Consider the following 265,476-nt stretch of genomic DNA (forward strand, 5'->3'; position numbering starts at 1 on the left):
TTTCATGTTCTGCTCTTGTTTTCCTGGTGCAGACCATGCAAAGTCACCCTGCTTGACTCAAATGTAGTCTGGGCCAAAGCATCTATATTTCTTAAAGCTCCTGACATGTATTCTAATAGCAGACATGCTTGAGAATCCTTGTCCTAGGATCTTCTACAAATCCACCAATTCTGAACTGAAACGGATTATGCATACTTGTTGGGCTTCCCAGGTGGCACAGTGGTAAAGAATCTGCCTGTCAATGCAGGAAATGCAACAGATGCAGTTTGGATCCCTGGATCGGGAAGATTCCCTGGAGAAGGAAGTGGCAGTCCACTCGAGTATTCTTGCCAGGTAAAATTCCAGAAGGCTGGTGGGTTATAATCTATGGGGTCAGACATGACTGAGCACACACATACACTCTGCATGCTTATCAGCTTATCCTGGTATCTGGCTTTTACCTGCTTAGTTTCTCTCAACTGTAGCCTAGATTCCATTTCTTCCCACTCTGCATTTTGACTTCAAAAAGAATAGAGAAGCAGTGCTAAGACTGTTTTCTGATTAAGGGTTAACGATGTCATTTCAGAGATAGAACCAGAATTCAGTGAACTTACATCAAGTCTCACAAGGTGTGGAAAATCAAAAGCAGGACTTAGTGTTAGCCTCTGTCCATCCTAGACCCAGTAGAGAAGAAAAGGGAGAGGAGAAAGGAAAGAAGAAAAGATCACAGCTTTCCACCTCCCTGCTAGAGTAGCATACACAGAAATTAGAGAAAAGATTGGGGGTTGCCATGGTAGCCTGAAGCTCCCCTCAGAAACCAAGACCTTCCTTGTCTAGCCATGGGAGGAAGAACATCTTTCTCAGGAAGTCTAAGCAGAGGCTATGGCAGCGTCATGGACTAGAGGTGCACACCTGCTCTGGAGAAGCAGCCCTCTTTATTTATGCAGCAAGCGACATATTCCTAGTGTAACTAGGCATTTAGTGGCTAGGATGCCCAAACACAAGAAACCCACTAATTTCTTTAAAATATGTAATTATAAATCAATCATACTTTTACATTTCAAACATTTTACATGTAAAATCAAGCAACTGAATTATAATCATATTGCAGTAGTCAGATTTATATTTATGTCTTTTAGTCTTCCAACTAATTTAGGTAGGAGATAATCCAAAAACCAGAGAAAGTATCATTACACTATGGTATTTTGTGGGGATATCCAGCACCCTTAAAAACACTGGCTTAAAGATACCTGCCAATTTAAGTTGTGGAGTTTGAGTGGCCTGAATATGCCCAGGGATCCCTATCTTTACACCACTGTAATCTGATACCTAGGGGCTGCTATTTAATCTGTCAGTCAATTGACTATCTATTTGACCAACTAATTCATAAACCATTCGTGTCCTCAATACCTCAGTTGTGTCAGATTCTTTGCAATCCCCTGAACTGTAGCCCACTTGGCCTCTCTGTCCATGGAATTCTCCAGGCAAGAATACTGGAGTGAGTGGTCATTTCCTTCTCCAGTGGGTCTTCCTGACCCAGGGATCTAACCCATGTCTCCTGCATTGGCAGGCAGAATTTTTACCACAAAGCCACCAGGGAAGCCCCAGAGATATATATGATGTATGTAAGAGGATATATATAAAGAGGCACTCTTCTCTAGTGGGGCTAAAGTGACGTTAGAGTGAGGGGGAAAGGTAGGGTGTCAAGGATTTTGTAGGATTATCAGTTGCAAAATGTTGAAGAAGGCAGAAATTATACAGACTAAAGAAGGATGGAACTATGAGATACCAATAGTTCAGAATATTCGTGCAGGGAGGGAGCAACAAAAAGAGCCAGGGGTCAAATCAAGGGGGCCTTTGTATCATGCTAAAGAGTTGGGACAGTAGTAGATTTATGATAGGGAATATTTAAAACTAGAGACTGCCTTGATCAAGCTGTGTGTGTGTGTGTGTGTGTGTGTGTGTACAAGCCTGTGTGTTTGTATATCAGAAATTTCTCAAACACTGAAATGGCAGTAGTCGAGGGACTCTATCTAGTATGATCGCAGACAAGGAGATCAGTTAAGAAGTAACAGATGATATAATCATGACCTCTGTCAGTGGAAGGAGTTGGAGATGTGGGAAGATACTGAGAATTGGCATGGGAAAATGCCTGAGTGAAGGTGGGTGTGAGGAAAGGAAAAAGGTTTTATGACTTGGATGCTTGGGTGAAGAAATTATCATTCACCAAATCAGGGAGGTTGGAGGCGGGGGGAGGGGGAGGCGCAACATGGTTGGGGATGATCAGTTAGAGATGGGATGAGTTGGAAATATCTATAGAATGTGTATAGAAAGATGTCTGATAGATAGTTCTGTATACAAAGAGTGATATAGACTGAATATATAAATTTGGGGCTTCTGTCTAGAGATGGAGTAGTAGATAAACTCTTCTACGGAACATGTTACAAGATTGAAAACAAAATTCTAGAAGGTGTTTATAAAGCATTAGTGTGTATACAAGTCACCTGTAGATCTTGCTAAAACACAAAATTTGATTCAGGTCTTTGGAGTAGACCTGCTATCATTTCTAACTGGCTACTGTTGCTGCTAAGTCACTTCAGTCGTGTCCAACTCTGTGAGACCCCATAGACGGCAGCCTACCAGGCTCTGCCATCCCTGGGATTCTCCAGGCAAGAACACTGGAGTGGGCTGCCATTTCCTTCTCCAATGCATGAAAGTGAAAAGTGAAAGTGAAGTTGCTCAGTCATATCCGACCCTCAGGGACCCCATGGACTGCAATCTTCCAGGCTCCTCCGTCCATGGGATTTTCCAGGCAAGAGTAGTGGAGTGGGGTGCCATCGCCTTCTCCGAACTGGCTACTAGCTCATGCTGATTCTGCAAGGATTAGACCACATTTTGAGGAGCAAGGTTTTAGAAAAAACTAGTGTTTTAAAGACAGACCAATGATAAGAAGTCCACAAAAAAGACTGAGTAGAAGTCAAAGATGCAGGAAAAGAATGGAGGAAAAAGGAATTATCATCTTGGTATCCAGCAGAAGGCTGAGCATCATGAAAAAGAAAATACTCCACAAAGCCAAAGGCTGCTGTCAAGTACAGTTAGGAACAGACTGGTAAATGTCAACCAAAAAGGGAAGTTTGAAGGTATTTTTTTAATTAGGACAGAATAGTCTTTGTATCATGAAGAGACCAGAGGCCAGTAGGAACAGAACTATATGGATGGTGGGTGAGGAAAAAGAGACAGCAAGTATGAACTAGTTTCTGTAAAGAAAAACAAAACAAAAACTTGACTATTGTGGGAAAGAGATCAACTGGGTGATAAGTGTGGCAAAAGATTGAAAATAGATCATCATTTTTAAGCTAGAAAAGACATACAGTTATGGTAAACCAAATAATGCCCTCCCCCCCCACCAAGGGTACTTTTATCCTAATCCCTCAGACCTGTGAATATATTACCTTAGATGACAAAAGAAACTTTGCAGATTATAATTAAAGATCTTGAAATGAAGAGATTATCCAGGATCATTCAGGTGGCTCAAGGTAATCACAGGGGTTAAAAGAAGAAGGCAGTAGGGTCAGGGCCAGAGGAAGAATATGGCAATAGGGGTGGGAGGGCTGCTAATGCTGGCTTTGAAGAGGAAATAGTCAAGGAATGTGAGCAGCCTCTCAAAGCTGGAAAAGGAAAAGAATGGGTTCTTCCTTAGAGCCTCCGGACGGAACAGAACACAATCCATACCTTGGTTTTGTGCACTGAGACCTCTGAGGGCCAGAACTTTAAGATAATAAAGCTATGTTGTTTTAAATCAACAAACTTGTGGTAATTTGTTACCGCAGCACTAGGGGAAACTAATACAAGGATCCTTAATATACCAAGAAAAGAATCAAAGGAGAATTGGGAAGTTTTGATGCTGGGAGGGATTGGGGGCAGGAGGAGAAGGGGATGACCGAGGATGAGATGGCTGGGTGGCATCACTGACTCCATGGACGCGAGTCTGAGTGAACTCCAGGAGTTGGTGATGGACAGTGAGGCCCGGCATGTTGCGACTCATGGGGTCGCAAAGAGTCGGACACGACTGAGTGACTGAAATGAACTGAACTGAACTGAACTGAACTGATCTCAAACAAGAGAAGGGGAAGTAGAGATCCAACAGATATGGCTGTTACCTAACCTGGACTTGGTTCCACTCACCCAACACACGGCAAGGCTAATCTACTGACGCCAGCTGTGAAGGAAAGGATAGCCTTTATTATAGACTCTAAGGCAAGATGAATGAGCAGCTCATGCTCAAAAGATCCAAACTCCTCAGTTGCTCTCATGGAAGGGTATTATTTTGTTTTGTTTTGTTTTAAAGAAGACAACATTAGGAATGTGGGTTGCAGGGTGCCTGATCAGCTCGTGTTCTTCTAATTGGTTGGTGGTGAGGTAACAGGATGATGCTTCAGGAGTCAACATCATCATCCTTCTGGTCCAGTCAGTCTCAAGTCTGAATACTTGTGGGCAGCAGTTTCCATCTGGTGTGAGTCTGATTCCTATAAAAACAGCTATGAATGTGCATCAGATATTGTTATCTGTGTCCTTCAGCCATGCGAAAGTTGCTCAGTCATGTCCGACTCTTTGTGACCCCATGGACTGTAGTTCATGGAATTCTCCAGCCCAGAATACTGGAGTGGGTAGCCTTTCCCTTCTCCAGGAGATCCTCCTAACCCAGGGATCAAACCCAGGTATTCTCTTTGCAGGTGGATTCTTTACCAGCTAAGCCACAAGGGAAGCCCAAGAATACTGGAGTGGGTAGCCTATCCTTCTCCAAGGGATCTTCCCAAACCAGGAACTGAAGCAGAGTCTCCTACATTGCAGGCGGATTATTTATCTACTGAACTGCCAGTGAAGCACTTCAGGGAGGATCTAAATGTCCTGTACTGTTCTATGTGGCTGATTTCTTGTTTAAATGACTGCCAGATTCCTGGCAAAACAGCTAGTCTTTGTTACTACTTGTTCACATTTTCTTGATCATTAAGTCTTGAGCCAGCCTTTTGAGACTCAAGGAAGACCTGAAGGAAAATCTTTTACTTCAAGAGATGGAGGACATAGTGTGTGTGGAGGAAGCGGTGTCCCAGAGGGTTTCCCACTGGGTTTCATAGCCACTCTGGAGGTTTAGTTTCCTTCAAGGCTTTACATCAAGTTTGGAGTTATGGAACTATCCACCACTTTCTCATGTACATGATCCCAAGAGCTTCTCAGAAAGCCTGCATCTTCAGACCCTCTCTTGGCACTGTCATGAAAAGGTAAGACCATTGCAGCTCAGTCCCCAACTCAGTCACTTCTAGAGCTTCACGGACTCAACCCAGCATTGCTGAATGTCTATTCTAGTCTCTTTGTGAACAGTTGTCATGATCTTCTTTTCAGTGAAGACATGAGAGAGATTCACCTACAGTAAATTCCTTATGGAAAAAAATGAGCTAGGAAGCCTAGACTGTAATTGGAAAAAAATCTGGACTTTCATGATCATAAACTTGAGTTCAAATTTCTGTCCTTAGTAACTATCAACTTTGAAGAGTAACATCTGTGAGCCTGTTCCCCTGTCTATAAAATAGGGGTGATCATGCCACCTTCTGAGGACAAAATGAGTGAATATATGTAGACTACCCAGGCACACTGGAGGAGTGCAGTGGTCTTGGCTCCCTTCTATTTTGAATAGGGCGTGGCAGCTGCTTTATGGCAACTAAACACAGACTTACTCCCCTAAATAATCTCCACATCAGGCTGAGCTCTACTGGGTACAGAAGAAATTGACCAATGTGAGGACCCTGGGATTTCTCCAGTTGTTTTCTCCTTCGAAGGTTTCTAGGCTGAAACCAAAATTAAGAGAGAATCTCGGCTCTTCCTACCTCATTGTATACCTGCTTCCTGAATGCAATTTGTTCTTTACCAGGTTCACCTTAACATAGGGAGGGTCTCCTTGCATCTCCCCCAGACCCTGCCAAGCCTCTACCACATTCCTTACTGGGGCTGCAGTGTAAGCCTTCTGGTTTCCATGGAGACCCTACTTGAAGTCACTGGCAGCTAGCAGGAGGGAAACCTAGCGTTTGTATTTAAATGAGGCAAAACGGGGAAGAGGACGTAAAAGAAGGGAGGATGGTAGAAGCGAGCTTGTGAGTGTTCAAGGACTCAAATGGAAAAAAGAAAAATCCCATTACTGAGTCACCTCACACTCACAGAAGAACTCAAAGAGAGAGCACCAGGGGCAGAGGGGTGCTTATTTCACATGTGAGGAGTATCTTCTAAAGGCTCATGCTTGATTTCAGTTTGTAAGGGACAGAGTTCCCCAGGAAACTGGGAACCCCTGTCCTTGTCTGGGCTCCCAGCTGCTAGTCCCTTTCATTTCCTTGGAGGAATGGAGACTTTTTGCTCTGCCCAGAGACCTGAGTCTTAAAGGTTCACTGCAGCTGAAGGAGGAGCTGGAAGGTTATTTTCCCTCTCCACCCTCCCCCCTACAATGGCACTAAGTAAAAAGCTTTAGGCTCCAGATTACCTGCTATTTATTGGCTGAATCCCCAGTGAAAGGTTGGGGGAGGAGGAAGAGTTGGTGGTTGGGCAGAATATATGTGAAGATTGAATTGCACAAGGGCTCAGATGATGTCATCTTGAATAAAGGTCTGACCTACTGAATGTTAAATGTGGCTGAGTGATGAATCCTCAGAGGGGATCGATGACAGAAACCTCTATGAAACGACTGTGCGCTTCTTTAAAATATTAAGCAGGTGGCTCTGCTGATTTCTGGCTGAAATTCCCAGAGCGCTGGTGGAATCTCGGCTTTCTGCTATAATCACTTAAACATTACTTACTGCCCTAGATAACTGTGGGTCACGTGGAGTTTGCACAAAAAAAGGAAGTGTTTGAAAAAAGAAAAAGCCATTATAAGCCATCAGAGTGCCTGCCAGTCTTACACAGAGAAAGCAATTCAATTTAATATACACTTTCTGAGGTCTACTATGAGCCCAGTGGGTGCAAAGTGAGTGAAATGGTCTTTGCCTTCAAGGGGCATACACTCTGATTGGGGTGACAGATATGCTTACAAATGATCAATAGTGCCAGGCAGCAGGTAATCAGTACCATGGGAATTCTAGGGAAGGTAAAATTAATTATAATACAGGGGAAAAAAAGAGAACAGTTTATATTAAACGCCTCTGGAGTCTAGCCTTTCATAATTGACACAAAAGAGAGAAATACAGGGAAAAGCTCTGTAGGGATAGAATAGGAAAAGAAGTTTTACAAATTGCCTGCTATAAAGTGCCAAGTCTGCAAAATTGTCTGTCAAGTGACATAGTGGGCTAATTTTCCACACCTTTTTTCTCTCTGATAACTTATTATATCTATTGCCAGGATTTATAAGGGACTTTTGTTGGTCTTAGCTTAGCCTCTATTCCATTTTACCACTCACTAAGTCACAATATTTTGATATTAGAGGTTCAAATGCTCTACTGGTTTAATTTTAAAATAGACCCAGAGGCTAGAATTGTGAGAAAGAATGCTTTAGAATACATAAGGGTTCAGGCTAAGTAAGAACTGTATGAGTATGAAGGGAATTAAGAAACTTGCCCAGTTGAGATAGGACTGAAATAAAGCAGCATATGGGCCAGCTGGAGCTCCTTTTCAGAGTCGTGGTATGTAGGAATGAAGAGATAAGTCATAACATCACTGGAGAACATGTTGGAGAGATTTCTGAAATACCTATTACATATGATCTGAGTTTGGTGCATGGTGTTCAGTCATGAGCCTTCTAGTTTTCACTCGAAAATTAGGAAAAATTCAGAAATGCATTAAAGGACAAGGAAGCCAAAGGCTGTAATTTTTGGCTGTAAGCCTCCGGATAGAAGGTATCATGAGTTTATAGGATTAAAGGGGGGCAGTTATTCCTTAGAAAAGAGAGAAAAAAAGAAAGCCACACGTGACCAAATTACTCACCATTTCTGTGTCATTGAGATATCGATTACTAAGGGTTTGTTTTCTAGGTTCCTACTCTCAGTTGATTAAGGAATATATCTATAATAAAAACATCTCCCCAGAGTTTTGGCAGTGTAGCAGAATATTAGCAATTTTTAGATGGGGAAAAAAAAAACCACAAACAACAAAAGCACAGAATGCCAAGAGTCTACTTGCTTTCATTCTTTTCTTTTCTTTTCTTTTTTTTTTTTTTTCAGTCACACAGTTTACCGCAGAATCTTTGGACTCCTTCCTTACTTCCTTTAAGGCCACTCTGCCAAGCTTCTAGGTAATTGATAAAACCCTCTGCCTTCTTAACTTCAAATAAACACCCACAGACACATGGATACCTCATTCATCCAAAAAGTGAAACACAGTTAGTTATACAGGACTTTCTGCTGTGTGTGTGCCCAGTCTTGTCCAGCTCTTTGTGAGGCCAGGGACTGCAGGCTCCTCTGTCCATGGATTACCCAGGCAAGAACACTGGAGTAGGTGGCCATTTCCTTTCCCAGGGGATCTTCTCAGCCCTGGGATTAAACCTGTATCTTCTGCATCTCCTGCACTGGAAGGCAGATTCTTACCACTGAGCCACTTGGGAAACCCTACATTATGGTAGTGGTGGTCAGTGTGGCATGGTGTTGTGACTAGAAGAGTTTGGTAATTTAAGGAGTAGCTGCGTGACACAACCAAAAGCTCAAAGCAGAGATAGTAGAGACAAAACAAAAGTCATGAAAGGAAGAATTGGGTTGTAAATAATAAAAAGATGGAGAGGGTAAAAGTTAGAGAAAAAAGAGATGAAAAGAAAAAACTACATAGGATGGCTTGTCTTAAGCATTTAATAAATAAGTTAGGATATGAATAATGAGTGAGGGAATTTTCCAGTTTACTTGCATTTTGATTTAAAGTTGGAAATTTCAGAGCTAGAAAGGATCCGGGGATCATCCAACCTACTTTTACATTTCATAGATGAGGAAGTAGGAGTCAAGAGGAGATAAATGACTTAATATCAGAGTTGATTTCATGTGAAGCCGACATTAAAACCCAGGTTCCCTGACTCCAGTCCAGTGTTAGTTCTGCTAAATCATTTCCCATTCTTATACAGGCTAACTGAATCCAAAGTTCTTTTGAAATTTAAGTACTTTCCCATTTTTTCTTTAACTTCTAACAAAATGTTTACATTTATTATGTTATTTTATAGCTTACAAAGTGCTTGATCTTATTTAATTTTTATACCAATTCTGAGAAGAGTAAATATCAACAAAATTGACTCACATGGGACTTAGCTAATTTCCATTTGTGGTGTGTTTTCCCCCAAACAAATACCCTTATATTGAATGTAAATTGATGCAGCCACTACAGAAAGCAGTGCGACGGTTCCCTAAAAAACCAAAAATAGAGTTACAATATGATCTCACTGCTGGGCATATATCCAGAGAAAACTCTAATTCAAAAAGATGCTTGTACCTCCAATATTCATAGCAGCACAATTTACAGTAGTCAAGACACAGAGACAACCTAAATTTCCATGGACAGGTAAATGGATAAAGAAGATGAAATACGATGAAATAATACTTGGCCATAAAAAAAGGAATAAGATAATACCATTTGCGGCAACGTGAACGGACCTAAAGATTATCATATTAAGTGAAGTAAGCTAGAAAAAGAGAACTATCACATGATATCACTTATATGTGGAATCCAAAGGAAATTATACAAATGACCTTATCTACAAAACGGAAACAGACTCACAGACATAAAAAACAAATTTATGGTTACCAAAGGGGAAAACTGGGAGGGGTAAATTAGGAATTTGGGATTGACAGATGCATATTGTTGTTGTTCAGTTGACAAGTCATGTGTGACTCTTTTCTACCCCGTGGACTGCAGCACACCAGGCCTCCCTGTCCCTCACCATCTCCCAGAGTTTGTTTGCTCAAGTTCACATGCATTGAATGCCATGCAACCATCTCATCCTCTGTCGCCCTCTTCTCCTTTTGCCTTCAATCTTTCCCAGCATCAGGGTCTTTTCCAATGAGTCAGCTCTTTGTATCAGATGGCGTAAGTACTAGAGCTTCAACTTCAGCATCAGTCTTTTCAGTGAGTTTTCAGGGTTAATTTCCTTTAGGATTGACTGGTTTGATCTCCTGGATGTCCAAGGGACCCTCTAGAGTCTTCTCCTGCATCACAGTTCAAAAGGATCAATTCTTCCGCTCTTTGCCTTCTTTATGGTCTAATTCTCATGTCTATATATGATTACTGGAAAGACCATAGTCTTGACTGTACAGACCTTTGTCGGCACAATTCAGTCTTTGCTTTTTAATAACTGTCTAGTTTTATCACAGCTTTCCTGCCAAGAAGCAACCATCTTTTAATTTCATGGCTGTAGTTACCATCCGCAGTGATTTTAGAGTCCCCAAAGAGGAAATCTGTCACTGTTCTACATTTTCCTTTCTATTTGCCATGAAGTGATGGGACCGGATGCCATGATCTTAGTGTTTTTTTCTTTTTTCTTTTAATTGAGTTTTAAGCCATCTTTTACACTCTGCTCTTTCACTTTTATCAAGAGGCTCTTTAGTTCCTCTTCACTTGCTGCCATTAAAGTGGTATCATCTGCATATCTGAGGTTGTGGATATTCCTCCCGGCAATCTAGATTCCATCTTGTAACTCATCCAGTTCCGCATCTTGCATGATGGCCTCTGCATATCAGTTAAATAAACTGGATAACAATAAACAGTCTTGTGGTACTGAACCAGGAGAAGGCAATGGCACCCCACTCCAGTACTCTTGCAGGGAAAATCCCATGGACAGAGGAGCCTGGTGGGCTGCAGTCCATGGGTTCGCAAAGAGTAGGACATGACTGAGCGACTTAACTTTCACTTTTCACTTTCATGCATTGGAGAAGGAAATGGCAACTCACTCCAGTGTTCTTGCCTGGAGAATCCCAAGGACGGGGGAGCCTGATGGGCTGCCGTCTCTGGGGTCGCACAGACTCAGACACGACTGAAGCGACTTAGCAGCAGCAGCAGCAGCAGTACTGAACCAGTACAACATTTGGTTTTGAACCAGTAAGTTGTTCCATATAAGGTTCTAACTGTTCTTATCTGCATACAGGTTTCTCAGGAGACAGGTAAGATGGTCTGGTATTCCCATCTCTTTAAGAGTTTTCCACAGTTTGTTATGATCCACATAGCCAAAGACTACTGTAGTCAATGAAACAGAGTAGATGTTTTTCTGGAATTCCCTTGCTTTCTCTATGATCCAGCAGATGTTGGCAATTTGATCTCATAGCTTGTACTAAAGAAGAAGATAGAGATTCATTTAGCCACATCCAACTCTTTGTGGTCCCACAGACTATAGCCTGCCAGGCTCCTCTGTCCATGGAATTCTCCAGGCAAGAATACTGGAGTGTGTTGCCATTCCCTTCTCCAGGGGATCTTCTTGACTCAGGGACTGAACCTGGGTCTTCTGCATTGCAGGCAGTCTGAACCACCAGGGAAACCCATAGTTTATATTACTATGTATATGAATACATACATACATACATACATATATATATATATATATATATATACATATATATATATATATATGAATCACTTTGCCTTATCCCTGAAACTAGTACAACATTGTAAATCAACTATACTTCAATTTAGGAAAAGAAAAATAGCAAGTATTTACCCAACTCTTATGTATGGAGTACTTAGGTAAATTAAAAATAGACCGTATTGTTTCTACTCTTCCCCACCATATCACCAACTAAGAACTCACTGTGCTTTGAAAAGATGAAATATGTAAGTAGGAGGGCAACCTGACAATAAATAAAAGCAAGAAAGAAATAATGATGTGGATGGCAAAACAATACTTGCAAATTGGTGCTATGGGTTGTTTTTGTTCAGTCACTAAGTCAAATCTCACTCTTTGTGACCCCATGGATTGCGCATGCCAAGTTTCCTTGTCCTTTGGTATCTCTACTAGCTCAACTCTTGTCCATTGAGTTGGTGATGCCATACAACCATCTCATCCTCTGTCTCCCCCTTCTTCTGTCCTCAATTTTTCCCAGCATCAGGGTCTTTTCCAGTGAGTTGGCTCTTTGCATCAGGTGACCGAAGTTTTGGAGCAATGGGTCACAGTGGTTAAAGCTGCTGCTGATTCTAGATATTTATGATAAGGGAATCAGTACTTTAGTTGCTTCTGTAATGGTGAGCCTTGATATTTCAGGAAAGTTCTCTTTGAAGCTGATGAATTCAGTTCCCAGAAAAAGACATGGGACTGATGTTGGGGAAAAGGAGCACCTCCTCCCCACCAGGAGCTGCATTCTCCAAGGCCCAGCCATCCAAGGCAGGATGGTTTCAATCACTCCTGCCATCCAGTCACCGCTGACACTACTTGGCAGCCAGCCTGCCTCTAATGGAATGTGTCCTGCAGCTGGGAATTAGGTCATCAGTAATTCACTTAATAGCATTTTATGAGCTGGGCTCTGACACAAGAGAGTGATCTGGCCTTACCAGCAGGAGCTATCCTTGATGTGAGAGGAAGAAGATAGGAAAATATACCATCCTGAATAATCAAATGCTCCATGCATTTCCAGAAAGTAGGGGGTGAGGGTAAGAAAACTTGGTGTTTCTTCAGACTCCCTGCATGATCAGACCAGCTTTATGAAAATCTTGGGCAATTCAATTTTCATTTCTGGACCTTGAAGATCTCATCCAACTCTAATACTGTATACTTCTGACTCTGCGGTAGTTAGAAAATGTAGGATTTGTCCGATCACTCCTGTCCTTCCTTGATGGTGCTCTCTGGAAAGGAAGATGAATGATCCTATTCTTCAGTCTTTAGTGTGCTCAGAAGAGAAAAGCCCTGATTTGTAATTTGCTAATTTCCATGGTGTGTTTACAACATGGCTGATTCCCAGTCATCAGTGATTTAACAACTGGCAAGCAAAAGTTCTGAAAATTGAACAACTGACTCAAGCTGGTATGAGCTGCTCCATCAGACCTCTGGTTCTCGTAGCTAGAAAGAGCCGCCCCAATGAATAGACACTCATACATACACACCTAGCTGGATTGTCCACATACAAAATATGTAGCATATATATCCTTGTTTCAGTTTGGGATGAAAAATTATTTACAACTTTTTTAAAAATTCTACTCCAGCTATTACTGAGAATTTATTTGAAATCCTCTCAGAGCTATGTAGAGAGTTCTCAATAGCAAAATGTTCGTACTCAATCTGTACTCATACAGCTCTTCACATGAATTTTCACTTCTGCCACATATTCTGGGAGACATTTGACTTTTATTTCCTTCTGACATTTGAACCCCCACAGCCCTCTTGTTGAAAAACCAAATGTACCTCACTGTTTAGCAGGTTCACTGTTCTCTGGGGCTCATAAATTAGAAAAAAATCACTAGAGACATTTCTCCTTTTCGCTTGATACAGGAGAAACCCTTCTTATGGGTCATGGAAAATTTTCACACAGAATCTACCAGGTACCAGGAAGCCAGGATGGTTGAGGCTGAAATCAGCATCTGCAGTGGTGGTGGATAAAATTGTGAGTCAGTCCCCCTTTATCTCTTCAGCTGAATAGTGTGTATGAAAAATATTCCATTAGCAATTATCTACTGAGAATTTACTACATGTACTCATCAGTGCAAAGTATTATGAAATATAAGAGAAAGTATAAGCTATGAAACCAGCTTTCAAATTTATAATCTGGTGGAGGAGATAAGATTAACATGCACAAATTAATGAAAATCAATTAAAATCATTTTATAATCAAGTGTTCAATGATGTGGTGCAAATTTTAAATGTAGCAAGAGCATAGAGAAAAATAAAACTACTGAAAGCAAGCATTATCCAAGAAAACTTAATGACTAGCAACGGCACTTAAGCTGTGGACTTCCCTGGTGGCTCAGCAGTAAAGAATCTACCTGCCAATGAAGAAGACACGGGTTCAATCCCTGGGTTGAGAAGATCCCCTGGAGAAGGAAATGATAACCCACTCCAGTATTCTTGCCTGGAAAATCCCAAGGACAGAGGAGCCTGATGGGTTACAGTCCATGGGGTCACAAAAGAGTTGGTCACTCCTTAATGACAAAGAACAACAAGGTGTGGGACTAGCCAAGCTGGAGGAGTTGCACTTAAAAGGCTAGTGGTATAAGATGGGGAGTAGATAGAAATAGGAAGTGGAGGAAAGAGGAGAAAAATGTGAAATCCCTGGCTTAAAACTGGGTTCTAGTGTGGGTGTGTGTCAGGAAGAGCAGCAAGAGAAAATATACCAACGAAAAACGACAAGATCGCAGGTGATGTTACAGTTCTGATTTACACAGTCTGTAGAAACCAGTACAGGACACTAAACCACAGTCTTTGTAGCAACCAGTCCAGAAAGTTTAGGACTTTTCAATAACTGTCAACTGCCTAATCCCACCTCGCCCCCCGCCCCACCTCCTGCTTCCAGTTTAGGACCAATGAGAGAGAAAGTCAGATGCTCTCCAAACCAATCACATAGGATGCTCTACTTCTAGTTGGCCCACCTTTAGTTTCCCTGTGCCAACAGCCTTCAATCAGAGCATACTTCAAGTCTTCCTTTTTTTTTCCACTACAAAGCTTTCCCACTCCTCTGCCTGCCTCTGAGTCTCCACCAAACTTAAGTGATGGTGACTGAATCTCTTACATGGAGCACGCACTAAATAAAAGCCTGTTTGTTCTCATTCGGGCGGTCTTTGTTTCTGCAGTGGAAGAAGAGCACGCCTATCACGATTCTGTCTCTTACTGTTGCTTAAGTATACGCGTTCAGTTCAGTTCAGCTCAGTCGCTCAGTCATGTCCGACTCTTTGCCTGAGTTCCCCTTTTCGCTCTCTGTCGCCTTTCCTCTTTACCTCTTGATGTCTACACTGAAACAGGCTTCCTTACCAAAATCTTAGAATGCCTATAATAAGATAAAACAGATGTCAAGAGAGCTATTGCTTCCAATTCAGAGATGAATAAAATGAAGTGATCTGGGTAGCCTCTGCTGAGGACATTCATTTATTTCCTTTGGATCCAAAGGACAGGGTGAATGCCTCAACCATATCTTCTTGACTCTGGTTTACCTTTGTCCCAACAAAAGGTCCTTTTATGATTATTCTTTTATAACTCCATGTAAAAGATTTAGTCTAACAATAATGATTTTCCTAGTACATTTTAATGTAAAACATCTAAAATGTTTAATCTAGGGTTTCTGATCAACACGAGATAACAAGCATTGCTATTATGCTGGATGATACATTGCCCATCAAATCAACAAACAGAGAAGTGTTTAAAAAAGTCAGTGCAACATAGCCTTTGATAAATATATAGATTATATTATGGCTTTCTAAAACTCTGAAAATAGCTAATTATCCCCCATCTCTGTTCATGTTTTTGAGAAATTGTTGTCATTCTGGGAATCCCAAGTTGGGAATGGCCCCTTTGATGCAATAATAATTTTGTTATGTTAATTTTACTAATTCCTGGAAGCCCAGTCCTTTATACCACATTCCACAAATCTAAGGCAAATTACCTTCCAGGTTTTGCAGATAGAGTGTGATCCTTTTGGATATTTAAAGGAATTTGATATCCCTACCTAATATACATGGATTTGGAAGCTGACATGCAGCTAACAATGATTTTTCTGATATAATGTCCTCTTTCTCTCTACCATATAACCAAAGAGCTAGAAGCAGTGAGTGGGGCTAGAAGGTATAACTCGGCTATGCTAAAGCTCCCCATAATTTGCTATCCATTTAAACTCTTGGGCCTGAATCTTGGGTTTGTAGACTTAGACAGTTTTTCAGCTCTTTCTTGGGCAATTATGCTTTGGTGCATTTCTTTACACATCCTGTTACATGTTCTTATATTACCCTGAGTGTTCCCTTCTTTGCAGTTACTCCCAGCAACTAATGACACCAGCAAGGGGTCTTTATGCCACTCCTAGGAAGAGGGAGTTTACTTCAGATGATATCTCATGGTTTTTGTTTTTTCAACTTGGACACTTTTCCAGTATTTATTATGAATAAATTGGCCTCCTGGGATTTTTCTACAGAATCATGATTAAATAAGTAACCCAGATGCTGTCACCCTATCTTTGTGAGAAGCAATTTGATTTCAAATCAAAATCTGCTGTTAAAAGAGATTCCCCCTTATTCTATTTGTTTTTCCTTTCTTTCAACTTGAAGTATAGTTGATGTACAATATTACATTAGCTTCAGGTGTCCAACATAGTACTTTGACATTTATATATGGTATGAATTGATCACTATAAGACGACTAGTAACCATCTGTTTACCATGCAAAGTTATTACACCATTATTCCCTATGGTGTACATTACATCCCCATGACTTATTTATTTTACACCTGAAAGTTTGTACCTCTTGAGCCTTTCTCTATTTTGCCCGAAACCCCCTTTCAGGAGAGGGTTCCTCTGGCAACTAGCACTTTGTGTCTATGAGTCTGTTTCTGCTTTGTTTTGTTTTTAGATTCATACAGGTAAAACCATACAGCACTGTCTCTTACTGATGATGATTCCCTTCCATAGTATGTACAAACCTGTTAAATGCAATCATAGAGCCTGGGCCTTCCTCACCAAGGAATTTGTCTTCTTCCTTAACCTTGCTTATTCATCTCTTGTTATAAGTCTGGGAGATGTATTTTGAGGCATGTGTTAGTTGAGATGAATTAGGCTGTTGTAATGGGCTTCCCTGGTGGCTCAGACGATAAATAATCCCCCTGCAATGCAGGAGACCCAGGTTCAATCCCTGGGTCAGGAAGATCCCCTGGAGAAGGGGATGGCTACCTACTCCAGGATTCTTACCTAGAGAATTCCATGGACGAGGAGCCTGGCAGGCTACATACAGTTCATGGGGTCGCAAAGAGGCATACACAACTGAGTGACTAACACTTTCACTTTTTCAGGCTGCTGTAACAAACAGACCCAAAATGAATAATAGCTCCACACAACAAACATTTTATTTTTTGTTTGTTCAGCAGCCCAAGATGAGTATTCCTTGTTTGCGCCTGACTTTTTCTGTATAGTAATTTAGGAACTGAGGCTTCTTCCGTCATGGCTCTGCCCTCATCTAGGACTTTATAAGCTTCCATTGGTTGAATGCAGATGGGAGAGTAAGGAGAAGCACATCTGCTTCTTATACTGCTTGACCCTGAGCTGGCACGTATCCCTTCCATTCATATTCTACTTATAAGAACTACTGTAAGAGAGGCTAAGACACGCAGTCTACCTATGGGCCAAAGATGATAAAAACATGAAAATTTGGGGCACACTTAGCAATCTTTAACTTGGGTATTTGTAGCCTCTGCTTACATCTTGCCACCTACTGAAGATATTAGAAGATGAGTACAGTTTCTAATAAACCATTAAACAAATGATTTGCCTTTTTCTGGCCTCACTAACTGATTCAGCAGGTAATTGCCATTGTCTTTATTGAGGAGAATTGCAGTTGATCAACCATCATTAATTTTCTCTAGTTTGTGGTGAACTCCCAGTGGCTGCTTTTGGCTGAAGTTTATTTTAGCTTTGCTCCACTTTCCTTGAGGTCCTTCAGCAATGGAACAGAGTTATGCTTTCAGCTCCACCTCTTGAGGGCTGACTCATGGCCTCTAGGCCTTTAGACTCTCCCAAGAGCAGCCACAGTTTGGGGCTCTACTGTAGTTAATAACAAAAGAAAAGTATTGGCAGAGTATTTGTCTCCGATTCTTCTTAGAATCATAGAATCACAAGCCTATCTTCCCTCTTTCCTTTTCAGCTGTGACCACAGTCATGCCTCAGCTAATGGTCTGGGCAAAAAGGGATTTGATAACAAGATTCTCTCTAATGTCTGAATAATTGCCAACAGTCTAATATGCCTTTGCTAGTGGAGAGATATTTAGCATTTAGAAACAGACACTCTGTAGTGATAGGATATAGAAAATGTAAAAAATGGATAGAATGCCACTGGGGGAAAAACTCACTTTCCTTTATTATTTTCAGAATTGTAGCTTAGGATGTATGAATGCATGCTAAGTTACTTCAGTTGTGTCCACTCTTTGTGACCCTATGGACTGTAGCCTGGCAGGCTTCTCTGTCCATGGGATTCTCCAGGCAAGAATACTGGAATAGGTTGCCATGCCTTCCTCCAGGGGATCTTCCCAACCGAGGTATCAGCCCACATCTCTTATGAGTTCTTTACCACTGGCGCCACCTGGGAAGCCCAGCTTAGGATACCACTCACGTTTTCTGTGTATCAAATGATCTTATGTGCAATCTTTCATTCAATGATTCAATTATTTTTCCATTCAACATGCTTTTGAATACTACTATATTTCAGGCAGTAGGGATGTGATGGTAAACAAAGTAGATACAGTCCTAATTATTTTGCACAATGTCATTTAACACCGAGTGCTGGATCCCCATAAAATGAAACATTTCAGGGATGCGTGGATTATCCTGGTGCTTTTGAGCAGCTCCATCTCTGAGCTGGAGAGGTGACCTCTATTCTTTTTCCTTTACATCCCTCTGTGCTTCATTGCACAGACTTTACAGTAACCCAGAGAATCATTTTCCTGAGGAAACTGGCTTTGGTCTTAAATAAATCAATATTTTAAAGCACCTAGCAAGCTCCCAAAGTAGAAGATAAGACAACTAAATGGTAGCTATTGATAATGGTAGCATTATGCTCTTTAGGAAACCATGGGGGTGGGGAATTGATCCAGCTGATAATTTTAACTTGCTTTCATTCCTATAAAAACATGCTCAAGCCTCAATACCTCTCTTGTGTCTCAGATGATCACTGAAAATCACTTGTCCAATTCCTTACCTCAGGTAGTAGTTCATCAGTTGCTTCTGAACAGAAGCATGAAGTCAGCAGGCTTGAGCTGATGACTCAAATGTCACAGTGTAGCTCAGTCATGGCTGGAATATTTAATGAAGGCATTTTATAGAAAAGAATGGTAGAAACCTGGGGTGAGAATACTGACAACATAGCCTAAGAATGCTGCCAGCCTCCAGCAAGTGTGGCCACACACTGTCCCCAGCATTCAGATGATGCCTCTGTAGAGCATAGAAAAGGACAAGGGTCCAGAAGCTGAGAGCTGGCAAGGCTGGGGATCGAATCTGATGATTTCGCTACTGTTTCTACATGTTCCACTCCTTATTTATACTGGCCACTGTATCCAAGGAGAGGGAGGCTCCCAAATGAATGATTTATGAGGATTACAACCTCACCACGAGGATGCTATGCAATTATCACCAGGGATTAGAATCATGGATCAATCTAAGTACTTGGTGAGGTTTCTTCTATGTCGAGAACTGCCTGAGGTGTGGTGAAAGGAGGCAAGAGAAATTTATGATGCCGTCTCTACCCTTAAAGAATTTATGTGGAGACCAGACAAACACAAAACACATTTACAGAACAATTCAATTCTGAGCTGTTTGACACTGACTCAAATTGTAATTTTAAGCGTTAGCCTGGCTCTTCTAGCCACCTGCTGGGAGGCACAGCGGGGCAGTAGAGGAGGACCAGTTTCTAGTCCAGCTCACCGAGATGTAAAGTTGCCCTCTGCTATTAAATGACCTGCATCACCTTGAGCAGTTCCCATAGTCTCAAAGCTGCACATGCAAAATTAAGAAAATGCTTCATCCTAGAGTTTTAGTAATCAGGGAATTTAAAATGTCAACTAGTGGGAAAATAATAGATACTGGAAAAATATATAGGTGTCCACCCCATGTCTGCACAGTGGTCCCACAGGAATCTCAGAGACAAAATGTTTGAAAGCAGACACATCGTCGTCTCTGCATTTCCTCACATACTAAGACTTACTTATCTATTTGACTTCCAATTTTTTCCCCACTTCTGTTTATGGCAACAGACCTTTTCTAGTCATCAAGCCTTGAAAGTGTCACATCATTTTTGACTCAAATGCCCTCACCTCCACATCCAGTCTCTTTCAAAGTTCTAGCAAGGAGCTCCAACCCGTCCATCCTAAAGGAAATCAGTCTTGAATATTCATTGGAAGGAGTGATGCTGAAGCTGAAACTCCAATACTTTGGCCACCTGATGCGAAGAACTGACTCATTTGAAAAGACCCTGATGCTGGGAAAGATTAAAGGCGGGAGGAGAAGGGGACAATAGAGGTTGAGGTCGATGGATGGCATCACTGATTCAATGGACATGAGTTTGAGTAAAGTCCAGGAGTTGGCAATGGCTGGGGAGGCCTGGCATGTTGCAGTCCATGGGGTCTCAGAGAGTCAGACATGACTGAGTGACTGAACTGAACTGAAGCGAATATTAATTATATGGAGACAAGGTTATCATTTTAATAAATTCTTAAATGTATTAACTCAGATACTTTTATACCACAGTTTTCCCTTTACACTTCATTATTTTGCCACAATGTAGTTGCAGGTTGTTAACATTTCCATCCAAATACAACAACCTCCTAATTTATAATCTTCCAATTTGTGTCATTCTTTGTACCACTGTAATAGCTATCTTCCCAGGTGGCTCAGTGGAAAAGAATCAGCCTACAAAGCAGGAGACACAGGAGACGCGGATTTGATCCCTGGGTCAGGAAGATCCCCTGGAGGAGAAAATGGCAACACACTCCAGTATTCCTGCCTGGAAAATTCCATGGACAGAGGAGGAGCCTGGTGGGTTACAGTCCATAGGATCGCTAAGAGTCAGACAGGATTTAGTGACCAAGCATGCACACACAATAGCTATCTTAAAATATAGTTGTAATCATGCCATTTCTCCAATCAACAATTTTCAGCATGTCCAGATTTCTTTCTTATAAACCAAAGAATCTTAACTTAGCTCTTGAGACTAACTTTGGAACTTTTTTGATTCTCTCTCCACATACTCTATGCTCCAGTAAAACAAATTGCACTCTCTTTTTTGAATATACTATCCAAAAAATATTTGTTGGATTTTTTGTAATGGAAAATATTAAGGAAAATATTAGGGGAAAGTGCAATTGAGAGAAAATTCAGATTTTCAAGAGATTAATCACCAAGTTCCACCCCAGGATGCTCCTTGCACTTGCATGCACCATTGTGTTCTTTGCTTCTTCATGCATAATTCATAATGACCCGAGTCAGAGAGTGAGTGGATGCTTAGGACAGGCCTGCTCTATACCAACTTTGCTTTAAAAAAAAAAAAAGAGTCAGGTTTTGTTGCTATTTCAACCTAAAGCCATCAAAGAATCCCTTTTTCTAAAATCCAAGATTGCTAACCAAAAGCCCTCTACTTGCAGCAATCCACTGCCTTCTTTGGCAGATTTGATAGTCGATGGCCGACAGTGTTTGGGCGTCCACTCAGTTTTGGAGAACCATGTCCCCTTCTCTGGGAATGCCCTTACCTACCTCAAAACACAGGGTAAGCCCACCCATCAGCAGCCAGGTTTGTACCATGTTACCTCCTCCTTCTGATCTTGATTGATTGGACAATAAGTGTTGCCTGATGCAACCTGGGTCAATCACATTCCTCCACAGACATTTGGAATTGAAATAGAGTGACTGTGAGCTAGGCATGACATGCAGCTGGAGGTCTAAGCTGTAAATAGCAGGAGCTGTGAAAAGAATGCAAAAGCTATCCTGCAGCCAGAAAGAAGGAAAAAATCAAATGACTTGAAACAAGTAGACATAAAAGAGAGTGAAAGTGTTCTGTTGCCTTTCGATTGCTGGTGTCAAACCTTGCAGGGCTCTGACTCCCTCCCTTTCCTGGATTCACTGAGAGGCGTTCTGCTTCCTCCCCTTCTCATGTTCTTATAGTTGGACTAACTTGATATCTCATGTTGTTATATAGTCACTAAGTCATCTCTGACTCTTTGCAACCCCATGGACTGTAGCCCACCAGACTCCTCTGTCCCTAGGATTTCCCAGGCAAGAATACTGGAGTGGATTGCTATTTCCTTCTCCAGGGGATATTCCTGACCAAGGGATCAAACCCAAGTCTCCTGCTTTGGCAGGCAGGTTCTTTACCACTGAGCCACTAGGGAAGCACTCATTATCTCATACTGTCAAATAAGAGTCTTAACTAATACAATAATATCATTATTATTGAAAAATAATATTTTTCAATATTATTTGAAAAAATCTGTATTTGTATCTCATCCTTCATTCATTCAACATGCATTGATTGAGAATCTACCAGATGCCAGAGACTCTGTTAGCCTCCCTGCAGGGATGTATAAAGAGAGAGAAATAGATAATTATCATTGAATAAGAGAAATTGTCTGTCAGATCAATGTGCAGAATAGATAAATATGGCAAATAAATAGAGACTGAGTGGAAGGAATATAGATATTCTGAAAGCAAATGGTGCTCTTAAAAAAATTTAATTTATGTATCTGTTTCTGGGTGTGCTAGGTTTCTGGGTGTGCTAGGTCTTCATTGCTGTGTGGGTTTTTCTCTAGTTGCAGAGAGTGAGGGCTGCTCTCTAGCTGCTGTGCGGAGGCTTCTCATTGTAGTGGCTTCTCCTGTGGGGCACAGGCTTTAGGGCACATGGGCTTCAGTAGTCGCAGCACATGGGCTCAGCACTTGTGGCTCCCGGACTCTAGAGCACAAGCTCAGTAGTTGTGGTGCACAGGCTTAGTTGCTCCCCAGCATGAGGAATTCCCCCAGATCAGGAATCAAACCTGTATCTCCTGCATTGGCAGGCAGATTCTTTACCACTAGATCACTAGGGAAGCCCTTGAAAGTAAATGGTGTTGTAACTAAACCCTAAGCCAAGGCTTTATCAAGAAAGAAGGAAGGGTGTCCAGAGAGAGACAACAACACATGCAAAGGTGTGGAGACAGCAGAGCTTGATCTGTCCTGGGAGACACTTACATTTGGAATCTAGCGTAGGTACATTTGATTTCTCCATGCAGAAAAGGGTGGTAAAATGTTAAGATCTGGGCCAAATGTAGGGTTTGTTCTGTCATACCTTGGATTCTCTCTTTAGGTGATGGAGGGATATTGATAATTTTAGGTAGCAGATTTAATACCTAGAGGTTAAAGCATCTGCCGGCAATGCGGGAGACCCCGGTTCGATCCCTGGGTCGGAAAGATCCCCTGGAGAAGGAAATGGCAACCCACTCCAGTACTCTTGCCTGGAGAATCCCATGGAGGGAGGAGCCTGGTGGGCTACAGTCCATGGGGTCGCAAAGAGTCGGACACGAGTGAGCGACAAACTAACCAACTACTTACAATAGCTCAAGATCACCAACTTTGAAGGGCATGTTCCAGTATTTTAGCAGGTGGACTTATGTAAAATAGCTCTTGTTATTTAATATTAAGTGCTTGGAATTCAGGTAAAATTATGCTTGTCCCTCTATCTGGAGTAATTCCTTTTGATGTATGTGTATGCTCAGTCACTTCAGTTGTGTCTGACTCTCTGAGATTCCATGAATTTTAGCCCGCCAGGCTCCTCTGTCCATGGGATTTTCTTAGTCAAGAATACTGGAGTGGGTTGCCATGCCCTTCTCCAGGGGATCTTCCCAACTTAGGGACTGAACCTGCATGTCTTGACTCTCCTGCATTAGCAAACAAATTCTTTAGCACTGAGCCACCTGATATGTGGTAAAATTCCTCTTCTCCTTATGATTTTCTCTTCAACATGTTCTCTCTCTTTCTCTCTCTATACACACTCATATTTTTTCAGTCATTTTTAAAATTCTGCATGTTAATTTCTTTAATGATTTATCTTTTAACATGAATCATTTTCTAATTTTACTTTATACTAATTATAATTAAATTTTAATAATAGCCACATAGCAATTAATCTCATTACAATTAAAAATGACAGAAAGCTGGGAGGGATATAAAACATTTTGGATGTCAAGCCAAGACCCAAAGGGATCCCCACAAACTAGAGTGATTATTGGACTCTAAGAAAATCCACATAATACTAATAAAATCTAAGGATCGCACTTGGATCCTAAAAACCCAAGTACCTTACGATAATATGGGGAATAGTGCAAGTAGGAGAGCTTTTAGCTGCCCATTGACTCCATGTGAGTGTGCCACAGGGAGTGTGGCAGTGTGACATGACTTTTCTCAAAGCAACTATGTCTCATGATCCATTTGCAGACATATACTTCTCATAAAGCAGGAGCCTACGGTCCCACCATTCTCAATACTGGGTCTATGACATGAAGAATATTGGACTTATGAGGCTCGTCACACTTTAGGAAAGATATAGAAAGTTTCTTCATTTTTCTATAAAGGTTTACCTGTTCCAAGCGCTATGATATCATGAGAATTCAAAAAAGCGGGAATTTATGATATTCAGTTTGGTGAAAAGAGTAAATTGTTTTCAAATGTGCAGAGAATTGTCATGCAGATGAGGAAAGGACATTGGACTTGTTCTCTACAGCACCAAAGGGAAGAAATAGGACCAGTGGGGTTAGGATAGGAGATATACGTAGACAGACTTTGGTTTCGAATAAGAAAGAGTTTTCTATGGATTAAGTCTGTCTAATGATAAAATGAGCTGCCTCAGATAGAGTAATGATTTCTCTTTCCCTGAAAGTATTCAAACTCAGGATGCACAGCTACCTGTGAGGTACTTATAGAAGGGATTTGAACTTTACAGCTATTTTGGGGTGAGGTTTCTGAAGTTTCTTTAGGGACACTATTTTTACTGATAGGAATAACCTCTTATACCATCTTCACTTTCAAAAATCTTTCCTATCCTTTGAGACAAAGATAAAGGTCCTCCAAATAATATGTAATTTCTATGTAATATATAGAATTACCATTTAGACAATATAAATGCACTTTGTACTTATTGTACTTTTAATTTCTTTCACATTATTTCATGTAGTGGCTATGAATATGCCTTACTGCCTCTCATAGATTTTACATCTCTTGCCTGGAAAATCTCATGGACGGAGGAGCCTGGTAGGCTGCAGTCCATTGGGTCGCGAAGAGTCGGACACGACTGACTTCACTTTCACTTTTCACTTTCCTGCATTGGAGAAGGCAATGACAACCCACTCCAGTGTTCTTGCCTGGAGAATCCCAGGGATGGGGGAGCCTGGTGGGCTGCTATCTGTGGGGTCGCACAGAGTTGGACACGACTGAAGCGACTTAGCAGCAGCAGCAGCAGCAGCAGCAAGGAGAGAGAAAAAGCTTATTCACTTGGGTATCCCTTAAAGTGCTTTGTGCAAACCAGATACTTAATAAGTGTTTGCTGAATGAAGGAAGGAATAAATGGTTGAACAAATGAATGCTGTCTATTAATGATGCTCAAAGGAAAACATCCAAAAGATTTGTGTTAATTTTAATTCTCCTTTTAACTATTTTGTAATTATTTCATGTCTGAAGTACAATTCTAAGAGCACCATTTTCCACTTAAATTTCTCATTGTTAACATTTCATTGTATTTGTTCCATCTCTTTCTTTCAGGACCTCTCTCCCTCTCTCTGTACGTACATATACATTTATATCATCTACACATATATTGGCATATATAAGCATATATACATTATATTTATATTATCTATACATGTATATGGCTTCCCTGGTGGCTCAGATGGTAAAGAATCCACCTGCAATGCAAGAGACCTGGGTTTGATCCCTGGGTTGGGATGATCCCCTGGAGAAGGAAACAGCTACCCACGCCAGTATTCTGGTCTGGAGAATTCCATGAACAGAGGAGCCTGGCAGGCTACAGTCCGTTGGGTTGTAAAGAGTTGGACACAACTGAACAACGTTCACACATGTATATATATACTTTTATATAATCTACACGTATATTTGCATAGATATATACACATATATATTATATTTTAATTATCGTTAGTCTTTAACATTTTGAAGGCAAGCTGAAAACAGTATTCCTCATCACCCCTAAATATTCCAGCTTGTCAAAAACAGGGACACTCTCCTACAAAACCTTTGGACAGGCCTTTAAATCAGGAAATCAGTGACAATACCACACTCTGTCCAAAACAGATACCCTGTTTCATTTTGCAAACTGTACCGACAACGATCCTTTTATCCTTTGGTCCAGAATGGCATCCAGGAGCTCAGTGTATTCAGTTCTCACGTCTCTTCAGTCTCTTTCAAATCTGTGTATAGTTCTTCATTCTTTCTCTGTCTTTCACGTTCTTAATAGGAATGGTCAATACCAGTCAGTTTAACATAGTAGCCACTAGCCATGTATAGTTATTCAAACTAAAATTCATTAAAATTACATAAAATTAATAATTTCACTTCTCAGTCACAATAGCCACATTTCAAGTGTTCCATGGCCACATGTGGCTCATGATTACCCCGTTGACAACATAGCTCAACAAGATATTCTCATCACCATAGTAAGTTCTATTGGACACTGCTAGTCTTCAGAATGACCTCAGGTTGGCTGTTCCTAATGTTTCTTCATGACCAGTATCAGGTCATGCTTTTTTGCAATACCACAGAAATGATACCATACTCTTCTCAGTGCTTCACATAAGGGAATATTTTTCTTAATAACTGTTTAGTTTGACTCTGTATTCCGTACTACCATGAGCAACACTTACTATATGACTTTACAGCAAAGGACATAAACCAGTCTTTAATATCAGGAAACTTGTCAATCAGAAACTGGCTATGGTGTAGTTGCTTCAACCACACAGAGCTCTATATTGGAGCTCCAGCACTGCTGTTTTACAGAATAATCTACCTGTTCAACCAATGGATGTTTGTTGAGTTCATACTTGAATGCAAGCCATTGCAGGAAGTAAGTTTGTGGAAGACGGAGACAGAGACCTTCTTGGTATTATTACTGCATCTAAGTTAGGTAGGCTTCCCAACAGCAGTGGATTGATGGAACGGAACCATCAAAGACTACATAAAATTTAGTCATGGATAAAGTTTAGGAAAGCTGTGTTGTGTCAAACACTCTTGGTAATTTTAAAGGAAAGTTCTGTATTAATGGAAAGGGTTATACTTAACTCATCCATACTGGCTGCAGACTGACTTAGTGCTAACTAAGCCAACTCAGAGTCACCCATATCTCTGCATGCAGTAAGGCTGGTAAAAAAGAACAAGAAGATTAAATATTTATGGCCTTCCGAAGTCCAAGAAAAAGAGAAAGATATTATTTAGTCACACAAATTAGATTTTCTTATAAGGAATAAATCATATTGTTAATCTATCACAAGTACCTACAAGCTATGGGCTGAGGTCTCCATTTTCAGTTCACTGTTAAACACAGTCATCATTTTGGGCCTGTGATTACATACAATCCAATAAAAGATTCTTGCTCCTTGGATGAAAAGCTATGACAAACCTAGACAGCATATTAAAAAGCAGAGACATTATTTTGTCAACAAAGCCCTTACAGTCAAAGCCATGGTTTTTCCAGTAGTCATGTACAGATGTGAGAGTTGGACCATAAAGAAGGCTGAGTGCCAAAGAATTAGTGCTTTTGAACTGTGGTTCTGGAGAAAACTCTTGAAAGTCCCTTGGACTGCAAGGAGATCAAACTAGTCGATTCTAAAGGATATTAGTCCTGAATATTCACTGGAAGGACTAATGCTGAAGCTGAAGCTCCAGTACTTTGGAAACATAGTGTGAAGAGCTGACTCATTGGAAAAGATCCTGATGCTGGGAAAGATTGAAGGCAAGAGGAGAAGGGAGTTACAGAGGATGAGATGGTTGGATGGCATTACCGACTCAATGGCCATGAGTTTGAACAAACTCCAGGAGATAATGAAAGACAGGGAAGCCTGGTGCACTGCAGTCTATGGGGTTGCAAGCAGTCAGACATGACTGAGCAACTGAACCACAAAAAACCAGGCTTGTGACTAAAAAGCACAAACTCCATAGTCAGGTTAACTCTGTGAGCTTGTCCAGTTACTCACCTCTCTGCACTTCAGTTTCTCCATTTGTGAAATGTGGATAGAAGTGGATCACAGGATTCCTAGATCATAGGATTGTTTTGAGAATTAGAAGAGAAAATGAATGTAAAGACCTTTCTTAGCACAGATCCTGGTGCATGATAAGGGTTTAAAACATGCTTACTGCTGTATTTTATATTTTATTTCTTCTTTGTTTGTCATAACCCTACCAACTTCCTTTTGCTCCAATGTATAAAATCATACAGCTTTTAGAACTGAAAATGTTATTACAAGTCAGCTTGTGATCCATTTAATTTTTTTAGAAGAATCAACAGAAATTTGGTTTATTAGTATAGGTGTTGGTGGAATCTGTAACTGAAGGGCTTGAGACCACGATAGAACTGCTTTCTGCTACGTCAAACTGACTGTGAACCAGAACTGTTTTCTCTGGTCTGCATATTTATGAAGTACTGCTATCAGCCTAGCATTAGGCTAAGCCCTGGGGATTAAAAACAAAAAATGATGACATCATCCCTTGTTGGGAAGCACTCACAAGCGACAGGGGTGGGGGATGCAGGCAGGGAATGACGGCATAAATTCACTGAAATGCAGCAAGATACCATAGCTAAGGCAGGAGTGCAAAGAGAGCTGTGAGACAATTTGACTCCCTTAAGGAGTCTGGGCTTTGACAAATCTTTTTCATAGATCCCAGAAATTCATGAAAAACCAGCTGCAATCATCTTTTAAAGCAAAATACCACTGACATGCAGGTAGTCAGTTCCCAGCTAGGATTTGACTCATTTCTGCTAAGATCATATCCCCTCCTACCAGAGCTGTTGGATCAGTTTACCATTGTGTATCTATAACCTCGTCACCTTCAGCCTAAATATGGTTTTTAATTTGAAAGAAGAGATAGATGAAACAATGACCTAAGAGCATAGATTTGTTCGAGTGAAATCTAATTATGCTACTGACTTGTCGTATGACTTGTCGTACTGACTTGAAGAAATCATTTCTTCATGCTGCCTTTATCTACTTATCTCTAGCAAAATCTTCTACTCCCCAGGGCTATTGTGGGAAAATTTTTGCCCAAGTGATACATGATGCTTTGTAATTATCAAACATTTTGCACTAAAAATACTAAGTTCTTATATTTGTCTATTCTGTTTGATACAATTATGATATTTGCAAACATGCAAATATACAAGAAGGAAAGTAGTAAAATAGTATTTGAAGGACTATAGAATCTCATTTGTTCCTGAATGAATATGTTTAATCATTCTACAAATGGATTAAGAGCTTTCATATAAGATTTGGAACATATATGCAACATGATTGCAGTTTAACTTTTGAGGCAAGAAAAGATGAAGTCCTTAGAATAAAGGATGATAAAGAAGCTATCATCCTGAATCCTGTGAAGAATTGCTGAACTCACCTTATTCGTTTATTCATGCTTTCATTCAAAAGCAGTACACTGAATTCTTATATGTCAGTTGCCAGGCCAGGCATGAAAGATACAAGGTTGAATAAACACCTTTTCTAGTGGTTAGTTAATGAGTGAATGAATAAATGAATTTATAAATATCTATCTCTCTCTGCCCCGTAGAGGTCCTCATTTTCTAGTAGACAAGACAGAAATATACAAAGCTAAGTATAATGCAATGTGATAAATGCTATAACAGAATGATGTCCAAAGTGCCAGAGAAGGAGATACACTAGTTCTGCCTGACAGCTATGTCAGAGGATGCTTCGCACTGGCAATATTTCACGCAAATATTAAAGGATTAGCCAACTCGGACTGTCCCACAGCCTATTAGGGAAAGTTCAGCTTACACTGATTTATTTTAATCTTAAAAATCTTTAAATTTATTTATAGAATTATGGCTCCATGACTGAAAATTTGAAAGCCACAAGAAATGGGTTAAATACATATACATATGCATGTATGCACATACTGTGTACATATATACTGTATGTATGTTGGTGTATGCACATATTCAAGTATACGCACATGCACATAAATGCTCACAATTTCCCCATTTTTCTACAAGTGGAAGTATAGTATATATACTATTTTCTACCTCCTTTGTTGCACTTAAAGCTGTTTCTTGGAAATCATTTCCCATCATTTGTATATCACTTTCAATCTTTTGCTGTAATAAAAAAGAAAAAATCTTGCAACAAATATTTCTATAAAATATTATATTTAGCGGCAACAATATCAAAAAATAAGATTACAAAGTCAAGTTGCAGTTACATCAAATTTTTGTAGGTATTGCCAGGTTGCCTCACCATGTGCTCCAACCAGCATGTAAAACAATATCTGTTTCTCCACATTAGCATTAGCTATTTATTCATCATTAGCAGTTTGTTGCAAAAATTCTCTTGGTTTTTTCTAATTTATTACATCCCTACTGCTTTTAAACACCTAAATTATCAGACATTTAATTACTGTCTCTGACCCGTATCTGTTCTTGACTAACGCCAAAATCACTGAAATGTTATGATGAATTTCTGTATCTGGGGGAAAAAAGGACAGCCTAAGTGTATTTATAATTCTCACATATTTGCTTTTTGCAACTTTAGAACCATTTGACCAGGTTATATTTAAGATGTTGCCTCATATTTTGGTGTAAATTTGGGAAATTTACCATCTTTATAAAATTGAATATTTTTATCAAGCCTTCTTTCATTCTATCAATAAAGCTCTTCTGCTTTATTGTTCAGGCCTTGCACATTTCCCAATCTTATAATATTAAATCCACATGTAATGTTTTTATCATTATGACTACATGAATATGGTTCTTTGTCGAGGTAAATAATAACATCATCAAATTTTCATCCTGACATAACTCTTCCTATTTTTCTGGAGCTGTCAATTGCCTCATATTTTTTCTATATGCTAAAATATCCTCTAAGTCTTCCCACATTCTCCAATGGCTCTGTAAAACTTCTCTCAGTATTCCACATGTTCAAACCTGCCAGACATATAAGTTCCTCCCTCCCTTTTTTTTTTTTTTTTTTGTTTTTTTGTTTGGTGATCTGTCTCCCAGAGTCCTCTGTCCTCCTACTGCAGTGATCTTTGTTGCTCTGCTGCAGACCTACCTTCCTGCATCTCCCTTCCCCAGTTACCTGGAGATGGCCTTCGGTTCTGTATTTTATTGCAGCCCCTGTTTCCTGGGTTCCACATCTGGGTTTCTGATTCTTAGTGTTCTCTCTCACCTTGGTGGAGTACACCCTCAGTAGCTTCATGAAGAAAGTTTTGCCTTCCCTTCCCCTAGTCTGTCTGGCTAAAGAATTCCCGGACTAAACATGTTCACTCGCATTTGAAGTCCTTTAGAGATAGGTCACCATTGTCTTCCAGATCCTTGTGTGTGTGCTCAGAAGTCTAAAGCTATTCTTTCCTCTTTTACGCTCTGCAAGTTTTGAGGATCTTGTTTTTCCTCCTAATGTTTAGAATTACCATGCTAGGAGTATCTTTTTGTTTCAGTTACCCTGCTAGGGATTCAGTGGGCTTAAGATTCATGTCTTTTGGTTCTGGAAAATGTTCTTGCATTATTTCTTTGACAGATTGCTTCTCATCACCTCCTTTTCTTTTTCTGGGACTCCTACTAATTAGATTTTGGATCTCCTGGTGTGATAAAATGAATGTTGATTCATTCACCAAATGCTTACATAGATGAATTACATTATACATTATTAAATTTGAAAGTTCTTTTATGAGAGGCACACCAAAATGGAGTGTCTTATAATGATAACATGGAATTTGTTAATACCAATAAGTGGTTAAAACCGAAACTATTGATATGCATGTTTTAAGAGTTTTAAATGTATCCATGGCTTATGCATAGTCATTTAATGGGCAGGAGACCCCGGTTCAATTCTTGGGTTGGGAAGATCCCCTGGAGAAGGGATAGCCTACCCACTCCAGTATTCTTGGGCTTCTCTTGTGGCTTAGCTGGTAAAGAATCTGCCCGCAATACAGGAGACTTGGGTTTGATCCCTCAGGTGGGAAGATCCCTTGGAGAAGGGAAAGGCTACCCACTCCAGTATTCTGGCCTGGAGAATTCCATCAACTGTATAGTCCACGGGTTTATAGAGTGGGACACGACTGAGCGACTTTCACTTCACTTTCTAACTCTTACTACCTGCCTAAATACTCTGAATCTGTTTCCACTGTCTGCAAACTGGGGATAGTAATGATACTTGCAATGTATATAATTGTGCTATTTAAAAGAAAAAATGTACTTAAAGAGCCTTTCATAAAGCCTGACACATAGCAGATATTCAATAAATAGTATATGTTGTTTCTAACGGAATGGGTTAAGGGGAAGTTAATAATGTTTAGAATACATTACCCACTAGAATTTGATTTCATAGAGAACTGCCGTGTGGTTTTCTATAAACATCCTGATGTTACTTTGTAAGACATGAACGCTGGACAAATGAGCCATTCACCTGATTTTAGAATAGCATGTCTTCTACTCTTAGATCCTAGAAAAGCTCCTTCTGTTTCCATACCAATGAATAGCTCAAGAAGTTCTTTATCAAATAGTGTGATTTAGTCCACTAGTTAGATACTCATTAACCTATGAAGGAAGATAGGCAACCAGAGGAAAAGCAAGAAAGATGAATCCAAACAGAAAATGTTGGTACGATGAGAGTAGGAAAAACAGACAGAAGATCCAAGACCAAAGGCAGGTGATGAGGAGAGACCTAAAAAATATCATTGGGTTAGAATGGTGTTTTGGTAAAATGGTTCTGCCAGTGTAATAAGTGGCTTTCCCTGGAATACTCCCAGAAGCAGTCTGATGATTCAGTCTTATTAGAGATAAAAATAAGAAGATTGTTAGAGATGGAAGCACAAACCCATCATAAGAGTTTTGATTGCTAAGGCTATTTCATGTGCAGCTAAAACCAAGAGAGATATACATAAGTTACTGGTGGCTGCCACGTCCACAGTGTGTAGAACAATGGTTTTTTTTCCGGAAGCATCTCGTTGACAGAAACAAATGTTAGTTTTTGTATCTATAGTCCATCCACTGCCTTAATTCTATTGTCTGGTTATCTAGCTTCCCTAGTTTATCATGCTCTCTCAGAAACTAAGAGAATGGAGAAACACAAACCATGCAGTTACTCCTGGATTCTGATTTAAAGTGTTGTGATGTTGACATCAACTCACCTGATCATCTTGGAGCCCCTATTATGGATTGAATGTTTGTATTACCCCTAAAATCATATACTGAAATCCTAACACTATCTTAAAGTGATAGTATTAGGAGATGGCAACTTTGGGAGGTAATTAATTAGGTCACAAGGGTGAAGTGACCTCCTGAATGGGGTAAGTGCCTTCATCAGAAGAGGTATGAGAGACATCTTTCTCTCTGCCATCTGGGGACAGAAGGAGAATACAGCCATCTGTAAACTAGGGAGGGGACCCTCACCAAATGCCTATGCTGACACCCTGATTGCATAGTTTCAGCCTGCAGACTTGTGAGAAGTAAATGTTTGATTAAACCACCCAGCCTATGGGTGTTCTGTTAGTGTCTGAATTAACAGAGGAAACCCCTTAAGTATTTAGTCTCTACTAGGGTTCAGTGGCAAAAGCAGTGAACTTGGGATGACTAGAACTGTTTCACGTATGTGGTTCTGCCACTTGTCCTTGGGTAAATCTCCTAATTTCTTGAATGCTACACTTTCCTGTGGTGCATGTACGTGTGCTAAGTGACTTCAGTTGTGTAAGACTCTTTGTGACTCTGCAGGCCATAGCCTGCCAGGCTTCTCTGTCCTCGGGATTCTCAAGGCAACAATGCTGAAGTGGGTTGCCATGTTCTTTACCACTAGCGCCACCTGGGAAGCCCCACATTTTCCCATATGTATAAATTTATTTTATTTATTTAGCTGCTAGCTGGTTCTTAAGCCCTTTAGGTCAAGGACCCCTTGAGAATCTGATAAAGGCCACAGTTCATCTCCTCAGATCATCTGTTGTAGTATTAAAGATTAGCAAGGGGTAAAGCCACCCATGAAGATATCCTCTACAAATTACATTGCATTTCTAATTTATTTATCCAAAAATATAAAATATTTGGGAAATGAACTGCCACCAAGAACAGAAGCTGCTTCAGTTGATCCCGGTGTAGGTTCTCTTGGGCCTAGGTTCCTAGGCCCTAGTAGGGGGCTGTGTGAAGCTGTGTGAAGCTCACTCAGTCGTGTCCGACTCTTTGCGACACCATGGACTGTAGTCTACCATGCTCTTCCATCCGTGGGATTCTCCAGGCAAGAATACTGGAGTGGGTTGCCATTTCCTTCTCCAGAAGATCTTCCCAACCCAGGGATCGAACCCGGATCTCCCGCATTGTAGGCAGACGCTTTACCATCTGAGCTACCAGGGAGTGTAAAATAGGATCTTACCTGATCCAAGAAGGAGAATGCTTGCTGTGCCACTTCGCTTTTATGCTGAGGGCCTGCTTCACCATTGATGAACTTACACTAACAGCCTGTGAGCTTCTAGTCAGGGAAAATTTTACAAAGAGCTGGTCCTTAATTCTTGAATTACATGTCATCAGCTTGGCCACATCCTTACCTAAGGAGAAATCATAGTCAATGCCCTGATTTCCACCTCCAGCTTTCCCACATTTCAGAAAACACACATACACATACACAATTTGACACATAATTTCAGAGGGTTTTCAGATCCCCACCCTTGCACCCAATTAATCCCATGGACTCCAGGTTAAATCTCTGATCTGGATAATTGTTATGATGTGCCTGACCTCTAAAATGTTATTATTCTGAGCAAGACATTTTACTCATTACCAATATTCCTTCAGACTAAAGTGGGAGGATTTGGGGGTGGAATGAGCAACTTTCATCTTGTAGCTTTCAGACCAGCAATATAAGATTTTCTTTTTGATCTATTTCCTTTTCTATTTTGATGGTAAAATTGACAGAGTTTGGGGCTATCATGCAAAGTTCAGAACAACTTCGTCTCTCACTCCTGTTCACATTAGAGAAGATTATGTCCCAGAATAATATTTCTGAAATCCAAGGTGAAAGATTTGAGTCATTCTGTGCTGACTTCAGCTGAGAGTGGTATTAATGTCTTTACTGCAATCTATACCTCAACTTAACTGAACCTACTACTTTGTCTTGAGAGAGGCATGATATCCTCCCCTTCAATTTTCATCTGAAATTTCATCTTGGCAAACTTTTATTTATCCAGAAATGGTTTCATGTTCGTGGTCACCATCATTATCACTTCATTTAATACTATTCAACGAAACACCTAGTGGATCCCTTGCTGACCTGTTTAGTCATTCATTCCAAAAATAATTTATGGGAATGGGTAACATTTACTAAGCATGTACTGTGTGCTAGCCACTCTGCTAAGTCCTTTGCAAATTCCATTTCCTTTAATCCTGTTTTGATTTCACCTTTTCAGGGATCTGGAAGTCATCTTTCACTTTCTCATGGTTTTGGAGCAGTAGATCATAGCTGTTTAAGGAGGCAATGCTTTTCATTTCCCTAAAATCTTGATGTTACTCCTGCTGCTGCAGCTACTGCTGGGGTTAGTGAGAACCTGGAGCCAAGGATGAGGCCAGCAGCAGCTGGGAGGGAGGAGCACTGGGCTTCTGAATACTAGGGGAGGTAACCACTCTAACTACCAAGAAAGGATCCTGGAAACCCTTGGAAGTGGAGAAGGATCATGGAGCACCTCCTGAGTAGCATGTTTAGTAATGTCTGCTTTACTACATTTCAACTTCATTTAACTATGTGAGATGAGTGTCATTACCTCTCTCTGCAGAGGCCTGATGCTCAGACAGGGCCCCTGGCTGATGTATGTGGAGCTGGAATTCTAACCAAGCAGGTTAGCCTTTAAAGCTAAAATTGCCTCACAGTGAAGAAAAGGGAAGAGAAAGGTGTAGAGAGGAGGAAATCATGCTTTCACTAAAGCAACTTGGACCCCAGAAGTTGAGACTGATGGACAAAATCTGATCTGCTGCTCAGAATCACTCACTTAGATGCTTCTGGGTTCACAGAATGCTAGGTTTATTCCCTGAGAGGAAATGCTGGAAGACAAGTAGCAAACAGACAGATAAGCAAACAATATGCTTGCTCATTTGACCAGAATGCTCCTCTTTCAACTGTTTTAGATCATGAGCTGCACTCTCTCATCATATGTTCTATCAACCATTTTAAGCAGCTGATCATATTCATTTTTCAAAATGCATTTGAATCTTATTTTACTTACCTTAAGGGTTTAATCACATATATCCAAGGTATGAAAAAGCCTAACTAAGCTAGTTTCTGAAAATTCTGTTACTCTTCGCAAAGGAATCTCGCCAAGAGGGGAGACTCTTGCTATCGTAATTTAGCATCTTTAAATCAGAGCGAGGAGAAATCATTTTAATTAAGGAAAACCCCTATGTCTTCCCCAACAGCTGGTTTGCTTGCAAGTAAGAAAGCCTAAAAATGAATCAGAGAAAAAAGGGTTTGCACAATTTCTAAAATAACTTGATATATTTAGAAGTGTGACTCTGTGTGTGTGTTTTTGTGCAAATGTAGAAAACCAGAGAGCGTGTGTGAGAGTCTTAACCATGTTGTAATCTTCAGAATCTTCAAATATCACACGCAATACGTGGCACAGTTCTACTGTTCTCCATGTAATGCTCAATTATGCCTGTGTGGGAGATCCATATTGCCATTGCAGTGAATGAAACTATGGATTTAAAGTTTTAAATTCAGGACATAGAGCTGCTGCATGTGCCAAGACAGTAAAGAGGTTATCTTATGTATATGATAGTGTGAGACTAAATTTCAATGAGAAACAATACTTTAGAGAGGTGCTTTTTGTAGACAGATGTGTGCACCTTTTTTCCCTTCTCTAATCTGTGATGTTATTTGATGGTTTGGCCACAGAACAACAGGTGGTACCTAATGTTAAAAGCCGGAAAGCAGTTACTATGGAAACCAGATGCAAATTTAGATCTCTGCGTCCACTCTTTGCTGCATATAGAAAAAAAAATGTGTTATACCAGAATGAAAAAACTGAAATATGATTCACATCTATGTCTTCTGAGTTTTAAAATATCTTGCTAAATACTGTGAGATATTGAGTAAGTTAAAGCTTCTCAACCTCAGCTTCCTATAAAATCTTTAAGAATGGTGGAATCAGAGACCACTTCTAAGATCATTACATTTCTGCATTTCTTTCCAAATTCACTCTTCTAAGTATATTGTCTAAAATAAGAGCAAATCATTTTTTTAGAATACATAAAATTATACAAATGCATATATAATGAAAAATGGTATTTAATATACTACATGCTTCCTAAATAGAATTTACAAAACATAGAAAAATGAAATAAAAAAAGTTCAAGTCACTCACAGTACCAAGACTCAGAGAAAACAGGTGCAAATATCTTTATATCTTTCCTTTCAGTCTTTTGATATAATGACTATATGGGGTGATGCAGTGGTTAAGAATCCACCTACCAATGCAGGAGATGTAGAGATGCAGGTTCAATCCTTGGGTTGGGAAGATGCCCTGGAGGAGGGAAACGCACTCCACTATGCTTGCCTGGAAAATCCCATGGACAGAGGAGCCTGGCGGGCTATAGTTCATGCAATTGCAAAGAGTTGGACATGACTGAGCACACACACAATGACAAATTAATGCACTTTAGATCATTTTGTATGTACATATACTACAAATACTTTGTCTTTTTTTCTCATTTAACATAAACCAATACACTCCAAAACATTAAAAATGCTTCATAAGTATCATTTTAATGACCAGCATAATATATGGTTAGATGGACAGACCTTAAGGTATTCCCCTGGAGAAGGAAATGACAACCCACTCCAGTATTCTTGCCTAAAGAACTCCATGGACAAAGGAGCCTGGTGGGCTACAGTCCATGGGGTTGCAAAGAGTTGGACATGACTGAGCAACTAACCCACTAAGGTATTTAATCTTTTTTGGTTTTTGAACAGTTAAGATATTTGAAATTTTTTTTATTATAAATAGCACTACAATGATTGAATTTGTGCATAAACCATATCCACATTTCAGATATATGCCTATCAGTAAAGTAACTGGGTAAAGAGTATAATATCTAGATAAATATATATTATTTTTGAGATTTTATACGCATATATAGGCATCTATTTTCTGTATATATGTGTGTGTGTGTGTTAATCACTCAGTCGTATCTGACTCTTTGCGGCCCCATGGACTGTAGCCTGCCAGGCTCCTCTGCCCATGAATTCTCCAGGCAAGAATACTGGAGTGGGTTACCATTCCCTTCTCCAGGGGATCTTCCCTACCCAGGGATCAAGAACCTGGGTCTCCTGCATTGCAAGCAGATTCTTTACCATCTGAGCCACCTGGGAAGCCCTATATATTATTTATATTTATATGGGATCTCCATATATATACGGGAGAGAGAGAGAAAGACTTTTCCAAGTTACAGAAAATCAGTTAAAACTAACTTTAAAAGAGGATTTAAACAATGTTACTAATACTACTATCTAACATTTACTGAGCACATCCTATATATCAGGCACTGTGTAAGCACTTAATATTACTCATTCATTTACTTCTCAGAGCATTCAATAGGGAAGTACCATTATGGTTCCTGTTTCACTACTTTCCTGTCTCTTGCCTCTGCTCTCCTCTGTATGGCTGCACCTCCAGGCAGGTTCACTCTCTTTCTCTCTAACTGCTCCAGATAGATTCACACATCTTCTCAAACCCAAGTCATAGGATGAATCTTTCCTCTTTTCTAGTTGCTCAGACAAAAATTCCAGATTTGGCTCTGGATCTGAAGTCCTGGCTTGACCTTGGCCCCATCCTTATCCTTAACCCAGTCACTAGGGTACTGTGAGACCCTGATTAGCCAGACCAAGTCAGGGTGGAAATCACTTCTCTAGACAAACCAGGTACTGCTATCAAAAGCAGGGTGATGGAAAGCAGAGAGTTAATTCCAGTACAGCAGCCAATTCCACTACAATGAAGACTCAGAAATTTTGAGTGCATTCAGAAAAGGGAATAGTGGCAACAAACTTTCTGGAAGAAAAATATCTTTCTGTTTCCAGCTTCTAAGAAGTAGTGATTATTCTTTTTCACACTTACAGTACAGAGCACTGGTTCTAGCCTAAAAGCACTATTCAGATGCCAGACATACCTAAGATAAATGTATTCATTTACATTCAAAATTAAAATATATATGTAAAAAAGACATTTAACTAAACCCAAGTAGATTCACTTATTTTCCAACTTAAAGCACATGCCATTATTTTCCTCAACTTTTGTGGTATGTTCAAGAAATTATCTAGTTAAACAGCATTTTTCCCAACTATAAGACAAAAATATGAGGTTTCTTTGCTGATTTGCCAGTGTTTGAGGGTATAATATAGACTGTAGCTGTTCTACAATTAGAATAATCATCCACAACTTAATGACTGCAGTATCAATTGCATTTACCAAGTATGCCTGTTTACTTATCTTACTATTATTTTTTGCTATGTAATGGAGATAGTGTAGGATAGGAGAGAAAAGATGTCTGAACAGTACATGGATTGCCATGGAAACAGCAGCTAACCAATCAATGGAGAGCACTCAGAACATATGCCTTCTCTTTTCGACATTCTTGATAAATTGATGTTCTGATATTGAATCCTTTTGGCTCTTATACCAGTTGCAGTGAGAGGGTTTTTTGTTGTTGTTGTTGTTTTGTTTTTTGACATCTAAATATTTGACACACACCTGTTATAAAAAAATTCAGATGCATATGTTTTTAATCTTAAGATTTTTAATCTCTATGTACATACACCCACACAGGCAGTTTTTCCTTACTCCAAAACATTCCCCGAATTTCTCATATATTCTCCTTTCCCAATCATTTAACTCAACATTTCCTCATATCCACTTGTCTCCACCCGCCCAACCTTAACATCCTAAAACACCATAGTCTAGTTGGCATAGAGCAATTTTCACATTATCAAGAAATATCAATGTGTAAACATGAGACTGTTTGAAACTCTTTTCAATATTAGGTGTAATAAAAAGACCAAGTGAAAATATATTAAGAGGAAGAGCTACAAAAGGGTCACCCACCAGAAACATGAAAAGTCAATTTCATATTCCTATACTGAATTAAGAAAATAAAAAATTGATCTGCTTCTTAGGAAAGCTTGGGAAAAATGAATGAAGAAAAGTTAAGTCCTTGGGGGCATAGTCTATTTTATAAATATCAGTAAATTTTATTTTGCAATAATTTCCCAGTTCTGAGACTAGTTTCATTGATTAGAAAGTGTTTGTAAATTTCTCTTCAGTGGTGAATGCTTGATCTGCAGAAAAGTTCAGGTTTCTGGGTCTTAAATGAATCTCTTGTGGAGTGACATGTTCTCTACAACAGCTTCTGTGAGCTGGAAAGAGTGCGCGCCTTGATAATAAAGACAAAATCAGGCCCTCTGATCTTTGCTATTGTTGCTGCATAAAGATTTGAAGAGCTGACTTCCACTGAGTAGACTGAACTATAAACAATGGCTGCTGACATTTAAACCTGTCTCTAGATCACACAGTCAATCTGTGATGAGAACTGACCACAAGTCTTAGGACCCCTTACTGTCCAAGTCATTCACTGGGAGAACGATGGTTGATTTGCTAATATACCAATGCTCTTAATGTTTGGGCTCACTAAAGAATAAACATCATGAAAAACAATTTTTTTTGTATATAAACCAGGCTTTAAAAGTGTTCAATACTTACCTCCTTGACCATCTGCAGGAATTTTTCTAGGATCTTGGGATACATCAATGAATAAAGAAGGCTTTCCTGACCTCATGGGGCGTACATTCTAGCAGAGCAGGCAACCAAGAATGACATATTAAGCATATTGTAGATAATATGCTATAAAGTGAGTGTTTCTGTGAAGGTGATCAGTAGCCTCTTGATTACTAAAAACTTGTCTTTTTTTTTGTTCCCTCAAACATTATATTGTTGAACCTATTCTTCTCCATCTGTTTTTTGAATGCCTGGGCATTGTGGTGGGTGCTAGGGATCCGACAGAGCACATGGCACTTTTTACTTTTCCTTCCTCCTCTAGCCCTTCTCTCACTTTTTAAAGCCACTGATCACTTCCTCTACCTCTTCAGCAGGCCCTTTCTCTTCTGTGTGCTCTATAAAGACCAGAGGTCTACTTCTACAAGGTTTTATCCACTGTCCTCTCCTTCAGCTACACGTTTCTTTTTCTTTTTTTTTGGTAATCTCACTGTGTATCTTCAACTATACATGAATTGATCTACATCTTGCTCAGTAACTCATTCATTCATTTCTTCATTTGATAAATATCTATTGAGCATTTACTATTTTCCAACCAACCATTACACTAGGAGCTGAGAATTTAAGAATGGATAAGAAGCACCTGGTCTCTACCCTCATGGAGATTACAATCTGGTGGAGAAAGCAGACAAAAAGTAAGTAAAGAAGCAAATGAATAAAAACAACCATACACTTGTGACAGTTTCCATGAAAGAAACAAACAAGAAGAGAATAAGAATATAGGAAACCTACTATGAGATGGGATAGTCAGGGTGGACTCTGAGAAAGTGAAATTTGAGCAGAAACAGAATGATGATAAAGAAGAAGCTTTGTGAGAGTCTTCAGAGGAACACCATTCCAGGCAAAGGAATTAGCATGAGCTAGGTGGAGCTAGTGGTAAAGAACCTGCCTGCTAATGCAGAAGACCCCGGTTCGATCCCTGCGTCTGGAAGATCCTCTGGAGGAGGGCATGGCAACCCCCTCCAGTATTCTTGCCTGGAGAATCCGGGACTGTATCCAGAATCCAGTATCCTCCTCCAGAATCCAGAGGAGACTGGTAGGCCACAGTCCATAGGGTCACAAACTGTCAGTCACGACTGAAGCAACTTTCCACACATGCAGGGTGGGAGAACCTTGCTGGTCTCCCTGACTGGGTGAAAATGAACACTGGAGAGAGCAATGTGAATTGTTTGAAGAGAAACACAATAACTAGAATATGCAAGATCCTGAAGTGCTGAGAAAGAATTTGGATTTTATCCTTGGTAGAGCTGGAAGATATTGAATTATTTTAAGGAAAGGTTTAGTGTAATATGACTCTTTGTTTTTCCTTTGGCTACATGGTTTATTAATTCCCAACCAGGGATCCACCTGGGCCTCAGCAGTGAAAGTGCCAAGTCCTAACCACTGGACCAGGAAGATCCCAAATTTGACTCATTTTTTCACCATTGCTACAAAGAGGAAAGTGAAATTACAGGTGTGAAGACAAGAAGATGGCTCTCACCTGAAAAACCACAACCCAAAGTCTTTCCCACCTGGTAGTTTTTGCCTGAAGCTCCTTTAAAGGGAAACACAATTTTTAACCACAAATAGTATTAACATCATTGCAACAAATGGAAATACCCAAGAAAGGAGATGAAATAACCCATGAAATTCCTGGCAGCATGTTAGGTACACTCCTAAATTTTCTGCATATTATTTTTACATAAAATGCAATGTGAATACAGTTGGCCCTTGAACAGCCAGAGGTTAGGGGCACCAACCCTTTATGCAGTAAAAAATATAAATGTAATTTATAGTCAGCTCTTCATATCCACTTTCCTCTATATCCATGATTTCATGCCCCTGGATTCAAACAACCTTAGACTGTATAATACTATATTGTTTGTTATTGAAAAAAATCCACATGTACAAGGACTTATGTGTTTCAAACCCTTGTTGTTATAGAATCAACTGCATTTGATTCTAAAGTTTATGCAGAATAAAGTCAGATTCAGAAAGAAGTTGAACATACAGGTATTTCCTGTCCTGAAGGACTGAAAATATTTGTGTTTTTAATGACTGCTGTGTATATTGCCTGACATATAATTGGTTGATTACTGCTCCGTTGATGGAAAGTGAATTTTCTTATTGCATCCTGTTTCCATTTTTTTCTATTTTTAAATGAAAGATTTGTTCTAAAGTTTTATCAGCATTAAGTGAAATAATGACACAGACTTGATCATTTGGAATCCAACTATCCTAAAACCATTCTGGTTATTAAAAGAAGGTATTAGAAATTGTTGATTACTTGGACACATTTCAAGCAATGAAAACATCTGGATAACAATTGTTATTCCTCCATTTAATTAGGAGTTTTTAGTGTTGTGCTAGATTGATAATCTCAGAATTTTTTTGAAGAAAACATCTAGGTTGTGATTTTCCTTAACTGTATACTACTCACAAAGAGAAACACCAGAATTGTACTTCATTCATTCATCCATTCAGTTAGTCACTAATAAGAGACCTAGAAAGTTAGCTCTGGGCCATGAGATTTTGCAATAGTGAACAAGAAACCAAATGAAAGCTCTCATGGAACTTGGTTTCTAGTGGAGAAACAATAAAACAAATAATAAATAGCATGAGATAATGATAAGTACCAGGAGAAAATATGAAATAAAGCAGGAGAGGGAACTGGGGAAATCACAAGTTGCAGCCTGAGAGGGGTCAGGGAAGACCTAAGAAGGTGGCATGGAAGAAAAAGCAAAAGGAGGTAAGGAAGTAAACCCTGGTCATATCTAGTGGGAAGACTACTCCAGGCAAAGGAAACAACAGCGCAAAGGCCCTAGTGCGGAATGTGACTGGAATATTCAAGAATTAATCCTGTGAAACAATGAGAAGATAGTAAGAGGAACCAAAGGACTTTATAACCATTCTAAAGACTTTCTCTTTAAGAAGCAGTATAAGAAAAAAAAAAAAAAGAAGAAGCAGTATAAGAAGCAGGCTTTCCTGGTGGCTCAGACAGTAAAGAATCTGCCTGCAATATAACAGACCTGGGGTTCGATCCCTGGGTCAGAAAGATCTCTTGGAGAAGGGAATGTTTACCCACCCACTCCAGTATTCTTAACTAGAGAATTCCGATACAGAGGAACCTGGCAGGCTATAGTCCATGGAGTTACAGTCAGACATGACTGAGTGACTAACACTTTCACTTTCAAGAAGCACTTGGAAGATTCAGAGTAAAGTGACATGATCTGACTTCTGTTTTCGTAAGTGATTACTTGGTTGTCGTACTGAGAATAGACCATAGCTGATGAAGTGTTGAAGAGGGGAGGTCAGAGCTGAGAGACTATTGTAATAATTCAAATGAAATCTGTGGGGTGAAGACCAGAGTGGGAAGTGATGAGAAATGGTCAGATTCTGAAATACTTCAAAGTCAGAGCCAAGATTTACTGATGAATTTGTTGTGGTGTGAAAAGAAGTCATGATGACTCCAAGGGTTTGAGTCTGAGCAGGTAGAAGAATGGTGTTATTTATTCAGATGGAGAGTTCTATAGGCACTTAAGTGTGGGGGAAATAACTAGAATCTGAGTTTTGGAAATGATGATTTTGAAATGCCTAATAGACATCCACATGGAGAGGTTGAGTAAGCAAGTAGATATACAAGCTTGGCATTCTGAGGAAAGCTCCAAGCTAGAGACAGAACTTTAGAAATGATCAGTATATAAATGGCATTTTAAGCCAGCAGACTCAATGAAATTGCCAACAGAGAAGTGAGGATAGATGGAAAAGTGAAGAGGTCCAAGACCTGAACCTAGAGGCTCTCAAAATTTAACAGTTTGGTGATGTGAGATAAAACCAGCAAACGAGGAAGGGGATGTGTGACTGGCAAGACTGGAAGAAAACCAAGAAAATGTGGTGCTCTGAGAACCAAATTCATAAAAGTATTTCAAGGAGGTCAATAACGTGGAAGTCACTCACAACCTTGATAAAAGCAGCTTGTGTGCAAATGTGGAGAAAAACCTACCTAGGATGAATTTGAAGAGTAGATAGGCAGAGAGAGAAGTGAGGCCAAGGGACATATTTTGTTGCTGTTGTTGCAGTGGGAGAAATAGCATCATTTTTATAAGCTGCTAGGAGTAATCTAATAGCAAGGAGAAACTGTATCCTCCAGTAGAGAAGAAAAGAAAACAAAAGCACCATAGCTAATGTACCAAATGGAAGGTTAACCTTAGGAACATGGACCAGAGTAAGAAGAACAAAAACAAACAAAATGCAGAGCGCATGGGTTCAGGTTTTAGTAGCTGGTTCAACACGGTGGTAGAATCTTGTAGAAGTTCTGATTACTTCTGTTTTTTCAGTGACCTAGGAAGCAAGGTCATGAGATATGACCAAAGTTGGGGGAGAAGGTGGTAGAGATTTGGGGGGAAAGGTATGAAATAGCCATCTTGGAAAGTAAGATACTGTACAGAGCAGGGAAACGGGGGTAGTTTTACAAACTTGCTTGAGCACATGATCAAGCATTTTGTTTGTCTTTCTTTAGTCGCATTCAGCTGCAGGAGTGCAGATAAGGAGGCAATGGAGAATTAGAATAAACTGGCGATGCAGTTTTGTTAAGTTGCTATCATGACAAAGAAAGAGGGGCAAATGGGTTGAGAATACAAGCAAGTATATGCATTCTAATGATGAACTGTAGAATTTAATCTGTGTAAGGAGGGAAGTGTGGACCCCAGAGGGGTGAGACAGTAAAATGTGGCCTGATCTAGTGATGGCCAAGACTTGCTGTAGTCAGATTCCAGAGGCATTTGGAGCTCCAGTTAGCGCATGGTACTTATACAGGTTCTAGAGGCAATGAGCTGCAAGGATAAAAAGTTGTAGTGGCAAGGGTCTGAGAGTGAAATGAAAGGGAGGTCAATCAAGAAACCAAAATGAGGGAATTCGGATTGTCTAAGTGGATAATAAATTTATCAAGAATTATGACAGGAATAATGTGGAGGATGATGACAGCATTCCAAGAACTAAAAACCTCCAAAGAACTTCTTTAGAGGTTAAATGGGTAGAAGAGAATGAAAGCTGCCATCTAATTTGTATCATCTCCTAAAATGTATTCTACTCAACTATCCACTAAGCTCTTTCAGGCATGGTCATGGCGTATTTACATCTTGAACACAGTGTAAAGTTGCATGCATGAGGCTCAGTATCAGAATATAACTTGAGTAGATATAAAATGCTTTATGATGTGTGCAAATGGCAAGAGTAGATTTGATTATGCATTCTGAAAATGTACTCAGAGCTTCTAAAATGAGCATGTTTCTACCTCTACAGAACAGCAGCAATAACGATAATTAGTATGGCAACTATTGCCATAACAAATGAAAAATCAGTTCCTTTCATGACGGAACTGAGCCTTTAGACTTTTGCCTATGGCACAACACTGCTTATTAATCAGTTAAACCTATTATTATCTACCTTACCTATGGTTCACATAGCATGGAGCTTGCCAACTAGCATTTTAAAATACTTAAGGTATAGGTAGTGACCCTGACTGCCAAAGATTATTTTATAAGAAGATATAAGAGGTGGTCCAATGACAGTTTATAAATATACTTCTCTAAATGCTAGTTATGGTGGATTATAGAACCTTGCACATGAAATAAAATATGGAAAAATCAATATATATTTAAAAAATGCTATCTACCCTATAGCATAATTATGGCTGACTTTTACATTCAACTTCTTGATCCCAAGACTACTTCAATTCAGTTAATTTTACATTCTTTGCTATAATCATTAAGACAAACTTAACAGTTTTTGTTTTAAATGCTTTTCCAATAACAAGAAATCTTTATTCATTTCCATTGGAAATCTTCCTGAAAAATTCCTCCTGACATTAACATTATTGCTTCTTTGTCATACAAAAAACCTCTGTGGCAATATCATTAATCTTTAAATGGCAGAGCCTCTCAGATTGAATACTGAAGAAGAATTCGGTTTTAATCAATGCTTATTTAGTAAAACTGATGATCAGATTGGTGGTATTGTTTTAGCTGAGTATTCACGTTCAGTTCAGTTGAGTCACTCAGTCGTGTCTGACTCTTTGCGACCCCATTGACTGCAGCATTCCAGGCCTCCCTGTCCATCACCAACTCCTGGAGTTTACTTAAACTCACATCCCTTGAGTCAACGATGCCACCCAACCATCTCATCCTCTGTCGTCCCCTTCTCCTCCTACCTTCAATCTTTCCCAGCATCAGGGTCTTTTCAAATGAGTCAGTTCTTTGCATCAGGTGGCCAAAGTATTGGGAGTTTCAGCTTCAACATCAGTCCTTCCAGGGAATATTCAGGACTGATTTCCTTTAGGATGGACTGGTTTGATATCCTTGCAGTCAAAGGGACTCTCAAAAGTCTTCACCAACACCATAGTTCAAAAGCATCAAATTCTTCAGTGCTCAGTGTTCTTTATACTCCAAATCTCACATCCATACATGACTACTGGAAAAACCATAGCCTTGACTAGATGGACCTTTGTTGGCAAAGTAAGATCTCTGCTTTTTAATATGCTGTCTAGGTTGGTCATACCTTTCCTTCCAAGGAGTAAGTGTCTTTTAATTGCATGGCTGCAGTCACCATCTGCAGTGACTTTGGAGCCCCCAAAACTAAAGTCAGCCACTGTTTCCACTGTTTCCCAATTTATTTGCCATGAAGTGATAAGACCAGATGCCATGATCTTAGTTTCTGAATGTTGAGCTTTAAACCAACCTTTTCACTCTCCTCTTTCACTTTCACCAGGAGGTTCTTTAGTTCTTCAGCTTTTGCCACAAGGGTGGTGTCATCTGCATATCTGAGGTTATTGATATTTCTCCCAGCAATCTTGATTCCAGCTTGTGCTTCACCTAGCCCAGCGTTTCTCAGGATGTACTCTGCATAGAAGTTAAATAAGGAGGGTGACAATATTCAACCTTGAAGTACTCCTTTTCCTATTTGGAACCAGTCTGTTGTTCTATGTCCAGTTCTCACTGTTGCTTCCTCAGCTGCATACAGGTTTCTCAAGAGGCCGGTCAAGTGGTCTGGTATTCCCATCTCTTTCAGAATTTTCCTCAGTTTATTGTGATCCACACAGTCAAAGGTTTTGACATAGCCAATCAAGTAGAAATAGATGTTTTTCTGGAACTCTCTTGCTTTTCCTATGACCCAGCTGATGTTGGCAATTTGATCTCTGGTTCCTCTGACTTTTCTAAATCCAGCTTGAACATCAGGAAGTTCACAATTCATGTATTGCTGAAGCCTGGCTTGGAGAATTTTGAGCATTATTTTACTAGCATGTGAGTGCAATTGTGTGGTAGTTTGAGCATTCTTTGGCATTGCCTTTCTTAGGGATTGGAATGAAACTGACCTTTTCCAGTCCTGTGGCCACTGCTGAGTTTTCCAAATTTGTTGACATATTGACTGCAGCATTTTCACAGCATCCTCTTTTAGGATTGAAAATAGATCAGTTGGAATTCCATCATCTCTACTAGCTTTGTTTGTAGTGATGCTTCCTAAGGCCCGCTTGACTTCACATTCCAGGTTGTCTGGTTCTAGGTGAGTGATCACACCATCGTGATTATCTTGGTCTTAAAGATCTTTTTTGTACAGTTCTTCTGTGTATTCTTGCCACCTCTTCTTAATATCTTCTGACTCTGTTAGGTCCATACAATTCTGTCCTTTATTGAGTCCATCTTTGCATGAAATGTTCCCTTGGTATCTTTAATTTTCTTGAAGAGATCTCTAGTATTTCCCATTCTATTGTGTTCCTCTATTTCTTTGCACTGACAATTGAGTAAAGCTTTATCTCTCCTTGCTATTCTTTGGAACTCTGCATTGAAATGGGTATATCTTTCCTTTTCTCCTTTGCTTTTTGCTTCTCTTCTTTTCACAGCTATTTGTAAGGCCTCCTCAGACAGCCATTTTGCTTTTCTGCATTTATTTTTCTTGGGGATGGTCTTGATCCCTGTCACCTGTACAATGTCACGATCCTCTGTCCATAGTTCATCAGGCATTCTGTCCGTCAGATCTAATCCCTTAAATCTATTTCTCACTTCTACTGTATGATTGTTAGGGATTTGATTTAGGTCATACTTGAATGATCTAGTGGTTTTCCCTACTTTCTTCAATTTAAGCCTGAATTTGGCAGTAAGGCATTCATGATCTGAGCCACAATCAGCTCCCGGTCTTGCTTTTGCTGACTGTATAGAGCTTCTCCATCTTTGGCTGCAAAGAATATAATCAATTTGATTTCAGTATTGACATGGTGTTGTCCATGTGTAGAGTCTTCTCTTGTGTTGTTGGAAGAGGGTGTTTGCTATGACCAATGCATTCTCTCAGCAAAACTCTATCAGCCTTTGCCCTGCTTCATTCTATACTCCAAGGCAAAATTTGCCTGTTGCTCCAGTTGTTTCTTGATTTCCTACTTTTGCATTCCAGGCCCTGTGAGGAAAAGGACATCTTTTTTGGATGTTAATTATTGTAGGTCTTCATAGAACTTTTCAACTTCAGCTTCTTCAGTGTTACTGGTTGGGGCATAGACTTGGATTACTGTGATATCCAATAGTTTGTCTTGGAAAGGAACAGAGATCATTCTGTCATTTTTGAGACTGCATCCAAGTACTGCATTTCAGACTCTTGTTGACTATGATGGCTACTTCATTTCTTCTAAGGGATTCTTCCCCACAGTTGTACATATAATGGTCATCTGAGTTAATTTCACCCATTCCAGTCCATTTTAATTTGCTGATTCCTAAAATGTCAACATTCACTCTTGCCCTCTCCTATTTGACCACTTCCAATTTGCCTTGATTCATGGACTTAACATTCCAGGTTCCTATGCAATATTGCTCTTTACAGCATCGGACCTTGCTTCCATTGCCAGTCCCATCCACTGCTGGGTGTTGTTTTTGGTTTGGCTCCATCTCTTTATTCTTTCTGGAGTTATTTCTCCACTGATCTCCAGAACATACTGGGCACATACCCACCTGGGCAGTTCATCTCTCAGTGTCCTATCTTATTGCCTTTTCATAGTGTTCATGGGGTTCTCAAGGCAAGAATACTGAAGTGGTTTGCCATTCCCTTCTCCGGTGGATCACATTCTGTCAGACCTCTCCACCATGACCTGACCATCTTGGGTGGCCCTACACGGCATGGCTCATAGTTTCATTCACGTTGGTACATACACATTTAGTGCCCCAGGACTTCTCTCCTTTGTGAAAGACATGGTGATGTTCAGTGGTAAGTTTCAATTGAAATGTGGATGCCTTGGTTTTTTTTTACGAGCTTGTCTATATCCTTGCTACTGAAAATGTGATCTGTAGACTACCTGGGTATCATCTGGGATCCAGTTAGTGACACCCCACTGACACTTAATGAAACAGTCCCCACCCCAATCTACTGAAACAGAATCTGCATTTGAATAGGTTCTCCAGGCCATGAGGTCGCAAAGAATCCAACATGACTGAATGACTGGACAACAACAACCTGAGTACTTATATGAACATTAGAATTTGAGAAGCTTTGATCTTTGTGATTTCCTTAGTATATGTAGAATAATGGAAGAGCAATACAGGAAAACCATACAATAGACATTCATAACATTCTTATGTTTATTCAACATATAATATTTGAGTATGTTATATGCACCATTCCCTCGGCCAAGAGCTAAGGACACAGCTATGAATAAATCAGACTATACTGCTGTATGTATGGAAGTTTCTAGGTATGTAGATACTTTAGCTATGCGCCCTGCACTGTAACAGGTAACATAGGATTGCAAGAGAAGTGTAATTCATTTTGTCCAATACTTATAAACAATTAGTATATGTGTAAGCGCTGTAGGAGCTACATGGGTTTATAAAGGTGTAGGCACTACCCACAAGGAGTTTACATATAGCGGCAAGAAAGTTCCCAGCTCTTATAACCCATTTAAGTCAATAAGATGTACATACACAAAGTAGTTTGGGAATAATACAAATATAATAAATTATATTAAGTGAATTACAAATGGTATTGAAATTAAAAGAGGGAAAATGTGCTTCAAGTATCTGCTAGTTGAAAAGTTCATCTGGAGTTTTTCATAAGATGTTCCAGAAAACCCTGGACAAGCATTTTGGCCAACTCAATAATACTTAGATTAGGTTCCAGGATGAGACCTGAGATGGCTATTGAAAAGCAAATCATATTTATGGTAGTCTTGAAGAAGGAAGAATTTTCAAGTAGATAGTTTTTTTAAAAATTAAATAAATCTAGATTTGGAAATTTGGAAACCATTGAGTTTCTTTATAAGAACATATGCAGTTGAATACATTAGGAAACAAACTGGGAGAGAGGCCTGTATCTAGATTACAGAGTAAAGGATCAACCCAATGAAATGTGGGATATCAAACCAGTGGCATAAAGGAATAGCTCATTTCTCTACAGGGCATTTTTGCATGGACAGAGGAGACTGGTGGGCTGCAGTCCATGGGGTTGCAAAGAGTCAGGCACGACTGAACAACTACCACTTTACAGGGGCTTTGAAGATGTCTGACTCACATCTGCAGTTGTACTAAGGTCCAGTCTAATGGAAAGACAGAGGTTTAGAGGTCAGAAGACCTGAAATTTTGCTTTTCAAAATCTTGCCCAAGTGATACTGTAATAATGAACATCACAGTCCTCACTTCTTTTTCTGAAAAAAGAATGATTTCGTTTCTGCCACTGTCTCAGCAAACATATGACAACCCCCGGGCCATGTCCTTCACCCCTCCCCCCCAGAGAATTTCATACATTCAGCTTGACTGTCTCTCATGGAGCCTGAAAATTGAGATGATGTGTCTTTCTGACATGGTTGCTTACAAAGCCTCACAAAGTACCTACAACAACCTTGAGTCCTGAATCTTCCAGGATAACTCTGTTTTCAAATATTCTGTCTCAAAGCATCTCAAAGTACAGTTTTTGTTCAAAGTAATCAAGTGGGGAATAATGAGCTTTGAAACCAGATAGATTTGAACCAAATTTCAAATCATCAATTACCAATCTTCTCTGAGACTTAACTCCTATGTTAGTAAAAATAATATTTACTCTATAGAATTGTCATAAAGATTATAGATAATGTATGTAAGGCCTAGCACAGTACTACACAAGGAGTAAGCCCAAATAAAAGGTAGATTGTATACCTTTATATAGTTACATAAAATAGATGCTTCGTATATACGTGTACATGTGTATTTTTCCCTGTAACCACTTTATCTCTGCTATAATTTTCCATTCAGTTGTGTTCAGTGCTCATTCACTTTCAACGAGGGTTCTATTCACTTTTCAACATCCTTTTCTTTACTCCTTTTCACTCTGTACATCAGATCTGTCATGGAAAGGTCACATATGCCATGAATGAAGGTTAAGAAGCCTCTGTAGCAGTATCTCTCCTCCTTCCCCTACTCATGACCATCTGTGCCCCCAAGAAAGAAACTACAGTCTAAACACAGCTAAATTAGCCTGATGCTTTCTTTCTCTATTTCTCTTTTTTATGGGGCATGAGAATGAAATTTTATTTATGGTAAGTGCTCTATAAATTAAATAGGTGAATGACCATCTAGTAGCACCATTTTCATTTATTAATTCAGGGAGCAAAGTTGGCCTCCTGTTCTGTGTCAGTCACTGTAATACTCATGAGGTGCCAAAAACACAATTACACACCTTTGAAAGTTCACATTCCAGCGAGAGAGTCAGATAAATACAATACAATGTGAAAAGATTTATAATTTAGTTAATTCTAGCTGCTATAACCAAAAAAAAATGTACATAATGGTTCAAATATAAACATTTCTCATTCATATAAAGTCTGAACTGGGTGACTGATCAGAGGGCAAATTCTCCTTGAAGAGATAATTCAGGGGCCCTGGCTCATTCCTTCTCCTAAGCTATACCATCTCCTAAGTCTAGTGGTTACCAGCAGAAAGGAAATAGATAGCAGGAAGCGGTATGTGCAAGCCTTCTGCTCACATTCCATTGGCTGTAAGGCAGTCAAATAGCCATGCTTAACTGCAAGGGAAACTGAGAAATGTTGCCATGCTCTGTGCTCAAGAAGAAAAGGAATCAGAGGTGATGATCAGTTGGTCAGACTCGACCACCAGAGATAAGTCTAGAGTGCTGCTGGATGATGACTTTCTGAATTTGTGCAAGGTTTTTGAAGTCCTTGCCAGGAGTAAGGGTAGAGGTCCGGTGGGTGGGAAGTATCATAAGGTTACTTTCATTCAAAAAAGATATGTTAAATACTTAAATCCTGCCAGTCATTATATTATATATTAATCAGAATAATCAGTTGCTGCCTTCAGGGAATTTATAGACTAGAATCTTGAACCAGGAACCTCAGCATCACCAGAGAGGTTACAGGAGATTCACACCAAATGAATCAGAGGTGATTCATATGTATATGAAAAGCACTAGTCTGGGGCTTTTTATAGGTACCCCTCTCAGTTTTGAGTCCCATAGATTTGTAACAGCCCCAAATTTCACCAGGAGGAAAGCCTGCACAGGAGGTTGGTAGGCATGGGAAGGGCTGCTGAAGAGAAAGGAACTGATTGGAAGCCCAGGGTAGAACATTAAGGGTGGGTTAATCGGGCTTTCTGGACGGGACATCAATATCCACATACCAATTCATCAAGGTCCTCACAAAGATCTATGTTACACTCATCTATACTATTGCATGTGACTATTTATGTGTCCCCAGATGTAATATTGTAGCTTAATCTTCACACACTTGAAAATTATAAGCATTTATGAAACTGATGAATTATAAGGGTTTTCTCTACACTGGCAGAAGAAAACCCCTTTTATGCAAAGCAGTTACTCAGTAGTCCTACCCTGAATATTCTGTATCTGAATGTAAAATCGAAAACATAAATGCTGAATAAAACTATGCTCCAATAAAACGTTTTTAAGTTTTAAAAAATAAAATTTCATGTTTCCTAGTGCAGACACGTATATAGAATTTCTCAAACTGCTCTGACACAAATACACTTAAACTGTATTTAAAATCTGACAAATTTGGACTGAAATTTATGCCAGCTCTACCAGGTCAGGACTTATGACTTCATTTGCCTTAGAAGTCTGCTGTATGTTTAGCTACTTCACCATTACTCATTTTTCCTTCTAACTTCTCTCTCTTCTGCTCTCTTTTGCCCCCCTTGCCTCCTCTTCCTTGCAAGAAAGTACTCTTGCTATTCATATGCCTTGGTAAACAGAATGACTGAAAAACAGACCTAAGCAGACAGTATCACCTGGTGTAAGAGAAGATGGCTTGGAATTTATAATTAGAAGCCTATTTCAGCTTCCTTCACAGGACTGTTGAAATTATTTTCAGGGGTGTCTCGACTGCCTTGAAATTGAATGTCATTGAGGATTTTTTTTTTTTTTGCCCTCTCTTGTTTCCTTGGCAACAGGTTGGTGATGCAGCTGCTGAAATCCACTGTCTCCTTGGAGATACTGGTGTGGGCAGGTTGCAAACCATCGGTAATATCTGTGATGGATACTGAACCTGACCAAATCTTTTCATTCCAGTCAAGCTATATACACGTAAAGAAATTGACCTCATAGAAGAATGGTTTTACAGTATAATTTTTGGCATGACTTTCAGTGAAGAAAGTATTAATCCTTCTTTTAAAAATAGTTTACCATTGCATACAAAACTTAATACTGAGTTCTTGAAATGTAGACGTTTCAGGCCATTGTACATATCACTTTAGTGTCAGAGTAATTTATTACAAAATAATTATTCTGTGTTAATATAAAGTCTGAGAGAAGAAAGCAAGGAATCAGGAGACAGGACCCTCTCCTCTGGATTTTGTCAGGCATATGATCCTCCTTGGGCAGGTACATCCAACACTCACTTGCCATCATTTGAATTGTTGCTTAGTTGCTAAGCCATGTCCATCTCTGTAACCCTATGGAGTGTAGCCCATCAGACTCCCCTGCCCAAGGGATTTCCCAGGCAAGGATACTGGGGTGGGTTGCCATTTCCTTCTCCAGGGTGTCTTCCTAACCTAGGGATTGAACCCACATGTCCTGAATTAGCAGGTGGATTCTTTACTACTGAGCTATCAGGAAAGCCCCATCCCTTGAATGACCTGAAACAAATCATGCCTGTGATATGCAGAGAAAGTGTGATGAGATTGAAAGTGGACATCACCTGTCAGTGTTCCCCTTTAGAAGACAGGGAAAGGGAGTAAGTAGAGGACAAAGGTCAAATGGGATGGGAGCAACACTTAAGATGGCCAGAGAGACAGATAGACATGGCTATTGAAGTTGCAGATGGGTAAGGATGTAGGGATGCAGGTTGACTTACCACCAAAGATAGAATAGCCTAGATACTCAAGAAGAATGAACAAAGACTTGACATAAACATGATAAACAGAGGGGGACCCAGGTACTAATTTTTTAAAAAATGTAAGATTAGTGCAACAGGTCAGCAGAGAAGATGGAATTAGACAACAGAAAAATTGCAATTGAATTCAATTGAAGAGAAGAGTTTAGAATGAAATTGCCTTATTCTTTAAATAACTGAATTCAACCAACTGCTATATTTATGTTGGGAATAGATCCAGAGAAAAAGAAAACTGGATAGAGAATGTGTTTAACCTGAAGATTATGCAGAGGAAAAGAATGATAAGAAAATATAGTGAGTGTGGAGGCTCCTAAGATTATGTAAAGGAGAAATAGAAAAAGCAAACAATGAAGTCAGGTGGACAAGAACACTGGTCATAAAATATCAAAGGAAAGAAAATACCAACTATAGGCCACTCAACTGAAGAAAAATATACACTAAACATATTTAGTAAACACGTAAGCGAAACAGGTAGTAGTTACTATGATGCATACTAAGAAGCAATATAAAAATGATACATTTTTCACTGCCCCCATTATGGCTTATGAATATTCTAGGTGATGAGCTGCTCTGGAAGTCTAGAAAAATGTGCAGATAGTTTGCTTTTTGTCCTTCCAGTGCTAGTAGTCCATTCAGATAGCAAGGAATAAATATCTTGGGAAAAGACATTTTCGTACAGTAGGTTTTTCAAGAATGTATTCACTCATCTAACTTTTGCTCCCTCCATTGACATGAACAGCACAGCTGAATGAATCAACCCTGTAGTTTTCCTTCATATGAAGGAGAAAAAAACACACTGCAGGAATGAAATATAAAAAGAAAGAGTGAGCAGAGAATTCTCTTAACTGATGTGGTTAGTGGTTAATTGCATGGGTTTTGGAGTCAGGTAGCCTGTGCTATATTGGAATCACTAATCTAGATTTTAAGAGCTATATGATGTTGAGGGAAGTAATTAATTTATCCCAGCATCAGCATTTCTATCTCTAAAGTGGTGGTAATAAAAATAATACCTAACTAATAAGGCTACTTGGAATAAACCAGGAAATGCATGTAAAAGTTATCACACAGTTCTTGGCACGTAAAGAAACCTTAGCTATTATAGTTTATGATGGTCAACAGACTTAACTAATTAAACTAATTGTGAAACCATCCTTAAGTTTAACATCTGGATGGGACAACTATATTGAATAAAAGGAAGTAAATATCTCATTTCCAATTCTTATCTGATAATATCTCTGATTCTACCTTTATATGCACAGCGGGGCTTACTAAGTCCTTCAAAATCAGTCAATGTATTAATATTAAAATGTTAGATAATGATAGACAAATCATTCTTCTATTTTCCTTTGGATATTTCCCTTTTAAAAACAGTATTTGAATTTACTTAACTTCAGTAAATTTAAGTTATGCTGGATTTAGAGAAGCTCTATATTTTTAATCAAATGATGATTCACTATACAGATGCAGTGATAATTTTCAAATCTTCATTTTAAAACACTATCTTTGATAGTCTCTTTTTTCCCTCTCTCCCCCCTTCTCTCTCTTTCTTTCTCTGTAGCCTATACAGATATTTTTGAAATGAAAAAAGAATAGAATTAAATTCATCTTGGCCAAGTATCTTTTAATATAGAGCAGAGGTCAGTTACTTGATAAAATGGGGTAAAATGTTCTAGGTCATGCTGGCACCATCAGCACCAATAGAGCACGAAGATAAAGCAGGATATTTGAACCCGGAGAGCAGAGCAGAGTCCATGTGACATGAACAGACCACAAAAGCAGTGATGATTCTTCAAGAGGATAGAAATGAACACAACTAGTTGTTGGGTGGGGCTTCCCAGGTGGTGCTAGTGATAAAGAACCCGCCTGCCAATGCAGGAGACATAAGAGATATGGGTTCAAACCCTGGGTCAGGAAGATCCCCTGGAAGAAAGCATGACAATCCACTCCAATATTGTTCCCTGGACAGTTCCATGGACAGAAGAGCCTGGTGGGCTACAGTCCATACAAACAGTCAGACACGAGAAAAGCAACTTAACACACACACAGCGGTTGGGTGATGAGGGAGCCTGGCTGACTGGCCTGTCCTTAACAGAAGGGAGGGGCCGAGCATAGGGATAGTGTGTGCATTAAGTGGATTAAAACCAGAAATCCAAGCAGACTAGCACATGAGGAACCACGAGAGGTGCAAGCTCAGAAGTGGGTCAGGAAGCCTGGTAGGCAAGGAGCAACATCAAGAATAGGCTCAACAACCAGGGAACAATTTGTCTCTTGGTTCTGCCATGGGTTTCACTGTTCTGTCAACAGTTTGTTTCTTGGTTCTATGTAGTTTTCACCCACAAATTTCTTAAGGATTTTGTTTGGGGAAAGAACTCATCATGTGGACAGTTTAGAACTGGTAAATTCTAGGAGAGAGGTCCATCACCTGACTGGGAAGAAGGCAAGAAGATGTTACAGCTCAGGACACACCAACTCGAAACTTGTTTGATGAGTTAAATTCAGATAAATCACCAAAATCAGAAAGCATCCACTCAATAGCTTCTAAGAAATTTGAAGCTGCAGTTTTGGTATGCACGTCTAAATATGGATAGGTGGTCTTTAGCCATCATTGCTATGAAGAGAATTTTTGTTCTTTTTTCTCCAAGATTCTCTCTACCTCTGGGTGAAATACCTCATCGAAGGGCCACTATATTTTCAAACTTGTATTTTTCAATCCAAAGGGAAGTCTCTGAGAGGGAGAGATGCTTGATAACCAGAATTGCAGGGAACAAATATAGGCCATGTTCAAGTGGCTCTGAGCAGACCACCCTGATTTAAGCTCCAGGGAATCCCTGGGCCATAGCTACCAGAGTAAGGAGAAATCACAGGAGTGAATCAGGCACTTGGGTACATGTTATAAAGCCTGGGAAAGATATGACTACATAGTTAACCTTCCTTGGGGTTTGCTTATTAATACTTTGACTTTTTTCCTTCCGTTGATTTGCACCTTGAATAGCTGGGTGAGCATGTCCTCTGTAGAAGGGACTCCATGAAGGAAGTTGAAGGGAAGTAAAGGGTAGAACATGGTCCCAAAGGCAAATCCCTGAGCCCTCAGTTAATGGAAGATCATAGAGCAAAAAGGCTAGAATGTGTTGGGTTTGGGGTACCTGGAATAGTTTAATCACCTGTGACATTTGTTATATTTATATATATCAACTCTTTAATCCTTTTAGTGGAGTTGGGGTACTACATTTGACTTCAAATCTATTCAGCAAAATTTGTGTGTTTGGCATTTTTATATAATGTTCAAGTGAAATCAAGATATGGGTAGATAGGTAGATACTTTAATAGAAGTGAAAGAGGTGAAGGAGTTTTCTGTCCTTTAAGAGGGAAAGAATTGCTCCTTTGGGGCAAACTGGCTCCTTGTTCTATTGCAAAACCCACCTAAATAACTCTAGCTACAAAAGTACAAAGCAAGAGTCTACACATTATTCTTTAAAACAAAACTAAAATGGAAGATCATCTTCTCTGTGAGAAGCTAAAGGTTCAGTTTGGTGATATGAATTATGATGTAGGTCTGCCCAGAAAAAGATTGCTTCAAATGAGGTTTCTTTGGGGTCAGGCTGGGATGGGGTAAGGAGGATATTTATCTTCTCTATAAGGACTCTAACTACATCATGTTTATAAATTCTTGCTTATAGTTCTGGTGAATGTGTGTGTGTGTGTGTTTCTTGGACCCTTCAATCTGTGAGCTGAGCCCCAGAAACCTAAGAAGCACCACAGGTTGGATCTTCTCTTCCCACTGTAAAACCATTTCAGCAAGATAACTGATTATATCAAATCAGTGGAATTCTATCTCGATTTGTGCTCTTGCTCTATATTTTTAATAATTTAAACTGAAAAAGTTACCAGTAACTCTACTGCTAGATATATTGAAGAGAAATCAAAGCATATGGCCACATGGAATCTGGTACATGCAATTTCATAGTGCACTATGACTCATAGCTCCATCATAATAGTCCAAATGTCTATCAGCTGATGAATGAATAAACAAAATGCTGTATAGCCATCCAGTGGAATATAATTTGACACTAAGAAATAATTAATTTCTGGTACATGCTGCAACATGGACAAATCTTGAAAATATGCTAAGTGAAATAAGCCAGTCACATATGACCATATATTGTATGTTGGTTTATAATTCTGGTGAATGTATGTATATTTTTATATCTTTCAACTAAATATATTGTATGTTGTACCATATATTGTATGCTTTTGTTTATGTGAAATGTCCAAAATGAGCAAATCTCTAGAGACAGAGTAGAGAGTGGTTGCCAGGGAGTGCAGGGGGAGGGGAGCAGGAATGGGAAATGACTGAATATGAGATTTTTGAGGATGGCGTGATAAAACTGTTCTAGAACTAGATTGTATTGATGGTTGCACAACACAGAGAATATACTAAAACCACTGGACTGCAGAGTTCAAATAAGTGAATTATAGGACTGTGAATTAAAATCTCAATTTAAAAAATTCTGATTGATTCAGAGTTTGGGCAGTGCACTTCTCTTGGACATGAACCTGCATGATGTATTAGGTAGCGGCATGGACTCTGGAACCAGACTGCCTGGTTTCAAATATAGGCTGTACCGTTTAACAGCTATGTAATCTTGGGCAAATTACTTAACTACTTTGCGCTTCAATTTCCTTATCTATAAAATGGGGAAAATAATTGCATGTATTCATGAGATTATCTTAAACTTTAGATGAATTAATAATTTACTTAGAACTTAACACAATATAAATATTTGTTATTATTTTGACTGTCATCCTTACTGAAGTGTTGTCATATCAAGACCTGAGAATGGGGTTAGACCCTTGTTTGTAGGAAGTGGTATTACACTTATGTTTGTGTGTACGCTAAGTCACTTCAGTTGTGTCCACCTCTTTGCGACCCCATGGACTGTAGCCCACCAGGCTCCTCTGTCCATGGGCTTTTCCAGGCAAGAGTACTGGAGTTGGTTGCCATGCCCTCCTCCAGGGGATCTTGCCAATCCAGAGACAGAACCAGAGTCTTTTTTGTATCCCTCATTGGCAGGTTGATTCTTTACCACTAGCACCACCTGGAAAGCCCCATTTCATTTACAAGAAGTGGTTATACCCATTGGCAGTCATCCTGATAAGTCTCTGACCTTTGGATAGGTAATGAGGCTTGGGAAAGTAGGATTTAACATGTCACCAAGGTTCAGCTTCTTGTTCTTTCTGAGCCAATGACTGTTGCAAATTCTGAGAACTGTAGACTGGAGCAGACTCTCCGTGTTGGAGTTAAATCAGTCCTTGCCTCTGGAGAAAGGCTTGGAAGGATGCAGAAAGCCACAGAGAGTTGGTCAGGAAACCATGTAAGTAACATGTGAATGTGTACCTGGCCTTGAGCTCTGAGAGCAGCACTTCCAGAAGCAGTGGAAGGTAACTGTTGATTGTGATTCCCTCTGCCACCCAGGAATTTCAGTACAGGCCCCGAAAAGGCACAGCTGACTCAACTAGGCTCTGAGGGATGAAGAGAAGGATGTGCTCCATATTTCCAGGAGAGGAGGACAGCCTTGCTGGGTCCCACCCCAGGACTAGTGGAATGATTACAGAATTCACTGGGAAGGTCAGAAGTCCCAGACACATAGGAGGAGCTCAATAAAAGTGTAATCAGTTGTCATTAGATGGGGTAGAGCTTGGTCAAGAGCACACAGGATTGGAGGGAAAAGGAAAAGCTTGAACTGACAACGGAGCCCTGACATAGCCTGGAAATGGCTAGGTGAGTAGGTGAGGGACTGGTGTCCTACTACACAGGTGAAGCTTAGAGCAACTATAATTGGGGTTCTTGGGTTGCCATAATCTCACACATACTTGTAGGCTTAAGAAGCCCAATATTTATCACATGTGAGATGGTTCAACTTTCAAGACACGAGTTTAAAGCCAAGCTTTCCAAAAGAGCTCACCACCATTTTCCATAAGACAAAAACTTCTCGAATCTCTCATAATTGTATCTCCTGCCAACATTCTGTATGACTGTTTATTTGTCATTCTCAAACACAAGTTTATGAACTTCTTAAGAGAAAAAAAAGATGAGCTGTTGGATTCTTAGATTTTGAAACTTGGAAAGAAAACACGTTTAATAATCCAAATGGCTTCATGGGAGATGATGTTACATTCTTACACTTTATGCACTGATGGTATGTCTGAGATGGAAGAAGCTTTAAGCATCACATAGTTTTATTTTTCAGATGATGAGTCTGAGGCCAGAAAGTTGTAAAATTTTTCTGAGGTCACAAAGGGAACCTGGTTGAGAACCCATGTTTCTTAATATCTAGCCCAGGACTCCTTCACCATATCATAGGACCTTTCCATTGCTGTTTAAAAAAAAAAAAGTCTCATATTTTTTTATGTTCTAAAATAAAATGCCTATTTAAAATTTAAAACAAAAAATTGGGGGAGCAATAAGACTGGAACATGAATACAAAAAGTATGTGAAGTGTACCTTAAAAACAACTAAAAGTGTGATTATTTCCACATATAGATTAATATTTGGATATGATAGATATAATAATTGCATTTCCAACCCTGTAAGCCTCGTATTTTGCTTTCCTAGAGAGAAAAACATATATTCTTATATCACAAAAAACATATTTCACTCTGGCTGAAGAATCATCTTTTAGAGACTACTTTTTAAAAATTCATTTCTCTTTTTTCTTTTTAAATTTCAGTTTATTGGAGTGAGAATGATATTTGGTCTAAAACTAATCTTTGCTGGCCAAGCTGCTTTACTCAAAACTATACTTCCTTTGGTCTCTTCCTGGAAATTATATTTTCTCTCTTGTCTCCCAATCTTCCACCCCCCACAAAAATAAATGTAAAGCAAGAAATGAAAAGTGTGTACACATACTTCAGCACTTCCAAACCCTGAAGAAAAAAACCCATAGAAGTAAATTTACAATGGCAAAATGGTGGTGTTAACCAGAGCTTTCTACGGCCCTGCAGTAAAAGAGAACCTGTATTGTGCAAAGTTTCAAATCCAAACTGACAGAAAGTTTACTCTCCCCACCTTTTGTGCCACCCCTCTAACCTGCCATAGCAAATGTAGAACTTTTATTTAAATTGTCTGATCTTTACCCTCTCCATCCCGTGATTACCACTTTCTAATCTCTTAAGGAGACTTTTTTAAAGTTTTCTTTCTAGTTGCTTACTTATAATCATTTTCGGCTGCCCTGGGTCTCCGTTGCTACGTGAGGGCTTTCTCTAGTTGCGCCAAGCTGGGGCTGCTCTCCGCTGGGGCGCGCAGGCTCCTCCTGGAGCGGTTTCTCTTGTGGCAGTGCCCAGGCTCTCGGTCCTCCGGCTTCAGTAGCTGCGGTGCATGGGCTTAGCTGTTCTGCAGCATATGGAATCTTTCCAGACCAGGGGTCAGACCTGTGTCCCCTGCATTGGTAGGTGGATTCTCAACCACTGGATCACCAGGGAAGCCCCCCTTTAAGAAAACTCTTGACAGCGCCACCCTGACATCAGACTGGGCAAAGAAAGGACCTCTCCTGAGTCCTATAGTGGATAGAAGGGCTCTCAGGTGATTCAGAGAAGGGAGACTTGTGTACCATTCTTGACACTGACTCACTGAAGCATGTCCTCCTTTGAAGGCTGACATCTCTAAGGATGTGTTAGGTAGTGAGCCAGGACCCTGAACTCAGCTCAGGTTAACTCCATTCATCCCCTAGAGATTGGAAATGTGTCTTCTTTTTCCCAGTATTTCCTGCACTTATCTCTCAGTGCCCTACATAAACAAGGGTGCGCAATGCAGCTGTGTGTATATGTTTGATTTATTGAGATAGAATTTATGTAGCATATGTACAATATCGTTTTACTGAATAAATACATGCATTTTAAAACAAGCGATATTCTTTCAGGCAAAAATATTCATTGAGCCCCTCACAAATCTTCATCCATTTGCTTGCTGATATGCTTAATGAGGAGTTTTGTTTCTTCTCTTAAAGTTTTGATAACGATGAAAATACAAATGGGGAACTTTCCTGGCAGTCCAGTGGTTAAGACACCATGCTTCCAATGCAAGGAGCCCAGGTCCGATCCCTGTTCAGGGAACTAAGATCCTGCGTGCCGCATGGTACAGCCAAATTTACATATACACACACACACACACAAATATGATATATATCGTTAATATATATAGTAATAATATAACAATAAAATTTAATCTTTAATGAATGCTTATCATGGGCCCATGCTGTGCTAAGAATTTTGTGTGCTTCTTCCCTGGTAGCTCAGTTGGGAAAGAATCCACTTGCAAAGCAGGAGTTCCTGGTTCAATTTCTGGGTCAGGAAGATCCGCTGCAGAAGGGACAGGCTACCCACTCCAGTATCTTTGGGCTTCCCTTGTGGCTCAGCTGGTAAAGAATCCACCTACAATGCTGGAGATCTGGGTTCCATCCCTGGGTTGGGAAGATCCCCTGGAGAAGGGAGAGGCTACCCACTCCAGTATTCTGGCCTGGAGAATTCCCTGGACTGCAGTCCATGGGATTGAAAAGAGTCGGACACAGCTGAACAACTTTCACTCTCACTTTTCTCATTCACTCATCATAATGCCACTTTGAGGGAGGCACTATTATTATCTCCACTTTATGGCTGAGGAAACTGAGGTTCATGGAGGTCACAAAACTTGTCCAAGAGCTAATAAGGGGAAGAACAGGGTTTGCATGAAGACCCCCAAACCTCACTTGTTACACTGCATCAAGAACTTTCCAGTTGTCCTCAAAATGGTCATTTACACTTTAGAAAAAAATGAAAAAGCAAATATTTATGAAAAAAAAAAAGCTTTCTTCAAAGTTGAGGCTACTGATGTTCAAGAGCAATTAACAGGACATTATTTGTAGACCTAAAAATATAAATAGAAACTGAAACCCGGTCAAACATTGGTGTTCTTCATGATTTCACTGTGAACCAGTTGAGTTTATGTAGCAGTCTACATACTTATAGATTTTCTTTCACTGCCTCTCTCCAGAGTTTTAGGATACCTGACAAGACCCTGGTGTGGTCATCACCAAATTATTACGTGTAAAATCCTTGCAGTTTCCATTAGAAATAGTTTTGATATTGGAAGTTGAAAGTAACAGATGGAGTTGAGAGAAAAGGACTAAAGGCCAATGTACTTTTAAGATTTTTGAAAAACGCATCTATTTTTTATGTATATAAATATATGACATATTATATATAATATCTATTTAATATGTGTGCATTACCTTACCTGTAATTTTCTATACACCCAAGGAAGTTGCTCAACAGCAGCATCAATTGGATTCACCAGGGAATCCATAGGCTTCATTTTAGAGATGTAAGGACGTAGATAACCACATATGGAAAGAGAAGCCGGTGCTCCAGGTAGACAGATGGAATTGTGCCCTGAGTTCTTATTCTTATTTCTGAGTTCTTGTTCATAAGAACAAGAAAAGAGAAGAGGTGGGGGTAGGAGCTAAAAGAGAATAAACACAGAAAGAGCACTAAGTTCAGTGGACTCCAGCCGAGCAGGGTGGGAGGAGCGTCCGGTGAGGAGGCTCATGCCATCCTTGTCCATACTTTCTACACATTCCCAGCAGCATCAATATCTGGAGAACATTCAGAGATTTCAGACTGCTGGGTTCCACCCACAGCTTGGTGAACTTGAGAAAGTCAAGTTGTTTCTTACTTGTGCATCAAGTCACCAGAGCACGTAGGAGCTTGGAGGAGCTGTTCCATTTTCTGAATATGAAAAAGAAGCTGTCTCATTATGTTATGACGGTGGTGAATCTACTTGCTGGAGTACTTGCATAAATAATATGTGGTGGATGAGTGATTGTTTTTAACATCTTCATCTCTGAAACCAAGGTGTATCATGCTCCCTCCTAGGATAAAGGAAAGGAAGATAAGGCAATTTGAACATCTTGGTAAAAGTAAGCAATGGAGATACAATAGGTGCTTCACATTTATTTAGGTAAACCAAATATTTAAGCCATGTTTTGCCTACTTTTACTGGTTTTCAGAACTGTGTGCAGGATAGGAGGTGATCAAGTTTCTGGGTAGTTCTCATACAGTAGTGCTTCCTAAGGCTGGATCCCTGCCTCAGTTTTTGGTATACTGGAGGGAGGCAGGGTGGGATGGTATGGTTATTAATAAAAACAGATTCTCAGGCCCCACTCTGCATCTATGGAAACATAATAATCACTGTGTTACACAGGATCTGGGTATCTGGTTTTTAATAAGCTCCACAGTAGATTTTTATGCACAATGTAGTTTAAGAATTATTGCTCTGAACTGTAAGTCTTCTGAAACAGGAATGGAAATGCATTCATCATTGTAGCCTTTTTAGTATATTGAATAGAATAGGTGGCCAAAATAACATCTGTTGAGTAAACGAAGACATGAAGAAAGAAATGATTTCATCCTTGATCCTTCTAGAAGCATGTTTTCATAATCAGAGACCTTGGCAGGTTGTGTATAGGGTGAGTAAGGCAAGCTTTAAGCTATACCTCCTGATGAGGAGGGAGCTTTATATACAGAAAATGTCCCTTTCAAAATGATCCAGGAAGACTTTTAAGGAAAGCCTCCAGGGAGCTAATTAAAGAGTCAACAGCAGACAGGCTGCTGAATTAGGTCTTTGGTAAACCGCTGAACTCAAGGATGGAAATCGTAGATAGGCAATAACCTTCGAAAACCTGGTGGCTGGGGAGATACACACTGTAAGCAAAAGGTCAGAAGACAGATCACAGGCAGTAAACTGGTAGCTAGAAGGGACGAGGCAGCTGTACATACAGCTTCTAGAAAGCATTAAGTCTGTGTCCAGCTTAGGGGGGAAGATTGGAACCTGAGACATATCTGTGTCTATCTTTAATGAACCTTGGTGGTGGGGGTGGGTGGATCCATGGGGGATGTTAATGGAGCAGAAGAGCTGTCTGAGCAGTAAAGCACAGAATTCGGGCCATGGCTCCCTAGTTTTAAAAGAACTTTCACAATTTGTGGGTCTGGTCCCTTTGAACAAGCACCTGAGACTGCTTCAGGGCAAGGCAAAAATGGGCTTCCCTGGTGTCAGAGGATGAGATGGTGGGATGGCATCAGTGACTTAGTGGACATGAGTTTGAGCAAACTTCAGGAGATAGTGAAGGACAGGGAAGCCTGAAATGCTGCAGTCTCTGTAATCACAAAAAGTCAGATAGGAGTGAGCGATCGAACAACAGTTAACTGTTAAAAATTGCCTTTTACTAAGATCGTACAATTAAATTTTCTGTTATAATGTTATTTGTTTTAGCCACATTGGAGTGCAACCCTTAGTGACTTATATCTCTTATATCACGTGTGGCTATTACCACACGTGTCCCCATATGCTTTGATATTTTCCAAATAAAAAATTCCTTTCTTTTCCAGTTTGCAGTTACATGAAACCTGCAGACAAATCAACTTAGGAGATTTTCCTAAGAATGCATAGTATAGATGCTAACACTTCATAGGACAAGAGCTGTGCCAATGGCCAGGGACCTGTGACAGTCTGATCTCACATATTGCTTCATCCACAGCTTCACACGATGTTGTAGGAGCAGAGCCAGAGTGAGTGATGCAATTATTCTGAAATAGGCAGTGGAGTCCCAGTGTTCTTCTGCACAGCAATGCTAATGGAGCATCCTTGACCTCAGTTCTCCAAAACCCTCGAATAGCATGAAAGAAACTGCAGAAAGGGGTAGGGCTTCCCCAGAATTCCTTTAAGATGCAAACAGTCTGGCCCAGTCCTGCGGAAACCACACAGATCTCAGCCAACTACTGCCAAATAAAGCAGCAAATCCCTCTAATTAGGAAGGCCAATTAAATAATTCAAAGGGAAATGGTGAATCCCTTGTCATTGAAGAAGGGTGTTTTCTCTCTTTAAAACATTAATCATCTGTGAGGTATTGTCCCAGGATAAGGACCCTCACGACCGCTTATGACCAGCATTGTGGCAAAGAGTGAGTCATCCAGCAGACACAGTCCGAATGCAACCAGGCAATCCAAATTCACTGGCTGTGTTCTCTTTTCTTTTTTTATTCTTTTGCTGCTTATATCATGCTGAAAAATTCTTGCTTGATCTTCTGACCCAATAGCTCACATGAATCATGATTTTCCTATGGATGGAAGGTGTGTGAGTGCTAAGTTGCTGCAGTCATGTCCAACTCTTTGGGAACCTATGGGCTGTAGCCTGCCAGGCTCCTCTGTCCATGGGATTCTCCAGGCAAGAATACTGGAGTGGGTTGTCACACCCTCCCCCAGGGGATTTTCCCAACCCAGGGATCAAACTCATGCGTCTTAAGTCTCCTGAATTGGCAGGTGGGTTCTTTACCACTAGCATTACCTGGGTAGATAAGAAAAAGGAAGATTGGTTTGGCAAATTATGACCTGTTGGCAGTGAGTCAAATGAAGAGCTTACTAACTAAACCACCACAGACACGTATTGCCCCTCTGGTGCAGATTCCTAACTCTTATTTCTGACTCAGAACTTAAAGAGTTTTTGGGGTTTTTTTTTTCTATTAAATCCACTTAGGTTCTTAAGCAGGGGAAAAATACTAAATTGCCTTATGAGGGATGTACAAAGGAAATGTATCCATCTGAGATACTAGAACAATGCTAACTTCTGTCTTTGATCTACTTTTTTATCAGCTAACATTTATTGAACAGTACTGGTGACCAAGCATTGATCTATACATTTCCCCTGAACTCTCTCATTTCATTCTCATGATAACTTTTTTAGCTAAGTACTATGATTATCTTCCTTTGACAGATGAGAACACTGAAGCCTAGAGAGTTTAAGTAATTTGCCTGAGGGGAGATGGTAAAGAATCTGCCTGCAATGCAGGAGACCTAGGTTCCCTTGGGTTGGGAAGATCCCATGGAGAAGGGAATGACAACCCATCCGGCAACAATATTCTTGCCTGGAGAAACCCATGGACAGAGGATCCTGGCAGACTATAGGCCATGGGGTCACAAAGAGTTGGACACAACTAAGGTACTAACACACACTGAAAACCTTGTAAGTAACAGAGACAAGACTTGTATCTGGGGCAGTCAGATCCCCAACAGGATCTCCTAGTCATTTAATACTATCACTAGAAATACACTTTATTACTCTTGATGAGATGGCCTTTGCAAAGTGTTTTGTGAACAATGAAGTCATATCCTTACATAATACATCCATGTTATTACTACCAAAATCCATTTAGTTCTCTGATTCATTGAGATGATGTGATAGACCTATTAAAATTTAGCATATGCAGAAATGTGGAACAAATCAACAAATTTCTAGTGATGATATATCTTCTTTAAGCTCAATCACTGAGGAATGGAAGAAGCCAATAGAATCATTGGCTGTGATTTCTTCTCATTTTTCATGTATCTGTAAAAAACAAAATAGATTCATTTGACCTATCTTTTATTCTTTAATTGCAAACTAATGAAAATAAAGGAATGTATAATTAAGGATAATAAGAGAAGAGAGACAAAAACAATCAGCAAAGCAGTTTATAACATTATTTAATGCTTTTTGTAAATCATTTGAATAATTTTGCATGAAGTCATAATGATATGCTCTTCTTTGAGATAAATCGCTTGCTTTTTGATTCTAAGATGCAAATTTTTTCACATCTTGATGTTTTTGAAATTAGTAGATGCCTTATAATTTATGTGAGCTTTTAATGTAGAATTCTTTATCCTCTTGCCATCCTCCAAGAAGCCATTATTAAAACTATGGTGAATTTTGGAATCTTAAAATAGAAGAAGCATATAGTACTTTACATTCTTGTTAAGATTTATTACACTAGGTCAGTAAAAATAGAATGCCCATAGTATTGCTTGATGGACAGTTAGCTTTGCCTAAACTGGCAAATTAGACTTAATGGGAAAAACACTGACTATCCTTTAAGCTTATGTTTAAAAATATAATTGTATGCCTACATTTGGGATTCTAAGTGCCATTCTTCCACTAAACATGACTACAGTTCATTCCAGAACTAAAACAGGGAAAATCCAGGATGAACTTAGAATATCTTGCTGTGCTTCAAAATAAAGAACTGATCACCAAATGATGAGGTCACATCAGATGGATACAAGAGCCAACTTGAAAGGGATCCACATAGGTTCCACTAATCGAACATGTGACACTCTGTGCTTTGAAATGGGTAATTAAAGTAATTTATTATAATTTATTACATAAAATAAGAACCCATGAATCCAAATTGATAATAAATCAATACATAAATAAATAACAAGTGAGGGGGCAAGCTCTTCTTACAATAGAATGCTATACCATAAATTAGAAAGAATGATAGAATTTAAAAATAACCATTTTGAAGCCATCCATAGTATTCAGTTAAGTACATCATCTTGGGATGCCATAACGATTGGTAGAAGTTTGATGAGAAACAGGATATTTATAAAGTCTCAAAAGTATATTCCCACAGATTTCTTGGTAAAGTCAAGGGGGAAAATGGTAACCTTCCAATGGAGAAAATTGACACAGAGCACTTCAACTGTGGTCGAAGTTTATGCCACCAGCAATGGGACAGCCTGACGTCAGGTGTCTCCTGACGCAGGAAAGACACAGCATTTCTTACACACCATACCTGGTGCCCATGGCTGACTGGCACAGAAACATGGGGAAATAACACACTCCAAATGATCTTCATTCTTTTTAAAGGGCCAGTGTCATAAAAGGCAATGAAAACCCGAGAAACTGTCCAGATTAAAAGAAACTAAAGAAACATGATAACTGAAAGAAATGTGGTATCTTGTATTGGACTCTGAATTGGGCAGGGAGGTGGGGAGGATGACTATCATGGAAATTATTGGGACAACTGGTAAACCTGGACAATGAACCTTATATTAGAAAATTGTACTGCATAGCTACAAAGCAAAAAGCAAAGGAGAAAAGGAAAGATAGACCCATTTGAATGCAGAATTCCAAAGAATAGCAAGGAGAGATAAGAAAGCCTTCCTCAGTGATTAGTGCAAAGAAATAGAGGAACACAACAGAATGGAAAAGACTAGAGATCTCTTCAAGAAAATTAGAGATACCAAGGGAATATTTCATGCAAAGATGAGCTCAATAAAGGACAGAAATGGTATGGTCCTAACAGAAGCAGAAGGTATTAAGAAGTGGCAAGAATACACAGAAGAACTGTACAGAAAAGATCTTCACAACCGAGATAATCACGATGGTATGATCACTCACCTAGAGCCAGACATCCTGGAATGTGAAGTCAAGTGGACCTTAGGAAGCATCACTATGAACAAAGCTAGTGGAGGTGATGGAATTCCAGTTGAGCTATTTCCAGTCCTAAAAGAGGATGCTGTGAAAGTGCTGCACTCAACATGCTAGCAAATTTGGAAAACTCAGCAGTGGCCATAGGACTGGAAAAGGTCAGTTTTCATTCCAATCCCTAAGAAAGGCAATGCCAAAGAATGCTCAAACTACCACACAATTGCACTCATCTCACATGCTAGTAAAGTAATGCTTAAAATTCTCCAAGCCAGGCTTCAACAATATGTGAACCAGGAACTTCCAGATGTTCTAGCTGGATTTAGAAAAGGCAGAGGAACTAGAGATCAAATTGCCAACATCCACTGGGTCATAGAAAAAGCAAGAGAGTTCCAGAAAACATCTATTTCTGCTTGATTGACTATGCCAAAGCCTTTGACTGTGTGGATCACCACAAATTGTGGAAAATTCTAAACAGATGGGAATACCAGAGCACCTAACCTGCCTCTTGAGAAATCTGTATGCAGGTCAGGAAGCAACAGTCAGAACAGGACATGGAACAACAGACTGGTTCTAAATAGGAAAAGGAGTACATCAAGGCTGTATATTGTCATCCTGCTTGTTTAACTTATATGAGAAATAAGTTATATAACTTATATGAGAAATAACTTATAAGTTAATAACTTATATGAGAAATAAGTCACGATAAATGCTGGGTTAGATGAAGCACAAGCCAGAATCAAGATTTCTGGGAGAAATATCAATAACCTCAGATATGCAGATGACACCACTCTTATGGCAGAAAGCGAGGAAGAATTAAAGAGCCTCTTGATGAAAGTGAAAGAAGAGAGTGAAAAAGCTGGCTTAACGCTCAACATTCAGTAAACAAAGATCATGGCATCTGGTCCCATCACTTCATGGCAAATAGATGGGAAACAGTGGAAAGAGTGTCAGACTTTATTTTGGGGGGCTCCAAAATCACTGCAGATGCTCACTAGAGCCATGAAATTAAAAGACGCTTACTCCTTGGAAGGAAAGTTATGACCAACCTAGACAGCATATTGAAAAGCAGAGACATTACTTTGCCGACTAAGGTCCTTCTAGCCAAGGCTATGGTTTTTCCAGTAGTCATGTATGGATGTGAGAGTTGGACTGTGAGGAAAGCTGAGTGCCGAGGAATTGATGCTTTTGAACTGTGGTGTTGGAGAAGACTCTTGAGAGTCCCTTGGACTGCAAGGAGATCCAACCAGTCCATCCTAAAGGAAATCAGTCCTGAATATTCATTGGAAGGACTGATGTTGAAGCTGAAACTCCCAATACTTTGGCCACCTGATGCGAAGAGCTGACTCATTTGAAAAGACCCTGGTGCTGGGAAAGATTGAAGGCAGGAGGAAAAGGGGATCGACAGAGGATGAAATGGTTGGATGGCAACACCGACTCGATGGACTTGAGTTTGAGTAAACTCCAGGAGTTGGTGATGAACAGGGAGGCCTGGCATGCCTCCCTGGCATGCCCTCCCTCCCTGTTCATGGGGTCAGAAAGAGTCAGCCACAACTGAGTGACTACTGAACTCAACTGTATAGCTCTTAAATATTCTCAATTAAATAACTGTACTCTTCTATGTATGGGCATGCCCTTATTTCTCTTCAAAGAAAAACTGAAATATTTAGGGGTGAAGAAATAGATTACAAATATTTTCAAATGGGTCAGCATAATAATATATCAATATATCACATGGAGAGAGAAAGCAAATTAGCTAAGTGTTAACAGTTGGAAAATTTGGATTAAAACAATACAGGAGTTAGTTTTATTATTCTTAAAATGCTCCTGTAAATTTTAAATTATTTCAAAATAATTCAAATAGTTAAAATATAGCTTAAAAATTTGTAATACACTTGTATTGTGTTTGAATGTATTTTTTCAAGTAAATTTTGAAGCATTTGTGTCAATGGGTCTTTTGATAGAGTCTGGAAATTTGTAGTAAGAAATTGGTAAGTAGATAAACTTAATGTGTAAGTTAATGATCAGCTCCAGGTTTCAGAAAAGATTCTTGGAAAGAAAAGTTGTTATATGAAGGAAAATCTATTTGGAAAGAAGATTTTATATAAAACCTTAGATTCTCATTGTATAACAGTTCTTATTATCTGCTTTGAAATTTAAAGAATTTTAAAAGTAAGGAAAATAGTTTCTTTAGGTAGATATATTCCTAAGTATTTTATTCTTTTCGTTGCAATGGTGAATGGAATTGTTTCCTTAATTTCTTTTTCTACTTTCTCATTATTAGTGTATAGGAATGCAAGAGATTTCTGTGTGTTGATTTTATATCCTGCAACTTTACTATATTCATTGATTAGCTCTAGTAATTTTCTGGTGGAGTCTTTAGGGTTTTCTATGTAGAGCTAAAGACCGCTGTAATACCAAACATGTGAAAGCCACACTCAACGAGGTTGTCATTTGATAAGAAACACATGAGATAATTCAAGTTTCCAGCTTTTTCTGATCTGAATAAAAAATATTTCTCAGTTGGGCTTCTTAAAGCAACTGAGGGTGGGGTGGAGAACGGAAAGGGGACAAAGGCCAGGATGGGTTCTCATCCATTACAACTATGACGGTTACTCACTGAAAAATTCAACTTTCTAATCATGAAAATGAGGATAACGCTATTGTACATGCTTTGCACCTTATACCTGGTGGGTGGGTTGGGAGGATGGTATGAAACTATCTGAAAGGACTTGGAAAATAATTAAGTGCTATAAAAAATGTAGAGGATTGTTAATAACATCTGACATTTATTAAGTACTTATGTGCCAGGGATTGTGCTGGCACTTTATATTCATTGCCTCCAGTAACCCTTCTGCAACCCTCTGAGACAGATGCTATTACGAACATTTCAGTGAGGAAGAGACTGAAGTCTACAGTGATTGATGGCATATAAGTAAGTGCCCCAGAGAGATTTCAGGCTCCAGCGACCTGATTCAAGAGTCCCACATAATTACTCTTGTTGTTTTCCAGTCACTCAGTCATGTCCGACTCATTGTGACCCCATGGACTACAGCAGGCCAGGCCTCCCCGTCCTTCACCATCTCCCAGAGTTTGCTCAAAGTCATGTCCATCGAGTCTTGAGGCGGTGATACCATCCAACCATCTCATCCTCTGTTGCCCCCTTCTCCTCCCACCTTCAATCTTTCCCAGCATCAGGGTCTTTTCTAATGAGTCAGCTCTTTGCATTAGGTGGCCGAAGTATTGGAGCTTCAACATTAGTCCTTCCAACGAATATTCAGAAATTGATTTTCTTTAGGATTGACTGGTTTGATGTCCTTGCAGTCCAAGGGAGTCTCAAGAGTCTTCTCCAACACTACAGTTTAAGAGCATCAATTCTTCAATGCTTGGCCTTCTTTCTGGCTCTCAACTATTATGGGTGAAGCTAAAATGGACTTGTGCCTATGGTCTATAGCTGCGCAGGAGCAAGTCCTGCTCACTCTCCCAGTAGCATCCAATCTTATGTTCAAGGTCAGCATGGGGATAAATTATGGACTTCACTGGGGGAGCCATGGGTACATGGAGCATTCCAGTCTTGGGGAAAAGAACATCTTTCCAGAGAATCACTAAATCCCTTTGCTGATGTATGCACAGGCATGCACACTCCAGCCCTGGGTATTTAACCAAGCTAATTTCAAAGTAATATTCAAGGCTTACAACAAAGGCACTGATTAATCTATTAGCTGCGCCTGGAAATGAGCTGAGAAATTATTGCTTCAACTGCTCTCTTCCTGCTCAGAAGCCCAACAGGGGCTGCCCCATGCTCTCTTCAAGCTAAGGGCTGAATGGAAGCCCCAGGTCAGTGAACAAAGCCGCTCAAGGACACAGATTGAGACTCAAGTAAGGAGAAGCTGGGATGATGGCAGCTGATTTAGGGGACCTTGGCTTCTGATTATAAAGGTGAATCCAAATGTTGCTCCAGCTCTCTACTACGTCTCAGCAAAAGCCTGACACTGAAAGCAAAATATGAGATGAGGTTTGCAAATAGAACCCCAGAGGAAATGTGCATGTGGTTGTGTGTTGTACAAAAGCAGGAAGGAAGGGAGGCGAGACCCACGGCCAATTGTGGATGGGGCTTTGCCTTTGTTCTTAGAGTCAGTGGGAGTGTTCCCGGCTCTGATGGATCCTGGCTGGCACCAAGAAAGCCTCTCCCACATAATGCTTCTGCATCCTCACCTGTAACATCTCCTGTTCCAGGCCCCACCAGGAACTATCTATCATGCAGAACTGTGTGCTGGCAGGAGAAAACAGTAGCTCTAGATGAAAGTCTCTGTGCAACAAAACAAATACCTCAAGGCCATCCAGTTTGGAAGAGATATTTCCGCAGATTCTGACCAGGCTAGCATGAACAGCAAAAACACATTCTCTCGCCTATCCTGCCTGGCCCTTCCTGACACCTTCCAGAGGACCAAGACAACAGAGGCGAGGAAAGCCACTTGGGGTCCTCTGATTTCCCTCCTACAAGCCAGGCATCCTTCCAACCGCACCCTGAAGCTCACTGCCCTTCGGTTTATTGGGTGTCAGGCTCTGTGCCAATCAATCACATCATCATCTTGTGTAGTCCTCACAGCTCTACTAAGAAATACATGTTATTATCGTGCGCCACCTCTTTTTTTTTTTTTTCCTTTCCTTACTGATGAGGAAATTGAGGCTCAGAGAGAGTCAGTAACTTGCAGGAGGTCAAACAGATACACAGAAATGAAGTTGGGATTAGAATCCATTTTGTCCAACTCCAGAGCGTGCGCACTTCTCCCCATGACTCATTGCTGAACTGCCATCCCTTGGGGTGTGCCAAGAAAGGATAGTGAAGGCGAAGTCTGCCTCTGGTGACCTCAGGTCATGTGCACGTGTATGCTCATGTTCACCTGTATGCCTATGTGCGTGTTGGTGTCGGCAACCATGCTCATTTTTATTCCCAAACCCCCACCCCTTTTGCACTTCATATACTCCTTTTATCCACTTTGCCAGTTTTCTGATTCTCAATACTCTTGTCACCTGCCTTAGAAATTACTTCACACACACATGTAGGAATTTAGTAATTTAATTCTCCCCTGAATATTTCACTTTAAGAGAAAATAAAGAGTGAGGAAAATGTACCAGTCCTGGGACTTGCCTGGTGGTCTGGTGGTTAAAATTTCACCTTCTAGGGGGTGTGAGTTTTTCAGGGATTTAGGATCCCACACGTCTCTTGGCCAAATCACTAAAACATAAAATGAAAACAATACTGTAACAAATTGAATAGACTTTAAAAATGGTCCACATCAAGGAAAAAAGGCACCAGTCCTTCGAGCAGGAGTGGATCCAGATGTTTTAGGGAGGAGGGAAAATGACACTTTGGGGACTATGAGTCCCACTTCTGGAACAGAATGGGCAAACACAATAGCTAAAACACACAGACCAACCCCAGAGATACATGTATTAGAGAAGGGAAAAGAGACCAGCCCAATCCTATTTGAGACTGCCCAAATAAACACATCTGGGGTCTCGAAAAGGGTCTCCTAGGCTCTAAGGAGCAAAGATATTCCTGGGTTGCTGTTGCTGGGGCCCAGGCCAGGCAGGGGCTGGGCTAGGAGAGTGAGGGAAGAGAAGCATGGGGTCTCCTTGGCAATGCCACTCCATGCTGCCCATCAGCCCAGGGAAGCAGGCTCAGCCCATCTCTGTGCACGCGTCACTCATTTCATGGCGTCCGCGATGTACAGTCTCAGGGTTTTCGCGGCATCCACGCAGCAGAACCTAAACTACATGTCTCATAGTGACCAGGAAGCACCCTTTCTACTGTCTCACATTTAGTGTAGAAATACAAGCTCCAGAGGAGAAGGAGGAGTAGGGTGGACGTGCAGAGGGAATCAGAGTATCACCCTGTAACATCTTTTGTGGCATCATTTTCCCCCCCAGTTCCAGCACATCCCTAACACAGCCCTTTTTAGAGCTATAGCCCCCATGCAGAGAAGACACTACCCAGTGCAAAACTCCTATGTATCATGCTTATCTGATCTCTCCTCTCTCTTTCAATGCATGTGCCTTTGATGTTGGTCTGCATATTTGTGTTCACCTGTTCTCTTCTGTGGAGCAGATTTGATCATGGTGTTTGTTTCCTTTTCAACAACTACCCCTCCTCCCCAAACAGACCACAATAAACTCTATTAGAACCAGAACTTTTGGTAATTTTGTCAACTGCTATATTCTCAGTGCGTAGAATTGTGCCTATACATAGTAAGTGCTCAATAAATACTGAATATATAGGTTTATCAAAAAGTTTGTAGCTCAGCTTTACTATCCAGAGACACCTATTGGTATTTGGCCAAATGTTTCTAGGGAAGCACCTGAAATTCTCACTCCTGGGCCCACAATGGGACACAACCACAGGAGTGTTGCTTATTCTAGTAAATCCACAAGACAGGGGGTGACCTATCTAGATCAACTTTCTCTTCCTGGAAATTTTAACCCAGATCTTATCCTATTTTCTGAGTCTGTGATGAGGACCATAATACTAAAATGAGCTTCTAAAAGACAATCTATGGGGAATTCCCTGGTGGTCCTGTGGTTAGGACTCAGCGCTTTCCCTGCCAGGGAGGGGTTGGTGCCTGGGTTCAATCACTGGTTGAAGGACTAAGATCCCATAAGCCACATAGTGAAGCCTCCCCCACCCAAAATAAAAAAAAAAAAAAAGAAAGAAAGAAAAGACAACCTATGGAATGGGAAACAATATTTGCAAACCACATATCTAATAACGGGTTGCTATCCAAAAATATATAAATAACTCATGCAAATCAATAGCAAAATAAACACCTAATAATTCAATTGCAAAATGAGCAAAGGGCTTGAACACACATTTCTTCAAAGAAGATATATGGAAGGCCAACAAGTACATGAAAGGATGGTCATCACCACTTGTCGCTAGGGAAATGCAAATTAAAACCACATGCCCATTAGAATGGCTGTCATCAAAAAGACATGAGACAACAAATGCTGGCAAAAATAGAATTATCATATGATCCAGCTTCCCTGGTAGCTCAGTTGGTAAAGAATCCACCTGCAATTCAGGAAACCCCGGTTCGATTCCTGGATTGGGAAGATCCCCTGGAGAAGGGAACGGCTACCCACTCCAGTATTCTGGCCTGGAGAATTCAATGGACTGTATAGTCCATGGGGTCACAAAGAGTCGGACAAGACTAAACGACTTTCACTCTCATGATCCAGCTATTCTTCCTCTTAGAGTATATTCTGAGGAAGTGCAATCACTTAACTGAAAAAAGTATCTGGGACTTCCCTAGTGGTCCAGTGGTTAAGAATCTGCCTGCTACTGCCGGAGACACAGGTTTGAGCTTGGGAAGATTCCACATGCCAGGGAGGAACTCAGCCTGTGCTGCACAACTACTGAGCCTCTGTGCCCTAGAGCCCATTTTCTGCAACAAGAGAAGCCACTGCAATGAGAAACCCACGCATCACAACTAGAGACTGGCCCCCACTCTCTGCAACTAGAGAAAGCCTGTAAACAGCAACAAAGACCAAGCGCAGCCAAAACTAAATAAATAGTTTTAAAAAAATCTGTACTACCACATTCATAGCAGCATTATTTGCAATAGCCAAGACATTGCCAAAACATGGAAACAACTTAGGTATCCCTTAGTGGACAAATGGGAAAAGAAGTTGTGGTATACATAGTCAACCCTAGGCATCCAGGTAAGATTTGTTCCAGTTCCCCTCTCAGACACCAAATTCCATGGATGCTCAAGTCTATTAAAGAAAATGGTGTAGTATTTGCATGTAACCTATGCACATCCTCCAATATGCTTAAAATTATCTCTGGATTAACACAATGCAAATGCTATGTAAGTAGTTGTAAATACAATGTAAATGTTATGTAAATAGTTGCCAGCATAGTGGCAAATTCAAGCTTTGCTTTCTATAACTTTCTGGAATTTTTGTAAAATTATTTTCAATCTGTGGTTGGTTATATCCATGGATGAGGAACCTAAGCACACAAAGAGCCAACTCTGTATATAATGGAATATTATTCAACCATAAAAATGATGAAGTCATTTCACAATAAACATAAATCAAGCCATCATGTTGCATGACTGATGCAGTGTTGTATGCCAATTATTTCTCAGTAACCCTAGGGGGAGGGGAAATACAGTTTGTTCACTCATTTATTCAGTTGACATTTAGTGAAGGTAAAGGCAGAGGAACCAGAGATCAAATTGCCAACATCTGCTGGATCATCAAAAAAGCAAGAGAGTTCCAGAAAAACATCTATTTCTGCTTGATTGACTATGCCAAAGCCTTTGACTTGGTGGATCACAATAAACTGTGGAAAATTCTGAAAGAGATGGGAATACCAGACCACCTGACCTTCCCCTTGAGAAACCTATATGCAGGTCAGGAAACAACAGTTAGAACTGGACATGGAACAACAGACTGGTTCCAAATAGGAAAAGGAGTACGTCAAGGCTGCATATTGTCACCCTGCTTATTGAACCTATATGCAGAGTACATCGTGAGAAACGCTGGGCTGGAAGAAACACAAGCTGGAATCAAGATTGCCAGGAGAAATATCAATAACCTCAGATATGCAGATGACACCACCCTTATGGCAGAAAGTGAAGAAGAACTAAAAAGTCTCTTGATGAAAGTGAAAGGGGAGAGTGGAAAAGTTAGTTTAAAGCTCAACATTCAGAAAATGAAGATCATGGCATCTGGTCTCATCACTTCATGGCAAATAGATGGGAAACAGTGTCAGACTTTATTTTTGGGGGCTCCAAAATCACTGCAGATGATGACTGCAGTCATGAAACTAAAAGACGCTTACTCCTTGGAAGGAAAGTTATGACCAACCTAGATAGCATGTTAAAAAGCAGAGACATTGCTTTGTCAACAAAGGTCCATCTAGTCAAGGCTATGGTTTTTCCAGTAGTCATGTATGGATGTGAGAGTTGGACTGTGAAGAAGGCTGAGCGCCAAAGAATTGCTGCTTTTGAACTGCGGTGTTGGAGAAGACTCTTGAGAGTCCCTTGGACTGCAAAGAGATCCAACCAGTCCATTCTGAAGGAGATCAATCCTGGGATTTCTTTGGAAGGAATGATGCTAAAGCTGAAACTCCAGTACTTTGGCCACCTCATGCAAAGAGTTGACTCATTGGAAAAGACTCTGATGCTGGGAGGGATTGGGGGCAGGAGGAGAAGGGGACAACAGAGGATGAGATGGCTGGATGGCATCACGGAGTCGATGGACGTAAGTCTGAATGAACTTTGGGAGTTGGTGATGGACAGGGAGGCCTGGCATGCTGCAATTCAGGGGGTCGCAAAGAGTCGGATACGACTGAGTGACTGATCTAGACTGAACTGAAACGTGGGTCACCAGACACTCTTCAAGGTACTGTAGCCCAGTGACAAAAATATTGACATGGGGTGTATGTCCCAGTGGAGTCAGTTATGAAGAAGCAAGGACTTCTGCAGTAAGGCCTCTGCTCTTCATTTTGAAGATATTTGACTAGTATAATCAAAGTGGCTGCATTTTACCTATTTTAAACAAACATTCTAGAGATAACTGAGGTGGGGAAGATACTGGCCATCAGCCTTCCACTCTTTGGTGCAAAGAGTTGGGAGAAACATCCACAAAAAGGAAACTAAAGGGTTGATTAAAAAGGAAAGAGAAAGGTGCTTCTGAGGTATGCTGGTACTGAAAGTTCTGAAAAACAGGGGATGACTGTGGGCTGATGCAGAGACATTTGAAGATCTCAAACCTAATACCCCTAATACCACAGTGTGATTTAGTTTCTCAGGTAGGTGACTAGAGAGCAGGTGTGAGCTCAAATTCTAGCATTACCTTTCCTTAGCTCCTGGTCTGGACAAATTTCATAGCTTCATTGAACCTCAATATCCTCACCTGCAGATGAAGACGATACTGTTCCTTAGACCATAGGATTCTGTGAGGCTCAATGCCCAGTGCCTAACTCATGCAGTTGGCTGGATAAATGGCAATTAAACTCCTGAATTATTGAAGAATGAGAAAGAGCAGAGATGGAAGGACAACAAGAAGGTCTCCAAAGACATACCTTAGTTCTGATTTTTGCTAGAATCAGGTCTTATCCCACTTCCCAGAAAAGTATACATGAGTATTATTTAACTTAGGTTGAGTTCACACCTTATTGTTGTCTTTCCCTAAGCAATGATTCTTGAACTTTAGAGTATATGAAGCAAATGTGGACACTTGTCAAAAAGAATCTAGATTCCTAGATTCAAACTTGAGAAACTCTGATGTAGTACATCTGAGGTCTGACACAAGGATCTCTATTTTACAATGGCATTTCAAGAACTTTTAAATGACTTTTATAGGTAGCTTCTACTTTGAAACCTGCAGAAGACTGCAAAGCAGGGGCTGTCTAGATGAATCCAGGACACAGAAGCAGCATGAATCATAAACAGAAGATGTAAACAGAGGTTAATGTGCAGGGTATAGTAGTAATTATATTTGGGAGAAGCCTGATTCAGGATGATACTTGAATTGAGGGATCTGTTGGACAGAGGCCTGCTGTTTTTCAACCTCTCAGTAAAGGAGCTATCAGTTTGGCTTTTTCTATGGGACTTAAAAGCCCAAAGATATTGCCAAACATAATGCTATTTCATAGTCAGATGGTAGCCTGAATCTGCCCCTTTAATCTCAATGATTCAAAACCTTGTAGATGACCTTACTCATGTAAGTCTTTACAGCAATTCTTGGTTTAAGCAAGCTATTTCTGCAATCAAGTAACTATTCACAAATAACCAATTTCACAAAATTAGCAAGGCAGGAAATAAGCAAGGGCAGACTTCCATAAGCAGCACATGTTTCTGTGTGGATGATTGCTAAGGACTATTTCTTCTCAGAATGTCAACGTAACCAAAGGAATCTATGAAAGCAAAAGAAGCAGGGACAATGATAGGCAGTGTAAAAACAAAATTTAAGTAGAAATGTGAAATGATAATCATTGTTCTTTTAAGCCAAGCAATAGCAGACTGTAGACTGCAGGCCAAGTTTGGTCAACCATCTGTTTGTAAATAAAGTTTTATTGAGACACAGTCATACCTATCTGTTTACATATCCGTGGCAGCTTTTGCACCACAATGGCAGAGATCATATGGTCTGTAAAGCTGAAATGCTTACTATACAGTCTTTACAGGAAAAGTTTTCGGATGGCTGTATTAAGTCATTAACTTCAGAAACGGTTTGCTCGGCAGCAGTAGATTAATAAACAAGTGTTTCATCTAATGAAACCAGAGTAAAGTGTAAATTTGCACAAAAAGTGAGTATATGTAACAACAGAAGACAGTTGGACAAGAGAAGTAAAGAGAGAGGAGAGGACAAAATACCAAGAAAAGGAAAAGAGATGCAGGGAGATTTGACTTTTAAAAAATGATAAGAAGAGAGGAAAGCGAGAGAAAAGAGAAGAGGAGGAATAGGTTTAATGTTTGTAGTCAAGAGCAGTGCTTGAACCCTGGAATTTTTTTGGTTAATATCTATGAAGTCGTGGGCTTCCCTGGTGGCTCAGTGGTAAAGAATCCACTTGCCAATGCAGGAGACATTGGTTCCATCTCTGCTCCAGGAAGATCCCATATGCCTTGGAGCAACTAAGCCCTTGCACCGCAACTACTAAATCTGTGCTCTAGAGTCTAAGAGCCTCAACTGCTGAAGCCCTCCCACCCCACAGCCCATGCCCTGCAACAAACGAAGCCACTGCAATGAGGAGCTCATGCACTACAACTAGAGAGTAGCCCCCGCTCGCCACAACTAGAGAAAAGTCCACACAGCAATGAGGGCCCAGCACAGCCATAAATGAATAAATAAAAGTATAGGAAAAAATATCTATGAAATCTTATCTTTATTTTGAGGTGATCACTATTTATAATACAGTGAGTGAAACTGTCAGTGCCAATTGTCAACACAACATTCATTTTCCCTTAATCTGTGTCTCAGAACTGTAATTTCTATTAAGTGTATAATATGCTCAGTTAAAATACTAATGACCCCAGACAACTTTCAATAAGGAGCAGCCATGTGTCTTAGTCCCTTGGGAGTTGTTATAACACAATACCATAAACTGGGTGGCTTAGAAGCAACAAAAATTGATTTCTTATGGTTCCGAAATCTAGGAAGACCCCAGATGAAGATCCCAGCATATTGAGTGTCTGGTGAGCCCCTGCGTTTCTGGTTCACAGAAGGTATCTTCCAGGGGTAAGCACTTTCCCAGGCCTCTTTTATAAGGATGCTAATTCTGTTTATGGGGACTCCAGTCTGATGGCTAATCACCTCCCAAACACTTCATCTCCTAATACGATCACTCTGGAATTAGGATTTCAATATATGATTTAGGAATACAATCTGCATCATCACGTGACTCAGTTGTGACCAATGAGATGTAAGCAGAAATCACTGGTTTGGGACTGCCAGAAAAACCTTTCAAAAGGACAAACTGCTGGCTTTTGCTTCCTTTTGCTTTTGTCATTTTGCTCATTTTCCCCCCTAGACCTTGGATGTATTTGCATAATCATAATTATCACCTTAAACCATGAAAATCGAAGCCCTGAGCTATGGATGACAAAGCAGGAAGAGAGAATGAGCCTTGGTTCTGAAGAGTTCCTCTGAACGGCCGTGCGAGTCTTGGACTATCCACCTGCATACATTTGTTATGTGAGAAAAATGAACCACTTCTCTGTTTATGCCACTGTTTTTTAGGTTTCTGTGACTTATACTAACAATAAATCATAACCAATCCAGATAGCATCCTTACCTTTTCTTAGGAATCCAATTCAGTTCAGTTCAGTTCAGTCACTCAGTCGTGTCCAACACTTTGTGACCCCATGAACCGCAGCATGCCAGGCCTCCCTGTCCAACACCAACTCCTGGAGCCTACCCAAACTCAAGTCCATTGAGTCAGTGATGCCATCCAACCATCTCATCCTCTGTTGTCCCCTTCTACTCCTGCCCTCAATCTTTCTCAACATCAGGGTCTTTTCAAATGAGTCAGCTTTTCATATCAGGTGGCCAAAATATTGGGGTTTCAGCTTCAACATCAGTCCTTCCAATGAACACTCAGGACTGATCTCCTTTATGATGGACTGGTTGGATCTCCTTGCAGTCCAAGGGACTCTCAAGAGTCTTCTCCAACACCACAGTTCAAAAGCATCCATTCTTCGGCCCTCAGCTGTCTTTATAGTACAATTCTCACATCTATACATAACTACTGGAAAAATCATAGCCTTGACTAGATGGACCTTTGTTGGCAATGTAATGTCTCTACTTTTTAATATGCTGTCTAGGTTGGTCATAACTTTCCTTCCAAGGAGTAAGCGTCTTTTAATTTCATGGCTGCAAAAACCATCTGTAGTGATTTTGGAGCCCTCCCCCCCAAAAAAGGCTCTCACTGTTGCTACTGTTTCCCCATCTATTTCCCATGAAGTGATGAGACCTGATGCCATGATCTTAATTTCTGAATGTTGAGCTTTAAGCCAACCTTTCCACTCTCCTCTTTCACTTTCATCAAGAGGCTCTTTAGTTCTTCTTCACATTCTGGCATAAGGGTGGTGTCATCTGCATATCTGAGATTATTGATACTTCTCCCGGCAATCTTAATTCCAGCTTGTGCTTCTTCCAGCCCAGCGTTTCTCATGATGTACTCTGCATAGAAGTTCAATAAGCAGGGTGACAATATACAGCCTTGACGTACTCCTTTTCCTATTTGGAACCAGTCTGTTGTTCCATGTCCAGTTCTAACTGTTGCTTCCTGACCGGCATATAGGTTTCTCAAGAGGCAGGTCAGGTGGTCTGGTATTCCCATCTCTTTCAGAATTTTCCACAGTTTATTGTGATCCGCACGGTCAAAGGCTTTGGCATAGTCAATCAAGCAGAAATAGATGTTTTTCTCGGGCTCTCTTGCTTTCTTGATGATCCAGTGGATGCTGGCAATTTAATCTCTGGTTCCTCTACCTTTTCTAAAACCAGCTTGAACATCCAGAAGTTCACGGTTCATGTATTGTTGAAGCCTTGCTTGGAGAATTTTAACCATTACTTTACTAGCCTGTGAGATGACTGCAATTGTGCAGTAGTTTGAGCATTCTTCGGCATTGCCTTTCTTTGGGATTGGAATGAAAACTGACCCTTTCCAGGCCTGTGGCCACTGCTGAGTTTTCCAAATTTGCTGACATATTGAATGGAGCACTTTCACAGCATCCTCTTTTAGGCTTGGAAATAGCTCAACTGGAATTCCATCACCTCCACTAGCTTTGTTCATAGTGATGCTTCCTAAGGCCTACTTGACTTCACATTCCAGGATGTCTGGCTCTAGGTGAGTGATCACACCATCATAATTAACTGGGTCTTGAAGATCTTTTTTGTACAGTTATTCTGTATATTCTTGCCACCACTTCTTAATATCTTCTGCTTCTGTTAGGTCCATACCATGTCTCTCCTTTATTGAGCCCATCTTTGCATGAAATGTGCCCTTGATATCTCTGATTTTCTTGAAAAGATCTCTAGTCTTTCCCATTCTATTATTTACCTCTATTTCTTTGCACTGATCACTAAGGAGGGCTTTGTTATCTTTCCTTGCTATTCTTTTGAACTCTGCATTCAAATGCTTATATCTTTCCTTTTCTCCTTTGCTTTTCACTTCTCTTCTTTTCACAGCTATTTGTAAGGCCTCCTCAGACAGCCATTTTGCTTTTCTGCATTTCTTTTTCTTGAGGATGGTCTTGATCCCTGTCTCCTGTACAATGTCACGAACCTCCATCCATAGTTCCCCAGGCACTCTATCAGATCTAGTCCCTTAAATCTATTTCTCACTTCCGCTGTAGAATCATAAGGGATTTGATTTAGGTCATACCTGAATGGTCAGATGGTTTTCCTTACTTTCTTCAATATAAGTCTGAATTTGGCAATAAGGAGTTCATGATCTGAGCCACAGTCAGCTCCCGGTCTTGTTTTTCCTGACTATATAGACCTTCTCCATTTTTGGCTGCAAAGAATATAATCAATCTGATTTTGGTGTTGACCATCTGGTGATGTCCATGTGTAGAGTCTTCTCTTGTGTTGTTGGAAGAGGGTGTTTGCTATGACCATTGCGTCCTCTTGGCAAAACTTTATTAGCCTTTGCCCTGCTTCATTCTCTACTCCAAGGCCAAATTTGCCTGTTACTCCAGGTGTTTTCTGACTTCCAACTTTAAAAGGTTGGCAATTGAAGGATGAAGAGTTGGGCTACATAAGAACTACTCTTTTTTTTTTTTTTTTTGAGCTATAATTCAGTGATGATCAGGCTGTTTCTGCTCACTGTGTTTTACATGATAAAAATAAATGCATTTTTCTGATATTTAGGTTTGTTGGGAGTAAGAAATAGACATAGGACAGTTACTAGCAAAACTCTGTTAGATTACTTCAACTAATGTATATGAAGTGAAAGTGAAAGTTGCTCAGTCATGTCCAACTCTTTGGGACCCCATGGACTCTAGCCTGCCAGGCTCCTCTGTCCACAGAATTCTCCAGGCAAGATACTGGAATGTACTGCCATCCCCTCCTCTAGGGGAACTTTCCCACCCAGGAGTAGAACCGAGGTCTGCTGCATTGCAGGCAGATTCTTTACTGTCTGAGCCACCAGGGAAGCCCAGTAACATTTCCTTCAATTTCACATTCCTTTTAATCCACTAAGAAAGAAAGTGAAAGTGAAGTCGCTCAGTCGTGTCCGACTCTTTGCGACCCCATAGACTCTTTGCGACCCCATAGACTATAACCTACCAGGCTCCTCCGTCCATGGGATTTTCCAGGCAAGAGTACTGGAGTGGGTTGCCATTTCCTTCTCCAGAGGATCTTCCTGACCCAAGGATCAAACCCAGGTCTCCCACATCGTAGGCAGATGCTTTACCATCTAAGCCACGATAGATGAAAGACTTTTCTAAGTTTGAGTATGGAAAGATGATCTATAGGGCTATTAAAATAAAAATGCTTTTCTGTTTTTTTTTTTTTTTTTTTAATTTACGCGATGACCTTCAAACTTAACTTTTCCTCTGGGGTGGTTCTTCTGATACCAACAAATTCTGCAATTATTTGATACCAACTCAGTGGCCATTAATTCAATTCAATTTTGACTTTAACTACATGGAGTTAGTCCAGATTCTACAGTTTAAAAGCTCAGTCCCACACAACTGTTCTCACTTCAGACACCTGTTGCAAATTTTGGGCCGACAGGATTTCTGATGAAGGAGCTATAAGTTGAGGTTCCTACAATTCCATCCTTGAATTTGATAATTTGTTAAAATGGCTGACAGAACTCAGGAAAACTCTTCGCATTTATCAGTTTATTATAAGAACAAAACTCACAACAGCCAAATGGAAGAGATGCATTGAGCAAGCTAGGGGAGGAGGGACACAGTTTCCATACCCTCTGGGCACTCCACCCTCCCAGATACTATATGTGTTCAGCATCCCAGAAGCTCTCTGAGTCTCACTCTTTGAGAGTTTTTGTAACCCTCTTAGTCCAGAGTTGCTAGTAAAGTAATGCTCGAAATTCTCCAAGTCAGGCTTCAACAGTATGTGAACTGTGAACTTTCAGATGTTCAAGCTGGTTTTAGAAAAGGCAGAGGAGCCAGAGATCAAATTGCCAATGACCTCTGGATCATCGAAAAAGTAAGAGAGTTCCAGAGAAACATCTATATCTGCTTGATTTACTGTGCCAAAGCCTTTGACTTGGTGGATCACAATAAACTGTGGAAAATTCTGAAAGAGATGGGAATACCAGACCACCTGACCTGCCCCTTGAGAAACCTATATGCAGGTCAGGAAGCAACAGTTAGAACTGGACATGGAACAACAGACTGGTTCCAAATAGGAAAAGGAGTACATCAAGGCTGTATATTGTCACCCTGCTTATTGGACTTCTATGCAGAGTACATCATGAGAAACGCTGGGCTGGAAGAAGCACAAGCTGGAATTAAGATTGCCGGGAGAAGTATCAATAACCTCAGATATGCAGATGACACCACCCTTATGGCAGAAAGTGAAGAAGAACTAAAGAGCCTCTTGATGAAAGTGAAAGAGGAGAGTGGAAAGGTTGGCTTAAAGCTCAACATTCAGAAAACTAAGATCATGGCATCTGGTCCCATCACTTCATGGCAAATAGATAGGGAAATAGTGGAAAGAGTGTCAGACTTTTTTTTTTTTTTGGGCTCCAAAATCACTGCAGATGGTGACTGCAGCCATGAACTTAAAAGATGCTTACTCCTTGGAAGGAAAGTTATGACCAACCTAGACAGCATATTGAAAAGCAGAGACATTACTTTGCCAACAAAGGTCCACCTAGACAAGGCAATGGTTTTTCCAGTGGTCATGCATGGATGTGAGAGTTGGACTGTGAAGAAAGCTGAGCCCCGAAGAATTGATGGTTTCGAATTGTGGTGTTGGAGAAGATTGTTGAGAGTCCCTTGGACTGCAAGGAGATCCAACCAGTCCATTCTGAAGATCAGTCCTGGGTGTTCATTGGAAGGATCGATGCTAAAGCTGAAACTCCAACACTTTGGCCACCTTATGCGAAGAGTTGACTCATTGGAAAAGACTTTGATGCTAGGAGGGATTAGGGGCAGGAGGAGAAGGGGATGACAGAGGATGAGATGGCTGGATTTCATCACTGACTTGATGGACATGAGTTTGAGTGAACTCTGGGTGTTGGTGATGGACAGGGAGGCCTGGTGTGCTGTGATTCATGGGGTTGCAAAGAGTCGGACACAACTGAGTGACTGAACTGACTGACTGACTAGCCCAGAGTTGAGGGAGGGGAGGAGGAAGCTGAGTATCCCTTTCCTCTACGTACCTGTGTAGTCTTTCTGGGGATCAGCTTTCAACCTGAGGCTGCCTAAGGACCCCACCCTAAACCACCTCATTAACATCAACTTAGGTGCAATCCAATGGAGAAGGCAATGGCACCCCACTCCAGTACTCCTGCCTGGAAAATCCCAAGGATGGAGGAGCCTGGAAGGCTGCAGTCCATGGGTTCCTGAGGTCAGACATGACTGAGCGACTTCACTTTCACTTTTCCCTTTCATGCATTGGAGAAGGAAATGTCAACCCACTCCAGTGTTCTTGCCTGGAGAATCCCAGGGACGGCAGAGCCTGGTGGGCTGCAGTCTATGGGGTCACACAGAGTTGGACACGACTGAAGTGACTTAGCAGCAGCAGCAGCAGGTGCAATCCAAAAGGGCTTCTTTTGAATCATAAAAGAGACTCCTATCAATCAAGAAATTGCAAGGGTTTCAGGAGCTCCTGTCAGAAACCAGGAAAAGAATAAATGAATTTCCTATTATACCACATCCCCTATTTCTTTATCATCCTTTAACTAACCATAACAATGGCATACACACAAAATCCATAGAGTACATTCCCAGGCAGCTAATGGGATGGGCATGAATGTCACAAAATCTTCAACATACAAATGTTAGAGGAAGCAACAGTAGCCAAATTTTAAAGTCAACAGATAATCCTTGAGTAGTAGTTGGTAGAAGTTACATACACCCCACCTGACATTGCCACCGCAAATTATCCCATAAAGTCTAGGTTCTTTCCAGGCAGATGGAAAACATTTTGTATGGAGGAAAGTGCAAAGGTCCTCAGTCTTGGTCAACATTCTCAGAGAGTTGGATTCTCTGAAAGATGGATTCATCTATTTATGAAGAATGAAAGCCTCCCTAGCATTAACTTGTCAAATCATTCAGAATCTTTGACTTCTCTGAATAGACCAGATCAAGGCAGGAAAGAATACTGTTTCCATTTGACATCTCAGATTGACAACTCTTAAGTTTATGGAATGATTGTTCAAGTTCATATACACTAGTATTACCCAAAAAACTGATTTCACCTCTTGGTGGGTGTGGAGCCAAAACACACAACCAAGTCATGTATTAGGAGTAGAAAGGACTTGTTATTCAGTTCAGTTCAGTCACTATGTCATGTCCAACTCTGCGACCCCATGGACTGCAGCACACCAGGCTTCCCTGTCCATCACCAACTTCCGGAGCTTGTTCAAACTCATGTCTATTGAGTCAGTGATGCCACCCAACCATCTTATCCCCAGTCATCCCCTTCTCCTCCTGCCTTCAATCTTTCCCAGCATCAGGGTCTTTTCAAATGAGTCAATTCTTCTCATCACATGGCCAAAGTATTGGAGTTTCAGCTTCAACATCAGTCCTTCCAGTAAATATTCAGGACTTATTTCCTTTAGGATGGAGTCCTTGCAGTCCAAAGGACTCTCAAGAGTATTCTCCAACACCACAGTTCAAAAGCATCAGTTCTTCGGCACTCAGCTTTCTTTATGGTTCAGCTCTCACATCCATACATGACTACTGGAAAAACCATAGCTTTGACTAAATGGACCTTTGTCACCAAAGTAATGTCTCTGCTTTTTAATATGCTATCTAGGTTGGTCATAGCTTTTCTTTCAAGGAGCAAGCGGCTTTCAATTTCATGACTGAGCAGCAGCAGCAGCAGCAGCAGTCACCATCCACAGTGTGTTTGGAGCTCAAGAAAACAAAGTCTGTCACTGTTTCCACTGTTTCTCCATCTAATTGCCATGAAGTGATGGGACCAGATGCCATGATCTTAGTTTTCTGAATGTTGAGTCTTAAGCCAGCTATTTCACTCTCCTCTTTCACTTTCACCAAGAGGCTCTTCAGGTCCTCTTCACTTTCTGCCGTAAGGGTGGTATCTGCATATCTGAGGTTACTGATATTTCTCCCAGCAATCTTGATTCCAGCTTGTGCTTCATCTAGCCCAGCATTTTGCATGATGTATTCTGCATATAAATTAGATATGCAGGGTGATAATATACAGCCTTGATGTCTGCTTTCCCAATTTGGAGCCAGTCTGTTGTTCCATCGCCTGTTCTAACTGTTGCTTCTTGACCTGTATACAGATTTCTCAGGAGACAGGTAAGGGGTCTGTTATTCCCATCTCTTTAAGAATTTTCCAGTTTGTGGTGATCCACACAGTCAAAGGCTTTGGCATAGTCAATCAAGCAGAAGAGTGGATGTTTTTCTGGAACTCTCTTGCTTTTTTGATGATCCAGCGGATGTTGGCAATTTGATCTCTGGTTCCGCTGCTTTTTCTAAAACCAGCTTGAATATCTGGAAGTTCATAGTTCATGTACTATTGAAGCCTGGCTTGGAGAATTTTGAGCATTACCTTGTTTGCGTGTGAGATGACTGCAATTATATGGTAGTCTGAACATTCTTTGGCATTGCCTTTCTTTGGGATTGGAATGAAAACTGATCTTCCAGTCCTGTGGCCACTGCTGAGTTTTCCAAATTTGGTAGCATATTGAGTGCAGCACTTTAACAACATCATCTTTTAGGACTTGAAATAGCTCAACTGGAATTCCATCACCTCTACTAACTTTGTAATGACGATTCCTAAGGCCCCCTTGACTTCGCATTCCAGGATATCTGGCTCTAGGTGAGTGATCACACCATCATGGTTATCTGGGTCATGAAGATCTTTTTTGTATAGTTCTTCTGTGTATTCTTGCCACCTCTTCTTATATCTTCTGCTCCTGTTAGGTCCATATTGTTTCTGTCCTTTATTGAGCCTGTCTTTGGATGAAATGTTCCCTTGGTATCTCTAATTTTGTTGATGTGATCTCATTGAATGGTCTTTCCCATTCTATTATTTTCCTCTATTTGTTTGCTTTGGATTTATTATTACTTGCAGCAAATAAGGAGAACACAGAGGATCTTTCCCAAAGCGATATCTTCCTGGACAACAAAACTGGGAAGTTTTAAGCTAAAGTGACACACATTTTCATCAGGGGCAAAAAAGGTCAATTTCATCATCCCTTAGTTTCCAGTTCATCTAGTGGTTGAGCACTTTAGGCTAATCTTTACCATTGAAACAGAACTGGAAGTCTTTACAATTGATATATTATCTTTGCTATTTTTACTTTTCTTGCCTGATAATAGTTTGTTCCTGTGTTACTTTGTTCCCATGAGATTATTAATCTTGAGACCTGCTCAAAGCCAAACATTGTGGCCTGGCTTAGGTCATAAAATTGCTTATACCAAAACTTGTTTGTCATATGTTAAGAAAGTCATACCTGGTCCTCTTTCTCCAGGAACTCCCTTCCCTATTTGCTTATATAAGAATAGAAGGAAATCTATAAATAGAAAAAAGGTTTAAGTCAGCTATGCTAACTGAAGCACTTCCCATGTGGCCCAATGGTAAAGAATCTGTCTGCCAATGTAGGAGATGCAAGGGACAGAGCTTTGATCCCTGGGTCAGGAAGATCCCCTGGAGTCAGAAATGGCAACCCACTCCATTGTACTTGTCTAGAAAATCCTATGGACAGAGGAACCTGGCATGCTATAATATATGAGATCACAAAGAGTTGGACATGGCTGCACTACTAAGCATGCACACAGATGCTAACTGACGTTCTATCTAGAAGAGGCAAATTTAGAAGTTTGGGACTTTGAGAATAAAAGGTTTCTCTGGGTTTCCCTGGTGGCTCAGATGGTAAAGGACCTGCCTGCAGTACAGGAGACCTGGATTCAATCCCTGGGTCAGGAAGATCCCCTGGAGTAAGAAGTGGCAACCCACTCCTGTATTCTTGCCTGGAGAATTCCATGGACAGAAGAGCCTTGTGGGCTACAGTCCACAAGGTCACAAAGAGTCAGGCACAACTGAGTCACTGACTCTATCTGGATCTTCAAGCTTGTTAAGCCTACTTGAGGAGAACTGTTCAGACCATGGCTAGTTTCTGTATGAACTGCTTTTATTACTCATATAACCAAAGCCCACCCATCCCCTGACTGCCTAGCCTGAAACCTTGTCTCTCTGACTTCAAGTCAACCCCAATAACAGCTGCCTACTCTGACCCCCTCACACCCTTACCTAGACACCATTAATCCTTATAATCTGTTCCCTGCTCTAACTGGTAGGACCTGGCCTCAAATACCATCTGTTCCTGCAGCCGAGCCTGAGGCACATGCATGCTGCACCTGCGATTCAGTTATCACGGTGAGTCTCACACCACTAGAGTTTAACAACGATGACGACCAAGAAAAAAAACAACATGCACCCACACGCAGGCATACATACAACATACACACGCATACACACAAACAGCTCCATACACAAAGCCGGAGATCAGATTGCGGTAAAGCTAATTCCTGACCCTTTCTCTCTTTTCTCTAAAGCTTTAATATACACTTTTCTCCTTAATCAAAAGTTTTTCCAGGAAATGAAGTTTTACAAAATTGTTTTCTGTGCCTACATGTATCAAAGCAGTTAATCAATTCTAATAATTTCATTAAAGCAAAGAAATACAAACAATTAATAGATTATCATCAAATAATAATAATATCAAATAAATCATGTTTAATAAAGCACTATGTGGACCCAGCCTAGAAAAGCTAAGGGAATACAATGCAATGATAAAACTTAGTAGAACCTGACCACTATAGAAAGAAAAGAAAACTAAAGCTGGATATACAGTAAAGGAGATCAAACCAGTCAATCTTAAGGGAAATCAACCCTGAATACTCATTGGAAGGACTGATACTGAAGCTGAAACTTCAGTATTTTGGTCATCTAATTCAAACATCTGACTCACTGGAAAAGCCCCTGATGTTGGGAAAGATTGAAGGCAGAAGAAGAAGGCATCAAGGGGTGAGATGGTTGAATGGGATCACCGACGCAATGGACATTAACTTGGGCAAACTTTGGGAGATGGTGAGGGACAGAGAGCCCTGGCATGCTGCAGTCCATGGGGTCGCAAGGAGTCGTCACAACTGGGTGACTGAATAACAATAACAACACTAAAGTAGAATTCCAGTGAGAAAAAATTAGTCAATCCATTTTCAAGATATGAACGTCATATTTATAGATACTAGATATTGAGATAGATGGTCTAAATATTTGAATGTGGAGGTGGCTCAGATGGTAAAGGATCTGCCTGCAATGCAGGAAACCCAGGCTCAATCCCTGGGTTGGGAAGATCTCTTGGAGAAGAACGTGGCAATCCACTTCAGTATTTTTGCCTGGAGAATCCCATAGACAGAGGAGCCTGGCAGGCTACAGTTTATCAAGTCGCATGGAGTCAGACACGGCTAAGCAACTAACACTACAGCCAATCTATATAGGCATGGGTAGAGATAAATATAAGCTAAATATCTCTATACATAAATGTTGAAAATATATATGCAACTATTTTATTTTTGCTTGTATGTAAAATATAATTTATATCAGTGTTTTGTTTAATGCTTTTACAGAGAAGTAAGGCCAATTGGAAGGCTCATATAAATGCAGCAGATAAAACTGAAACACAGAACAAAATAGGTTTTCTAATAAGGTATAATTAGGGATATAAAAAGAATGATGGCTAAGAGAGGAAAGACCAATTGATTTAAAAATCTGTTACTAACAAGATAAATAGAAGACAATAAAGTGACATAAACTAATGGCAAAAAGCAAGCTGGAGATAAACACTTGGTGAGCTGAGTATTCCTAAGTAATCAGATTGAAAGAACTGCATCTGAACCACAAAAGCCATGAACACTAGGAGCCAGCATATGTTGGCAATCTTGTCTGTGTAGCTTTACTGAATTGACCAAAACACTGCCAATTTGTTTTGTTTTGTTTTGTGCCATCATAATGGATAGTTGCTGAGCAATTGATTGTGTCTTTGTGCAGTTGGTTGGATTTGGTCATTAAGATAGATGAAATGATTGGACCAAGTGTTTCATGGTCTGGTGGTCTTGGTCACCTTAACGACCCAGTTGTATTGACTGTACAGAAACCTGACCACCATGCATTCCCTCCATCTCCAATTGATATAATCCATATGCTGTCCTTAGAGCTGTTTTCAGCTGTCTGTATTTTTTAAAATTCTCAGAGAACTAAGAAGCTGCTGAAGGAGACCTAAAATTAACACAAACCAACAACGTAACTATATTAAGACATACAAATCTGTAAACATATTGTAGATAATGAATTCATGAACACCACCTACTACTGAAATGTTTTTTAAAAAGCTTCAAGATAAACTTTTCCTATGGAATGTATTGAATTAAGGTTTGTAGATCCTGACATGCTTTCTTCCATCCCCCAGGCAGGCTAAGTCGCTTCAGTCATGGCTGACTCCATGCAAGCCCATGGACTGTAGCCTGCCAGGCTTCCTCTGTCCATGGGATTCTCCAGGCAAGAATACTGAAGTGGGTTACCATGCCCTTCTCCAGGAGATCTTCCCAACCCAGGGACCAAATCTGTGAATCTTATGTCTCCTGCATTGGCAGGTGGGTTTATAATTTTAGGTCAAACATTAAGTGTAAATTAGACTCTAACAACTGGCAGGTGTGGTGCCTGGATCTCCTGACTGCATTCATTAATGCTGCAAACCTAAGGACTTGTCTCTGTCTTCCAGCTTGAGCCACTGCTGACTGAGCCTGCTGAGCCATTGAAATAAATTCCTCACCTCTAGACCTCTGAGGCCTAAATGTTCAACTGTGGCTCTTGGGTTTTCTTTATGCTTTTCAATTATTCTTTGCAGTCCCTCATCTCCAAGTGCCAGAATTTCAGGGTAAGCCCTGGATGTCTGTGTAATCTGTGTTATAGTACTACCCCTGATGTTGACGCGGCCACCATATCTTTTTTCTGCTCAACTTTCTCCTCTTTGGTTTGCAACCAGTTATCTACTTCCTATGACCAGAGCCCCACTCTCAACAGCTGCACATCCATCTAGGGCCTGGACCCCACCTGGCACCTGTCAGCCCTCCACTCCAGGAACTGGAGCCTTGCCCAAACAATAGCCTTCTGGTGGGGATTCTACAACATATGGGCACACCTCCCAGAATCATGACTGGCAGCTGCCTGGCTCCCAAGGGCTCCCCCACTGCTGTGCCCTGTCCTACCAGATTGGACTTGGTGCCCAAGATTGCTTGAATCATGCCTGAGCTTGCTCTACAATTTCCACCTGGGTTTTGTCCTTATCCTATGGGAGACCACCTCAACAGTCCATCTTCTTGGCACCTCTTCCACTGGCCCAATGCTCCTAATACTGAACACATTTCTCCTGCAAAGCCCACTCACTCATGTCTCACCCTAGCACCCTTGCAAAGGAAACATGAAACTGGGGGCCAGGAAATCAGTGTTTCTAGCATTGTCATTTTGACAGTTGGTTATCTGACCTCTATAATGAAGGGGGCTAGAGCACATGGTGCTAGAAGCTCCTTTTAAATCTGATCTTTCATTCTATGAAAAGGCTTAACATTTGGCTTAGAGATATGAAGAAAATATAAACTGAGCATGTATACAGTTGGCGAGAAATGTTTCTATTAGGATGACTCAAAGGTCAATGTTATACATTCTCATTTGATTCTATTTAGTATTATACTTATGATCTGCTGCTGCTGCTGCCAAGTCACTTCAGTCGTGTCCAACTCTGTGTGACCCCATAGACGGCAGCCTACCAGGCTCCCCCATCCCCGGGATTCTCCAGGCAAGAACACTGGAGTGGGTTGCCATTTCCTTCTCCAATGCATGAAAATGAATAGTGAAAGGGAAGTCGCTCAGTTGTGTCCAACTCTTTGTGACCCCATGGACTGCAGCCTACCAGACTCCTCTGTCCATGGGATTTTCCAGGCAAGAGTACTGGAGTAGGATGCCATCGCCTTCTCCGATACTTATGATCTAGAAAAGGGAATAAGCAGAACACTAGTGAAAATTGTGAATAATATTAAAATTTAGTTGTTTATTAGCACTGGTAAAAAGAAAATAATATAAATGGGCCTAAAGGATTTAAAAACATAAGTAAAAAGATTAGATTTTTGCCTTAAAAAGTGCTATTAAATATATCAAGAGGGAAACATTATTCAAAATAGATGTTGTGTATGTGGGAAAGGCAGTGTAAACATTGTTCAAACTATCCAGAGACACATTTTATACATTTTTTGAATTAAGAAAGCAGTGGAGTAACGTAAGATAAGAACCAATACAGATTGGGAAACAAAGGTTAGTGATCAGACAGTTCCATATAATTTCACCCACTAATGTAGACAGGACTTAATTTCCAACCCGTTTTTTATTACTTTTCTTCCACTGTAAAAGCTTAGAAGAAAAACAAGGTACTTACTTTTCTAATCTCCTTGATTTTTCAGACTGTTGTTTAGTTGCTAAGTCACATCCAACTCTCTGTAGCCCCATGGACTGCAGCCTGCCAGGCTCCTCTGTCCATGGGATTTCCCAGGCAAGAATACTGGAGTGGGTTGCCATTTCCTTCTCCAGAGGATTTCCCTGACCCAGGGATCAAACTCTAGTTTCCTACTTGGCAGACAGATTCTTTATCACTGAGCCACCTGGGAAGCTCAGTTTTTCAGGTATGATCACTTAACATAGTTCTGACCAATGAGTCATAGGGTAAAATTCACAGGGAAGATTCTGGGAAAGTTATTACTTTCTTATAAAAGGGACAGATATCAGTGTTGCCCCTTTCCTGCTTCCCCATACCTGCCTGGAAAGCATCTATAATATCTGGAGCTGCAGCAACCATTTTACCACCCGAGGTCACACACAGAGTTGTGTCCAGGGGGCAGGGTGGGGTGGGGAGATGCAGCTAAAAATGGTAGAGAAGAAGAAAGAGCTCATTTTCTTCTAGGATCCCTAGTGGTTTCAGCCATGTGATGAGTGAACACAAACAATTGCCTATCAGCACGTTTCTTGTTACAGAATATAGCTCAACTCTTATTTGTAGGTCATAATTAAATTTAGTTATTTGTGGTTAGTTATTTATGGCTCTAAAATCTTCTTAATACACCTGTTTTGTTCCTGGTTTTGTATTGACACACATACAACCACTCCAAAAAAATTTACCCTACAATGATGACGTTTATGAAAGTGACCAAGTGTGTCTACAGAACCATTTCTGGGACAGGAGAGTTGGATTTGGAAAAATCCTATTTCTGTTTTCAAAACTCAAAATGAAAAAAATGTTTATCTCATAAAGTAACAAGTTTAATATTGGTGTATTTATCTAGAGTTGGGTATTGAAAGTCTGGGTTGGGAATATAGATGTGGAAGCACTAATCTCCAAACGCCAGCATTGATTCCCCGAAAAAAAAATTCATACTAGTGTCTACATTACTTCCTTTGGCTGAGGTATAAAATATTAAAGAAAGAAATTACTCATTTGTGAAAGTTTACTGAGTTACCTGGGATATACTGGGACATGTGCCAAAAATGGAGATACAAAGATAAATAAAATTCAGTTCCTTTCTTTAAGAAATTTTTTTTAATTTCTGTATAATGATGGAAATAGGGAGCCAAGTAAATATGGTCAATAATGTGTTATGTGGTTGACAAGGGCCGGAATGAAATAGAAGAGTAGGAACATATACGAAATGGCAATGGGAGAAAAGTTATGTTTCACAGAAGAGAATTTAGCTGCTGCTTGGAAGAACAGAAATTACTTCACTAAACCACGGGAGAAAGTATTCTATGAATTGTAGCCTACATATGTGACAGCAAGGAGATAATTAAGGCATAGACATCTTTGGAAAATGCAGCGAATTAAGTGTTTAGGGATATCACTGGAGAGGTAGATTGGTAGGCTGTGGGATACTGAGGCATTTGGACTGGTTTGTTTGTTTGTTTGTTTATTTGTGTGTTTTTTTTGCAGTTAACTGGGCATTACTGTGTGAGAGCAAGCAGAGGAGTTTCATGATCTGCAGAGGTTGTTTTAGAAAGACGACCCTGGCAGTGGGTAAGCAACCCACCTTCCGATGCAGCAGACATGAGAGACGCAGGTTCAGTCCCTGGCTCTGGAAGATCTCCTGGGTGAGGGCATGGCAACCCACTCCAGTATTCTTGCCTGGAGAATCTCATGGGAAGAGGAGCCTGGTGTGCCACAGTCCATTGGGTCGAAAAGAGTTGGACACCACTGAAGCAACTTAGCATGCATGCATGCACAGAGGATCAATTAAATAATTAACACTGCACACAGGGGAATTAAAAGTTAGAAATCTGTCACACACACAAAGAATCAGACAAGAAATGCAAACCTAAAGTATTGGTGTCTAGAAGATTTCATGACGTACTGAATGTGGGTGAAGAGGAAGAGAGAGGTTTCCAGCACATTTTTGGCCCAAGCAAGTGGGTGAGTGGCCAGTCCTATAAATCAGAATAGGGATTACAGGAGGAGGTGCATATTTTGGTGACAAGATGCGGGGAGGATGATAAGATGTTCATTTTTGGAGAGTGAATCATGCGTATGGAGATCTGCATCTGAAGCACAATTGCAACAAGTTCTCAGCTGAAAATACAGAACTGGGAGTCGTACAGAAAGACGTGGTGATAGTGGGAGCTGTGGGCCATGCTCAGGATCCCCAGGCAAGTGGTGACTGAGGAAGAGAAATCTGACAAGAAGAAAGATGGCATTAGAGATGGAGAAGGGGAACTAGGCAAGCGAAATGTCACTGAACAAAGATGCAAAGAAATTAAAGAAAAAACAAAACAGAGTGGTTAGTCTTGAAGCTGCAGAGAAGCCTCATAAGGTAAGAAATAAAATGGTGTGTGTGTGTGTGTGTGTGTGTGTGTAAGAGAAAGAGAGAGAGAACTGGTGACCTAATTAAAAGCAATGGCTTGGTGAACACAGAAGGCAAATTGCCAAGAAGTGAGAATTAAATAGGAGGTGAAGAAGTGAAGATGGTAGGCAGAGACACAATGAGATGCAGAGCTGGGGTTAAGGAGAGTGTTTATCTATTAAGAGGTGGAAGAAGCTAGAGTATTTTAAAAGATGAAGCTGAAGATTCAGTTGAGAGGATGGCAATAACGATACAGAAGGAACAGGGGGACTAACTTCTCTGAGGAATTATGAGAAGATCTTTCAAATATGCAAGGGAAACCTTCATCTCCACTTTGCCAGGTTTGGGTGCATGTAAGTCTGAGGGTGGCAAAACAACAGATGAGTGGAATCCCTGCCTGAATGCCTCTACTTTCTAAGTGAAAGCAAAGGTATGGTATTGGTCATGCTGAGAATAAAGGGGAGAAAAGAAATAATAAAAATGAAAAAATATGAAATATGCAATTTTCCAAATGGGCAAAGAACAGCATGAAGAAAGAGTCTCCAGCACTGCCTATATGCTATGTTGATATGCTAGTGGGATGGAGGAAGAAGAGGGATGTTGAAAAGACAAAAGAGAGGAAGCAGAATTGATGAATCCTGGAGAAAGTGATCAGTTTTGCATAAGGGAAGTGTAATCTTTTTCTCTGACATGAGAATAAGGAAGATAAGGGTTTCTGGACTTTTAGTCTTGTGCCTCAGAAATAGTGTCTTGAGAGTCTTATAGACATGGTGGAGAAATTTGGACAAAGGCAATTCAGTAAACAAATACCTTGTTGAATCAATGCTGATGAATGGTTTAGTGCTTGTGTGGAGAGAGCTTTGTATTTGCATGCCCAAGGATTTTGTCCTTGGCCCTGTCCTGTCAGGCTTTTTTTTTTTTTTAAATTCAATGTCCCAGCTAGAGATATATAAGGCTTGCTCATCAAATGTGTAGATGACACGAAGCCAGAAGGGATAAAGATGACGGAAATGTGGGATGACAGAATTAGGATCTAAAGAATTATTGACAGGGTGAGATGATGGGCCAACTCTAACAAGAAAAAGTAAACAAGAATATATACAATGTTGTACCCAGAGGAAAAAGCAAGGTAACAGCAGAACGAGACAACCTCAGGAAGGTGTGAAGGGTATTCGGTTTCGCAGGGTCACACATAGACAAAGATTTCAAGATTTTAATTGGAATAAATAAGTAGTGTGCTAGATGTGGCTGGATAAGATTTTGCAAGCTGTTATATTTTCAGGAATTTTGCAAGCCAGTAGTTAAACATAGCATTATTAAAAAGTCAACTATTTATAAATCGTAAGATTAAATAACTTATATTAAAAGCAAATAATAAAGGCTCAAAGCATATCACTTCCTAATTTAAATTTTTTTAACTGTTATCTATGCTCTTGAGATTATTTACGTCTATTGTATCTATCTGGTGAAAATTCTATAGCATGTTGCTTTGTTGTGCATCTCTCCCCAGCTTTGCATTCAGTGATGTCTGTCGCATTTGCAGTTTGAAAAAGGCCATGGTAGGAATATTTACACCAAAGAAATTGGCAAATAGTACAAATCATGTCTCTCCCACCCCAGCCTCTGGAGAGCCAGTCGTTAAACACATACCAGCACACCACTGAATAAGGTCACAATTCATTAATATAGTAGCGGGGCACACATATATGCACACACGCATGAACACACACATAGAGCTCTTATAGTTCCATGATATATTAATTAATACTTAACATCTAAAATTATGGAAGGGATTTATTCTTTTCTCATGCAAGCATATTTATTAGCTAGGATGCTACATTTTAAGGAATAAAAATCATTTGTAGTGTGTTAAGGTAGGAATGTTACCAGAATGAAAGGCCTCAAAATCTTATTAAGAAGAACTCTAGAGGTGTTTAGTGTGCACAAGACTCAAGGAAGATGGATGAATTGTATTTAAACACTTGCTGGAATAATATGTGAAAGAGATATTATTTGTGGTGGCCCCAGGGAATGCAAACATTACCAGGGGATGTTTGCTGCTGCTGCTGCTAAGTCGCTTCAGTTGTGTCCAACTCTGTGCGACCCCACCAGGCTCCTCTGTCCCTGGGATTCTCCAGGCAAGAACACTGGAGTGGGTTGCCATTCCCTTCTCCAATGCATGAAAGTGGAAAGCGAAAGGGGATGCTTCAGTTCAGTTCAGTTCATTTCAGTTCAGTCGCTAAGTCATGTCTGACTCTTTGCAACCCCCATGAATTGCAGCACGCCAGGCCTCCCTGTCCATCACCATCTCCCGGAGTTCACTCAGACTCACGTCCATCAAGTCCGTGATGCCATCCAGCCATCTCATCCTCTGTCATCCCCTTTTCCTCCTGCCCCCAATCCCTACCAGCATCAGAGTCTTTTCCAATGAGTCAACTCTTCATATGAGGTGGCCAAAGTACTGGAGTTTCAGCTTTAGCATCATTCCTTCCAAAGAAATCCCAGGGCTGATCTCCTTCAAAATGGACTGGTTGGATCTCCTTGCAGTCCAAGGGACTCTCAAGAGTCTTCTCCAACACCACAGTTCAAAAGCATCAATTCTTCGGTGCTCAGCCTTCTTCACAGTCCAACTCTCACATCCATACATGACCACGGGAAAAACCATAGCCTTGACTAGACGGACCTTAGTCAGCAAAGTAATGTCTCTGCTTTTGAATATACTATCTAGTCATAGCTAGTATCTGGTCATAACTTTTCTTCCAAGGAATAAGTGTCTTTTAAATTCATGGCTGCAGTCACCATCTACAGTGATTTCGGAGACAAAAAAAATAGTCTGACACTGTTTCTACTGTTTCCCCATCTGTTTCCCATGAAGTGATGGGACCAGATGCCATGATCTTCATTTTCTGAATGTTGAGCTTTAAGCCAACTTTTTCACTCTCCTCTTTCACTTTCATCAAGAGGCTTTTTAGTTTCTCTTCACTTTCTGCCATAAGGGTGGTGTCATCTGCATCTCTGAGGTTATTGATATTTCTCCCGGCAATCTTGATTCCAGCTTGTGTTTCTTCCAGTCCAGCGTTTCTTATGATGTACTCTGCATATAAGTTAAATAAGCAGGGTGACAATATACAGCCCTGACGCACTTCTTTTCCTATTTGGAACCAGTGTGTTGTTCCATGTCCAGTTCTAACTGTTGCTTCCTGACCTGCATACAGATCTCTCAAGAGGCAGGTTAGGTGGTCTGGTATTCCAATCAGAATTTTCCAGAGTTTATTGTGATCTACACAGCCAAAGGCTTTGGCATAGTCAATCAAGCAGAAATAGATGTTTTTCTGGAACTCTCTTGCTTTTTCCATGATCCAGCGGATGTTGGCAATTTGATCTCTGGTTCCTCTGCCTTTTCTAAAACCAGCTTGAACATCAGGAAGTTCATGGTTCACATATTGTTGAAGCCTTGCTTGGAGAATTTTGATCATTACTTTACTAGCATGTGAGATGAGTGCAATTGTGCAGTAGTTTGAGCATTCTTTGGCATTGCCTTTCATTGGGATTGGAATGAAAACTGACCTTTTTCAGTCCTGTGGTAGAGGAAGACAAATATCAGTTTCTACAGGAGAGACCATCCCAACACTTGTCAAAAGTTAAAAATGAAAAGCTTTGGAAGTAACATGGTTTTCTTCAAGCACAGGTCAAATGGAGAGTTTGGGCCAGATGACATTATAGGTGTCATTCAACCTCATGGGATCTTTGAAGCTCAGGGACAGGCAATACAAATGACTGAAGACATGCAGGGCTCAACTTCTGTGAAGCTGATTATTTGAAGACTTACTAAGAGGGAGCACATATCCTCCTTGTCCATCAGATCATTAAACACATCTACTCTGATGGAGGCCCAGAAGATGACAATCTGCTAATGTGAAGGAAAGAGACTCCTAATACATCAAATATTAAGAATGAGGATGACAACACGTTAATGAGAGATTTCCTGAATTTAAAAAAAGGAAACTAAACTTTGGAGTCATTAGTGTCAGGAAGACAGACAAGATAACATTTTTGAGCTCCAATTTCTATAATTGTAATCTCTCAATGCTGTATAATCGAAATGACTGGATTAAAAAAACATAAATATAGTATCCCCTTCTAGTCTTCAACATTTATATGTGGATTAGAGAGGTCACGGTGTGGTCTATAGTATAGTGCACTTGCAGATAACCTGGGAGAATTATTACATGCTAATTTTGTCTGGGAAATTCAGTGAAGTGAAGTGAAGTCGCTCAGTTGTGTCCGACTCTTTGCTACCCCATAGACTGTAGCCTACTAGGCTCCTCTGTCCATGGGATTTTCCAGGCAATAGTACTGGAGTGGATTGCCATTTCCTTCTCCAGGGGATCTTCCCAACCCAGGGCTCAAACCCAGGTCTCCCGCATTATAGACAGACGCTTTACTGTCTGAGCCACCAGGGGGTATTTCAATCAACAAAGAATCTTGAGAAGCCTAAATGATGAAATTTTTCATTGAATTTTAGAAACATTTGCGATTTTAAAATGTAGGAAGAAATAAAGAACCTGGAAGTAGAAAATTAAATTATCGGCCAAGGAATTGGGGAGACTCTTACAGGTACTAGGATGGATTTAAAAGAAGATCAGATGAGGATTATTGGGAATGTATACATTCCAGAACCTTAAGGACAGAGAATGTTCAAGAAAATTCCATGGACAGAATACATTAGACTCACAGGTGTGTTTTGATGACTTCACTGTGAATAAGTTCAGTGTAAACAAGAGTAGACTTGAATTTCAGACAAGAAAGGATCAAGTGTGTGAAACAAAGAAACTCAGTTCTAGTTTTGATAAAATCATGGTGGAGTGAAGAAAGGGAAAGAGGAGGGACCCACAGTTTTGGATTATAGGATGGGCCACCCTCTTTGCATGAGAGTTGAAATCAATAATGTTTAAGTAAAACCTATAAATTTTCAAGCCAAGATGAGTACATTAAGTAATATGAAGCTATATATCCAAAATTTCTTTTACTATCCAACTAAAAATTGTATAGACACTCAGAGGGCTCAGACAAACCTTGTGCACACCAGGACCCAGGGACCCCTCAGAGATTGAGACAGCACTGTGTTTGAGCATCTCCTCTGGAGGTACGGGTCAGCAGGGAACTGCCACAGGGACAGGGGCTCTGGGTGCAGCAGACTTGGGTATGACATAAGCCCTCTTGGAGAAGTTGCCTTTAACCCCACCACAGAGCTGCCAGAACTTACAAAGGACTGGGAAATAGACTCTTGGAGGGCACAAACAGAACCTTGTGCACCAGGACCCAGGAGAAAGGAGCAGCGACCTCACAAGAGACTGACCCAGACTTGCCCGGGAGTGTCCAGGAGTCTCCAGCGGAGGCGTGGGTCAGTGGTGACCTGCTGCAGGGTTAGGGGCATTGAGTGTAGCAGTACTGCATGGAATCTTTTGAAGGAGGTCACCATTGTCTCCATTACCTCCACCGTAGTTTGGCCCCTGGTAAATAAAAGGGAGGGAACACAGCTTCACCCATCAACAGAAAATTGGATTAAAGATTTGCTGAGCATGGCCCCACCCATCAGAAGAAGACCCAGTTTCTCCCTCAGTCAGTCTCTCCCATGAGGAAGCTTCCATAAGCCTCTTATCCTGCATCAGAGGGAAGACAGACTGAAAACCACAATCACAGAAATTGACCAATCTGATCACATGGACCACAGCCTTGTCTAACTCAATGAAACTAAGAGCCATGCCTTGTAGGGCCACCCAAGATAGATGGATCATGGTGGAGGGTTCTGACCTCCACCCACCTGCTGCAGGGTTAGGGGCATTGAGTGTAGCAGTACTGCATGGAATCTTTTGAAGGAGGTCACCATTGTCTCCATTACCTCCACCGTAGTTTGGCCACTACGAGAAGTGGCCAAATGGCCACTACGAGAAGTGGAAAATGTGGTCCACTGGAGAAGGGAATGGCAAACCACTTCAGTATTCTTGCCTTGAGAACCCTATGAACAATATGAAAAGGCAATAAGAGAGGACACTGGAAGATGAACTCCCCAGGTCGGTAGGTGCCCAATATGCTGCTGGAGATCAGTGGAGAAATAACTCCAGAAAAAATAAAGAGACAAAGCCAAAGCGAAAGCAGCACCCCATTGTTGATGTGACTGGTGATGGAAGTAAAGTCCGATGCTATGAAGAGCAATATTGCATAGGAACCTGAATGTTAGGTCCATGAATCAAGGAAAATTGGAAGGGGTCAAACAGGAAATGGCAAGAGTGAACATCAACATTTTAGGAATCAGTGAACTAAAATGGACTGGAATGAGTGAATTTAACTCAGATGACCATTATATCTACCACTGTGGGCAGGATTCCCTTAGAAGAAATGGAGTAGCCATCATAGTCCACAAAAGATTTAAAAATGCAGTCCTTGGATGCAGTCTCAAAGACAACAGAATGATCTCTGTTCCTTTTCAAGGCAAACCATTAATATCACAGTAATCCAAGCCTATGCCCCGACCAGTAATGCTGAAGAAGCTGAACTTGAATGGCTCTATGAAGACCTACAAGACCTTCTAGAACGAACACCCCCAAAAGATGTCCTTTTCCTTATAGGGAACTGGAATGGAAAAGTATGAAGTCAAGGAACACCTGGAGTAACAGGCAAATTTGGCCTTGGACTACAGAATGAAGCAGGGCAAAGGTTAATAGAGTTTTGCGAAGAGAACACACTGGTCATAGGAAACACCTTCTTCCAACAACACAAGAGAAGACTCTACACAAAGCCATCACCAGATGGGGTCAATACTGAAATCAGGTTGATTATATTCTTTGCAGCCAAAGATGGAGAAGCTCTATACAATCAGCAAAAACAAGACCAGGAGCTGACTGTGGCTCAGATCATGAACTCTTTATTGCCAAATTCAGGCTTAAATTGAAGAAAGTAGGGAAAACCACTTGACCATTCAGGTAAGACCTAAATCAAATCCCTTATGATTCTACAGTGGAAGTGAGACATAGATTTAAGGGACTAGATCTGATAGACAGAGTGCCTGAGGAACTATGGAATGAGGTTCGTGACATTGTACAGGAGACAGGGATCAAGACCATCCCCATGGAAAAGAAATGCAAAGAAGCAAAATGGCTGTCTGGGGAGGCCTTACAAATAGCTGTGAAAAGAAGAGAAGCAAAAAGCAAAGGAGAAAAGGAAAGATATAAGCATCTGAATGCAGATTTCCAAAGAATAGTAAGGAGAGATAAGAAAGCCTTCCACAGGGGTCAATGCAAAGAAATAGAGGAAAACAATAGCATGGGAAAGAGTGGAGATCTCTTCAAGAAAATTAGAGATACCAAGGAAACATTTCATGCAAAGACGGGCTCAATAAAGGACAGGAATGGTAGGGACCCAACAGAAGCAGAAGATATTAAGAAGAGGTGGCAAGAATACACAGAAGAACTGTACAGATCTTCACGACCAAGATAACCACGATGGTGTGATCACTCACCTAGAGCCAGACATCCTGGAATGTGAAGTCAAGTGGGCCTTAGGAAGCATCACTATGAACAAAGCTAGTGGAGGTGATGGAATTCCAGTTGAGCTATTTCCAATCCTAAAAGATGATGTTGTGAAAGTGCTACACTCAATTTGCCAGAAAATTTGGAAAACTCAGCAGTGGCCATAGGACTGGAAAAGGTCAGTTTTCATTCCAATCCCAAAGATAGGCAATGCCAAAGAATGTTCAGACTATCACACAATTGCATTCATCTCACACGCTAGTAAAGTAATGCTCAAAATTATCCTAGCCAGACTTCAGCAATATGTGAACTGTGAACTTCCAGATGTTAAAGCTGGTTTTAGAAAAGGCAGAGGAACTAGAGATCAAATTGCCAACATCTGCTGGATCATCGAAAAAGCAAGAAAGTTTTAGAAAAATATCTATTTCTGCATGATTGACTATGCCAAGGCCTTTGACTGTGTGGATTACCACAAACTGTGGAAAATTCTGAAAGAGATGGGAATACCAGACCGCCTGACCTACCTCTTGAGAAATCTGTATGCAGGTCAGGAAGCAACAGTTAGAACTGGACATGGAATAAGAGACTGGTTCCGAATAAGGAAAGAAATATGTCAAGGCTGTATATGTCACCCTGCTTATTTATCTTCTATGCAGAGTACATCATGAGAAGCACTGGGATGGATGAAGCACAAGGTGGAATCAAGATTGCCAGGAGAAATATTAATAACCTCAGGTATGCAGATGACACTACCCTTATGGTAGAAAGCGAAGAACTAAATAGCCTCTTGATGAAGATGAAAGAGGAGACTGAAAAAGTTGGCTTAAAACTCAACATTCATAAAATGAAGATTATGGCATCTGGTCCCATCACTTCATGGCAAATAGATGGGGAAACAATGGAAACAGTGACAGACTTTATTTTTGGGGGGCTCCAAAATCACTGCAGATGGTGACTGCAGCCATGAAATTAAAAGACGCTTACTCCTTGAAAGAAAAGTTATGACCAACCTAGACAGCATATTAAAAAGCAGAGTCATTACTTTGTCAACCATGGTCCATCTAGTCAAGGCTATGGTTTTTCCAGTAGTCATATATGGATGTGAGAGTTGGACCATAAGGAATGCTGAGTGCTGAAGAATTGATGCTTTTGATCCATGGTGTTGGAGAAGACTCTTGAAAGTCCCTTGGACTGCAAGGAGATCAAAGCAGTCAATCCTAAAGGAAATCAGTCCTGAATATTCATTGGAAGGATTGATGTTGAAACTGAAACTCCAATACTTTGGCCACCTAATGAGAAGAACTGACTCATTTGAAAGACCTTGATGCTGGAAAAGATTGAAAGTGGGAGAAGAGGAAGACAGAGGATGAGATGGTTGGAAGGCATCACCGACTCAATGGACATAGTTTGAGTAAGCTCCAGGAGTTGGTGATGGACAGGGAAGCCTGGTGTGCTGCAGCTCATGGAGTCTCAAAGAGTTGGACACGAATGAGCTACTGAACTAAACTGATGGTACATCCCAATTTTTGAAATATGTAACTTGTGATTTCTTATCCCAAATAAATATTCACTTTCAATTTTAACTTGTATTCATCCTCTTAAATAAGGATCCCCCAAATCATATAAGGTTTAAATCTTAAAATCCATCTATGCCCCTGCAGGAAATACCAGAATGCATTTTTTAAAAAATTAGGAAATGGCATTTGCAATGCAGAAATGTGCATTCCAGTTAGGAGGTAAGCTGGTAAGTGAACTGCTACAATACTTGAATGGGATTGAAGAGAGATGTGTGTAAAGTTCTGTGATTCCTTCAACGATCAGTTTCATCAGTTAGACAAAATGCTCTAATTTCCGACTCTTATGATGCTTTGGTAGCAGAAGTTTGCGTAAGTTGATGGAATTTTTCACATCAGCTTATTAAAACACTCAGTAAGCCACTGATTTCAATTTGCCCACGCAGACAATCTCGAACTTCCCTGGTTACTGTGTAGCTACTGAGTCCTGGCTTACAGGCTACATGCTTTTCGTCTTCTCTTCCTCTGCTGTCAGCACATGGTTCCCTCCCTGAGATACCCTTGTTCTGGGATATTGGCTACTCAGATTCTCAGATGGCCTCCAGAGCATGCTGGAAGGAGACAGTCTGAAAGGATTGGTGACAAGTCTGGAAAGATGGACGAAGATTGAGAGGGTCCTAAAAATGATCCAGGTCTTGGCTTCAAACTCTCATCTGCCTGCGGAAAGCAGGATGAATTCTGGCGATGAGGCTATACGGAAATGCTCTCAGTTTAATTAATATGATGACATTACATCACAGAGGCTTGCTTGCCTTTCCTTGGAACCAGATGGAGCATGTCTGCCTGGAAGACTTTGGCAGGCTCAGACAACTTCTGAGTCTTTCTCTTACAATCTGGTCTTGTGTTGCACTTGAACTTTTTTATTTATTTATTTTTGTACTTGGACTTTGCAGTGCTTCCATAAAATGAGAACTTTCAGAACTGACTCATCACTTCCCCTTTCAATACCACATCTTGTTCTGGACCTCCACATATCCGAGCTTTGTATTCTCATTCTCCAGGCTGCCCAGGTTCAATCTCCAAGCCACTTGTGATTCTTCTATTTTTCTCTTCCCTCTTGATATACTTCTGTGAGGTAAATGAGACAGAATATGTAAAGCATAAAACATGTGATATCTGAAACATACTAGGCACTCAACAAGTGACCGTTCGCTCTCTTTTCCACCTCCCCTTCCTGGTCTAGGCATTAGAATGCCCCTCTCACTGAGCCCCACTGTATCTGTCTCTTCATCCATACTAGACAACATCACTACAGAAATTCTCTACAGTGTTCCTTCTCACAAGCCTTATGTCTAATCCCCTCCAGTGGGTTGACATCCTCAGAAAGCTGTATCCAAGTCCCAGTCCCCAGTATCTATGAATGTGACCTTTCTTGGAAAAAGGGTCTTTGCGTATGTGATTAGGTGATTGAAGATGAAATCCTCCTGGATTTACAGTGGATCGTGGAGTCAATGACAGATGTTCTTATAAGAGGAAAGGAAGACCATGTGAAGATGGAGGCAGAGACTGGATTCATGCACCTTCAAACCAAAGAATAGCAAGGGCTGCCCATAGCCCCCAGAAACTAGAATAAAGGTATGAAATGGATTCTCCCTCAGAGCCTGCAGGAGGAACTATTGCAACTAATACTTCAAATTCAGAGTTTTAAAATGTGAGAGAATAAATATGCTATGGAAGCCCTAGGACAGCAATACACTCCTCTTGCCTGGACCTCGGGTCCTCTTGGTCTCAGTGTAGCCAGCTCTTCCAAGGTTTTCTCTCACTGCTCTCCTTTCTAGCTCCCCCTCTTCTGCATATTGGCAGTCCTGACAGTCCTGTGATCATGTGGTGGATATTTATGAATTTTGCCTTTTCTGACATAGTCCTTCTACCCTCTCTGAAACTGTCTTCTCTACTTGTTAACTCCTAATCATGAAATAAAAGACGTACCCTAGTCCACAGTGATTTCCGTCCTATTCTGAATTCTTATAGCACATATTTGACATTTAATGTTGTTTGGTTCAAACAGCCCCTTTTTTTTTTTTTTTCATTTCTCATATGTATACTCTTAAGGGCAGGATGTTTTTGCAACATAGAAAATGTTAGACAAGTGAATGAAGTCAGAAAGTGCTGGTAGAGAATGCCCCTGTTACTGGCTTGTCTTCTCAAAAGCCACACAAGGAAGCCCTATACCTCAGTCCCTCAAAATGTGACAGTGTTTGGAATCAGGGCTATTAAAGAGGAAAGTAAGGTTCAGTTCCGTTCAGTTCAGTCACTCAGTTGTGACCGACTCTTTGCAATACCATGAACCGCAGCACACCAGGCCTCCCTGTCAATCACCAACACCCAGAGTCTATCCAAACTCATGTCCATTGAGTCGGTGATGCCATCCAACCATCTCACCCTCTGTTGTTCCCTTCTCCTCCTGCGCTCAATCTTTCCCAACATCAGGGTCTTTTCAAATGAATCAGCTCTTCGCATTAGGTGGCCAGAGTATTGGAGTTTCAGCTTCAACATCAGTCCTTCCAATGAATATTCGGGACTGATCTTCTTTAGGATGGACTGGTTGGATCTCTTGGCTGTCCAAGGGACTCTCAAGAGTCTTCTCCAACATCACAGTTCAAAAGCATCAATTCTTCGGCAGTCAGCTTTCCTTTTAGTCCAACTCTCACATCCATACATGACTACTGGGAAAATCATAGCCTTGGCTAGACGGACCTTTGTTGGCAAAATAATGTCTCTGCTTTTTAATATGCTGTCTAGGTTGGTCGTAACTTCCCTTCCAAGAAATAAGCTGCAGTCACTATCTGCAGTGATTTTGGAGCCCCAAAAAATAAAGTCTGACACTGTTTCCACTGTTATCCCATCTATTTGCCATGAAGTGATGGGACTGGATGCCATGATCTTCCTTTTCTGAATGTTGAGCTTGAAGCCAACTTTTTCACTCTCCTCTTTCACTTTTATCAAGAGGCTCTTCCATTCCTCTTCACTTTCTGCCATAAGGGTGGTGTCATCTGCATATCTGAGGTTATTGATATTTATCCTGGCAATCTTGATTCTAACTTGTGCTTCTTCCAGCTCAGCATTTCTCATGATGTACTCTGCATATAAGTTAAATAAGCAAGGTGACAGTATACAGCCTTGACATACTCCTTTTCCTATTTGGAACCAGTCTGTTGTTCCATGTCCAGTTCTAACTGTTGCTTCCTGATCTGCATACAGATTTCTCAAGAGGCAGGTCAGGTGATCTGGTATTCCCATCTCTTTCAGAATTTTCCACAGTTTATTGTGATCCACACAGTCAAAGGCTTTGGCAGAGTCAATCATGCAGAAATAGATGTTTCTCTGGAACTCTCTTGCTTTTTGATGATCCAGCAGATGTTGGCAATTTGATATCTGGTTCCTCTGCCTTTTCTAAAACCAGCTTGAACATCAGGAAGTTCATGGTTCACGTATTGCTGTAGCCTGGCTTGGAGAATTTTGAGCATTACTTTACTAGCGTGTGAGATGAGTGCAATTGTGCGGTAGTTTGAGCATTCTTTAGCATTGCCTTTCTTTGGGATTGGAACGAAACTGACCTTTTCCAGTCCTATGGCCACTGCTGAGTTTTCCAAATTTGCTGGCATATTGAGTGCAGCACCTTCACAACATCATCTTTTAGGATTGGAACTAGCTCAACTGGAATTCCATCATCTCCACTAGCTTTGTTCATAGTGATGCTTCCTAAGGCCCACTTGACTTCACATTCCAGGATGTCTGGCTCTAGGTGAGTGATCACACCATCGTAATTAACTGGGTCATGAAGATCTTTTTTGTATAGTTCTTCTGTGTATTCTTGCCACCTCTTCTTAATATCTTCTGCTTCAGTTGGGTCCCTATCATTCCTGTCCTTTATTGAGCCCGTCTTTGCATGAAATGTTTCCTTGGTATCTCTAATTTTCTTGAAGAGATCTCTAGTCTTCCCCATTCTATTGTTTTCCTCTATTTCTTTGCACTGATCCCTGAGGAAGGCTTTCTTATCTCTCCTTGCTATTCTTTGGAACTCTGTATTCAAATGGGTATATCTTTCCTTTTCTCCTTTGCTTTTCACTTCTCTTCTTTGCACAGCTATTTGTAAGCCCTCCTCAGACAGCCATTTTGCTTTTCTGCATTTCTTTTTCTTGAGGATGGTCTTGATCCCTTTCTCCTGTACAATGTCACAAACTTCTGTCCATAGTTCCTCAGGCACTGTGTCTATCAGATCTAGGCCCTTAAATCTATTTCTCACTTCCACTGTAGAATCATAAGGGATTTGATTTAGGTCTTACCTGAATGGTCAAGTGGTTTTCCCTACTTTCTTCAATTTAAGCCTGAATTTGGCAATAAAGAGTTCATGATCTGAGCCATAGTCAGCTCCTGGTCTTGTTTTTGCTGATTGTATAGAGCTTCTCCATCTTTGGCTGCAAAGAATATAATCAACCTGATCTCAGTATTGACCCCATGTGGTGATGTTCATGTGTAGAGTCTTCTCTTATGTTGTTGGAAGAGGCTGTTTCCTATGACCAATGCATTCTCTTGACAAAACTCTATTAGCCTTTGCCCTGCTTCATTCTGTAGTCCAAGGCCAAATTTGCCTGTTACTCCAGGTGTTCCTTGACTTCATACTTTTCCATTCCAGTCCCCTATAAGGAAAAGGACATCTTTTGGGGGTGTTCGTTCTAGAAGGTCTTGTAAGTCTTCATAGAGCCGTTCAACTTCAGCTTCTTCAGCATCACTGGTCAAGGCATAGACTTGGATTACCATAATATGGAATGGTTTGCCCTGGAAACGAACAGAGATCATTCTGTCATTTTTGAGATTGCATCTAAGTACTGCATTTCAGACTCTTTTGTTGACTATGAGGGCTACTCCATTTCTTCTAAGGGATTCTTGCCCACAGCACTAGATATAATGGTCATCTGAGTCAAATTCACCCATTCCACTCCATTTTAGTTTGCTGATTCCTAGAACGTCGATGTTCACTCTTGTCATCTCCTGTTTGACCACTTCCAAATTGCCTTGATTCATAGACCTGACATTCCAGTTTCCTATGCGATATTGCTCTTTATAGCATCAGACCTTGCTTCTATCACCAGTCCCATCCACAAATGGGTATTGTTTTTGCTTTGGCTCCATCCCTTCATTCTTTCTGGAGTTATTTCTCCACTGATCTCCAGCAGCATATTGGGCACCTCCCGACCTGCGGAGTTCATCTTTCAGCATCCTCTTATTGCCTTTTCATACTGTTCATGGGGTTCTCAAGGCAAGAATACTGAAGTGGTTTGCCATTCCCTTCTTCAGTGAACCACATTTTGTCAAACCTCTCCACCATGACCCATCTGTCTTAGGTGGCCCCACACAGCATGGCTTAATTTCATTGAGTTAGACAAGGCTGTGATCCATGTGGTCAGAATGGCTAGTTGTCTGTGATTGTGGTTTCAGTCTGTCTGCCCTGTGATGCACTCTCTCAGCGCCTACCGTCTTACTTGGGTTTCTCTTACCTTGTACGTGGGCTATCTCTTCACAGCTGCTCCAGCAAAGTGCAGCTGCTGCTCCCTACCTAGGACGTGGGGTATCTCCTCATGGCCACTGCTCCTGACCTTGGACAGGAAAATAAGGTTAAACAAGTTTATATGAGTCAGCTCTAATCCAGTTGACTGATGTCCTTTAATAAGGGGAAATTTGGATACAGGGCGACATCAAGGGTGCAAGTATACAGAGGGACCTCTTCATGAAGCAGCAGTGAGGGGCAGCCTTCTGCAAGTCCAGGAGAGAGACCTGGAATAGACCTTTCTCTCCTGGCCCTCAGGAGGAAGCAACCCTGCAAGCACCTTGGTCTTCTAGCCTCCAGAAATGTGAGCAAATAAAATTCTGTTGTTTAAGCCACCTAGTTTGTGGTATTTTGTTATAGTAATCATAGCATACTACTACAACAGGTAAAAGGCTGACTAAAAGTTGAAAAAAAAATCCTGCAAAGGGGAAAGAAAAGATGAAGGTATTCTCTACCTGATTGGACAATGTTCTTTTCTCAAGTAGCAATCATAAAATGGTAAGCCATTAGTAAAGCCTAGCAACAGCTGGGTTTGTTATGAAAAGCAACATCAGTTTAGTATGAAATTCAAAGAGCTCTGAGAAAGGAACTGGGACCTGGCCGTCACCACTCTTCACCTTCTTCTAGAATGATGGTATTGCCTAACCTATAGTCAGGAAGTTACCTGATAGTCCCGTGAATTAATCCGTAGTCTTAGATTATTTTAAGAGTTTACATTTAAGGGTTTTCTGGGATTATCTATAAATGTATACAGATTAGTGGATCCACTGTAGAGTTGGCTGGTGGGGATCAGGACAATAATAGTTATTTAACTTGTTTTTATATATACTTTTTTTTTTCTTTTGCCAAGGTCCTATCTGTGTGTGCTTTATTCCTTCCTCATCCTTCTGCCACCTCCATTCAGCTTTCCTAGTGGCTCAGATGGTAAGGAGTCCTCCTGCAATTCAGGAGACCCGAGTTCAATCCCTGGGTCATGAAGATCCCCTAGAGAAGGGAATGGCAACCCCCTCCAGTATTCTTGCCTGGAGGATTCTATGGACAGAGGAGCCTGATGGGCTAGAGTCCACGGGGTTGCCAAGAGTCAGACATGACTGAGTGACTAACATTTGAACCTCCCTTGCTTAAAGGAAAAGTGATGCATTAGAATTTATTCCATATTATTCAAATTAAATTTAGAATCTTGATCTCCCTTCTGGGATGTAATTTTTAGAAGCTCATTGACAGAATGTACTATGTCCAGAGGGAGGCATCCAAAATTGTGAGGACTCTAAATGCTGAAGCACCTGAGGATGGTTGAACATATACTGAGGATATATATACACACACACACTGGGTGGATATATACTGAGGACTTGCTATTGGATGCAGGTATCAATGTGTTCTTCATGGCTCTTGAGGGTAAGAGCTGGGCTAAGAAGTGGACCTTTCAGGATGCTGATTTCATTTCAACACAAAAGCTTCCACTACATGGCCTAACTCCTAAGGATCAGAAGTCGTGAGGTGTGGAAGCCCACTGAGTGTTGCTGTATTTTAGTGGTTAATGGGGTCTGGAGTTGTGGCTTTGCCTCTTGTTACCTGTGTGTCCTCGTCTGGGTACTTAATTTATTAGTTTAAATCGTCCCATCAAAATGAAATGAATGATTGTATCTATCTCATTTTGAATATTAGGTGAAATAATGTATGTAAACTGCAGAGAAAACTGGGGGTAACAAAGGTGGTTTAACATACTAAGTCACATAGTTCATCCAGGCCTGTGCTTGATTTTGAACTCTAGACTCTGATTTAATCATGCCATGTTGTTTCCAAGTTTCCTCCCCACAAATAAAAGGGTAAAGAAGATATAAATGGGAGAGCTGAGGAGTCTATTGAAAGGGAAAGCAGTTGGCCCTTTTCCATAGCTAACTATGGTCCTTGTTAGGCCACAGTGTTGATGCAATGATCTTATCTATGAATCTGTTTAAATACCCAATTATGTTTTATTTTCTCTCTCTCTCTCTCTCTCTTGCTCTCAGTTCTCATCCCTCTGCTTCCTCCTTTATCACCCTCCAGCCCTCAGCGGGCTAAGCAGGCAGACACTAATCCCAACAGGAATGACTCTGACGAAACTGTTTCTTATCCATTGTTTACCTCTTCTGTCACTTAAATATATAGATGGTTGTTTTTGAAAACTTGGCTTTGACTGGTCTCATTACAACATTAAAAAAAAATATTAAACTCAGAACCGAATTCTTTTTTATCATTAAATAAGAAAACTAAGACACAAACTGAGAGGAGTAAAAGAGTAAGTAAGGCTGGATCCGAAGCAGGTCATACTCAAGAAGTCCTCTGGGAATAATTTATAACCATTACCCCGCTGGGAGTCTCTCTGAGATAGTCCATTCTAAGGTGAGTGTACCTTGAATTTTGTCAAAATGTACTGAGCACCTATTAAGCCTAGTGATCTTGATAATAAGTATGATAGTAAGTTGTCTGGTTGATGGACTCATGTCTGGGATAGACTAGAAAGAATATGAACTATTTAATTGGGTTTCCCTGGTAGCTCAGATGATAAAGAAGCTGTCTACAGTACAGGAGACCTGGGTTGGATCCCTGGGTTGGGAAGATCCCGTGGAGAAGGGAGTGGCAACCCATCCAATATTCTTGTCTCAAAAATTCCACGGACGGGATCGCAGAGCTGGACACAACTGAGCAACTAATACTTTAATTACTTTAATTGGGAATGTTTATCATCACTAATGAACAACAAGAAAGAGTCCGAAAAGTTCTTCAAGATATTTACTTGAAAACATCACCAAAATTTCAGAAAAGTACAGTGTTTGAGGTAAAGCTACTATGTACTGAGAATGACTTTATTGTGCTTTGCATGAATTATATTATTTGGTCCTCACAACATGTTGACAAGGTTGACATTATTATCCCCATTTTACTGATTGGAAAACTAGGTGCAGGGACTTCCCTAGTGGCCCAATGGCTAAGACTCTGAGCTCCCAATGCAAGAGGCCAGGGTTCAATCCCCGGTCAGGGAACTAGATCCCCCAAGCTGCAGCTAGAGATCCCGCATGCCACAAGGAAGAGTGAAGATTCCATGTGCTGCAACTCTGACCTGGCACAGCCAAACAGACATGCACACACACACACACACACACACACACACACACATATAAAGAAAACTAGCCGCTGAGAGATTCCCAAGATCACACAGCACTATATATATCTAAAATCTATGTCATGTATGCTTTCTTTAAAGTCATATTTTCCTCCACCCAAATTATGAAAAACCATAAATGAAATTGAAGAAATAGCCTTCATGATATATTTTCTCTTCTCATGACAGATGAATTTACTTTTATTCTTCTTGTCCAAACTGTAAACTATCATTCTGGGCTTGCCAAACGAAGAATGTCACTAACTAACTCTGTAAGGGTTTGTCATTAGCCCTGCTGTCACTGACCTTTAATACACCCTGAAAGTTCAGGGTGGAGATCAGGAATGAAGCACTCTGTGCTCTGAGAAAACTGGCAGAATCGGCCTTCTGATGGATATGTTTAGGAAAAATTTTTAAAGAACATGGATTTTTGTACCTTTCCCTTCTTAGAAAAGCTCTAAAACCATTAACCAAGATAAAAGCACTAAAACCATTAATCAAGATATCTTTTCCTTGTGTCTAGCAGTAATCTTATACCAAGATGGACCAAGCATATGTCACCAAGATCTCCTGTGTGCCGACCTTCCCACTTCCCTCAGCAGCTCCTCAGAACTCTCTGAGAGCCTGTCTCCCAGGCTATAGTCCTTAACAAATTCCCAGTTTTGTAAAATGGAAAAAGTAAAATGGAAACTCAGAGCTCTCACATTGTGTTTTTACTTCAGTCAATAGACACTATTCATATTACACAGATAGCTCAGTTTTTTCAGTAAAATTAGAAGAAACTCTAATTTTCAAACAGGTGTATGTGCATTAAGAAAAAAAAAACACCATGTGATTTTTATATATGAATGCTAAACCCTAAACATTAGTTATTACTTCTGAACTTGAGTACTTAGAATGTTTAAAATGCAGTACATTTATGTGGGGTTTTCAAGGCTTTTGGAGCATGTATGAGATATGTTTGTGCATGTCTAAATTTATGTAGAACATAAATCTTAAAACACATGTATTTAAGTTATATGAGTACTGAGCACAGTTTCTACAGGGTAGGATATTCACGTGTTTCATTTTGGGGGGAGAACTTAACCCTCACAATGATTAACTGTGCATAAAATCTAAATACCATATATAACGTATTGTATAGGTCTGACTACTCTTTCAGAACAGCAGTTCTTTGCTTTTACAGTATTGGGAAGAGAAAAGAATTAGTAAAGAAATATTAGCATTCCTCAAGCTCCTCTTCTCTAAAACATATTCCATAAAATCTCTTGAACAGGCTGGAATACCCTTCTATGCCCCCACCCCGCACCATCCTCTCAATGCAGTGGGAAAGTCGGTGGGTAATTGGGTCCAGATTGGAGACGTTTAAATATTCATGAGGCTGGCAGGGGACTGGGAGGGGGGTGACTGTCTAGAATGGGGGTGGGGGCTGGGGGAAGTGATTAGTCATTAAAAGCTAGTGAACAATTCTGAGAAAGAGATCCAGAGACAGAGAAGAAAAAGAGAGATAGGCAGAGGGTGGGTGGGGAGATGAGAAAAGAGGAAGAGAGGCAAGAGGAGAGTGAGAGCCAGAGGGGGAGAGCGAGCATGTGCGGTGAGCAATAGCTGTGGACCTTACAGTTGCTGCTAACTGCCCTGGTGTGTGTGAGGGAGAGAGAGAGGGAGGGAGGGAGAGAGCGCGCGCTAGCGCGAGAGAGAGAGCGAGTGAGCAAGCGAGCAGAAAAGAGGTGGAGAGGGGGGAGTAAGAAAGAGAGAGGAGGAAAGGAGAGAAGGCAGGAAGAAGGCAAGGGACGATACAACCATGCTGTGCTGTATGCGAAGAACCAAACAGGTAGACCTAAAGATTTTTACTTCTTCTTCTTGTGAAATTACCAGTGTGCAATATTTCCCTGTGAAGGTAGAAAAAATATTTTAACCGCTTCTGCTCTGGCCGTGGTGCTCCCGTTTCCTTAGCATATGGCAACTGATGCTTGCATCCCAGCTTTTATTCTGTTCTTTCATAGTCTGGTTTTGGAATGCTGCTACTAATTAGGAGGAGGTTAGAAAAAAAATACGCCTGTTTGGCTAAAAAAAAAGATTTTTTTTTTTAGGTGTCTGGTTTTGCCGGTGTGGATATGAAGAGAGGTGTGGGGGAGAAAATGTGGGCTCTACCTACAAGATGGGGAGGCAATCCTTTATATTATTCGCAAAAAAAAAAAAACCGGGAGGTTGAAAGAATCATATTCAGTAATGAGTACTGCTTGTTCTATCGTACAATTTTCTCACATGTGCTGCGGAAGAAGCCCTATTTCCCACATGCATGAGCTGCACATTGGCGCAGGTATTAATGGGAAAACATGTGAAGGTTGAATTAATTTATTTTTCAATGAATGAATGAAACTGTAATATGGGAGATTTTTTAAAGAGAATCTAGAGACTGCCGGGGCTGGGAAAGAAACTGGCCATATAGAAGGGGAAAATTCAGTCGATTGTGCACCAGCTGGTCCGAGGAGAGGGTGGACCACGCCCCTAGGAGCTTTGAGCACCGACGGGATGGGAAAGACGAGCGGAGAATTACCTGTTGGAAACCAGGTCTCTTCTCCCCTTCCTTTGCATCTTTCCTGGAATTGTAGTGACCAAAGACGGGCTAACATTCCGGATTATAATAAGCATGGTGACTCATTTTCATCAGGAAAAGGGACACATAGAAGATTAGCAAGAAGCAGAGTCCCCTCCCTCTCTCCCACACTGCTCCCGCTGCTCAGGTTTTCCTTCCATTTTCAAATTGCTCACTTGTTTCGTGAAAGACATTTTAGAAACTTGATTGGGGTAAGGGTGGGGAGGAATGACTAGGACGGTATTCCGCAGCAACCGATAGTGCCGCGGCATCCGCCAAAAGACGCTTTCCAACATTGATGGGAACACCTCTGAGGGATTTTGGCGAAGGTTAAGGAGGAAAATGGATGTGGGATTTGGGTGAGTGTGTGCTTGTACGTGTGTGTGCGTCTTCCTGGGAGGGGAGGATGTCTTGGGCAAAAAAGCCCTTTGCACATTGACTGCCTTGTGGGTGGGGTGCAAGATACAGGATTTGGGCATTATTTCTGTGCAGGTATTGGATGGGGGGGGGGCAATTTGTAATATACCTGGCGAATCCGAAGAGAGTGGAGGGGTGGGGAAGAACCTGGCTGCCAGCTTTGCACTTTTAGCCAGCGCCCTGGAAGAGGGGCGGGGGGGGGGGGGGGGGGGGGGGGGGGGGGGGGGGCGAGGTAGTGAGGGTGAAGGAGAAGGAAGAGGAAGGGGGAGACTGAAGCAGAATCTCAGAGCAGTGGGTGGAGAGGGTGGAGAGACCGGGGACAAAACTAAATAAATAACTAACTAGGTAGATAGATATTAATAGACAGGTGATAAAGTAGCAGGCACCTGTGGTTTTGCATGTGGTTTGTGTAAGGATGTTTGGGGAAGGCGAAGAGTCTTACATGTGGCACTTCGCTAAACTGCTCTAGGATTCCAGAGACTGATGCTTCCCGTTCGCTCGTTTTTCAAACCTGCACGTTTCCTCTCCTTATCTTCCTTCATTCTAATCCATAAATGCAGTAGATACAGGTGGCTGGGCTAAGCACACTGTCAAGAAAATGTTCTGAAGTTGCCTTCCTAATGAGCTGCAGAAATAAAATTTAGGAAGGCAGAGCCTTAAGGAAACCAATGCTAGTCATTAAAAAAAAAAGCTTTAATTTGGGGAAAGAAAAAATATGCTGGTTTACAACTTTATGTCACCTTATGTATACACATACATGTGTATGTACACATGCCCCCTCTGACAAAGGAAATCAAGCATGATATTTTACAAGGGACTTGAGGCTAAAGAAATTCCCTTCCCCAAAGGGGACAGCTGCCTTCACCTGGGTTCTCTCACTGAGAGCCCCAAGCATTCACTAGGATGTGTGCAAAGTGACGAAGCTGAAGTAGTGTGTTTCAGGAGTTGTAGAAATTCATATGTGAATGTGTACAGTATCTGCATACTTCACGTAGGACAGTCATGCATGTACCCTGTATGGTTTCCATATGCCGGCATGTGTTTTAGCATAATTCATATTCAAGAGAGAAAATGGAAAGGTATAGAAATAGTCCTCTTTTGCCCATACGTTTTATACGTGTGTACTGCTGTGTGAAATGGTCCTGGCCCCTACTGACCATTGCTATGTATCATTCACGTAAGTCAGTATTTAGGATGCCATTAAATCAGATGGAAGGAAATGGTGTATTCAGGGTGTGGGCTCACACTGCACTGACTGGCATTTCTATAGCTTGAGTACTTAGTCTCACACAGGTTTTGTGCTTGAGGGTGAAATGATCCTGTATCATTTATGACAGACCCCGGTTGTGTTTATCTTTCTTCTGCCATTTATTTACCATCCTAGTGCTTAACAGGGAATAAAACAAGGGCAAAATCCTGCAAAGGTCTAAACTCTGCCACACCCATGAAATCCAGCAGAAACATGGGAGGGGGCCGGGGGCTGCACTTCCTTCCTCTTCCACTTGAGCTGCATAAAGAAGCAGTCCTGGTTTTCCGAGTTGTAATACATTGCCTATGGCTGCGAAGAAAGCATAAATGATCTTTATTAGCCGCTAATTACCACTATAGATTATTATAGCAGGAAGAAGAGAATGAGAGTGGGGTGGAGAGAAGTAGAGGATAAAGGAGTGGTTAAAAAAGAAATAAAATAGAAGGATCCCTGAGATTTTATTGGCTTATGATTTTCAAATGTCTTGGGGCTAACTTTAAATAGCTTAATTACCATGCGTTCTGCAGATGATGAAAAACTTGCAAGATGTGACCTGTGTCCACAAAGCAATAGAACTGAGAGGTGTTTCTTTTGTTGAAAAATAAAGACTTTAATTTGTAACTGAAGTATAAAGAACACCAATGCAAGCAAGAAGCTCTCTAGCCCCCACCCCTCAACACCACCAACATCTGCATTTTTCTGCATATGACAGATAATTCTTAGTGTGATCTGCGGTTCAGAATTCCAACCTGGCTGTGTCTTTCCCTTGCAATGCTGGAAAGGTGTGGAAGGATGCTGCCTGGCTGCTTGGTGCAGACGATTCCTTCCAGTGATAAATTGAATTCCTCCTGAATTTCACCGAGCCACACCCAGTGTCACCAGGGACTAAGAGAATTAATTAAATGGAGGCATTCTACGTAATATAGTTGAAACTGTTCAGTTTTTTATTTTAAATGGTGATTTCTACCACACATTTCCAAATTTAAACAGAAGAGGAAATCATTTAAAGGGCATTTTTTTCTACCAAATTGTCTAGACTTGCAGAGAATCTTAGAGAATTAATGGTGAATCTAGAAATGCATTAATATCTGGTGAATCTATAATTCCTTCTAGCCCATGCCAGGGTGCAGATACAATGATCCCTGCTCTCTCATGCTGACAGTCTATAACCCTGGTACCCTCTTTCTCCACCCATGGTGAGGCAATTGGGTTAAGAAAATGTAGGGTTAATTTTCTCTCTTGCTGAGCTGGCATAACTACAGAAACCTTTCATGTTTTATGCTAAAGGGGAGCACTCCTGTTCACTGAGAAGGAGAGTGGCTCCAGGTCTCCTTTTCCTCCGTCATAGTGAAATTGTCAGTGTTAAGCCTGGGGCTGATTAATCTACATATGTCGGTTTTACCTGGCACCAGAAGGAAAAGGGCGGGGGTATCCTTGCATTAGCGGTAGGCAGATATATTAACCAAATGTTCTCCTTGTTTATACTGATAAAGTAAGAAAAGTCTAGAACTTCCTCTAATATTAAAGGGACGTTTCAAAGGGTGCACATACTTAGGTCATCTCAAGAGAAGATACAATATTTAAATAATTACTTCCCTATCAGCTGTCATAGGCAACCCACTCCAGTGTTCTTGCCTGGAGAATCCCAGGAGCGGAGGAGCCTGGTGGGCTGCCATCTATGGGGTCGGACACGACTGAAGCGACTTAGCAGCAGCATTAGCTGTCATAGAGGCATTCAGGCAACCAAGTGTGTCTGTTGTCAAAGAAGTGATTGTGGGCAGGAATTCTCCATCTGAATTTCTGAAGTATGGTCTGGTTGCCCCTGTACCACGGTACTGATTTTCGGAACATTCTCTTTAGTGTTGGGAAGAGCACTGTGCTGAGAGTCCCCAGTTTATACAACTTACTGATTCTGTGGTCTTGAATGAATCATATAATCTTTGGCTTCAATTTCCTCCTGTAGGATGGAGACTAAAACCCAAAAAATGAAAACAAACAAACCAAAAGTCCTTCCATGCTTACTTTGAAAGTTTCTGTGAGGATCAAGCAAAATTGATATGAAAACAAAGACTGATACAAATAAAAGAAACTTTTCTCTCTGAGGTTTGCAACATGAGGCTTGGCTTAGAAACTGCCCACCTTTCAGGACTGTCAAGTGCCTAGTACACTTCCGTTTCCTGTTGGAGAAGTCGATTTCTGTTCATCCTTGATTCCTCCTCTTCATCACTCCCCATTCACTATCCCATCTTTAAGTAGAGGGCTTCTGTTCCTGTAATTCCACTAAAACGTGTTCTGAAAGAGATATCCTATCCAGTGACTGTCTTTTAGTTTGCATCTCATTTGCTGTCTCTTTGGTATTTTATATTGTTGTCCATCCCTCTTCCTGAAACTATCTCCTCATTTGGCCCTATCATATCTTTCCTCTTTCTCCTCCCTCTCAGATAGGTTCTTTTCTGTTCTTTGCTGGCTTTGTTCATTCTCTCCCTCCCCAAATATCAATTATATGCTAATTATTTATCTTGATCTACACACTAAATTCTACACACCCTTATTCTACACACTAAATTCTAGGTGGTCTCACTCACCTCCAGAGTTGAAAATACCTGTGTGATTTCCAAATCTGTAAACTAGATCTCTCCCCTGAGCTCTGATCCATAGACATCTCTGTCGATATTTCAGAAATGCCCATGCTCATGATGAATAAAGCCAAACTCAGTGTCTCCCATTTTGTACCACTTAGTCTTCCTCCAAATTCCCACCCTTCTTGCTGTAACACCATCTATCCAGCTTCCAAACTCTAGAAAAATGGTATTGATTCTAAAACTATTCTTTCCTTTCAGCCCCCAAATCTAGTTATGAAATTCTTAGATCCTCATTAAAAAGATTTTGAATTCATCCTCTGCTTTTCCACCTGCACCACAAATAACCTAGTTCTGACTTTCATTACCTCCTATCTGGACAAAGACAATAACCTTTTATCTGGACTCCCTACATCCTCCATCTTGCTCTCCTTCCATTCTTGCAAATAACACTGCTCTTATCTTTACCTAACACAAACCTGATCAGATTATTTCCTTCCTGACAATCTTCTAATGGTTCTGTATTAATGGTAAGCTAAATACAAACTCTTCAGCACTGATAGAATGATCTAGTCTTGACTATCTTTCTAGCAGTGTCTTCAAATACCTCTTCCCTCAACTGATGATGCTACATCAATATTTCAGGCCTTGGTGTCTTTGCTCTATGCCTAGAAATTTTCCATTCCCTCTGCAAAAGTTAGCTTTTTTAAGCCATCCTTGACCTCCCTTGAATTCTTTTCTTCTACCTTCTTTGTGACCATGCTAAAGTCTGTATAATCACCATTATACCCTTTGTTACACTATATAGCATTGGTTTTTCCCACATACTGTTGTCCATACTGTGAGCTGCTAAAGGGAAACGGTGAAACCTTAATCATTTGTCTGTCTCCAGTGCCTACCACAATGCTTGGCACATAATGTAATGGATTTTAACTGTGGATAATCTGTTTGTTAAATGAATACAGAACTAGTTTTACAGTCTTTCCATGAGTTGTGGTGTATATAAAGGATGGAACCTCTACTAGATTTTTTAAAGATCTATTGGCACCAAATTTTGAAGTGGAACTAAACATTATTGATTCTTGTTAATAATCAACAGACATGAAAACCATTGCTTTTTAATGAAAGCAGATACAGAACGCAAAATGAATCCATGTAGACTATGTTTCTCCCAACTATCATAACTGGTGCCATCAGCAAACTTCACTTTGATGTCTCCTCCCCACCACTCAGCACACTAGCTGTGGTTAGCAGAGTCCTAGGTTATGCACACACTTATCATTATCTTGGATCTTCTCGGGCCCTTCCTTTTGGGCCCCAGTTGCTTATACATGTTGATTTGCTCCACAACTATTCCACATAGACCGTGACTCAATCTCTCACTACCCTGCGTTATTTCATTGATCGCACAAACTTAAAAAAAAAAATGAGTGTACTTTGGCCTGTGCTCAGAGGCCCACATCCAAGAATTAATTTTAGTTTCATTTGGGTTTGTTTTCTTCCCACTGAAATAGGCACAAAATAATATTCCACAAAGAGAAATCTTGCATGAAGTTAAAGGGAGATTGAATGGTAAGTAGTCCCTCAAATGTCTGTTGAATGAATGAGAATCAGATAAAGTTTATCTTTCTTAGCTTGGAATAGGGTAAAGGAATTTGGATTCTGAGGCAGGCCTATGTTGGCCAGGATGAGGCACATTGTGAATACAGCTTTACCTGAAAATACTCTTTGCCAGACCCTCAGTAGTGGATTTTTTTTCTGACTTAATTAGCATGGCCTTGAGAACAGTAAGACCAGATGATCTATCAGTGAAGTTGAATAGTGTTTCCCAGTCTCCACACCCTCTTGCTCATGGCTCTTGATGTTTTTCTTTCAGCTTTCCTTTTTTTCTCTCCTCCCCTCATGTTCAAGTAGAGTTTTTCTAATTAAGTAATGCCAGCTCACATTTAGTGGACAAGGCCAAAATATGAGAGTTTTAAGAAAAAGTATGTCCCTTCCAGCTTTTCAAATAGGTGTTTTAGACAATACAGGTACATTAAGCTATATCTGGCACATAGTAGCTTATCAATTAAAACAATATTTATTGAGGGAATAAAAGTAGGGAGGGAGAGATCTTCATGATGGGCCATGAGGGGATATGTTAAGGTACAGAAGACCATAGCCTATGTACCTACTGAGAACTGGCTATGTGTATATGCACACTGAGTTCTACTGATCCTCCTCTAAAGGTATGTATGTGTGTGTGCTTAGTCACCCAGTCATCTGATTCTTTGCAACCCTTTGGATGGTAGCCCATCAGGTTAGTCTGTCCATGGGATTTTTCAGGCAAGAATCCTGGAGTGGGTTGCCATTTTCCTCCTCCAGGGAGCTTCCTGATCCAGGGGTTGAACCTGCGTTTCCTGTGTCTCCTGCACTGGTAGGCAGATTCTTTATCAGCTGAGACACCAGGGAAGCCCTGCCCTCAAGGTGTTGGTGGCCAAAGTTACAATTCTGTTTCCGTCCTGCTCAGAATAGAGTGACACCCTTGCAATGAGTTTAGATTGTACAATGGGAGCGTGACCCTCTAGATTCCCTATCGTTAGTTATTCACAGATCTTATTTTCTTAGATGTTGTGTGTTTAATGTCCTGTTTCATGTCTTTGTAGTGGAATAAACCCTACCCTGGGTTCTAGACCCGGCTCTGCCAATTGCTTGTCCTGTGACCTTGGGTAAGTAACAGCATCTTTCTGAGCCTCAGTTTATCCATCTATATAAGTGGGCACATAAAAAGAATACTCCAAATCCAGACCTGCCTTTTCTACTAAGTTGGTGTGAGGCTCAAATAAAGTCATAAAAATAAAAGTGTTTTGTAAACAATGTGTTTTTCAAGTGCAAAGTATTATTAATTGAGGAATTCCACATATTGAAACCTAAAGTACCCATGGTTCTATGTAAAGGAGTACTCTTGCTCTCTATAGAATATGCATACATTCTCAGTTTTCACGCCTCCTCTCCTGTTCTCTAAAGAGTAAGCGTACCATGCTAATGGGTGGGAGCATGTGCTTGCATGCTAAGTCACGTCAGTTGTATCCAACTCTTTGGAACCCTATGGACTGTAGCCCGCCAGGCTCCTCTGTCCATGGGATTCTGCAGGCAAAAATACTGGAGTGGGTTACCATGGTCTTCTCCAGGGGAATCTTCCCAACCCAGGGATTGAACCCACGTGTCTATGTCTCCTGCATTGGAAGGTCGATTCTTTACCACTGGCGCCACCTGGAAAGCCCTTGGGTGGGTGGGAACATAGCATATTTCTATCATTTCCTTTGAAAACTTCAGTGAGAGAAGTTAAATAAGCAGATGTTCAAATTGTCATGCAACACCAAGGATCAGTTCAAAGACATTTTTCTTTTTATCTTTTTCTGATTTAGTCTGTTCTTCACATTTAGATTTCTCATCTCCATTTGCTAAACTGGCTGCTTCTCCCCATCCTCGTCCCCACCCCCACATCACTTCCAAACTGTGTTCTCAGCACTAAGATTACCAGGCATGCTGTGCTCACATCAATCACTGGAGGGCCCAGTCAGGCAGAAGAGTGGAGAGGAAATGTGGGGCTGATTGGGAGACTAAAAATGAGGATGGAGCCTGCTTGGGGACAGCACTGTGGAAAGGTGATCACTTAAGCACAGTCTTCATAAAATCTCAGGGTGCCTCAGCATCAGGAATTAATCTTGATCAGAAGTGATGCACAATCCTTGAACCTTTGCCAACTCATCTCTAACACCATAAATAATCCAAGCTCTCAGGACCTCTACAAAGAATCTTTTTCATTTCTCCTGTGTCCCCTGGTTAATTGGGATAAGTTACCTATTTAATAATACAAAATTTATCCAATTCTGATACAAGCAATAAACTTTTACAACCCAAAGGATCTGATTTCTTAATGTATGGCTAATATTTTTAAAATATTTTTAACAACTGGATCAAGTTTGTCCAAGAGACTTGTTTATCCTAGAAGCCAAAAGTTTAAGCCAAAAGTTTAGAAAAATTAATATCATGGATATTTGGAAAAATATTTTCATAAAGGGAGCTTATTTAGAGTTTAGAAAGATACATTAATTAGAAATTTTGGGAAAAGCAGGGCTTCCCTTGTGGATCAGACAGTAAAGAATTGGCCTGCAATGCGGGAGACCTGGGTTTGATCCATGGGTCGGGAAGATTCCCTGGAGAAGGAAATGACAACCCACTCCAGTAATCTTGCTGGGAGAATCCCCATGGACAAAGAAGCCTGGCAAGCTACGGTACATGAAGTTGCAAAGAGCTGGACATGACTGAGTGGCTAAGCACAGAGGGAAGCAATTTTTTTTTAATTTGGAGTATATTTATCATTGGTTAATGATCACCTTTAATCTTTCACTCTACCTTCCTTTCTCTGTCCTCTCTCTGTCTCTGTGTATATGTGTCAGAGTGTGTATGCGTTTTTCTTTCTCTCCCTCCCTGTCTCTATCCACACACTCACACTTATGTACTTGTATTATTTATATGTCCTTTGATTGGGTATAAGTAACAGACCCCACCTTTAGTGGTCTAGAAAAGGAATCTATTGAAAGAAAACTAGATATCACAATTAAGAAAGTTGAAAAGCCAAGCTTATGGGAACCAAAGTAGATCTGGAAACCTCAATGTAAGGAATTCATAGACTTTCTTTCTGGAGCCCTGCATTTAAAAGAATTGGTTACTAATGACCCCAGCTTCTCTGCCTTTCAATTAAAAATTTTAGCTGAGAGATAGAAATATATCTCTGTACATACACATATGCAAAGAGCAATAAAAAGGAGATAGAGAATATGAGAGAAAGAATGAGACTGAATAAACCTGATGGGTCCTTCTCAGCTCAGCAGGTTATCAGTAGACCAAACTTTCATGCATTGGAGAAGGAAATGGCAACCCACTCCAGTGTTCTTGCCTGGAGAATCCTAGGGACGGCGGAGACTGGTGGGCTGCCATCTATGGGGTTGCACAGAGTCAGACACGACTGAAGCGACTTAGCAGCAGCAGCAGCAGCCTTCATCTCTGACTGGAGGAAGAGCTACATCATGTGGTTTAGACAATTTCTGGAAACTCATACCTGTAGATCTAGGGAGAGACTAAATTCACTGAGAAAGAGTCTCCTGTATATGTACCTGTATGTCCATAATGGGAAAGCTCAGCCAATTAGGAGTGATTTACCTCAAAAGTGGTAGATCACTATTTTTCCTTTGGCTGTTTTAATTTTGCATATATTATATTCTTATTATTGATAGGGTTGTCATCACTGATGACTCTGAAAGGAAGCAGTAACCACACAAATAACTGATCTCAAGAGCTCTCATACCTAACAGAGGAAGGTTAGGGCACATCTCCATACCTAGAGTTGACAAGCACTTTTTTTCACTCTTTTCCAGGAGTTAAACTCTGGCAGGTACCCCCTGACTAAAAAGAATATCAGCTACCATATATTCTTGCTAATTTGGCGTGGTGGAACTTTGATCTGTGTTTTCCATTGGATTTATGGGATTCATTTCTGTGAAAGTATTGGGCAATAATGAGTATAAAACATTTCCCTTGAATTTATATCAAAGAAATGCTACTCCTTGATATTAGTCACTTCATTTTGAATGTCCTTGAATTAATTCCAGCTGTAATCATCATATTTATCTATTTTTAGCAAATTGACACTTTCTGAAATATTGAGCTGTTGTCTCCATATGCATCAGTTTGCTCTAAATAGAGAATTTCGGCAATTAGCTTTCATCTATTTGTAATCTCAGTTCCAATAACTATTCAGAATGTTATTTTTAAATGAAAACTTGAAAGACCCTAATGTCTTCCCATTAATGACCATATGTAAGAGCTAGATGAGGCAGAGAAAAAATAAACGAAATGATCTCCAAAGGTTAAGCAAACTCACGAATTGGCTGCTTTTCTAAACGGCTTCAGAACCTCTTAGTCAGCACAACCAGCCTAGGAACTAGCTTAAACTAGGAGCTGTTAACATGCAAATCCTCTTCCCACTCCTACTTTGCTTTTTGTTCAGAAACCAGTTTACCAGTTTGGAGTATAAACTGAAAAGTAAAAGTTCTTCTTAATCACCAAACTAGATCCTCAACGGCTATTCCAAGAGAGGCATTCCATAATTCTACTCAAACTTCAGTACAGAGGATCGTCTCTGATATGTACCTGCCCTCCCCTCCAAAAAAATTAAGGCAGGATCTCTTTAAAGAGAAATTATTAGTTTCTAACTAATTAACTTGCAATTAGATTTCTCGATACATATTGTACTGATGACAACCCACTTTGGCCATCCAGACTCTTCAGAGTTCTAATGGGGGATGGGAAATAAGTATTGAGTATTTTTACCAGGGGCTTCCCTGGTAGCTCAGTGGTATAGAATCTGCTTGCAATACAGGAGATCTGAGTTCAATCCCTGAGTCAGGTAGATCCCCAGGAGGAGGAAATGGCAATCCACTCCAATATTCTTGCCTGGGAAATCCCATGGACAGAGGACCCTGGCAGTCTATGTTCTGTGGTGTCGCAAAAGAGTGAGACAAGACATAACGATGAAACAACAACGTTTAGGGTGAACATTGCATTTCAAAGCTGTTTTTCTTGATATCTTTATTTGTGAGCTGTAAAGGAATAGTGAGACTTTATAACTGATCTGTTGTAAACATCCTGCATTTCAGCTTCAGCTAGGCATCTGGGTAATTTATCTTCCACAGCTTTATTGGATTAATATTCCTAAAAACTTCTAAGATTTTCAAAAGGAAGGAGAAGATATTATCTCATTTAAAAAATACTGGCTATTTCTTTAGACAAATCCAATTGAGCAGGGGTGGGTTGAGTTATTCAAATGTTTTTTTCTTAAGAGTAAGCACCATTTGCAATCTTCCCTTAATGATTGCATCTCAAGGACTTATTTACTTCAATGAAAGAGAAAGTGATTCTGTTTTCTCTATCATCCTGGAAAGCTACTCTGGAGAAACCAGGTTGGTATTTAGGATTCATTTGACTAAATCATTCTTGCTAATTTAAAACCTGTGCTCCTCATGACTTTGATTGCCTTTGACTGAGAACACAGAATGGTACCTTTTGATCACTCAGTCAGATTTGTGCTTCATACTGATGGACAGCTAACTGGAGAGCTGTACAGAAAACAGCAACAAGTTTGTCGCGTAGCTTCTTCCACCTTGAACTTCATACCTTACCCCTTTGGAGCAAAACCAGGATAGAAGAGGAAATGAAGAGGAGTCTTCTTGAAAAGGGAAGAGGAGTTGCAAAATAGAATTACTGTTTGGAATTGGGCCATTGCCCTCTAGTGAAAACTGTCAAGGGAACATTAAAGGCCACAGATGGCTCAGACTTCACTTCTGGACATCCTCTGGAAGATACAGGGAATCCAAGAATAAGAGTGTTTAGGAAAGAATCCAAGGAGTTTGGACACTAGTATGCTAAGTATATTTGAGCAACAAATTCAGTTTTTATCCTCACTTAAGTGAAAAGAAACTTAATTCTTAGCTTAAGAAAAAAGACTATATCTTTCCTGTAGGCTTTATAGTTCTTCTATGTTCTCATTGTAGTGGCACTAGAAACTGATTGGATCATATATATACAAACTGAAGTTCATTTTTACCATACTTGGGTATATTGTAAAAATCCACTCATAAAGGACCAAAATTATGAGAAACACAGGAAAGTCAATAGAAAAATTAAATTTCCCATAATCTAAGATTTCCAGATACTAAAAACATTATTATTTTTCTTTATCTTTTTGTTATTACCTCAGAAAGTGTCTTGTTAAGCTAATTATCTTTTCCCTGGACTAGACCCCTGACTCCCCTATTCTTGCAATGTCTTTTTGGAGAGACATCAGATATATGAGTCAGTTATCAAACTCATAATATGGAAGTAACTGATTACTCTTCCTTCCCTCATAAAAGCCACACTATCAGTTACCAAATTCTTTTTGCAATGTTTTATACATCTGTTTTTTCCTTCTTCTGCCAGCCTTTCTCAACCAGCTTTCTAGAATAGAGCCAAGCCTTAACACCCCTTAATACCCTAGAGTCCCTAATCGTACATAATGAATTAATCTTCCGATACATCTAGATCCATATTAGTTACACACCATCCTTGGCAGAGTGCGGAAAACACGCAAATCATTTTTTTATGTGTCTGTGGTTCAGATGAGAAACCCCAGGTAAGAAAAGCTGGATAATCACCAAAATTTCTTGCCTTTTTGGCATCACCTTTGCATATTCTCTGATGGTTAATCTTACTTTTTACTCCCCTTTTTCTTAAAATTTCAATGGTTGTTCTTTGTTTAGAGCATTCATTCTAATATATTTATTTATGATTGTTTTTCATGGCTTCTCAGAATCTGGTACCAATCTTCTCATCTTGCCTTACCTCCTATTGGCTCTGCCATGGACTTGGATTGGGAATTTAAACAAATTTAATGTCTCTGGGCTATCATTTTTCTCTACATAAAATAAGAATACTGAACAAAATTGTCTCTAAGGCTTTCCAACTCATGAAATAACAAGTTCTGTAGCAAAGCTCCTCCTCCGCTTTGGCACTTTGTCTCAGCTGGCCAGACTGAGTATGAATGTAAATATTCATGTCCCTATACTTTTGTTCATTATAATTTCCTCAACTTAAAATATGCCCTTTGTGCCTAGGTCAATTTCACCCACCCTTTGAGGCCTAAGTAAAGAGTTATCTCATTTGTGAAGCCTTCTTTGATGGCCAGTGACTTCTTCCCCTCTTAGATCTTCAGTAGCATATACTATCTATCCTGTTTTTTCAGCATTCATTAAACAAAGTCCTACTAGATTATCTGTTAGTATGTACCTGATCTTCCCACACTTGTCTGCAAACTCTTTGAAAATAAGGTATGGAGTTCAGAACCTGGCTCAAGATACACATTTGAGTGTTTCTGGGGGAGTGTACAAGACAAAGTGATGGATCTGTAAGCTTTCAGAAAGATAAGTAGAGCTTTCTTGTATGACCTCTCTGGGACATTTAAAACCAGGAAACATACCTTCTTATTTATTTTCTTGGCTTCCATACTACTTATTTCTGCTGTGTTTTTTCTTCTCTATCCTTAGTTTCACATTCTTTTGTTTTCTCCTTGGCTCCTCCTTCTCTATCAACCCTTGAAATGTTGTTGTTATGTAGGTTTTGTCCTTCTTGGGCTTCCCTAGTGGCTCAGCAGTAAAGACTCTGCCTGCAATGCAGGAAACGTGGGTTTGATCCCTGGGTCAGAAAGATCCCGTGGAGGAGGGCATGGAAGCCCACTCTAGTACTCTAGCCAAGAGAATCCCATGGACAGAGGAGCCTGGCGGGCTGCAGTCCATAGAGTCGCACAGAATTGTACATGACTCAGGTGACTAAGCAGCGGCAGCACAGTCCTTCTTGCATGTTCTCATTTGACAGAAGCTCCAAGAATAATCCATGCCTACAACTCCTACATGACCCAGTTCAGTTCAGTTCAGTCGCTCAGTCCTGTCCAACTCTTTCAGTTCAGTTCAGTTCAGTTCAGTTGCTCAGTCATGTCCAACTCTTTGCGGCCCCGTGAATCGCAGCACGCCAGGCCTCCCTGTCCATCACCAACTCCTGGAGTTCACTCAGACTCACGTCCATCAAGTCAGTGATGCCATCCAGCCATCTCATCCTCTGTCGTCCCCTTCTTCTCCTGCCCCCAATCCCTCCCAGCATCAGAGTCTTTTCCAATGAGTCAACTCTTTGCAAACCCATCAATTGCAGCATGCCAGGCCTCCCTGTCCATCACCAACTCCTGGAGTTCATTCAGACTCACATCCATCGAGTCAGTGATGTCATCCAGCCATCTCATCCTCTGTCATCCCCTTCTCCTCCTGCCCCCAATCCATCCCAGCATCAGAGTATTTTCCAATGAGTCAACCCTTCGCATGAGATGGCCAAAGTACTGGAGTTTCAGCTTCAGCATCAGTCCTTCCAATGAACACCCAGGACTGATCTCCTTTAGAATGGACTGGTTGGATCTCCTTGCAGTCCAAGGGACTCTCGGGAGTCTTCTCCAACACCACAGTTCAAAAGCATCAATTCTTCAGCGCTCAGCCTTCTTCACAGTCCAACTCTCACATCCATACATGACCACAGGAAAAACCATAGCCTTGACTAGACAGGCCTTTGTTGGCAAAGTAATGTCTCTGCTTTTGAATATGCTGTCTAGATTGGTCATAACTTTCCTTCCAAGGAGTAAGCATCTTTTAAGTTCATGGCTGCAATCACCATCTGCAGTGATTTTGGAGCCCAGAAAAATAAAGTCTGACATTGTTTCCACTGTTTCCCCATCTATTTCCCATGAAGTGATGGAACCAGATGCCATGATCTTTGTTTTCTGAATGGTGAGCTTTAAGACAACTTTTTCACTCTCCTCTTCCACTTTCATCAAGAGGCTTTTAGTTTCTCTTCACTTTCTGCCAAAACAGTGGTGTCATCTGCATATCTGAGGCTATTGATATCTCTCCGGGCAATCTTGATTCCAGCTGTGCTCCTCCAGCCCGGTGTTTCTCATGATATACTCTGCATATAAGTTAAATAAGCAGGGTGACAATATACAGCCTTGATGTACTCCTTTTCCTATTTGGAACCAGTCTGTTGTTCCATGTCCCCTTCTAACTGTTGCTTCCTGACCTGCATATAGGTTTCTCAAGAGGCAGGTCAGGTGGTCTGGTATTCCCATCTCTTTCAGAATTTTCCACAGTTTATTGTGATCCACCAAGTCAAAGGCTTTGGCATAGTCAATCAAGCAGAAATAGATGTTTTTCTGGAGCTCTCTTCCTTTTTCCATGACTGCTGTTGCTGCTAAGTTGCTTCAGTCATGTCCGACTCTATGTGACCCCATAGACAGCAGCCCACCAGGCTCCGCTATCCCTGGGATTCTCCAGGCAAGAACACTGGAGTGGGTTGCCATTTCCTTCTCCAATGCATGAAAGTGAAAAGTGAAAGTGAAGTCACTCACTTCATGAAAGTGAAAAGTGAAAGTGAAGTCACTCACTTGTGTCCAACTCTTAGCTAATGGGGCTCAAATTCTCCAGGGTCCCTAGCCACATCTATTTCCTGGGCTTTAGAGCTTTGTATCTAACTGTCCACTAGAAATCTTATTCTGATGACCATCAGGAGCCCAGTCTCCACATGTCCTAAAAATAAGTCTTCATCTTTTGGTCCCAAATCTCTTCCCCATTCTCATTCAGTCATCAAAATGGAAATGAAATCCTGACTCATTCCCCAAATCTCCCTTTTACGGTTAGATACTACTACTTTTTCTAGTTTTCATAGGTGAAAAACAAACACAATAGCTGTTCATTCTTCCTTTGCCATTGCCCTCTACCTCAAAACATCTTATCTCTGACCCCTTTTTTTCATTTCTACTATCATCTCTAACCCAGTTGTCACTCATGAAAACTAACACAAAGGCCTCCCCTTCTAATCTGCTATCTTTCATCCTCAACCCCTTACAATCATTCTCTCCTCAGTAGAAACAGTGGTATTTTAAACAGTGTTTATCAGATTATGTGTTTCCATGATTTAAAAATCTTTAATGCTTCCTATTCCACATAGAACCCAAACCAAACTCATTACCAAGGCCTATGAAAGTCTACGCGATACAGGACCTCCTCCCCTTAATTCTTCTTATAAACATACCCTTTTTGCTTACCAAGTCTACTGGCCTCCTTTTAGTCTTTAAAATCCACCAAGCACATTCCCCCTTCAAAGCCTTTGCATGTATCACTCTCTCTACCCAGAAAGCTCTTTCTCTGACTCTTGAGAGACCTTTTGCGACAAATCCATCTGAATGGTGTCCAGGTCACTTTCTAATCCATTGCCCCACTTCTATTTTCTTTAAGGATTGTGCGCAACCTGTTTTTTAAAAAATGTACTGGCTAATTTTCTGGTCCCTGTCTATCTCTTCAAACTTCAAAATCTACTGCTCTTCATATCCCACTCCAGGTCTTCCCTGGGGGCCCAGTCAGTAGAGTCTGCCTGCAATGCTGGAGACCCAGGTTCAATCCCTGGGTCAGGAAAATTCCCTGGAGAAGGAAATAGCAACACACTCCAGTATTCTTCCCTGGAAAATCCCATGGACAGAGGAGCCTGGTGGGCTACAGTCCATGGGGTCACAGAGATACAGACACGACTGAGTGACTAACACTCATTTTCCACACTCCATGGCAATTGTTCAGTTTCATGGAACAACCCATGTTACTTCATTCTTTTTTTTTTTAATTTTTATTTTTACTTTATTTTACTTTACAATACTATAGTGGTTTTGCCATACATTGACATGAATCCACCACGGGTGTACATGCATTCCCAAACATGAACCCCTCTCCCACCTCCCTCCCCATAACATCTCTCTGGGTCATCCCCGTGCACCAGCCCCAAGCATGCTGTATCCTGCATCGGACATAGACTGGCGATTCGTTTCTTACATGATAGTATACGTGTTTCAATGACATTCTCCCAAATCATCCCACCCTCTCCCTCTCCCTCAGAGTCCAAAAGTCCTCTCTACACATCCGTGTCTCTTTATTCCTCTCTAAACACTATTCTTTCTTGCTAGAATGTCTTGCTTTCATTTTTTTCTACATGCCATATTTCTCATGTATTTCCACAATGTGGCTAGAGTCATTACCTTCTTTGTGGAGACTCCTTGATCCTCCAGGTAGATATGTGTTTGCCATTGTTGTATCTAGTACCTGCCTATACCACACCATTCCATAGACTTTTATAAATATTCACTTATGTGTCTGTCTCTTTTGCTATACTAGAAGCTCCACATTATAGGCTCCCATTAAATAGAAGTTGAGTCAATGAAGCCCACGCAAAGGACCAAATATCAGTGTCTAATGAGTCAAAATTTGGTTAGTTTAAGGCAAACATTGCCCACTTCTCACCAATTAATCATGGAACGTGCCCACTCTGGCACACTTTATAATTAGGCACCTGATAGAGATCTCACACAGAGCTAAGATCGCACAGAGTTGGATTTCACCCAAGTGGTGCCAGCTGGTTGCTTCAGCAAGTAACAGTCCTCATGTTGTGGAGAGATACTTCAACATGGAAAGATAGCCATGCTATCTTGATTCGAGCTAAGGATGAGTAGCTGTTTAAAATGATATAGTTTTTTAACCCATTAATATGCCTTCTTTCAAGCTTGGCCTTAAATATTCAACCTTTTCATAATATCTAAAACTGGAGACCTCTGAAACCCCTCCCAGAGGAATCCTGGTGAAATTTCACATCTTTCCTCTTTGTTAATGATATGACTCATAGTCTGCTTGCGTTTACTCTTTTTCCTTTTACTCTCTTTAATTCCAAATTAGAAAAAAATGTGCACTGTGATGTTTAATTGTTGTTTTGTCTGGTGCCTGTCTATGTGCTATGGAAGCATCCATCTGTCCGATGTTGTATCTATCTACAAACTGATAAACAAAAGGAAAGATTTTCCTACAGGGGAATGAAACAAATGGCCAGGTAATCACTGAGTTAGCAGCACCTAACATATGTGTCTTACACACACAAAATTTATGATTCTGACTGGGGAATGGAGCTGAGGAAGAATGGGAATAATCTCCAATGTAATCTGTTTCCTTTTTAAGAAAATAGATGATAATCAAGAAAGGAGAAGAATGATTCATGGTCATTAGGCAGCTAGGTCCCTTTGAACTAAATCTATATAACATGGAGATTAAAAATACTTTTTTTGTCTGGCTGGAAACTTAAAAGCTCTTTTAAATTTCTTTCTTCAGGAAATGATATTCTAAGTTTCAAGCTGCTAACTTGCAAAACAAACTTTAGAAACACATCTCATTTATAGGTTGGGGTAATGCTTATTCCAAAATCAAATTTGAGGAGGACCAAAAGAATATAATTTTCCTGTTTAGGGAACGGATGAGCATAAGGAAGGCAAGCTGAAGCAGACTTCAGCTGAAAAAAAATGAGTCACTTTTCTCAGTTGTACATTTTTTATTTCGGTAATTATGTGGGAGGTGAAGAAGATACATGAGTAGTTTGGGTTGCTGAGAAAGTAGATGGGAGAAGCAAGTATTCGACATTGGAGAAGTTGGATTGGTGAGATATGATAGAACTCTGAAAGATGTACCTTACATGGATGGAACTCCTGGAGCCACTTCTAGAAGAAAATTCATTTTACATCCCGCTAATCTAGCCAAACATTCTTTTGCTACCACTTTCCAGACTTTTGGACTTCCTTGTGGCTCAGCTGGTAAAGGATCTGCCTGCAATGTGGGAGACCTGGGTTCAATCCCTGGGTTGGAAAGATCCCCTGGAGAAGGGAAAGGCTACCCACTCCAGTATTCTGCCCTGGAGAATTCCATGGACTGTATATATAGCCCATGGCGTCACAAAGAGTCGGACACAACTGAGAGACTTTCACTTCACTTCACTTCCAGGCTTTTCCATAGGCTGTTTTCTCAGTAGACCTTTTAAAGAGTGGAAAACTTTCACAGGAAGGTTCTACCTTTTCAATTGTTACATACCCAGAGACGTCACAGTGTCAGGCCAATGTAAATTTTAAGTTGCCAATAACCCTATCATTCTCCAGCAATAGTCAACAAATCTGGGTTGTTTTGATTAAACAAAATTTCAGCCAAATTCTCTGAAACTGAGAAGAAAATTTTCCTTGGATTTCAGTAGAGGTTCAACGGGTCAGGCCTAAGTTGGTTCAAAAAATTAGAGAATAGGCTGATTAACCTAGGGGATAACAAGATCTAGGAGGCATTATACACATAAGCTATGTGCTGCACTCAGTACTTCAGTCGTGTCCGACTCTGCAACCCCATGGATTGCAGCCCACCAGGCTCTTCTGTCCATGGGATTCTCCAGGCAAGAATACTAGAGTGGGTAGCCTTTCCCTTCTCCAGGGGATCTTCCCAACCCAGGGATCGAACCCAGGTCTCCTGCATTGCAGGTAGATTCTTTACTGACTGAAACACCTGGGAAACCCAAGAATACTGAAGTGGGTAGCCTATCCCTTCTCCAGGGGATCTTCCTGACCCAGGAATCAAACTGGCACCTCCTGATTCTTTACCACCTGAGCTACCAGGGAAGCCCCATACACATAAGCTTTTATTACCTCCTAACATTAAGCGGTGCTGTCTTCTCTATCCGAAATGCATTCTTTCCTCCATCTGCCAAACTATATTCTGAATCCAAAAATTCTGTTGAAAAATCACCTTTTTTATAAAATCATGCCAGACCTTTCCTCATTCTCCATCTGAATCCATGCTGTAATCACTGTAGTAACCTCCCTAGTAACTCTTCCTTCCCTGTATTGTCTACATGTATGTGTATATGTTGCCCATATATATATATATATATATATATATATATATATATATATATGTATACGCACACACACACCAGACACCCACACACAGAGAAAGAGAAAGAGAGAAAGCATTTATATGTTCTGTACTTGCTGTCCTTTCCTATTTCCCTGGACACTGCTTAAGTTTCATTCCTGGGTTCACCACTATTTTAGATTTAACAAAGCACTCTACACTGCTTGCTACTAACTACCCTTTTATTTACTCTCCCAAGAAAAAGTTGTCATCCTCTCACTGTATGCCTGATGGTAATAAATATCACTGATTAGTAGGGTTAAGGGATCTTTGTTGATGTTTAGTTGTTTAGTCATGTCTAACCTCTTCTGCGACTCCATGAACTATAGCCTGCCATGCTCCTCTGTCCTTAGGATTCTCCAGACAAGAATAATGGAGTGGCTTGCCATTTTCTTCTCCAGGGGATCTTCCCAACCCAGGGATCGAACCCAAGTCTCCTGCTTTGGCAGGTGGACTCTTTACCACTGACCCAGGGAAGCCCTGAAGAGATCTTACAGATTATCTAGTTTGTTTTTTAAATTTCTTTAGAGCCACAGAACTTTTTGTTCCAGATATTTCTCAGAAACCAATACATAAAATAGATAAAAGGTGCTGTTTGGCTAGAGCAGAGTTTGGTGGCCCAGACTTCTGTGTTGTCAGTCCCCTCCTGTCTGCCCTGATCTCCTCTGAGGAAGCCTGGGGAGCAGTTTGGGAAACACTGATCTACATCCAATCCTCATAGTGCAGATGCTGGGAAATTAAGGTCATTGAGCTCAGAAAAGGCTGAGATGGAGTTTCTTCCTGTGTCAGTGCCACTTCTTTCAGAGGGCTAACCGAAGATAGTCCTTCAATTTCTGGATGTATGAGTCCCTAAACATTCTAAATTTGTGCAATCAGCATTTATGTTGTTTGTAACCTATAGGATTCTTTAACAAATGAAGACTAAAAGTTTTTCTTTTTCTAACTTTTGATTAATTTATCTTATTTTTCCAATTAGTATTTTTCAGCAGTATTCATTTTAGGAGACAATATTTTCCTCAAATGTTATGGTGGTGGTGGTGGAGGTAGTCGCTAAGTTGTGTCCAACTCTTGTGACCCCATGAACTGCAGCCCGCCAAGCTTATCTGTCCAAGGGATTTCCCAGGCAAGAATACTGGAGTAGGTTGCCATTTCCTTCTCCAGGGGATCTTCCCAACCCAGGAATCGAACCCATGTCTACTGCATTGCAGGCAGGTTCTTTACTGCTGAACCACAGGAAAGCCCTTCAAATGTCATATGGAAGATATATATTTATTCAAGAAACATTTTTTTTAGCCATCTACTGAGTCAGAAATGGAGTAGCCATCATGGTCAACAAAAGATTCCGAAATGCAGTACTTGGATGCAATCTCAAAATGACAGAATGATCTCTGTTCGTCTCCAAGGCAAACCATTCAATATCACAGTTATCCAAGTCTATGCCTCAACCAGCAACACTGAAGAAGCTGAAGTTGAATGCTTTTATGAAGACCTATGAGACCTTTTAGAACTAACACCAAAAAAGATGTCATTTTCATTATACAGGCCTGGAATGCAAAGTAGGAAGTCCAGAAACACCTGGAGTAACAGGCAAGTTTGGCCTTGGAATGTGGAATGAAGCAGGGCAAAGGCTAACAGAATTTTGCCAAGAAAATACGCTGGTCATAGCAAACACCCTCTTCCAACAACACAAGAGAAGACTCTACACATGGACATCACCAGATGGTCAACACCAAAATCAGATTGATTATATTCTATGCAGCCAAAGATGGAGAAGCGCTATGCAGTCAACCAAAACAAGACCCGGAGCTGACTGTGGCTCAGATCATGAGCTCCTTATTACCAAATTCAGACTCAAATTGAAGAAAGTAGGGAAAACTGCTAGACCATTCAGGTATGACCTAAATCAAATCCCTTATAATTCTACAGTGGAAGTGAGAAATAGATTTCAGGGCCTAGATCTGACAGATAAAGTGCCTGATGAACTATGGACGGAGGTTCGTGACATTGTACAGGAGACAGGGATCAAGACCATCCCCAAGGAAAAGAAATGCAAAAAGAAAAATGGCTGTCTGGGGAGGCCTTGCAAATAGCTGTGAAAACAAGAGAGGCAAAAAGCAAAGGAGAAAAGGAAAGATATAAGCATCTGAATGCAGAGTTCCAAAGAATAGCAAGAAGAGATAAGAAAGCCTTCTTCAGTGATCAATGCAAAGAAATAGAGGAAAACAACAGAATGGGAAAGACTAGAGATCTCTTCAAGAAAATTAGAGATACCAAGGGAATATTTCATGCAAAGATGGGCTCGATAAAGGACAGAAATGGTATGGACCTAACAGAAGCAGAAGATATTAAGAAGAGGCGGCAAGAATACATGGAAGAACTATACAAAAATGATCTTCGTGACCCAGATAATCATGATGATGTGATCACTAATCTAGAGCCAGACATCTTGGAAAGTGAAGTCAGGTGGGCCTTGGAAAGCATCACTACGAACAAAGCTAGTGGAGGTGATGGAATTCCAGTTGAGCTCTTTCAAATCCTGAAAGATGATGCTGTGAAAGTGCTGCACTCAGTATGCCAGCAAATTGGGAAAACTCAGCAGTGGCCACAGGACTGGAAAAAGTCAGTTTTCATTCCAATCCCAAAGAAAGGCAATGCCAAAGAATGCTCAAATTACCGCACAATTGCACTCATCTCACATGCTAGTAAAGTAATGCTCAAAATTCTCCAAGCCAGGCTTCAGCAATATGTGAACCGTGAACTCCCTGATGTTCAAGCTGGTTTTAGAAAAGGCAGGGGAACCAGAGATCAAATTGCCAACATCCGCTGGATCATGGAAAAAGCAAGAGAGTTCCAGAAAAACATCTATTTCTGCTTGATTGACTATGCCAAAGCCTTTGACTGTGTGGATCACAATAAACTGTGGAAAATTCTGAAAGAGATGGGAATACCAGACCACCTGACCTACCTCTTGAGAAATCTGTATGCAGGTCAGGAAGCAACAGTTAGAACTGGACATGGAACAACAGACTAGTTCCAAATAGGAAAAGGAGTATGTCAAGGCTGTATATTGTCACCCTGCTTATTTAATTTATATGCAGAGTACATCATGAAAAACGCTGGACTGGAAGAAACACAAGCTGGAATCAGGATTGCCGGGAGAAATATCAATAACCTCAGATCTGCAGATGACACCACCCTTATGGCAGAAAGTGAAGAGGAGCTAAAAAGCCTCTTGATGAAAGTGAAAGAGGAGAGTGAAAAAGTTGGCTTAAAGCTCACCATTCAGAAAACGAAGATCATGGCATCCAGTCCCATCACTTCATGGGAAATAGATGGGGAAACAGTGAAAACAGTGTCAGACTTTATTTTTGGGGGCTCCAAAATCACTGCAGATGGTGATTGCAGCCATGAAATTAAAAGACGCTTACTCCTTGGAAGAAAAGTTATGACCAACCTAGATAGCATATTCAAAAGCAGAGACATTACTTTGCCGACTAAGGTCCATCTAGTCAAGGCTATGGTTTTTCCATTGGTCATGTATGGATATGAGAATTGGACTGTGAAGAAGGCTGAGCACCAAAGAATTGATGCTTTTGAACTGCAGTGTTGGAGAAAACGCTTGAGAGTCCCTTGGACTGCAAGGAGATCCAACCAGTCCATTCTGAAGGAGATCAGCCCTGGGATTTCTTTGGAAGGAATGATGCTAAAGCTGAAACTCCAGTACTTTGGCCACCTCATGTGAAGAGTTGACTCATTGGAAAAGACTCTGATGCTGGGAGGGATTGAGGGCAGGAGGAGAAGGGGATGATCGAAGATGAGATGGCTGGATGGCATCACTGACTCGATGGACGTGAGTCTGAGTGAACTCCGGGAGATGGTGATGAACAGGGAGGCCTGGCGTGCTGCGATTCATGGGGTCGCAAAAAGTCGGAAATGACTGAGCGACTGAACTGAACTGTACTGAGTCACGAATTATGCAGAGTACTGAAAAATGCAGAAATAACTTCCTTATAAAAAACACACACTCTCTACCCTTAAGCAGGTCACGGTATAATGTGGTAGACTTATTTAAAAGTATGTATTCTAGACCCTGTTCTAGATAATTTTATTAGCCTTAGACATATTTTCCTAATTGTTCAGAGCTGTTTCCACTATAGGAACACACCAGTGTTTCTTCTCATGTAGATATGACTGTCCAATCTCCCTTGGAGGCCTGAAGAGTGAGTTTTGTGAATAAGAGAACATTCATAGGTATTAAATTTATATACCACAATGCCAAAGGCTTTTAAGGATTAAATGTGCTAATATACGTAAAGTACTTAGAACTATACCTGGCATATAGTGAGCATTTAATGTTAGCTGTTGCTTGTTATTGTTGATATTGCTGATAATGGTGTGGGGTCTCTGTTTAATGAATCATATGTCTAAGTATCTTTTGGTAGGAATTCTTCAAGGACTAGTTTCTGAATTTTGAGTAGTGTGCATGTGTGTACATGTGTACAAACATATCTGAGGTTTATTGAAAATACAATTGGTTAATTGGGAAATGAGATAATGATATCACTGGCTTAAATTTTGCATACCTTGTGTTCTCAGTGGTTATATGTATGTATATGTGTATATATATAGATATAGATATAGATAGATATAGATATAGATATAGATATAGATAGATAGATATAGATAGATAGTATGGGCTTCCCTGGTGGCTCAGACAGTAAAGGGTCTGCCTGCAATGCAGGAGACCCAGGTTAGGTTCTTGGGTTAGGAAGATCCCATGGAAAAGGGAATGGCTACTCACTCGAGTTTTCTTGCCTGGATAATTCCACAGACAGAAGAGCCTGGAGTCCATGGGGTTGCAAGTCAGACACGATTGAGCAACTAACATACACACACACATATATGCATATATATATATATATATATATATATATGTATGTATGTATGTATGTATGTATTGGTTTGGAGTCTGGAACTCGGAATTATTATTATCTTACCTTACAGATGTGGCCAATAAAATAAGGATAGAAATTTTAGCCGGCTTCACACTTAGAAGGAGGAGATGCTTATCACTTCCAGGCAACTGGAATGTGAGCATCTCAAGACCTAGACTCAGCCACTCTGAATCTTGAAGGAATGATACAAAGATGCAAAGGCAATGATAAGTTATCCTCAGTGATAGTGGTATCTGGGGTCTGGTATCTATGGTGCCTGCAATCTGATGTCCTAACCAGTCAGCAGTTTTGCCTTGAGTGTGTTTCCTGGGTCCAGCTTGCTTTCCTTAATTCCTGCCTATTTTTTGAGCCTTGTTCTCTGGCCTTCCCATCAATAATGTAGGCTTTGATATTATCTAAATCCAGTCTAACATGCAAGAATCTGACTGGCACAATTCTGCTCTCAGGAAATCAGACCAAAGATACTAATATTTTTCCTCATATTATGGCAGCAGTCTCAGGGCATTTGCACTCCTTCCTTCGGCCTGAAATGCTTTGTTCATGCCTATTCTTGTGGCTTGCTCCCTTACGTCCTCAGGACTCTGCTCATATCTCACCTGTGTAAATCTCAAGGAGGCTTTCTCACATCATCCTGTATAAAGAAGAACCCACCTGCCACTCTCTTTCTCTCCCATTTTATTTTCTTTCATTTTTCTCTTTAACCCTTGCATCCACCCAAGATATTTATTCTGTATTATTTTCTGACACCATGGCATATAAACTTCATGAGGGCTCCCTAACTCTTTTAGTTACTGATATTTCCTGGCACCTAGCTCATTGAGATGATCAACAAGCATTTCTTGAATAAATAAATAAATTTAAACTCTGCTCAAATGTAATAATAACAATAAGCTAAAAATGTGCTATGGGTTTTTCAGGCGGTGCTAGTGGTAAAGAACTTGCTTGTCAAAGAAGGAGACATAAGAGACTCAGGTTCAATCCCTGGTCAGGAAGATCCCCTGGAGGAGGGCATGGCAACCCATTCCAGTACTCTTGCCTGGAGAATCCCATGGACAGAGGAGCCTGGTGGGCTACAGTTTATAGGGTTGCAAACAGTCAGACACGACTGAAGCTACTTAGCACGCACACACACAGATGTGCTATAGCTAATACATTCACTCCACCTTCTACCATGTTCTTGATTTCTGCCCCTTAATCCTGACCTTCAATAGCCCATATATTTCCATCTATCTGAGATAGATATATCACGATATATGTGATAGAGTGGATTTCCTGAGAGCAATGAAAGCAGAATTTGGTCCTATCTACCACTACAAAATGCTTATTTATCTCTCCTTTTACATTTTAATTGTTTAAATATTTGGGGAGGATTTTCCTGCTGTGGTAAATTTATACTCATTAAATTGTCAAACATGATGGTATTATTTATTTATTTGTTGCAGGCACTGTAGGGGGAAATGCTTGCTGTTGCCACTGGCACCATCTGGCTTTGACTGATTATTGTATTTCACCTGATAGTCTTTGGACAGGACTATCAGGGTGATGAATGGATGAGAGTGGGAGGAGTTCAAACACTGGTTGAGAAAGGATAACAAACCTGTAGCAATAAGTCAGGCACCAGGAGGCATTCTAAACACTGAATAATAAGATAGAACATCCATCGCATGTCCTATTTGCATTTCAGGTTAGTCTTCAAAGAGTCAACATGGCAAAAACACTCCAAGATAAAGATTCTAGAAAAGATTTAAGTTGCTAGGCAAAAAGAAAAATCCTTTATGGTGGTTACTGAGTTTACCATGATTCCACATGGTTGTGACTGCAGCTAGAATTCTTCATACATCTTTTCTCAGCATCAGTAACTTATACTTTTACAGAGATTTAAATAAAACTAAACCTTTTCAAGACATTCCAACATTCTAAAAGATAATTTGATTTGTGGGAATTAAAGAATAGAATGGGTTTCCCCAGTAGCTCAGATGGTAAAGAATCTGCCTGTAATGAGGGAGACCTAGGTTTGATCCCTGGATTGGGAAGATCCCCTAGAAGAGGAATGGAATGTACAATATTGAGTGGTAGTATAATGGCCAGGCACTGGGTTCTGGGATCATAACTTGATCTTGGACCAAAACCCAACCTGCCTGGCATTCTCAAAGCCTGATCGTCATCAGAAGTTTTATTCCAGACAGAAATGAAGTGATCGCTTTGCCAATGCGGGGCATCCTCAGCATGCCTGGATCCATCTGACTGTCTTGTTGAGGCAGGGGGCCTAAAAAAGCTATTATTCAATCATTCATCTTTCCCTGGCGAGAAACATCTTTAAGGTACTTGGATTATTTTGGTTTATCAGTAGATCACCTATCACTTTCATAGTATCTTCCAGTTAGAAGTAATTTTAGAAGTCATCTTGTCTATGAAGTCATCCATGTATTAATCTTTGCTATCGTCTAGTTGTGTCATGTCTGACTCTTTGCAACCCCATGAACCGCAGCACCCCAGGCTTCTCTGTCCTTCACTAACTCCCTGAGTTTGTTCAAGTTCATGTCTATTGAGTTGGTGATGTCATCCAACCATCTCATCTTCTGTCTTCCCCTTCTCCTCCTGCCTTAACTCTTTCCCAGCATCAAGGTCTTTTCCAATGAGTCAGTATTTTGCATCAGGTGGCCAAAGTATTGGAGTTTCAGCTTCAGCATCAGCCCTTCCAGTGAATTTCCTTTGTGGATTGACTGATAGGATCTCCTTGTTGTCCGAGGCACTCTCAAGAGTCCAGCACCACAATTCAAAAGTATCAATTCTTTGATGCTCAGCTTTCTTTATGGTCCAGCTCTCACATCTGTACATGACTACTGGCAAAATCATAGTTTTGACTATCTGGACCTTTGTCAGCAAAATGATGTCTCTGCTTTTTAACATGCTGTCTAGGTTTGTCATAGCTTTACTTCCAAGGAGTAAGCATCTTTTAATTTCATGGCTGCAGAAACACTGTCTGCAGTGATTTTGGAGCCCAGGAAAATAAAATCAGGCACTGTTTCCATTTTTTCCCCTTCTATTCGCCATGAAGTGATGGGACCAGATGCCGTGATCTTAGTTTTTTGAATGTTGAGTTTTAAACAAAATTTTTCAGTCCTCTTTTACTCTCATCAAGAGGCTCTTTAGTCCTTTTCAGTTTCTGCCATTAGAGTGGTATCATCTACATATCTGAGGTTGCTGATATTTCTCCCAGCAATCTTGATTCCAACTTGCAATTTATCATTTATTCATTAGGAAATATTTATTAAGTGTCTACTATAAATTAAAGGATGCTGATTGAAAAAATGAATCACATATGGCTGCCCCCTCTATAGGATACATGAATTTCTCTCCATGACATCATTATCAGCTTGGAGTTTAGCCTTCGCTGGAGTATCTCCGACAAGTTGGGTGATGGTATTATTCATTTATAGCACTCCTCAAATGAGAAGGGCCCAACCAAAACTTTGCTTACCCTCATCATTCAAAAAGTCAGATGCAGAATCTTTAAAGTCAAAGTTACATACTTGAATCCCTGAACAGTTAATTTAGTGAACTGTTTCCCCTGTGTCTTCTTATCTTGACCTCTGTCAAACTTCACTATGCCTGGCCATTTTTCATGCTCACCCAGAGGTGGGAGCTAAATACCAAATTTGGATATTTGTAACCAATGAGTTTTAGACTCTTGTTGCCAGAAAAAGAATCCCCAAACCTTTTAATGTATTTCAGAACATTCTCTCTTCTTAATGAATGAAATTTCATCAGCTCAGTTTAGTTTTGTTTGCACAGAAAAATCAAGCTTTGGAATAAGTCTAGGGTGTTAAAATTCCTACAGTAGTCCAAAGCTTTGAAATATCTCAACAAAAAACACTTATTGAGATATTTTAGAATTTGGCCTTGGCAAGAATTTCAGTGTTAAGAGTTCCCCACAAAATGAAAAATAAAATGACATGCAAATATATACATACATACACAAAACCCAAACTGTGGATTAGGGTTTTAGAGATTTCTGAGATTTGTAGTTTGGGTCTAATGTAATGGTCAATTGTAATTTGTCATAACTTTGGTTCAATAGTAATTTTAAGAAATTTAACAGTGGACTTGTGCAGTTGCTAAGTCATGTCCAGCTCTTTGCGCTCTGATGTCCTCCACTATCTCCCTGAGTTTGCTCAAATTAGTGTCTGCTGAGTCAGTGATGCGATCTAACCATCTCGTCCTCTGCTACCCCCTTCTTCTTTTGGACTAACTTTAAAAAAAATTTAATGTGCTACTGAAACTAAACATATTAGATTATGCCTCGTGATAACATTTTTCTTAAACCATGATTTCAGATTCTCCTAATATTCCCTCACTGTCAGGGTCCAGAAACTCAGGGCCAAGGGTAAGTCAGCCTTAGACAAACAGATTGTCTGGCCTAGGCCACCAATCTGTCCAGCATTTGTGACCTACAAAGATTTTTCCTGCAAGCATCTTTGCTTATGCCAACTGTTTATATGCACAATGGAAACTTCCAAAGCTGTCACTCCCAGGTTAGCTTTGCTTCCACAACTAACTGATACTGTGCTGGGGCATTCTTTTTTCTTGCTTCCTTTTTCTCTTTCTTTCAAAGCCAAGAAAGGCTCAGTTAACTGATGAGTTTGGTCAAGAAAAGACGCTGAAGGACAAGACCTGAAAATCACAGCATCTAAACTTTGCACAGTGTCTTGATGATGGAGCAGGGGCTAAGAGGTGGCTGCTATAGGTGGAGATACAGAAAGAGTCTAGCGAAAGAGCACAGTGGAGATTACACGTACGCTTTAAATCATTCTGAAGAAATTGAAGAAAACAGAAATAAGCTAAAGACAAAGGAGGCGAAGCTCCTCAGCTATTCTGAATTAAGCACAAACCCTCAGAAATAATTGCAGTGCCCTAATGAGTAGATTACTATTTCTTATGAAGAAGATATAATCAGAAAAGATCTCAACCGTTGAGAATTACTTGCAATTTGGTGCTATATTGTATGTCAAAAACCCTTTTTCTCATCCTCTTTTATATGTTATGTATCTCTTTCCAGGAAATTAAACAACCATCTCATATTTCCTGAACTCTGACTGTGGACCTAACTCTGTTACTAATATGTACTATAGGATGCATTATAATGGGCAGGGCAATATAAACCCCACCATTAAGAAGGGGAAAGAAGGCTGATGTCTAAGAAATATGTACAAACTAAATAACACTCATGAAAATAACAAAACAAGGTAGCCTGTAATTAAGGATATGGGTGCTGTAAGAGATCAGTGAAGTGTCACTGGATGAGGCCGAGGGACAGGAAGCTTTAAGGATGGGAAAAGTAGGAGAGTGTTAAGATGAGAGAGAAGAGACAGTATTCCAGCTAAGTGGGATGACAGAGTGCCTTGTGGAACCTTGAGGAGACCATTCTGAAGAACATGAAGAGTGTCCGATGGTAAGAGTTAGGAGGTGAAATATGAGTGTAGATTGTCTTAGCCACACACACACACACACACACACACACACACACACACACACACACAAACCAAAAACCTGCTATGGTAAGAAATTGTGACATGATCATCTTTTGACTAAGGGAGTGACATGATGAAAGAGGTATTTATGGTACCTAGGTATGCAAGATTGCATGGGGAGACTGGAGACAGGAAAACAAGTTACAAGATTATTTTTAAAAAAATAAGAATGAGCAGATAAAGCCTTGAACTAAGGTGTTCATGACTGGAATTGAAATGTGAAACTAATTACGGACCTTTTGAGAAAAAGGGCCAATTTTAGATCCTGTGGGACATGAAGAAGTGTCTCTATCAATACATGTGGTCTGTGACCGTTCTAACTTTTTCAGACCAAGTCACATGTGGTACAGGCAGTATCACAAAGCCAGGAGTAGAAGCCGTCTTTGTTTTATACAATTACTATGGACTCTTCTGTAGATTTATCTGTGCTTCATTTTCACTTCCCTAGTTCTTGGATTGCTAGCTCTGTATATCACTTTATTTTCTGCTTCTGATCCCTTCAGGTAGACCCTATCAAATATTCTTACTTGGCCTCTGAGACTGGGGATCCCCTGGGCACTATACTCAGTCCTGCTCTCTTCTTTAGATTTGGACAACTTCTAAATGCAGATATTCCCCAGAACAAGGTCTTAGTCTTTCTCATCTTTTAATCTCTAATTTTCATTAGAAATCTTGTCCACCTTTATAGCTTCAAGTATCACCTCTCCATAAATATATCTTTCAGGTTTACATTTCCCCTCCTAAAATGCTTCTTATATCTCCAGTTGGATTCCACCTTCTAATTGTCTGAAGCTGAGTCCATTGCCTTTCTCCAAAATCCATCTTAAACTTTAAATTCTCCATTTTCTGTTAATTCTTCCAGTCTCAGTGATGATTTTTCTCTCTTAATTTCTAAAGCACATATTAGCTATACCAGTCATTTGATTTTGGATTTATGCTACTTTATTTATGTAATTATTTAATTTTATTTCTTGTTACCATACATAATTATATATATTTGATGGCAAGAACTGCATTTTTTACTTCTCTGTATTTTGGATTCCTACCTCAGTTCAGTCCAGTCGCTCAGTCGTGTCCGATTCTTTGCGACCCCATGAATCACAGCACGCCAGGCCTTCCTGTCCATCACCATCTCCAGAAGTTCACTCAGACTCACGTCCATTGAGTCAGTGATGCCATCCAGCCATCTCATCCTCTGTCGTCCCCTTCTCCTCCTGCCCCCAATCCCTCCCAGCATCAGAGTCTTTTCCAATGAGTCAACTCTTCGCATGAGGTGGCCAAAGTACTGGAGTTTCAGCTGTAGCATCATTCCTTCCAAAGAAATCCCAGGGCTGATCTCCTTCAGAATGGACTGGTTGGATCTCCTTGCAGTCCAAGGGACTCTCAAGAGTCTTCTCCAACACCACAGTTCAAAAGCATCAATTCTTTGGTGCTCAGCTTTCTTCACAGTCCAACTCTCACATCCATACATGACTACTGGAAAAACCATAGCCTTGACTAGACGGACCTTAGTCGGCAAAGTAATGTCTCTGCTTTTGAATATGCTATCAAGGTTGGTCGTAACTTTTCTTCCAAGGAGTAAATGTCTTTTAATTTCATGGCTGCAATCACCATCTGCAGTGATTTTGGAGCCCCCAAAAATAAAGTCTGACACTGTTTCTCCTGTTTCCCCATCTATTTCCCATGAAGTGATGGGACCAGATGCCATGATCTTCGTTTTCTGAATGTTGAGCTTTAAGCCAACTTTTTCACTCTCCTCTTTCATTTTCATCAAGAGGCTTTTTAGTTCCTCTTCACTTTCTGCCATAAGGGTTGTGTCATCTGCATATCTGAGGTTATTGATATTTCTCCCGGCAATCTTGATTCCAACTTGTGCTTCTTCCAGCCCAGCGTTTCTCATGATGTACTCTGCATAGAAGCTAAATAAGCAGGGTAACAAGATACAGCCTTGACGTACTCCTTTTCCTATTTGGAACTAGTCTGTTGTTCCATGTCCAGTTCTAACTGTTGCTTCCTGACCTGCATACAGGTTTCTCAAGAGGCAGGTCAGGAGGTCTGGTATTCCCATCTCTTTCAGAATTTTCCACAGTTTACTGTGATCCACACAGTCAAAGGCTTTGGCATAGTCAATCAAGCAGAAATAGATGTTTTTCTGGAACTCTCTTGCTTTTTCCATGATCCAGCGGATGTTGACAATTTGATCTCTGGTTCCTCTGACTTTTCTAAAACCAGGAAGTTCATGGTTCACATATTGCTGAAGCCTGGCTTGGAGAATTTTGAGCATTACTTTACTAGCATGTGAGATGAGTGTGATTGTGTGGTAGTTTGAGCATTCTTTGGCGTTGCCTTTCTTAGGAACTGGAATGAAAACTGACCTTTTCCAGTCCTGTGGCCACTGCTGAGTTTTCTAAATTTACTGGCATATTGAATGCAGCACTTTCACAGCATCATCTTTCAAGACTGGAAATAGCTCAACTGGAATTCCATCACCTCCACTAGCTTTGTTCATAGTGATGCTTTCTAAGGCCCACTTGACTTCACATTCCAGGATGTCTGGCTCTAGGTGAGTGATCACACCATCATGATTATCTTGGTTGTGAAGATCTTTTTTGTACAGTTCTTCTGTGTATTCTTGCCACCTCTTCTTAATATCTTCTGCTTCTGTTAGGTCCATACCATTTCTGTCCTTTATCGAGCCCATCTTTGCATGAAATGTTCCCTTGGTACCTCTAATTTTCCTGAAGAGATCCCTAGTCTTTCCCATTCTGTTGTTTTCCTCTATTTCTTTGCACTGATCACTGAGGAAGGGTTTCTTATTTCTTCTTGCTATTCTTTGGAACTGCATTCAGATGCTTATATCTTTCCTTTCCTCCTTTGCTTTTTGCTTCTCTTCTTTTCACAGCTATTTTTAAGGCCTTCCCATACAGCCATTTTGCTTTTTTGCATTTCTTTTCCATGGGGATGGTCTTGATCCCTGTCTCCTGTACAGTGTCGCAAACTTCATTCCATAGTTCATCAGGCACTCTATCTATCAGATCTAGGCCCTTAAATCTATTTCTCACTTCCACTGTACAATCATAAGGGATTTGATTGAGGTCATACCTGAATGGTCTAGCGGTTTTCCCTACTTTCTTCAATTTAAGTCTGAATTTGGCAATAAGGAGTTCATGATCTGTGGGAGTTGGACTGTGAAGAAAGCTGAGTGCCAAAGAATTGATGCTTTTGAACTACAGTGTTGGAGAAGACTCTTGAGAGTCCCTTGGACTGCAAGGAGATCCAACCAGTCCATTCTGAAGGAGATCAGCCCTGGGATTGATGCTAAAGCTGAAACTCCAGTACTTTGGCCACCTCATGCGAAGAGTTGACTCATTGGAAAAGACTCTGATGCTGGGAGGGATTGGGGGCAGGAGGAGAAGGGGACGACAGATGATGTGATGGCTGGATGGCATCACTGACTCGATGGACGTGAGTCTGAGTGAACTCCGGGAGTTGGTGATGGACAGGGAGACCCAGCGTGCTGCGATTTATGGGGTCGCAAAGAGTCAGACACGACTGAGTGACTGAACTGAACTGAACTGATCTGAGCCAGAGTCACCTCCCAGTCTTGTTTTTGCTGACTGTATAGAGCTTCTCCATCTTTGGCTGCAAAGAATATGATTAATCTGTGTTGACCATCTAGTGATGTCCATGTAGAGTCTTCTCTTGTGTTGTTGGAAGATGGTGTTTGCTATGACCAGTACGTTCTCTTGGCAAAATTCTGTTAGCCTTTGCCCTGCTTCATTCCATATTCCAAGGCCAAATTTGCCTGTTACTCCAGGTTTTTCTTGACTTCCTACCTAGTATTGATTCCTACCTAATATTCTGTAAATGATTTTTTATTCTTAACGTAGCTCATAAGTTGCTAATATGTCGCATATTGCTTTCTCATTTTGTCCATTTTTGAAAGTGTTCAGAGATTTTGATGAAATTAGTAGATATGAAGACTTAACTGTGGTTCAGACTAGCATTTTGAGACAAAATGGCAGCTAATAAATTTACTGATAAGAGATTTTTCTCTAACAGTGGGTTCTGTACAATTTTATAAATGTTTGCACTGAATAAGTCCTGCTATTCAGAACCTCTAATAGAGTGAGCTATCAGTCAAAACTTTTTGAGTTGAAGTATCTAGAGTTAGGTTAGGTTATGCAGATAACCTAATGAGAGGTAACGCTGAGCTAAATATAAAAAACTGGATGCCTACACCTTATTTGAGAAAATACTGACAGCAAGGACTACTCATTTCTCAATTTTTATTGACCAAATCACAAGACAGTTTTTTTGTCAGCATCAAAAGAGGTTAGAAAAAGATTTAAGGAATAGTTTCTACTCTCACTTTGTGTTTTAAGCCATTAGTTTACCTAGGGTAACCTCTGCTTTTCAAACTTTTGTGTCTCCCAGAACTGGGTTTACAGATGCCTAGAATAAATGAGCTAGAAAGAACTTGACTATCTAGTTTATCTCTTGTTTAGAGATACACTACTTGCCTCCTCTATGCCTTGTCCCCAAAGCTCTGACTTTGTACTGACCCCAGAGTTTGGGTGGTGGTAGTGGTGGTGGTTTAGTCGCTAAGTCATGTCCAACTCCTCTGACCCCATGGACTGTAGCTCGCCAGACTCCTCTGTCCATGGGATTTTCCAGGCAAGAATACTGGAGTGGATTGCCATTTCCTTCTCCAGGGGATCTTCCTGACTCAGGAATCGAACCTGAGTCTCCCGCATTGCAGGCAGATTCTTTACTGACTGAGCTATGAGGGAAGCCCACAGAGTTTGGGTAATTCCATCCAAATGGAAATGTTGCTATTATAAAATATCATTTTTGCCTAGTTCATATTTAATAATTTTTTCCATCAAAAACTAGATTGACTTTTCACTTTTTAGACATTTTCCCATGAAAAAATAGACTGATCTCTCACTTTTTAGGTACTAAATATTTGAAATTTAAAAATTAGTCCTAAAGAAGAGTTTTCAAAATATGTAAACCACTAGTAGGAAGGAAACATCACTTTCCTTCTCTCTCCTGCCCATTCTTCCCTCTACCACAAATCCACTGTATATAAGATTTATGCATTGCTTCCACAATAAATCTACCATTCTTAAGTCTGGAAAATCAGTTCAGTTGACTCTCATTAACTTGAAGTTATTTGTTCTGATGTAAAATAGTCTGTATTTCATGTATTCGGTTTTAATTTATCAATTGGCCACTATGTGTGCAAAACAGAGTTAGTGCTCACAGCAAAATACTGTACAGAGTCTCTTGAACATTGACTATTATACCCATTTTTGGTACGACCCTAAGCAAGATCCCTTGTCTGTGTGCTCAGTCACTTAGCCGTGTCTGACTCTGTGCAACACCATGGATTGTAGCCCATGAAGCTCCTCTGTCCATGGGATTTTCCAGGCGAGAATACTAGAGTAGGTTGCCATTTCCTCCTCCAGGGGATCTTACTGACCTAGGGATCGAACCCATATCTCCTGCACTGGCGGGCAGATTCCTGTCCACTTATTCCCCTACTGTGGATGAAATAGCAAATTACAAGAGTTTATCTGAAAAGTTCTTCTCTGGAGAAAGAGACTTAGGAAATACAAACTCTCCTTACTGAAGAGCCCAGCAACCCTTCCCAGGATGATCTGAGAAAAAGACAGGCAAATCCAATTGTACTTCAGCACACCTCTCCCACAGCCTTTTAAAAAAATCCCTATTTTATTTGAACACTAAGTTCCTGAGCCAAAAGAATGCTTCAGCCAAATCTTCCTTCCTGGGGGCAAAAGCAATCTCACAGTGTTATACTCTCAGAAAGGCAGATACTGCGGAATGTTAACTGGACAAAAGATGGCTTTCTTTTTCCTCCAGCAAAAATTGCTCCAATTACTTGAGAAAGAGACACAATGTGATGTTTATTCCTGTTTACAGATGTTTAACCAGTGCCCCTTCAGAGGGTCATGTGTCTACAAACAGCATCATGGTAATTATATCCATTGCTGTAAAGAACAGATGTGGAAATTGGTGGTTTCTTGGTTGGAAATAATGCCAAGTCCACTTTCTAGAAACGTATCCAGTGCAACACAGCTGTAACATTCTGTGTGGTGGTCTCTTTAGTGTCTGTAACTGCATGTGTTTACATTCAAAGAATATGGGAGTTCAGCAGGGCACCCAGCAGAAAAGCCCAGGAGCACCTCAAAAAAAGATGCAGATCTTTTGACATACTTGAAAATTCCTAGTGATACTGGATGCATCTCCATAGACAAAGAAGGTTAAATCTTTAATTCTAAAGTTTTCCAATCAGGAAATGTGTACTGAAAAGAGAGGAGAATGAAGAACTGTGCTGCTCCACACATCTCTGAGGTCTATGCATCCTAGCTGTAGCAAGACTTTTGTGAGGCTAGGCTGCCTCAAAGTGATCATACTTTGACCTGTGAATACCACAGTATCCTTAAACTCATCACTGCAGGTTCATCACTGCAGGTTCTGGCAGGGATCAGGGGTCTCTGGTTGTCTCCTGAAAACTAGAATTCAATGGTTCGTTATTTTAAATGCCTATGTTACCTTAGATATAACAAGAAGAATCTATGTCATATATTGTGTGCAGAATGTTATACAGAGATCCAGTGTGTGCCTAAAGGATGAGATTTCTCCTGATTCAAGGCTATCCGTGCCTTCACACATACCAAAGAGATGTGCAGAAAATATGTATCCTATAAATTAGTAGTCATGATGAAACATTGGAAGTTAATTTGCATTTACATTGCATACAATGATATGCAATGACATTATGCCTAATTTAGGAATTTTGCTGCTAGGGCAAAAAAGTGTAATCTTCTTCTTCCAGGCTATGCTTTTCTGCTTTTCATGATTCCACATAAACTACCCAACAGCACCAAACCAGGTCTTTATGATTGAAATGTAACAGAGGAGCCATCTAGTCTGCTAATCTGGATCTTTCAGGCCCAGAATGCAACGATAATAAAGAGACCTGCCAAGTGCCTTAGGCCAAAGCATGCCTTTTGACACTAGTGATCCGATTCAGCTATCTACTTTGTCCCAGTTTCAGCCTTCTCATTCTCTGTGGCTCTAGGGACTCAAAGGGAAACGTAAGAGGTGAGGAGGCCTAGCCTCATCTCTCTCATTGGTTGCCTCACTCTCTCTCTAGGCCTAGGCCTATGGAAGGACATGGTTTAATGATCTCTCCTGGGTCTTGTGTTGGGTTGAGTATACCCATAGGTTAGAATTTAAGACAGGAATTCTTGATCCTAAGCATGGCGTGCTTGTTTGCTAAGTCACTTCCATAGCGTCCAACTCTTTGTGACCCTGTGGATTGTAGCCCACCAAGCCCCTCTGTCCATGGGATTCTCCAGGCAAGAATACTGGAGTGGGTTGCTGTGCCCTCCTCCAGGGGATCTTCCTGACCCAGGGATTGAACCTGTATCTCTTGCAACTCCTATACTGCAGGAGGATTCTTTATCACTGAGCCACCCAGCAAGCCCTCATACGTGTGGGATAGCCCCCTAATTGTCCCTAAAATCTGGAGGCAATATGGTAGGAGCAGAAAATTCTGACTGTTGCTTGATATAAGCATTTTCAGTAAAATCAAAGAAGCTATTTCCAAACGGAAATGTGGCTTCAGTTTATCATCCTCATTGTGATCTAAGCTCACTGGGATAGGGGTCCCCAGTCCCTGGGCCCAGAACCTGTACCAGTCCACAGGGAGTTAGGAACCCGGTCCACATAGCAGGAAGTAAGTGGTGGCAAGCGAGGAAGTTTCATCTGCTGCTCACCATTGCTCCTCATGGCTCATATGACTGCCTAAACCACCCCCCAACACTGCTGCCCGCCATCTGTGAAAAAATTTGTCTTCCATGAAACTGGCCCTTGGTGTGAAAAAGGTTGGGGACCCCTGCCCCAGGGTACTTATTAAAATGCATTTCAGGCCTTTTGCAGAGCTACTCAGTCAGCCCTGAGGGAATCTGCTTTATGGTAGCACGCTAGTGGTAAGATACATACCCTAAGATTGGGAACCCTCCATCTGGGTGAATGAGCACTTTTTCTGCTCATCTGTAAGTTGGCTGAGAGAAAATCATTAGTCTACTCTAAACTTCAGTTTTGCAGTAATGAAAACCATATCTATCTTTCCTGTTTCCCAGAAAATGTTAATATCTTAGTAAGACAGGCTCTTAGGAAACAGCTTCTTAGAAGAGCAAGCAATTTTTAGTTACAAATGGCTTGTTTTTCAAAAATAAACTTGATAAAAATGCTTTTGCTACAGAAATAGGTTTAAATGGTGTTAATGTTTCTGGGCCTGGCTATAAAACTCAGGTTGATCCAAAATGTAGCTGGACTGCTATACATTTGCAATGAAAACACAGGAGAAAACAATAATGCTATTGGGTTTGGGAAAGTAATAGAACCAGTTCTGCATATCTAATTCCACACACTTACCCCTAAAACTTCCTTTTTCTGATCTAGAGGTATTATACTAGCCCCATTCAACAGTAGCCAGAATGGAAATTATAGTAAAACTCTTGTTTACTAGGTAACTGAATCATGATGGGATTCTAAAGAGGAATAATAAGAGGGGTGAATAAAAAGGAAATTTCTCATGTTGACTGAGCAACAGAAGAAATATTGCAGGGAGGTGAACTCAGGGTGGTGGGTAAACAGAGAAAAGGACATTAAAGAGGAAATGAGTGGTTTGGTGAAGACCTGACTGGAAGTGTAGAAGAGGTTATTTGCTTAGGTCTAAGGAGAACTTGTAGGATGAATGGCTGTTCCCCAACTCCCAGGCCCCGCCTATCAGTCTACACAGAAGAAAGGAATAGTGGGTAAGAGATTTTGTCAATTACCAACAGTTACCACCAGATGGCGAAATTGATCCCAGGCCTCTTGCTACTGGTCAGTTTATTGGAAAAAAGGGAGAAGAATCTGTGTATTCCTTGGGAATTTGTTCATTACTCTGCAAATACTTAATAAGTGTCCACTATGTCTGATGAACTATGCCAGGAACTGACTGATATTGAAACAGGAGGGAAGGGAGCAGGGCACAACCTTTAAAAGAGTGACATACCATCAGCAGACGAATGGATAAGAAAGCTGTGATACATATACACAATGGAGTATTACTCAGCCATTAAAAAGAATACATTTGAATCAGTTCTAATGAGGCGGATGAAACTGGAGCCGATTATACAGAGTGAAGTAAGCCAGAAAGAAAAACACCAGTACAGTATACTAACACATATATATGGAATTTAGAAAGATGGTAATGATAACCCTGTATGTGAGACAGCAAAAGAGACACAGATGTATAGAACAGACTTTTGGACTCTGTGGGAGAGGGAGAGGGTGGGATGATTTGGGAGAATGGCATTGAAACATGTATACTATCATGTAAGAAACGAATTGCCAGTCTAGGTTTGATACAGAATACAGGATGCTTGGGACTGGTGCACTGGGATGACCCAGAGAGATGATATGGGGAGGGAGGTGGAAGTGGGGTTCAGGATTGGGAACTCATGTACACCCATGGCAGATTCATGTCAATGTATGGCAAAACCAACACAGTATTGTAAAGTAAAATAAAAAAAATTTTAAAAAGAGGGAGAAAAAAACATAAAAGAGTGACATAGCCCAAGGACACAACATATCAGAACCAAATAGGTCCAAGATGGCAGACAAGTAGACTTCCACTAGACCTTGAGCTTCAGCATACACTCACTGTAACACATCAGCAAAATGACATACCCACAGGCACCTTGAAAGTTCGCAGGCTGACCATCAAAGACCAAAAGGGAGGCAGTGGCCCAATTCCTGGAAATCTCCACCCTTTCCCCAAAATAGTTAGAATAATCTTCCCACTCATTATCCTCTGAAATTACCCAGCCCATAGAAGCTAACCACACCACATTTTGTCTCTGCACTTGCCCCTATGATAGCCTACACGCTTATCTATGGAGTGAGTTTCCCTTTAAATAAATCCACTTATAATCTATCACTTTGTGAATTCTTTCTGTGATGAGACATCAGACCTCAACTTCATTAGGTCCTAAAACCAGGTGTGTGATCTCAGTTGAAAGACCGTGGGTTTTGGCCAGGTTCGAGTCCAAGCACATGGATTCAAATCCCACTCTGAGGTGCACAGCTTCAATATGTCCAACCTAACAAAGTCCCTGCCCTCAATGAACTTACAGTTGGGTGGTGAGCTAAACTGGCACAAGAATTTTGTTGTTTTTCAGTCACTCAGTCGTGTCCAGCTCTTTGAGACCCGTTGGACTGCAGCACGCCAGACTTCCCTGTCCTTCACCATCTCCCGAAGCTTGCTCAAATTCATGTCCACTGAGTCAGTGATGCCATCCAACCATCTTGTCCTCTGTTGTTCCCTTTTCCTCCTGCCTTCAACCTTTCCCAGCATTAGGGTCTTTTCCAATGAGTCAGCTCTTTGCATCAGGTGGCCAAAGTATTGGAGTTTTGACTTCAGCATCAGTTCTTCCAATGAATATTCAGGATTGATTTCCTTTAGGATTAACTGGTTTAATGTCCTTGCAGTCCAAGGGACTCTCAAGAGTCTTCTCCAACACCACAGTTCAAAAGCATCAATTCTTTGGTGCTCAGCATTCTTTATGGTCCAACTCTCATATCCATACATAACTACTGGAAAAATCATAACTTTGACTATATGGACCTTTGTTGGCAAAGTAACATCTCTGTTCTTTAATACGCTATCTAGGTTTGTCATAGCTTTTCTTCCAAAAAGCAAGCATCTTTTAGTTTCATGGCACAAGAATGGCCCTAGAATATTAGTTAATATTCTTCTTGGGTAGTGAAATACAGGCTTTCTCCTCTGGTGATTTGCCCCAATGTCAGCTCAGACAAAACCAAAGATAGACAAAGCTAGTACTTCTTTTCCTCCAGGAAGCTACCCATACCTGGAAGACTGCCCCCTAGTTTCTCCTCCACCGCACGCATTGGTCTTCTATGAGCCAACCTTCAGTTTTCCCTCAAATAGAAATGTGCTAACCTTTGGTCTTTTGCTTTCAAAATACAGGTCATTGTACAGTTCATTAAGGGAACTGTATTAATCCGATTAACCTAGAGAGGTGTTACAGAATTCACCTTTGATATTATTTGCATTTTAGGTAAACTTACTGAGTTTTCAGTGTGTATTTGTTTGCTTGTTTTGCTTCTTTTCCACGGTGCTTCCAAAGCCTAGTAACATTTAACCTTTTGGGGGTATTGGATACCTCTGACATTTTTATAAAAGCTATAGGGAACCAACTGCAAAATAATCATATGAACAAAGTACAAGGCATGTTACTTCACAATCAGAGACATCCTGAAGCCCATTCTTAGACCAAAAAAAAAAAAAAAAAATCATCTATCATCTCATTCAAAGAATTGACACAAACCATGGGAGCTTGTGGCACAACACTCTGAAAAGCAGAGGAAGGGGTTTAAGCAAACTTTCTTATTTTCCCTAAGCAGAGGAGCAGGGCCTGATTTGTGTCTCTCCCCGGTTTCTGTCCAGCACACACAGCTGACAGCTAGGTCTCTCGGCTACGAACCACTCAGCCTTTGTCTCCCAGCCCCTCCTCCCACCCCCCCACCACGCCCCCTCCGCATTTCGACTCCGGTTTCTTCCCATAGTCACTCTTCCCATCTCATTTTTTCCTCCCTTAGGCGTTTCCTCCGGCCTCTCTTTAGGGTGACCTCATCCCTTTGTTTCTCTTCATCAGCCCCTCCCGACATCCTCGTCCTTGGCTGCGGGCGTGGCCGGGCCGATGGTACCCTGGGGACCTCAGGGCGTGGCTCGGACCCCCTCGTCCAATACCCCAAACCTCGGGAGAGAATTTCAGCGCCCCCGGAAGACTGGGGAGTTTTGTTTTATCTTAACGAGCATTCACAAACTCTCCTGGGGAAATAATTGCTTCTTTCAGCTGCTTGGACGACAAAAGCATCAGCCGGCGCCCCAGGCCGCTCGGTGGCTGTGCAGCGCGAGAGGCGGTGCGTGAGGCGCGAGGCGCCGGCTCCTCCTCGTCAGTCCGCCGGCAGCAGCACAGCCGCCCAGCTTACCAGGGACCAAGCCCCCAGTCACGTCTAGATTACACAGCAGGTGAGGAAGGCAGAAGAGAGAAAGCTGGGTCAATTGCAAGTCTCACTCCTGTCCCTCCCAGTTTTCCCTTGTTTGGGGGCTGCAAGGAGCACGTTAGCACGGCTCTGGCTTGTTGGCACCTGTTTCTTTAGAGGGCTGGGAGCAGCGGACAGGGAGGTTTCTATGTATCAGCAGGAAAAGACCTTTGGAAACTGAACAGGAATACCTTGTCCTTTAGGTTACAACATAGGCTAGAAAATCAACTAAGGTCAGGGCCAGAAACAATGAGCCTTCATTATTGAAAGAAAAAGTTAACCACATTTTCTCGCTTGAGCTTTCCATTTCCCAGGATGAAACACAAGCTCCACAGATAACTGAAAATGAGTTACTTTCGGGTGGGGGTGGGGAAGGGGGTGGGGAAGGGGGGGGGGGGGGGGGGGGGATGGAGATGGGGGAAGGATGGTAAATGGAGCAGGTGGGAAGAACTGAGACACTTTCGAGATTTTCTCTTAGCCTGGAATCATGGCACCAGCATGCATGTTTCATTCATTAAATAACTTTAAAAAATGACTTAAAAAAATTAAGGTGATATAAACAGACTGGGAAATAGATGGGAAAACAGTGGAAACAGTATCAGACTTTATTTTGGGGGGCTCCAAAATCACTGCAGATGGTGACTGCAGCCATGAAATTAAAAGACACTTACTCCTTGGAAGAAAAGTTATGACCAACCTAGATAGCATATTCAAAAGCAGAGACATTACTTTGCCAACTAAGGTCTAGTCAAGGCTATGGTTTTTCCAGTAGTCATGTATGGATGTGAGAGTTGGACTGTGAAGAAGGCTGAGTGCCGAAGAATTGATGCTTTTGAACTGTGGTGTTGGAGAAGACTCTTGCGAGTCCCTTGGACTGCAAGGAGATCCAACCAGTCCATTCTGAAGGAGATCGGCCCTGGGATTTCTTTGGAAGGAATGATGCTAAAGCCAGTACTTTGGCCACGTCATGCGAAGAGTTGACTCATTGGAAGACTCTGATCCTGGGAGGGATTGGGGGCAGGAGGAGAAGGGGACCTCAGAGGATGAGATGGCTGGATGGCATCACTGACTCGATGGACATGAGTCTGAGTGAACTCCGGGAGATGGTGATGGACAGGGAGGCCTGGCGTGCTGCGATTCATGGGGTCGCAAAGAGTCGGACTCGACTGAGCGACTGAACTAAACTGAACTGAAACAGACTTTATTCACTTCATGAGGCCAGTAGTCTCTGGTCTCAAGGGTCTGGGCACCTGCAAAATAGGGCAGAAATCAGGATGCTTTTATATGATAAAAAATAAGAAAGAAACAAGTATAGAGCCCATAGCTGACGCAGCATTTGGGAACTGGCTGACTGGTTACACTGTGTTTCTGGTCACATGGGTCATTTACAGGCACACAAAAATTAACTTAAATTTCAATTTGCTGACCTAGCACCCTGGGCAGGAGTGGCTTCATCTTGACCTGGAAGGATGGATGAGCTGCAGAGGAAGGAAAATCAACTCCATTTGCAAGTGATGAGGGTCTGAAGCTGAGGGGAGTTAGAGCTTTCTCTCCCTGTGTTCTGACCTCTTTTTCATGTTTAAATAGGTTGAAGCCAACTGCGGCACTGGATAAGTATTTTGCATATCTTGTTTATTTATTTTTAGCAGTCTCAGATTTCTTTTCCCCCATCTAGGACAGTAGATTTCATTCAGATTTTCCATACATCTTTTGGCTTTAAAAATTGTCAAGTAAGGCATTCCTATACAAGGCTTTGCTTTCACACAAAGGCCTTTGGGGAAAGTGCAGCTTTTTCAGTATAATTGCTCACTCTTATCTGACTCTTTGCTACCTCATGGACTGCAGCAAGCCAGGCCTCCCTGTCTATCACCGACTCCTGGAGTTCACTCAAACTCATGTTCATTGAGTGGGTGATGCCATCCAACCACCTCCTCCTCAGTCATCCCCTTCTCCTCCTGCCTTCAATCTTTCCCAGCATCAGAGTCTTTTCCAATGAGTCAGTTCTTCGCATCAGGTGGCCAAAGTATTGGAGTTTCAGCTTCAACATCAGTCCTTCCAGTGAATATTCAGGACTGATTTCCTTTAGGATGGACTGGTTGGATCTCTTTGCAGTCCAAGGGACTCTCAAGAGTCTTCTCCAACACCACAGTTCAAAAGCATCAATTCTTCAGCGCTCAAGCTTTTTGCTGACTGATAAAAGATGTGTTCTTGCATTCTGAGTTTGAATTAGGTGCTGAAAGGAAGATGGTATCTGTTTTCCAAATGAGGAAGGTCATTTGCTGATTCACAGAGCATGCAAGTAAAGGCATCTTGAAATGTGTTAGAATCAAGAGTCTTGGCACATGGGGTCCTGGCCAGTGGACAAATTCTGTGCTCACTTACTTTGGTGATTCTCTCTGGGGACTGGTACTTTTCAGAAATATCTTAGTCTCATGATATGTTCAATGTATTACATAACTCATTTTAAAAGTTAAGTGACAGTTGATGTTAACGTGTATGGGGGAGACCTTGTCCATTTCAGAGTAAGATTAGATCACAGGAAACTTCTCTGAGGCTTTCCTTCTTAGGAGAATAGAAAAATGGAACACACATACATTTGCACACAGTTGATGCCGAAAGCTCACTTCTGTATACACTGGTGCCAATCAAATCTTGGAGACAGACAGAAAGATTGTGGGTAAGGTAGAAAACAATAGCTTTATCGCTTTGCCAGGCAAAGGGGGACACAGCAGGCCCATGCCCTCAAAACCATGTGTCCCCACTTGGGGAAGATAGTGACAACTTTTATAGTGATGGTTCAAAGATGGCTTTGTCAGCTTGTGGACATTCTTCTGTTGGGTTGGTGATGAGGCAAGTATAAGTCAATATCATCAGCCTTCAGGTCCAGCTGGTTTGGGGTCTACATGCTAGTGGGCAACATATTATCTTTAATCATTAACTTCTTCCACCTGAAGGGGGCTTCAGTGTCTGCAAAATAGCTCAAAGGTCCTGTTGTGTTTATCCCTTGAGTGGGGCTTCTCAGGTGGCTCAGCGGTAAAGAAGAGCAGGAGACCTGGGTTCTATCCCTGAGTTAGGAAGATCCCCTGGAAAAGGAAATGGCAACCCACTCCAGTATTCTTGCCTGGGAAATCCCATGGACAGAGGAGCCTGGTGGGCTACAGTCCATGGGGTTTCAAAGAATTGGACATGACTTAGCAACTGAACAACAACAATCCCCTGATGGGGCAACAGGACCTTGCCACAAGGCTGCACTTGACTGTTTTCTCCTTGATCTTGCATCCCCTCCCTTCCCCAATTAACAACTACTTGAATCTGCCCAGTGGAACTCAGGGAAGATCATGGAAGCTGAAGGAAGGCTGTTTGCTATAATCTAAGAAATGGGGAACACAGAAAGGCCCTGTGCCCAGGTGCTCCACAAGGCCCTGAGTGGTATCACAATTAGGACTTTGATACTTTGACTGTTTGAGTCTTGACTCTCTTAGTCAACCTCCTCAGTGTACAGATACAGAAACTGAGGCCCAGAGAAACAGAAACTTCGTGGGGTTGCAGTGGAATGGGACATGTCAGATTTACAATCTACTCGTCTCCTGATTGCCAATTCATGGCTTTAGCTAATTTATCTGCGGCTTCTTATTTCTCTGAATTCCATAATAGAGACATATCTGAAATTATACTTTTCGTTTGACAAAATATTCAAAAGGAACTGTGGATCTTCCAGGACAAGTGTGTTTAGTTTGAGCACCATAGGCCAGGACATTTCACACGGTGATGTGCAAAAGATTCGTGGGAATGCAGATCCTGATGAATAGATGTGGGGGGCGGGGACGGCGGGAGGGGGGACCCAGCTCTTGGAAGCATGGACGCGGTCACTCCATGTACTGAGCGGCAGAACAGCAGCCAGCATCTTTCCTCCTTACCTTTTCTTTCTCAGTGGCAGAACAGCCCTGGGGATTTCAGGAGCCCTTGTTTTTCCTGTTACCAGGTCGCTATGCTCCCTCAGCTGATCAGGATGCCTTTCACTGCTCTGTCCTCACCCAGACCTGAGGCTATTGGAGAGAGTCCCTAGAGACAGGGACTTGAGCTAGAGGGTGTGATCTTTTGTCTAGTGACTTAGCACCATTTAAGTTGCTTCCACAAAACCTCTTACACATAAGCAACGGGCTCAATTCTGATGGTTAAAAAAAGTCTTTTTTCTCTCGCACAAGTGGCCTCCCAGCTGCAGCTCATTTCTCTCCTTCTGGGAGTGCAGCTGGTGTGCTGCAAGCTCACAGGCCTGACCCTAACCCTGGGGCTCAGCAGGTCTCTTTGTGCATTTCCCCAGGGATCGCTTCTACCTTGCATTTCTCTAGCTGTCTACCCACATTCAGGTCTGAGTGCCTCTGTGCACCGTCTCAGCTGAGCAAACAGTTGAGCAATGACAGGGCAGGACTCTTCGCAGGTAGGCAAGCTTAGGACTTCCCTAGCGGTCCAGTGGTTAAGACCTCGTGCTTCCAATGCAAGCGGTACTGGGTTCGATCCCTGGTAGGGGGATTAAGATCCCACATGCCTTGCAGTGCAGCAAAAAAACATATAATAATAAAGCATTCCAGCTTCAGTGGCACCCACGTCTCATGTCTCCCTTCTAGAAGCTTACCTGCCTCTGACGTCCTCTGCTGTGGCTCTTTGAGTTGCTCTGTCAGTTTTTTCAATCTTCCTTATTATCAACTATTCTCAGGAAAGAAACAATTTAATCCAAACTATAACACACCTTTACCAGACTTTTATTAAGGCCTTACTATGTGAAACAGGGGTAGAGTGGTAGAGAGGGTGAGCTCTGGAGTCTAACTGCCTAAATAATCAAATCAGAGCACTACGCTTATTAAATATGGAACCTCCCCAAGTATAGTTTTGTCATCTGTAAAAAATAATGTCACTTATCTCATACATTATAATTAGCATAATACCTACCTCATGCATTTGTTACGAGATTTTCCATGCAAAACCTTTAGCTCAGTGCCTTAGCAAAGTGATCAATAAATGTCAGCCTCTAGAATTAGGGTCCTGAACCCAATTCCAATGTGGCAGTGGAGGGGCTGTCCCACACCAACAGCCATTCCCCAGATGCCAGCTATGTATCCTACAATCAATTCAATTCCACCACCATCTACCCAGAGACAGCAGATTCCACTGGTAAATGCTCAGTCCTGGAAGACACCCTCCACTTCAGATACCAGTCTCAAGTCCTGGCTGTTCCCTCTGCTTCTGACTGACTGGCTACTTAACCAGAGGTTCCAACAACCCCCTTCTACTCAGGATCCAATTGCAAGTCCATGTTATTACCTGTACCTCTTACAGACTGGCTATAAATCGAGGTTCCCATGATCCCCTCCTTGGATTTGATTAATTTGCTAGAGCAGCTTCCCAGGTGGGTGCTCTGCTCTGCTTAGTCGTTCAGTCATGTCCGCCTTTTTGCAACCCCATGGGCTGTAGCCCACTAGGCTCCTATGTCCGTGGGAATTCTCCAGGCAAGAATACTGGAGTGGATTGCCATGCCCTCTGCCAGGGGATCTTCCCAACCCAGGGATCAAACCCAGGTCTCCCGCATTATGGGCAGATTCTTTACCACCTGAGCCACCAGGAAAGCCCAAGAATACTGGAGTGGTTAGCCTATGCCTTCTCCAGGGGAATTTCCCTGTTCTAGGAGTGCAGCTGGCGTGCTGCGAGCTCACAGGCCTGCCCCTGCCTGGGTTGATTCTGACCCAGGAATTGAACCCAAGTGTCCTGCATTGCAGGCAGATTCTTTACCAGCTGAGCGACCAGGGAAGCCCACGTGGGTGCAGTGGTAAAGAATCCAAGTCCACTGCCAATGCAGGAGACAGAGGAGACCCAGGTTCGATCCGAGTCAGGAAGAACCCCTAGAGAAGGGAAAGGCAACCCACTTCAGTATTCTTGCCTGGGAAATCCCATGGATAGAGGAGCCTTGTGGGCTACAGTCCATGGGGTTGCAACAAGTCAGACATAGCTGAGCACACACGCACACACATAGCTTCCAGGACTGAGGAAGCTCCTTTACTCACTATTTCACCAGTTTATTAAAACAGATTATATAACTCAAGAACAGTCAGATGGAAGAGGGGCCTAACGCAAGGTGTGGGAAAGGACACTGAGCACACCATTCTCCTTAAATCTCCACAGGTTTGTAGTGAACCAAACCCTGTTTTGCGTTTTTTATGGAAGCTTCATGACACAGACATAATTGATGAAACCACCGGCCATTGATGACTGATTCAACCTCCAGACCTTCCAGCCTCTCAGCAGGTCAGAGGGTGGGACAAAAGCCCCAACCCTCTAATCATGTGGCTGGTTTTGCTGGCAACCAGTCTCCCCCAGACCCTCAAGCAGTCACTTCATTAACATAACAAAAGACACCTTTATTCCTCTCATCACAGGAAATTCCAAAGGTTTTCGGAGCTCTATGTCCAAAGTGGGAATGAAGATCAATATTTTATTTTTACCATAAATCACAATATCTATTGAGTAGCCTCAATGAAGTAGCCTCTATTATTAAGATAATATTCCTGTCCTCAGAGAGTTTACATAGTAATGGAGAGTTTGAAGAATATGTACATCGATTACTACAATGAAAAAACGATGGATGCATAGATATGCAGAGGCAGGTATTGGTGAGGGCAAAATTGTGAGTGAAGTCACAGACCTCGGGGAGTGAGGAGCGATTTTCAGTGGGAAGCCTGTGGAGTTTAACCTAAAGGTAAATACTCCCCCAGAGATTAGCAAAGAAACCTTCAAGCTAAGAATGATTTCCACATTTTTAAACGGTTGACAGAAAATCAAGAATAACGATATTTCACCTGCATGGTAAGTCGCTTCAATCTGTGCAACCCTTTGCAGATTGTAGGCCGATCTTCCTTCCCAACTCACGGATTGAACCCCGGTCTCCTGTGTTTCCTGCATTGGCAGGTGGGTTCTTACCACTAGCACCACCTGGGAAGGGATATTTCATGATCCCTTACAATAATGTAAAGTCCAAATTTCAATGTTCATAAATAAAGTTTTACTGGAACACAGTCATGCTCATTAATTTAGATAGCAGCTATAGCTTATTGGATGCTATAAGACAGAATTGTGACAAAATTGAGTGATTGTGACAAAAACCTGATGTCCCAGAGAGCCAAAAATATTTACTTCCTGGCCCTTTGCAGAAAAATTTTGCTGGCCTCTGAACTGCCCTTCTAGGGGGGTGCAAGAACACTCTCCAGTCAATGTGAGGATTGGACTGAATCTTGACAGGTGTTTGGAGTCTCAAAAGACACACAAGGTAGATATCTGTGGAAAGCCACATTGTTGGTAAGCTCATAGAATTATGGGGGTGAGGAGCATGTTCAGTGAGCCGCACGTGGACCTACTTAGCTGCAGTAAAGGGTGTGCTCGTGAGAGAAGCAGGTAAGGCAGACTGGGTCCATTCCATGAATTTCTCAAATGCTAAACCAATACATATCTTCTTGGCTTGCAAAGTTATGGGACTATTAAAAGAACTGTGTGGGGGGGGGCATGTAATGATAAAACCATAACTCTGTTTTAGCTTAATCTCTTAAAATATGTAGCACAGTGTGGAAAACAGACCAATTAAGAGAGCTTCTACAGTGTTCGCTTTTAGTGTCTGTTGTAAACCTTAAAATAAGGGAATAATGCTCAAAGGTGGAATTTCAGACACTGATAAAAAGAGAATTTTTGTCTAGGTCTTTCCTGTATACCCACTGTGCTACTGCCACCAACTATGCCATTATTACCTCAGTTCTCCACGGTAATTTAAACTTTCTGTTGTGTATTTCTGGGGTGCAGAGCCAGAATGATTTGCACTCACTTACTAGAGGCTATGGAGGTACCAGGTGAGTACCAGGGTTTGCTTTTACTGTGCTTTTGGCTTTTGGAGAAACTAGGGGATTATTCTAACCTAGAGCCACTGAGTTGCCCCAACCATGTAGGCAGATAGCTAATGAATTGCCCTGGGAATCTTTTATTCGTAGTCTTGGGTCCAGTCCTGAGCTGACATGGAGTATCATTGATTTCTGGAGAGTAAATCAGAATTGTGGGAAGAGTGGTTGCATCGTCCTACCTTCCTGGAACTCTGGAGTTCAGGACAGTCTCCAAGGCTTCCCCACATTAGGACATGTCTGTAAAACTCCCCATTTTTTAGAGTTTCACAGTGCTGGACATGAACCTGGGGTTGTGTGTGACACTTTGGCTTGCAACGCAAGGTTATGGAACATCTCATAGTTGTCTGTGCGTCAAGAAGGGAAAGTACTTTTCATTACTTCAAGACCTCAGAATCAGACTTAATACCTTCTTAGTAGTAATAGAAGTGTTAGTCGTTAAGTTGTGTACGACTGTTTGTGAGTTCATGGGCTGCATGCAGCCCACCGGGTTCCTCTGTCTCTGGAATTTTCCAGGCAAGAATACTGGAGTGGGTTGCCATTCCTTTCTCCAAAGGATCTTCCTGACCCAGGGATCGAACCCTGGTCTCCTGCATTGCAGGCGTTCTTTGCCCTCTGAGCCACCAGGAAAGCCCCAACACCTGCTTAATTGTTATGGCTCAAAGATCAGGTTATCATACATCTTTCGAAGGTAGGTTCATCTAGTTTAATCCAGAAGTTGGAGAATTTGCTTGCCTAGTTTCAAAAACAAATGAGGGAATTTTCTCTTTGATGGCTTCAAAGGGTGCAGTGTTTTCTTCTTGTAGAATCACAAAGCTGATTCTTTGTGCCATGATGAGCATTGTCACTAAACTCATCTCCCAAGAAGTTGTGTGGGATAAATAGTATGATTTTTTTTGAGAATCTAATCAGAGCAAGTGTGACATCCATGGAATAGTTCTAGATACATTTCTCTATCTGCCTCAGTACAATTGTGAGTCAAGTAACAGGAATAGTTGGTTCAAGAAAAAGTCAATGTTTAATTCAGGAACTCTGGATTTAAATCCTCAGACTTTTGAATAAATCTTTCCCACCTGCTCAGCCCATTTCCTCTGATAAGTATAAGAGTGACTCCAGTTTATTCATCTGCTTTTCTCATGTAATTAAATAGACCTGATTCCTGACCTGAGGCCCTCCCCTCACACTTCCCCCAAGATTGCTTCCTCTGTTCCGGTGTTTTCTTTCTCTTGCTTTCAGAATTAATAGGAAACCTGGTCTCTGAGCTGTTCTCAGCATCGCAAGTGTGAACCTTCCCTGTCAAAATCTTCACAAGGAAAATGAGTCACAGCATCACCAGGGTGATGAGGTCACGATACCATAGCCCCTGCTTTAAAAATGTATTTGTACTTTTCTGTTGTAAATCGATTTTACGAGAGCTATGAAATTGGGGGTGACAGCTCTGAAGCCTGTTCTTTTCGACACTGGTAACTGGCTCAGCCTTGGCAGGCACTGTCCATGACCGAGTCATGCTCTGGGTTCTCCCACCATCCACTCTGCTTTTCGCCTTGCCTGGGAGGCTGGAGACAGTGCGTGCCGTGAGTGCACCAGCCCTGTTTTCCTGGGGTCATTTTACCTCCCATGCAACTGTGCAAAGTTTTGAGTTCAAACTCTGTTACTGAGTAGCTGTGTGATTCTGAGCAAGTTATTTAATGTCCCTGTGCCTAAGCCCCTTCACCAATAAAATAAAATTTAATAAGTCTATTTTTATAACACATAATAAAGTGCCTAGAAGAGTAGTTGGCACATGGTACTATATAATTCTTCAATTTATTATTAGAATAAAGTACCCTCAGAGGGTATTTTATAGTACCTTTAAAGAGGCTTTTTGAGAGAAGCATTTGTTATTTTTATGAAATATGCATAGCCCTAAAAAATTCCTCCATAATCTATCAGAGACAGTAAACTATAAAATATTTATCCAACAATGCATCTAATCCTTAGTCTCTAGAAAGTAGCAACTTTCACTTCACTTGTATTGTCTTCTTCCAGGCAATTATTTATTGAGTTTTTAAAAGCAGACGTTTTACAAATACTGTTTTCTTTCATCCTCAAGAAAGTCTGCACGGTAAATGTTAGTATCTATACGGTGGATGTAGAAGCTAAATTCTGAAGAAATTAAGTCATTTATTGCAGGTCATATATTTAAACCATGGCTGAACCAGGATTTGAACATAAATTGTTTGACCCAAAAACCATGCCAGGGAATATGACCTAAAGAGAATTTGATGCTAAAAACAGAGGGAGGGGCAAGAGAAGAAGAGTGACAAGAATAACAACATTAGCAAATTTAGATTCAGTTATGATTTATCGATTTTTCTAGAGTCTTGTATGTTTGCCCTTATACTATCCAAAAGCTTGGGGACAGAATTTCAGTTAAGATGGAAATAAGTCTATTTGTCTTGAAACTATGCCATTGAACTGACATCCCCACCCCCCTCACCAAAAATATTCATTTGTTTTTTCCACACATGAAAGAACACAACATATCTTCTAGAATCAGAAAGAAAGCATGTTGTTCTTTTTTGTTTTTCTTAATTTCTCACGTGCTGTTCTAAATGGGCAATCACATACCTGGTGATTGATATAGACCATTAAGGCATGTGCAAATTACTGTTGACAGATAGCAATGTGCCTGCAAAATCATCCCACTAGTTACCTCATAGAAATAAGCGTACTATACAAAGCAGTATGCTTGCTGTGCAAGTGCAGTTTCAAGAAAAATCACCCACTTCCCCCTTTCAAACATGTTCCTGCTCCTAATCCCTCCTATGCAGAGATTCTGGAGCCATCTGTTATAAGACCTGGAATGTAGACCAATTCTGTTCATTACAAAGTACTTCAAGTAGTCTTAGTGCTGATATTAGCATTGCTACTATTCAGTGACTCTTCTGTTTTGGAGTGTTTTGTATTGAATTCTTAGATTGAATTCTGTTAGGTTCCTTAAAATTCAAGGAGATTGAAAACCTAGGCTTAAGATCTGTTCTACTATTTGTTGGCCTTTCCACCAATCTGCGTTTCAGTTGCTTCGGTTTATGAAGGGGAAAGCATACTTGCTCAGCCTACTTCATTGTAATTCCTTAAGGAACAGTTTTATGAGGTGGAAAGTACTTCATAACCTGAAATATGTAAATTCAATTTACTGTCATTTGTTTTTTAAAGCAAATAGCATCTCAGGTTCGTTTCCTTCTTTTGCCAGCTATGTTTCATAACGCCGTGCACCCTAATGACGTGTTAGGTGTGTGCTAGGTACAATGATACTTGGAGGATCTTCGCTAACATCCAACAGGCACACACTGGGTAGAGTTGGAAGCCCCTCATCTTGATCTCCCTCTCCTTGGGACCACATGCTCCTAAGCTAACCTCCCACAAAGTTTTCTGGCAGCTGCATTCACAGCTTTCACCAAGGATGAGTAGACAGAGGAGCTCTCAGAACCTACAGGGCAATTGTTTTCCTGATATGGAAGACCTATAGACAGATAGTGAGACAGAGATGTGAAACAGTAGCTATATCAGATTTTTTCTGTTGTTGTTGGATGGGGGTAGGGGTGTCAAGTAAAAGGTACATTTTGAGAATGAACACACTTCTTGTTTAAGTGAATTTCCGTCACAAAGATGCTGGATTGTGTGGTGGTTTAGACACAGGTAAAGTTAAAGAGGATTGGTGTGTGTTAGGAGAGAGGGATTGTGATTTACCCTTGACAGTATAAACAGATCTGCCCCCATCCCAAGGACAGGAAAGAACTAGATTGAGTTTTATGGCACACTTTAGATGATTTTTGTTTCTCTCTCTGAGTATAGATAGTACTATAGAGATAAGGATCTGGACTCTCTCCTCCCTGGGTGGGGATACCAGCCGTCATGGACTCAGTCTAATGGGAATGTAGACATTACATTGAGATGAGAGTGATGATGACGGTGACTATGATGTGAAAATTAGCTGTCCCTTTTTGAGAATGTACAATATAACAGGGACTGTGCCACGCACTTTATATATATTAACTCATATAATGCTCACGGCAACCCAGTGAGATAACCCTGTTATTCTTCCATCTTACCTGGTGGCTCAGCTGGTAAACAATCCACCTGCAATGCGAGACACCTGGGTTTGATCCCTGGGTTGGGAAGAACCCCTAGAGAAAGGAACAGCTCCCCACTCCAGTATTCTGGCCTGGAGAATTTCATGGACTGTACAGTCCATGAGGTCGCAAAGAGTCGGACTATGACTGAGTGACTTTCACTTTCACAGGTAAGGAAACTGAGGTTAACTTGCCCTAGATGAGGAGCTGGTAATTAAGTGTCAGAGACAAGATTTGAACCTATGTATATCTAACTGTAGAGCCTATGCTCTTACCACCAGGGAATACTGGCTTCCTACAGTCTATTTTAAAAAGCCCTAAGTAGGGCTTCCTTGGCAGCTCAGTGGTAAAGCATCCACCTGCCAATGCAGAAGACACAGATTTGATTCCTGGTCTGGGAAGATCCCATGTGTCATGGAGCAGCTAAGCCCGTGCACAGTAACTGTTGAGCCTGGAGCAGGCGCTCCACAACCGGAGAAGCCACTGCAATGAGAAGCCCGTTCACCAAAGCTAGAGAGCAGTCCCTGCTGTCTGCAACTAGAGAAGAGCCCGTGCAGCAGCAAAGACCCAGCACAGCCAAAAATGAATAAACAAAATAATTTTTTAAAAGACAGTTGTTTTTTTTTTTTTAATTAAAGCACTGAACAAAGACAGGAATTGAGGGCAAGCCCAGTCTTTAGACACTGGATAACAGCTTTCTGTTTCCCAGTTTACCTTGGTTATAAAGCAGACACAGTGATGTATTGCTCACAGGATTTTGATGAGAACTGAATTTAAATACTAACTATATATGTGGTATGCTCACTATAAATTAAGAGGAGAGAGAGCTATGGCTGCTGGGGAGTAGTTCGACAAAACCCCAAGCATTAGTTTTCCAGAGAGAAGCAATGACACCCAGGCAGTTATCTGGATGCTGCCCATTTACATGCTTGCTGATCACTAACACAGCACAGCATGGAGTCACTTAACAACAACCACAAATAAATATTTTGGGGGCATCAACCATGTGCCAGCCCTGTTTTACCCATCAAGGCTTTGAGGATTATTTGAAACTGACAAAGCCCTGCTTCCAGAGGCCATATAGTCCAGGGGACAATTTGGCTAATAATGAGATAAAAATGTATGTCAGGTTCATATAAGCACAAAGAAGGAAAAACCAGGGCCGTAGACCAACAGTGGGACTATTTGGAGAAGGACATACAGCAGAGTGAATGAGGAGTGTCTCTCTCACTCATCTGTTCACTGAAAAAAATTTATACAGTACTACTGACTTAGAGGAGAAGGCAATGGCAGCCCACTCCAGTACTCTTGCCTGGAAAATCCCACGGACAGAGGAGCCTGGTAGGCTGCAGTCCATGGGGTCGCGAAGAGTCGGACACGACTGAGCAACTTCCCTTTCATTTTTCACTCTCATGCACTGGAGAAGGAAATGGCAACCCACTCCAGTGTTCTTGCCTGGAGAATCCCATGAACAGGGGAGCCTGGTGGGCTGCCATCTATGGGGTCACACAGAGTCGGACACGACTGAAGTGACTTAGCAGAGAGCAGAGACTGACTTAGAATGTAGTAAATTACATTTCATAATGAAAGAAGTTTAATTAAGAAAAGAATAAGCCAGTCATTGATAGTCAGTATAGTAGGAAGAATATGGCGATTTAATTAAATATTTATCACATTGTGTTTTAATTTCCTGAACCAGAGACATTTTGCAGAGTCTTACCTGATAGGAAAGCAGAGCTTTTGGTCAGGTTCACTGGGTTCTGGGGCTTCTCTTCCTCCTGGTTGGCTCTGGGAACCTTCTCCAGCAGCTTGGGGTGTGGTTTGCTCTCGGGAATGCTCAACTGGATGGAATTTACCGGCGATGGTGATATCAGGGACTTTCTGCCAGTCAGGCTTGTCTGTCTTTTCCCAGATGTATTGGCTGCCCTCTGCTCTCCTCTTTCTTCACTTGGCAGAGGAAGCCTCACAGTCCCACTCATCATCTGGTGTCTGAGTTCAGCTGCTCCAGCAGCCTGATAAGGAGTCCCTCGATTGTGTTCCCAGCTCAGTGGCCATTGCAGGCATAGAGACTTCTCCTAGAACAGGCTTTGGTATCTCCTCACCTTGTCCACCTCTCCTTCCTTCCAACGTGCCACTTAAGAGGTAGCGATCACTTGTAGAGGTTGTTGTTGTTTAGTCGCTAAGTCATGTCTGACTCTTTTGTGACCCCATGAACTGTAATCTGCCAAGCTCCTTCTGTCCATGTGATTTCCCAGGAAAGAATACTGGCGTGCGTTGCTGTTGCCATTTCCTTCTCCAGGGGATTTTTCTGACCCAGGGATTGAACCCAAGTTTCTTGCATTGGCAGGCGAATTCTTTACCACTGAGCCACCTAGGAAGCCAAGGTTGAGAACTGCGATCAGCAGCTCTCATCAGAGTCTGCTTCTGCTGCTCAAGCGTGGAGCCCCTTCCTTTCAGAGTTGACTCTCAGCTGGCATTTGCTTGAGAATCACTGACTTTGACCCTTGATTCAGTTAGCTCACTTATACCTGTTTCACCATACCCAAAGAGTCCTCTTTTTCTGGAAGAGTTTAGTCAAATTATTCTGACTAGCATGGGCCCTTAGAGATTTGTTATTCTGTTGCTAAGTCGTGTCCAACTCTTTGCAACCCCATGGACTGTATGTAGCACACCAGGCTTCCCTGTCCTTCACTATCTCCTGGAGTTTGCTCAGACTCAAGTCCATTGAAGTGGAGATGCCTTCCAACTATCTCATTCTCTGTTGTCCACTTCTCCTCCTGCCCTGAATCTTTCTCAGCATCAAGGTCTTTTCCAATGTGTTGGCTCTTCACATCAGGTGGCCAAAGTATTGGAGCTTCATCATCAGTCCTTCCAATGAGTATTCAGAGTTGATTTCCTTTAGGGTTGACAGGTTTGATCTCTTTGCTGTCCAAGGGACTTTGAAGAGTCTCCTCTAGGACTATAATTCAAAAACATTAATTTTATAGACCAGCAGAAGTACATACCTCTTCTTAACCCTGGCCTCTTCCCAGTGCCCATTTGAAGAAAGGGGCTTCCCTCCTTGAATATCTAACGGACCAGTCATCTCTAGCCTACAACCTTAGGCCATGCGGCTCATTTTACAGATTAAGTCTAAACAAGGAAGGGAGAATCTCCAACAACTTTCCCTGAATATTTTTACCTGTTTAACTTATAAAGAGGTGAGATATATATTTGAAAAATAATTTGATTGATATGATTCCAGATAACCCATGGGTAAGATGAATATGTTGGTTGGTTTTTTTTTCCCTAGATTTGTTTCCCTTTCTAAATGCTTTTTAAATTATTATCAATGTCATTTCTGTAGTTTTGTGACTTGTCTGATTCCTGCTCTTTCATTCCTATAATTGAATTCTCTGTTCAACTCACCCAAGAAGTCAGTTATTCAGTTAGGTGTTGGGCAAACATATACTTGTCTTAGCCAGATGCTCTTGAAGTCCATCACTGGGAAATGAAGCATTTTAAAAGTTGACCAAAAAATTAATCCCAGATTAATTTGCTTATCACAGTCTTTCTGAAATGGCAGTCATTGAATTTCAAATTTTAAATTCATCCAACAAATATTAATTGAGCATCTACTATATGCTAGACACCGTTCTAGAAACTTGAGATTCAGCTGTGAACAAAAAAAGCCTTTTGTATGCTGACTTTCGTCTGTTAGAAGGTGCCAATTATAGTATGCTCTTTGCTTCATCTCCATCTGTCTTTGTGGGACAAATAGAGTTATACATACACAAAATAAAAGATAACTCTTTTGAATGGAAACTGAGTTCTTCAGCAGTAGTGCTTTAGACTATGTTGAATGTGCCACTTCTTATTCTTTAGGAAGTTGCTGGGCGGCACATGTTAAATAAATAATATAAGAAAGTGAGTGAAGACCCATATCTTCATCACTATCCATTATTTGAAAGGTTCACATCATTATTCCAGTTTCCTTTGTGGGATTATTGGGTTTTTTACATAGTCAGTCAATCAGTGGGCATTTCTTGCCCACTTATCACGACTCTGGAACTGCAGTGCTATGCCGCATGCTTCACCTAAAGAGGAAAAGAGAATCTCCTCACTACCACTGTGCCAGAATTTGCAAAGTAGCTCTTTTTTATTTTATTTTTTTAAGGGAGCAGATATACTCTTAGTGTATTTCTCTCTCTCTTTTATAAAATAATTTTATTCTGTTTATTTTTTAATTGTTTAATGTGCTGGGACTTCATTACTGCTCTGGCTTTTCTCTAGTTATGGAAATGGAGGCTACTCTCTAGTTGCAGTGCACAAACTTCTCACTGCAGTAGCTTCTCTTATTTCCTAGCACAGGCTTTAGGCTATGCAGTCGTCATGGCATGTGGGCTCAGGATTTGCACCGCCTGGATTCTAGAGCTCAGGCTCAATAGTTGTGGTGCACAGGCTTAATTGATCTACGGCATGTGGCATCTTCCCAAATCAAACCCTCAACTCCTGCACTGGTAGGCAGATTCTTCACCACTGAGCCACCAGGGAAGCCTGCAAAGTCAATCTTGATGTCTCACGTTCCCCCAGAGAATTGCCCAGTTGTCATATGTCTGGGCCCCCAACTGTCTAGGAACTAAAAGAATTCTTCATTGCACTGAAGATCAGAGTTCAAAAAAATGATGGCCATTGTTGGCTGGAGCACAACAGTTTCATTGCATCTATTTACATCCTGTTCCCCATCCCCTCACACCCTTAGTAAGACTCTCAAACCAGATTGAGTGTTAAGAGACCCCCATATCCGAGCTATGCCTATTCATCTTTTAAATGACACCTTCTTTCCTAGAACTGCCTGAAAACCTGAGGAATTTCCTCTGCAAAACTGAACAAGGTTGGACCATCCTCCTTTCGCTCCTCCATAAGGGGTGATTCTCTGGATTTCTGATCTTGACTAGATTCAGTGCAAGTACAGAAACTCCACTGAGGGTTTCTTTAATACTTGGACATGTCTCCTAAAGTATATACTATCAACTATGCTCGAAGCCAACTAAATAGAAAAACAAGAGTGAAATTTTCTTATGTGAATTTCCCCTCAAACATTATTAACAAAAATAGAGTGAGCCATAAGTAGACATTTATTAGATTTGTACAGATCCATCCACACTTTACTCTGGTTCTGATCTCTCTGGCCCTTCAATCTGGCTTCTTGGGAATATCTTTTGCTCAATCAAATTTAAAATATTTTGGTTTACTAAAGATATTCTTAGAAATAAGAACTGATGCACATCAATGACTTTTTAAAAGTATTTAAAATTCAATCCTGTTTCAGACAAAATGTAAAGTATTATCATTGTAGTATTAAGAGCTAGCAAAAGTAGATACAGGGCCACATTTTTCTGTATTTGTAAGGCTGAAGTATTCCTGTGATAACTGCAAAAAGCTAAATGAATTGAAGTGTCCCAGTTGAATGGCTGATGTTATATTAGTTCTGAAAATTAGGCATTTATAGATTTTTGCCTAAAGCTCTTTTGTAACATAATAAATGCAAATGTTTGGCCATCTTAGACTGAATCCTAATTTGTCCATTCCTCTTCCCCCAGAGAAAAAGGAAATTATTAACCAGAGCTTAATATTGGGTATGAAATAGCTGTTTCTTTTATCTGGCTTTCTTATCTGTGATTCTTAAATGGTGATGAAAAGTATTGCCCTTCCACCGAATGGACCTTAAAATTTGACTAGATCCCAGAAAGTTAGTAGCCTTCCCTAGTGGCTCAGTGGTAAAGAATCCACTGGGTTTGATCCCTGGGTCAAGAAGATCCCCTGGAGAAGGAAATGGCGACCCTCTCCAGGTAAGAGCCTGGGAAACCCCTGGACAGAGGAGCCTGACAAGCTATAGTCCATGGGGTTGCAAAAGAGTCAGACACAACTTAGCCACTAAACCAACAATAACAAAAACAGCAAGTTAGTGAAACGGTTCCCTTCATCTCCTTCAAACCAGTATTCATCCAAGATTTTAGCCTTAGTTGAAAAATAAACATTTTCCATACCTTGGTTTCCTTTAAGATCTCACAAATTACAGTGCTCCCAAAGAAATTTTCAGTAAAAATTCTCAGCTATAACAATGAAGATTTCTGAAGAAATTATGGTGACTCATCATGACCCTCTTCCTGCATGTAAGGAACTGCATTGGCAGGTCCCCATTCATTAATTCATGGATAGCAACATCTCCATGTAAAAATGAGAGGATTTCATCAGAGCTCAGCACAAAGCTTATTTGTGGCCAAGCTGAGTTTAAGAAATAAATATTTTAATGAAACTATAAACTGACTTTTTTAAGCCATTAAATACCAGGCTCTCCTTTTTTCTGGACCTCCTCCATCTGTAACTGACATATTTAGACTATTGGCCTTACTATATGGGCTTCCCAGTGGTGGTGCTAGTGGTAAAGAACCCTCCTGCTCATGCAGGAGAGGCAAGAGACATTTGATCCCTGGGTTGGGAGGAGGGCATGGCAACTTGCTCCAGTATTCTTGCATGGAAAATTCAATGGACAGAGGAGCCTAGCAGGCTACAGTCCATGGAGCTGCAAAGAGTTGGACATGACTGAGTACACACCCTACCATCCTTACTTTATAGATGGGTGAAAGTTCAGATGTCTCCTTGAATTCTTGGGAAATTGCTGATTGCTAAATACTATAAGGTTATTTTTTAAAAGTGTATTTACAAAAGTGTCCTGTGTGGATAGACACAGCTTCTGTCTGCTCACTAGTATGTCTGTGGTGCCCAGCATAGGCACTCAGTGTTGTTAAATGAATAGATGAACCAGGATGTTGACATGACACTTTACGGATGGTCTGCTACAAGAAAGACTAAGTTATTTGAGGTCACTGATGCAATAAAATTGGACTTGGAGTTGGGTAGGAGGGGAGAGGACCTGAATTCAAATACAAACAAGACCACTGACTGATTTACTCATGCTATCAACTGAAGAATATTTTCAGGGCACAGCTTTCCCTATCAGAGGCTGAAAGGGTTGTGCTAAATGTACTGAGTGATCTCTGGTTTCCTGGGCTCACATGTTCCTTGTTTGGGGCAAGCTCTTCTATTTCCAGCTGGGCAAAGTTCTATGTGGTCTGATGCTCTGTGGCTTCCCTCACAGCCAGTTTTGGGAAACCTTTTCTCCTTGTCTCCTCTCTCAGCAAAATATACTACCAATGCTATTACCTCTAGGACTGTGAAAGGAAATTTACCAGAAAATAACCTGGAGTTTGTCATATTTATGGAATTAATTACAAGCACCAAAAAATTACGTACACTGAGGCATTTTCTGGCTGAAGACCCAGTTTGTACTTAAATTTTTTTTTTTTTCTGGATGCCTTTGTGCAGTCATTTGAGCTGACCTCATCTTAGTCTGGTTCTCCTTCCCCTCCTTCCTCCCCACTCCCCTCCTCTTCTTCCTTCCCCTGTCTTTTCTTTCCCTTTCGATTCCCTCATTGTCTCTGTCTCTTTCCCTCTATCTGTACAATTTGTATTAGTTGTCTCAGTTCAGTTCAGTTGCTCAGCCATGTCTGACTCTTTGTGACCCCATGAATTGCAGCACGCCAGGCCTCCCTGTCCATCACCAACTCCCGGAGTTCACTCAGACTCATGTCCATCGAGTCAGTGATGACATCCAGCCATCTCATCCTCTGTCATCCCCTTCTCCTCCTGCCCCCAATCCCTCCCAGCATCAGAGTCTTTTCCAATGAGTCAACTCTTCGCATGAGGTGGCCAAAGTACTGGAGTTTCAGCTTTAGCATCATTTCTTCCAAAGAAATCCCAGGGCTGATCTTCAGAATGGATTGGTTGGATCTCCTTGCAGTCCAAGGGACTCTCAAGAGTCTTCTCCAACACCACAGTTCAAAAGCATCAACAGTCCAACTCTCACATCCATACAGGACCACAGGAAAAACCATGGCCTTGACTAGACGGACCTTTGTTGGCAAAGTAATGTCTCTGCTTTTGAATATGCTATCTAGGTTGGTCATCACTTTTCTTCCAAGGAGTAAGCATCTTTTAATTTCATGGCTGCAATCACCATCTGCAGTGATTTCTATTCCCACTTAATTCCTAAAATCCAATTCCCCTAAATCTCTAATGATATTTAGGGGCCCAGCAGTTCCTCCTGGAGAAGCTGCATGTCTGTGGGGGTAATTTGGGTACTTCTTTGGGTGTATTTACCTCCTAGGTTCCCAGCTCTGGGTTGTCTCACTTCTCTGCTAACCATGTTTTTTTTTTTTTTTTCCTACATTCTCTCCTTTCTTGCCCATCCCTTCCTGTCTTGTGCCCCTTCCACTCCTGGATTGTTCAGATGAGCCTGATCCCACAGTCTTCGCACCCACGTCTAGTCTGAAACTTTCTAAATAGTCATTTCAACACAGAGGCTGTGCACAGAATCTTAAGTCCTCATCATTTGGAAAGTTAAAGTGACAGATGATTTGATAAATTGAGACAGAGAGAGAAGAACAGATTGGGGATGAAGGTGAAAAGAACTTAGAGGGGCTCTTCCTCCATCCTTATAAAGTAACTTTCTTTATATCATTCAGACATTCAGCTTCCTTGAAAAGTATCTTCTTTTTATCATTCAGACTTAACTTCCTTCTTTTTCTATTTTCCGAAGTTTTAAGAGTTTATCCCTTGTCTTTTGTGTTCTTAAAGAGTACAGGGTGATACAGTTTTCTTGAGTCACCAGAGGGTCTTTTATGCACTTGCCTACTCAAATATTTGGCTTGGTTACTTTCACAAGTACCAGTACTTGTATTAAAGAACCATTTGGCATCAAGGCCCAAGTGCAGATGTCCTATCACATAAGATGGTGCCTCATTCAGAAAATTCAAGATAGAGGAAAATAAATGAACAACATCTTGGCTGCATGCTCCATTCACAACTGTTAATTTAACAGGGTTATGCTTCCATCTCTGAGCAGAGGGCTCCTGGCAGGGACAGCTGCTCCCGTGCCCCAGATTGTGCTGCGTGTGTCCCAGTAGGAGTCCTCAAGAGCAGCAGGAGAGCGGGAAGGGGGCAGTGCGTCAGAGTACCAAGCAGTGTGGCAGCATGGCACTGGGAGGAGAAAGCAGGGGGGGCCCCTTCACAGAGTTGTCGTGCACTCCTGCATTCTCTGTGTGAATGCACATGCAGTTAATTGAAGAAAAAGGAGAACTTGCCTTGAGTTTCACTGGAAATTTATCCATCCTGCTTTTACTCCCAGAGGCAGTTTATTTTCAAAACTACTTTTGTATTCCCATGAGCATGTTGATGGACCTAAGCAATACAGGCCCATATGCTTGTCTGAAGAATGTCAGGTCTACTTCATGATGAACAGGATCTGGGTCACTGGGACAGAGCTGGTATGACAGGTGGAAACCATGCCTTATGTTGGCCTGCTGTGATTTGCATCCTAAACTGGAGCAAAGGCCAAGGTCAGGCCAAGGTCGAGACTAGGGCCAAGCAGAGGACTGGCTACATGACAAGCATTCTCTAATTATTAAATGGTCTTTAGCTGCGTTGTTCACTGCTGTATTTCCCCACTGCCTAAGAGAGTGTTCACAAAGTTAACTAAACTTATCGTGGTGATTATTTTGCAATATATACAAATACTGAATCATTATGTTGTACCCCTGAAACTAATATAATGGTTATGTGGGAACTATAAGTAACCACGTGGTAGGCAATGACACTATAGTGAATTCTGAGTGCTCACTTGCCTAGGCGTTTCTTTTCACAACTATACCTTTCATTCCTCTCCTCTGATTCAATTTCCATGTGGAAAAAAGTTATTTGCAGCCTATGTTATGCTGTAACCTGATCAAGTGGTAAAAAGTTCACATTCTAGACTCTCGCCTTCAGTACTAGGATGGCTCTATTGATGATAATATAAAACTAACATTAAGCTTCAATTGCTTTGAGAATAAGAAATTGTGATGTAGTGAATATATGCCACTGTTTCAAAAGTGGGAGCTGTGTTTTCTACTCTTTCTGTTTAAAAAGAACTCAAGATTAATGACCATTTTCTGAATTCAAACCTTGAAGGCCTGGGATGTTCATTACTGATGCTGGACCACACACAGAGGGAAGTGGATGTTATTTTGTGACTAGCATTTTGAATTCTCAAATCCTGAACAAACCTCACAGAGCGCTGGAACTCATCTGCATTTTGCACAAGTCCTCATGGAATTTCCTGTTTAAACCCTTTGCCCCAAACCTACTGGTTTCCTGACCAAGCTTGAAATCTTGAGGAAACAAATAAACTTCCACAATAATTTTTTAAATCATAAAGTTTTTCACAGAGTCTCTCACAAAAACCTGAAAAACCAACATCTTTCAGAGCTCTTTGATGAAAACCTAGGGTGGGTGTGACTTGAATTTCCAAGGTACATCTACAAAAAGGCTGATGTAAGTTTGGCCAAGGAGAGACACTGAGTTGGGAAAAGAACAACAGACAAAATAATGCCAGTGATTCTGGAAGGCCAAAAAGACATTAATTTTTCTGTAAAATAATGTGTTCTCTCCTAAGTTCTTTGACCAGGGAAAGAAAGGAGGCTTGGTTTGAATTTTCAGAGTACTGCTCTTTGCTTAACTCCAAGCATGGTGCCTAGCACAAAATAAGTCATTCAATAAATATGTGTTGAATGCTGTGATTTGAAGGAAAAGAACATTGCTCCATCTCTCCTTTTTCCCCCCCTTTTTCTCTATAAAGGTTGAAAAAAATGATGAGGACCAAAAGATTGAACAAGATGGCATCAAACCAGAAGATAAAGCTCATAAGGCCGCGACCAAAATTCAGGCTAGCTTCCGTGGACACATAACGAGGAAAAAGCTCAAAGGAGAGAAGAAGGGTGATGCCCCAGCCGCCGAGGCGGAGGCAAATGAGAAGGATGAAGCTGCCGTCGCCGAAGGCACGGAGAAGAAGGAGGGAGAAGGCTCCACTCCCGCGGAAGCCGGCCCCAAGCCCGAGGAGAAGACCGGCAAAGCCGGCGAAACTCCTTCCGAGGAGAAGAAGGGGGAGGGCGCCCCCGATGCTGCCACAGAGCAGGCAGCCCCCCAGGCTCCTGCCCCCTCAGAGGAGAAGGCCGGCTCTGCTGAGACAGAAAGTGCCACTAAAGCTTCCACTGACAACTCGCCGTCCTCCAAGGCCGAAGATGCGCCGGCCAAGGAGGAGCCTAAACAAGCCGACGTGCCTGCTGCTGTCACTGCTGCTGCCGCCACCACCCCTGCTGCAGAGGATGCTGCTGCCATGGCAACAGCCCAGCCTCCAACGGAGACTGCGGAGAGCAGCCAAGCCGAGGAGAAGATAGGTGAGCGACCTGCAGGGTCAGACGCCAAGAAGGGGGGCGGGGCGGGGGGCAGGACCGGGGGGGTTGGGGGGAGAGGGCAGGCGGCCTATCCGGAAAGCCAGGCCACCTGTGCCATCAAGAGAGAGGGGAAAATTCTAGAAGGTGTTTTCAGGAAATCAAGGGAAGCTGCGCTGAATTCCCCAAAGTGACAGGAGCTAACTCTGCCCACTTACATTCCCAAGTATTTCCAAGCCTGAGCGAGAACTCAGGCAGGTCTGTGTGGCAGCCGGTACTAGACAGTTTGGCAATTGCCTTATTAATTGAATTGGCATAAAAAGTAAAGCTAAGTAATCCTGGTTGGGAGGGGGGAAAAAACATTCTGTGTGTAGGATAGACTTCGTTTAATAAGTTATTACTGAGACTACACATATTTTATGGATGGGAATTAGCTAATGTGATTATCTGGCTCTAGGAAGTGCCTGGTATAAATACAACCAACTCCCTGTTGATTCAGATGATGTAGTTTGTGAATTGCCAGCAGCAAAAACATAATCTCAGACCACCTTTCCCTGTCCCACAATATGTTTCTGGGCATTCTCCCCACCATCAGTTGGTGAATAGTGTACATATGTGTATGTACGCTCAGAGAATCTTAATCGAAACATTAATTAGGGTCAAACTAATTAGGAAAATAAGTCTGTTGATCTTGCCAAAAACAAAAGAAAACTCCCAAATATAGAACATGTTGTGAAGTCAAACGTAAATTATCATTTTATTATTGAAGATATTACCTTCTACCATATGCATACATGGTTGAGGGTTGCTCTGCTTATTAAAAGGTACTAGGTTCTCTTTGGTTTGGAGCGCTAACTTGGAGTTTTTTCACTATAATTGCCCAAAGAGCCTGTGAAGTATTGGAATAGGGCTTTCCCAGTGCAAGATAAATTTAAGGGAACTTCACCCCTCAACATGACCTGGCCCTCACCCCAGCACATCCACAGCGGTGAAGGAGGTCAACAGTTTCCAAAGTCTTTCTCTGGCCTAGTATGACACATAAATATCTTTCAGCCCCATATCTTTAAGATAAATTTTTGTGCCTGTTGAAAAAGTTGGGTTTACTCTTTTAAGATTTAGTGATTTAATGCATGTTGTGTCTAAGAACCCAGATTTGGATTGAACCACACTGTATCCTTGGGAAAGGACCTAGTCCACGAGGATGCTCTGGGAAATGTCTTGCCATCTGACCGTTAGATTGAGAAAGTAATTACTGGACATTTGCCATGAAATCCACTTCTCCACATTAGCTACTACAGGATGGTGCAAGATTATTCTAGATATTTTCAGGTCTATGTCTTTCATCTTACTCCCTAAATTCTGTAAGAAGCCAGAGTGTATTAACCATTATTGTTATTAGCATTCTCTAACTTCAGATAAAGTACACATCTCTTTCTACCAGTGACTCATTTTAAATCTTTATTCTAACTACATACCTGCCCCAGGGGCCACACCTTGAGGTCAAGAAGATGGGAATATTTCCCTGGAAAAGGTAAGGCATGTGATAGTGATGGTTTTGGTTTTAATTTACTCAGCAAGACAAACCTTGTTAACTATTCCTCCTGAGGTGTAAGTTCTAGCCTTAGGCATGATGGCTGGAAGTCACATTGCATATGATAGACTATCTATTAGGTAATTTTCGTACATCTTAGGAATTGATGATTTAAATATAGAAAATATTTGACACTGCTCAGATCATATTTTTAAACTGGGTTTTCTGAAGTTGTAAGTAAAGACAGAAGCATATAATGTGATGAAGTAAATGCTCATGATCTGGATTAATAGAAAGAATTGCTCGAATCAATGAAAAGTCTAAAAATAATATATTTTAAAGGAAGTTCAGTTTTATTATTTTTCAAGTTAGAATAATTCCAATAAATTAATAAAATATTTTCAGTAGTTACATGGTCAGTACATGTCACTCGATAAATGAAAACTGGACAGCATCAATTCATAACTGGACAATTCAACCCTTAATCCTTTGTTTACACATTCATATAGTCTTCCTACAGCCTTTCTTATGCCAGTCACTTATTTTGTTAAAAATGTATCTGGTCAGTGAAAGCAAGTAGAGATCATGCACCGTCCTAAATTTTACAATTTCTGCCTGAAATATGTCTCAGTCTGAGTTTCGTATGTACACTGAAAGGTAATTGATAAGTATAGGTGAAGTTCAATTTGAAGCTAGTCACAAATGGCGCTTTAGTTTACATTGTTTCTGATCTTAGGTAGGTATTGTCGTCTTGGTTATATCTTCAAATGCTGCCCGTGGTTTCTTCCTGGACTGATGTATCTATTAGCCTTGCCTGCTATAGGTGACAAGCACAGATTACCCTGATATTGCAAGTCTCATGGAGTTGTAGAAACTAGAAGTGACAAGGAGATCCATCACAGCACATCAAGCCCAGATTCCCATGGGCCCTGCACCTCATTCTCCTCTGAATCTTATTGGATTTTATTCTAATCCAGGATAAAAGAACAATATTCCTAATTGATCTCTACTGTCTGGGAATAGATGGCTACCCTGGGGTGCTTTAGGATTCTGTGACTGCCTGAAGGGGTGGAGAGAGCTATCTGAGAGGGTTGAGTGGGGTTGGGGGCAGAACAAGCCACAAAAGAGAGTCAAGATAAAAATTGCTGTCAGTGAAAGGGTCAAAATTTTGGATCAGTTTGATCACTGCTGCTGCTGCTGCTGCTAAGTCGCTTCAGTCGTGTCAGACTCCGTGCGACCCCGAAGACAGCAGCCCACCAGGCTCCCCCGTGGGATTCTCCAGGCAAGAACTCTGAAGTGGGTTGCCATTTCCTTCTCCAATGCAGGAAAGTGAAAAGTGAAAGTGAAGTCACTCAGTCGTTTCCGACTTTTAGCGACCCCATGGACTGCAGCCTACCAGGATCCTCTGTCCGTGGGATTTTCCAGGCAAGAGTACTGGAGTGGGGTGCCATTGCCTGCTCCGAGTTTGATCACTACTTTAATACAAATGGAAATTCTTTCTAAATGATAAATGTTTGGTTTATTTTACTACCTGTATATTAGTGAGTTTATAACAGATGGATCTCAATTGCAGTAGGACTTTTGGAATTTTTTTAATCCTCCAACCATATCTTCCTATCTCTGCTTTGCCACTCTGCCTGCACATCCTCTGTGTATCTAAGGCAAAAAATTTTCTGTGCATTTCCGATGATGGTTCCTTTATAGCAGGAGGAGTGTTTATGTAATCTTTATGGCACTGTCCCCCTTCAACCATAAGGAGAAAACCTTCAAGCCTCCTTTAATGACAGTGTCTCTGGTGTTTCTTCGCTGGATAGAATCACTGTGCTCAGTGATTCTCAGGGAAAGAATTGTCTGCTGTGTCTCATCTTCTCCATGATAACCTGCTGACTTTCCCTGACAAAAGATGCCAACATTTCTTCTCTGACTATTCTAAGTGATGTCATACTACTAAGGGAACACACCCAGGAAGCTAGAAATTGAGATGTTGACTGAGTAACCTCCACAGGGTACTTGACTGTGGGAAATAGGATGTATTACTCTAGGTTAGGCTACATTTTCTGTATGTTGAATTTGGCTGCATTTTATTGTCATGGTCTCTTTACCTTTCTAATTGAGGTCATCAATAATGATCTAGGAAAGAGAGGAGTTCTATTTATCATCCCTCTGAATAGAAATTCAGTGTCTTCCTACCTCTCTTCTTCCTTTTTTCTGCCTCCTTCTTCCTTCCTTCCCTCCCTCTTTTCTTCTTTTTGTTCTTTCGTTTCTTGCCTTTCATTTATATTAACTGTCTACCATGCCAAGCACTAGGGTCACAAAGATGAATTAGCTATGGTTGCTGATCTTAAGGAGTTCTCATTCAGCGATAGAATGGGATGAAATTCAAGCAGTAATGTTGAAAACAATCACAGTAATAATCTCAACTCATCTGAACTCTACAAAAATATGTGGAGTACCTTTATATGCCAGTGCTCTGTGGGACAAAATATGGAGGAGATAGCACTTCATGCAGCTGGGCTACATGCTAAAAAGGTTTTTAGTAATATGTGTCTCTATAACCAAATTATTAGAAAAAGAACAGCTATGAATTTTATAGTTTCTGAAATGATAATTATGTGTAAAAAAAAATGAAATACCCAACCTGTTTCTAGAATTGGAGAAATTTTTTACATTCCCCAGAACAAAATGTTCTAAGGCCCAAGGTATCCATCCATAATAGTCTTAGCTCCCCAAAGGACAGACTCACTTCCACAGCACTGTTACATGTGAGATTTCCCAAGGATATTACACTTACTTGGCAGGGTGCCTCAGAAGCAGTTTTGATTTGATATGTGGTTTCAACCACTTCCTAAATTTACACGCAACTCATAAAGAGTCAAAATTTGGGTTGTGAAAGTCCATAAATGCTGTCTATAAAACATGGACACCCTGTCAGCTACTCAGTGACATGCTGCTTAAATACTGTTGATTATTAAGCTTTCGTGGCACACTTTTATATTGCTAGAGTAATCATTTTTATTGGCTTTTCTTGACAACAATCCAGTGGTATTTGATAATGTTTTTCTTTCTGCTTTTACATTCTGAAAATAGGAACAGAGTAAATGGATATATTGCCCACAGACACAGTGACAAAATAAGGGTCAAATTGATAGACCTCTAATTCTAACCTTAGCTTTGCAGTTCTTTACCTCTCTTTTATGTATTATCTCAATTCCTGCTTTTTCTCATATCTTAGCAGCTGTGACAATTTCTGATTATCGTCAAGAAGTCTCAACCAGGTCCTAGGACATTTCTGTGTCCTGCGCTCCCAGTAAGATAATGCTGAAGAGAGTGCTGGACTCAAATAAGAAGACCAGGGCTCTAGCCTCAATATCTTTACTAATCAGACGTGGGATACTAAGCAAGTCATTGCTTCTCGCTGGGCTTCAGTTGTTTCATCTTTTAGAGAAGGGGCTAGGAGAGTTAGTTTAAGGTTTTTTCAAGGTTTAAACAATTAAGTGTCAGACCCTGTGCTATGTGGGGATTATTCCATTTAATCATCAGAACCATTCTGTAGTATAAGTGTTGTCATTTCCCATTCCCCTTCTGCAGTTGTGAAAACTGAAGTTTAGACATACTGAGGCACCTAATCATCAACAGATTGCAAGGAGCTAAACCAAGAGCTGAACTCTGAAAGCCTGATTGCAGAGGTTATTTACTGAATCCTGACACCCAGGGAGAAGTGAAGATGAGAGCAATGTCTAAGAGCCTTAGCTTCGTGTCCTAATCTAAGACCACCCCATCATTTGTATAATTGGATGCTCAAACCTCTTGTCTGAGAATCATTACTGATCATATTTATAGATGGGTACCCAATAACTGACCACACTCCTTGGTCACAACTTCCTCACTGCTCCATCACCCCAGAGTTGTTAGGAATATTACACTGGTTTCGAATCGTGAGTTCTTAGTTTAAAAATTCCTCAAGTGCTGTTTGATTAGGCCTCAGAGAGCTTTAAGATCAGTTAAAAATTGACTGTTCTTAACAGGAATACTGCTTACTCCATTAAATATACCAGGAGAGCTGAAATTTAGAAATTGAAGTTTTTGGAACTCAATCAGATTGAAAGTAGTTTCATCTATTCTGGACAATCCCTGCCCTGAATTTAGCTTATCAAAATTAATATCTTTTAAAATTCTTGTTTATATCTTGTTCCTCCCTTTTGGCAAGTGCATTTCCAAAGGACCCTGATACTTTATAACCAAAAAAGTGTAAAGAACTTAATAATTAGGACTGATTAGAGAACAATCACTATATCTTCAAATAAGGATTTAAGGTAAAAGATAAGAAGATATATAGTCTAGCATCAAGAAAATCATATTGTGATATTTTTTATTTATTGCCCATTCTTTCATAGTTCATATTTAATAACTTCTATCACCTTGTAAAAGAAGCCAATAAACAGAAAAGCATGTATGTAACTCATCCCAATCTTAAATTGGTGAAAACTATATTTGGAACTGAAAATCAAATATTTCTTAAAATGTAGACTATTTTTCAAATACTAATACATATTCATCAAATATTTTTTTCTCTACATACACGCATGCACGCACACATATAAACTCAATTCCAAAGGGATTACAAGGAAAAGGAGGAAGAACCAAGAACAAGAAGAGTTACCTAGTCAGTCCATTTGGCTAAACACAGAGAAAGAATAGAGTATCTATTTTAATGGACTAGGAAGCATTGAGTGGATCATTACTCTCATTTTATTCTCACAATCATAGCTTCATTAAATGAAGAATGAAAAGCTTTCTATAATCAGACATAAAAGCAAGGGAAGAAGGAAACTGATAATGCATCTTGAAGCTACAAGACTGGAGCCCTTGAAGGTCTCCCAAGACATATGGTTTACAGCATGCACAAAGAAGGAAAGGTTTGAAAGGATGTGGAAATGTTGCCAACCCTTACTTGTGTTTAAATTTTGTACCATAAGAAAATAACTTAATCAGGTGCTGAATTTCAGACCGATTCATATCAAGAACATTTGAATTATTGCCTTCTTCAAAAACATCTCCAGCCAGTTATTAATCTCATAGCAATAAAGCTTGGCTCTTTAAGTAACTAATTTATTTTGAGGCTTGTTTAAAAGAATTGCCCATAAATTTTTTTCACAAGGATGATGAATAGCATCAGGTTTTTAATAGATCCAGTATCTTGTAGGAAGTATATAGTACAAGTGCTCTGTATTTTTAGCACAAGAGACTAAACACAATCTAAAATTAAGAGAACTGGATTCTTGTTCAGATCCTATTGATTTCAGGCGGGTTGTCTGCCCTCTGAGCCTAGGTCTAACACCTGCAAAGTAAATGCTTTCAGCTAGGTCTTCTCCGCCTTCTAACTTCAAACGGCAAGTGTGCGGTGGTAGACTAAAGAGGCATCTGGAAGAGCAGCAAGTGGTCTCTAACTCAACCATTCTCACTTCCCTGTAGGGCCTTGTTTTCTAAACTATTAGATAGTGAGTTTAGAGGGGCAGGGCAGTTAATAGAGAAGTCTCGATAGATGGGCAAAGATTTCAAGAAGAGATAGCAGTAAGAAAATTTATGGTTACCCTGGAGGCCCAGGAGACTGCAAGGAAATCTCAATGGAGTTTTCTAACCCACCTTACACTTAAGGTCGAAAATGAAGTTGGAGTTGACGGTGATGTTTTCAGATATGGCTAGACTCTTGCTTTTAACCTCCCTGAGATGGAAAACTACAGCTCAAGTGGCTCTAATTTATTTTCAATAGTTTCACTTTCATCTGAGATTTAATTTATTATTAATATTTTAATACCCATCTTATTTCATTAAAGTAATTAAAACAGCTTCAAGAGTGTAGAAAGCTTTGTATTCTTATGGAGAACAATGGATACATTTGACAGACAATTGTGGTTGTTAAGCTTTTTAAAGATTTTTGTCAGTAGACTGTCATTAAAACTTAAGAATGATATGAATAAGGCTAATAAACTTTCCACCAATCCTTCTATTCATACTTCAGTCACAATAATTGGATCTTTGACCATCAGTGAAATTGGCTAACAGGCCCAAATGTTTGGAATTGGGTTCATCCCAAGAAAAGATAGTATAGATGATACACAAGTTAATATGGTTACTCAGCAGTTCTCACATGTGTTTTCAATTTTTGAATCACAAATTACAAGATTGTGGAAGATAAAATATTTTGGTTCAGTCATCTCACACCATTCTACTTGGAATGGAAAATGCAATATCTTCAGGGATAAAGGAAGTAACCTAGGAGGGCTACATATCTTTCCTTATGAATCAGGTTCAATACTAATGTTCTTTTCTGTAGGCATATATGTAGTCAAGTAAGTCCTGAGGCTAGTTCTTGGTTTTTATTTTTTTCTAGCATAAGTTGGTAGAATCTTTTGGATTTCAGAATAGAAACCAGAAACCATTAACCTAAATGATCCGTTCTGTGTGTGTCTTGTAGAGTGAAGATGAACATTTTTATAGCCCTGCTAGAATATTCTCTTTGGGGTGTGAAAAAGTGAAGAATATAATTTAGATATACTTTAGCACTGTCTCCATGCCTGTAGCCTATTCTTCTGCCGACTCATGAGCACATATGTACACATACAAAGACACACACACACATACACATAGATTCAGTATGCAGGAAAGGTCTCCCAAGAGTTCTGGCCATTGGAGAAAATCTAGAAGAACAATGAACTACATATTTTTTCACTCTTCAAGCCAGCGAGAAGTGGGGAATGACTCCAGGCACACCTCTCTCTCTCTAGGAAGGGGTGTGTACAGAGTAAAGTTCTTTTCTATGCTGGTTGTGTTATTGAGATGTGTTTGTGAGTCTATAATGAGATGGGGAGAGTTAGGCATTAGTAAGTTAAAGTCCTGCTTAAGCTCATTAGGCTTCCCTGGTGGCTCAGATGGTAAAGTGTCTGCCTACAATGTGGAAGACCCAGGTTTGATCCCTGGGCCAGGAAGATCCCCTGGAGAAGGAAATGGCAACCTGCTCCAGTACTCTTGCCTGGAAAATCCCATGGATGGAGGAGCCTGGTAGACTACAGTCCATGGGGTTGCAAAGAGTCGGACACGACTGAGCGACTTCACTTTCTTTAAGCTGATTAGGGAGAGGTAGTTCCAGAAGACTTCTTGGTGTAGAGTTTCCACTGCTGGATCTTAAAAGACAAGATGTATCTAATAAAAAGGGATACTTTTATTTTTAAAAACTTGAGAAACCACCTTTCATTCAAATTAACACAAAAATACAAATAATTGTGTTTAAGTCATAATTTAGCAGTCGCTTTTGAAGATTAACCCTCAATGGAAAAAGTAGCTCCATCATATGTATTGATTATTGTTGAATCTCTTGCACTTATGGAAAGTGTCAGTTGCTCATTCATGCCCGACTCTTTGCGACCACATGGACTGTAGCCCACCAGGCTCCTCTGTCTTTGGAGTTCTCCAGGCAAGAATACTGGAGTGGGTTGCCATTTCCTTCTCCAGGGGATCTTCCCTACCCAGGGATCAAACTCAGGTCTTTTGCATTGCAGACATATTCTTTACCATCTGAGCTACCAGGGAAGCCCATCTTGCACCTATAGCAATGGGAAATAGAAGGTAACCGATAAGTATTTGATGAATGAGTTAAGAATGAATGAACAGTGTTGTCACAGTAAAAGTCCTAAACTGACCTAAAAGACTGGTTTCTAACCTCAACCCAATTATAACTATAAGCACATGTATACATTGCCTAAAACTGTTGGACAGAGTGCTTCCACATCATTACCATTTCTAAAATAGCTCGACCGTGCCTGTTACGATACATCACAACTTATTTGCAGATTCTAAGTGACAGAGGGAGGCAGACACTTGCTCAAACAGAAAGCTGTGATGCTGTCCACCGGTCTTTTATTTTGCAAGCTGAATACACAGGCTCCCTGGAAAGTTTTGTTGTGATTCAGGGGCATACGTCATCCTCAAGGTAGCCAGAATTCATACCACTTAGGGCTTTAGAGACCAATGTGAGCATTTTGCATTATGTTCAGGAACATATTGAAAACTAGAGGAGACCAAAGCTGCTCCCTCCTGAAAGCAGTTGATTAATTTCATTCCAGCCCCATGAGTGACCTGTGTATGACTCTTGCCAGTATGTGACAGGTACACCCAGGGAAGGAATGATTTGCCAGGTCCCTTGGCTTCTTTTCCTCATCTGACATGTTTAAGTCATCTTTGCAAGGTGTTAAGAGTCTACAAACCTGCTGTGCCCCAGCTATAGGCTGAATTGTTAATATGTTCCCAAACCAACAGTGTTGGGACAGAAACCAGAAAATCGGCTTTCCCATTCCTGTTACTGATTCTCCTTTTCCAGAGGAGTGTAAACATAATTTGCCTACAGCTCATGAGCCATTCAGATTGCATACCACAGGGAGGTTGGACTGGGAGGCAGAATAGTTTTGCCCCTGCATGTAACTTGTAGCAACTCTTGTGTAATTGATAAAAAGACAGGAATGGCTTGTCTTTGTGAAACTGTCTCTTATTCATTTTAAAGGGCTAAGAAAGACTAGGGTTTAGCAGTGTGGTTGCAGTATTCTCAGATCCTTTGAGAAAGAAAAGCAGGTGGATTCTTTACCACTGAGCCACCTGGAAAGCCCTGGAACAATATCAGTTCCCCAAAAAATGTATTGATATAGAAACACATAAACATCAAGTAATAACTCTCACATACTTGTATACATATGTAAGTAAGGCCTTGAGAACTAAATTTAACATGCGCAGTGATTTCTGTTATGGACTGCACACTTATTATAAAGGTTAAGAAAAATGATAAAGTTTAGAATTATAATAATAACTGCTGAAGAGCTGGATGGATATATTGTCCTCAAAGTGTGATATGAATTGAAAGACCTTTTATCTTTTTAGAGATGAGTTCAGCATTTGGATTGAATTTTGACCTTGGTTAACTTTTCTAACTTCTAATGTAGAGGAATGGTTGCCCCTTTCCTTTCCTCAAATTTTTAGTACAAATGATACTTTTAATTCTAGGCAGAGCATTGTGAAACAATTAATTCAGACAGTAGGAGCAGAATAAGGAGTCATTTTTGAAGAGTGAAGCTTTCAAAATTTCTTAGCTGGGTATCATTTCTTCAGATATGTTTCATATATATATACATACATATATATGTATCAGTTCAGTTCAGTTAAGTCACTCAGTCATGTTCGACTCTTTGCAACCCCATGAACCGCAGCATACCAGGCCTCCCTGTTCATCACCAACTCCCGGAGTCTACCCAAACCCATGTCCATCGAGTCAGTGATGCCATCCAATCATCTCATCCTCTGTTGTCCCCTTCTCCTCCTGTCCCCAATCCCTCCCAGCATCAGAGTCTTTTCAAATGAGTCAGCTCTTCACATCAGGTGGCCAAAGTATTGGAGTTTCAGCTTCAACATCAGTTCTTCCAATGAACACCCAGGACTGATCTCCTTTAGGATGGACTGGTTGGATCTCCTTGCAGTCCAAGGGATTCTCAAGAGTCTTCTCCAACATCACAGTTCAAAAGCATCAGTTCTTTGGCACTCAGCTTTCTTTAGAGTCCAACTCTCACATCCATACATGACCATTGGAAAAACCAGAGCCTTGACTAGACGGACTTTGGTGGCAAAGTAATGTCTCTGCTTTTTAATGCTGTCTAGGTTGGTCATACCTTTCCTTCCAAGAAGTAAGCGTCTTTTAATTTCATGGCTGCAATCACCATCTGCAGTGATTTTGGAGCCCGGAAAAATAAAGTCTGCCACTGTTTCCACTGTTTCCCCATCTATTTCCCATGAAGTGATGGGACCAGACGCCATGATCTTAGTTTCTGAATGTTGAGCTTTAAGCCAACTTTTTCACTCTCCTCTTTCACTTTCATCAACAGGCTCTTTGGTTCTTCTTCACTTTCTGCTGTAAGGGTGGTGTCATCTGCATATCTGAGGTTATTAATATCTCTCCTGGCAATCTTGATTCCAGCTTGTGCTTCCTCCAGCCAGCGTTTCTCATGATGTACTTTGCATATAAGTTAAATGAGCAGGGTGATAATATGTAGTCTTGATGTACTCCTTTTCCTATTTGGAACCAGTCTGTTGTTCATGTTCATTTCTAACTGCTGGACATGGTTCCTGACCTGCATACAGGTTTCTCAAGGGGCAGGTCAGGTGGTCTGCTATTCCCATCTCTTTCAAAATTTTCCACAATTTATTGTGATCCACACAGTCAAAGGATTTGGCATAGTCAATAAAGCAGAAATAGATGTTTTTTTCTGGAACTCTCTTGCTTTTTTGATGATCCAGCGGATGTTGGCAATTTGATTTCTGGTTCCTCTGCCTTTTCTAAAACCAGGTTGAACATCTAGAAGTATGCTAACCACCGCACCCCCCACCCCATTAGGGCTAATCTGGTTGAGGATGGTAGGGGGAAACGGTGATGGCAGGAGAGATCCAGAGCCCCTCTTCTGCTTCTGTTCCTTCCCTCTAAATGGACCTTCTCTGGCCTCTGAAGTATAGTTTGAAAAATACAAATTTAAGGAATTGCTCTGGTATTAACTTTCTACACATGGACAGCAAAATGGTCAGGTGAGATCTGAACCTGTCAGTCTCACTGTTGTGGTCTTCACAATGAGTATGAATAACTGCAGCTACACTAATTAGGTAGTAGATTATATGTGTTCTTTAGAAGATGAACAGGAACTCCCCCCAGTATTATAGTCCAGTTGTTTAGTCATAGATAGGATTGGTCTGTGTAACCTCCAGGCAGGATGTTAGGTACATTAAACTACATTCTATTTTGGTTCCAAATTTGTTTTAAAAATAAGAAACCCAAGTTTTATTTTCTAGAGCCTTGTTTTAAAACCATAAACCCGTGAATTTTGAATTGTCTGCCTTGGAGCCCTGAAATTCCAGGGAGTAGGACCTCAGAGTGGTATCTGGGAATTAGGTTGTTTCGCAGTGGCCAGGCTGGTGGGCACTGGGTCCTCCACCTTCCCACAATTCTCTATTCTTCCCTTAGTTCTGGATCTTAGTAAAACTTCAGCATTTTAGTTAATAATAACTGAAAATTACTGTAGTAAACTTAAGGCTAATTTCAAAAGTCCTTGAGTTTTGGCACGATTAAAAATCAACTGCACGTAATTCAGAACTCATTTTTCATTCAGGCATCCACTCTATACTCAGCTTCAATTGTTTGTTTTATAAACAGATGATCTTCCCAGATATAGGGCTTGTTCAAATTCTAACTGTTCGCATTCAAATAGGAATTGTTCAAATTCTATAAAAATTTGTTTCTTATGCAAATTGTTAAAAAATGGAAGTTGAATGACTCACCCAAGGTTACTAACCAAGACTAAATAAATTTTTTACATCTGTAGCTTCTGAGTCTTTAACAAAAAGCAACACACTAATAATGCAATAATATTTTTTAGTTCTACTCCAATTTGCAACATAATTGTATAAACAAAGCATTTTCTCTGATGAGATACCACTTAAGGAATTCTATCCATGTAATTTCGAAATATTCACAAAAATAAGATTACTAGAAAGGCAAAGCCCAAAATCTGTCTCAAGAATTCTAAAAAACCTGTTACCTTTCTTTCTTCCGTTGCTCAGTCACAGTGAATAATAGCTGTCTGTGCCTCTGTCTAAAAAGATGCCAAAAAGGAAGCACCCGTGTGCAACAGGGTCACTTCTTATTTAACTCCAGAGATGAGCATCCTGAATGTCATTTGAATGCTTAAAATCATGTAGTGAAATAGCCCAGCTGGCTAAAGAGGAATAGATCCAATAATGGCAAGATAGGCTTAGGGTTGAATGTGCTTTGACTTCTTATAATTTCTACCAGATGACTTGAAGATCACTCATATAAAACTACAAACTTATATCTGTCCAGACAAATACCTTGCCTTATACCTTCCAGTGCTTACCTCTGAAATGGAATCTAAATTATAACCATGACTTGCAAGGCCCCATATGATCTGACTTCTGCATCTGCCTCTGATCACATGTCCTAGTCTGCCCTTCTTCACTCTTCTCCAGCCATTCCACATTCCCTGGGGTCTCTTGAACACGCTCAGTTTGTTCCCATCTTAGGGCCACTGCATTTGCTTTCACCTTCAATCTTCCCATCGCTTCCTCTTCACCTTGAAGTCTCCATTTGTATATCACTTGATCAAAGAAGACTTTCCTGACCATTTGACCGGAATAGCACCTCCTCTGCCAGCCCCATCAGTTCTACCCAATTTGTGTTCTTCTATCACTCTTGGTGCCTAGAATGAATGATTTATCTATCTCTCACTACACTTTCCATTCCCTGAAGGCAGGGACGTGGCATTCTTCAGCAAAGCATCCCCAGTGCTCAGAATGGACCCCTGCATGTAGAGAGCCCTCGATGGATGTCACTGATCAAGTATTTTTTTAAATATTTATTGTTTATTTATTTGGCTGTGTCAAGTCAGTTGCAGCGTTATGCATGTGAACTCTTGCACTGTTCACACTTCTCTTTACTTGCGGCACCTGGGGTCGGTTGCCCTGCATCATGTGGGACCTTAATTCCCCGACCAGGAATCAAACCCATGTCCCCCACCTTGGAAGACAGATTCTTAACCACTGGAACACTAGGGAAATCTCTTGGTTGATTATTCATAGGAATTTTACCTATGGAAAGATTTATCCTTGTAAGCAGCTTTAGAGAGGGAAAAGCATCATTTAATTTTTCAAATTCGAAGACCCACCATAAACTAAGAATTTTTTAGACAAGGGTCCAACTTTCTTGCTTACAGAGAATCTCTCATAGACTTTCTAAATCAGCATCCTCTATTCCATGACCTGTCATCCAGGCACCAGCCAGTCTGCATCTGGAGGAGAGTGTTTAGCTCAGAAGCGAAATTGGTCTGAAGGTAAAAAGGAGTCGAGACCCCTAGGAAGAGAACCAGATGAGGTGTGGTGGGGACTGCACATGTGAAGAGAGCAAGGAGGAAGTAGCAGGGAGGATGAATGAGGCCGACAATGGGAGAGGAAAAAAGGAGAAGAAAACTACTGACAGAGGAGTCCCAGAAGTGGAAATATCAGAGGATTCAGGAAGAGTTAGAAAGGAAGTAGAGAAAGAAGATAAGGTAGAGATGAAAAAAAGAAAGCAGGAGGCATGGGAGAGGCAGGACGGGAGGGGCAGTGATGGGCCAGCAGAGGAGAGATATGAGGCCTGTGGATGCCCTCCAGCCTTGCTGCCAGCACACCCTCTGCAGTGGATAGTCCCGTTTACCTTACTCTCTGGTAAAAGAATATGGTTTTGAAGGTGCCTTCCCTCTCTAGCACTCTCTCTTCTCCACTTCACAAATCAGTCTGTTCATTTGCTCAGTCATGTCCGACTTTTTGAGACCCCATGAATTGAAGCACGCCAGCCCTCCTTGTCCATCACCAACTCCTGGAGTTTACTCAAACTCATGTCCATTGAGTCGGTGATGCCATCCAACCATCTCATCCTTTGCCGTCCCCGTCTCCTCCTGCCTTCAATCTTTCCCAGCATCAGGGTCTTTTCCTATGAGTTGGTTTCGCATCAGGTGTTTCGCATTGGAGTTTCAGCTTCAGCATCAGTCCTTCCAATGAATATTCAGGACTGATTTCCTTTAGGATTGACAGGCCCTAAAGGCCTGCTGCACAAATAGCAGGCCCTAAAAGGACCCCCTGGCAAATGGATTTTCTGTCTCCAAGCAGATCTAAGTGGCAGATGGGGCCCAGCTCCCCAAGGAGAGAGCCGTTCCCCTCCCCACCCCCAAGGCTCACTATTGTTCAGTCCTTCAACACAGTCAGTCCCCAGCCAGCAGAGCCTCAGCAAAGGGAGAGGAGCTGCCCCAGCCTGCTTCTAGGAAGGAAAAGGAAAGGGGAGGGAGGTGAGCTTTACTACCCCCACGAGTTTAAATGGAGATCTTTCATCCTAAGACATTTTGGATTCCAAGCATTTTTTCAAAAACAGTTTTTACTTAGAACGCCTCATACGGAAACAATTTTGGAATTGTATCACCCCGGGTTCTCACTCTATGGCTTTCATAATGTGTTTATGAAACATGTCCAGTTTCCTTATGTCCAGTTTATGTCCAGTCTCTTTATTTATAAGATGGAGATAACAACTCCACCCTCAAACAGAGGATGTGAGGATTTAAAAATATAACCGTGTTAAAGAATCTGTTACAGAGTAAGTTTTCAAAGAACATTATTTTGCTTCATCTTTTTTTCTGATAATCTGAAATAAGTAGTTCTCATACTCCCCTCTCCTCATATGGAAATTCCCTGGGCAGATCTTCAACTTGGAGATGGCAAAAACAAGGATCTTCTATCATCTTTTCATTCATAAAATTGTTAGTGGAAGAGATTCTTTCATCAAGTAAATAAAGAACCACCACATTTTTTCTTTTATTTTGGTGACCCAAAGTAAAATATTTCAAGGAGTATCAGTTCAGTCTCTCAGTCGTGTCCGACTCTTTGCAACCCCACGAATCGCAGCACGCCAGGCCTCCCTATCCATCACCAGCTCCCAGAGTTCACTCAGACTCACGTCTATCAAGTCAATGATGCCATCCAGCCATCTCATCCTCAGTCGTCCCCTTCTCCTCCTGCCCCCAATCCCTCCCAGCATCAGTCTTTTCCAATGAGTCAACTCTTCACATGAGGTGGCCAAAGTACTGGAGTTTCAGCTTTAGCATCAATCCCAGGGCTGATCTCCTTCAGAATGGACTGGCTGGATCTCCTTGCAGTCCAAGGGACTCTCAAGAGTCTTCTCCAACACCACAGTTCAAAAGCATCAATTCTTCGGTGCTCAGCCTTCTTCACAGTCCAACTCTCACACCCATACATGACCACAGGAAAAACCATAGCCTTGACTATAAAATACTACAAAACAAAAATGCGTTACCTGATGGATACTGTAACAGTAGACAGAATCGCAACAGCAATGGATGTAGCCACCTCTCTTCCTTAGAGGATTACCGTACAAGGGAAGGATCACAGGTGTTGGAATTGGACCTACTTACATTTGAATGAAGAAGTTTCCCTGGTGGGTAGTAAAGAATCTGCCTGCGATGCGAAAAACCCGAGTTTAATCCCTAGGTCAGGAAGATCTCCTTGAGAAGGGAATGGCTACCCACTCCAATATTCTTGCTTGGAGAATCCCATGGACAGAGGAGCCTGACAGGTTGCATACAGTCCATGGAGTCACAATGAGTGGGACACCCCTGAGTGACGGACACTTTCACTTTTCAAATGTTTGAATTAAAGGCCTGAGCTCTAACCAGCTTTATGTCACCAACTCAACATCAGTTTTGGTATCTATAAGATAATGCAATATCTTCATTGCTGAACTTGGTAGTTGCTAGTACTAAATCGATCACATGTAAGGACCTACTGTGGTGTTTTATTGAACACATAGTGACTAATAGAAAGTCATCATTGCTTCTGGTTAAGGGCCTACTATGGTATTTTACTGAAAGCATGGGCGTGCTAAGTTGCTTCAATCATGTCTGACTCTGTGTGACCCTTCAGTAGTGTCAGTCCCCAGCCAGCACAGCCTCAGCAAAGTGAGAGGGACTGCCCCAGCCTGTCCTCTGTCCATGGGACTCTCCAGGCAAGAATATTGGAGTGGGTTGCCATGCCTTCCCAACCCAGGGCTTGACCCCACCACTCTTACATCTCCTGTGTTTGCAGGTAGGTTCTATACCACTAGTGCCACCTGAGACGCTTCGGTGTCTATGAAATAATATAATATCTTGGTTGCTGGGCTTGGTAGTTGCTAGTACTACATAGATCACATGTAAAGGGCCTACTCTGGTGTTTTACTGAATGCATAGTAAGTGTCTAATAGAGAGTCATCATTGTTTCTGGTTCTTTTCAAGTGAAGCTATTGAGAAACTTTATTTTTTTCCTTGGCTCTACTACTGACTTTATAAAGGAAATTAATGAGCAAATAGGATGTGTATTATGGCCAACAAGAGAGACACATAATGATTTGCAGTCTCTTCTGGGAGTCAGAGACTATTTCTATTTGGCCTACCTTGTAGCTCAGCAAGATTACCAAGTCCTTACATTATCAGTAATGATGGAGCTTCCACCAGGTAGTGATGTCAGGATTAATTTAGGCTCCATATAATTGGTCCCTGGGAAACTGCAATCTAGGGATTCAATAGAAGATGGTGGGGCCCCTTAAGGGAAATAATTAATACACTCTTTCTAGGTAGATACCAACTATAAACTGTCACATCTTGGATTTCAGTCTTACAAACTTAGACCTAAAGGGTAACTTAAAAATCTAGATATGGGAACTGGGTGAACTTCAGCAGGTTCCTTCAGTCCCCTGAAATTATCTGCAACGTATTATACTGGATGTGAAGATGCATGATATTCTGGGATCCTCCTCTTTCATCAGATATTCAGCTGGGACTATGACACAAAAAGATTAAGATCCATCATATTCGGGCACCGTCCAGGAGATGTTACACTGTTGTGTTTTAATGAAAGCTGAAACATGCTCCAGAATCCAGCTTGCATGGTCTGTCCATGGTCTCATTAAGTTCAAATTAGAATAGAGGGGATAAACCCAGAAGTCCCAAAGACTTTATTTCTTTATTAATATGCATAATCTCAACACCACACAAGGCACTATGTGATGCATAAAAGTGAATATCTGTTATCATGGAAGTTATAATCTGTCTGAGAAAGAAAAGTGATCTTAAAAGGGTAAAAATTCAGGGCCAGTCAAGAACATTGTAAGTGTGTGCCAGCTTGCGGGCTGCAGTCTGTAATTGCAAAGAAAGGAATTTCAAGGTTGGGATGATGGGCAGTGTCCAAAGGAAAGAAATAAACAACACTATGGCGTGTCAGTGAAGATGCTGGCCCCACACCTCCTGTCAGTGTGGAGAAGGTAGGGTGTGCCGAACCTGCTTCTTATTAGGAGCCTGAAAGTGGTTAGAGGATTTCACTCATAGTATCACAGTTAATGGAAGGTGAATAGAGGGTGGTTGAAGTTTTTACTTTAATATATTATTTTTGCTCCAAGAATGACTCTGATGTTTCTATAAGGTTTACACACAAATACAGTCTATACTTACTAATAATTTTAGCTTATTTGTAAAAGTGGCTTCAATGAACAGTCTTGAGACTGAGCTTTTAATCATTTTAGAAGGACTGAATAATAAAAAGTAATTTCAGGACAACTTAAAAATAGAGCCCGGTCACAATAGGCTGTTCCAACCATGAGGCATCGCTCTTTCACTTGCATTCAGCCCTTTCTTCCTGGAGAGCGATTCCAGACGGACTTTCACCCAGGCTGCCAGGCTGGGAACGGAATTACGCTGGTGCCCTCTGCTGGGAGGAGATGGGAAGTTCAGCAGGAAACAATGGCGCCCTGGTCTTTGCACAGTAGGGCCTGAGTGGGTGATTCAGAGCCCACAGCAGCCTCTAGGCTGGATTCGTTCAGTGCTGTTTACATGCCTCCCAGTCAGGTATGCTCTGGCATCATGCCCAAATTCATTTACAAGGATTAATTAGATTTTTATTGTAAGGAGATTGTCAGCTAATTAAAAAAAAAAGTCCAAGGAAACTGTCCCCCTTTATCCTGACAGTTTGAGAATTGGAGCCTCCGTTCACTGAACACAGTACCGTGACTTATGGTGGAAGGTGGCCATCTTGCTACTCAGCACTACCTCTTGAGAGGCCAGTGAGAGACTCTAAGGCCAGTTTTTAATCGTGTTCAATTATTGTTTTCTTTTAGAGGCAGGGAAAGCACATTGATATTCATCACTGATTTCTTGGCTCAGATCATCAGAATTAATGCCATGGTGTTAAATTAGATTTAGAGTGTCTACTCTGGTGTTCCTTTGGTACACTGCTCAGCTGATTTTTGGCTAGAGGTGAAAAATACATTCACTCGCAATTAGGAACTGGATAGGGCAGTGCTGAGAAGGAACCCAAAAGTGAGAAGAGTTTTGAATTCTCCTGTGTGCAAACTGGAGGTGAACTTCTAAAATAAACTGATGGGTGTAGGGGAGGAGAGGATGGTTTGAAATGATTGTTTCCAACATTCCACTTTTATTTTTTTTTAGGATCAATAGCACGGACATGGAGGTCTGCCGGTGGTTTCCATAACAACATGGCTTATTGAAAGACGGCAGGCTCCACAAATCCCCAATTATCAGCCTTGCAGGGCTTATTAATGGAGCTGAGGATCCCAGTGAGGCAGGCAGCTCATTGCTGGCACGTGCCTGGTGGGCTGGCAGGAGGGTGGAGGAGATGGGAAAGGGAGGTGCCTGGTGAGACAGCAGCCGTTTGTCCCCCTGTCACTTCGGGGGCTGCGGCCATACAGGAGGCTGTGGGAGCGTCCCTTGAAGCCTTGAGTGGTGGTGGCTGCTGTTGCAGAAATCAAAGTGGAGATTGTTCTTTCCAGTCCCGCCCCAAAAGCCATCCGTCTGGAATAAATCCATATGAATATATCACACGCCCCGTATGTTTATTGAGCTCCTATAATTAATTGAGGCTTCCTCACAAAGACAGTGGTGACTCTATATTACTAATATTAACTCAAGCCTTAATTAACATGTGAAGCCAACCTAATGCATATTAGATAGCTTTGAATTATTCAGGCTTTGGTCTGGTGTTCGCTTATTAAGTCCTCACCATAGAGTAACTGCAATAGCAATAGTAATACTGATAACAATATAAATAACACTTACGTGTCAGGCTCTCTATTGAATGCTCTATGTGGAGTTTCTTGTTTAAGCCTCATAAGAACTCTACAATGAGCAGTATCATTGTCCCTTTTATGGAAGTCAGAGAACTTACAAGACATCTTAGGTCACATGGTTAGTGAGTGTGAATACATCAGGCTCTCATTTCTGTGGCACATAATTATTTTCACTCTCCCCTTTTATTTAACTTGGGTGTCCTCAAGAGAAAAAGGGAACAGCACGTTTATAGTAAGTTCTGTGTTCTCTAGTGTGATCGGGGAATGGAACATTCTGGCTAATCAAATATTTTGATTAATAATTGCCATCATGTCATTATTGGATTTTCAATTGGAAAAGGTTTGGGATATAATAAAACATGTACAACATTAAAAGTATAATAATCATAGTCATAAAACACTTCAGGACGACTATTGCAAATGTCAATTTTCACTGCGATGCAGAAGTGTTAGCCGATAAAGATGTCTGTTTGACAGCATGCCAGATGAACTGCTTTTGTGACATGGAGATATCAATGTGTTAACACTGAATTTTATATATTTCAAGATACTTTATGTGAACTACCACTCAAGTTCTATGTGATCAGAAAAAAAATATTTTGGAGTCTTTCAGAATTAAAGAATATTAGTGTTTGGAATGGAGAAGGCAATGGCACCCCACTCCAGGACTCTTGCCTGGAAAATCCCATGGATGGAAGGGCCTGGTGGGCTGCAGCCCATGGGGTCACTAAGAGTCAGACATGACTGAGCGACTTTACTTTCACTTTTCACTTTCATGCATTGGAGAAGGAAATGGCAACCCACTCCAGTGTTCTTGCCTGGAGAATCCCAGGGACGGGGGAGCCTAGTGGGCTGCTGTCTATGGGGTCGCACAGAGTCGGACACGACTGAAGCGACTTAGCAGCAGCAGCAGCAGCCCTTGGAAAACCTCAAACTCATCAAGTACTCTGGATCCCTAGACTGTTTTATTAAAGCATAATCTTACACTATGTGGAAAATGAACTATGACACTCCCTTGAGGTGGTTCGATCCAAATCTGCCATAGAGCACCATGAGAATAGATCAAGGTTGGCAGAGTTTTCATTATATTTGCTCAAACAATTTTGTTTGCTTTCAGTCTCCAGAACCAGTAATAGAACTTGCTCACAAAGACCATATCTTATGAAGGACTGAAAGAAGAGATGATAAGAACTGTTCATGTTAATAACTTACTGAGCACATCAACTAAGCATTTCATATGTCTCACACTTTAAAACAACCCTGTGGGGTAGGTACTACCCCCCATTCTGTAGAAGAAGAAATCAAGGTACAGAGAGGTTATATAATGTGTTCAAAACATCACATTTGGGAAGTGGTGGATTCTCAGTTCAAACTCAGACCGTCTAGCTCCTGAGTCTGTGTTCATCATCACACCTACCCTCCCACCCTTCACTGAAACAACTTTTGCCCAAGCTGCAAATGACTTCCTCATTGCTAAAATCCGGTGGTCACTTCCATGGCTCATAGTCTTTGACTTACCGATAGGATTTCATAGTTGATCACTTTCTACTCTATGAAATACTATACTTCCTATTCTAGCACGTTCCCTATTCCTGATTTTTTTTCTCCTAACATATTGGCTCTTCCTTTTCAGTTCCCTTTGTCCTTGTTTCTTCATCTTGTTTCTAATCATTGGAACCTCTCACAGCTCAGTCCTGAACCTCCTTTTCTCTCATTACATTTACTTCTTTGGTGATCTCTCCCAGGTCATGGCTTCAAATATCACAAACATACAACCTGACAAATCCCAATTGTCCGACTGTAGCCCAAACCTTTCTCCCCACTCTGGACAACCAGTCACTCAACTGATGTATATAATAGATACCTTAAACCAAACATTTTGAAAAAAAAAAAACAAAACTCCTGTCTTTTCTCCTGGAACCTGCTACTTCTCAAGTTTCCCCATCTCCAGAAATAGCAAGCCCATCTTTTCCTGAGGCTCAGGCCACATATCTTGGAATTACTCCTGACTCTTTTGTCTTTTCCTGTATTAAATCTATCAGCAGATCTTGTTGGCTCCACTTTCAAAATATATCTAGGATCTGAGCACAATTTTATTTTCTCTTGCTTCCATCTCATTTCAACAAAAGCCAAGGTCTTAAAATGGTCTTGAAGCCCTGCATGATTCACATCCTGCAAAGGTCACCACTTGGAGTTGGTCTTCTCTCTTCTCTCTCTCCTACTCCCTTCCAGCAACTCTAATATCTGTGCTAAAACCCTAGTGACCACATGTTCTCACAACCACGGCATTGCACTACTGATCTCTCTGCCTCGAAACCTCTCCTCTTTAGATGCTCGTTGAGTTACTCTCTATCTTCTTCAGCTTCTGTCCACATGTCACCTTCTCAAAGAGACTTTCTGTCTGATATTGTCATGCCGCCTTCATCTCTATTCTCCTTCCCAACATTATGTTTTTCATAGCTTTTACCACCACTTGACGTGCTATAGATTTCACCTGCTTATATATAGAATAATATAAGCTCCACAAATGGTGTTTTTGTTTTTATTATTATTAACATTTTATACACTGCTGTATCCCCAGCAGCTAGAACAGGTGCAGAATGTTCAGTAGATGTGTGAGAAGGTAGGTACCTATTTAGTCAAACAGAGCAGTTGAATCGGTCCTGATGGTCAATGCATAGGAGGCAAAACTGACCCAAGGTCACTGTCACGTTCAGTCGGTTTACTCCTCGTCACCACTGAAGGAACTCCTCTGCCATCTGGACAGACATTCCCCCGTCTTCTTGTGCCCTTTCAAGTTCCTTGGAGATTCCTCTAATTCCTACAGGTAATCACATCCCTCCTAGTGATGGAAAGATGTTGGCAGTGACTCTGGTTGGGATGTCAGTGGCACCGGGAGGGCAGAGCTGTGTCCTAGTCTCTCTGCATTATAGTCACTCTCTACATGGAACGCAGTCATAGAGAGGAGAGTGCTTTCATCTCCCCATGCAAGGATACATCTGTGAAAGAGAGCTATTTTATTAATAGCAATTCCAAACCGCTAGGAATTCTGCTCTGACCAAAAATAAATGACACAGACACATTTTTGCTTAGGGGAGATCTGCCTTTCTCTCAGGTGAAGTCATCAGATCAAAGTCATGAAAGCTTTAAAGTCTAATGAAGAGTCTCTGGTGAATTAAAATATTCTAGTTATCACAAACGATAGTTATAGCTAACTCAGTATTTACCTGTTAGTAGCCCTTTTTTTTTGTGGAGAAGGCAATGGCACCCCACTCCAGTACTCTTGCCTGGAAAATCCCATGGATGGAGGAGCCTGGTGGGCTTCAGTCCGTGGGGTAGCTAATAGTTAGACACGACTGAGCGACTTCACTTTCACTTTTCACTTTCATGCATTGGAGAAGGAAATGGCAACTCACTCCAGTGCTCTTGCCTGGAGAATCCCAGGGATGGCGGAGCCTGGTGGGCTGCCATCTATGGGGTCTCACAGAGTCAGACATGACTGAAGTGACTCAGCAGCAGCAGCAGCCCTTTTTGAGTGTGTTGAATTTGCCTCCATGTTGATTATAGGTCAAGATGACTGGGACATGTTTTCATACAGGAATATTTCTTCAGAGGAACCACTGCATAAAAATTTACAGATTCTCTCTCTCTTTCCCTCATCAGTCAGAGTCCAAGTGCTAATTCTCATATCTTCTATTAGGTTGCACAATTAGAAAACAGTTTTGTGAGCCAGATAACACCAATAAAATCAGAGGTCTTGTTAGACTCCAACGGTGATAGATAAGATTGCCCAAGTGAGGGCAAGACACTGCGAGACAGACAATAAAGGTAGGCTGTGTCAGCTCAGTTGTCGCTCATTCGTGTCCGACTTTTTGCAACCCTATGAACCACAGCATGCCAGGCCTCCCTGTCCATCATGAGCTCCCGGAGTTTACCCAAACTCACGTCCATTGTGTGGATGATGCCATCTAACCATCCTCTCGTCCCCTTCTGCTCCCGCCCTCAATCTTTCCCAGCATCAGGGTCTTTTCCAGTGAGTCAGCTCTTTGCATCAGGTGGCCAAAATATTGGAGTTTCAGCTTCAACATCAGTCCTTCCAATGAACACCAGGACTGATCACCTTTAGGATGGACTGGTTGGAACTTCTTGTAGTCCAGGGGACTCTCAGGAGTCTTCTCCAACACCACAGTTCAAAAGTATCAATTCTTCTGTGCTCAGCTTTCTTTATAGTCCAACTCTCACATCCATACATGACCACCGGAAAAGCCATAGCCTTGAGTGGATGGACCTTTTTTGACAAAGTAATGTCTCTGCTTTTTAATATGCTGTCTAGGTTGGTCATAACTTTCCTTCCAAGGAATAAGTGTCTTTTAATTTCATGGCTGCAATCACCATCTGCAGTGATTTTGGAGTCCAAAAAAATAAAGTCAGCCACTGTTTACACTGTTTTCCTATCTATTTGCCATGAAGTGATGAGACCAGATGCCATGATCTTAGTTTTCTGAATGTTGAGCTTTACATCAACTTTTCCACTCTCCTCTTTCACTTTCATCACAAGACTCTTTAGTTCTTCTTCACTTTCTGCCATAAGGGTGGTGTCATCTGCATATCTGAGGTTATTGATATTTCTCCCGACAGTCTTGATTCCAGCTTGTGCTTCATCCAGCCCAGCGTTTCTCATGATGTTCTCTGAGTATAAGTTAAATCAGCAGGGTGACAATATACAGCCTTGACATACTCCTTTTCCTATTTGGAACCAGTCTGTTGTTCCATGTCCAATTCTAACTGTTGCTTCCTGACCTGCATATAGGTTTCTCAAGAGGCAGGTCAGGTGGTCTGGTATTCCCATCTCTTTCAGAATTTTCCAGAGTTTATTGTGATCCACACAGTCAAAGGCTTTGGCATAGTCTGTGTAGCTGTAGACAAACTCTAGTGAGAAAGGGATCGTCTGCATCACCAAAGGGCCTGGAGGTCCCAGCACGGGGAGTGGGGATGGGGACATGTTTGTATGTGGTGGTAGCTGGTGAAGGAAGTGGAATGGAGAGATGGGGTAGGGAGTGGGAATGGGCACACAATTAGGTGATGAGAAGGGTGGGGGTGAGGGGTGCCAGTGTAACCTAAAAATCCCCATCCAACAGGGATGTGTGGTATAAAGGGACCAGGGTTACAGAAAGCAACTGAAAAACTCGAAAATCTGTGGATTGGAAACCTCTGATGGTAGGCATCTCTCTATGAAGAAGAGAGCAAAGTATGTTTGTATGATGGACAATTTGGCCCTAAACTGGCATCTCTTCATTTCTTACGCATTCCCTCACCAATCCCACCACCAACCTCCTTTGTGTAACAGTAGCCCAGCCCTTTCCTAGGACAAAGGATAATGAGTGCAGCAGGAAGGGTGGACACTTCAGGTAGGAGCAGCGAGTAGCCTTCCTCTCTGAGAGCTTGTGAAAGTGGCAGCCGCTCTTGAGGACGGGAACTTCCCACGCCCAGTGCTTCTCAGGGAATTGTTGGTCACATCTGTTTACTGTGGGAAGCCTTGGTTTACTGAGGCAGTACTTTGGCACTGGCAGGAGGCTGATGGGAATGTAATCATTCCAGCTCAGCTCTTCATCTTTAGCAACCTGTGTCCTGACACCAGCCGGTATTGCAGATTTGTACCTTGTCACTGCGTGTAGAGTGTGCCTGAGAAAGATGGGAACAGGCTCAATGTCCCCGTTTCACAGAGAGCTGTTTCCTCTTGTTCTCCCCCCGTTACTCTTAACACTCTCTGTGCCATTACTACCAACCTTCCTCTCTCCCCACCACCAAGCTCCCAACAGAATCTCCTGAGAGTCGTTACTCCTCAGCCCATCAGCCAAAGTTGTGGGTTTCCATGGTAACCAGGCAGCTGGTGTCTAGACACTCTGAGAGATGCCTTGCAATTGAGCTGTGGATCCAGCTTCTATCCCACAACCCCCTCCCCTCCCACCTCCTCTTTCCTCCCATTTCCTCTTATTTACAGCAGGCACTAATGCCAACACAGGATGGAATTTCCTTTTGACAGGCCATTAAAGGAAGGAGGGGAAGAGAGAGAGGAAGAAAAACCCAAACTTGTCTCATCATATCAGTGAAGTGAGAAAACAACCGAAGTGACAGACGCAATGTGGTTCACTCTTTCTTCCTCAGGAAGGATTTTATTTAATTAAAATATGTTAAATTAGGAAGACGTGCCACTAGTCCATTGGGAGCCATCAGCATCTTTAAGAGCCAGTAAAAGCCTTTCAGGATAGAGTTTCAGCTGATGACACAGCGCTGAGGTAGAACCTTTTCACTGTTTCTTAACAATCAATGCAGTTTCTTTCTGTGCTCAAGGAACTCACACATCCATAAGGATTCCGAGCAGGAGAACTCTGGAGCGGGACACAGGCAGTTCCAAGGGAGGACCTTAACAGAGACACCTCAGATCTAGAAAAGTCAAGTTTAGCCTTGCCCCGATTTCTTCCAAGAAAGAGAAAAGCAGCACCTAACAGCCAGGAGCTGGCCTGGCTGCCACAGAAGAGCCCTAGTCTTCTGCTATTAACATACACAGTTTCATAGAACACAATGTCGGAGGACTTGTGTGATGGTCCCAGACAAAGCAAGACCCCGTAATCATGTCTGCACACAAAGTATGGACGGTGTCTAAAGCATACAGTGGCCAAATCTTTGCCTAGCCTGCTGTATGGATGATGATACTTACCTCATTCTTCCTTCTAGATATGTATGGGGAGGCCCAACCATCAAATGACACTTGTGATAGCATCCAATAAAGAGCAAAGCTCTGCTTCCTTGAATCCATCTCCAAATCCCTTCCCACAAGCTCAGATCAGTCCTTCCTAACCCCTTCTTACAGCCATGCTTCCTGATTACCCTGCTATATATTCTCCCTAGCTGTGCTGTGTCAATAGACCAAGTTTTGTTCAACTGTGGGTGTGTTCCTGGTAATCTTTTGGTACACTTTACCACAGAAAATCTCTTTCTGCATAAATGTGGTGGTTACCTGATTATGGGGTCAGGATTGAAGTGGTTAGAATGAGTTGTTTGATGCAGAGCTGGTGGAGAGAATGTAGAATTGAATCTTGGATTGTGTCTTGCTGCTGCTGCTGCTGCTGCTGCTAAGTCACTTCAGTCGTGTCCGACTCTGTGCGACCCCATAGACGGCAGCCCACCAGGCTCCCCCATCCCTGGGATTCTCCAGGCAAGAACACTGGAGTGGGGTGCCATTGCCTTCTCCATGTATCTTGTTAGGGGATAGGAAATAGCAAACGTAAATCGAGAATTTTGTCTTTGCTGAAGTTAAGAAAAAGGGGATATTTAAGAAGATGCCTGAAACAAAAATACACCAACAATGAAGGAGCTAGTTTTGTTCAGTTTTGTCCCTATTTGTTACAATACGGACCCTCAACTCCCAACACAGTGTCTTGGTAAGATGGCTTTCCCTTAGCTTTCGTAGGAGGAGTAGGTAAGTTCTAGGTAGGTGACTTATAACTGGATTTATTTTGTAATCAGGGGAAGTCTAGTCAGTTAGCAGAACAAGATTTATTTATTTCTATGTCTACCTTGTGTTAGAGGGACAAACAATTCTGCTCTAAGCTAGTCATTCATTAAACAAAGAATAGAAAGTTCAGGAGTCTGGCTTTGTCAGTAGGTTCAGGCAAAGGAAGAATGACCTGTCTTTGGCTTTGTAATGGGTAAACAAGGGAATCACCCATGAGTCTTCTGGAATCACAAGAGAGAGTAGACAGCAAATCACTTGGGGAAGAAGATTTTATAGTGAGCCATTTTCTAGAGTGTAAAACAGTGAGCAGACTTCAGGAAAAAAAAATTATGAGAATTTCTTAACTTCCACTATTTTATAGAACATAGAGCTCAAGTAAAGATCAACACTTTCAAAAGGAGTTGTCAGAAGAAGATCAAAAGTAGTAGTAAATGAGAAAAGCCCTTCTGCATTGGATATAATTGGAGGGGGTGAATTTGAGGAGAGCATTGTTAGAAAAATTATAAAGTCAGCTCCAAAAGAACTAAGAGGTGAGACAAAGAAAAGGTGGCATAATTAAAATATATATTTTTTAATGAACTTTGTTGATTGAAGAGGGAAAAGAAACAGGTAGGTAAAATTCTTGAAGAAAGAGGCTGTTTTCATTTTTGGACCTTCTTCTACAAAAGAAAGCATATTGAGGATATATTTTGTTTGGTGTTATTGTAGAGGAAAGAACTGCATGAAAATTTAGGGGAAGCAGATGTTAGCTGATTCTCGGGAATAATGCACAGTTAGAGCTGGAGTGGTCTGTTGAGGAGGAGGCTGTCCATCCGCTAGGAGGGTTCTTCTATTAGGTGAGTTGTTGGTGGCGGGTCTCCAGCGAGCCTTTCTATTCTAAGGTTTCTGTGTGTTGCTTTCAAATAAACGGGATTATGAAGAAGGAAAGAGAGTAGGAGGTAGATTCTGGATATAAGGTGTGTCTTAGAAAACAGTTTTATTAGAGTAAAAGCTCTGAGTGGAGAAAGGAGAGAAAGCCTTCCTAGGATGACTTTCCCCAGAGCAGTGCTGCGTGATGAGCAGGACAGGTATCAGTCCATGGTTCCATCTCACATAAGCTACAGACTGACCATGAGTCTCATTCTTTAAGAGATTTTTGTCCCAATGTCTCCAAATAGCCAGGCGTATTACTTTCTTTGCCGCTAAATAGAAGAGCTTTGAGATCTTTACAGAAAAGAGAGAAATCAGCACAAATACGAATATCACTCTTTTGATACGGTTCTGGTTATGTTTCAGTGACTGCTATTGATTCTTAAAGCAGTTTTTCATTTAAACGCAATTATAATTTGACAGGCCCCAGGAAACCAGAACACAATGAGTGCAGAGTGAGTTGTCCCGGTGAGAGGTGAGGATTGCATCTATTTACCCACATGCAAGCATACAATACAAACACCTTTTATAGGGCTTTCTTGTTACAATCATCTTTTTAAAAACTAATTTCAAAATTGAGTTAACTTTCTCAGTCAGCTTTTGAACAATCTGCTTTCATTGGGAAGCAGGGGGAGTGACCGATGGAGGAAGGATGTGCACTTTTAAGTCTTCTCCGGATCTAGTACTGATCTTGTACAGATTCCTGTATCTGTAGTAATTTCAGCTACTTCTGGACTTTCACTACCCAGTAACTCTTCAATCACTTTCACTGTCCAGTAACTCTTCAATCATTTCCCTGGTGGCTCAGAATCTGCCTGCAATTTGGAAGCCCAGGGTTCAATCCCTGGGTCAGGAAGATCCCCTAGAGAAGGGAATGGCAGCTTATTCCAGTATTCTTGCCTGGAGAATCCCATTGACAGGGGAGCCTAGTGGGCCACAGTCCATGGGGTCACAAAGAGTCGGACATGACTGAGCAACTAAAACTTTCTTTTCTTCAGTCACTGAGTTTATGAAGCCTGCCATAATCAACGATAACTATTTAGCTTGAGCCACTAATTGCAGAGGTCCCCATTTTTGTCCCCTCTCTATTTAGAATATTCACGTCACCTCTCACCATCTGTGCATAATGTTTTGAAGTTTGATAAAAGAGTAGTCCTTAGCCCTGGTTGGGCAAGCCTCCAGAGTATCTAATGTTATGTCTGGTAGCTTTTAAAGTAAAATTATATTGAGTTTACCCTTTATTTCATAAAGGAGAGAAGGAATGGAGGGAGGGAGGAAGAGTGAGAGGGAAGGGAAAGGGAGGGTGGGGAGGGAAGGAGCAGGGAGGAACAGACTTACACAGTGCATTTAGGCCTAATAAGGAGAGATTCAAGTTAAAATCAAACAGTAGAATACATCATCCCCAAAGAGACATTATGGTATTACAAGAGAACTGCTGAATTTTAATTAGCCGTGAGACTGGGCAAGTCACAGAAACACTTTACCTTCAGTTTTTCTGGGAGTGAGGGGCTGAGATCGGATAATCTCTAAGATCTTCAGCTTTCATTATTCTGTAATTTTACAATTTCACAATTAAGAGCTCCCTCCACGACAACATATACAGATTTTGCATTTTTGTCCTGAATTATGTGGTTTATCCACTTGCAGTGATAAAATTAGCGAGACAACTGCCAAGTCTTTAGTTTTCTTTGTGCTGTGTAGATACAGCCATAAGGGAAAATTAAACAACACAGATAAATAACTGTCTAGCTAATCTCAATCACTACCCAAACACATCATGGTGAGACATGGCAAAGCATGAGCTGAATACGACTCATAAATATAGTGCTTCTATTATAAAATTTAAATGTTATCCAAGCAATAGATATTTATACGTAGGAAAAACATTTTAGACAGCTGTAGTCACTATTGGAGTGACCCTTATAGAATGAGAATCATTTCTAGTTGGGGTTTATGCATTTTAGCTATGGAGTCAGATAATCAAATCATGTAGTCAAATATCAGATCATGAGGTCTGGTGTATCTAGATCTGTTTTTGCTTTTAAAGACAGATGTTGTAAATATTTGTAATTTTTAAATAAATCATATTAACTCAAATATGTTAAAACATTACAAATCATTGGTTGAGTTTTTAAATTAAAACCAGTATAATCTAGAAAATAGTTTACTAACCTTCTCTAGGTCTGACAGACACAAATTACTACACTTCTGATCACAAGATAAGACTTAAGATAACTCAATGTTGAAAGCAATGAGTATAATGGAAATACCTAAGGAAATACAGTAATTTGAAATAGCTGGTACAATACCTAAGCAGCCTGATTCAGTCAATGGAAAAAACTTCAAGAAAGAATAGCTAAGAGTAAATTCAATGAAAAATGAGCAACAGACACAATTAACCTGTTTGACATTTCCTTATCTCCTAAATATGGACCTAAATAATTAACATCAACTACACGAGGTTTGATTTTTTAGAAAGTTATTAACTTTCTATGAAATGCAGGAAGAGGAAGTATAGATAATCTTTTGGTGAGGAGGGGGATTGCGAACTTCAATCATGTTTGATCAAGAGTCCTAAAGAAGTATGGCATTCCTTTGCCTGGAATTCTTTGAAGAAAGTGGCCACTTTTCCATCTTCAATCTCTTTATTCTTCACAATATGCTGGGATTCCCTGCTTGAAAAATCCAAAAACTGAGAGAGCATGGGCACAGGCAAAAGGAATAACCCTATCAGAACAGTCTTCCACGAGGCCCCAGGGATTTCTCCCCAAACGTGCCTTGTCCACAGATGACTGAAAGCCTTCTGGGAAATGAAAAGTTATTTCTTATAATAAAGCTGAAAAATCTCAGTTTGATCATTTTCCTTGAGACTAAGAGACAAGATGTCCTGGGTTTATTTTTCAAGTCTTGGATTCAATAATTATTATTGAATCAGGGAATTTTTCTTAAAATTGGATGTACTATTTAAGCGTGGAGAACTGCCATCCCATCTGTAACTTGCCTACTGGACACAAGGTTTACTGTATATCTGAGGGCAGGAGGTTCCTTGGTTCTTGCTCATCCAATATAGTAAATGTATTTTTGCTACAACCTGGAGGGAATCAAATGGAGCTAAGGGCGGGGATAAGGTGGTTAACTACAGACTGCCATGTAGGTATGAAATAGAGAAGATTGTCCTCTTCTTAAGTAAAAACAATCTCAGAGAAGTTCCTGCCTTTTGAGACATTACTATTTAGCATCTTGGTTCTTGCATCAGAGAATCATGCCTCTCAAGTTTGGCCAGCAGTCAGCTTTACCCTGGTGATTAATCTTGGACTTTAGACCTTGACTTCAAAGCTGTTTTTTCAAAGAATTATTATTATTTTTACTCTACAAGCAAAAGCTTTATAAGGCGCAGACTTCTCTCTCCCTTTCTTGGGATACTTGAAGAAAGTTTATCTTTGGCTGTGGGCTAAGAATAGATGAAAGTGGAAGTGAAAGTCTCAGTCATGTCCAGCTCTTTGTGACCCCATGGACTATATAGTCCATGGAATTCTCCAGGCCAGAATACTGGAGTGGTAGCCTCTCCCTTCTCCAGAGGATCCTCCAAACCCAGGGATCCTGGGTCCCCCACATTACAGGTGGATTGCAGGAGACCTGGGTTTGATTCCTGGGTTGGGAAGATCCCCTGGAGAAGGGAAAGGCTACCTAGTCCAGTATTCCAGCCTGGAGAATTCCATGGACTGTAAGGTCCTTGGGGTTGTAAAGACTGTGATACAATTCACCTGTCCTATGCAGATTTCCTGTTTGGACTTCCCTGATAGCTCAGTTGGTAAGAGTAGATAAGAATGAATTAGTGGGGAGAGAGAGAGAGAACTCTTATGTATAAAGCACTTAGGTGACCAAGGAAATGGCACCATATTAGGGTTTTTTTTCCTCTCATTTAATGCTCATCACAAATCTATGAGATAGATACTATTACTTATTCTTTACTGACAAAGGAATAGCAAAGCGAGGGAAATATATCAATATATTGAATACTAATATGTGAAAGTACTTAGCACCTGGCTTGGCACATAGTAAACATTAAACCAGTATTAGTTCCCTTCCAATTACTTAATAATAATATTTACTGAGCAGTTTACTGAAACATGCCATTTGTTATTAAGTACTTCAAATAATTAACACATTTGAGTGTTTTAATAACCCCATGAAGTGGGTACCAATATTAACACCAGCTATAGATAAGGAGAGGGAGACAATAGAGGTTGAGTAAATTACTCCAAGTCATAGTAAGTATCAGAGATGAAATTTTAAAGGAATTTAAAATGTAAATATAGCAAAAAAAAGAGCCAAACATCACCCAAAGTCATGATCCCCAGGCTCCAGGCTAACAGCTGGTACCCAGCTCAAGAGGAAGATCATGTAAGTAACAAAGGGACACATGTGAGTTTGCTACTGAAATTTTTTATTACTTGCCTTTGAGGAGATGATATTTAATATTCAAGAAAAGTGAAAATCAGAAGGAAAGGAAGCACACGCCCCAGCCCAGTGGTGATTGGTAGAGTAATTGTGGGCATGGCCCCAGGATGATAGCAGCTTCTATTTAATAAATGTTGACAAGGCTGGGGAGAGCTGGGCAGGTCCCAAGAGATAATGTTTTACTGGGAAATCCACTCAACCTAATTTCAGTAATGTAGGGCTGTGGAGGGGCCTGGACCAGTGCCAGTAAACAGGGCCATTAGAGTGCAGTGTAGGCGCTGGCAGCTGGGAGCGCCGCCATCCCTCCTCAGCCCTGCAGCCGGTGCCTGGCTGAGCACACAAGCAGCCGCTGCTGCATATGCTCCCGGTATTTGCTCACCAACAGAACTTGCAGGCGTGCTATTCTCACCCTTTCCAGGAAATGAATGGAATGCACAAAGGCAAAAGCTGCTTCCGGAAACTATTTTCAGCAAGAATCAGAGAGCCGGTTAGACATACCTATTTCAAGGACCACTGTGAAAACATCCACGTGGATCCCCTTACTTGTTTAAGGCAACCACCACCATCCAGTTCCAGATGGATGTAGAAATGACTTTGATTTCTTTGCTGTCTTAATGAGGTCTTGATCTTTCTTAGGACTGGTAGTTGTGGGTCAAGAATATGAAAACTACTAGAGTTTAATGTATTTCAACATTTATGATATTGTTTAGAGATATTCAACTTTGCAAGTCCAGGAGAAGTGGCCTTGGAGAAAATATGTCTTTTTAGGCTGCTCTTGTCTTGTCTAGATATTACTTTTTCCTTTATCAGCCCTTCTCCCACAAACAAAGCACATGACAATAATTACTAGCATATGAATTCCAAGAAGGCAGAGTTTTGCTTGGTATTTTAGTTGCTGTATCGCCACTGCAATGCATTGCATTTGAAACGCATGGCACAGTGTGTGGTGTGTAATAAAGGCCCAGGACCTTTTACTGAATAAATAAATGAATGAATGAACACATTTCTTTCTTCCCTTTTGAAGCACCTTTCAACTCTAGAACATGAAGAATACATGGCTTTACTGTCTATAATGTTAACTTTCTCTTTTTAAGGTAACACAGAAATCATAAAATTCATGAGATTGCTAGTGAACAGGGTGATTTCTGAGAGGTTCAGCGCTGGACATGGGACATTCACAGTTGACCGGAAGATACTGTCGTTACCCTTGAAGATCTTAAAGTTCCCTCTCGCTGCCAGCATCCTATAAATATGAATTTCATTGCTTATTAATGGTATTAATACTAAAGTCTTAAACAAGAACAAGGATGTTTTGTGGTTTTCTCACTTTTCTTCTCAATACTTGGAGGGATGTCTAGCACATTGCAAGTGTTCAAAACCAGTTTATTGAACAACCAAATGAGAAATTATATTTCAAATACTTTGAAGCATTTAAGAGAAAATGATATGTAGGTATTGAGGCTCTTTTAATAGAGAACAGACAACAGTGACTTCCTGTCACAACAAACAGATACATGTCCAGCTTAACCTTTTCTCCTGGACCCAAGCAAAGGATAACAAGAGAAAGTGAGGGAATTTGGAAAGATTTAACCTGATTTTACCTCCAAAAGTGGATTGAAAGTTTGGCTGCTTCTCAGAATTATCTGGATCTTTGTTCTTTTGATTTCCCCTTTTGAATTGTGTTCTCTTATTCCACAAATATACCTCTGTTCTCACCTATCCTGCTTACTTTCTCATCTTTTGAGTTTCTTAACCTCCTTCAAATCATATATAATAGCTCCCAAGTTTTTGAGTAAGAGAGGTTTGAAGTCTTCTCTTGCTCCTGCAGTCAATCTTTCATGTTCTTCTAGACAGTTCAAATCAATATTCTCTTTCTTTGCAGTTTGGAGACGGCATTAAATATGTTGTTTCTTGGAACTGGTAAGGATGGTAAAGCACTGTAGGCGTATCTTTACTCTCCAAAGGTTTGGGCAGGGCTAGGGAACTAAATAAATCATCTGAAAGACTTCCAAATTGCTATAAAAAGATCTAACAAATGAATCTGGAAGCTTTCTTCTGGTAGAAAATTAAGTGATCCGTTAGAGCATTGAATTCTGTGGTCCATGAGGCACACTGCTGGTACATAGAGTATTATGAAGATCAGAATTGAGTTAGTTTTCATCCAAAACTTTTGGTTGGAAAATGTGATCAGTGTGCTGGTTCTTCAAGAGTTAATAATGGTCACCTTGGAGGGATATAGCCTTTAAAAATCTTTATGAGTAGTTGCAGATAGTCTTACTAGCATAACTACATTTTAACTTACAGTCAGTTGCAAATCCCACAAATTAGATCAGACTTTAAAACTTTGATCAAAAACAAGTCATAAGATAAAATGACCTATCATAGTTGCTGTTTACCAGACCTGGAATGTATTTATTCTTAAAACACACACACAGATGAACAGACACACACACAATTTATTTTCAAAAAGATAAGCATTTTCTGAAGAGGTGTAAAAGAATATTATTAAATAGGTGTTCTAAAGAAGAAATCCCAAAAACTATATTTAGTAGCAATGGTTTTGTTTGGATATAAATGTTTGGCTTTATCAGAATATAAATATGTAGCTGACTGATTTCAAAGAAACATTTTATGAGCTCTTCTAATAGTCTCCTAAAAGTTTCCCATTTCTCTAGTCTCAGCATCTCTCAATTCTTAGCAATATTTGTTTGAAAAATTGACTCCTTGGCTGGTATCTGGGAACTTGAATTTTGAGAGGGTTCTCACCACTTCCTAACTAAGAGTGTTCACCATGCCTAAACTCTTTGTGCCAACAATATGGTTTATGCTGGACATCTGTTTTCCTGTAGGAGTCTGGATTTGGTATATGCTAGGTAGATGACATGACTGGCCTTCGATAAAAACCATGGACTTGTAAGCTTAAGAGAGCTTCCCTAGGCTGTGACATTTCACGTGTCATATTTCATTGCTGATGAGGAATTAAGCACATATTGCCTGGCTCCATGGGGAGAGGGCTCATGGAAGCTTGTGCCTGGGTTCCTCCAAACTTTGCCCCATACAACTTTTCCCTTTGCTTTTTAAAAAAAGTTTATTGGGATATAGTTGCTTTACAGTGTTTTAGTTTATGCTTATGTATACATATATTCCCTCTCTCTTGACTCTCCCCTACCATCTAGGTCACCACAGAACACCGAGCTGAGCTCTCTGTGGTATACAACACGTTCCCCTAGCTATTTATTTTACACATGGTAATGTTATATGTCCATACAATCTCCCAACTCATCCCACCCTCTTAACCCACCTTGCAGCGTCCACATGTACATTTTCTTCGTCTGAGTATCTACTCTTGCCCTGCAAATAGGCTCACCTGTACCATTTTTCTGGCAATTTTGTTCCTTTTTTGCTTGAGTAATATTCCATTGTTTATATGTACCACTTCTTTATCTATTCATTTTCCAGAGGATATTTAGGTTGTTTCCATGACCTGGCTATTGTAAATAGTGCTGCAATGAATACTGGGGTACATGCACTGCTTTTTTTTCCTCTTCATATCCTTTCATTTAGTAAACAGTAGCCATGAGTAAAACTATATGCTGAATCTGGTAAGTCCTTTAGCAAATCTCTGAACCTGAGGGGAGTCGTGGGGATCCCAACACATGGAGTTTAGGTTAATGACAGATGTGACGGCAGGGTGAATGGATTCTCTTTCCATTAGGTGGCATATTAGTAAGCTGTCTATAATACGAAATCTGTGAGTTCTGTCAGAAAACCACGCAGACAAGTTATTAGAAAATCAACTCTTCCCTAAGCAAAAAATGATCCTTTATAAAAACACCAAGTATTTCTTATTTAGCAAAACACACTTGCCTTATGGATAAATGTAGTCAAATGGAATGTTTTTGATTGCAAAAAACTAAAAACTACTATAGTGGCTTAAAGAGGTTAGTTACTTGTCTCACATTAATAAGAAAAAGTCTAAGGAAAAGTGTCCCAGAAGTACTATGGTCGATCACAGGTAGGTTTTTTCCTGCTTTTCTGCTTCATCGTCGTTATGTGCAGAGTGTTTCCCAGGTGGTGCAGTGGTAAAGAATCCCTGCTGATTTAGGATACAGGGGCTCGATCCCTGAGTCAGGAAGAAGCAGGAGAAGCAGATGGAAACCCACTCCAGTGTTCTTGCCTAGAAAACCCCATGGGCAGAGGAGTCTGGCAGGCTAGAGTCCACAGGGTCACAAAGAGTCAGACACGACTCAGCACACATACCCTTAGTGTATAGTTTTTGCCTTCATGGTTGCAGGCTGACTGCTGTACTACCAGGTATTGTTTGATGTCACAGTCATCAGGAATAGGAGAAAACAAAGGGCAAACACCTCTTCTAGAGTCCTCATGGGGAAACCTGTCTCTAAGTGACCATCACTGTGTGACATGAACATCCCTACCTCCAAGGGGATTGTACAAAGACAAGTACTGTACTTTCCAACCTGTATAATCCTAGAAATAAGGAGTGAGAAATTTGAAATGGATGTTGAATGATCCAAATGGTATCTGATAAGTCTGACATTGACGCAAAAAAATACAAGATCAAGGACTGCTCTGGTAGTCCAGTGGTTGAAACTCCATGCTTTCAATGCAGGAAGCACAGGTTCGATCCCTGACTGGGGAACAAAGATATCCCACATGCCATGCGGCAAAAAGAAAAACAGAAATATGAGATTGGTGTGGACACCTTGTTTGTATAGCTGAGAGATTACAGACCATGGTAATTTCTGTTTAGTGGACTCCTTGCCCACGATATCATGGTTTGATTCCTGAGCTGTTTGCTGTGCATCACTGAGCAACTTCTTGGGGGTAACCTCTTCTGAACCTGGAAATTACATTACTGAGACAGCAATAGTCTCTGGATGTCTGAAAGCTTTTATGAAGCAGTATGAAAAGAAGAAATCCATCACACTGTCATCTAGGCATATGAGACAAAGTACTAACACTCCTCTCTCACCCTCCACCCCTCTGTTTTCTTCCTCAGAAGCTGTAGATGAAACGAAACCTAAGGAAAGTGCCCGGCAGGATGAGGGTAAAGGAGAAGAACGTGAGGCGGACCGAGAACATGCCTGAACTTTAAGAGATGGCTTTCCACGTCCCCACTCTCCCCTCTCCTGAACCCTGTCTCTCCTCACCCTCTTCTTGACTCCACTCTGAAGTTTCCCTTCCTGTCCTGCTCACATCCGTGAGTCTGTCCTCTCCCACCCACTGGCCCTCTTTCTCTCTGTGTGGCAAACATTTAAAAAAAAAAAAAAAAAAGCGGGAACGATCCCAAGTCAAACAGTGTGGCTTAAACATTTTTGTTTCTTGGTGTTGTTATGGCAAGTTTTTGGTAATGATGATCCAGTCATTTGGGAAATTCTTGCACTGTATCCAAGTTCTTGATCTGGTGCGTGTGGCCCTGTGGGAGTCCACCTTCCTCTATTTCTCTCCGTTCCCAGTGTGTGTGCAATGTTCCGTTCATCTGAGGAGTCCAAAATATTGAGTGAATTCAAAACCACTTTTCTTTTCCTCCTTTTCAATGTGATGGAATGAACAAAAAGGAAAAAAAAAAAAATTCAAAAAACCCAGTTTGTTTTGAAAATAAATAAATAAAGCAGATGTGCCAATTAGCGTAACTTGCGGCTCTACGGCTCCTTTTTCAATCTGAATATTAATAAACCATGAGAGTAATCAAACTCCAATGGCTCTGCGTTTCTGTACCGCCTTCTTGTGTGTTGGGTTGACACACTGAGGTTCTTACATTTTATCTTTTTTTTCTGACCTCCCAGTCTGATACCAACAACCCTGACAAAGAAAAGATGGGTGAAGCCATAAGGCTTCAGTCAGAACAAATGGCGTAGGTCCTTAATGGGCCTCTTGGGCACCATATTATTTTGGTAGGACTGCTGTAACAAAGTACCACAGACTGGGTGGCTTAAACAAGGACCGACATTTATTTTCTAACAGTTCTGGAAGCTTGAAGTCCAAAATCAAGGTGTTGTTGGCACGAGTGAGTCCTTCTCAGGGCTCTGAGGGAAGAATCTGTCCCAGGTCTCTCTCCTCATTTTATAAATGACGGTCTCCTGCCTGCATAACTCTTAGAAACCCCCAGGCTTTTGCTTAGATAATTTATTTTTAATCCAAGTATTGACCTGTCTATTTGATTATTTTTTCTGCTTATTAACTTCGGTTAGATTCATCCCTACACAACGCAACTGACAGACTCCTGATTAGTCATAATCATTGTTCCTGCCGGTGGTGATAGTACAAAAAGGAGGTACATTAGCACATCCACCTCTTTTCCAATATCCTTCCAGGTTCCGGTTTTTAATATCCTCTACTAGGAAGTTAACAGTTCCTTCAGAAACAAAGCAATGTCCCTAAATCTTGAAGCATCTGACGCTGTTCTTTTTCCCTCTAAACTCCCTAAGTCAATTCTGGTACGAGTTCTTAACATGTCGTACTTTGCCCTGACCCTGATTCTTATAGACAAACACCACCAGTGGACTCCCTTCAGCTTCCTACATTCATCTGCACATAGAATTTCCCAGAAAGGAAGAGAAAATTGTGTCAAAAGCCTTACAATTAATGAAGATCGTGAAAAGAAGGGATCTTAGGAGATAGAACCTACAGCTTGGTAGTTCTCAGCTTTGTGTGGAGCTAGTGCCCAGTTAATGCTCTGAAGAAAGCTGATGTCATGTGAAGGATGAGTCCTTACTAGATCAAGGGGTCTTTCCTCATCACTGAGAGTAAGTGGAAGAAGCACAAGGAAAAAGGTCTGTAAGAAAAAGCACAGCGACTTCTCTGGTGGTCCAGGGGTTCAGCTCTGAACTTCCACTACAGGGACATGGGTTCAATCCTCAGCTGGGGAGCTAAGATCTCAGATGCCAAGAGATTAAAAAAAAAAAAAGCATAAAAAGATCAAAAGGGAAGCATCAATAACATAATAATTTAAGAGTTTTTAATTTATTCTGAGTTTGATTTCTACAGAGGACTTTGCAAGTATCTGGAATTAAATCGTGATCTGATTATGGTCTCATCAGATGTGAGAAAAGATTTTAAAAAAGGTCTTCTGTGGGTTGGAGCCATAGTGGCAAGATATTACTTTAGGAATTCTTTTACCCCAAAGTTTTTTTGATAGGGTAAATGTTTTAATTTCTTTCCCAAACCTATTCTTCAGAGCATCATTCCTCTGACCTCACACAATCCACCTTCTTCAAAGTATAATTCTAAACTTCATCCACCGAATCTATAGTTATACTGAAAACAATAGCATGTGACCTTTTAAGTCTCTATTAACATTCACTGTTCAGTGGCATTACTAGTTGTGTCAGAGTTGGAATTTTGTTTTTACTGATTTTTATATGGCTTTTAAAGTCTTGTCCCCTTAATAGAAATTTTAGAATAGGGGAAGACACAGCAGAGAGGCTTGTAATGATCCTGAAAGACATGCCAAGGATAACTGAAGCTGTAACACTGGTACACAACAATGTGACTCAAATATATACACAACACACACAAAATCAGGTGACACTGTTCAACACGCAAAGACAAATAGATTCTAAATTCTGTTCAGAATTTGATGGTCCTAAAACATCTACATCTGGATTACTGCTTAAAAAATAAAAGCCAGGTTGAGGACAAGTTAAAAAGGCCTCAGCACTGACAAGTGAATCTTTCAGGTGGTAATAAGATCATATTCTGGGCAGCAGGCCAGATTGATAGCAAAACCATGGCCATGTCTGCATGAAATAAATTCTTTTGACAGAGCTACATTATTTAAGTCTAAAATGTTCCAGCATGACGTAATACATCTGATCTCTTTGAAGATGAAAAGGTTTCTAAAATAGACCCTTTTATTCCCCTCACCCAGCTCACACTTTGTTCATCTTTCAGTCTTTCCCACCATCATCCACCCAGTGGTTTAGTTCAAAAATCTAAAATGCAGCCTGATTCCTCTTTTTCTCACATAACATTTAAGTCACGAACAAGCCTTCTGATGTGGATTCCAGAAGAGACTGAGGATAAAACTTGCACCTGCAGTTCTGACCAAACCTACACATTTCATAGTTACCTTGAGGTGATCTAAGGGCTTTTTCGGTTTGTTTTGGTCCGGGGGAGGGGTGGGCAGGAGGGGAGGTTGTTTTGTTTTCTTTAATAGTAGTCTCTTCCCATATTCAGCTCATAAGAGAGATCAGGGGAGGATTACCAAACTCTATCTCAACTCCCAAGGGAAAGGCATGCTGGAGCTCTCAAAAATACATTATTTCCAACATGAGCCAGCTCCAGGAAAACTGGTTCTGCAATTGGCATGGAATCCTGAGCAACAGGAAAATCAGATTAATGAATGATTTCCATAGAGCATTGTTAGGATCACCACAAATTCCATTAACATTTTTTTTTGACCTTCCATACATTGTCTGTTGTCATGGAAACACAGCTTCTGCTAAGCTGCCTATAAAAATAATTTAATGATAGGTGACCCTTCTAGCTAAATGCTAGCTAATGAACATTAAAAATGTGGGCTTTTTTTATTTTACAAAAAATTTACTTTTTTCCCCTAGGGGATTAAATCTCATCCTGCCTATCATGCAGGAAAAGCCTGCATCCACACTGACCACATTTTTCAGTCACATATTGACTTGTATATAATTGCACTTTTGTCCTTTCTTCCTAGAAAGAAATTCCCAGGCATAGGGAAAGAGGGCAAGATTATAGCTGTGAGAATGATGAGTCATTAAGAGTTCTTGGGGAATTTGATTAAATTGGCAAGGACATTTTGAATGTATATTTTCTAGCAGATTGGTTACCTGATTTTTTTTAACAGGTATGCGCCCTTGTTGGTAATTATAGCATACTTAGTGTCACAGACAGTATCTTACTAAATATATTTTTGATGAAGTGAGATGCCTCCATACAAAGAAAATTATTGCCAGCTAACATGGCAATGAAAGCACATGGGATTGTCATAAGAACCTTAAAATAATTTTATTGCTTAATTTCTCAAATAATATGCTTTCAATGTAGAAAAGTAAAAATACAAATAAAAAAGAAGGCAAAAATATTCTACAGTTTACCACCCAGAATTGAGCATGTTAACATTTAGAGATATAGCTTCACATAGTCTCTCTGCCTTCTTATCTGCCTTCCTCCCTTCCCACACATTCTCCACTTATCTATTAACTTGTATTCATATGTGCGCATAGACATATATTTAAGGCTAAAATAGGCTCATGCTATACATATTATTTTGTAAACTGTTTTCCACACCGCAGATGCTTTCGTTCAGACTGCTAAATAAGAGAGGACCTTGAAATCCATGGTTCCCATTGCTGTTTTCCTATGCATTAGTGAAGACTTAGCTAAAAACATGCATTTCTGTACATGTTCATTAAAATATCAGTCTGTATTCTGTAGTATGAACCAAATGGGAACGTTAATAAAAGCTCTATAATAAAACACAAAACTATACATATATATTATAGAAAGTTCCACTTTGCCCCAACAGTTGGCACACAATCAGCCTTCAAACCCACCTGCTAGTGGACAAGGGGCACAATGCCAGGCCAGGGAGCTGAAGGCTGATGAGGAAGGGCTGGCCCCAGGGTGCAGTAACGCAGGGTCATAAAACACACAAGCAACAAAAGCAAACAGAACTTTTTACTGAAATTTTAATATCTGTTTATCATAGACAGTTTAACATGAATTTTGATTTTTAAAATATTGCATTAAATGCGTATATATGCTCAGTTGTGTCCAACTCTTTGCAGCCCTGTGGACTGTATGTAGCCCACCAGGCTCCTCTGTCCATGGGATTTTTCACGCAAGAATACTGGAGTGGGTTGCCATTTCTTCCTCCAGGGGATCTTCCCAACGCAGGGATCGAAAATGTGATTCCTGTGTCTCCTGCATTGCAGGAGGATTCTTTACTGCTGAGCCACTGGGGAAGCCCTTACATTAAGTATTATTCATCTTTTTCACTGATTTTTGGATACACCTCACCCTATCCCTGTCCCTGCTTCTCCCAAAGGGAATGCTAGAATTGTGTTTCCTAGACGAACACTTTCTAATGACAGCTGGGCAGCTGTGATTATGTGAGGTCTCGAAGACACCCAGGGACTGTAAAGCTTGAGACTGGGCTGGCCCCTGAGGACCTGAAAATTAAATATCTAATATTCCCAGAAGTTTCCTTGAGAGATATAGACACGATGGAATGGTTCCAAGCTGATCAGGGCTGGGATGAACTAAAGAATTCGTAACCTACCTAAACATTCTGAAAATAAATCAAAAAGTAAACAACAGTAACTCTGGGCTGCCAAACCAAACCACCAATATGTGATGCCTGTTGGGCTTTCACAGCTCTTTACAGCTGTATCTATCCCCGTGCCAGGGAGAGCACGATTCTAAAACAAGACTCAGTCACTTCAAAACTCATGTTCATGAAGGGTTCACTGATTGTACAGAATGGATACAAATTTATTTTTAAACTATAGATAAGAAGATGATAGATATTTCATTTCATGCATTGGAGTAAAAACAAGGTTATGTCTCTCAGAATTTTTATTTTAAAGCCTGGAGGGAAGAATTATGCTTTTTAAAATTTCCTCTTCCCATTATATTAGGGAAAGAAAGATGCAGAGTAGAAATAAAAGGAAGAGTTTTGTGCCTTTTTCTGTTTTTCTACCTCCGTGGCCTTTCCTCGTCTTCCTTTATGTCAACTACGATTGGCACGTGCCAAGAGCATTTGCCAGTAACTGAACACCACCACCAAGGGCTTTGGCCATCTGCCTGTGCTGGTGCAGCTGCTGACCTTCGACACTCCCTGAAGGGAATTCAGTGGAGGGTGAAGCACTCTGTTCTGCCAGGATACTGGTGGAATAGGTCTTTAGAGAGCTAGACATTTTCAAGAACTGATTTCATGATCCCAATCCTTGCATCTCCTCATATCTAGAAAAGCACTAAATCCCTTCATGGTGACATCCATTCCTCATGCCTAGCAGAAAACCTTTTGTAAAATAAGTGCTTGATTGCACTGAACTCCCCCTTCATCGACGTCTTATATACCGACCTTCCCCCACTGCCGCTTTGGAACCATTCCTCGGAGCTATCTTGAGAAAGTGTCTCCCAGACTGCAGTCCTCATTTTGCCCCAAATAAAACTGAATTTCACAACTCTCACACTGTGCATCTCTTTAGCTAATATTTATTAAGTAGAGTGAGGACAAAGCCTGGGAACCCAGAAGTGTTCATTAAGCAAGGAGGGGCTGAGGAGCAGCAGGTGAGGAAAGCAGCCTGTGGGTCCCAGTTTTTATAGCACCAAGAGTCGGGAAGCCTCCCAGCATCACTCCACCCAGGGAAGGAAGGCAACCTCGCCTCTGGACTGGGGTCACCGGCCCCGATGGTGACTCTGCAGTGCTGCCCTTGCACACCTAGACCCAGGCATCCTGCCTTCCTCTCCCCAACACAGCCCAGCCTGTCTGCATAAACAACTTCTGCCGGACTGCACACTGCTCAGTGATGGGATTTTTGTCCAGCTTAGTCCTGTCTTCTAGTTACACAAGTATCCGAAACTAGCAGGCAGATACTGCAAGCCATGCTTCAAGAATGCAAGAATGGATGAATGGATGAATGAATAAATGAATGAAAGGGCTTTGATTCTCACCTGTCACTCTCTACCTCCTTTCCCCTTCCTTCAGTCTTGGAAGCTTCTCATGGGAGCTCCAAGTTGCAACTCAGGCCCCTTGTCCAAAAAGAGGGAGGAGTATTTCCCTGAGAACCTAGCACTCTCACATACCAGATCCATTGATGAACTTGGGATAGCTGTGGCCGCATAACTCTGAGAAGTCTTGATTCAGGTACTCAGTGGTGGCCGAGAAACTCCAGCCACAGGGACCTCCTCATTGTCCGAGCTTACTCCATTCCTGACATTGCCACTTCTGCCCTCTCTGTTCCCTCTGCTTGGAGTGCTCTTCCTGAGATACTCACGTGGCTCTTTTAAGTCTTCCCTGAAATATTACCTTCTCATCAGAGCCTCCCATGAGCAGGTTGCTCAATGTTTTTTATCACTCTTTCTTGTGAAAATATTTTAAGCAGAGGTAAGTCTTACCTCTGTTAAAATGCTATATCCTTTACTCAGTTGCTTTATTTACCTAGTTTCAGTCACTAGACTATAAGCTTCCCAAAGTTAAGAACTTACTCTGTTTGGTTTCTGTCTCTAGCTCCCAAGACACTGCTGGTTGTTTAATAGAATCTCAGTAAATGGAAATGAATGCACTTCTCTCAAAACTGTAATTCAGAGTAGCACTGACATCTACACTCTGCCATGTGTAAAATACTAGTGCCAAGCTGCTGCGTAGCCAGGGAGCTAGCGTGATGCTCTGTGGTGACCTAGAAGAGTGGGATGGAAGGGAGGGAGGATCAAGAGAGAGGGAATATGTATACATGTAGCTGATTCACCCCTCATGCAAGGTAAGGAGCAGTGGCTGTGCTTTGCTGGAGCAGCCATGAAGAGATACCCCACGCCAAAGTAAGAGAAACCCAAGTAAGATGGTAAGTGTTGCAAGAGGGCATCGGAGGGCAGACACACTGAAACTATACTCACAGAAAACTAGTCAATCTTATCACACTAGGACCATAGCCTTGTCTAACTCAATGAAACCAAGCCATGCCTATGGGGCAACCCAAGATGGACAGGTCATGGTGGAGAGGCCTGACAGAATGTGGTCCACTGGAGAAAGGAATGGCAAACCACTTCAGTATTCTTGCATTGAGAACCCCATGAACAGTATGAAAAGGCAAAATGATAGGATACCAAAAGAGGAACTCCCCAGGTCATTAGGTGCCCAATATGCTACTGGAGATCAGTGGAGAAATAACTCAGGAAAGAATGAAGGGATGGAGCCAAAGCAAAAACAATACCCAGTTGTGGATATGACTGGTGATAGAAGCAAGGTCCGATGCTGTAAAGAGCAATATTGCATACGAACCTGGAATGTCAGGTCCATGAATCAAGGCAAATTGGAAGTGGTCAAACAAGAGATGGCAAGGGTGAACATCGACATTCTAGGAATCAGTGAACTAAAATGGACTGGAATGGGTTAATTTAACTCAGATGACCATTATATCCACTACTGTGGGCAGGAATCCCTCAGAAGAAATGGAGTAGCCATCATAGTCAACAAAAGAGTCCAAAAAGCAGTACTTGGATGCAATCTCAAAAATGACAGAATGATCTCTGTTCGTTTCCAAGGCAAACCATTCAATATCACAGTTATCCAAGTCTATACCCCAACCAGTAACACTGGAAAAACTGAAGTTGAATGGTTCTATGAAGACCTACAAGATCTTTTAGAACTAACACCCAAAAAAGCTGTCCTTTTCATTATAGGGGACTGGAATGCAAAAGTAGAAAGTCAAGAAACACCTGGAGTAACAGGCAAATTTGGCCTTGGAATATGGAATGAAGCAGGACAAAGACTAATAGAGTTTTGCCAAGAAAATGCACTGGTCATAGCAAACACCCTCTTCCAACAACACAAGAGAAGACTCTACACATGGACATCACCAGATGGTCAACACCGAAATCAGATTGATTATATTCTTTGCAGCCAAAGATGGAGAAGGTCTATACAGTCAACCAAAACAAGACCAGGAGCTGACTGTGGCTCAGATCATGAGCTCCTTATTGCCAAATTCAGACTTAAATTGAAGAAAGTAGGGAAAACCGCTAGACCATTCAGGTATGACCTCAATCAAATCCCTTATGATTATACAGTGGAAGTGAGATAGATTTAAGGGTCTAGATCTGACAGATAGAGTGCCTGATGAACTATGGAATGAGGTTTGTGACATTGTACAGGAGACAGGGATCAAGACCATCCCCATGGAAAAGAAATGCAAAGAAGCAAAATGGCTGTCTGGGGAGGCCATACAAATACCTGTGAAAAAAAGAGAGGCGAAAAGCAAAGGAGAAAAGGAAAGATATAAGCATCTGAATGCAGAGTTCCAAAAGAATAGCAAGAAGAGATAAGAAAGCCTTCCTCAGCGATCAGTGCAAAGAAATAGAGGAAAACAACAGAATGGGAAAGACTAGAGATCTCTTCAAGAAAATTAGAGATACCAAGGGAACATTTCATGCAAAGATGGGCTCGATAAAGGACAGAAATGGGATGGACCTAACAGAAGCAGAAGATATTAAGAAGAGGTGGCAAGAATACACAGAAGAACTGTACAAAAAAGATCTTCACGACCCAGATAATCACGATGATGTGATCACTCACCTAGAACCAGACATCCTGGAATGTGAAGTCAGGTGGGCCTTAGAAAGCATCACTATGAACAAAACTAGTGGAGGTGATGGAATTCCAGTTGAGCTGTTTCAAATCCTGAAAGATGATGCTGTGAAAGTGCTGGACTCAATATGCCAGCAAATGTGGAAAACTCAGCAGTGGCCACAGGACTGGAAAAGGTCAGTTTTCATTCCAATCTCAAAGAAAGGCAATGCGAAAGAATGCTCAAACTACCGCACAATTGCACTCATCTCACATGCTAGTAAAGTAATGCTCAAAATTCTCCAAGCCAGGCTTCAGCAATACGTGAACCATGAACTTCCAGATGTTCAAGCTGGTTTTAGAAAAGGCAGAGGAACCAGAGATCAAATTGCCAACATCTGCTGGATCATGGAAAAGCAAGAGAGTTCCAGAAAAACATCTATTTCTGCTTGATTGACTATGCCAAAGCCTTTGACTGTGTGGATCACAATAAACTGTGGAAAATTCTGAAAGAGATGGAAATACCAGACCACCTGACCTGCTTCTTGAGAAATCTGTATGCAGGCCAGGAAGCAACAGTTAGAACTGGACATGGAACAACAGACTGGTTCCAAATAGGGAAAGGAGTACGTCAAGGCTGTATATTGTCACCCTGCTTATTTAACTTATATGCAGAGTACATCATGAGAAACACTGGACTGGAAGAAACACAAGCTGGAATCAAGATTGCCGGGAGAAATATCAATAACCTCAGATATGCAGATGACACCACCCTTATGGCAGAAAGTGAAGAGGAACTAAAAAGCCTCTTGAAAGTGAAAGAGGAGAGTGAAAAAGTTGGCTTAAAGCTCACCATTCAGAAAACGAAGATCATGGCATCTGGTCCCATCACTTCATGGGAAATAGATGGGGAAACAGTAGAAACAGTGTCAGACTTTATTTTTTGGGGCTCCAAAATCACTGCAGATGGTGACTGCAGCCATGAAATTAAAAGACGCTTACTCCTTGGAAGAAAAGTGATTAGCAACCTAGATAGTGTATTCAAAAGCAGAGACATTACTTTGCCGACTAAGGTCCATCTAGTCAAGGCTATGGTTTTTCCAGTGGTCATGTACGGATGTGAGAGTTGGACTGTGAAGAAGGCTTGAGCACCAAAGAATTGATGCTTTTGAACTGTGGTGTTGGAGAAGACTCTTGAGAGTCCCTTGGACTGCAAGGAGATTTAACCAGTCTGTTCTGAAGGAGATCAACCCTGGGATTTCTTTGGAAGGAATGATGCTAAAGCTGAAGCTCCAGTACTCTGGACACCTCATGAGAAGGGTTGACTCATTGGAAAAGACTCTGATTCTGGGAGGGATTGGGGGCAGGAGGAGAAGGGGACGACCCAGGATGAGATGGCTGGATGGCATCACGGACTCAATGGACGTGAGTCTGAGTGAGCTCCGGGAGATGGTGATGGACAGGGAGGCCTGGCGTGCTGCGATTCATGGGGTCGCAAAGAGTCGGACACTACTGAGCGACTGAACTGAACTAATTCACGTTTTATGGGTAAACTAACACAATATTGTAAAGCTATTATATTCCAATTTTTAAAAGCATTTTAATTAGAAAAATGTACTTTAAGTGTTTTACCTAAATTTGACACATACTTTTTCACCTTCTCACTTATAAAACAATAGAGTTATCCATGGACCACTGTCTCATAACTTTACTTAGCAGAGGACCTCTTTTGTTCTTGCTCACCAGCACCCTTTCCAGTCTCTGTCAGTAGCCTGCCTCTTTCTTCTGTTGAATCTATGCTGTTTAGTTTTAATGGAGCTGACTCTGAACCTTGTCCTTTCCTCCTCAACATATAATAGATATAAGAACCAGGCCTGGCCAATCAGATCATACATCTCCTGGACACAGTGATTGGTTTAATCATAGGCATGTGACTTAAGCCAGTTCTCCCATGGAATTTTCTGCCAAAAACTCTTTTTCTAGGATTTCTAGACAAGTGAATGCATTTCACAAATGATGACTGTTTTCTCACCACTTGGAAAGAGCCTGCCCCCCAAAATGGAAAGAGACAGAGTCCTGGTAACATTGTTTGGTTGCTGGTTCTAACAATGCCTGAAGCAAGTACTATTCTTGGACTTTTCAGTTATATGTGTTAATACCATTTTTTTTTTTTTTTGGTTAAGCTAGTTTGAATGGTACTTCTGCCATCTGCAATTTAAAAGCTTCCTGATATATCAGTCTCTCCATACTTGCCCGAGCCCCAGTAACTTCCCACCAGGTGTTCATGGTTTCTTGATCCCTGGACATTTTCACACTATCTGTGGCATAAGCATGGTGATTTGCTGTCCAGGGTATATAGTGCATCTTCATTCTTCCTCCCAACGTGTTCATTTGATGTTTTCAAGATTTAATGCATGTGTGCATGCTCAATCATGTCTAAATTTTTGCAACTCTATGGACTGTAGCCCTCCAGGCTCATCTGTCCATGGGATTTTCCTTGCATTGAAGGTGGATTATTTACCACTAAACCATGGGGAAAAGCCCCTGAAAATGCTAAGAGATGAGGTCATTGTGTCTACTGAGGAAGAAAGCATTATAATATATAGCTAAAGTTGAAAGTGAGTTTTAGGGATGCCAAAGACACTTTCCCCATCCCTAAGCTCTGAGCAAAAGACATAAAGTATATTGTGTGTTTAGAAGAATGGAATATTAGATGTGATCTAATTTTTAAACGGTAGAGGTATCACCTTCAAAAATCGAACCTTATTTTGCATCAGAAGAGCATATGGTATGAAAGTAATTATACATCTTAAAGAACACAAATCCTTTCCTGTTAGCAAACTTTGTTGAACAAATATTTTTAACTATTTACTCTGGGTATGTAACTGTTATGCTACAATGAGTGGGTGTTTAATGATATAAAAATTAGCATAATATTTTTTTGCCTAGAGTAGCAAATACTGTATACACACACACACACACACACACACACACACACACATATATATATACTGTATATATGGACTTCCCTGGTGACCGAATGGTAAAGAATCTGCCTGCAATGAATTTCTTTCTGAGTTCTATCCCTAGGTCGGGAAGATCCCCTGGAGAAAGGAATGACAACCTACTCCAGTATTCTTGCCTGGAGAATTCCATGTACAGAGGAGCCTGATGGGTTCCAGTCCATGGGGCCACAAAGAGTCAGACATGACTTAGCTACTAAACAACACTAGCACACTGTATATATGCACATATATATACACATACTGTATATAGGCACATAATACATCACATATATGTATAATGAGTATATACGCATGTCTATATGTATATACACATATTTAATATGTGTATGGTATGTGTGTGTATATGTGTGTGTGTATATATATATATATTTGTTGTTGTTGTTGTTCAGTCGCTAATTTGTGTCCAACTCTTTGTGACCCCATGGGCTGTAGCACACCAAGTTCCTCTGTCATCCACTCTCTCCTGGAGTTTGCTCAAATTCATATCATATATATATGTACATATATATACATATATATATATAAGTTAAAACGGTATAGAAGGTGAGATAAGAAATTTTTAAAATTGTAAATAAAAACACTGGAGCCTCACCTTAACAGCTGTAACAAAATCAATTGTCACTAGTAACTATCTTGGATTTTTTTCCCAAAGGAATTAAGATGTAGTAAGAACTCATTTAACCGAGATATTACTTAAAATAGGGATGATTAGCCAGCCCCTCAGGCCTACTCTGGAAAGGGGCTTGTATTCTTGAACAGGCAAAGTCATGTTGTTTTTTTCTCTCCTGGCCGCTAGCCTTTTCTTCTACATCATGCTGTGTATTATTAAGCTCAAATCCTCGTCTGCTACTTTAAAACCATTATCAGGACCACTTCTCCTGTTTATACATACTCAATCTCTGTTTTCTGACCACTCCACTGGAGCCTAGAAGCTACTACAGTTTCAGGACATCAAATGATTCTACAGAAATTTATCAAGCCCTTGCACTTCCCTGACCACGGGAAATAGCACAAGATATAAGACACAGTCCACACAGTTGAATGACAGTGGCATGAAACAAGGGAAGGGAAGGGTGGTGAAGGCTGCTATAGAGGAGTAAACAGTTTTGTGAAAACCAGGTAGAGGCATACCTAAGCCATGCAGAGAATAATAAGGGCTCCCTGGAGGAGAAGACAGAGTCAGAAACACTTAATCTTAAGTGATAAAGAAGCCTGTTGGGTGAGGTAGAAGAAAGATACTTCAGTCAGAGAGACCACCCTTAAACTTAAAGACACAAAACCATTTGATAGAATTGGACATAGCATGAGGTCTGTATGTCTGGAGATTAGATTACAAGAGGATATGTGGTTTTGTGGATAGAAAAGGCTGGAAAAAAGTTCTGGAGATATTTGTAAATCACTTTAAAAATGAGCTAAGGAGTTTTGACTTTATTGCAAAAACAATTGGTATATAGGGACTCAACTACTAGAATCCATCTGGAATAGAATTCAAGGGGCTTGTGAACTTAGATGGGAAATAAAGTACATCTTTATTTTACTGACTGTTATGTGAAATATAGTGTTTCCTTCTGCCTTTTTCTCCTTGGGCTGCTGAAACAAAATACATAGACTGAACGGCTTAAAATCTCACAGATTTGGAGACTGGGTAGTCCAAGATCAAGATGACAGCAGATTTAATTCTTTTTTCTTCCAGGGAAAAAGATATTTTATTGAGAATTAGGAAGGAAGACACATTAAAGAACTTGGACTACTTTTCAAAATTACTTTATTTTAAAAAGTTTTGATGGAGGATAATTGCTTTACAACGATGTGTTGGTTTCTGCTGTACAACAGTGTGAATCAGCCATAAATATACATGTATTTCCCCCCTCTTGAGCCTCTCTCTCACACTCATCTCCCAGATTTGACTCTTGATGAACACCCTCTTCCTGGCTTACAGATTGCCACTTTCTTGCTTTATTCACACACAGCAGAGAAAGAACTCTAGAGTCGTTCTCATCTCATACTGGCACTAATTCCATCATGGGGGCTCCACCTCATCACCTTCAGAGAATCAATTCCTAGGCAGGTTGATAAGAAGTCCGGGGTCCCGAGGAGGAGAAAGGATTTAGGGCTTTCAAAGTGGAGATAGGGATCTCTAATTCTCAAGGAGGAGGAAAGGACAAACATCCTTTTTTTCCTCTACATTCCTTAGTCTTAGTCACAGAAAATGTTTTTTTCTTTAAGGCCAGAACTGATGATTACATGACAAATAACTGTTTAAACTCTGTACTAAGGATTATACAACAACAATGTATCCTGGTTAAGGACAGTTTCTCTTTCCTGAAAACCTTCTGACTAATCTTGTTATTGTAAAAATGTAAATTGTGGGAGTGAGTCTTGTAAAATTTTCACAAACTTGAAACATTCTTTTGATTTATTGTAAAACTGATTTTAAAAAGTATATACTCCCTTGCTAACACTAGTGAGGGAAGCCCTCTCTGCCCCACTTCTGATGTCTATGTCAGAAGTTTTCTCTGTCCCTTTTCTTACTTTAATAAAACTCTGCTACACAAAAGCTCTTGAGTGATCAAGCCTGGTTCCTGGTCCCGAAGCTAAATCAGAGATCACGAATCCGACATTGTTCACAGTAAGCTATTAACCTCATCCAAATCCATCTGCCTCCTAAAAAGGCCTCACACTTGGATATCAAAATGTTGAGAGTCAGGGCTCCAGTCAATGCATTTTGTGGGGAAGAGAAACATTGAGTCATAAAAATTTCAATTATGAATGTAGCTAACAAAATACAGTGGAACTAGCAATACTGTTCATGGGGTTCTCAAGGCAAGAATACTGAAGTGGTTTGTCATTCCCTTCTCCAGTGGACCACAATCTGTCAGACCTCTCCACCATGACTCACCTGTCTTGGGTTGCCCTGTGGGCATGGCTTAGTTTCAGGGAATGGCAAACCACTTCAGTATTCTTGCCTTGAGAACCCCATGAACAGTATGAAAAGGCAAAATGATAGGATACTGAAAGAGGTACTCCCAAGGTCAGTAGGTGCCCAATATGCTACTGGAGATCAGTGGAGAAATAACTCCAGAAAGAATGAAGGGTTGGAGCCAAAGCAAAAACAATACCTAGTTGTGGATGGGACTGGTGATAGAAGCAAGGTCTGATGCTGTAAAGAGCAATATTGCATACGAACCTGGAATGTCAGGTCCATGAATCAAGGCAAATTGGAAGTGGTCAAACAGGAGATGGCAAGAGTGAACGTCGACATTCTAGGAATCAGCAAACTAAAATGGACTGGAATGGGTGAATTTAACTCAGATGACCATTACATCTACTACTGCAGGCAGGAATCCCTCAGAAGAAATGGAGTAGCCATCATGGTCAACAGAAGAGTCCGAAAAGCAGTACTTGGATGCAATCTCAAAAATGACAGAATGATCTCTGTTCGTCTCCAAGGCAAACCATTCAATATCACAGTAATCCAAGTCTATGCCCCAACCAGTATCGCTGATGAAGCTGAAGTTGAACGGTTCTATGAAGACCTACAAGACCTTTTAGAACTAACACCCAAAAAAGATGTTCTTTTCATTATAGGGGACTGGAATGCAAAAGTAGAAAGTCAAGAAACACCTGGAGTAACAGGCAAATTTGGCCTTGGAATGCAGAATGAAGCAGGGCAAAGACTAATAGAGTTCTGCAAAGGAAATGCACTGATCATAGCAAACACCCTCTTCCAACAACACAAGAGAAGACTCTACACATGGACATCACCAGATGGTCAACACTGAAATCAGATTGATTATATTCTCTGTAGCAAAAGATGGAGAAGCTCTATACAGTCAACGAAAACAAGACCAGGAGCTGACTGTGGCTCAGATTATGAACTTCTTATTGCCAAATTCAGACTTAAATTGAAGAAAGTAGGGAAAACCGCTAGACCATTCAGGTATGACCTCAATCAAATCCCTTATGATTATAGAGTGGAAGTGAGAAACAGATTCCAGGGCCTACATCTGATAGATAGAGTGCCTGATGAACTATGGAATGAGGTTCGTGACATTGTACAGGAGACAGGGATCAAGACCATCCCCATGGAAAAGAAATGCAAAGAAGCAAAATGGCTGTCTGGAGAGGCCTTACAAATAGCTGTGAAAACAAGAGAAGTCAAGAGCAAAGGAGAAAAGGAAAGATATAAGCATCTGAATGCAGAGTTCCAAAGAATAGCAAGAAGAGATAAGAAAGCCTTCCTCAGCGATCAATGCAAAGAAATAGAGGAAAACAACAGAATGGGAAAGACTAGAGATCTCTTCAAGAAAATTGGAGATACCAAGGGAACATTTCATGCAAAGATGGGCTCATAAAGGACAGAAATGGTCTGGACCTAACAGAAGCAGAAGATATTAAGAAGAGTTGGCAAGAATACACAGAAGAACCGTACAAAAAAGATCTTCATGACCCAGATAATCATGATGTTGTGATCACTAATCTAGAGCCAGACATCCTGGAATGTGAAGTCAAGTGGGCCTTAGAAAGCATCACTACAAACAAGCTAGTGGAGGTGATGGAATTCCAGTTGAGCTGTTTCAAATCCTGAAAGATGATGCTGTGAAAGTGCTGGACTCAATATGCCAGCAAATGTGGAAAACTCAGCAGTGGCCACAGGACTGGAAAAGGTCAGTTTTCATTCCAATTCCAAGGAAAGGCAATGCCAAAGAATGCTCAAACTACCGAATAATTGCACTCATCTCACACGCTAGTAAAATAATGCTCAAAATTCTCCAAGCCAGGCTTCAGCAATACATGAACTGTCAACTTCCAGATGCTCAAGCTGGTTTTAGAAAAAGCAGAGATCAAATTGCCAACATCTGCTGGATCATGGAAAAAGCAAGAGAGTTCCAGAAAAACATCTATTTCTGCTTGATTGACTATGCCAAAGCCTTTGACTGTGTGGATCACAATAAACTGTGGAAAATTCTGAAAGAGATGGAAATACCAGACCACCTGACCTGCTTCTTGAGAAATCTGTATGCAGGTCAGGAAGCAACAGTTAGAACTGGACATAGAGCAACAGACTAGTTCCAAATAGAAAAAGGAGTACGTCAAGGCTGTATATTGTCACTCTGCTTATTTAACTTATATGCAGAGTACATCATGAGAAACGCTGGACTGAAAGAAACACAAGCTGGAATCAAGATTGCTGGGAGAAATATCAATAACCTCAGATATGCAGATGACACCACCCTTATGGCAGAAAGTGAAGAGGAACTAAAAATCTCTTGATGAAAGTGAAAGAGGAGAGTGAAAAAGTTGGCTTAAAGCTCAACATTCACAAAACGAAGATCATGGCATCTGGTCCCATCACTTCATGGGAAATAGATGGGAAACAGTGGAAACAGTAACAGACTTTATTTTTCTGGGCTCCAAAATCACTGCAGATGGTGATTGCAGCCATGAAATTAAGACGCTTACTCCTTGGAAGAAAACTTAAGACCAACCTAGATAGCATATTCAAAAGCAGAGACATTACTTTGCCGACTAAGGTCCGTCTAGTCAAGGCTATGGTTTTTCCAGTAGTCATGTATGGATGTGTGAGTTGGACTGTGAAGAAGGCTGAGGGCCAAAGAATTGATGCTTTTGAACTGTGGTGTTGGAGAAGACTCTTGAGAGTCCCTTGGAGTGCAAGGAGATCCAACCAGTCCATTCTGAAGGAGATTAGCCCTGGGATTTCTTTGGAAGGAATGATGCTAAAGCTGAAACTCCAGTACTTTGGCCACCTCATGCGAAGAGTTGACTCATTGGAAAAGACTCTGATGCTGGGAGGGATTGAGGGCAGGAGGAGAAGGGGACGACCGAGGATGAGATGGCTAGATGGCATCACGGACTCGATGGACATGAGTCTGAGTGAACTCTGGGAGCTGGTGATGGACAGGGAGGCCTGGCGTGCTGCTATTCATGGGGTCACAAAGAGTCGGACATGACTGAGTGACTGAACTGAACTGAACTGAGCAATACTAGTCACCCTATTTTCAAAAGAAATTGGGTATTTTTATTTCATATTTCAGTTGTTACAGACACCTTAAAATGTTTATGCTAATCACATCTTCAAAATTTTTGTAATGTGACCCACAGTTACATCTTGTTATTAACAAAGAAGCACCTTGATAACTATCACAAATTTCTGAAAAAAATCAGTAACATATTTCAAAATAATTTGTGCTATAATTGTATGCATGTTGTTTGATTATTTTCAGACAACATTCCGGAAATAGAATAATAAGTGCTGATATTTGGTCAGCTGCCAAATGTTCTATAGAACAAAGAAGGTTAATAACTTTGTATTAGAGATATTTTAGAGCCTTGATTTGTGGTTTTTAAAACTGCTAATACTGCAGAGTACAAAAACAGTGTGAAAATGAAGGCTCTCATGAGTAGGCTAGAGTTATTGTTTAGGTGAGAGAGACATGATGAGGAATGAACAGAAACACTGGCAAAAAAGAGTGAGAAGAAGGAAGCTGTGGGAAGAAATGAGGAGGAGACGATGGGGCAGTGGAAACAGCACACGCAAAGCCCTACAGTGGGCAAGAGCTGGCTGTGTTCTGGGAGACAAAAGCAGAGCAATCTGGCTAGAAGTGAAGATTAGAGAGGAGTGTGGGATGGTGTGAGACTGCCAGGGTAGAAGGGCCGGGTCATAAGATCATGGTGGCCTTGATAAGGAGATTGCACCTCACCCTAAGTAGAACAGGGAGCTGCTTAGGAGGTCAGAGGAGTCAAAGTGATTTTTATTTACCTTATAAAAAGTAAACTCTAACTGCTGTGATAAGTGAGGATTGCAGACAAAATTAAATGGAAGTGGGACACTAAGAGATGACGATGGCTGTGACAGGGCAAAATGGTGGCAGAGAAGGAGAGGAAAGGGTAAGTATGGTGTGATGGTTAATTTTATGTGTCAACCCGACAGGACTATGGTGCCCAGCTAATTGATCAAACATCATTTTAAGTTTTGCATGAGGGTGTTTTAGGATGTGATTCAGTTCAGTTCAGTTCAGTTCAGTTCCTCAGTCGTGTCCGACTTTTTGCAACCCCATGAACTGCAGCACACCAGGCCTCCCTGTACGTCACCAACTCCCGGAGTTTACTCAATTCATGTCCATTGAGTCAGTGATGCTATTCAACTATCTCATCCTCTGTCGTCCCCTTCTCCTCCTGCCTTCAATCTTTCCCAACATCAGGGTCTTTTCAAATAAGTCAGCTCTTCGCATCAGGTGGCCAGAGTACTGGAGTTTCAGCTTCAACATCAGTCCTTCCAATGAATATTAGTATGAGATTAGTATTTATTTATGTATTTATTTTCACACAATGGAATATGGAATATAACTCAACCATTAAAAGGAACAGAATTGGTTCATTTGCTGAGATGTGGATGGACCTACAGAGTGTTATACAGAACGAGAAAAAGCAAATATTGTATGTTACCTCATATATGTAGAATCTAAAATAATGGTATAGATGATCTTAGTGGCAAAGCAGAAATAGAAACACAGGCATAGAGAATAGATATAGGAATACCAAGCAGGAAGTGGGGGTGGGGGTGGGAGGAATTGGGAGATTGGGATTAACATATATATACTATTGATACTATGTATAAAATAGGTAACAATTGAGAACATACTGTCTAGCACGGGAACTGTACTTAACGCACTGTGATGACCTGAATGGGAAGGAAGTTCAAAAGGGAGTGGATTATATGTAAATAGGCGGCTGATTCATTTTGTTGTAGTGTTGAAAGTAACACATTATAAAGCAACTGTACTCCAATAAAAATTAATTTTAAAAAAGAGATTAAAATTTAAATTGCAGGACTTTGAGTAAAGCAGATCACCTTTAAGTATGTGGTTGGACCTCACCCAGTCAGTTGAAGACCTGAATAAAATAAGATAGACCCTTCCCCAAGTAAGGGAGCATTCTCCAGTAGATAGACTGAACTCAAACTGGAACATTAGCCCTCTGGTTCTCCAGTCTGCCAAGCAATTCTGTAGATTTTGGACCTGTTAGCCTCCATAATTATGTGAGCCAATCCTTATAAAAAATCTCTCTTTTCCCCTGTGTACATATACCATTGGTAGAACACTAATACATATGGTATGGTTAATAAATGTATAAAGGAACATCATCACATTAGGTATATACATTTCTTAAAGAGGTATCTCATTTTAGAAATATTAACTAACATATGAAAAATCCTCATTTTAGGAATCAGGAAAGTATGTCCATACTCAACTTCAAATTGTCTACCTTCCAGGTTGTGACTATCCTAGCACTCCGGGACTGCCTGCCTCTCAGTTCAGAGCCATCTTCCAGGTTTACTGCAACTACTTTATATTCAGTTTAAAATGAAGTTGCTTAGAAAATTTGAGTAAATATAATGCCACCTGCAAAATGGTATCTCTCTTCACAGCTTTGGCATCCTGTTAGCTAAACCTTCCTTACCATGGATAAGCCCTTACCTGAGAGCAATCTCAAGTCATATAAAGTAATAGAAACTGAATCATGCATCACTGACAAAATTTCCAGATCATTTCTAATGGCTTGGTCTTTGTATAATAATTCATCACAAGTCAAAGAAAGCGTAGCTGGATTTTCTGCTGAGGGCAAAATTTATAATGCCAATGACTAGAAAAAAGAAAAGAATGAGTCCTGATTGGTATGACCAGTTGAATAGGTAAGAGAGGGAGAAGAACATAAATCCAGAGTCCTCAAAATCGGTGTGAATACTCTATGCTTATTCTTTCTTCATCTCTCTCATATTAAATTGGCTCATTTAGCAAATGAAAATGGAACTTTTTTAAAAGACAGAAATCTTCCCTTATGTTTCTGTAAGGAGCTGAAAGAGGGAAAGATCTGCAAGGCAGTGCTGAGTCACCGCTATTATAAGCAGGGTCCCCTTCACCATTGTTCCAGCTTCGGCTTATGCCTTCAGAAACAAGCATTTCTCCCTGCACCAAATAGTAAACTGGCAGTTGCTGAATTTGGGTGAGAAAAGTCGCTTTGCCCTACTCTTGCAATATTGACTATAGCTCGGCTGACAGTGGGGAGACAGGTCTATTTCAGTGACTCGAGCAGATTGGAAGTCCATGATGACACCAGGCAACATTCCGCTCCTCCGGGAAACCCTCCTCTTTGGGATTTGGTCAGGTAGTGGACTCCTGAGAAATAACACAGGGAAGAATTTATCTCAAGTTGGGATGTAAAGGGTGAAAAAGAGAGAGAAATTGAAGATGGCTGTTTGGTTGTGAGTCTGAGAATTTAGAAGGATGCTGGTGGCAAGGAAGACAGATGGAATTGTGTGATCTCAGGGACATCTGACATTAGATAAACAACTTGGCTGTTTGCCTCTTTAAGCCCCATTTATTACTACTTAAACTGAATTGATTTTTGCATGGCAAATATTGACTCATCTTTCAAAAGTCCCAGCTAAAATGTCACCTCTGTAGAAAAGCCTTTCAGCAGTCCCTAGGCATTTAGTTGCCTCTCCAGAGCCCACAGAGTGCACAGAGTATGCACTGTTCATGCTGCTATATTTCCCATGCTGTAAATTGCTTCTTACACATTTTATCTCTGTAACCAATGAGTCAGCAGGACATGGTGAAAAGAGCACTGCTTTGGTATAGACACACTTGGTTCCAGTCACAGCTCTGTCACCATAGCATAGAGAACTCAAAGGTAATTTGTTACATGTAACATGGGGACACTAGCAATTCTGTGGGACTGTGGTAAAGATTAAACTAGAAACATACCCCAGAGCTTGGCACAAAGGTGGCACTTAATTCATGCTCTTCCTCCCTCTTTATCTTGTTACATCATGTGCCACAGTTAAGTGCAAGACTGATGGATCACCCAACATCAAAACCCAGAATGACCATGACAAGTGATTAGGATGAGTTGCACTCAAGATCTGGAGAAGGAAATGGCAACCCACTCCAGTGTTCTTGCCTGGAGAATCCCAGGGACGGCAGAGCCTGGAGGGCTGCTGTCTATGGGGTCGCACAGAGTCAGACACGACTGAAGAGACTGAACAGCAGCAGCAGCAGCAGCATTCCAGATCACCATACACGCATAAAAGCAGTTAGGATATCTCCACAGAGTACATGTTGTGTCATCTGTCTTCATTTTATAACAGTCGCACTTGCCATTCCAGAATTATGAGATTGTCTTACAGAAAGGTGGAGTGGTACATGACCCTGGGGTAACAACACAATGCACTTCCAGATCCTAGTGCTCAATGCACTTCCAGATCCATCCAGATCCTAGTGTTCAATGCACTTCCAGATCCTAGAGCTCAGTGCACTTCCAGATCCTAGTGTTCAATGCACTTCCAGATCCTAGTGTTCAATGCACTTCCAGATCCTAGTGTTCAATGCATGTCCAGATACTAGTGTTCAATGCACTTCCAGATCCTAGAGCTCAGTGCACTTCCAGATCCTAGAGCTCAGTGCACTTCCAGATCATAGTGTTCAATGCACTTCCAGATCCTAGTGTTCAATGCACATCCAGATCCTAGTGCTCCATGCACATCCAGATCCTAGTGCTCCATGCACTTCCAGATCCTAGTGCTCCATGCACTTCCAGATCCTAGTGCTCCATGCACTTCCAGATACTAGTGCTCCATGCACTTCCAGATCATAGTGTTCAATGCACTTCCAGATCATAGTGCTCAATGCACTTCCAGATCCTAGTGTCCCATGTCCTTTGAAGTAACTGCCCTTTGAACCATGCACAGTCACCAGACAGGGACCATGAACACCTGATTCTCAACATGTAGGATGGGAGTCTTGTTTAATTTTTACATGACTTAATTGCCAAGTGTCTAAAGCTTAATGAGCTGTGCTATATAAACATTTTGTAGATTTAACACTGGTTAGCTGTCATTTTGATGCCAGCAAAGTTTTAGGGGATAAAATGGTACCTGACCAACATCAAATGACTTTTTGACTGCAAGAAATTCGGCACGTGGAAAAGTTCTGTATGTGAGGATGAAAAAGGAAAATAAAAGTGGATTTGAAAGATTTAAAACAAGGAAGGAAGTGGGTTCTTGAGATCCCTGGTTCCTAGCACAGTATAGATCCCCAATAAATGTTTTTTGAAAGAGTAAATTGGTCCATTGTGTCCCTACGCTCTGTGAAGTCACCTTTTCTTATAGTCACTGTGCAGGTCTTTATCTGTCCATCTTTTTCACACTGCAAAATACTCAAAATCAGTAGACAATTAATACTTGGACCAGCAGAATCTCCCTGCTACTCAGCAACCCTTCATGGCTCTCTGCCTTCTGGCCACTTGCTGGGATGGGCTTCTTGTTCTCCTGTGGCTGTTTCTGAGTCATGTGACTAGTTCCAGTCACAGAGTTATAAGTAGTAGTAGTTTCCTAATATAAGCAAATACGTGCCCATGTGAGACCTCAAATTCTTTCTTTCATCATTGCAATTGGTAATACTCAACATGGTCAACGGCTTGTGTCCTTGAGAGAATACAGAGCAGAGCTCCCATCTCAAAGCTACAATCTAGGAGGGACAAGTTAAGTAGTTAAGAATATACATTAGCTGATTTAAGCCACTAAGATATGGTGGATGTTCATTATTGTAGCCTAATCTCACCTGTTCTGACGGATAGAGGCAGCAATGGATAGAAATGTCTAGCACTATATTCAATAAAAGGCAATTATCAGAAGGCATGTTAAATAAATCAAATTTACAGTATTTTGCTATTTAGGAAGAGTTACATAAGTATTCTGTCATTAGCATTTCATAATCCCATGACATGGCCAAGAGAGGGATATGATTGCTGTCTTATAGATGGGGCAACTAAAACTGGCAGTTGATATCCCTGAGAAATTTAGCAAGTCATACAAAATTTTTCAGAGTAAGGAGAAGAATCCATGGGTTTTGCCTTTCAGATAGCTGATCTTTGACAAAAGCACACAGGAAATAGTAGAAATATATAATTCACATTGATAAAACTCCTACTCTTGAGAAGCTTACAATTTCACAGGGAGCAAAACAAATCGAAATAGCTGTAAAGCAGCATTGAAAGCTTTGGCTTTGTTTAAGTTCTAAATTATAGGTATAAGGGAGTAAACTATAGAAGACCAAAACCAGGCAAGATTAACTTGAAATATAAGAGTCAGGCAGAATTCTGCATAAAAAGATGAGATTTGAGATCAGATATATAGCATTTAATCTGAGAGAATTTGCTCTAATGAAACTACAAATTATTTACTGTATTAGACAGTTCGTTAATCCTTACTCATATTTCAAGACTCAGCTCAGATGGCAGCACTGGCTGAGCGATCTCTCCTGACTGTCCCCATCTGCTTAGCGACTCCTCTTGCCATGGCACTTAACTTCTTCTGCTAGCACTCCATCGCGTTGCTGTTGCTCTTCAGTTGCTCAGTTGTGTCCCACTCTTTGAGACGCCATGGACTGCAGCACGCCAGGCTCCTCTGTCCTTCACCATCTCCCAGAGTTTGCTCAAAGTCCCATTCATTGAGTTGGTGACGCCATCCAAACGTCTCATCCTCTATGGTCCCCTTCTCCTCCCACCTTCAATCTTTTCCAACATCAGGATCTTTTCTAATGAGCCAGCTCTTCTCATCAGGTGTCCAAAGTATTGGAGCTTCAGTTTCAGCATCAGTCCTTCCACTGCAATAAAATTACCCATTTAATTGTCTACCAGTGAGTTGCTGGTTAGATCCTAAATTCAGTAATCTATCAGACCCTAGGATAGTAAGGGCAGGGACAAAGTGTTTGTTGCACACCCAGCATCTAATGCTAAGGTTGACAGTTCAGTTGTTACTTAGTTGCTAAGTACACCAAGCTTCTCTGTCCATACGATTTCCCAGACAGGAATATTAGAGTGGGTTGCCATTTCCTTCTCCAGCAGATCTTCCTGACCCAGGGATCAAACCCACGTCTCCTGCATTGGCAGACAGATTCTTTACCACTGAGCCGCCAGATTTGGTAGTCACACAATAATATTTGCAAAATGGATTGATTGTGTCTCCCCAAAGTTTTTGTGTTGAAGCCTAATCCCCGATGTGATGGTATTAGGAGGTGGGAACTTTGAATGGTGCTTAGATCATGAGGGCGGAGCCCTCGTGAATGGGATTCGTGTCTTTATGAAAAAGGGCCCCACAGAGTTCCCTCAGTCTTTGCGCAAAAGAAGGAGAAGTCAGCAGTCTGCCATCCAGATGAGGGTCTTCCCCAGAACCGAACCAAGCTGACTTCTTGATCTTAAACTTTTAGCCTCCAGAACTGTGAGAGAGAAATTCCCATTGTTTATAAGAAGTTTATGATGTCCTCTTACAGCAGCCTAAACTGACTAGGACAGTTTGTGAGCAGAAATTGCAGTATTTTTCAATGGCTCAGAGACAATTCTGTTAACATTGAGAATACTTTGCAGATTAACTAATCCCAAAACATCGCGGTCATTGCTTATACCACCTCTGCCCTTGAGGAATTTACACAGAGCTTGTCAGTGGGAGAACAGAAGTACTCCAGTACTGCTAGAGTTCGAAAGAGACACCCATTTGGGCTCTGAGTTGATAATGACACACACATATGGTCTGACAACTCAGAAGTGATTTTTATATTGGGTGGAAGTGGCTAAAGAGAGACAAGGGAAAGAGGCATATTTTCCCACCAGACCAGAAAGCAGAAGGGATCCCCTATTATACACCTACTGACTAAACTGGTCCTGACAGTGCAGGGGCCATTAATAAAGGTTTTCTAGCCTGTCATATGCTTGTGTGGGCTTAAAAGCCCTGTTCCCCTAGGGCCGTTAGAAAAAGGGCTGGATCTGCTACAACATATGCATCTGTCAGGCAGACGCTGGCTGCTTGCCACTGGAAATGCCAGGCCTGGCTGCTGACTTGACCGATGGGGCAGAAGCTGTGCACAACTGTGGTTTGCAAAGAAGTTGGGAGAGGAAGATAGTTCCCACGAGCAAAGGGAAAAGTGTGGAACAGGACAACTTGATAATGATTTTTTTTTAAAGACATTTAATAAGTGATTCATCTGTGCTCTGAGATGCATGTGTTTGGCCATGTATAATGCTCATCACTTTATTTTAAAGTGAGTGCTGTATCTCTCTCCCTGATCCTCAATTTCTTCATCTTGATAAGGAATAAAATGCCTTTCGAGGTAATGCCATTCAATGTGAGAACTCAGGATTCTTGGATGAGAAAGGCTAATCTTTAACCACTTGCTCTTTGGCCTCCTGTGCCTTTTCGTGGTGAGGGCACAAATCTGAAAGAACTGGCCAGGAGAAGCGAGAAGGAAGAAGGCTAGAGAGGGAGAGAAGATTTTGTTGTTGTGAGAAACATTTCATTTCATCTCTGCCTGTTTTGCTCTGAAATCGTCTTAGTACCTCCTAACATTTCATTATTCAGCTCTTTCTGCATTTACAGAAGAGTATACAAGGTTTAATGGAGTCCCCTGACTTTTCCCTTTGAAATATTTATGGGTCTTTAGCAGCTTCTTTCATGCTCACCTTCTCCTCCATCAGGGAAGAGACCTTGGAGGAGACAGCTGAGAGGAAGCAGTGCAGGAGATGTGTGTGTGTGATGGGGGCTTTCTCCCAGCTCCAGGAGCAGAAAGAAAGTCCTCACCCCGCAAGGAGCTTGCCTGCCTCTACCAGATCTGAAAGAAAGGCAGTAAGGAACGGCATATTCTAGGAAGTGGATTTTGACTCTACCTATGTCTGCCCCTCTCGCCCACCCCTCCACTAGACACGAGTCAACAGGGATCAAATAATGAGAAACTGCCTCCATGAAAGCGCTTAGTGAAGAGTCAGCAAACACAATAAAACAGGAATGGGCCTCATGCTTCTCAAAATGGCATCTTTGCATCACCACCTTGGGGCCCCTGCTCCACCCTCAGACCCTCTCACCCAGGTCCACTTTCTACTTGCATCCGTCTATTGCCTCTCAGTCACAGGAGTAACATAGCATCACATAGTGACACAGCAGGGACCCTTGATGGTTTTAACCTTGGTTTACTCAAGTGAAAACAAACAAACAAAAATATGTATATATTTATCATTGTTCAATCGGTAAATCCTGTCCAACTCTTTGCCATCCCATGGACTGCAACATGCCAGGCTTCCCTGCCCTTCAGTATCTCCCAGAGTTTGCTCAAATTCATGCCCATTGAATCAGTGATGTTATTTAACCATCTTATCCTCTGCGGCCCTCTTTTCCCTTTGCCTTCAGTCTTTCCCAGCATAAGGGTCTTTTCCAATGAATCAGCTCTTCTTTCACATCAGGTGGTCAAAATGTTTGTGCTTCAGCTTCAGCATCAGTCCATCCAGTGAATACTCAGGGTTAATTTCCTTTAGAAATGACTGGTTTCTTTGCAGCCCAAAGGACTGACAACAGTCTTCTCCAACACCACAGTTCAAAAGCCTTTCTTTGGCACTCAACATTTTTTATAGTTCAGCTCTCACATCTGTACACGACTGCTCGAAAAACCATAGCTTTAACTGTATGGACCTTTGTCAGTAAAGTGATATCTTTACTTTTTAATACAGTGTCTCGGCTTGTCATGGCTTTCCTTCCAAAGAGCAAGTATCTTTTGATTGCATGGTTACAGTCACCATCCGCGTGATTTTGGAGCCCAAGAAAATAAAATCTGCCTCTGTTTCCACTTTTTCCTCTTCTATTTGCCATGAAGTGATGGGACTGGATGCTATGGTCTTCATTTTTTGAATGTTGAATTTTAAGCCAGCTTTTATACTCTCCTCTTTCACCCTTATCAAGAGGCTCTTCAGTTCCCCTTTATGCCATTAGAGTGCATATCATCTGCATATCTGAAGTTGCTGATGTTTCTCCCAGCAATCTTGATTTCATCTTGTGATTCATCTAGCCCAGCATTTCGCATGGCATGCTTTGCATATAAGTTAAATAAACAGGGTGACAGTATACAGTCCTATCGTACTCCTTTTCCAATTTTAAAACAGTCAGTTGTTCCATGTAAGGTTCTAAGTGTTGCTTCTTGACCCGTACACAAGTCTCTCAGGAGACAGGTAAGGTGGTCAGGTATTACCATCTCTTTAAGAATTTTCTACAGTTTGTTGTGATCCACACAGTCAAAGGTTCTAGCATAGTCAATGAAGCAGAAGTAGCTGTTTTTCTGGAATTCCTTTGCTTTCTCTATGATCCAACAAATTTGACAATTTGATTTGTACTTCCTCTGCCTTTTCTAGCTTGTACCATCTGGAAGTTCTCAGCTCATGTACTACTTAAGCCTAGCTTGAAGGATTTTGAGCATAACCTTACTAGCATGTGAAATGTAATACTACTGCCTGCCTATCAGACATGAATCCTTTTCTAGAGCAAAGTCTCCCTCTTTTAATAGCTGTCCTTTTCAGAGTACTTATTATGTTTCAGGTACGATAACTATCTTCTCAAACAAATCCTCTTTGAGAGAGAAGGAATTTGAGGATGAGCGAAATCAAGTAACTTCAAGCTTCTTTTGGATGAGCCAAGATTTGAAACTCACTCTAATTCCAAGGAGCAGTGGCTGCGCAGAAGCAGGAGGGCCTAGAGGAGCTATTCCACATTCAAGGTCAGGAGGGGCAGCAGTAAGGAGATATCCCTCGTCCAATGTAAGAAGCAGCGGTTGAGCTTTGCTGGAATGGCTGCTAAGAGATAACCCATGTCCAAGGTAGGAGAAACCCAAGTAAGATGGTAGGTGTTGCAAGAGGGCATCAGAGGGCAGACACACTGAAACCATACTCAGAGAAAACTAGTCAATCTAATCACATTAGGACCACAGCCTTGTCTAACTCAATGATACTAAGCCATGCCCTGTGGGGCCACCCAAGATGGACAGGTCATGGTGGAGAGGTCTGACAGAATGTGGTCCACTGGAGAAGGGAATGGCAAGCCACTTCAGTATTCTTGCCTTGAGAACCCCATGAACAGTATGAAAAGGCAAAATGATAGGATACTGAAAGAGGAACTCCCCAGGTCAGTAGGTGCCCAACACGCTACTGGAGATCATTGGAGGAAATAACTCCAGAAAGAATGAAGGGATGGAGCCAAAGCAAAACCAATACCCAGTTGTGGATGTGACTGCATAGGACCTGGAATGTCAGGTCCATGAATCAAGGCAAATTGGAAGTGGTCAAACAGGAGATGGCAAGAGTGAACGTCAACATTCTAGGAATCAGTGAACTAAAATGGACCGGAATGGGTGAATTTAACTCAGATGACCATTATATCTACTACTGTGGGCAGGAATCCCTCAGAAGAAATGGAGTAGCCATCATAGTCAACAAAAGAGTCTGAAATGCAGTACTTGGATGCAATCTCAAAAATGACAGAAGGATCTCTGTTCGTTTCCAAGGCAAACCATTCAATATCACACACAGTAATCCAAGTCTATGCCCCAACCAGTAATGCTGAAGAAGCTGAAGTTGAATGGTTCTATGAGGACCTACAAGACCTTTTAGAATTAACACCCAAAAAAGATGTCCTTTTATTATAGGGGAATGGAATGCAAAAGTAGGAAGTCAAGAAACACCTGGAGTAACAGGCAAATTTGGCCTTGGAATGTAGAATGAAGCAGGGCAAAGACGAATAGAAGAAAGAAAATGCACTGATCATAGCAAACACCCTCTTCCAACAACACAAGAGAAGACTCTACACATGGACATTACCAGGTGGCCAACACCAAAATCAGATTGATTATATTCTTTGCAGCCAATGATGGAGAAGCTCTATACAGTCAACAAAAACAAGACCAGGAGCTGACTGTGGCTCAGATCATGAACTTCTTATTGCCAAATTCAGACTCAAATTGAAGAGAATAGGGAAAACCACTAGACCATTCAGGTATGACCTCAATCAAATCCCTTATAATTCTACAGTGGAAGTGAGAAATAGATTTCAGGGCCTAGATCTGATAGATAGAGTGCCTGATGAACTATGGACTGAGGTTCGCGACATTGTACAGGAGACAGGGATCAAGACCATCCCCATGGAAAAGAAATGCAAAAAAGCAAAATGGCTATCTGGGGAGGCCATACAAATAGCTGTGAAAAGAAGACAAGTGAAAAGCAAAGGAGAAAAGGAAAGATATAAGCATCTGAATGCAGAGTTCCAAAGAATAGCAAGGAGAGATAAGAAAGCCTTCTTCAGTGATCAATGCAAAGAAATAGAGGAAAACAACAGAATGGGAAAGACTAGAGATCTCTTCAATAAATTAGAGATACCAAGGGAATATTTCACACAAAGATGAGATCAATAAAGAACAGAAATGGTCTGGACCTAACAGGAGCAGAAGATATTAAGAAGAGGTGGCAAGAATACACAGAAAAACTGTACAAAAAAGATCTTCAAGACCAAGATAATCACGATGGTGTGATCACTCACCTAGAACCAGAAATCCTGGAATGTGAAGTCAAGTGGGCTTAGAAAGCATCACTATGAACAAAGCTAGTGGAGGTGATAGAATTCCAGTAGAGCTGTTTCAAATCCTGAAAGATGATGCTGTGAAAGTGCTGCACTCAATATGCCAGCAAATTGGGAAAACTCAGCAGTGGCCACAGGACTGGAAAAGGTCAGTTTTCATTCTGATCCCAAAGAAAGGCAATGCCAAAGAGTGCTCAAACTACCGCACAGTTGCACTCATCTCACAGGCTAGAAAAATAATGCTCAAAATTCTCCAAGCCGGGCTTCAGCAATACGTGAACCATGAACTTCCAGATGTTCAACCTGGTTTTAGAAAAGTCAGAGGAACCAGAGATCAAATTGCCAACATCCGCTGGATCGTGGAAAAAGCAAGAGAGTTCTAGGAAAACATCTATTTCTGCTTGATTGACTATGCCAAAGCCTTTGACTGTGTGGATCACAAGGAACTGGAAAATTCTGAAAGAGATGGGAATACAGACCACCTGACCTGCCTCTTGAGAAACCTATATGCAGGTCAGGAAGCAACAGTTAGAACTGGACATGGAACAACAGACTGGTTCCAAATAGGAAAAGGAGTGTGTCAAGGTGGTATACTGTCACCCTGCTTATTGAACTTATATGCAGAGTACATCATGAGAAAAGCTGGACTGAAAGAAGCCCAAGCTGGAATCAAGATTGCTGGGAGAAATATCAATGACCTCAGATACACAGATGACACCACCCTTATGGCAGAAAGTGAAGAGGAACTAAAAGCCTCTTGATGAAAGTGAAAGAGGAGAGTGAAACAGTTGGCTTAAAACTCAACATTCAGAAAACGAATTCATGGCATCTGGTCCCATCACTTCATGGCAAATAGATAGGGAAACAGTGGAAACAGTGTCAGACTTTGTTTTTCTGGGCTCCAAAATCACTGCAGATGGTGATTGCACCCACGAAATTAAAAGACGCTTACTCCTTGGAAGAAAAGTTATGACCAACCTAGATACCATATTGAAAAGCAGAGACATTACTTTGCCAACAAAGGTCTGTCTAGTCAAGGCTATGGTTTTTCCTGTGGTCATGTATGCATGTGAGAGTTGAACTGTGAAGAAGGCTGAGCACCGAAGAATTGATGCTTTTGAAGTGTGGTGTTGGAGAAGACTCTTGAGAGTCCCTTGGACTGCAAGGAGATCCAACCAGTCCGTTCTGAAGGAGATCAACCCTGGGATTTCTTTGGAAGGAATGACGCTAAAGCTGAAACTCCAGTACTTTGGCCACCTCATGCGAAGAGTCGACTCATTGGAAAAGACTCTGATGCTGGGAGGGATTGAGGGCAGGAGAAGAAGGGGACAACAGAGGATGAGATGTTTGGATGGCATCACTGACTCGGTGGACGTGACTCTGAATGAACTCCAGGAGTTGGTGATTGACAGGGAGGCCTGCGCGTGCTGTGATTCATGGGGTCCCAAAGGGTCGGACACGACTGAGTGACTGAACTGAAGTGAACTAATTCCAAAACCCAAGCCTTCTTCATTTTTCTCCCTCTTTTGCTAAAAGTGAGCTCAAACCCTTAGTGTTATATAAAACAAACGAATGTTTTTCAAGCAGAATATAGATACCCTAATTTTAAGCTTGGAGGATTCATGAATAACTCCAATTAAATAGGTTAAAAAATATAGATTATAAATTAAATAAAAACCATAATAATTGTTCATTGTAAGCTTATATAAATATCATATAATCAGATATAAATGGAGAAATCCCTATGGGAAGGAATTATGAAACTGTATTTATATGCGTAAAGGAAAAGCTTCATAAGACTTAGAGATGAAATAATATATATGCAAGATAAGAAAACAGTGTCTAGAAAAAATAAATAATTTTTATACTGTTTTTTATACCCTAAAATTGTCCTCCCTTTTCCTAGGAATTCCCTACTTAACATAATCTATAATCAGATTACATGATATTAATATAACATCTCTGTGTAGTCACTGACTACGCATTTATTGAGCAATGATAACTAATATTTATTAAGTACTTATTATGGTTTCAGCACTGTTCTAAGTATTTTATATTTATTGCCTCATTTAATCCTCACATTGATATGACGTCCACATTATTTTATTCCCATATACAGAAAAGCACAGAAAGGCACAGAGGTTATGAAACCTGCCCAAGGCCACTCAGCACATGGCAGAAACAGAAATCAAACACAGAAAGTCTGTTTCCACACTACAAAAGACACATCTCCTAACATTTCCCCACACATTTACAGATGTATCTTTTTGTAGGAAATGTATTTCCAGATCTCAACCTCTAATCCAGTATCCTTCACTCCTTCTCAAGTGTCAGGCACTGAACTAGGCCATTAGATGACAATGGTACACACAACTCTCTCTTAAGGATCTCAGTCTCAAAGGAAATAAAAACCTGGGATCAGACTTCTCACCCACGACCTCTGACCCAAGCCCCTCAAATATCATGCATTCTGTTGAGATTTCAGTGAAGGCAGGTCCCAGAAACCCAGAAAAAAATATATCTAGTCCCTAAAAAGAAGCTAATGTTTAACTGCTACAGAATTGTGTAAGACATGCAAAATCAGTACAAAAGAGCATTAGAGTATTTTACACTATTCCCCTATAACACACCTCCTGAGGTAGAAAAGTAAAAATTGACATGAAGTCTAAAACTGAGCTCTGATTTTATCTGAGAAACCATTTGGCCTGCTTGTCCCAATATGCTGAAAAGGCAGTTCTGCCTGGCCATGTAAAAATAAAGCTTTCCCCCAACTCAGTTCTGTAGGGAGCGGGTAGGACTCCTGCCTTAACTACTGAGATAAAAGAAGCAGAAATGAGAAATGAAACAGCAGGTTAGATGAAATTGGTGCAGGGCCAGAGGCAAAGTCCCTGTCCCTCATTGCTATGGATTTTTTTCCCCTTTAAAAAAGTTAACGTTCTTTGCAGGGGCTTTAAAACATAAAATGATATGGCATAATCATCCCAGCTGGGATAGAGGTTTGATAGTCTTCCTTGCCTCCTCAATTAAGTAGATCATCTGGCAATTTCTCTGCAAAGGTCAAATGAGTAGAACCCTCCAGTTTCCCCATCTCTAAGGCCTGAGATGGAGCTGAACATAAGCATCAGGCATCGTCTGCATATGCCCCACTGTGTCAGAATCTGATAAAATACAACAGGATTAGGGTCCAAAAGAGGGACATGAGAGCGAAACAAAACTGAATGCAGAATGCCAGCCTCTTCCATAAAGTATCTCCATCTCACAAAATCAGCACACTTATGCTTCAATACCATCTCACTGACAAACTGGTGATGACCTCATTTTCTGCTCTCATTTAAGTTAAAATATTCATTGGCAAATTGTACCTGTAGCCTGTCCCTACATAACTTTAGCAACCATTTTATATCCTCTGGATCTCTCTGGTCCTTTGTTTTCAGTGAAATATATCTCATACTACATACTTCCTTAGATTACTGTGACAATAACATGAAATAGTATATGTAAAAATGTTAACAACATAGTTGTCTGGATGTGGTTGGTCTATTGCAAAAATGGTTGCAGTTTTTGAGCCCCTTATGTGCCTGTGTCCTTTGTAATATGACTTTGGAGCTTCTTCTCTTAAGAGGTGGAGGCTATTTCCCAATCTGGGCATCTGGACTGGCCATGTACTTACTTTGGCTAACAGAATTTTGTTCTCTTTATTGTCTCCTGGCTTTTGCTGTAAATAAGCCTGGGTGACCCTGTTGGAGGGATGTCACAGAAACATGAAGAACCAAAGCTGTCTTAAACCACACAAGAGAGAGCCTACAGCCAGTCCCCAACCTTGAGGGAATCCATCCAACTTCAGCAGAGCCTTTACCCAGATTACTGGAGTTGCGTGACTGAAGCCAACTGAGAGCAGAGGAAGCACCCATAGGCTCCAGAGCAATAGTAAATGCTTGCTGGACTTCCCTGATGGTCTAGTGGTTATTTCTTGCTTCCACTGCAGGAGGCTCAGGTTCGATTCTTGGTTGTAGAACTAAGATCCTGGATGCTGCTCAGCACAGCCAAAATAAATAAATTTTAAACAATGGTTGCTGTTTTAAGCCATTAGGTTTGGGGATAATTTATTATGAAGCAGGAGCTTAGCAATATCCTAAGCCTTAACTTGATCCTCAGGGCCATAAGACATAGGAGTAAAGCCCAGGCTTATGCAACTTCATAATATCCCAGCTTCACACCTGGGATGTTAGTTTAAAAAATGTACTTCTCTAGGACCTATCTCAGTTTAAATCAGAAATTAGAAGTAAAGGGACATGAGATTTGCATGTTTAACAAGCTCCTCAGATGATTCTTAATCACCAATAAGAACAAATGCTCTAAGACAGCCCTTTTCCCTCTTGAAAGTACATGCCACACTTTGAATAAACTTTTCTCTGTCTGTCTGGAGTCATAGAACTATAACTTCAAATTTAACATCTCTTTCAACTGAGTTATGGAGTAAAACCTTTAAAACTATGCAACAGTTTACAAACATACACCTTTACACACAAAATTTCATGAACCAGACTTTGGCAAGAGTGAGTAGCAAGGTTCAAAGGCCCTGTTGTAAAGCTTGGCTGCATATTGGAATCACCCCAGGGAGCCTTAAAAACTGAGCTGAGTCTCAGCCCCAGAAATTCTAATTTCACTGGTATATGGTACGGACTGGTCACTGGAATTTTTTAAACATCATCAGATAACTCCAATGTGTAGCCAAGTTTGAGAACCACAACTCTCAATTCTACCACGCAGCACCATTTCCAGGTAATAAGAAAAAAATTTTAATAAATCAAACAAAACAGGTGTGTGTCTCATGGCCATTAAGATTCCCTGTGATGGTCCAAATTACCTACTCTTCAGGGAGCCTTGTAGCTCAGCTGACATCATTTATCAGCAACCTGGAAGGAATGGTGGGACATGGTAATCTGGCCAGATACTTCTTAAATTGCTAGTACATTAAATTCCCCCATGAGATTGGATGATTTGGCCATTGATATTCTACACATTTTTTTTTACAAATATGCACTTATTCTAGGAGTATTTTTCCCAGTACATTAAGTGTGTTGTCAATTACTGTGACTGGGGCACATATTTGGTGAGGAATCTTAGTTTGAACAAAGAGCAATCCTTCCATAGCCTTGGATGGTTTTGATCTTGGTTGACAATGGCCAACTCTACAAATATCATTATGAGTAGATGCCTTGTTTAATTAAAGTGTCAATACTATCATTAATGTAGGATGCTAATGTGATATGCAGACTCATACCACCCCCTTCCCTTATTACTTGAAATCCAGATTAATATAATTTCTTAAAATAAGCAAGGATGGGAGGAAAAAAAACATGGCACATGGGTTGATGCTTAACATTTTTGTTGATTTGTTGTCTGGTACCTAAGCATTTTTAAAGCTATGATTTTAATTACTCAATCAAGCACAGCCTGAAACAGCTCTTCTAGTGGACTGGTTCTTTCCTGCTGAGTCTTGATTGTGAAATAGGAATTTAAAGAAATCAATGCTCATAATTGCCTTACCTGTGATGATTATGTCAATATAACCACCAACAAATATAAGTATTGAACACTTACTATATTCTAGAGATTGTACTAAGGTCTTTATAAGCATTGGCTTTTTAATTCAATTCTTAAAGTTGCCTTGTAAGGTGGAGCTATTATTGTTATCATTACCTGAGTTAAGGGAACTTTATGGAGATTATTTAACTTTTTTGTTCTTTAGCTTCTTTGCATTTTATATAAGAAGAAGCTAAAGAATAAAAAAAAGCTAAATAATCTCTACAAAGGTCCCTCAATGAGTAAGTAAATAAATGCAGTGAAGTTAAGACTGGATCTTTGGCTGACAGACTCAACCACTAGACTATATTGTTACATGTGGCATGCAATACACTGTGGCATGCAATGTATTGTAACGACACTTAGCAGAATCAGTATGTGCAGAGTGGGGTGTAAACTTAGAGAAATTTCCAAATCCTGTTTTGTTTCATGGTTGAAAAAATAAAATCTCAGAAAGATAAAGTGATTTGTTCCAGGTCATGGCACAAGTTTCTGGCAGCAATAAAATTAGAATCCATGATTCCTCAGAAAATGTTCTTATACCTCTACATTAAAAAAAAAAGAATCTTAAAATTTGAATTATTATCCATAAAACACAGGTTCCAGGAATGTTTTCATATTCTAACATATATGCAAAATGATTAGCGCAGTTCCTAGTACACAGTTGGTACTCAAAAATATTAATACTTCCTTTGGCATTTTCACTAAGATGCTTTCTCTCTTTATTAATTATTCAGAAGAATTTAAACAATACACTTGACCTATATGCTACACACTCTGTTAAAATTCACTCTTCTTATCTTCTCCTGATTACTCGCCACCTCTGAAAAGATCACTTTCAGTCTTCTTTTCCTTCACCTGATCCTTAATGATAATGTTTTCAGGTTTTGTCTCCATTCTCATCTCTTCCCTGGCTATTTGTCCTCCCTTTCCCAGGCTATACGTCTTCCCTGGCAATTTGTTCCTTGCCTATTGCTTCATCTACTTCCTGTGTGCCAATGATATTTTTTAAAAATGTACCTTAAGGTAAGACATCTCTCCTGAGCTACAGTCCTACAGTTTAAACTGCCTACTGTATACCTAGATGTCATCCTCTCTGAGGTTTAGGGATACATGATTCAATGTAGAACATTTGAGGGGATGGTGGTGATTGCAGACACTGAAGTTCCACCCTAGTTGTCTGAAATGCATCACAGCCCTCCCTGCATTTAACAGCAAAGCAGACTTATTCAAGACTTCAGAGACTCCCAGTGGCTTAGCCTGCCCCTCTTACAGATAGAATCCAGAACTTAACACTTCAAAGGTTTATTTTAGAACCTCTATTTTAGGATATGAGAGTCTTTTCTTTGTTCATTTCTTCCCTAGGCAAACTATATATCTATCTGGATGCAGAAGTGTGTATTTATACATACAGATATACATACATATACATTTATATGCATAATAAACATTCAGATACACATACATATAGATAAATAAACATTATCCCCTTCTCATAGCATGGTTGAAAAGTAGTTGGGTGGGGTGGGAGCAGAGGCCGCAACATCAACATATTTATTCATAGCATGAAAATATTCATCCAACCACCTACACACTTTTCAAGAATGAAATGTTTATCAAAATGTTCACAGAGTGTGCCATGCTGCTATGAAATCATCCTATCGTGCCCAGAATCATTGCAATTACCAGGTATTCATATACCTCCCACAGATCTTTCTACAGGAGTATGGCATTGAGTGAGGAGTCTCTGTCTGCCTGCCTTCCCAGACGCAGAGCCATCCAGAAGCCGCCTGTTTGGAGCAGCTGTCTAGAGATGGTGGAGAGCAGGCAGAAGGCTGTACTTTCCTGGTGGAGATCAGAGTAAACAGCCACTGCTGCCACAGTGCTTTAGTCCACGGGGTTGGAAATGTTCACTTCCAGGTGGAGTTTAGCACATAGATTTACTTTTATATTTTGTGAGGGTATTAATTCTGAGTCAGACTTTCATTTTTACTCTGTGAAGGTGCATATTCCTAAATTCAATTCCCTATAAGTATAAAATATATTAATTTGATTTTACTCTGAATATGGAAAAACATGTAAAGGAGAGGGACAATTTTCACTTCAACTTCCCATCTCAATTTATCAAGCCAAATTCCCACCCTAAAATAGGATTGTCTTAATATTAGTATTATTTCAAAGTCCCCTTGAACATGGATCATTGCCTATACAACTGAGGGGCTTAATTAGTGCTATTATTTTATAAAATTCAGAAACATGCATGTATAAATTTTATAATTAAAGATCTCCATGAATTTGCATTTGTTATAAGTATATAATTAAAACTTATCTCTTCACCAGGTTTTCAATTTCTACATATAAAATTTTACATTAATTTTAAAAGCTTGAAATTAGTGTAGTATAGTACAAAGAGTAAGAGGCACACAATGCTTGGAATTTTACATTTCTTTTGCATTTAGTTACTGTGTGACCTTGGTCAAGTTACTTACCATCTTTTTTAGCTTTTGATTTCATATCTTTACACTGGGAATAACAATGCCTATGTCTCAGGATTAAACACCTTCTAGAGGTTAGTTCTGAAACTCCAATACTTTGGCCACCTCATGTGAAGAGTTGACTCATCGGAAAAGACCCTGATGTTCGGAGGGATTGAGGGCAAGAGGAGAAGGGGACGACAGAGGGTGAGATGGCTGGATGGCATCACCGACATGAGTTTGAGTGAACTCCGGGAGTTGGTGATGGACAGGGAGGCCTGGCATGCTGTGATTCATGGGATTGCAAAGAGTCAGACATGACTGAGCGACTGAACTGAACTGAACTGAGAGGTTAATCTGAGTCCCTTACCTCCTCTAGGACATGGGAGGGAGGGTGACCTGAATCTTCATCCTTTTTGGTGTGGCTAGACAATGAGGGAAAGAGATGGCTTTCATGCAGATGAAGCAGGAACTCTGTGAGTAAGAGTAATAGCCATTGGATTCAGCCTGGGTTCTTCAGGTCCTGGGCTTCCCCAGTAGCTCAGAGGTAAAGAATCTGCCTGCAATATAGGAGATACAGAAGACTCAGATTCGATCCCTGAGTCAGGAAGATTCCCCTGAAGGAGGAAACCCACTCCACTATTCTTGCCTGGAAAATCCCATGGACAGAGAAGCCTGGCGGGCTATAGTCCATGGGGTCACAAAGAGTGGGACACAACTGAGCATGTACACATACATACATATTTCAGGTCCTGGCAGTGCTCAGAATCTCTCCTCTGCCAGCCTCTAAAGCTCTCTCATGCACTGACCCCTCTAGCACTGCAGCTGGACCCTCCTCTCTGATCCCAGTAGATTACTCATTTTCAAGCATGATTTTGGATGAAGGTGAAGTGGCAGCTTTTTACTTTTTCCAGGTAACCCCCACAGCAGGAGACAAAGATGACGCAGATAAAACCAATTTGTAAGAAACTCACCAAAATAATGGGGTTATTTTGTTGCAAAGGGGTGTGGTTAATGTGGACACATTGAAAGCAAACCCTCTCTAGACTGTAGCCAGAAGAGAGGAAGAGCAGGTTTGTCCTCAGCTATTAATTGAGCTGTGAATTAATAATTGAAAAGCTGTCCTACAGAGAAGGAGGCATCCAATCCCAGCTTTGGGAGTCAACCTCTCTCAGGTTTTGTCCTTCTTAGACAGGGCTGGAGGATGATTTAATGGTAGCAAGACTAAAGAAGTATAAGTATATGGCTATGGCCTAGCTAACCTTCCTCCTTGACCACAGGGCACAAAAATTACCAATTCTTCAATGATTTAGAAGGCCCAGGAAAGGAAAAATCTGCAAGGGAAATTCTTCTGAAATAATGTAAAAAGAAATATGTCTCTATGTACAAAACTGATTCACTGTGATTTAAAATGTCTCTAGCACAAGGCTTTTGTTTTGGATGAAGTGGGCTATAGAGGAGGTGACAGATGACTCACACACGTTGACAAACTGAGCTGATGACTCACTATCCTGAAGTAAACCAGAAAAGATCAAAAGATGAGGAAGGTAAAGCCACATTACTACACTGCAGGATGGAGGGGGCCAAGATCTCAGAGGATTCTTTTTCTCACGGTTGCCACTTGTATCCTCCCTGAGCCCCAAGACCAAGGAGCAGGCAGATTAGAAAAGCGCTTTCTCATCCCACTCTATACAGCATTAATGGCATAAAATCCCATTAGTGCACTCTGGGGGTTCATTTCAAAACAGACAATGGCCTCTGAATCAGTCTGCCATGCATAATCATTTGGCAATAGGGAAATTACACAATCAAAAATTTAGAGAAGCTCCATGAAAGGCAGCTATATGAGGTCATACCTATTCCTTCTTTTGTGCGGATGAGAGGAATCACTTTAAGACCAGCCAAATAGTATTTACTTCCTAGCTGAATTTTATGATCAAGTCTGGAAAGAGATTCTATATTCCTTTAGAAGAGAAAGTAAGAGGAAGTAGTTTGACAATTATTTTACAAGCAGATAAAAATAGTTCTACCTCCCACCACCTTAGATGCTCCTGTGACCAGCCCTTTTAAAGGCAACCCTCCCACACTCCCTTCTGTTACACTCAAGTACAGAAGAATCGTCTTTTGTCCCTGTCTTCCCTCTGCATTTGCTCCTCAGATGGCTAACCCTGCTTTTCCAGTAGTTGGTCAGACTTTATTGCACTAATTTCCTTCAAATGCATGTCTGATAGTAAAATATCATCATCGTGTATCTCACCCTTTATTTTCAGATACATTTACTGTTCCATTTATACAGTTCCTTTCTGTTCTTAATGTGAATTCGTATAGTAGATTATCTCAGTTCCTATAACTGGGCTGTGACAAATTCTATCAGGGTTCTCTCAAATCCTTCTTTCTCTTTCTATTCCCACTGCCATCACCCAGCTTAAAAATCTTATTATGCCCAGTGAAGGTTATTGCCATCTTTATTCTGGGTTTTGTATCTTCAGTTATTTTTTCCTTCAATTTCCCCTGCTGCTAGAGTAATCTTATAATAACAATTTCTGGTTTAACTCTCTTTTGCTTAAATAGCTTAAATGATTGGCTTAAATAAAAGAATTAAATTATTTGTCGTATAAAAAAGCCCTTCAGCCTACCATTTATAGCTCTCCATGTAAAAGGCCCAAATTACCTTTTCTTTAAAAAAAAAAAAAAAACTTTCTTTTATCCATCTTTTCCCACCTGCCTCTGGAAAATTCCTTCTGGAAAAGTTCTTTGAAGAGTTCGCTAAGCCAGATTTTCCCGGGTAGCCATGTGGACCCACCCATCTGGCTACATATGATTGGACAAGGGGTAGACAACTTGACCCAACTGGACCAATCAGATTCTCTCTTCAAGGAGTTTGGATTTAGGATGCAACAGCTCAGTGGGTTATGTAATATTGCTGAGTTTAGGTGGAAACGTGGATGCAGGAGTGCATGGCTGTCATTTTGCCACAGCTATTTGGAGCCTGTGGAATGCTAAGAACTGTATGAGAGCACTCTGCAGAAAGAAGCATGTAAATGGAGCCAAAACCCAGAAAACATCAAAATTAAGAGGCCCAGAGTTATTAAAAAGTAGATGCCTCAGTTCTTGAAGCTGTATCTGCTTTTAGTTCTACACAAATATGAGGTTTGGCTGGTCTTCCTGCCCTTGGGTTCCATGAAGTACTCTACTACTTAGAATAGAGCCTCATTAATTTAAGTTTGTTTGAATGAATTTCTACTTCTTGTAACTAAACGGCCCCTGACTAATAAATATTCCCCAGGGACAACCAGATTAGCCTTCCTGCCAGGCCTGAAATACATCTTGCCATTTCTCACACCATCTGTCAGAAAGGCCCCCAATTTTCATTTTCTCACATTCTTTATCATTTATTTCAATGCCATTTCTTTTATCTTTCATGATGACCTTCATCTCAAAGATAGAATAACTTGCAGCAGTTCTGCGATCTCAAAGTGTCAAGAGAATTTCAGGAAATGACTTGTGATCTATTGGATCTTCAGGCAAATAGTTCAAGAGAGAG

At 41.0% G+C, this 265,476-nt stretch overlaps 1 protein-coding gene and 1 long non-coding RNA gene across 2 annotated transcripts; both read left to right on the forward strand.

The window, feature by feature from the left end:
• The first annotated feature begins 98,611 nt into the window (after positions 1-98,611).
• On the forward strand, positions 98,612-107,978 carry LOC132658373 (uncharacterized). Its single transcript, XR_009597945.1, has 2 exons — positions 98,612-98,836; positions 107,052-107,978. It is a non-coding gene; the product is annotated as an uncharacterized LOC132658373 (long non-coding RNA).
• Positions 107,979-118,358: 10,380 nt separating this feature from the next.
• Positions 118,359-223,813, forward strand: GAP43 (growth associated protein 43). Its single transcript, XM_027980143.3, has 3 exons — positions 118,359-118,493; positions 184,334-184,931; positions 223,120-223,813. The coding sequence occupies exons 1-3, from the start codon at positions 118,464-118,466 to the stop codon at positions 223,206-223,208; spliced, it is 717 nt and encodes a 238-aa protein (XP_027835944.1). The 5' UTR covers positions 118,359-118,463; the 3' UTR covers positions 223,209-223,813.
• Positions 223,814-265,476: the final 41,663 nt, after the last annotated feature.

The sequence above is a fragment of the Ovis aries genome, chromosome 1, assembly GCF_016772045.2.
Source record: "Ovis aries strain OAR_USU_Benz2616 breed Rambouillet chromosome 1, ARS-UI_Ramb_v3.0, whole genome shotgun sequence".
Lineage (NCBI taxonomy): Eukaryota > Metazoa > Chordata > Mammalia > Artiodactyla > Bovidae > Ovis > Ovis aries.

Bases quoted from the DNA above. Each gene is read 5' to 3' on its own strand.
- GAP43 (XM_027980143.3), top strand. From the start codon at position 118,464: ATGCTGTGCTGTATGCGAAGAACCAAACAG. The intron at 118,494-184,333 runs GTAGACCTAAAG...TTCTCTATAAAG, and splicing joins GTATGCGAAGAACCAAACAG to GTTGAAAAAAATGATGAGGA. The intron at 184,932-223,119 runs GTGAGCGACCTG...TTTCTTCCTCAG, and splicing joins CCAAGCCGAGGAGAAGATAG to AAGCTGTAGATGAAACGAAA.